The 274067-nt window shown below is 47.0% G+C and overlaps 10 protein-coding genes and 2 long non-coding RNA genes across 43 annotated transcripts; 7 read left to right on the forward strand and 5 right to left on the reverse strand.

The window, feature by feature from the left end:
• Positions 1 to 6741: 6741 nt before the first annotated feature.
• GPR107 (G protein-coupled receptor 107) lies at positions 6742 to 46169 on the reverse strand. 2 transcript variants are annotated; one of them, XM_065695595.1, is made up of 18 exons: positions 45774 to 46169; positions 40597 to 40722; positions 39951 to 40001; positions 39626 to 39714; positions 38787 to 38953; positions 37769 to 37803; positions 37509 to 37565; positions 36581 to 36691; positions 34948 to 35081; positions 33906 to 33981; positions 32896 to 32969; positions 32225 to 32342; positions 31123 to 31253; positions 29175 to 29218; positions 20618 to 20667; positions 19775 to 19858; positions 18818 to 18942; positions 6742 to 12394 (listed from the first exon to the last, which is right to left on the reverse strand). In XM_065695595.1, exons 1-18 carry the CDS (start codon positions 45882 to 45884, stop codon positions 12298 to 12300), a joined length of 1680 nt encoding a protein of 559 aa, XP_065551667.1. In that variant the 5' UTR covers positions 45885 to 46169; the 3' UTR covers positions 6742 to 12297. The 2 variants fall into 2 exon arrangements, with proteins under 2 accessions (XP_065551667.1, XP_065551668.1); XM_065695596.1 differs by having other exon boundaries at positions 45769 to 45847.
• Positions 45936 to 50616, forward strand: LOC136022394 (uncharacterized). 4 transcript variants are annotated; one of them, XR_010616151.1, is made up of 5 exons: positions 45936 to 46110; positions 46783 to 46843; positions 46962 to 47153; positions 49730 to 49793; positions 50387 to 50616. It is a non-coding gene; the product is annotated as an uncharacterized LOC136022394 (long non-coding RNA). The 4 variants fall into 4 exon arrangements; XR_010616152.1 differs by lacking the exon at positions 50387 to 50616 and having other exon boundaries at positions 45936 to 46217; positions 49730 to 50374; XR_010616150.1 differs by lacking the exon at positions 50387 to 50616 and having other exon boundaries at positions 49661 to 50374.
• Positions 50617 to 51233: 617 nt separating this feature from the next.
• Positions 51234 to 147751, forward strand: FNBP1 (formin binding protein 1). Of its 17 annotated transcripts, none has more exons than XM_065695579.1 (18): positions 51234 to 51533; positions 82201 to 82316; positions 86409 to 86465; positions 88963 to 89110; positions 100477 to 100539; positions 101248 to 101352; positions 114137 to 114265; positions 115178 to 115324; positions 120140 to 120337; positions 121274 to 121300; positions 121720 to 121872; positions 130609 to 130623; positions 134507 to 134616; positions 137290 to 137422; positions 138478 to 138596; positions 139113 to 139252; positions 139651 to 139809; positions 142280 to 143712. In XM_065695579.1, the coding sequence occupies exons 1-18, from the start codon at positions 51510 to 51512 to the stop codon at positions 142312 to 142314; spliced, it is 1878 nt and encodes a 625-aa protein (XP_065551651.1). In that variant the 5' UTR covers positions 51234 to 51509; the 3' UTR covers positions 142315 to 143712. The 17 variants fall into 17 exon arrangements, with proteins under 17 accessions (XP_065551651.1, XP_065551658.1, XP_065551649.1 ...); XM_065695586.1 differs by having other exon boundaries at positions 121777 to 121872; XM_065695577.1 differs by lacking the exon at positions 121274 to 121300 and having other exon boundaries at positions 121690 to 121872.
• Positions 147752 to 149814: 2063 nt separating this feature from the next.
• Positions 149815 to 169233, reverse strand: USP20 (ubiquitin specific peptidase 20). 6 transcript variants are annotated; one of them, XR_010616206.1, is made up of 26 exons: positions 168732 to 168901; positions 167707 to 167745; positions 165193 to 165308; positions 165020 to 165073; positions 164275 to 164337; positions 164028 to 164159; positions 163367 to 163463; positions 163110 to 163179; positions 162428 to 162541; positions 161411 to 161489; positions 159699 to 160140; positions 158645 to 158782; positions 157287 to 157399; positions 156678 to 156850; positions 156326 to 156420; positions 155861 to 155894; positions 155418 to 155463; positions 154986 to 155166; positions 154406 to 154532; positions 154120 to 154289; positions 153420 to 153501; positions 152965 to 153073; positions 152478 to 152580; positions 152153 to 152224; positions 151238 to 151509; positions 149815 to 151028 (listed from the first exon to the last, which is right to left on the reverse strand). XR_010616206.1 is itself a non-coding variant. In XM_065696053.1 (25 exons), exons 3-25 carry the CDS (start codon positions 165271 to 165273, stop codon positions 151349 to 151351), a joined length of 2736 nt encoding a protein of 911 aa, XP_065552125.1. In that variant the 5' UTR covers positions 165274 to 165308; positions 167707 to 167745; positions 169116 to 169233; the 3' UTR covers positions 149815 to 151348. The 6 variants fall into 6 exon arrangements, 5 of the variants coding, with proteins under 5 accessions (XP_065552125.1, XP_065552127.1, XP_065552122.1 ...); XM_065696053.1 differs by lacking the exon at positions 168732 to 168901 and adding an exon at positions 169116 to 169233 and having other exon boundaries at positions 149815 to 151509; XM_065696055.1 differs by having other exon boundaries at positions 149815 to 151509; positions 164046 to 164159; positions 168732 to 168902.
• C15H9orf78 (chromosome 15 C9orf78 homolog) lies at positions 168970 to 174952 on the forward strand. The gene is made up of 9 exons (XM_065696056.1): positions 168970 to 169408; positions 170525 to 170584; positions 171239 to 171290; positions 171504 to 171574; positions 171778 to 171855; positions 172309 to 172506; positions 172941 to 173077; positions 173823 to 173921; positions 174239 to 174952. The coding sequence occupies exons 1-9, from the start codon at positions 169326 to 169328 to the stop codon at positions 174328 to 174330; spliced, it is 870 nt and encodes a 289-aa protein (XP_065552128.1). The 5' UTR covers positions 168970 to 169325; the 3' UTR covers positions 174331 to 174952.
• A 319-nt stretch (positions 174953 to 175271) lies between these two features.
• On the forward strand, positions 175272 to 180565 carry LOC136022244 (torsin-1A-like). Its single transcript, XM_065695262.1, has 5 exons — positions 175272 to 175536; positions 175796 to 176061; positions 178062 to 178237; positions 178329 to 178456; positions 179389 to 180565. The coding sequence occupies exons 1-5, from the start codon at positions 175326 to 175328 to the stop codon at positions 179637 to 179639; spliced, it is 1032 nt and encodes a 343-aa protein (XP_065551334.1). The 5' UTR covers positions 175272 to 175325; the 3' UTR covers positions 179640 to 180565.
• Positions 180566 to 183041: 2476 nt separating this feature from the next.
• Positions 183042 to 187994, reverse strand: LOC136022245 (torsin-1B-like). The gene is made up of 5 exons (XM_065695263.1): positions 187773 to 187994; positions 187324 to 187589; positions 185929 to 186104; positions 185403 to 185530; positions 183042 to 185037 (listed from the first exon to the last, which is right to left on the reverse strand). The coding sequence occupies exons 1-5, from the start codon at positions 187951 to 187953 to the stop codon at positions 184760 to 184762; spliced, it is 1029 nt and encodes a 342-aa protein (XP_065551335.1). The 5' UTR covers positions 187954 to 187994; the 3' UTR covers positions 183042 to 184759.
• Positions 187995 to 202863: 14869 nt separating this feature from the next.
• Positions 202864 to 214128, forward strand: PTGES (prostaglandin E synthase). Of its 3 annotated transcripts, none has more exons than XM_065695437.1 (4): positions 202864 to 202956; positions 208445 to 208623; positions 209957 to 210039; positions 212519 to 214128. In XM_065695437.1, the coding sequence occupies exons 2-4, from the start codon at positions 208516 to 208518 to the stop codon at positions 212766 to 212768; spliced, it is 441 nt and encodes a 146-aa protein (XP_065551509.1). In that variant the 5' UTR covers positions 202864 to 202956; positions 208445 to 208515; the 3' UTR covers positions 212769 to 214128. The 3 variants fall into 3 exon arrangements, with proteins under 3 accessions (XP_065551509.1, XP_065551507.1, XP_065551508.1); XM_065695435.1 differs by lacking the exon at positions 202864 to 202956 and adding an exon at positions 207992 to 208063; XM_065695436.1 differs by lacking the exon at positions 202864 to 202956 and adding an exon at positions 208142 to 208196.
• Positions 214129 to 219064: 4936 nt separating this feature from the next.
• On the reverse strand, positions 219065 to 243335 carry PRRX2 (paired related homeobox 2). The gene is made up of 4 exons (XM_065695434.1): positions 243078 to 243335; positions 222260 to 222444; positions 221970 to 222148; positions 219065 to 221577 (listed from the first exon to the last, which is right to left on the reverse strand). The coding sequence occupies exons 1-4, from the start codon at positions 243319 to 243321 to the stop codon at positions 221442 to 221444; spliced, it is 744 nt and encodes a 247-aa protein (XP_065551506.1). The 5' UTR covers positions 243322 to 243335; the 3' UTR covers positions 219065 to 221441.
• LOC136022312 (uncharacterized) lies at positions 238405 to 241419 on the forward strand. The gene is made up of 3 exons (XR_010616122.1): positions 238405 to 238576; positions 240102 to 240163; positions 240290 to 241419. It is a non-coding gene; the product is annotated as an uncharacterized LOC136022312 (long non-coding RNA).
• Positions 243336 to 249782: 6447 nt separating the features above from the next.
• Positions 249783 to 254648, forward strand: ASB6 (ankyrin repeat and SOCS box containing 6). 3 transcript variants are annotated; one of them, XM_065695290.1, is made up of 7 exons: positions 249783 to 249847; positions 250417 to 250640; positions 251047 to 251228; positions 251549 to 251655; positions 251969 to 252077; positions 252548 to 252634; positions 252813 to 254648. In XM_065695290.1, the coding sequence occupies exons 2-7, from the start codon at positions 250528 to 250530 to the stop codon at positions 253487 to 253489; spliced, it is 1275 nt and encodes a 424-aa protein (XP_065551362.1). In that variant the 5' UTR covers positions 249783 to 249847; positions 250417 to 250527; the 3' UTR covers positions 253490 to 254648. The 3 variants fall into 3 exon arrangements, with proteins under 3 accessions (XP_065551362.1, XP_065551363.1, XP_065551361.1); XM_065695291.1 differs by lacking the exon at positions 249783 to 249847 and adding an exon at positions 249869 to 249913; XM_065695289.1 differs by lacking the exon at positions 249783 to 249847 and adding an exon at positions 249889 to 249975.
• Positions 254649 to 255390: 742 nt separating this feature from the next.
• Positions 255391 to 258471, reverse strand: NTMT1 (N-terminal Xaa-Pro-Lys N-methyltransferase 1). Of its 3 annotated transcripts, none has more exons than XM_065695292.1 (5): positions 258386 to 258471; positions 257534 to 257596; positions 256766 to 256961; positions 256280 to 256532; positions 255391 to 255879 (listed from the first exon to the last, which is right to left on the reverse strand). In XM_065695292.1, the coding sequence occupies exons 3-5, from the start codon at positions 256925 to 256927 to the stop codon at positions 255623 to 255625; spliced, it is 672 nt and encodes a 223-aa protein (XP_065551364.1). In that variant the 5' UTR covers positions 256928 to 256961; positions 257534 to 257596; positions 258386 to 258471; the 3' UTR covers positions 255391 to 255622. The 3 variants fall into 3 exon arrangements, with proteins under 3 accessions (XP_065551364.1, XP_065551365.1, XP_065551366.1); XM_065695293.1 differs by having other exon boundaries at positions 256766 to 256967; XM_065695294.1 differs by lacking the exon at positions 256766 to 256961 and having other exon boundaries at positions 258386 to 258469.
• Positions 258472 to 274067: the final 15596 nt, after the last annotated feature.

Here is a 274067-nt window from a genome sequence, read left to right on the forward strand (position 1 = left end):
AGATGCCCCTGTGTCTCCTTTCCAAGGCAGCCTGGGCTGTGCTCTCATCTCCCCATCACCAGTGCCTGCAGCAGGGGCTCCTGGGCTGGCTTCTTTATGAAGCAACCGCGTGTGCATCCGCTGCCTGTTCCCCATATTGCAATGTGCTGCCATGGAAATGATGGCTCCCTGGGAAATGTTGGCTGTCGGTGCTGCGGTCGGGGCAGGGTCGTGTTCATAGGGAAGCCAGTACCTCTGCCACCACGCCAGCGCCAGAGGTTGGGATGGGATCTTGAGGATGCTCCACGCTCTGACTGTAAAAGCTGGGAGCTGCATGGGCTGCTCTGTGTCCGCAGGGGGCTTTTCCTTCCTCGGGTTTTTACTTCAAAGTGTTTAATAACCCCACTGAGCTCCTTTCCCCAGGACACAGCGAGTCTGCCAGGCTCAGCCACGCAGCCTTTTGTTCCACGTGGGCTCTCTGCATGCGCTGAAGCAGCATCCTCAGACACCACCACGGGGGTTTTCCCCAACGCATCCCCATTGATGGATCAGGATTCCAGTCACCCCCATGGGAATAGCACGGCATCCAAGCAGCAAGGTTCGGTCCCCACGCTCTAGCGTACTCCCTCTCTGTGCTTCACTGCAAAAGGTCTTTGCTTTCTCCCTTCCTCTCCCTCGCTGATGTGCTCAGACCTGACACATCAGTGGTACAACAGCCCAAGCACAGCACTGTCTAGAGCCCCACTGCAGCATAGCTGGAGCCATGAGGCAGGGCTGGAAACCAGGGATGGGGTAGTGTCCTGTATCCTACACTTGCACGCCTGGATGTTCACTGATGCAGGAGCTGCCCCAGGAAGGGGAGGAGAAATACCACATCCCAGCCCATCCCCTGCCTCTCTCCTCCCCTTCCCAGGGCTGGATGAGGCTCCATGCAAGGGCCACTCACACTTCAGGTTTCCCCCACCCCTTTTTCCTAGTGCATCACTAAACCCACCCATCCCTCCCTCTGTTACTGCCATCTCTGGGGCCAGTGTTACCCCACACTTGTGGACATCCCCCTTCTGCACCCACCCACCCAAAAGCAGATAGAGAAGGTGCATGGAAACAAGGAATCTGCTACTGGAGACAGCGGTGGTGGAGGCAGACAGCCTTTGCCTGGCAGGGAGCTCGGGGAGCAGAGCACACACAGCCCACACTTGGTGTTTGTTCCATGAAAAAGCCAAGATTTGCCAAGAGCTTTCTTGTGCCAAAGCAGGGAGTTGGTCAGCAGGGGAGTGGTGAAGCCTCAAAGCTTAGGATGGGGAAGGAACACACACACACGAGATTAATTATATCAGCTACAGAAATAGTTGCTATTTTAAGGTTAATGCTTAAGTGAACTGACTCAGTTCGAAGAAGAGCCAAAGGAATTGTTGGCACTGGTGCTGGCTGCTCCACCAGAGAAGCCGTGGTCACCGCTGGCACAGCCAGCCACCAAAGAGCTGCTTTTCAAAGGGGTTTGGAAAAAGAAATGCCATTAGAATGAGTTCAACATCCTGGTGCCACAGCCACAAATGGGGAATGCAGGAATGCATCAACCAGTGCCAGGGACATCCTCGCCTGGACCTCGGCTCCCGAGGCATCACCCTAATCTCAGATTACAACACAAATATGTGCATGGTTTCGATGTGAGCAGCTTTAAATAGGACTCCACAGCTTCGAGCGCCTCATCCGGGGTGTTCCTGAAGCTCTTTTAAGCTTGACAAGACATGAGCAGTGCGGCTCTTGCTGTGGCCCACAGTGAACCCAGGGGCAAAGCAAGCACCAAGCGCTGGCAGTCACTGCTGTAACCATGTTGATAGCTGAGCTATATGCCACTAAATCAGAAAGCCCTCAGAAATCAAGATTTATAACCCAAAACACCCCGAGACTTGAACGCCAGCAGCCCCACTGGCTCTCACTGTTATAAATTCATCTCAGCACAGCATCTTTGTGTCGATACACAGCATGGACAAAAGGCAACAGGAACAAAACACATCAGGTTTTTGGGTACCAGGGATGGTGCCCTGCAGGCTCTTGCCCCAGAAAACCACTGCAGGTATTGAAACAATGGCCAAATGCAATGCAAGGTTTGGAAATGAGCACAACCACACCAAGGCTGCACATAGAGCTGTTGTGTTTCAAGGCCGACATGCAGCTGACGCGCTGAGCATTACAATTTGCTACGCTATTAATTTCTCTGTTCATTTCTAGCATATTGTTGTTTCCAAGACTGCATTCTCTTCCCTGCCTCTGGGGCTGCAATTGGCATGCTAATGTGGGAACCTGGAAAGGGTGGCTGTGGGGAACTCGGCAGCAGCTCTCCCGGTTGCCTGCTGTGTGCAGGCAGCAGTTGGCTGAGACAAAGCCAAGCAGGAGGAGGTGTTGCTACCCTTATGTGGCACATCACAAATCACAGCTGGCTACTGGGAAACCACCTTCTTTTTACTGCTCCTGCCCCCCTCATCCCACAGTGCAGGAACTGCAGAGCTTAGCCCAGGCACCTTGAGCCTTGAGCCAGGGCTCAGCACTGGAAGCAAGAAGCGTGTTTGCTCAGGACAGAAAATAAGAGGCTCCTCATAACAAGCACCAAGCAAGCGCTGCGCAGTTCTGTCTGCCTCAGATAAGATCGCAGTCGCAGAGGGAGCAGCAGCGTTTTGCAGCAGAGACACCCCACAGCCTCCATCAGCACTGTCAGGGCTGAAAGGGGGGTTGGGATGCTGCTCCCCACACTGTGAGCGATGCGATGGGCAAGGTCATTTGAGCATCATTCACCCCTTTCGCTGCTTGGTTTCAGCAGAGGTTTTCACTCAGAAAAAAACTCTTTGAGAGAAATGTTCCTAAAACAGAAGCAGAACAAAGAGGGTTTTAAATATATCTATATACACACATAAGAACTTCCAAACGAAAGGGAAGGTATTTGGCCACCAGCTGCCTGTCCTGCCCAAAGCTTCACTCTGAAGGTATCTCAGCCTCTTTGTGCTGAGCCACCAGCACTTGCAGCAGGCACAGGGGAGCAGTGGTGGTGGTGGGTCCCCTGTTGCCAGCCAGGCAGAAGTCAGCCTCTTTCAAAGGTCACTCATGAGTCATGGTAGATTGGCAGCCTCTTGGTGCGTGGAGCCTGCACGTAGCACTCACCATGGACATGGAACAGCCCAAGAAGCAGGGTCACTGCAGGTCTGGTTTTAAGACATGAGCCTGTTGAGAAAGCTTCATAAAGAAACCACAGTGGCAGCAGTGATGTCTGTTCACCCTGCAACCCCAGACTGGTTTGGGTTGGAAGGAACCTTAAAGCTCATCCAGCTCCAACCCCTGCCACGGGCAGGGACCCCTTCCACTGGAGCAGCTTGCTCCAAGCCCCTGTGTCCAACCTGGCCTTGAGCACTGCCAGGGATGGGGCAGCCACAGCTTCTCTGGGCACCCTGTGCCAGCGCCTCAGCACCCTCACAAGGAAGAGCTTCTGCCTCAGATCTAAATCTACCCTCTTTAAAAATAGACCCCAACACCCTCACCCCCCAAAAAAACCCCAAAGCAGCCAAAAAAAGCCCAACTCGGATCAAATCCAGACACACAAAATCAACCTGTACCTATTTTGAGATTCCTCTGCCGTAAGAGGTTGAAGCATTGCCTCCCACAAGGCTGCTCTGATTCACGGCCACGCACGGGCATGGTGTGCTCAGTGAATCCCAGCAGATCTTCCTGCTCAGCTTTTGCAGCAACAGTTAAACCTGTGACTTACTGGGAATAGAGACGAGGACACACACGTACCAGCTTCATTTTAATGTTGTACTTTGATGGTCCTCCTATGGAGCAGCTGAGCTCACTCGAGGCATCTACAAGGTTTAATAGGAACACAAAAATGAGCCCCCAAACCAGAAATCATGCACGCAATGCACTTCATACTGGGATAAGCAAATGAAAAAGGCTGAGTAGGGCCTTTGGTGGAGCTCGCAGCTGATACGAGGTTGTTCCCTATGGTGTATTTAGCAGTGATCTGTCCAGTCGAGTGTTGATTACCTAAAACAACACAGAACTGTCGCCATTTCCTCCAGGGAGATAGGTTTGGCTGTGAACAATCTCTTTGGCAAAAGGTCTTCTCCCAGCATCTTTTCCTCTGCTTTCACTACATCTCACCTCTCCACAGCTCAGGCCTTGAGCCACATCAGTGAATTCCCCTTCCATTTCTGCCATCCCCCCCCAATACAGTCATTTTCAAGCATGCTACTTCTCCTTGGCTCTCTTTATTCATCACTTAGGCAGGCTTACAGCTTTAATTCTAGCAATCTGCTGTCGTTGCCCAGTTCTCTTGTCTCAGTCACTGCAGATGTTCTTTGTAGCCCCTCCAATTTGGCCACCACCTCCTGGTATGAGGCCCAGCCCCAAATGAGCAAGTTTGGCTTCTTCAGGAGATGCAGATCAATACCTTTACATCCATGCCAGGGGTGGGATTCCTTGAACACTGCCAGAGATGGCGCAGCCACAGCTTCTCTGGGCAACCTCATTCTATTGTGCCACCCTAACAGGAATGACTCAGGACTTTAGCCAGGACAGAAGATCAGCACCCACAACAGTGTCCTCAGGGACAAAAAACCCTCTTAGCAATATACCTGCCCTTGCTGCAGGCAAGAGGCATGTTGTTAACTGCTCCTCTCATCAAGGATGCTAAAAGTCCCTTGCCAGGCTCATCTCAATCATCCCAAGAGGGAACAGTAAGAAAAGGTTATAAGCCACCCCCTTCATTTTGATCCTCATCTTTGCCATCTACCACAACTGTAACAGCCTCCCCTTGCATCCCTATTTTTTCAGCATCTCATCTATTACATCTCAGCCACCCCACTAAAAATACTCCAGAGGGGAAAAGAGTCACAACAAAGCAGTGTCACCCCAAATTACATTATTTTCCATGGATGAGAGGGGAGACAAGAAAGAGATGACATGCATTTGTTACTAAAGACACATGAAAGTCCTTGTCTCCTAACCAAGGACCCTAATATCAGGATCAGCTGTGCCAATACAAGCTGTGTTATTACCTCTGCTGTACAAAGCAATTTGTTTTTATTGCCCATTCACTATACAGGGCACTATAACACGCTCCTGCTCATTAGAGTCTGTCAGTCAGAAGGCAAAGGAAGGTAAAAATCAAGATTTAAAGAGAAGGCAGCTCTTTGCAGTCCTGAAGATGCTCTTGCTAGAGCAGGAGCATTGACAGCAGGCAGCCTGCACTGCAACAAGGAGCAGCAAACCATTGAGACAGCTCAGAATTTCAAGCACTAGAAGAAAATCCTTAAAGCAAGGAGAACAATTGACCTCCGCTGCACAGGAAAACACCTATAAACTCGCGTCCAAATACAGCGCAGTGTACCAATCTCTGTTTGCAACAGACCTTATGTATTAGGAGCTCTGCTGCAATCAAGGGCTTTGTCTTCTTGTCTTTCCTTGGAGAAGATGGGTAGAAACCAAGAATAACCTATGCTCCATCTCAAGTGAGTCCTCCCACAATTTAGACCCGCTTTTTGCTCCCCACCACTCACATTTCACCTTTTATTATAGCAGAGCTATTTTCTGGCCTAGCACAGCTAATTCCACTGGAGCACCGTGCACAGGGATGAGTTTGGCTGCTGTCACTTTAAGACAGGATGTTTTAAGGCCAAATATACAACAGACAGAAAGTGCAGAGGATGTTCAGTTCGGAGAAACCCAACATCCAAGAACAACCTGTATGGAACTGATCTAGGCTACCCCAGCACAACAACCAGCCATCCATTCCCTCCATCACATGCAGTCTGTTTTGTTCTACAGCACAGTATTTCCAAGTCCCAAACCCATGTACTTTATATAGTTTAGTTCCTGGTAAAACACCACCCACCCAAAGGCTTGAAGCAATGCAGAACCGGCTGCTTGGGATTTACAGGATAGAGAACACAGGTTATTTTTGGCATTACCCCTCGGTGGCAGAATGAGAACCATAGGCTAAACTGTAAAAAACATCTTGAAGACGTACATTTGGTGACGAAGGACATATGCTTTTGAGGGGCGGGGGATTGTCACAAAGAACACTTCACAGAAATCCTTTGTCCTCATCCTTGCCAACCCAACTAGTATGCAGAACTGAAATGCATGGTTAAATCCTGATGTCTCAGGACAAGAACATCTACAGAAGTCTCACAGCATCCCTCAGTCCAGCTGAAAGCAAACAAGTCAAGGACTTGCCTCAGAGATAACGTGGTCTGGTCCCCAAGGGGTACTACTTATAATTCAGGTGTCTACCCTTAATTTGTATCCACTCACCAAGATTCAAAGCACCAGTTCTTTGCCACCCTTGCACTGCTAAGCTGACATCAAGCCCTGTGGAATGAGGAGAGGATATTGGCAAGAAGCCCTGGAGATGCCCACCTTTCTCTTGCCCAAGACTGCAAAGCCATGAGAGACAAACCCTTCCATTCAACACTCAGCCCACAAACTAGTGCATAAGCTCAGCTTACCAAAACCAGAAGAGGAGCTAGGCTTATCCAACCACAGCTGTAGTACCTGGAGGCACCTCTGTGAATCCCATTGTGGGTCACTGGCAGGAAAGCTTTCCCCCTAGGAAAGTTTCTTCCTCACAAGACTCTTGTGATTTGGCCCTGCATCCATGATGCAGATGTTCATGGCTGCAAGTGGAAGATAGGCATGTGGAAATGCAGAAACACAACAGGTCAGCCTGGTCACTAGCAGCTCAGAAGCAGAAAATGAGATGCATTAAACTTCTTTCTGGTCAATCTTTATTTTACACGTTTGCATCACAGCAGGGAAACCAAGTTACACAGACCATCCTGATATGTATCTAGCTGGACTTCTCTTCAAATTGTGTTTCTTGTTTAATAAAGCTTAAAAAAATACTGAAAAAAATCCATTTGTACATCTGAACATGAACCGAGGAATAGGATATTTACAGGTCACCAAGACCCCTGGAACTGGACCTTGCTGTACACAGGAAAGTCTTTTGAAGTTCTTTTGGAGGCCATTTACTAAGTGAATTCAAAGCTACATTGTACAGGGTGCCCTAAAGCTGCTCTAAAGACACAAAAGGATCTAGAATTAATTATTAATAGTTACTAAAGGGAAAGGGAAGCTATTTAGACCCATACTCTGTTTTGACAGACCAGGTACCAGCCCAACGCTCCAGCATCCTAGCTGCAAGACAAAGTGCTTCTGATAATGTGGAGGTCAGGCTCTGCTTATTACACAGAGAGCAGAAAACCGAGTGAAATCCCACAGGGAAATGTTTATTAAGAGTTGTCCTTTCTACAGGACTGCTGCAGTCAAAACATAAATGGGTTCTTGAGCCAGTCAATCTACAAGGAGTGACTCTTTTCTCAGCCACTTTCTTCCAGCACCATCACTTTACACATAAGTATCTCAGTATATTTCTTAGGTTCTGTTCCAACCACTTGCAAGTACATATCATGGGTGGTTCTTACAGGATCATTGCTATATCCGAGTGAGAAACTACAAGGAAGGAAAACACACGGCTTCCCAACATTGCTAAGTAAAAGCGATTCATAAGCCCAAACCAGCATCAGATCCAGCAGCTACAAGAAAAGCCAGATTCTTCCAATTTAGAACAATGTTTTTGAGCAAATCAACCCCAGGGAACACAAAGAAACATTTGGTCAAGTGCCTCTGGGCTTCACCACCTCAGCATTCTGGAAGCATTCATGGTACTGAAGCTACAAGATCACAGGTTTTAGTGTAAGTGCTGTTACATTTCAAATATCACTGTGCCTCCCATCTACTGCAGACCACAGCTCCATGCTCCTTTTACCAAGGTGAGAAAATGGAAAAACATTTTATGATTGGAGGTGATAACACAGAATCAATAAAACACATCTGCTTTAAAGGAACAGAAGTCTGTTTGCTACCATGACAAGTCAGATGGAAGGAGACAAACAAGGTAGGCTGAAGGAGAAGGCTTCCTTCCCGTCAATACCTTGCTACTACCTGATTATTTTAATAGCTAAGCAACTTCAGTTCTCAGAGCAAAACACACAAGCACCCAATATTTGCTTCAAATGCAACCAAGCAGTTTTCAACTAGACAACCATAAAACTCCCTTTCTTGTCAACTGGATTATCACTGGCTGCATTTCTTTTCTGTAAGAGCAGCTTACTGCAAGGAAGAAAACAAACAAAAAAGACAACACAATCTTCAATTGGACTTTCAAATGTGCACACTGAAGTGATTAGGATATGCACTTTCATGGCCAGAAGGAATGTTGCAGTGCTGAAGGATACACAGTGGATGCACACTGATGCTACAGAGTCCACTTAGCTTAGCACAATACACCTTCCACATTGCTAGCTCCAAGACAAAATACTGCAATGCAGCAAATTGTTACAACATGCTCCCAGGGTATGCCAGCATGGAAAACCCAGGAACAGGGCACTCAGCTGGAGAGAAGCACTGAACAATGCACGGCACAGATCATGACACACTGAGTTAGATGACAACATGAAAGAGCATCTTAATAGGACAGCGTGTGGCTTCTTCAGCTCGAACCGCTCTGTTTTGAGCGAGCGGCAGCAATGTTCCAGATGACCCCATTATGTCTTGCTTTCTGTTAGCACATCTCTTGATGAACCATCAAGGAAAACATTTTCAAGCCTGAAGAATGCAAGAGTCTGGCAGTTGCACTGCAAGGAGGTTTCCTCTGGAAGACAGCTTCTAAACAGTTACAGTGGGAGGGAGGAGTGCATCAGTGGTATTTGCATGTCATCATCAAGAGGGATTTACTGGGGCATAATCTGCATTACAACTGAAGATTGAAGCAATCTCATTTTCATCTGCAGAGGGTGCACAGGACTCCACTGCAGCAACATATGTGAATGCATTTAAATCCATTTATTCTGAATTGCATCACACCTGCTTTTCCAGGACTCCTGTCAATCTACCACTGTGTACCTGCAGGTGATCGATTTAGTTGCTCACTTCAGTAAAAGGCAGGAACAGGAATGTAAGGATCCATCCCAAAACAATTTGTAAGCCACAAGCAGCTCTTCCATTTCCCCTGCCTGTGAAAGACAGGTCTTCCTACCAGATAGGCAGCCATCAGCATTGAAAAGGCAAGCACTGTGATTATCCTGCCCCGTGAGCTCTAAGCTGCTGTATTACACACCACTAAATAGAGCCATGCACTGGCTAGTTCTGCAGATGTGGGTTCACCTTGAGAGGATGAGGGAGGGAGTAACCCTCCTTTGATGCTTTGCAGTGCAAACCACACTGTGCTGCAAGAGAAACACAACTGCAGCCATCCTCTTCACCCTCCATTGTCCAATCCACCACACAACCCTGCAAGGCAAGTTTTTTGACCTGCTCCAAGGAATTTCATTAGAGAAAATGGAAATTCACTTTGGAAGTGGCTGCAGTAAGGATCTTCTATCACTCTTTCTTGTCTTTTTCTACAGAAATGCTTAGGTCTCACTAGTTACTGGTTAGCATCCTGCGTTAAGTGCCAGCTGAGGCTGGCTGTACAGCTGATTGCTGAAGCTCACGTCTGAACTTAAGAGAAGCTCTTCTAAAAAGCACTTTCAGAGTATGGTCATGGCTTTTCATGCCAAGACAAAATTAAACCACTCATTTTTGGTCTTTGACTTAGTGAGCCAGGGACTTGGCAGATAAACCTACACCATATGCAACTTGAGAAAAAAAGTGCGTATAAAAACCAGAAACCTGAGAGTAAGGTAAAAGCATTTGCCAAATCAGCAGCTCCACTGATGCTGAGGTATGGAACAGGCAGCTGTCTGGAACCAGCTCAGCACATGCTGGGATCCTGGTGCAGCCCCTCATGGTTTGGGGTGAAATGCCACACACCCATCTGAATTTCACACCTCATTTGCAAAAGGTATTAACAGGTTCTAAGGGAGCATCATGTCCAGATTAACATTGTTATCGCACTTCTGTTCCTGACAGCAAATCCTTATCCTTTACATACTTCAGTGCCAACAGACTTCAGGTCTCCAGTGGACAATGCTGAACAAAGTTTACAGCCTGTTTGAGCAGCCTTTTGGATGAAGACAGTGACATTTCCAATGGGATAGAAGAACAGTGCAGAGTGTGAGGATGAGTTTTTTAGGTATGGTATTTAAGCCATATGATGAGCTGGGACTGCCTTTGTTTCTTTATAGTCCATTTTCTCCCACCTCAGCTACTTCATATGCAGTTTCCTTCATATAGAAGGTTTAAAATGCTCATAGGTCATCTAACAGTCTTTCTAGTGGTGTAGGCTCTCTGATTCTGATAACTAAAACTGTATCGTTGCCAGACAATGGCAGCAACAGTCAAACTTTATCACTGCTGTGATTCCTATGCAGTTACAGCTGAGGAGTAAAAAAACAACCTAGAAGATGACTCTGTAACCCAGAAGAGGGCTATTCTTATGCTTTACCTGAAGAGAAACCAGTTACAGGTACCAAAGCAGGCAGATTCATTTCTACCATTTCCACAGTGTCTAGAATCAACACCTGGGAAAAGAAGTGTTAACCAGAGCAAGCTGCTCTTCAAACAACAAGTCTTGGTACAGATTGCTCATTTAAGAGTGCTACAATCCCTGTTCAAGACTGGGGAAGAAGTGGTTTACAGTTCCAAAGAAAATCCTCCTTCTAAACTTAAAGAATAGCAAATGTAATGGCTAATACTCTAATCAGTTGTGCCCCAGAGATGTCGTCCCTTCAGCCAAAAAAGCAATTCCTAAAGGAGCTTGTAAAAGATGCTGGCACATCCAAAGCTCTGTGATGGTACCTCTCCCTGCCACCCTGATAGAAGCACTTCGCTTGACAGCGCCATATGTCAAAGTCTCTACATGAATATTAAGGCTTCAGTGGGTCAGTGATTTATACTTGATATATTTTTCTTAAAGCTTATCCTCATCACATCCGTGAACCACTTCCATCCTCCCCCACATTTCACAATCATTTACTATGCCTTAATACTCAAGCTATGGGCACCAGCTTGCCTTATTAACGATACCAGAGTACTACAGATAAAGCGCACATGGCTTTTGTTGTATGTCTGTAAAACCTCCACTGCAAGTTTGCAGCAAATAGTCAAGACTTTTGTATTCCCCCGCACTGAGGTTCTGGTCATAATCTGCTCCTTTCCTGACAAAAACCATTTAGGACTGTGAGCTGCAGTTGTCTGGCTTTGGTGGCAGTACCATTTTGACTAGTTCAGCTCATCTCAAACAGCAGCAGCATCAATCCTGCACAGGCAGAGAGGTACAAGCAGCCACCCAGAGAGGCCAAGTAACTCAGGATAATGGTGAGCCAGAGATTTAGGCTGCGGCAGATTTGCTGGACAGATTTCCACTGGGGATATTCCGGTACTGGTCCTGCTGTACCAGAAAGGAGTGTCTTTTGGAATACCTTGAAAATATTTTAGAAAGCAGATCAAAGGGCTCTGGGTCACAGCTTGAAATGAAACGTTAAAGATGGCACAGCAGACCCCAAAAAAGCAAGCATCAGTCTTACACCTCTTGTGTACTTCTTGTCAGGCGGGTGTGAATCAAGAGCAACTCCATGAACAGTGGAGAATTTATGTTAATGCTTATTGCACTATGGGCTAGCATTTTTAATGGAGAACAGTCACTTGTTTCCTATGTAGCAATACATTTTAAAACCTGACACATTCAAGTGGGTACCTGCATGGATAAAACAAGAAAATACTTAACTTTCCCACTGGTAATGAGCAATGGCAGAAGTCATCTGATCCAATACCCTGTTTAGTCTCTCATATAACTGCAGTTGTTCCTATTACTTGTTTTGCAATGCTTTGTCCAAGCCAAAGGGAGAGTTTATAAAAAGAAAAATAAAATACTTACATCTCTTATCTTCTTTTCCCACCTTCTGACAAGCTTTGCAATTCCCAGCATACATGTTACATAGCAACTGTGTAGATATATATGCGCATTATATAAAATATATACTTTTACATACACACTAAAGGTCTCTCTTCACATCAGTGTTATGCATTCTGAAGAACATGACTGCAAACAATTCGGAATACTCAACCAATCCAGAAAGGGGGAAAAAGAACAAGCTACCCCAAAATCCCTAGGAAAGCTTCACACTCCTTTGCAGGTACCAAGAGACCCCATTTTCTTATGATCAGAAGAATAGTTATACTTCTGCACTGCTTTGCTCCCCCCTAGACACACCCCGCTCTGCAGTTTCAGTGTTGGGAAGTGCCAGTTGCTCCCTTTCCACTGCGAGGAATATTAATAAATTAAAAAAGTTTCTCTGAAAGTGCTGCCTCAGTCCAGTCCGATCATGCTGTGCTTTCCCATTTGCCCTGTGGCTCTGCTGAACCATTCACCACTTTCTTGACCTTCTTCATGCCCTCCATTACTCCAGAAGTCGTCACCCTGGAAGAGAAAGGAGAAACGTGAGAGAACGGAACTTGAACTGTCACATCCATTGCACCAATAGCCCACACTTCCTGTGAATATCAACTAACGTTTCTCATGCGTCTCTTTACCAAGATCTAGCAGTCTTGGTGCTTGGCCTCTCCTATCGCTACCACTTTCAGGCCAAGTATCATCCTGGACATAATACTGATGGACACTGCGAGCAAGACCAGTGTCCCCGAGAGCCTCAAGGTTCTTCCCATCTACCATTAAACTAAACCACCAGATATTTGCTTGTACTTGAAAGATGATAGCAAAGGTGGTTAAACACTTAAACCAGGTGTTTACTTACTAAAGTTTGAGCAGCTTGCTTAAAAAAATACTTTGCTCTACAGCAGAACACCCTTAATTCTGCACATTAAAGACTTCTTTCTGCATTTGCAATGCTTTTAATAGGTACAACATATTATACAACTGCACACACAGTTGGACAGTGCCCCATATGAACCTTATTAGCTTAATGCACACCAACTCCTGGTAACAGCAATAAAACAGAAGAAAACTTTCTACCATCCAAGCCTGGATTTGCCACAGCAATCTGACCATTGAACTACAAAGCCCCATAATACACTTCAAACATTAAACAGACTGAAGTGTTTATCCAGGCAGAACAGCACCACTCTTCTCTCCGAACTACCTTGGCTATCCACAAGCTCTTCAGCCCAGCAGCTTTCTCTGTTGCTATACAAAACCAGGCTATTGACATGCACAAGACATTTGCTTTATTCTTTTGCACAGTACGATTCTCATTCCATGCAGGTACTATTTTGCCTACAAAATGTGCTACAATGGTTATTTGGGATGCTGGAAGTAAAGAGTGACAAAAGCTCAGTGCATTCACAAGGGATGCCTGGAAGCATACATCAAACTGTCCTTTTCAAAGACGTTGCTGTCAGTCTTTGTGTGCTTTCACCTGCTGTTTATCACATAAGAATACTTTATTTGATCAGACTAGCTAACAACATTTTCACAGTATAACCCAAGAGAACTCATCTTCAGATACACTCAGATCATGTCCATAGTTCTATGTTAGATAACAGCTTCTGTTCATGTACTGTAAGAGTAATTTACTCAAACTGGTGTGCTCACTGACTCTCTAGTGGTGGCAGTACGGGGATCATCAGTGGTTCAGACACTTCAGAGTAGGCCAAGATGAAATTAAGGTATAGGGAAAGATTTACGTTGGCTATTAGGAAGAAAGTGAGGGTGGTGAGGCACTGGTGCAGAGAAGCTGTGGCTGCCCCATCCCCGGCAGTGTTCAAGGCCAGGTTGGACGAGGCTTGAAGCAACTTGGTCTAGTGGAAGGTGTCCCTGCCTATGGCAGGTGGTTGGAACTGGATGAGCTTTGAGATCCCTTCAACACAAACCATTCTTCAACTCTATGAAAGGGTCAGAAGAGCACAGATCAAACAGGAACTTTATTCCCTATTGAAATGAAAAACAAAAAGAAGGGAGAAAAGCAAGCAGGTTGCCTAAAGGAGAAAGATGGGACTAGTAAATACTTGCCTGGAAAAGATCACATCCAGCTTATCAGAACAGGGGACATGAAGATCTCCCAAGTTCTTGTCATTGACAAAGGTTTTTGCCCACAGTCACATAGAAAAAAATTTGGGGAAATGTGAGCTAGACAAACCCAAAGTAGCTGCATAACTAATTGGAATTGCACTGAGATGTACTTAATGGTTTCCTATCAAAAACGAAAGGACACGGAGTGTGGTTCCAGAAAGGTCTGTCCTAGGTTCACTTTTATTTGATATTTTCAGTAATTGCCTGGGTAATGGAATAGAGAACTTGCTTATTAAATCTGCAGAAGACACTAAGAGCTACATATTTGAGAGGAGGACTAGAATGCAGACAGATTCCGGCAAATTGAAGTAATGGTCTGAAAAATATGGGACAACGCAGTAAGACAGCGACAATGTTTAGTCTTCAGAAACAATCAACTTTGTAATTACAGAGTAAGGAGCTAAATATCTATTCTTCAGAAAGGAGCTGAAGATTACAATGGACTACAAACCAAAAATGAGCAGCTAACATAGCAATGCAACAGCAGACATACTGGGATATAAAAATAGGTGTTCTACACATACATGACACTAAAGTAGTCTTATCACTTGAGTCACAGATAGTAAGATCCCACCTGGCACACAGCCTGGATTTTAGCACTGCACTCTAATACAATTACAAACCCATTGCACACCAAGATGATAACAGAAGTGATGAGAGGATACAGCTAAGAGGAAATGATCCACTTTCCACACTCAAGGAGGGACAGGACAAACAGCTACACACTGAAACTGCTGCCAGGTCAAGTCATGTCATTTGTACCAGAACCCATTTACTGTCTCCCTCCAGCAACGACAGCAAAGAACTGGGAGAGATTTTGGGGTGGATTCCTCAATAAGGAAACTTAAAGACCATTTAAACTGCTCTGCTCTTGTCTCATGACAAGAGTATGGCATAGCTTTCGAATCCTCATTGTCTCAGATTGTGTACAATGGGCAAGTCCTCTCCCTCTCAAAGTCAGTTCAGCCAACATGTTTTAATGCTTAGTAAAATAAGGGTATCAGCACTAAGACCAAGCATACTGCAGTTCTCATTCTAGCCCTCTGAGCAGCCTAAAGGCTTCAATTCTAACCCACAATGCCGCAAGTAAGTGCTCCTCACCTACAGTTTGCTGAATTGCAGTTCTAGCCCCCAAACTAGCAGTAGTTAAAGTGCAACAAATCCTCCTCACTAAACCATCTCCCTCTGGAGAGAATTTTTGCGGCTGTCAGAGGGATACCCATCACAAATGAGGCACAACAGGAGCTCCCTGAACACTGCACAGTGGTATGTGCTGTGGGAATATCAGTGTTCTTTATTCTTCCCATTTGTGTTGCATCCAAGGTATCAAGCAATGGCTAAGCATTCAGGAGCATCTTCAGCCCTGCACTGTGGTGGATCTCAGCTGTCTTCTCACCTGTTTTTTGTGTTTGTTTAGTTTTATAGCTCAACAAGAACCCCTGCAATGCTGGCAGCAGCCAGCCTTCACAAGCTATTGTGAACTGGAGTGAAAACTGATCAGCCATAGAGCAAAAAAGCAGACTTCTGCATGGGAAAGATGTGTTAGGTGAAGAAAATCACTTCTGATGAAGGGTATCATGAATCAGTCTGCCATGACAAACAAGCACAGAGAAAGTAGAGAAAAGCAACCAAGCAGGACTTCACAGCACAGAATAGGTTGCCTCATGATTCAGTGAGAAACTCCAGATCCCAAAGCATAAGCAAAGGTAGGTCAGTGTTACCACAACAGTTCACTATGTCGAGACTGTTTTGGGTGGTAAGGAAAAACAAAGTTAGTATCTACGCACTCAGTAAGATGGATTTACCAAATGGAGAACAAAACCATTAATGGCTTTTCCTGCAATTCATCCTCCAGTGGAAATACCTTAGCCCCTCATGCATGTATGAACATCACTCTCAAACAAGACATTAGAAGAGCACTTTGGTACCTAACATTTAAACCAAATTTACTGAGCTGATGAAATAACTTACTGCATGAATAAAGAAGCCCAAACCAAACCCCGCTTCCTTTCCCATTCCTCACCCCCGCATCATCTACTGTACCATTTATATTTGTGTTCATGCCCCAGAAATGGCATTAGGACTGGAAGCCTGACAACTCTTTCTGCCAAGTGTGGCTGCACCTTTTCAAACACTGCTTTAATCTAAAGAACTGTCAGTGACATGCCTACATACTGACAGAACAGGCTCAAGAGGCTGCCCAGCAGAAAATACACAGAAGCCACTTTGTTGATGATGAATTGCTATTGACCGTACTTGAAAAAGAACAGACTGGTCCTTAGCTCAGGTTTAGTTTTACTCTTCTCTCCATCAGGAGAACTGGTATAACTGAAGAGCCTGGTTGAGCCTGGTATAACTGAAGAAAGTCATAACACCATTTGGGGATGCTTTCTCCCAAGACAGAAGCAGGCTAGTGCAAATGACTTACAAGTTATCTTTGCTGCTCCTGATTTATACTTTATTTTTGAGAGCTACAAGAACTTACAGAGCAAAGGCTTGTGCCTTATGTTGCTCCTGTCACAGCCACCTAGTCTTTGTGTTTGTCTTGAAACTCTGCAGATCTCCACACTGTCCTTAACAACATTTACATTTACTGCCAGACTGAGCTTTGTCTAGTTTGCACTGCATGAAAACAGACATAAGCTAGACAGTTACATTTAAAATGTCCTAATTTTTTTGCTGGAAAACAAGCAAGCCTGGAAAACACAGCTCTCCCCTTGTTTTAAAGAGCCTGATTTTAACATAAGTCCTCTTGCAGAGGAAAATAACCGTAAAACCTGGCAATAAGACACAGCAGGACATTATGAAGTATGGAGGCTTTTAACTTCTGCCATAGCCTCTGAACACAAGTAGATATTTATCACATGAAAGACAAAACACACCCATGCACTGGTTAGTCAGGATGCTGTCAGGCACTTAGTCACTTGCTCAAATAAACCTTGGTATTTTTCCCCTACAGAAACAACATTTAATATTTATAAAAGCAAAAATAGGACCAGCAAGACCAAATCAACAAGAAACTTGGTACACTTTCCTTGCAGTGCTTCACCTGTCACAATGTGTATACACCATGCTTGTCAAACCCGTGCAAACTTAACCTCCTTGCTGCAGCTGGGGAAGGGAGAACAAGACACACATTGCACCCTGCCACAGGCCCAAAAGAGTAAAACTTCTGGTGAATCAGATGAGAAGAATTCAAGCGAAGCTAAGGGGAACAAGCCAAAAGGCACAACAATGGAGACTCCCAAGGCAAAGGGCAAAATGCCTTACTAGGAAAAGGCTCACAGGAAATTCTGATCCTTGAGTTTCTAATCTCTATTTCACTATAGGGAGATGTAAATCAGTTGATTAGCTCTTTAAAACTTTCTCCAGCTTATTTCTGGTAGGTTCTCCTAAATTTATAGCAGCTTCTTCAATTTACTGAAATCACTAAATTTGAAAGGTGCCATATTATTTGTCCTAATAAAACTCAAGTAAAAAATCACTAAGCATGTAATGCAAGGTTGAAATGCATTCTAATAGGCAAAAAGGAATAAAGCTCATTTCTGTATAATCCCAAATCGTGCCACATCTTCAAGTTCAAACATCTGCATCACAAAGGCGCTGTCTATTTACCAGCGTCCAAACTAAAACCAGTCTCTTACATAAAAACCATTTTAAACACCTTTAAGTGATTGTGATTCTAAAGTCAGTATGCACTAGCTGAATCTCACTTGCAGCAATGACAGATTTTATGGACCCAAAGCAAACTTTGCTATGTGTTTGGAAAGAGGATCTTTGTTACTAGAGGTATTTCTGAGAAACTGAACTCCTTGCATGACATTTCAGGCTGTATTCTATGATTCAAATCACCTTGTAGCCATTTCCCAGTAAGATCCATTCCTTTCTGAGCTATGATGGCAAACACTTTCTGCCTTTCCCCCCCCCGCAATAAGAATTTGAATGTTGATTTGTTTCACCCAAGTAAAGGAGATTTGCCAAAGGGGAAAAAACTCTAAGGAACAGGCTTCTGAGCCTGTACATGAATTGCAATTATGCATGAAATGTGTGACTACTAAAGAGATTAGGTTAGCTTTGCTCCTATTAAGGCAACAGAGTCTGTCACATTTATAGCTGTATTCAACACTTCTTGCATGCTGAATTTCTTAGGGCAGTTTCTATTATAGATTCAGAAATGCCATTCATTTTTTAAGTCCTCAGAAAACCACTGCAAAGAAAATGACAGGGACTTCAGCAGAGCCCTACTTTATGATTTCTCCAGACTGAGGTCCTACTGCATTTGTGGTACCTGATGGTTTAACAGCAAAGAATAGAACAGGGAAGAGTATTGGTAAAAATCCATCTCCTCAGCTCAGTGTAACTTAAGTTTCTGCAAAGGCTGAACAACAAGGCAGAAGTGACCTTACATTAGGCTCATTTATATACCGTAGACAGTTTTTGCTGTTGGTTTAGTGGTTTGTTTTCTAAACCATGAAGCATTCACGACAATCTGCAAGGCTTGTTGGTGTTCAGCAACATATATTAAACACAGAAGCTTTTTTACTTGATATTTTCATGAGCACCTTCTTGCCTCATGAAAAGCATTACCAGCTTATTCCACATTACTGTAATCTCCAGCTCAGAGGCTCCTATGGATGTCACAAATCTCTATTAGTTTAACACAGAGCAAACAGACACCTTGTCTTTAAACACGTGGGTAGATCCTAATCTTTCTCAAAGGAGGATTTAGAGAGATTAAAGTAAACTGTTTTTAAACATTATTTTTCTCAAATCAAGTGAAGAGGTAAAAAAATAAGGAGGGGGGAGGGTTCTTACACAGCTTCCATCTCCAAGTCATCCTCATCGTCTTGAGACAGCTGTAGATAAGGGTTGTCTGATGCTGGACGGAACTTGTACCCGGTGAGGACAAAGAACACAAGGGTGGCCATTTCATCCAGCAGCTGCAAGCAGAAACACAAGATTGAAGCTCAGTCCTGTAATCCTTCATGGTCAAGAAACATTTCTCCTCATTCATGAGGTTCAAGGTTTAATGGGCCAAGAAGCCTGTGCCACAGCAGAAATAACAAAGCAATTCCTGTCCTGTTATCATTAATCCCAGGGTAAAGTCTGTCAAGCCCTTTGTTCTTTCAGCTTCCCCTGTCACTTTAAATACAGTTACAGTTCTAGCCATCACTCCAGTGCTTTTAAATAACTACAGCAAGACTTGGCTTTTAAATAAGGGGGGGGGGGAACGGGATGGGACTATCATCCCTATGTTGTTTTGGTATTTTCAAGAGTTAATGTATTCCAAAGACTCTCTGCACAGTTACTCAGATTATATGTTAAGAAACCAAGTATTTAAAAGTCACAAGGCAAATAAGCCTGCACATGGAAGAGCAAAAGCGCATTTTACTGGCTCCCTGGGGCCTCAATTACACAAGGTAAACCTGAGGAGTATTTTTTCACCCTTTGTATGTTCTTGATTAATTTCTTTCAGGCATTTTATGTTGAAAGACTAAACATCAATAACACAATTACTTTCAGACATCTCAGGTATAATCAGGCAGACTGGCTGGACAAACATAAAACTAAACATATATTCCAGTCACCTTAGGCACATTAGCGATAAAAATCAGGAGGAGACAGGGCGCAGGACTGTGCTTTGAGATGTTGTACTATAACATCAGGAACAATGGTGCAGTTATTTATAGCCAAATGTTTTTTGATGCAGTTATATTTAAATAATAAGAAACAACAAAGAAATGGATGTGTTTTCCTTTTTTTGGCAAATACCTGGTACAGCCATTTCCACTGGAATGGAACAGCAATCTTTATGAGAATTGCAATGATCCGTGTGAAGTAAATGTAACACACAATCTGGGAAGGAAAAGGAGAAAGCATGAGAACAATAGCACCATCCTTATAGAACCTCTTTTTTCCAGAGAAAGAGCTCAAGCAATTCCCAAGCAACTCATTAACTCAGACTAGCCTTATTATGCTCCTCGATAAACATGGAAGATGTAGGCTGAGGGCTCTACTGCTGGTTGAACATCCAAATGACTCAAGCTGTTGCTAACATATTTAAGTTACAGCAGGAAATGCTTTAAGTATTACGATTTTGTAGAACTTGAAGAATCATGATTGTAATTTATTACTTTTCCGACTTACAAGAGTCTGAAACGAGGCCGCTGGAAATCATTAAGAAGCTCAGGCTCTCTTGGGAGGTATGCTCATGGCTCCCACAGACTTAATCAGAAACTGCACACATGCATCTCAAGGCACCATTTGGTCCCAGGTTTAATTTTTAGCAAGTTTACAGTACGTTATTCAAGCCCATCAATTCAACTGGCAGCTCAAGCTGTCTCCAGAGGAAATCAGTAAGCATTACAAATAGCTGGAACCAATTTAAAGATAGCAGGAGGCAACCACTATGAAAAGACAGGAAGTTGCTTCGAGGATTATAACCCAGCTGACCAAGATGCCAAAGCAGAGCACTGCCACAGAACTAGGAACATCTCCACCATATCCACCAGCTATTGCAGCTTCCAACAAGTAATCCGTTAAAAGGCTTGAATGGCTTCCAAGTACTGTATTTAAATGTACATCTGTATGCAGGTGTACAGATGTTTTACTTACCATAACATAGTAATGTCGGAAAAGCTTCAGCTTTGCTAGGTTAATGGCGGCTATCAAGAGAACACAAAAGTCCATCAGAAAACTGTTAAAATGAGACTTTGTTTTGATGCTTGTCTGCAAATAGGCAAGTAGTCAAAATGAGGACTCAAGTAATGCCAGGTTAGAGGGTTTGTCCCACAGCCCACTGGGCGCACCGAGGGGTGCCAGTCCTACTTGTCTATGTGCTGGACATCTCCTAGGCTGGGTTGCATTCTCTCTTAAAAAGGCAATTCACTGAGATCATCTTTACAATAAATTTCATATGCATGCACTCTGCAATGCAGAACCTTCCTCTATCCATATATAGCTAACTACATACTGTCACCTCACTCCTGCCAGAAGGGCCATGCCACATTGCTGCCATGGTTTAACCCCAGACAGCAACTAAGTACCAGATAACTACTCTTTCACCAAAATCTCCCCAGTTTCTATACTGATGATGATCTATGGTATGTAATATCCCTTTAACTAGTTCAGGTCAGCTGTCCTGGCTGTGCTCCCTTCCTGGCTTCTTGCGTACCTCCTCACTGGCACAGAGCATGAGAGGCTGAAAAGCCCTTGATCAGGGTAAGCACTATTCAGCAACAACTAAAACATAGGTGCATTATAAATATTATCCTCGGACTAAAACCAAAACACGGTACTGTACCAGCTACTAGGAAGTATCTCAGCCAAAACCAGGATAACTGCCTCCTAAAAAATTCAGATCTTTTCTAGATTACTTCCTGTCCTGCTCTGCCTTCAGCTGATCTGAGTGACACTGAGGTAACCATGGCGCTGGAAACCACTACACCTTGTTGAACAGCAGCAGCAGTATTTTAGCAAGTAGTATCCTCCATCGTTTGTAGCTCAGTCACAACTTACAAGTGAAATGTGAAGTCATACTAAATAGTTCTCCCAGCAAATGCATGTGTTTCAGCTCACAAACCGTGTAAGCTGGGGCCTCAGGCAAACCTGTGTTCACTGGACAGATTACATCAGCTCTTGAGGAACACAGAGATATTTATGGGAATGAGCAGAGGTCAACAGCAGATGGAAGAGCTGTCAACTCTGGTTTGACAGTCAGGTTTTATAGGTGCATCACAAACAGACTCCTGGTGCTTTTGTGACAAGAGAGGCAAAGAGTCCAAGATATGTTGACAGCATACAGGAATGCAATTTAGAGTCAATGAATACAAGTTGCCAGTTAGAAAGTACTGCTACATGCTTAGTGGTTGGTATGCACTTCAAGCCCTCCATTTTTTTTTTATCAGATGTGGAAATGCAACACACTGTGCTTAAGTTTGCCTGCACTCCCTCACGGAAATCACCCGCTGCAAAAAGCAGATTTTTCCAAGGATTTACATATAAGGTCTTCCAGGTTCACAACAGTGAAAACTACAGTATTATGCATGAGAAAGAGGAGGATGAATAGCTACCAGAGAAATGCTTTACTTCCTGTGGCAAAAAAACCCCGAAGCTTTTCCTATGGAAAGGTAATGTCAAATGCATCACTCAAACTCTTAAAGGCTCCCACTACATAAGCTGCAGTGAAGACAGACAACATTTTAACTTTGTATAATCCAGAGATCAAGAGTCCGTTTCCAACTTACCTTTAGTGTTCCAGGAAAACCACTGAAAGCTCTGAATACCTTGAGACAGATACAAACCCTGTTCCAGTGGATGTACTATAACAATAGCACCTGACTAACACAAGCCATAAACTAGCTGACAGGTAGATAAAACTAAGCTACTAAAAGTAGTTTTGATGTAGTGCTGGCTAGTGGCTTCTATGTATTTCCAAACAGCATGTTTAACCTCTGCAAGATGACAGGGAATGTCAGTAAGAGAAAGCAGGGCCAGAGCTCAAGAGGAAAAAAATCAAAGCTAATTTGAGAAGGATTGTTTCCATGCAGCTAAAACTCCTCCTGTACAATGCCCATCTGAACACCAATCCAACTGGGTTGACTTTGGGCAAGACTGTGCTCATGGGGTCAATCTTATGGCACAGTACGTCACACTAGCTCCCAGTTTTGGGAGCATCATCCCTTTTGAACTGCAATATGAAACATTGAACATAGAATAGCATCTACTTTGCAATATACAGTCCTGGACTCCAGAAAGCACTGCCGAGCTCTAGACTTGCATCTGTAGAGTACCAGCAGTGAAGCACAGAGAACTCCACTGGGCAACAGATGGCAAGACCTAGAACAGCTAGAACAACCTAACTAAATCCTTCTTAGCTACTGAGACATTGGCTTAGCTACTTCTCCTTCATTTTTGCCCCTTGTAAAAGCTACTTTCCAGTGTTTAAACAACAAAAACTTAGGGACTTTATGGGTCTAGTGCTCTACCAGATAACCTGATGATAAAAGCCTTTCATGGAGAAAAATTAGAGCATCTAAATATGCAGGACAAGCTCATTAAATTGTGAAGCAGGGAAGCAATACTGTCCTATTTAAAGGAGAGCTACATTAAGTGCAACCACAAAGATCCTGTGATTTACCACGTACCAGTTTATACACAGAAGGATCTATTTTGAACTCAACGCATCCATCTTCAAGAACTGCCACCAACTAGCGCAATGACAGGCCATGAGAATTACCAGGCTTTGCAGTTAAAGGAACACCAACTCAACAGCTGTGATTCAAACTGCCAGGCCATCAGTGCTTTACAGTCAACAACTGCGTGAGCTGGGGAGTCATTTCTGTTGGATTCATGCAGTGCATAGGAGGAAGGGATCATGAAGCCAACGATCTGGCTGCCAAGTGAAGTGTCACAATGCCACCTCTCCCAGCTGACAGAGCACAGCTCAATATCTCACCTACTCATCATGGTAATCAATACCAAACAGTCACAAATTGGTACATCCAAACATCTAGAATAGCTGAGCATGAGTAACAAGGGTGAGGGATGGAAAAAAAGAATCACCACTAGGTAGAAAGACTGAAGAGCCACCTTTGGAAGCGAGCTTCCTCCTTTATCACAACGAGGTGCTCTCCTCTAGCTGCCTCAGCTTCAAGAATACTTCTCTCCACTATCAGATACTGAAGCCAGTATTAATGCATGCCTACACCATTCTGCCAGTTTTTTTAAACAGCTCAAAGTTACAGCACAAACTGTTCTGGAGAAAAATCTAAAATCATCACTGCTTGGCATCGCCTGTGAATTGCTTCTTCACAGGCTGAACGTGCTCCAAGCAGGAACACTTGAGTCCTGCTATGCTGGATGCCTTCAGACTTTGATTCACCTCAGCCTGGCAGTGCAGACACTGACAGCAACATTTCCAAGGACAGAGGCTAGGCCAGCAGCTGTCACTTACAACTCAAATCACTTGCAGCTCCAACCTGTAAAGCTGTGATAACACAGCAGCAATCACAGCACACAGTAAAGGTTGGGTAAATTTATGTTTCAAGTATGATAACCATTCTCCAAGGAACAGTACTTAACTGCAGAGAAGTAAAAACACAAAAAAGCAGAGACTTCCTACCAAAAGTTTTACAAATTAAGTCAGCCCTGTGTTCCATCCCTTTCACAGAGTAATTAAAAAGATAAAAGCCGTCCTCCAAGAAAGGTTTACGACAACATCTATACCTTGCTTCCCTCACTTTCCCCCTTTATCACCATTTACTTTAACATCTTGTGTCTGCAATAGTCTGATCCACAGTGATCAAACCAGTATACCACAGTACTTTAATAATCAGTCCCTTTTTCAGGTTGCCCCATGCTAATTTCAAATGCTGAGACAGCCTGTAAGATAGGAGAAAAACAGTCACACCATCCACTACAGCTTTACACACCAGACAATAACTTTCTGATTAATCAATCTGACCTTTTTAGAATGTGTGTAATAACAGTAACAGGACTGCGCTGAGGGCACAGAGAGCTCAAGTCCAGACACTACAGTACGCAAGGGCAAACCATAATGCATCTGAAGTGAACATGCTGAAGTACAGCTAAATATTTCCACAATGCTTTGCATGCTATACTAACTCTGGTGCATTTGAGATGCAGTCTGTGCTGTTACCAAATAGTGAATGGATTTTTTTTACTATTCTCCCCAAGAATGAAGGCACACACATAGATCTAGACCTCAAAAAGCAACTCCAGAAGTAACTCAGAGAAGTATGGCTCTATAATCTCTATAACAATCTACTTAAAAGCACTCTTATACTAAAAGAAGAGGTCAAGCAACCAGATGCAGTAAGTCTCAGTGTCATGCATGAGAAGGTGGCACAGACTTGTTAATCTTCAATATTCTGAAGTACATTACCCACTTGGCACAGAAGTTCCCCACCAGGATCAGAAGGGAGTCCAAAGTACAGGATAAGCAATGTATCTCCAACACATAACTGCTACGTCAACCCTGGGTAGCTATCTAGGGTGCCTGGAAAATGGTACACTGGAACACAGTAGGCTTATTTCACTTCTCAGCTTGCATTTCTCAACATTTCCCAGCTCTCCAGTACTATCCATTGAGGTCTTGACACTTAAATCCCTAAAGCTTTATCTCAAGGTTTGAGATGCCCATGTATTGACTAGAGCACATTTACCCCTCCTCCTCACTAGAACTGCGGAGGTGTTTTATCACGGGTCTCCACGAAGCCATTGCTTCCAGCGTCTGCTGAGTTCAGCTGAGCAGAGGGTGTTCTGCACCAGGGAGGACCAGGCTCTTTGTTCACAGCATTTTCATGGTACAGAAGCAGGAAGACACTGAAAACGGCAAATGGTTTTTCCTGACATGGGGGCAACCGTGAAAGCATTAATCATCGTTTGCCCACTGCACAGCACACAGGGAATGCTGCCTGGGAGCTACACACTGCAATGTATTCCCCCTAATTCTGCTGCCAACTATGACACGCTGCAGTGCTTCAGGAAAATAGCTTAAGAGTTCGTGATCAGACTGCACTGGGTTTCACATCTCATCACACACACAGAGGTACAAGCAGAATAAAACCTGCAGCGGCATTTCCAGCCCTCCAATCCTCCCTCATACAGATGACGTGATACACAGGAGTGGGTTATAAGAGTAGAGAAGGCCAGTGACCAAAAACTTTGAGTTTCAAACTAAAATAAGCAAGTTTACTACAACATAGTCTCTCTCCTCCTTTTCTCATGATGCCTGTAAACAAGGTAGTGGCAGTTGAGCAGCTTTCCAGCCCAAACAGTTCAGTTTGCAAGGCTGATACCCTTAGATCTGCAAGACATTTGTAAAGCAGACCTAAAAATGGGCAGAGAGCATGTACTTCCAACTGACAGAAGATACAGTGACAGACCAAAGAGCTGCAGCGAGGCACTTGCTTAAGTCTGAAGGTGGTGATTTTTAAAGGGGGAAGAAAAAGACTTCTAAAACCGGGATGCTTACGCCCACTGCTGTGCAAGATAAGAAGCCTGTGTAGGTCAGATACTTTGCTTTAAAGATCACCTTCAAGGCAAAAAAGCAACAACCAGACAGCTCGAACTCAGCTGTATCACTGTGCCATGCCTAGCCTTCATCAGCAATTCATAGCATCTGTGCATAATGTCTCTCTGGATGATTCTGGGTTTAGACCTATTCCTTCAGCTTTCCCACTTAAAAAAGAAAAATCAAGTTTAAATGGCCATTACTTAGTGGCTACAAATCACTGCTATGTATAACAAGCCTTTTTAGTAATTGTACATTGCTAATACAAAGGTCTATGGCAAGCACAACTCTTAAGACTAAAAGACAGGTAGTCCTGACAGCCTTCTGCTTCATTCCTAGTCTAGTCACGCACACTGCAGTCATGCCTGCACTTGACCCAAGGGAATGCTATCTAATAAACAGGTTGTGAAGTAGCTGGAAGAGGACAAGACAGACAGTCAGGAAACACCACCAGGATACTGAGCCATGAAGTCCTTGGAGTTGTTAGTTCTAATAGACACAAAGAAGCAAACCCAATTTTCCTCAGGTTTTTCTCACCAGCGAGGTCACCAGAAGACTCAGTGCCAGGAAAAACAGCTCTTGGATTTATAGTATATAATTCCCCAAGACACCCTATAAGTTAATGAAGTCTGTGTGAGAGAACAGGGAAAACTGTCTCTGAGGTAATACTAGACAATAAATCCTTACAAGCAATAGGCAGTCCAACTAAAACTGTCTGCACAAGATTGTCAGCTCTAACCATAGCATAGGCAGTGCAGCAGTTAAACTGCATGAGAGAGGCCCCAGTAGTTTTTACCACTTCAGGAGAAAACCATCTTCATCTGTGGAAAAACCCAAATGCTGGTGATTTCAGAGTTAGCACTGGTCCTGTTTTTCTCATGAGAAGCTAAGACATGGAGCAGCACCTCTGCAGAAAAGGGTCTCCAAAGGAAGCCTACAGAGTTAACATGTGATTCTAATCAAGACTATTCATTGATAAGCCCAACATGACTGATTTTATCTTATTACAATGCAACCAAATCACTTTTTGTTTTCTCAAACAGGCACACTAGCAGCATGACAACGTTAGATAACATTCTGCTTCTGGTATCACGTTGCCATTCACTTGCTCCCCGTGGGCTCCTATCAACAGCTTCTAAATACTCCAACCACGCTGTATTTCAGAAGCAGGTCCCAGCACTGTGGCTGTCCTGTCAACAATCTGCTGCAGCCTATGCAATGTCTTCCCTGAACATTTTTATCTTAGCTATTCTTTTTAGTACAGCATAACACAGCTGTTAAGTCCCTCTCAACAGACAATTATTGATCTTGTAGGATCAATCATCTCTAACTTGATGTTACAGATGGTAACATCAGAAGGTAAAGCATGGTAACAGCAGTAGGTGATCCAGAAGCAACATTCACAAGTGCCATTAGCTGTGGGGAATAACACAAAACCAAGACCAAGAACAATCCTTAAGGGCTGTTGTGCCTGGCACTGACTAGCTGTAAGGACACAACCAGTTCTTCTCAAACTTCCATTTTCTTTTACCTCCATTATACACTACAATGCATCCTCTAGAACTGCTTGGTTTTACTTATACCCGGATTCCACCCACTACAACGAACTGCGGACAGGTCTGGTCTACGCTGAACATCCCTGCTGTTGTCCACTTTGCTTTGCTCTGCCAGTATGTTCCGAAGTTAAGCAAACTCCATAGCACCATCTTGTGATAAGAACCACTAAGTGCAAGGCTGGCATTGACAATGGGGTGATCACTTGAGGCCCCTGAAATCTAGAGGGTTTGTGTCTCAGTTATAAGCAGTAGTTGCTGAGTGCTTAGCACTGGAAGAGTCACAGACCCACCCTGCCGCCCAACAGTTCTGCCTTGGTTACAGGAACACTGACCTCCCTTTACAAGCACAGACAGTAGCTTCTGCGAAGAACCAGGCCTTACATATGTGAAGTCCTCAGTTCAGAAGAAAGACTGCTTCAAGGAGTGTCTAAATTCAAGTAGACCTTTTAACAGTAAGAGCATAAGCACTCCGGAACATACGTTCAATGGACAAAGCAAAACAAAGTCATTGGTGAATGTCACTGCACCCATGTGAGCACACTGATAAGAAAGTTGCCAATAATACTCATGTTACATCATCAATACTAACCTCTGCTACCTTGGTTTCTGTTACATATTCATATTTCCCCCCTTCAGATTTTGTGGGGGTTTTGTGTGTGTATAGTGGTTGGGTTTTGTTTTTTATTTTTTAAAAGCACGGAATCTCAAAAAAAGCCAAATGCTGCTCACCTTAAGTATTGTTTCAATTTAACAGATAGCAAGAAAAGATCTTATCTTATCTGTGTGGTCTGCATAAAGCAGAGTTCAGAATCCAGCCTTATACTTCATCTACTAGACCACAGAAGCAAGGTGCTGAATTACAAGTATGTCAGTGGAAGCCAAGGAAATCACTGGAAGAAGCATCCAGATCTAGGAGTCTATCTCCAGAAAGACAAGAGTATTGGAATGGCTGCCTGATTACAAAGAAGCCAGTGCTATGCTCCATGGATGGCATCTGCAATAAAGTGAGCAGATAAGGCAGGAAAAGCACACTCTACAGAAGCCACATTTGCTTTCTATCCATCATCGCACTTCCAGTGCTTCAATAAACACAACCTCACACAAGCAGTCCTTTAAGCTGCTGTACAAACACGGACAAGTCAAGAACTGTGTTACGCTGAATGCCAGTTTCTGTTTTGTCTCCTAATCAGGTTTGTTTCCCTCTGTAGAAACTGAAATAAGGCGCCCTACTTTGACTAATAGTCAGCAATTCTAGAATACATTTCTAGTTCTGCTTCTGAACACTCAAGCCTGAGGAAAGAAGGCAAGTCCATCAAGATGTCATGTCCAGCTCAAGCATCGAGAGCTGTGCAAGTACCAGAAAATTACTTCCACATACAAGTTCTGATGGTCAAACCAACACATGAGAAGGGTCATTTTCCAAAAGTTATTCCTAGGAGCCCACTGAGGAAAAGCAGCAGTGTGACACTGACACAGTGTAGATTCGTAGTTTTAGTTTATGTATTTTAAATCATCATGTGTTTGAAGTTGTGGCATTATTTTATGGCATGCAACAGAAAAGACACTACAGATTACTTGCCTTTTCCATCTGTTGCTGAGGCCTCCTGTAAATGTCTTATTGACCTGAAAAATAAAAGTAAAAAGAGAGGAGATTAGCTATGAGTTTTACTCTCCCTTTTCACTGTAGCCCTCTAGAGCACTGAGAAGTCTTGTTAGCTCTTTATGACTGGGGTATGCTTGTAATTAGCTGTGCTTAGCATGCTTGGCACTGCATTTATTTCATCCCCATTTAGTGTGAGGCGTCCCTGCCCATGGCATGGGGTTGAACTAGATGATCTTAATTCATAGATTCTATGATCTCCCCAGCTCAGGCATCTGTATTTCCTTGTGATTAAGAAAACTGATTGTGAAAACCTATTTCAGCCTACAGAAAGCTTTGTGGGAGGGAGAGAGCAGAGCGAGAAACTAGGGCATTTTCCAACATAATGCTTTCCACTTGTACAATTCAGCTGAGCTACTACTCAGAGTCCTGCCCAGCATTGCTCTTTTAAGCTCTTTTCATTTGGATAGTTGATTACAGCTTGTATGTCTACGTAGGCAACTTATGTAACAGAATCTACCCTACAGGAATGTAAATTCAAGGGCCAAGCCTTAGTCGCCTTGTTCACGAGTCAGCCCACCAGCTGCAGCAACATTATCCAGATGAAAAAGGGACAGGATTTTGGGTCCTGAGCTTCTCTGCCAGTTTATGTTGGTATCATGACAGTGCAGGAACAGTGGCTGCACACTGTATACAGATACACCACAGCTCACCCAAATGCAGTTGCTTCCCATAAAAGAGCTGTACCTGAAGAACAAGTTCTGTACCTGCATATCATTAGGTATGATGTACGAATTCTAGCGTTAGGTCGTAAGAGCTGTGACTGTATAAGCCACCTTTCTCATGGGAAAAATCAAGAGTCTGTCTACAAGTAGTGTTCCTGCAGATTTATTTACCATGCCCAAATGCTCTTAACCAAAAATGCTCCTAAGAGCTGCAGCATTTTGGACGGAGTAGGGGAAGGGATAATTAGGTAGTGTATATTTCTTGGAAGACATTTTCCAGCCTTGGCAGAAGGCTGCCAACACTGTGATTTAGCCCTTACACAGAGGACAACTGGGGATGAGGACAACTGAAACCCACCCTTATAAGCCAAGCTGAAGCTTACTTCTGCCTATTGAGCAACACGTATTTTGTCTTTATACAGGCACACAAACACATGCATTATGAAACAGTTCACAATCACTCAAAGAGTTACACTCCAGAGCGATGACATGTTTGCTAGACATTTATATTCACTCTGCATCTCAGAAAAATACTGGAGAAAAATAGCATTATGTGTTTACTAACCAAGGAGCCAGAAGCTTTTTCATATCCAGCTGTTTATCCAATTAAGACTAAAATGAATTTAGAAGATAAATATTCTGGCTAATTGGCAAGAAGCAACAATAGTGTTTATCTGAATTATCTGTGCTTTGGTCGAGTTTTGTATAACCAACATTATTCCTTGCCAAATAGAGTGGAAGGAAGGGCAGGGAGATGTTCCCCGTGGGATTATTTCTTCTAAACAGTCAAGTAAAAAAATGCAGCCACTCTGCTTGAAGGCAGCACTGATCTTAGACAGCACTATTGGTTTTGAATCTAGCAGCCTAGTTTGCAGCCTCAGTCAGTAAAGCAAAATCCTGTTTGTCATTGTAAGAGTCAGCACTTCTGCAAAATTCCAAGTTTCAAAAGCACTGTGCTGGCCACACTCAAATCACCACCCACCTTACCTTATCTTCACTTTAACATCCCCAGAACAAGCATGTTCCACAGACAAGGTTGAAGTGTTAAGACAGATACAGTTTAAAGCTTGACTCTAAAGGACTGGCTTTTTTTGTTTTGGAAGCACATTTAGCTCTACTTAGCAGTCCATATCCATTAATTCTGAAACAGCTCAAGCCATAAGGACTTAAAAACCAGGGAACACATACAGTGAGTGACTCACCATACCACTGGAAACAGGATGGCTCCACAACACAGCAAGTCTACCAGGAAGAGAATTTCTTTCCACAGCCCATATTCAGTTGTCCCCTCTTCCGTTGACTCTATGATAATGTATGCCACATTTGCTAGTACCTACAGGACAAAAACATGTTTAATGGTTTTAGCAGCTTTCCAAGGAGATACCAGATATAGGCTGCCAATTCAGCAAAAGCTGTCACACAGTTGCAGAAAGAGCCTATTCAGTAACATCAGTAAGTCTACTGCGGCTCTGTGTCAAGAAAGTCACACATTCAGCAGCATCTTCATGGGATTTACAGAAATGAAACTGATTGGAACTTATTTCTACTGACTTCAGAAAGTAATCCTTCTTGTTATATGCTATGCTGAATCTACTGTATCAGAGATAAAAAGAGCAAAACCTATTAAAATTAACAGGACACATATCACTAAAAGTTTAAACTCATTATACTCAATTAAACCAATAATTAAAACTGGACACTGACCATGTTTGAGCTTCACAGCTGAGCTCTAAGAGCCTCAAAATAGTAAATCTATTTCTTGTTTTGCAGCTGGGTAAGGGACCCCATCTGGAAAGGCAGAAAAGCTGTTCTACCTACAACAAGAAATAGAAGTGCTGCCCCCGCTATGTACTTCAGTTCCTGGAGCAGGAGACAAGCATTGATCACTTTAAGCATGCTGGAAAGGTTTCCCTAGACCCAGCAAGCCTACAAGTCCCTGTTTTCCCCCTACCTTCTTTATTTCTTAAGCCCATTCAGCAAACATGTCAAAGTGACAACTTTCATTTATTATCTCTGCTTAGTAGTTTAGTACTGTTCTGCAGCCCAAGTTCTGCACCAGCATGAATAAACCTACTCCATAGCTAGTTGCTCATTTGCTGACACTATTTGATCACCATTATCTTATACTCAAAGGGAGAAAAGTGTAACTTAGGGCCCAGGAAATCCCAGCTCAACTTTATTGTAACCAATAAGCTTACAAATGCAGTAACTATGTGGTACTTGGGAAAGGATTCACAGCCTTATATAGCTTACAGGAGCAGCTCTCCCACAAGGTAGGAAGTACTGACACAGCTCAGTTCTCACCTGAAGTGGGATGACAATCATGAAGATTTTTTTGTCTTTATCTGACAGGATGTGTTTAATGAAAGCCCAGCCTGTGCCTATCAGAGCAATAGTGATGAACAGAAGAGCACCCTTCAGTCTGAAAGAGAAACAGATACTGCAGTAAGACTTGATCCCACTTCCTCTTCTGCCCAGGTTCTCTTCTACAGTCAGTAAAGCCACAAGCCCAAATAAATGCCTTGCATAATTTTGGCAAGTGCTTGTCCTACAACAGTGAAGCAGATGTATTTGCTTACAACTGTGTATCACAGCAGCATTACGCTCCATTCACAACTGTCAATATACACCATCTTTTCCTGGGGGAGTCATCCATTCACCACCCTGAACAAGAGAACACACTTGCAGCTGTACCCTCTTACCATTCACACTAAGAGCAAATTAGGTACTTGAATACTGCTATGAACAAAGAAAAGCATTTCTTATCCTTTTACTCCTCCACCAACATAAGTGCCAATTCTCTGCAGCTGCCCTTTGTAAGCAGAGCTTTCCCCTTCACACAAGGCTGACTGTTGTCTTGTCATTCAGACCATAGTACCAAAAAATCAGCAATTTTCCAGTTTGCTCAGGAGGTGGCAGCCCCATGGGGAATTCAATTCCATTGTTTGAATCCACCACAATCTGCTAATACTCACAGGTGAGTGATGTAATAAACAACAGCCCAGCCTTCAATAGGAAATCCCTGAGAAGAAATGTAGTGATAGTCGATCTGGAAGCAGAAAATACAGTGTCTTACTTTACAGGCTGCTCATCAGTACCCCATCCATGTCTATAAAATAGGTCTGCTTGACAGCCACCTCAAGTTTTATTTGCCAAACAGTGTGTGCAAACTCAGCTCTTCCTCCTAACTTGTTCTAGTTTTGTTTAGCAATAATGAGGTAATTTTCCAAGTGTTAGTGGATATATCTTATACAATCTATTTCCTTCCCACACACCTCCCACACTTAGCTATAAACAACTGCATTTTTAACCTATTTATTCATTCATTGTTCAACTTCAGTTGCACTGGGTGACTAGAGGCTTTCTAGCTTCATTTTCATGGGAAATCAGATTCAGTTCATTAGACTCCAAAAATGTTTGGAGCGGTTATCATGGCTGGCACAGTCACTGAAGGATGAAAGGCTTGCCATTACCTTTGTTTATGAGACCTTTCCAGTGGAAAGGCAAAGTGAACACAATCCAATAGAGACTTTTACATATTGAAAGTGTTAAGGCTTACAGCATTATGTCTGTTACAGTACCCCATAAATATTTCATCTAAAGTAGTGCCCTTGAATTCTACAAACATTCATTCTACTTATTAACATTTATAGCAAGCCATGTAGCTAAAACACCACAGCTCAAGCTTTCAGGCCAGCCTCAGATGGCCAAAACATTAGAATTCCTGGAACTCATGGAACCCTCATGCATGCTTGCTGCTTCATCACTTAAGGCCACGATCTCAATTGTATTTAAAGACAGAATCTGTCGATGAAAACTGAATTAACCAAACAGCTGCAGCTGAGTTCCAATGCTTCGATATGAAAGACACTTCTCTCCCTCCCATTCTTCCCCCACCACAAAGCAGATTTCCCTGACAGCATGCCCTGGATTCCATGTTTCTATTTCCTTGCTGAGTAACTGAAGGCAGAGACATTATACATACTGCATGAAAGACTAAGGACAGAGATTTCGTGAAAGGGAGGGCTGCCATCAGCCAGTGAATCTTAAAGACATCATTTCTGGGGAGAAAAAAAAAAGAAGGAAGAGCAGCAATTAGAAGCCAGCAGTAATAATTCCAGTTCCCAAGAGTATTTCTTTAAAACCTATAAATATCAAAGAGTAATTCCCAGGCTGAGCTGACTATTAGTGTAAAAGGATTCCCCCTGATGCTGCAGTCCAAGTTTTGCAACATTCTGAACAACATTTCAACTACATGTTCTGCAGCTCTATTTTTAATACTTGGGTTATTTAAAAATAGCAATTCATAGGAACATCTTGCCTATATAGACCATAACTGTTTGAAAACTTGCTAAACATAATTCAAACGCATATCACTTCCCCCCAAGACTCTACACCACCAGCTGAACTCCAGACTCACCAAATCATCATCACGAACTGACCTTCAAACTACCAAATAATCTGATCACCAAGTGAACCCCAGGCTGCCAAGTAATCCTGCCACCCAGTGAACTTCAGACTATGTCAGAAGAAAAACCAAAATGGAATCACAGGTGCTCCTGGCTTCTGTTGCTATGTTTTAACTATGAAGCAGCATGGTTTTCAATTAGGAACTCCTACCACTTTCAACTAGAACCAAAATGTTTATGGCCCTCTACTGCCATGAGCTGCCATTACCCATACAAAGAACCCCCTGATCAAGTTTTTCTTGTTATTTGTTTTCAAATAGTGTTTTCCTTTTGTCACCAGCTACAGGAAGTTTCCTGTTTATTTGCTGCTACAATATATGAATTTCTTCACACAATACTTGATAACTTCATAACAATGGTCTGCAACCATGATACTGATGCAAGCAGTCGTTTTCAATATGAGCCGTATGTGTTACGCAGACAATATTGAGCCAAATTTGCAGGTTTAAGTGATGAAATCTGACTGTGAATAAGGCATTATATGAGGAATAAACGCCCCCTAAAAAAATCAAAGAAGGTAGGCCTATACATTCACTCACATTGAAGCAGTCTACTTACCTGCGCTTACGAAGTATGTGGATCCATACAGTCCCAGACAGGAAAAAGAAGAGAGCCATGGAAATGTAAAGCTTCGGCAGTGGGATCTCACCTGCTGAGAGGTAGCTTTCAGGATTCTTTTCCGTAATTTCTATCTGAATATTAAAAGTGTGTTATATGTACAGTTGAAGACACATTTTGTTAAAGCACGGAGTTAACAATTACAGTTCACCATCAAATTCACTCATTTCAAATCAGCTTTTCTAAAGCAGTGACTGTTATAAGACTCTTAAAGCAACTCTCTATCCTGAAGAATCTCAAAATATTTTGTAAAATCACACCCACAATGATAATTTCCAGAAAAGGACAGAGGCTCCTTCCAGTGCTTTTGTTATACAACATCATTCAGAAAGGCAAAGTAATTTTCCCAAAGAATACTTGTTCTCTATACCAAATGTCAGTGTTTGCCCATCTTTGACTCAAACAGTAACTAAAAAATCTTGCATAAATAACCAGGATGTTTTGCACAGTCCTGATTTTAGGTGTGGAGAGTCATACACAGCTGAAAACCCCACCCTTAAGTTTACTACAGTGGATTTCTTCACCTCGCAAGAGAAAGGAAGCACCCTTCTACAAGCCTATTACCTTGTGAGAAAACAGAAGCTTTATTTAACATCCTATTTATGCCCTAAAACAGCTTGGTTGTATGTGCTAGGACTTCACTAAAATTATGCATCAGGGCTAGTTTGCAGTACTGAAACTGTCCTGCACCAATAAATACAACCAAGCAGGTTAGTTATCCAGGTTTTCTTTCCTTTCCAATTTCTTCAGCAGGTCAAAGCAGCAAACAGCAATTAAAAAGAACTGGTCTTCAGAACATAAAACTTCAGAAGCAGATTTAATGTAGCCTAGTCTGAGCTAGGTGAGGGCTGCTAAGTGTTATCACCAACATGTTTCTTTGTTTTCTCCTTGCAGCAGTATCAGCACACCCATGTAAAAAGGAGTTCAGAGGCTGATTTGGCTGAGAGTTACCTTGGTCAATTAGGGGATTCATTACATAATGGCTCACTACATACCAGTGTCAGAACAGGAAAGAGAAAAAAGGGAAAGCCTGAGCTGTGATAATGCACTCTGGTTCAAAAGAACATAGGACCGAACCCCCGAATGCTTAAAAGGGATCAGACGTTTGTCTTTAAGATGCACTTCTAGCACTGCAAAACACATCTGTAATTAGGCCAGAAAAGTCAGAAACACTGAATTCACAAATACCAACAATTTAGGCTGCAGCTACAGCCTTAACATCTGCAATTGTGTCAAGAAAATAAGTGCATTTTTTGAGCATAGCAAAACACAAACAGCTGGTTTAGCTTCCATCTCATTACAGCATCCAGTCACAACTGTGTAGACAGAACACAGCCCACACGCACTCTTCAGACTTCCAGACATTTCTGCTAAACCAGTATTTCAATGCTTCTTATTGTAGTTGCTTCCTTCAGAAATGCAACTACAGAGATTAAATGCACAACCCTGAATCACTCCCCACCCCATATATGCACTCATGTGTTGTATACTCATGGATATACAAGCCAGAATTGAAAGCTACATGTTTCAGTCTAAGTGAACGAGTTAACTATCCTTTAGAAACTATACTCACATCAAGACTAAATAGCTGCTGATCATTGGCTGGCCCTTCCTTGCCAACACACTTATGGAAATAGAGGCTGTAGAGACCTTCTTGGTTATCAGAGCTGATGTTAAAAAAGAACTGGAAATGAGGAAAAGGAAAGTTAGCATTCTTTTCATTCATAACAGGGCTGCCCTGGTAAGAAGCCATCTCTGCTGAAGCATGAAAAATGTCTGTCACTGAGGGTCACTTGTTCCTTTCAGCAAGTGTACTGGTTTGAGGATACCAGCATATTGACAGAATTCCAGATGCAAAATCATTGCACCTATCTATGATTATACACTCTGGTAATCCAAGATCTTTATCAAAGACCTTTAGGTAGCAGTATTTAACTTAGTTCACTGAAAAGAAAAGATACCAAGAAGTATCATATCAAATCATATATCATATGATGAAGCACAAAGTTTTGATCATGTTTGCCCTGGAGCAGCTATTCTGTTCTTCCCTCAATTGTACAAATTGTGATAGCTATGCCAATGAGATTTGTGTCACATTACAGATTTAAAATGAGTTTGTTTTACAGTAACCATCATCAGTGAACCAGTCTGCTGAAACAAAGTGTTAATCTGGTTTCATACAGATTATCTTCCCCTGAAGTGAGTCATCAGTCAGGCCACAGCTAGTTGTTGTTAGCAATCTGTATGCAATAGTTGTACCACAGTAAACTTCAATATGCCAAGGCTCACGGACTGAGACATTTAGAACTGCATCATCCCAAAGGCAGTTCAAAACAGCTTCCACATCTTACGAAGAAAGAGATTTCCAGCATTTATTCTTAACAAGCGTCCACTGAAAAACTTCCTGAGCTAACAGAGGCACCTCTGACAGACTTCTACTTTTCACACAGTAATACAGTGAAAGAGCACACATTAAGACCAGACACTGACAGACACCCTACCTGAAATGAAAAAGTTCCTCTGTCATTGTGAACAGGATGTTCTTGTTCTATTATGCTCTGGGAAAAGGAGAAAAGACTTTCAGATTTACGCAGCTGTCTACCACATTTGGCTTCATCATCCAGACAATCAAAACTGCATTCTGTGTATTTACAGTGGAGGGAGGCTAAGAAAAATATAATACTCTCCACATTCTGGCTATGCTTATGCTGGAATAATCCCTAAGGTTCTTTCTGAAAGAGAACAGCAGATAGTTTCTTACCTGGGAGGATGATGTACTTCGTTTGGACTTGCTATCTAGAGATAAAAGTATTAATAGTACATTTAGAGTGTTTGCATTTAGACATCCATTTACACATTGCAAATACCTTACTCAAATCTTTCTAACAGCTGCCTGCGTGTCAGTTTCCTAGATAATCATTAACAGAGATTCTTTTCCAGTCTCTCCTTAAACTCTCCCAGGAGTTCCCCCAACTAGTATTCGTACTGAATGCATCTTCAAATGCTACAATCAGCTTCTCTACTATTAAACCTTCTACAAGAGCCTACCCAAGAAATATTTCCAACCCCTCCAATTACAGTGATCCAGGAACAGATGCAGGCTACAGCTATGACTTTTAATGTTATGACTGAGTACTGCTAATCTCATTGACTAATCTTAATCTAGACATTAATAAATGGCCTGACAAACACACTGAAGTTACAATTAGCCCTGGGGAAGGAAAAAGTTCTCAGCTCTCTACTGAGTAAAGCCCCAGTAAAAAAAGCAATCAAAGAAAATCCAAAAGCACAGGTGACCTTTGCCAAGTCAATCTCTGTTCCGAACTTGAGAAACTTATACTGACAGGAAACTTCAAAAGAGCAGCATGTCAAGTTCAGTTTCACTCCACTCCTGTGAGAAGCTTTTCAAACATAAGGTCATCCCATTCTACTGGGAAGCTAAAGTTCAAGACTTCAGTTTTGCTTTTGCCTCCTGTACCTCAGCGCACTGTCAACATGCATGCTACACTTTTTAATGCAAGAGAAAGCAAAACTAGAGCCATCAGATCAATCATCTTCAGTGCCACCAAGCTTTAGCTCTTGACGTGTTAGAACTGTGCAAATGTTTTAACAATATTAAAAAGCTTGTGAATACAATGGGCCAAGACAGACTCAGGCTACTTCAGATCAGGCTGCTCAGCAGTCCCAACCCCAAAAATGTGACCACAACACACTGCTGGATCCACATCAACCAGGAACTCTCAGTGACAGCACACATAGGTCAGGTTTAGCAGGCCTACCTTTGCTGTCTGTATTTGGGTTGGTCTTTGAAGGACTTTTATCAGAATCACTGCTCTGTTCAGAAGTTTTCAGCAGCTTGGTGCTTAACACAGTAGCATTTTCCTCAGACATGAATGAAATTTTAGGTAGCAAAGAAGCAGCTTCTGCAGAGAACTGTACTTTCACACTAAACAAATAAGTAAAACAAAGAGGTTTTATTCAAAATGAAAATAAATCAACATTCATAAAGAGGCTGTCATAGCCTACATATACCAAATAAAGGAAAATCAACTTGTTTGGTTTTTTTACCACAGAGAACAGACAAGCACCAGATCATGACTTACAGCAGCCGGGCATTGAACTGATCACTGTGGGAAAAGTCACACTCTATCTTTACATCAAATACAAGAGCAGCTGAACAAAAATAAGCTTATCCAGTTTTGGTAACCAGAGTCTCACTAGACATTATGTTTCCACACAGTTACAGCTGTTCTTGCAAAAGAAAGCAACACAGCCTCAAAGGTATTTCCATAAAATTCAAGATTAATTCAAGACAAGCAACAAAATGGTATATCCAGTGCAAGAGCTGAAAAAGTGACCCAAGACTTCAAGTTTATGCCTTAAGCACAATTTAGGTATGAACCTTCTGCCTATGTCCCCTATCCTCCAAGAGTTCTTGGACCATTTTATACTGCAGATTTTTTTCTTTCACTTTCACCTCCCCTTAACTCTCATGTAACCCACTAAAAAATAACTACATGCACAGCAGCTTTCCAAGCCTTTAAGGAAATTTCACAAGTGTTGCACTGGCTTGAACTGAATAAATAATTTTAAAGCGTAGAGTACACTATTTACTCACACTTCAGTTTTGAAGTCCAGAAGTAAGAGTACAACAGAGACATCTTGATCTGGTTTCTTGTTCAAGATACAATAATCCACTTCTTCATCCTGGTAATAGAAGGAAAACACCTTTGAAGTGCACTCCCGTTCATAAGAAATGGGACATGTTTCCCCTCACTCCATGTAGGGAAAACTATTCTTGGCCCAGCAAGTTGTAAAACTGAATTATCTTTAACAAGATGCCCATGCCTAAAGCCTCTCCCTTTTATTTCTTCTAGCCATTCCTGGAGTAAGATTAGCTATGGGATGTCCCCATCTTAGAAAAGCAAATTCACATTTCTTACCAGGTAAGTGGAGAACCCATCATTCCTGGTTCGATCCAAACTGAACCCCACCTACGAGACAAGTGAGAAGAATCTGTCAAATTAAAACCAGCTCACATTCCTGTAGTATTAGAAGCCAAATCACCACAGAGTCAAAGATTCTGCTCTCTAAATAAATTAACCTACATTTAAGGCAGAATCCAGGTATTTTTCTCATTATCTAATTAGGCAGAAATAAAAATATTCAGCTATAATAAACTTGCTGCTTTATCTATATCCACTAAGAATAAAATATTAGCGTACAACTAATATTCTGAACTCACCTAAAGTACCTTCTGCTCCTGAGACTTTTAACTTATAACAGTGTTTTTCCAGGTGTTTCTGATTGAACAGAACATTTATTGTTTTCAGAAAGAAAGAGGCTGAACTGTGCCAAAGAGTAAGAACACAGGTCTATCTTCTACCTTAGCATTTCAGTGTCTCTATTAAAATACAATGTGCTATATAACATATAATGCAAGAGTCATCTAAAGATGAGACAGTTACTGTCAGCAGTAACACTGACACTACTGTCACCAGTTAGGATCTGACACCTCAAACAATGCATCCAGTGCAAGGGCAATTTCACAGGAAGCTTAAGACAGTCATTGAACTCAGAGTAACTTACTGATAAACTGTCCTTGTCATCAGAGCTCACAGGTGGCTTCAATGAAAGGTTGCTGACATTGACTTTCATGAAGCCATTCTTGAAGAAACCAAAGGTATTCAGGTGCACTTTCTGCCTCACATCATCCTGTAAGAAAGGAAAGTAAGTTTACAATTCACATAGTCATCTGCAGCAGCAAGGAGGAAGCAGGACAAGAGAGACTGACACTTACTTAAGTGCAGAACATCTATCTGATCATACCAAGAGTAAATTTCTTTAGAATACCTTTGAATATAACTGATTATTTCACTGGAGTCAACCAACTCTTCCAATAATCTGAACAGCAAGAACTTTAAACATATCTTTGCTAATTACTGGCTACACTGCTGAGAAATATACAAGAAAAAAAGGTCTGGAAGAGATTAAAAGTCAGGCATCACTGATTAAACAAAATACTGGTAGGAAAAAGACAGACTATAGACAAATTAAGATGACTATCAACTGCTGTTTGAATGCTAACTACTGCCATTGCAACAGACTGCACAGGAATTAGTGATTATGGTAACTGAGAGCTGGGTTTTGCTCACGTGATAAACAAGTACCAGTGTACTGTTATCCAAAAAGATCTTCTACATTAGGCAGGGTCAGTGTTTGGACAAACACCTAACACACTAGAAAGCTCTGTGTGTAGTACAGATTAGAAAACTTCTAATGTAGCCCCATTCCTCTAAATGATTTTTAGCAAGGTCTTGCATCTTGCAAGTAGGACAAACACTGAAAACTAGACACATGCGTTTACTTCCTCTCAGTCTGGCAAAGAAATGTAGAAATTGATCCCTTTCCATGCCTTGTCAGCTGATGAAGGTTCAAGTCCAATGAGCACTTTTTTTAAAGAAAGAGGTCATGAAGGACCTCACATAAGCAGTAAACATTACACACAGTTGCCACATCAGATGACAAAAGGTCACACCCCTGTTGCTTTGCATCCATAAATCAATAAATAGGTAAGCATTTGGTCCTCAAACCTATTGGATCAATAATTAGAAGAAAAGCAGAAATAGAACCAAAAGTATTAAGAAGTTTAACATGTGATTTAATGCTGTTTTACAGATTGTCACTAGCAACAAGAAAACTGTTTCTTCTAGGAAAATATAAACAGATTGCAGAACTCCCTAAGGAGAGAAGGCAGCTGCTAAAGGCAAACAAATGTTCTGGACAAGGTACTGCAAGACTGAACTAAGAACTGTAGAAGTGTAGTAAGTTCTCTGTTCCTTCACCTCAGTATCTATTTTGACATCTCTGCTTAAAACACTCCTGACACACAAATATCACTCACTGTAACAGCAGGACACTAATCCTGCCACAGCTAACCTGTAAGCTAGCTGCAATAAGATCACCCTAATAGAATCAAGTTAACCTGGCAAATAACCAGATGGTTCCCTTAATGCTTAGGAGAGGGAAAAAAAAAGTTGATGACACATGGCTCATAGCAGATGCTTTATTTAATAGAGTATTATAGAGTATTATAGCTGTGCTGTCTTCAGGTTCTAGGTCACTTAATGTGCTTGAAAAAAGAGCCCATCTGGTTCCTTTAACACCACTTTCAATATAATTTCTCCGTCTGAACAGAAGATTAATACAGCTCTTCACATAGCATATCACATGTATTTAAACATATCTGGACAGAGAAGCATTTCTCTGGGTGAGTAGAGAGGAATATGAGCTGGGAATACAGTGTCATCCAGGCACAAAGTGCTTTGCACCTCGTGAATACGACCAGAGGCAGCTGCTTTGTTCAAAGTATGTGCAAAAGCTGCTCAGCTCAATTTCAGTTTATTTACACTGCCAGTTTACTAATATTCTCCAACCAACAAAATATAATTAATATACAACACACAGACATTCCTCCCTGGTTTTAGTTCAGCTTTGAGAGCTTAGAGTTGACAGATTTAGTTCACAAATCCTGGAGCTTTACATGATCCCACACATAGTCACCACTTGCCACCAAGCAACACCATGCTCTCCAGGAGCACCTACTGCTCCACATACCAACAGCCTAAAGATACTGGTTTACTAATGGCTGTCTCAGTTCTTACCAGAGGTTTACCAGGTTGGAAGAATCCGGCTTTCATTTATCACAGAATCACAGAATCCCAAGGGTTGGAAGGGACCTAAAAAGATCATCTAGTCCAACCCCCCTGCAAGAGCAGGGTAACTTACAGTACATCATGATCACTCAACTGCTGACTTCAGAACATTCAGTTGTAAATTTACAAAGCTGTGAACACTTAAGCATCTGAGCTGTTAACATACATGTTATATTAATTTATGAAGGATATATTTAAAGGTTAAGCCTGCCCCTTTGAGAAGGGATGAGCAGGGACTCATCACTAACAGGTTACAGTCAAACCAATAAAGTAAGTTCTCAGCTTAGTTGCATAAAAGTCTTCTCCACTTTTTCCACTCCTTTAGGGTAAGTATCAATCCCACAACATTTGACTGAGATTACAGGAAAACGGTAACCAAGATCCTGCTTATTCTGGTAGCCCAGGACAGGCAGAAAAATACCCTTTAATGTTTTATTCAGAGCCTAATTGGGATCACACTATCAGTACAGTGAAAGTTTCATCAGAGAATGCCTGCCCTTACATGGAAGGAACTGAATTACTTGTGTGAGACTAACAGCAAGGCTTGTATTTGTGTAAGAAACACAGAAAAAAGTACTGAGAAAGGTATTTTTAAACTTTGCCATTTGAAGCCTGTGACCTTCCAACATTAAAAGGCCACCAGTATTTACAACAAACTGCTGAAAAAGATCATCTTCCAAATAATAAAATTATTATTAAAACTGCAATCTTGACAGTATCATAAAACAGGAGAGATCTCACTTTCCTTTGGAAGTCAGTTATTTGACAAGATAACTCACCAGACTAACAGCACAGCTGCCACACAGCACTGTCAGTTGAATGATTCCTCTTGAAACCCTATATTGGGCTATTCCCTAGCATTCAACTTAACTGAGTGCCTCACAAAGAGCTTGTTTAGATCAACTTCCTCATTCTCCAAAACAGTTTGCCATTGCATTATGCAAAATGTAAGGCTTCAATATTATGCATTTGACTATTAAGACAACAAAAACCTTATTTTTGGTGAAGAGAAATGTTCCAACTCCCAGCTACCTCTGAAAGCCGCTGAAAATTGTTTCCAACAGTCTCCTATAACTTCAGTTTTTGCAGTGTTTGCTTTTTAAACATATTTAATGAAGCTGATAACTGCTACTAAGAGAGTCTCCTTTGGCAACGTTAGTCTAACAGCAAGATTCAAACAAATAGCTTTTATTACTCGAGAGAAATAAATCCTTTTGGATGCTTTCATAAAGATGAAAGTTATTTTCAGAACAGGGAACTGCTCAGATCGCAGCTTGCTTTTCTGACGACAAAAAAAGCTTCACCTTAGCACACTAATTACAAAGATGCAAGAATGAGGCTATTCTAACTGAAGCAGTAACAGCTTGTTTGAGGAAACCTAATAACAAACACTTGCACAAAGCTGTGGCCTTTGGCTTGGCACAGTGTCAAGGCACATTTACAAGCAAGGAGCCAATGGCAAGAACACTAGAAGGGAGGTTTCATTGTGAAAGGGTGCAGTTGCTGGAGTCTGATGTTTACAGAAATGCCATAAAGCACTGCATGGAGCAGAAAGGGAGAGCCAGTGCTCTAACAATAAAGCTCACATTTACACTTCTGCTTTCTACAGTGCTCCGTAGGTCAATGATGCAACTCACACAAAACACCCACAGAACTAAAACCGTACTCCAATCATAAAAATCAGCAAACACAGTTTAGTAATTAATAGAGGCAATTAAGAGACACCCTAATCAGGACTTGAAGCTGTGATGTTTGCTGCTAAGAACATTTGCTTGAGACCAGTTTGAAAGTTTTCTATGTAAAGGAAAAGTATCATACCAGGAGAAATTTTTCCAGCACTCAACAGTTGGTCACAAAATCCTCAATAGTGTAACCAGCACAAACCTCCTAACCTATTGCTTCAGGGAGCAGTTCACTTTTCCTGAAGCACAACAATATTAACGTGGCTGCACATTAGACAGCTATTAATCTGGAAAATTCCCTATAAATAAGTTATGAGCATGCCCCATGCACTCACTGTATCCCAAAGCTGAAGGGGAGGTCATGCAAGCATTCGGCACTCTCCCTACGCTGCTGCAAGAACACAGTAACGCTGCTCCTAGTCACACACACTTTATTAACGTCTTCCAAGATTTCCATGGGCAAAACATTGTGTGATGTTGACAATAAGAACAAAATTAACAACCTCATTCTGAAGATTTACAGAGCACTTCGCACGCTATACTTACGTCCTTAAAAAGCACCACCCCAAATGCACAGATCCTGTCACACCCCAACCGCACAACTTTTCATTTAAAGCACAACAAACAGCAGCACTCGAGCTGCAGATCTTCACCACAACCTGCGCCACTTCCCACCACAACCCTGAATAAGTAGTTTTTCTCGGGTACTGTCACAGAATGACACAACACTCTTTCAAAGTACAACCATAAGTCTATCAGACCAAAACAGGGAGTTGTCAGCATCAGTATTTTCTTCTACCTCTACTGATCGTCTCATTAGTGCAAAGAAGCTACATCTGGAACAACAACATCCCCCCCAGCCTTTTACAGTCGAGAGACCAGTGAGCAAAGCAGAAAGACTACTGCAGCACACAGATTAAAAGCAAAAGCAACCCCAAATCCTCTTCAGCTCATGTTCAGCCCTCTCTTATCACACACAGCTTTCTGCCTCACTTCCAACAGGGTGAGAAGCGTTTCCACCTTCAACCCGCTACAGTTCTGATGTCTCTTCGCACATTTTCCGTATGACTAAGAAAAAGGAGGCCCCAAAAAGCAAGATGAGAGCTAAAGGGATGCGGGGAGAAGGGATAATAACAGGGAAAGCAGAACACAGAGGGGCGCAGCAGGCCGGAGTGCAGGGGAAAGCCCAGAGAGCAGCGAAGATGAGCAAGGGAAGGCAGCGGGACGAAGCTGTAGGGGGGTGACGGAGAGCCCCGGCCCGCGGGAGGCGGAAAGAGCCAGGCCCTACCGCTCCCCTCAGGCGCCCCGGCGGGTAGGCCAGCGCAGCCGGGGGCCGAGGCAGCGGGGCCGGGTGCGGCGCAGACCTTACTTTGAGGGTGAGATGATGGACGCGGGCACCGGCTGAGCCCGCCCAGAGCAGCAACAGCCCCAGCACGGCCACCACCCGCCACAGCGCGGCCCCAGCTCCGCGGGCCGCCATGTTTAGTCCAGCATCAGCATCCTCTTCCCGCACCACTTCCGGGGTCACGGAGCGCGGCACGTGACCGGGGCGGAGCTGCCCCTCACCGCGGGCACCGGGGACCGGCGTCTTCACCGGGGGTCGTGCCCCGCTACCGGCGCTCTGAGGCTCCCCAGCGCTTTCCTCTCCTCCCGAGGGCCCATCTGGGCTCTGCCGCACGTTCCCCGCCCGGAGGCCGCCTCCCAGGGTGCGAGGCCTGTGGTGGGCTCCCTCCTCGCTGCTCCCACAAGGGGTCACCGGCCAAAAAGAAGCCCCCTCGAGCAGCCTTGGTGGCGGTGCTCAGCAAGGTTTAGGGTAAGGAGACAGCGCTGCGCTGTCCCCAGGCGAAAGCTGGAGTTCTTCCCCCCTCAGTCGTGCAGCACAGCTCACGGAGGGGTTAGGGTTCTTGATTCCGGCTCAGAAGTGCGTCGCTTAAGAGGTTACAGCTGCTTGCTGGGACCTGTGGTGATAGCAGGTGTCCCAAGCATCAGATAGTCCAAACAACTGAAAACCTTTCTGTTTAAAGCTGGGTTTTAAATATTAATTGCAAACATCATCAAAAAATACGTAAGAAAGCAAAGGGATTTCTGCTTCCTTACAGAAGGAGCTTTGCTGCTATTTATTTGGAACAGATAGCTCAAATCCTACTTAAAAACGAAATGACAAGCAGATTGGGCCTGTCTTCTGTGACTTGTGCAACACAAGAAGCACCGTGAACATGAATAGCAGCAAGTTAAAACGTTTTTTGAAGCTAACAGATTGCTAAACTGCCCTGACAGACTATGCAATGGGAAACTGTCAATACAACCAGTGCAATTCTACAGTGGGGCAGCTGTGCTGCCAGCTCTTGGAACTCAAACATTCTGATTTTCCCTTTCAGTGTATGGAGTAACAGCTGTGCAAGTTGCTTCACCTAGAGCCAAATAACTGGATTGAACCAGGTGAGTAAGGTGCAAGTGATGGTGAAAATACAGATTAAAATCAGTAGTCTTGACTAATTAGCAAGATTATGTAGAATATCCCGTCTTTTTTTTTTTTTCCCCTTTTTAATACTCTTAGGTAATAAAATAAGCACAGAAATGCCACCATCAGTTAAAGAAACCTTGACTCGTACCAGAAAATACCTGGAAGCATGAAAAATATGAAATCTTACCAGTTTTCTAGTAGGACTCTGAGCAGTAACTGCTGCATGCCGCTAGATGTCCTGTCAGCATCAAGCCTTGTAGTGCACGTAGCTGCATCACCCAGACGGTAAGAAGCCTGCATAACTAATCATCAGATAATTTATTCAGAAAAGGTGACGTTAGTCCAGATATTTTATTTAAATTAATATTTTTTTATGTTCTAATTATTATAATTCCTGTGCACGGACCGGCTTGGAAACCTGGAGACTTTGGGCTCCCAACAAACAGCTGCAGCACAGGTTTCCTTTCACACCTTGTTCCACTAAGTACCCCACTTTTACTTGATAACATGAGGCTTTCCCCTGTAACTATGGGGATTGGTTCAGCTGAAAAGCCTCCAGCAGTCTGAAGATGCTTCTTGAGAGCAATCAGGGATTTTTATGCCACAAGGTCTGAAAATTTCTGTTTTTCAATGTAACTCTACCAACTATTGGGATATCATAGCAAGTTCACCACTTACCTAGACTAAATGATTTCAAAACCAGGAATTATAACATGCTTGCATTCTTTGGCTGTGCATTTTGTATGTTAAAAGAATGTCTGTACTTAAACTTACACCTCTATCAATATGTAAACTGTCTGCTTTCTGTAATGAATATGCTATAACACCAACACTCATCATTACATTGATATATTTCATTGTAGCTTCCAGACAAGATTCACCCAGTTCTACATGTGCTGTTCCTAGCACATACAGTTATTCTCAGCTGCAGCTAGACATATTTTTTTCTCTTTACTCCTTTGTTGTACCCAAACATCTAATTAGAACCCTTCACAGATTTATTTTCTTTTTTTCCTCCAAGTGTATCATGGGCAACCATTGAGATTGGAGGGAAGACACTGGCAGTGTCAGAAAAACTCTGGCGTAGGTATAATCTACAGGTTTGCCTCAGTACAGGGCAAAGCAGATCAAGCATCAGTTTGTTATTCCATGAGCTGTGGTATAACCATGCCATGGAGTAGAAAGGGCTGGATGTTCCCTGAGGGGGACGGAGTTGGGAGATGAGCATACTAATACAGACAACAGGGTAGGAGTCTCACCATTCAGGGTCCAATACCACCAAGCAAGGTGAGGGGAGCAGGCCCAGCAATAGTAGCTGAGAGCAGCTAAGAGTCCAGATCATCAGGCAGGCTTAGAGCAACAACACAGAACCAAGGCTAGGATAAAAAGTCAATCTGCAGTTCAGGTGATGGCAACAACATCTGACATATAGGGTAGCCATAGTTAGACAGGCCTATAGAGCTGAAACAAGATCAAATATGAGCTAAGCTCCATACCAGAAGAACCTATAACTAAGGCACAGCCTACCTGGGGCTGAACCAGAGACTAGTACCCCCACAGCATCACTCAAGCAGAGACTGAGCTTTCAGACCAAAGCTTAAATGGGTTTCTTGGTCCATGGGCAGATAGTGTGGGTGAAGGCCACAACTGAGACTGGCCAGGGCTATTAGGAGGTCTTAATCAGGCCTTAATTAGCCCTCTCTGGGCCCTGATAAGGCATTTAAAGAGAACCAAGGCCTCCTGCTGTGTACTTGAATGATCTGTGTAGTATTTTAACAGTGGAAAGGAAACAGCTGTGATGGCCATGGCTATAGGGAAAGGTGTGTCCTCTTCCTTTCCTGGGGCTGTTTCTGTCCCAGTGTAGGAGAGGTTATAAGCAGTATCTGTGTTCCTTGTCTTGGACATGGATGATCTGGGTAGAATTATAAAGTTAAAAAGGAAGCAGCTGTGAGGGTGATAACTCCAGGGGGGAAGGTAGGTCCTCTTCCTGTTCTATCTAGAAGTTAGAAATGCTTGTATGTTCTCTGGAAGTTTTGAGTTCTCCTGCTTTGCATGAGTAAACCCAGAGAAAAGGGTTTAGACAGAATTGTAATTTAGGGATTAAATTTATCTTTTCCAAGTATGTTCTGATTCATTTAGCAGCTAATCTGGCTGTTTTCAGGTGGGGTTGGGGTTTCCTAAACAAAGTCCTGGCCTTCTAAAAAGGGAATTGCTTCTACGTAGGCTTAGGCTCTACCTCTGGGAGTGTTCTGAATCATAACAACAGGAGAGATAAACAGAGTATTTGCAGGAATAAGCCCATATCTGGATAACAGATCTACGTGGTCTTGGCCTCGGTGTGGCTGAGAGAAAACTCCCAGCAGCTTCTCTGTTGGTCAGGTTTGGACTGTGCAGATTAAGTAAAGAAGTGCCAGATAATGTAATTTTTAAGTGTTGTTTTGAATTATTTGTTTCAGGCTGGGACCTCCCAAGCTTTCCAGCATCTACTTCAGCATAAAAGGAATTTTAATGTTCCCATTGCTGTTAATGACATTAGTAATTAGGGACCAACCAAGTGCAGGCCACACTGTTTTGGGCACTGTACAACTGAAAGCAATAATGTGTCAGTTCTTATCTAGGAGAGTTTCAAGCTAAATAATAGCCAAAATAGGAAAAAGTCCCATTCTGGAAATATCTGAAATTAATTTTATTTAGTGTTTGTCTTGAACCTCTGTTCCCACGAATTTTATATTCTTTTGATACGTTCCGAATCACTTAGCAGCTAATCTGGCAGTTTCCTTAACTTTTCCTAGGTTTTGGCATGACTGATAGTAACGAGCCATCACAACACAGAACCTGCATTTCTGGCCTTTATCTTTCAGGAACTGGTGAAGCAGTTCTGTCTTCTGGTGTGGACAGGTTTCCCTGCCCGTGCTGGTGTAACAGGTTTGCCTTGTTCCCCTCCCAGCTCTTTGTGCAAAAGGAAATTCCACAGCGAATTTACCTCGGATGATACTAGCACTGCTTTCTGTTTGGTCTCTACGTTCTTTTTACTCAAGTAGTTATGGATTAAGCTCTAAAGTCATGACGTAACTGTGTTGTCTGGCTTTGCAACGTGTTCTGGGTGGACGGGGCTCTGAGGATAGGGGGCTTTAGGTGCCCCTTCTCCAAAAGCCACGCACTATTCCTTGGAACATTGTGGTTGTGCTTTAGGCAGTGTGGCAGGCTCAGACATTTAAATGTGTTGTTAGCAGCAGGAAGGAGCACTCTGAAATGAGTTGAACGGCGTTGTCCCTTAGTTGTTATGAAGTCTGCTCTTAAAAGTAATAACTTCTAATGATGAACAAAAGCGTTGCCTGTTCCCCGTCTCTCTTCAAAGGCGGCCATGTGAAGAGCAGCATTCTACTCGGGTTCAAATCGGTTGAGTCAGGTTAAAAATACATGCAGTTCTGTTATTAACATAACACTTGTCTTCATTGTTGTTTATAAATGTTGGAATTACTTAATAAGTTATTTTATTCTTGTCCTTTCTTATGTAGGGTAATAGCCAAGCCTCAGTGAAAGAAGTGCATTAATCTAGAGGGGTTAATGGTCCTTATAGCAGCTCCTCAAATGTTATCTTTTGCCATCAGAAGGATCCCCACCCTGTATAAGCAGTTTTTGCTCAGATGAATAAACATCCTTAACTTTCCTTTCCCTGAAGTATTTAATGAACAGATGCAGCAACATAAAATACCCATCTAAAGCTATTTTTACATCTCTCGTAGCTGAAAAGACAGAAATTTAAGATCAGCTGAAGTAACAGCTCCAATTCTGTTATAGAGAAGGATGAGCATAAACCAAATCTTGTTTCTCTGGCAAGGGAATGAGCCATTTTCTGCAAGACCCGCATAATTCCTACAATAACCCGTATTTATGCAAGAGCAGGTAACACGGCTATTTTTCTGCTTGCTCACCGTGTTGGTGACAGATGGTGGAGTTAACATTCCTGGATTTGGGGTATTTTGGGGTGTGTATATTTGGGGAGCTGAGTTCAACTCAGCCCTTGCAATCAGTTTGAAGGGTGGCTCTCCCCTCCCAAATGGTCATAACAGGAACATCCGCTTTAATAAAGCCCCACCTGGCTCAAGGAGGAATTGGGAACCCACACCTGAGGGCGGCCCGGGCGGAGCCCTCCGCCAGAGCTGCCCTGAGGGCAGGGAGCACCCACCTCCGGCCGCCGGCCCCCTTCGGAGCGCAGAGCTGCCTGCCCGTGCGGGGACAGCGGGGGCAACCGGGGCAAGGCCCGAGCGAGCACCGGGACAGCGCTGACCGCCCGGAGGCCGCGCCTGCGCCGTGCCGGCCTCGGGCCCCCACCCCGCGCCTCAGGCCGCGCCTGCGCAGTGCGCCAGAGCTGTCAATCGCCTTCCCCCCCGCCCCGCTCCGCCGCCGCCTCACAGCGCGGCGCCGCTCGGGCCATTTTGCGGCGCGATGAGGCGGGAGCGGCGGTGAGCAGCGGCCGTGAGCAGCGCCCGGCCCGCTCCGCTCTTCATCCCGCTGGGGCTCGGCCCTCCAGCCCCCGGGGGGGGGCACAGGGAAGGGAAGCCTCAACCAGGGCACGAACAGACCCCGAGAGTCCCCCGCCCGCCCCTCAGCGCCGGCCCTCGGCGGCGCGGCGGAGCCATGAGCTGGGGCACGGAGCTGTGGGTGAGTGAACGAGACGGGAGCGGGACGGCCGTTGCGGCGGTTACCGCGGAGCGCCGCGCGCGCCCCGTGTCATAACGGTTCGTGCGGAGGAGCCGGTGCGGGGCCGGGGGCCGGGCGGGGCTGCGGGCTCCGCTGTGAGGGGCACCCCGGGGGAAGGAGGGGTCCGGCCGGGGCCGCTTTCCTCAGGGGGTCTCCCCCTTCCAAAAGCTTTGCGTGCAGCCTCTGTGGGGAAATCCCAGCGGAGCCTGAGGGCTTGGGTTTGTTTTCTGGAGTGAAATGTGTATTAGGAGAGCTCCACGGCGCAAAAAGCGATCGCGGCTCGAAAGCGGAGGGAGGCTTTCAGAGCAAAGCCTGGGGTGGGTTTTGTATGTAGCTGGAGGAGAGGCTCTGAGGTGGATTTATATCCAAGGGGGTCCGATTTCAGGAGAGGGAGGTGCAGGGAGGAAAAGCCAGATGATAACGTTTCCTCTGGCTGTTGTGAAGGGGTTTCTCCCCGCGCTTGGAGGACGGAGGTTTCTGTTAGAAGAGTTTTCTGTTGCGTGTGAATAAGTACGTTTTAATGGTGGGGAGGGATTCGGTGTATAAAGCCCTTAGGTTGGTTCTGAAGTGAACCTGGGAAGTCTTAAATGCGTTTGGTTTACGGTGAAACGTTGCTGTGAAATGCCAAGCTGTTAAAAGTGGATAATGGCATTTGGAATGGTCCTTTGCTAATCTGAGAGAATTAAGGGTAGGCAAATGAAAGAAGTCTTGGAAGCAGAAGAGATACACATATTCAGTCACAAAGAGGACGTGATGCAGCCATGTTTGGTAGCATGATGGTGGAGCAAAACCTGTTAGTGAGGGGTTGCATAGTGGTCAGGAGCCTCTGCAAGCGGTTGTTAATTTAATGGTGGGACATTAAAAATCTTTGGGCAAAATTTGCACGGAAAGGAGGTGAAGAGGAAAGCGTAATAGGCTTTTGAGTGGAGAAGTCAAGAATGAGTAGCAAGAGGGTCATCTGGATTGCAAAGCACTGCAGGATTTTGCTTCTGTGCTCATCCGTCTGTGGTTCATCACCAGTGCGAGTTAAGATGTCAATGTATCTGAGCTTTTAAACTGCCTCTGTGTAGAAATGGTTATTTTAGATGTGCTAATTGTTGCCCTTTCTGGCTGCGTTGCTGGCAGGCAGTTCAAGCATCCCCTTTTGCTGTGACATTGTAGTCATGTTACAGCTAGATCTGGTTCAAACTAGAGAGTAAATCAGGGAGCGAATGCTTACTGAGAGAGGTTATTGCGGTATGTTTGGATACTCCAGGGTAAGAAAGGTGATACATACTGATGAAATACTGTAGTGATGCTATATTGAATCATCAGTATATAAACAGCTCTGCTGCATGGGCATCTTCCTTGGAAAATCTGCAGTTTTCCTTCTTTTGTTGGCATTTAGGGTGCTTTGGAGGGGAGATAAAATAGTTTGGGTGGAATTAAAGCGTGAGTCAGTATAACAAGTTTGACATAGGAAAATAAACTGAATTCTCCAGATGGACCTGGTTATGTTTCATTCTTAAAAGCGAGCAAGTGATACTAAGGTGTTTCTGCACAAAACAGCAGTAGTAGAGTAGTGTTTATAAGTAGTTCTGTTTCTTAAAATATTTGCAGGTGTGTGTGCAATCTTACATTCGTCTTCGGTAACAATGCAAACTGTTTTTGTGACATTTTCTTCCCCCTGAACGTTTTGTGGGTGAAATTGTGTTCACCAGTATTATTTTTGATGTCTTCAGTGTAGGACTTTAAGAAGTGTCCAGTGCACTGGGTACTTAGGCCAGAACAGTGATTTTTTTATCCTCATATTCTCCAGTTCACTGGGGAAGGAAAGCACAGAAGTATCCTATATTTAATATGTGCCATTTCCTCTTGTTGATCATGGGATGCTTTTTAAGCAAAATTACATTTCCATTTACTTTAAGCTTATTAGTTGTTTCAGGTAGTCATGGGATGGGTGTTTAGGAACACGTGGTGTCATCAGCTGCCTATGTGATGTGACTGGTATATAATTTAATGGAACCATTAGATGGGTGAAAGTTGCAGCAGTAACAAGTGTGTTTCCAACAGTAGTTAAGAAATTTGATTAGGCTTGACTTGCACCCCGTGTCTCTGATGTGCTGATCTACCAGACTGGATGAGTATTCATGATTCACCCCTTTAAACTTAGCAAAGGAGAAGTAAAATTGAGCTTGCTCTTTACAGCATGTAGAATGTTAATGTGCATGGATTTATGTAGAATTTCTGTTCATCTTGGAAAAAAAAAAAAAAAAGCTGGTTGCAGAAAGCCTCATACTTCAGAAGCAGTAAAATCCCTTTGGCAACATGCAAGTTACTCCCAAGACAGACTTTTAGCCTTGTGCTGTGAAATTCCGTGGATTCTGTGCCTCTGGCTTGCAAATCCTATTGCAGAGTTCCTACTGATATTTCGCTCAAATCTAGACCTGAGTTTCATCTTGAGCTTGGCACTGTGACTGTAAATGGACCCATAACCAGCAGAATTATTAGAGGTACTAATGCTGCATTTATATCCTGTACTAAATGCTCAGGACAATGAGATCATCTGGGGCATCCAAGCAATCTAGTGTTACAGAGCAAAACCTTAAGGTCTTTTGTAACTGTCGATGGGTTTCCTTTGTGTAAGCACACTGTACAGGGTGGCAGTGGCTGAGCTGTGCAGTTTGTCATGCTCCCCAACCCCTGCAGAAGTCTTGCTGTCCCTTACACTTGTGAAACATTCAGGAGCTGGAGGAAGAATCGGTGGGCGAGAGACTAAGTACAGTCATGTTGTTTTTCACCCCAGTTCACGAGTATCGTTAAGGGCCAGCAGGTAGGAGAGTATTGTAGATAGTTATTTTATGTCTGATTCCTGGAATTGGTATTGTTTTCTAAATACTTGGCTAATGTATGTGGTAAGTGAAGGTTGTGTACCACTGTACAGACCTGACTTGTGCCTTGAGTTAAATATGTCTTGGGGACAACAGGCTGTAAAAGCATGCTCAGATCTCTTTCACTCTTTTCCTCTGTCGGGTAATGGGGAAGGACATAGAGCATGGCACACAGAGCTATTCTGAAGGGTGCTTTAGCTAGGAAATGTGCTACACTTCCCACCAGTGTCCTCTTGTGTGGTAAGAAGCCCTCAAATCAAGTGGTAGGAATTACATGGCAAACTGAGCTAAAACTAACCGCAGTCCTTTTCTTTTGAGTGGAAAAAGTCTGTGGCTGCATGGTTGGTACATTGAAGGGAATGATCTTTCTTGACGATGAGTTTTGGTACAGTGTGTAGTTTGGGGGAGCTATGTGTAAATTTGTGGTTAAGTGGTCCAGGAAAAACTGGCTCTTCGGAACACTGCCATACAGCAAGTGCAAGTGGTAAAGTGATTAAATGTGGGAAGACTCATCTTTCTGTGATGAATGTTTCAGAGGTGCAGATGCTGTGGGTTTGGTGTTGGGGTTCTTTCCACATTTGGTGAGGCTTAAAATAAAGGTGGAGGAGGAGGATGATTAAATCAAATATTCTTTGACCTTTGTGAAGAGCTGGGTGGCTGCTGAAGCTGTCACTGTCCTTTCAAACTGTAAGGTGAATATTCTGGATTTGCAAAGGGCTTATTTTGATGCCCTTGTGCAAGGGACTCTGTTGGCCAAGTCCTCACGTAGGTGATGCTTTGGGGACCGCACCTTTTGTTTGTAGTGTTGCAGTATATGTTAGTATAAAAACCACAATTTGCAGATACAGGTGTTTTTTTGCCATAGAATCACAGAATCACAGAATCCCAAGGGTTGGAAGGGACCTAAAAAGATCATCTAGTCCAACCCCCCTGCAAGAGCAGGGTAACCTACAGTACATCACACAGGAACTTGTCCAGGCGGGCCTTGAATATCTCCAGTGTAGGAGACTCCACAACCCCCCTGGGCAGCCATATAAAGTTCATTCCACTTACAAGTGTGAATTGCCATTAAACTTTGTATTGTTTAGAAAATTATATTCAGTGGTAGTAATTTCTTAATTCACAGTATTAAACTAAGTGGAATTCCTGTATATCATGTTTTATTAACTACATCCTCATTGTTAGAAGATGAAGCATAGGTACAACTCTGAGAACTGGAAGGCCCCACTTGCTGTCTGGCTGATGAATCGTTTCCTCTTTCAGTACTTGTCTCTATTTCATCAGCAGAATTTGTGTTTAAACAGCTCTAACCTTGCATTTCTTAAATCTGTCTGAATGCAGTATTGCTCTTCACTGGTATTTGTAATGTATGGGTGTTGTATGTAGCAATGACTCACATTTGGAAACTGTCTGGAGTACATAGGTGATCTTGACCTTCGTGGCATTACTTAGTATTACTTGGACACAGTGATCAAATGTGATCTTAAAGGAATGTTCTGTTCTTGTTGGCTTGTTCCTTATGAGAGGATCTGCAGTGCTGGATCCAGGTTTGATGTATTGATTCTTTTTTCAAGCCAACATTTAGTTTTATTGTATGCACCAGCATAGTTGATTGCATACAGTAGAAATCTGTGTGTCATCCCACACATCCCATTCTCACACCTCCTACTTTTTGAGAGGAAAAGGAGCTCGTTTCTGGTGGGACCAGGACACAGATTGAGGTGTTGTCTTGCATGCTTAAATCACAAGTTCACTCTGATTATGAGTTGAGAGTTTCCATTATATAAGGCAATGGGCCTGACCTTTAAATGTGGGTTGGATGAATTGTTTGTATCTTAGAAAATCTTGCTCTGTAGTGAGGGCAAATGCTCTTCTGAAAAGTGTATGTTCTTGTTAATTAGGTGTAAATTGTTGCAATCATTCAGACAACTCATAGAGATGACCCCCCCCCCGACCTCCTTCCCTTTGTATTTAGTGGTATCTTGGTTTCTATTTAGTAACATGTTAAAACTGTATTTCCAAGAGGGTGGAATTTCACCCACAAAAATATACTCCTTGAGTAAGGCACCCTAAAAACAAACACAGAGAGAGGCAGAAAATGAGGAAAAAAAGCTGAGGTCAGGAATAAAAGCATCATATTTACAATATTGGCTTGGCTATTCTAAGGCTGTTAGCACAGGTTGCATACAGACTGCTGGATGCTGGAGATGGTCATTTCAAAGCAAAATACACTTTTCATTAGCGAAGCATTCTGCATAGTTATTTTGGTAGTTTTGAGGTACCAAAGTTGTTTGACATTTCACAGTGGATCACTCACTGTTTTAAGTGGTCAGCTTGTATATGCAGATCACCGAGTGAGAAATGGTTTCTAGAAGCTGAATCATTGCGCAGTATCTTAATTCTGGAGCACACACCTCTGTGTTTGCCCAGAACAGGATGGCATTTCAGGCTGCTGAAGCTGTAAGTATCTGTGCTTTAAAATTAGTGCTGTCACAATCCTTTTCATTAGCTTAAAAGTAGATGATCTTTAAACTTTAAGGTGATGTATTGGGGGGGGGTCCCCTGCTGCTCACAGGAGCTGGTTGGTAGGAGAATGGGGTTATGTGTGAGGTCCCTGTGTACACCCCTTGGTACTTCCAGGCACTAGGAGTAGAAAGACTCCTTTCTGCCTCCTGAAGGAGTTGCTGGGTCTTTTGTGTATGAATGCCCGAGTAATTTCATTTACAGTTCTGGTTTGCTTTAAGAAAGAGGTTTTCTTCAATATTGTCACCTACCTATTCTTGTGTTTCTCACCTATTCATAAAGAATTGGGGGATTTATGGTCTTTCAGTGTGAGTCAAGACTTCAGAATTATTTTTCTTCTCATTTCAGTCCCAGACTCTTCCCATTTGTGTTGTGGCTGCTCCAGATCCCCTGCTTTCTTGAACCATATGGGAAGGCAGTCAAACATGAGACGATGTTTTTCTGGACTCTCTGCAGCTCATTAGTGTTACTCATGTTGTGAAACAGTCTTTGAAAGTAGAATTTCAAAAGCCATGCTCCACATGAAGAGCAGGAGCCACTGCTGCAGTGTAACTTAATAACATGCTTTACATTATTGCCTTTGTTGACTGCTGGACAAGTAACCTGCTAATGAATTCTTGGAGATTCACTTTCATCCTGTTTGAAATAATGCCTCTGAGATGGGTTATACATTGAGTCCAGTCCAGCCATCAAAATCCACTGCTTGGTTGAGTTTCCTTGGTGTTCGTATAAATATGCTAAAATAACTTCCCCCTTCAGTATAATTGTATGCATTTCATATGAAGTTTCTCTTCCTCCTACCCCTAGAAACTCTGCTTTTCACTTTCTTTTTGTTAAAACAAGAAGCTGATTAAATTGCTGGGAGGAAAACCAGCAATTGTCTCTTGGCATATTGCAGTCCTTCTTTTCAATATTTTTTGGCATATTTTTGTCCTTCTTTTCAATCAGTGGCTTTGGCTCTAAAATGCAGAATAGGCAAAAAAGTAATCGTATGGATAAACAGGATCCAGTGGTTTTTGTCTTCTTGAGCAGGCGGGGTAGGGATGATCTAGGGATCCCTTTGGAACTTTCACATGATGGCTTTGTATCTGTGTTGTCTGGGTAACCTTATTAATCTGGTCAATTTCCTTTGTCTCAGTTTATTAAGGATGCTTTGTTGGTATTATTAAATAAAATGTTTCTTCTTGCATCCAAGGATGGCAAAGCTGTAGATGGGGTTTCTAGATTACTTCCAGCATTGGAGCAGCAGAGTTAAAGCGCAAAAATGAAATGTTGCTTGCCCATCATTCATTGCTGGTTGTTGAAGCAGACGTGCATGCTATAAAGCATGTAAAGAAGCAGCTCTGTTGCAATGTTGTCCCTAATTTATCTGGGGAAGAGTCAACCTAATTGGGAAAACAACCAAAAGGACAACAGGAATTCCCTGGACACTCTCCGAAACCCAGGAAAGCAATAAAACTTGAAATGGAGTCTCTTGGAATTATTGCCTGGTTTAGAAGGATGGTCCTCAAGCTACATCCAGATAGTCCTTAATGTTGAGGAAGTGCCATAGCGGATCAGTGGAAGAACTTCTGCCCATGATCTTAAATCAGTCTTCCCTCTGCTGGTTTAAAGCCATTCTCCCTTGTCCTGTCACTACAGACCTTTGTCCAAAACCCCTCTGCAGGTTTCTTGTAGTCCCTTTAGGCACTGGGAGCTGCTTTAAGGTCTCCCCCTAAGGAGCCTTCTCTTCTCCAGGCTGAACAACCCAGATCAGTCAGGATTATTCAGTTGTTACCAGGGCCAGTTTCTTGCATATACTAAGCACGTTTGGTTTTGGAAAGCAGTAGTGCTCCTATTCATTGGAGCAAGGCTTTGAAATTTGGCAGACAATAGCTGGTGAGCAGGGATATGCTTTCTGCTGCTCTTGAGAAAATATGCCCAAATTAGGCAAACACTTAAGTCTTTGGAAAAATACCACTTTTGAATTACTTGGTGCAAGATGTTAGTGCCAAAGTCTTCAGGAGTTCCAGCATGTGCTGGGTATGTTTTGGCCTTGAAGGGGTTTTGTGGGACAATGTGATGGAGTCACCCACAGAATAATTGAACATGCCTCAGTCTGGTCCTTGCAAGGGTACAGCCATACTTTCCATGCCATGGCTGCTCCAGGCCAGGGAGGGGTCTGCCTGTCCTGCTCTCAGACTCTTATTGGCACTCAGTGGAGTGAAAGAAGGTCCTACATGAGTGGGAAGAATAGCGCGCGTCAGTGAGCTGGGAGAAAGTGAACTTGCAGCTAGGAGAGGGGATGGAAAGCATGGCTGCGCTGAGACATGCTGGTGGCACAATGGTTTTCTTGTAACACTCGCCCTCGGATGAGGAATGAGAGAAGAGATGCTGTGATCTGAGAGAAAACTGGGTGATTCAACAGATCAAATGTTGCAGGGAAGAAGGAGTAGAGATCGTGCTAGGATCTAGTTGCAGAAACCTGGAGCTGCTCATCTAGGAACTGTTCCTGTGATTGGAGTGCTGAGAATGATGGGAATGGGGTCATTTGGAGGGAGGTGGTTCTGATAGTGAATGCAGGGAGGATCAGAGAACTGGGACTAACTGGGCAAAGGAAACAGCAAAAATGAGCTCAAGAGTAGGAAGGGAATTTAAACAAATAAAAAAGCAAAGAATCAGTATCAAGAAAAGATAAAGAGCATGTGGGGAGGAAAGCAAGGCTGGACTCTGGATGGGACAAGTGGAATTGTGGTTGCTATCAGACAAGATGTGCAATGAGATTAGCACGTTAGGAATAGCAAGTAAAGAGTCTGGGATCCAAAGCAAGTGTAGCAAAGGATGAAGATCAGATACGAAGTAGAACAGAAGAGTAGTGAAGGAACCTAGCAGTCCTCTTTTGCACGCTTGTCTTTGTAGCACTGCTGGTTTTATGTAGCTTTTTCCATGTAATATTTAAGTAGAGTTGACTTACTGGTTTGAATGTATGTATGTTGATTTCTGTGGTTGGGTTTTGCATCTTCACTTGCTGTGGAAGAATATTTAACCACATCCCTAAGTGAGAGCTCTGTCCAGAAGCGTGTGTGCTGCTGGTTTTCATTCACTCATTCTCTGCAGAAATGGTTTTCGTTCATCATTCTCTGCAGAAAGCTTTGAGGAATTATTTAGCAATTAGATTTAAAACACATTTAGATAATATTTCTCACTCTGCATTATGCTTTCTCTTGTTGAGAGATAAATGCTTTAACATGTTTATCATGTATTTACAAAAGGAAAGACATGATTGGCATGCAGCAGGGAGTGAATGGAAGTGTGTTTTCTCAGACAAAAGTTAAATGGGGAAGGGAAATATTTCTTGCCCTCTTGAGGGCTGTTCATCTGTCAAATGTGGGTCTTACAGGAGTGGCATTCATTAAGAATGTGTAACTAAGGTTTTGCTGGAGTAAAGGAAAAACTGGGAGTGGATGAACCGGGAGAGTCGTGATAGAGCACTGCAGAACTATTTTTCACCTATCCTGCTTCTTTCTTTCAAGTGTATCAGTCTGAGATGCTTTTGTTTGTGCGTTGTCACTGGAAAAGCCTAAAAATAAAGGGAGAGAGGAAAGGATTGTATGTGCTGGTCAGGAGCCATTATTTCTCTACAGCTCTTTGGGGTTGTGAAACATCTGTGTTTGCAGAGGATACATTTTGGCATGCTTGTAACTTAACATGTAAAAGCTGAAAAACCATGTAGCACAGCTTTAGCTCAGTTTTCAGTGTGCGAAAGACCTCTTAAGTGAACGTTTCAGCAGTGTGTATGTATATTGGTTAGCAGCTCCTTCGCTGCTTTGCTCCAAAACATGGTCATGGGCTGATCAGAAGGGTTGCATCCTCCCAAAGGATGGCAGCACACCTGCGGTGATCAAGGCATTCAACACTTAAATGTTCCCTGCTTTACCTGAAAACCAAAGTTGTAAGCTGAGCAAACCAGCCTGTCCTTAAGGTAATGAGAATGCGTATCACATGACAAGTGTGACTCCGTTCCTATTTCAATCAGTGCCCTGGGGATTTACAGCCTTATTTTTGGCATGGGGGGGATAGCTTGGTTCCAACTCTATTTAAAGACAAAATAATGCTTCTCTGGCTGCATGGCTGCATGCAGTCTTCTGAGATGCAGTGGAGTTGCCCAGGAAACAACGGTCTTGGAAGGGTAGAATCATCCATCTATCCATGACAGAGCACAGCTGAACTATGAGCACCTTTACGCCTCTTCTCCTGGTTAATTGTGAGCTGGTTTTGCTTTATGCATTGTGGCTTTTGCTCTGCTTCTTGTCTGTGTCATCCTCATATTTGTATTAAAGTGTTGAAAGCTCCCTTTCCAGAGGTTCAGTGTGACTGACATGAAAGTCTCTTGAAATAGGAAAGCTATAATTGTTGGAGGAAGACAGTTTTTGCAAGAAATGTGCTGTTGTGAAACACATGCACCTAATTTAGGTACCTTTGGAGATTCGATCTACATAGTTGTTGATGCTCTTTGAAAATACTTTGTCTTAAAGAGAAAGCGTGCCTATCATAGTGCCAACGTTTAATGGTTGTGGGAGCGTGCTGATTTGTTCCAGCTACGAAAAGCCTTTGCTGAGCTGAACAATACAAATATATTTCACTTGGTTATTAGCAGTTGAGTTGAAGTACTTGGTGGTTAGGAAAAGCATGACGAAGTAGTGCACTCCAGTCACACAATGGTCAGAAGACATTCTCTTTTGGATGATATGTATGGTTTTCATGCATGTGGTTATAGAAATTTGTATTGACTTGAATGTTGAATCTTGTTGGCTTGGGAGAGTTATGTTCTGTGGTTTGCTTGTGGGTTAATCTCTGGGAATAAGAAAAGAAATCTGGGTTATTGACAGTAGTAAAAAGCTAGAATCTGTGCCTGAAGAACTGAGTAAAAAAATGTCAAAACAGTGGAAATTCAGTTTCTGTTTCATAATTATAATGCAAGAGTTAAGTGCTGCTTTCTTTATTCATTATACCTCAACACATGCAGTGTATGGAAGCTGCTGGTCAGTGGAGCAATATTGATTTCCCTCTGGGGGTGAGGCATTCATCCAACCTTCTCAGCAGGGGGGGAGATTGATTCCTTAATCAGAATAGCAACAATCCATCCTGAACCTTCCTCAAAGTATTAGGGCTAAATTAAACAGTCTGGGACTGATGTTTAAGCCCTAATGCACGTCAAGAGGCTTTCTTGGATAGAATTTTGAAAATAATCGGGAGATGAACCCAAAATGGAAAGGAAAAAGCTACAGGCACAAATCATCCCCCCAAAAAGGGGACTGTAATACATTTGCTTTGTGTGGTGCAGTGCTTAATGCTCAGAATCTTCTAAGGGGGAAAATGCATGAACTGTATGGCTCTATTCATGGCATTGCATTCATAACTCTTTTTTTCTCTCCTTTGTGTGTGTGTTCCAGAGCTGTTCCAAAAATAGATCTGGTTACAAATATTAAATTAGTAAAGTAAAGCATTTTAAAGCCAGGAAATACACCATTTTCTTAACAACAGACACTGCTGAGGCAATGTGGGTTCCTGTGCATCTTGTATTAAGACTGTGCTTATTTGTGTGTATTTACAGTCTGCAATTACACATGAATTTCTTGGGGATAAAAATGTCATATTGCATTTAGCTTTTCTGGAAATGCTTTCATCAACTTATATAAGGAGTGAAACAACATGACAGAGCTTTAGTCTGTATAATAGGTATTCATAAGCAAGAATTAACTATAATGTGTCACTAGCCTTGTTGGATATGCTTACTGATCATTATGAATGTCATTCATATACAAGAGTACTCAAAATCCCCAATAAAAAACCCAAAGCAGTGGGGTAGACCACATGATGCTTCTCCAGTCTTGCTTCTAGTTCTTAGCGATGTTGTCTTGATCCATCTCACTTTGCACACCAAGTCAGGCAACCAGTAATAATCTTTTTACAGAATGTTGGAGTCCTTTACAAATACATTCAAAAGGCCTCTGAGGACTTTAGAGAAGCTGAAATGCTTTAGGATGACTCTTTGTTGTTAATGTTGGTCAAGGCATCCTGAAGGTCCCTTGTGGAAACTGGCAGATGTTCTCATCCTAAAGACTTCTGACTTCAGACATGCTCTGCCAAAGCATTTTACCATAACGTAATCTTGGTTCTACTGGTTCATGGCTCACTAGTTTGTTAGCAGCCAAAACTCTTTATGCGGGGAGATGGATCTAAACTTTGTGAAAAATAAGCTCTTTACTTTCTCATCGTGGCTATAGTAGTTTTGTGCTACAGTAGTAGGTTGGAGTCAACCTTTGGACCACAGTTGTAGCTTCCGAATACTATTTTAAGTGGAAGGTATTGTCATTACTGTAGAGCACCAAATGACCTTTCTCCTCGCTGTGGGAGGGCATGCTCTTGTCCAGTTGTGAGGAATTTCCTTTCTTTCCTTTGCCCTATGTGTACATAGGCAAGCATACATCTGTTTTCCTCTTTCCCCCTTATCTGTATCAGTCTGGTTCAGAGGCCAAACTTGCTTTCCCTGCTTGGCAGATAAATCATCTAGTAGATTCAAGTCAATATCCTCTTTCATATTTTTTAGATGATTCAACTGCTCATCAAGCAAATGGTCTATCCCTCTGTTATAAAATAGCTGGGGAGTCATGGGACGTTCAGGGAACTGTGCCCAGAAGCTCCAGTTGCTTTATGAAGATCAGTAGCTCAGATGCATCCAAGTCAAAGGCTGGGCAGGAGGTTCCTGTTTGTTCTTCAAGCAAAGGCATTTCTTCTGTGTTTGAGTGCTCTTTATTCCAACAGACAAAGCTGCAGCAATGTAATGGATGAAAGCAACATTAAGCAAAGCATAGATAAAAGAAAGAGTGAAAGGGGAAGAGGAGGCTGACACATCATTATATTTAATAGCAGCAGTTGATACAGATTGCTAAGGTACAGGTACACTGTCAGAAGGAGCAGCTGTATATCAAGCTGACAGCCTCTAGGTCCACCTTAAGCTTTGGGATCATTGGTCGTGTTGTGCCAGCGGTTGCTGGATCAGTCACCTTTCAGCTGTGGGCTCTTCCTCACAACATTTATGGAGATCCAAGCTCCTGTTTCAGTCCCGCAGGGCAGTTTAAGTCTGTGACTGCTCTGGTTTGAGTGTGATTATCTTGCTGCATGTCTACAATAGTAACGTTCATTTTGGGTATGATAGATGCTCTTATTTCTTGAAATTGCTTTCTGGGTAAGCATTTCAGACCATGAGCCTTCTGACGATTTATTTTTGTCTGTTTTTGTCTGTTTCTCTAGGGCAGTTCAGTTACCTAAGGATTGTATTTAAGTTCAGATTTAGAAGATGGTATTTATCTTATATTTTGCACTGACATTAAAAAGAAAATAGAACAAAGAGTATTTTTTGATCTTCCTGGCCCAAGATCAAATGTTGATTACTGCTGTAGAAATGAGCCAATACATGTTTCCTTAACATCCATGTTTCAAAATAGTTGAAGTTTGTAAACCATGTGATTTTCTTAAGTCTAGACAGAAAAGTACAATGCAATAGGAATTACAAAGGTGAGAAGAAAGCAAAGATATGAAAAGTTAGATAATATTGGGGATTTTGCCTGTAGTGAAATTCATTATTTTTGCTTAAGTTACAGCTTTTTAATTTGAGAGAGAAGATAAACTCTAGATTTATTTTTACCTCACCACCACTATCACTTCTAACATGGAGCCCTTGTCATAAGCTTCATCTTGCGAAGCACTTGCATTGGTGTAAAATACTGCTTAAACTAGTGATTAGTGCATCTGTTAGTTTAGCAATTGCTTATATTTTGTAGCATTGTTCAACTAAATAACAGTTTCTAAGACTAAACATTATTCTTCAACCCTTTGGGTAATTTCAGTTCAGTGCAGATAAGAACTGAAGCCATGGGCTTTTTGTTTCTGCATCCATCCATTCTGTCTGTCTGCATTGTAGGTCTTTGGGTCTTTTTGTTTTAGGTTAATAAGAAATTTAGATCATTGTGCTTAATTTAGTAATGCTGACTCTGCTCTCTGAACATCTGTCACTCTGCTTGTAGTGATGGCTGTGCAAAGGCAGGGCAATGTTCAGAACCTTCGCTCTCATTTCAGGCATGTGGTTTGCTAAAGTGTTTGTGTCTCCAATATCCTGACTAAGAAATTCTTCTCCAGTGCATGCAGATGCCCTATACTTTAGTCTTGAGCTCGGGTGAAGTACATATGAATTAAGCAAGATTTGGAAGGGTGGAGTGGATGTCACTTGAGGACGTGTAAATCGTATGCAGGTCTCAAACCTGTCCTATCTCGTGACTCTGGGGGAAAAGGGTAATTTCTCTTGCACCTACGTTTGTTATGGAAGTTCTTATGTGTTTTAAAATTCTAAACTACTGTATAGCTACTGTACTCTGAGACAAAAATTAAACAGAGGATATCTATTTTATTGTATCTTCTTACATTGAAAATCAATGTAGTATGCTGATAGATACCCAGATTAGATTCTCTGTGCTAGAACTGCAGTGCTCGCTGGATGCTATAAAGCCCGTATGTCTTACAGCCACATTTCAAAGGATTATATTCCCAATATACTAATTAAATCGCTTCAAACAAACAGTCATGCAGAAAAATGAAATACAACATCAATATTTAATGGCATCTGCTTAAAACCCTCCTGGTCTGAACTTTTGAAGTTGTGTGGGGGTGATATTCACACATCCCTGATAGAAGATGGAATGTGAGTGTGTTTTCTTTTCATTTGAGGAGTTAATTACTTGGTCCTTAAAGATGTAGTTTTGAGATGCCCTACATTGCCCTGTTCAAAAATAATGGCTTGTAGGAAATAGCTTCATGTCTCTTTGCAGGCTGTCACGCTGTGAATACGTGTGTGGATGTTACCAGAGAGAGTTTCTGTTCCCCAGATGGGATGAGCTGGTCTCCCACCTTTCAGTATGCAGGCTTCCAGTTGAAACAAGAGTGCAGAATTAATACTGAAAGTGAGCTGTAATTCTGCTCTTGCTTCAGGGAAAAGTGAGCCCAAGTGACCGACATCTTATTCTGCACATCACGTTGTTTCCTGTTCTGTCGAGCAGCGCAGCTACAAGCTGACCTAAATTTATGGTTCTCTTGTGAGATACCAGTTTACTCTTGAGCTGTTTGCAGTATTTTACCCATGAACTGGCCATATTCATTTTATTGCTATGTTATCAGCTGCTTGTTTTGAATAGCAGGCTTATGGAGAAGTGAATTCGTAACAGATTTGCCTATAATTTTTGGGCACTGTTTATTCCAAATAGACCTGTGGAGTTCTTTCTGGAAACGAAGCAAACATTTGTTATATTTCCTCCCACAATAGTAATACAAAAGAGCAGAACTGTGCTTGTCATTCTCTTTTGATACTTCATGGTTCGTTATTGCTGTGATAGGAAAGCACAAGCACCACATTATAATGTAAGCATTTCCTCTGTTTGTTTATTTTTTGTTGTTCTCGTACCACAAGCCTTCTATTTGATCTTCCAGGAATGTGAGAAGAGTGGAAATCGGGATCACACATCTGTGTAGTTTTATTCACAAATATTCACCACATGTGCTCTGTGTGCAGCACTCTTTGCTATGACATACTCTTAGTAAAGAAATTCATCAAGAAATATTCCTTTAAAACAGGCTGTGCTATAACACCGACTCCAAACTTAACCAGCAGCTCTCCATTAATGCTACTATGATGATTTTAATAACATTGAACTGTAGTTTGTGTTAGTCCTTTGACTAGTAACATCATGATTTATGTGGTGGTCTTGGGTTTGTTTGTCTTCAAGCCAGAATGCCTTTTTTTCACTGGCCCAGTAATCAGTCCAAAGTACAGCAAGCGGCTTTATGCCTGAAAAGCTCCAGCACCCTTTCAGAAAGTATCTTTGGTGCCTCAGATTTTTTCAGCCTGTAACACATTCAGAACACAGGACAAGCAGCTTAAGATCTGAATGAGATTGTTCACCAAATGAGTCGGTGCAGCATATTAATTTGCTAGCACTTGTAAATGCCTGCAGTGTTCCAAGAGCCTGCAATGGCACTAAAATACCAGGAGCTTTGTTGGTTCTAAACTCCTTAAAAGAGAGTTTGAAATTCTTGTCTGCTTGCTGTAGCCTTACCAGCTTTGTAAAGAATTTGGAGATCTGTATTTGAAACATGTTATGCGTCCTGGGCTTAGCACAGTTGGTAAGAATCTGTTCCTGGCAGTATTAATTGTCTTGGAGTTTCATTGTGCTCTAGGTTTTACTGTAGATCTCATTATTTTATGAGGCTTCTCTTAGTGCTTTTATCTAGATGCCAAAGGGTACGTTTATTGCGTGCTTTGATACGCATTTAATCTCAATAGACACTCTAGGATTTATGTTGAAAAATAGTTGCCTTTACAGGTAGGTAAACTAACGTAATGTGGATTTAATGAGACTGGATTCAGTCAGCCCAAGTTCTGTCATGGGTATTTTCCGTTCCGCCTTAAGTTTGTAAGTTGGTATTTAAATGTCAGATAGGGTCTAAACCATTATTCTTTTGCCATCTGTGTAGTAAACCAATGCCCTCTTCCCCCCAAAATGCTGTATTGTCTCTGTTAGTTCTTGGAAAAGAGGGGTATAAATGGATTTTAAAACTTTAAAAAGTTCTAAACTGTAGAAGCCTATTTTGAAGGTGTAAAAATGTGCTTTTACTATGAGATTAAATCCAGACTTTTTAGTGAGAGCTGCCTAGATGGGTACAATGTGCTGCAGCAGAGCTTCCATCTGAGGCGTATGAACAGGTACTGATTCACTGTTTGGAACTGGGAATTGAATATAAGTCTGTCACAGCTGCGTGTTTAGGAATGGAACTAAAGACAAAACAAACCAACCAAATCAAACCCTGTACTGTCCCTTGTTTCACTGGTACTGGACTTAAGCAAATATCTAGCACTGGAAGATGAGATGGATGAAAGCAAGTGGCCAGAGTGGTGTGTCATACGTGTGGCTCTTGATCTTAGCTCAGATATACAGTTTGAAAGTAGGTAGTGCTTTTCTTCACAACTATAGAAAAAGTAGACTAATAGGGTTCACTGATACAATTCCCATTAGGGTTGTAAAGCTGCATGCTTCTTCAAGCATTATGAAGGCCTGAAATCTGTGTTGTGGAACCATCACCACTGCTACAGCATGAGTTATAAAATACTCTTGTGGGTCTCTTGAAACCCAAGCTCATGAGATTGTAGTCACAAGAAAACTGAATTATCGTTTTTGCTCAGCTAGACTTTCCTGTCCAGCTGATGAGCAGAGTATCCTTGCTGAGGGAAGCAGTCCTTAAGGGATCAAAGGGTGTTTTTCTTCTTGCCCAGGATGGTGAAACATTATGAAGCATTATTTATTCCAAGTTGGATTGGTCAAAAGAGAGTGTAATTGTGTTTTATTTCCATAAAATCTTCTGAGTGTTGTACTTTGTGAGGCTGGAGGCTGTGTAAGGAGCCAGGCTGGAAGCTTTGCACAGTCAGTGGATGTCCTACTTTCTAGAAACTGTAATTTTGGGTTATATTGGTTAGCGCAGTATGGTTAACACACTGGACTTGAGCACTGTCTGTTGGGGCTTGGAGTGTGGCCTTACTATAGCATCTTTGTGGGAGTCAGCAAGCCACTACGTCTTAGTTGCTGTGTTGTGCTTGTCTCTGATTTCTCTGTGAGCCAGTCCCTATTTTGGATCTGTTGGGTGTGCAGACAGCACTCAGCACAACAGGGCTGCTATTAGAGCTGGGGGATCTCTGCTGCTGCTACAACTTGCTTCAAATGCTCTCTGGTGAGGTGGTTGGGCACTTAAAACTTATGGATGGTGGAAATAATTGTGTTATAAAGCTCTAGTTGTGTATGTTTCATGAATGTCATGTTTATAGGGTAGGAAATGCAGATTTCTTCCCATTTTACAAAGCTAGGTGACACATGCTCTCTCTAAACAAACATTCAAACAAGAATAGTGAGGTGGAGTTATATCTACCTCTTTAGATGCTTGTAATTGTCTCACCCGACGGAGAATCTGGGGTACCCTTGAGGGAGCAGCTCGGGTGACTCCACCGCAGTCCACAGAGCCTTGTGCTGAGCTGTGTGTGTGCTGCTCTATTGACTGCAAACCTGAAATGTGTGTGGGAGAACTTTCTCTTGTATTCCAGTATGTAATTTAATTGATGTTTGTTTGGTAATTTGCCTCAGATTAAATTATTCGTTGTGGCTACTGAAGAAATGCTTTGTGTGCTTTTGGTGGGTCAGCATTTTGCACAGTATTTCCCCTTCTTTATTCCACCTACTTTGACGCATTCATTTGTTTTTGCTGCAATCTTATTATTGAGAACTGAGAGAGGATTCTGTTGGGAGGAGGGGGGAGACCCACTGGAGTTTCAGAGAGGCTTTATACGGTGATTATTTGGTGAAGGGAAATGCGATTACTTTTGATTTAACGTGAGTTCATACTATAACTAATGGGAGTTGTTAACTGAGGATGAACTTCATAGAAATGGAATAGAACTGGGCATGTGTGAATGAATATGAGTATATGCTCTCTCCCTTCAAGGGAATCTTTGTTTATGGATAGCAATGTATGCTTTGCTGCACAGGTAGATGTTTCTGATCCCTGGCTAGATGTCAGTGATACAGTTGCCACATTCATTTTAGTTGGACTATATTTTAGCTGGTTAATTCTGGACTAATTTTATGTCCATACAGGTGTTTTCTTTTGCAGAGAAGAGGCATGGCAGCCTCAAAGTTGGAGTATTTTACACAAGTGGGATCAGCCTGAAACTGTTGTCAAAATCAGTGGCCTGTCTCTATGAAGTGTGTGCAGGGTTAGCCCTTTTTCTGAAGCATTTATCATGAAAGGCCAAGATGAGAAAAGTAATAGGTGATAGGAAAATCTTTGGGCTGTTGGCTGGATGTCTTGGTTGCCATTGTCATAGTTCTAAGGGAGAGTTGGGTCTTGCAGTAATCAAAAGCTGTGTGACAAATGCCGGTAGGTGAATGTAAGGAATATTCTGAACAGCTTTGCTTCAGCTCTTTGCTTGTTTTCTGATTCTGGCTTAGTTGCAGAATTAATCTGGGTTTATTTTGCCAATGTGCTTGACTTCAGAGTGGAGTGTATGAGTGAATGCTGCTGAATTCTGAAATGACTTCGAACAGAGTTTGTTAACAAATTTTGAACTGATCAATTTTGTGTCAAAAATTCAAGTTGAATTTATGCCTAGCTTTGCAGACATTTAAAGTGCTATGTACTCAGAATGACACTGTTCCATCTATTGCATTAGACTTTCTGAATTGTGTACATCTCTCTGAGAAGTCGTCTGCTTTGGAAACTTCACTATTTCTTGGACCAGATCAGAAGCAGCTGATAAAATTTCTGGGTTAAAATTGGAATGCAGGGGCAGATAGAAATACTTAAGGCATAGCTGTAATCTTATCTGGTCCTGAATGTGAAGTGGCCCTTGAAAAATCTAGGATTGTATTTGTAACGTCACGGTATTTAAGGTAGTAAATGCTCTTTGAACCCCATCTGCAAAGGAGTCCTTTAGTCTTTCTCAGCTGTTAGTTCCATTTAATTTGGAAAAAGAGGAGGGAACATCCAGTTCAGATTTCCACTTTACATTTGAACTTGAGGGAAGGGCTTTGGTCACGCTTGGGAGGGGGCTTTTTTTTGACCTTGGGTATTGCTGTTGCTCCAGTGATTCCAGGAGGCAACCTCCAGCCAAGTGCCTTTTTGCAGTGCTTTTCTGTTTCAAGTGTCTGCATAAACTTCCCGCAGGGGCACGGTGCCTGCAGTGGATTTGGTGGTTGCGTTTCAGTGCTTCACAGTCGGAGGAGTCAAAAATGAATCAGAGGAGTAAAGGCTGTTCTGTTTAATAAATACGTCTTTGCATCAGTATCACTGTAGCCATTTGCACACATGCTCAATTCTACATCTGACAGGTGGTTTATTTAATGGAGATTAGAAGATCAGAAGTTCTGCTGTTAAGAATACCAGGCATACCTGGGGAGACCTTTACTTTGGTTTTATAAGTGTAGCCTGTGTGGGTTACATTTAAATAGAGGGAGATTAAGGGCTCTTGTTTTGCAAATTTCAACAATGTTACTGATTTTTTTGAAGTGCTTATATAAAAATAATTGAATTAAATCCCTCCAAACCAAACAAAAAAAAAAAACCCTCACGCAAATATTACTCCTCCAGGGAATGTAACAGAATGGGATTGAAATTAAGGAGTTCCTAAACTTCAGCTGTGTGCTTAGAGCTGTGCTGTATATGAAAGAGTTTGATGTTAATGACAGAACAAGTGCACTTTGGTAGCATCCCAGCCTGGTTTGTGTTGGAAGGGACCTTAAAGCTTATTCAGCTCCAATCCCTGCCACAGGCAGGGACACCTTCCACGAGAGCAGGTTGCTCCAAGCCCCTGTGTCCAACCTGGCCTTGAATGCTGCCAGGGATGGGGCAGCCACAGCTTCTCTGGGCACCCTGTACCAGAGCCTCAGCACCCTCACAGGGAAGTGCTTCTGCCTAAGAGCCTGTCTCAGTCTCCCCTCTGGCAGGTTAAAGCCATTCCCTTTTTCCTGTCCATACAGGCCCTTTTCCAAAGCCTCTGTCCAGGTTTCCTGTAGCCCCTTTAGGCACTGGAGCTGCTCTAAGGGCTGCCCTTAAGGAGCCTTCTCTTCTTCAGGCTGAACAAGCCCAACTTTGGGAAAGCCTAGAACAGCCCGGATATCCAACATGATGAATCCAGTATGACACTGGTTTACAAAGAAGTTGGGCAAAAAGCTAGTTTCCCCAAAATATATTCCCACAGCCTCCTACGGTTTTAAGTATTGTTCTTGTGGATAAGATTCCACTGCTGTGATTCAGTATTGCTGTGGATAAGAGGGCAGAATTGCTGTTTTTGTGTGTGTGTCATCTAAATGGATCAGAGGCTTGTTTGTTTTTCTATTGTAGTTATCCATGCAATAACCAGGAACACTCTATGGTTCCTTTTTAATTATTAGTACACAGCAGCCCAAAGGGGAAACCGTGTGGGCAAGAGATCTTGTTGATCTTTGTTTTAACAGCTGGTATTATTAAGGGAGAGCTTTGCTGAATGGGAAAAGAGGATGAAAATCAGTCAACAGTTAATCCAGAGATGCAGCCAGGCACCGAAAGATTTGCTGGGAATTAGTTCTAAAATTGCATTTGTTCAAATAATTTCAGAGTACAAGAATGGGGTGTGTATTGAATCAGGGAAGTGGGATGGTGCTGGGGAACAGTGAGAAGTTGCAACACTGTCAACTGAAAAACCTTACTGGAACAACAACATATATTTAGCATTGTTACCATGCTGCAAGTCCTATGGGAGGCAGCTCGGGTCTGGGGCTGGGCTGCAGCTCATTATTTATCCTATCCCAGCAGCAGGGTGATAATGCACCAGAATCTGCTCATTTTCAAAGCTCTTATTTATAACACACAGAACAGCGAATCCCTGTGGGTTGGTGCAGCTTTCAGTCTGCAGCTCTGGATATTGTCAGCAAAACCAAATCCTTGTCCCATTCCTGCTCCCCCAGGATGAGCAGAAGGAAGAGGTTAGCATAGCTTTGTTTTGCTGCTTTGTTTTTTTAAATGAGTTTTGTGGTTATCATTAGTGCTAATGGTAGAAATGCATCATCTCTGGGCCCCAGTAGATTTTAGCAGTTAGGAGTCTTAGCTTAACGAATGAGTCTGGATTTTAAGGTCTTGATTGTGCTGCTTATCCCCATACTCGGTAGGAATAAGTTCAATCAGTTGACTAGTTGGACTAGTATTGCCAGAAGGAGAAGCAGCATGTGCATGTTTGTCTTCAGCTTAAAGAACTGAACATGTACAGAAAAAGGCTGAAATGCATTCAGCCCTTCAATAAGTTTTTGGCATTTCTGACCTTACATCTGGCATTAGTTGAAGTTTCTCTCTTATTATCTTGCTTTTTAAGAGCTTTCTTATATCCTGGGTTATAATTTGCACATTATAGTGTATTTTGAAACAAAATTGTGTCCCATTCTGGGGTTTCTTGTGTGTATTTTATAGGCAGAATTGTGTGCTTGAAAAGAAGTGTTCATTTCTGAATGGTCTGCTTATGACAGATGGTTCTCATTGTGGTGAAGTCATGCAGTGCCTCAAACCTCAACATGTATAATCTTATTTGAAGGAAATGAATTGCTGCTGCAGCGTGGCCATCTATTAGTGTGCTTGGACATTAGTATCCTTGGACATTGCAAACGGTTTTTTGAGCCTTACCTTTTCCTTATCTGAAGAAAACTTAACACTCATTTCAAAAGCGTGAAGTTTTGACACCTTTCAGATGCACATTTCCTTTTTCTAGTGAAATAGCACAAGTTTCTTAGAAGTATCTCCCACTGATAACAGCAGATGGTGCCTCTGTATGAACTTTTCAGGTAATTGAATAAAAAAGAGCACCTTTATTATGCTCTGTACTAGATGGACTCTGTTCTTCCACACGTGTCATCCAGAGCATGTAAACTATATAATTTCACATCAAAATCTCCCTTGTTCCAAGAAAACCATGCCCTTAGCCATTTTGCCTGCAAAAAGAGAGTCTTACTTCCCTACCTATCCAGTATCTTTTGATTCAGCTGCTGATTCTTTTAATCCCCTATTGTTCATCAGCTCCATCCTGCTCCAGCCAGAGTTGGTCATATCCTCCTGTTTTCCACTCCCCAGAATTAATCATTCCTTTCTGTTGTCTTACCTCTTCTGGCATCTTTTTAAGCTGCTGCAGTACCAGCAACCGCATCCTCTCTGGTGTAGCACATCCTCTCTCTCACCTTCCTTCCTGGCTGCTGTGTTAGCACTGTTACTTACCCTGTTGCTATAGAGGGACCACAAGTTCTGCTTTACCACATCCTTTGCAGGATACACAGGCTAAGGGGGAGGAGAAGGCTTGGTTTGACACCAGTATCCAGAGGGCCCCGGTGAGGAAGACTATTAGCTGTAGTGGTGAGAGCAGCTCTTGGAGCCAAGAGCAGGTTTCCTACAGGAGCACCTGCTGCTCCTGGAGCACCACCACTGGCCAGCAGTGACTCAGAGGCTTCTGGCTGTTTCAGGAAGGAGTAGTTTCAGTTCATGGTTTGAGCTGTCAGCAGAGAGAACTAGACACTGAGACATGGTGTGTGTGTGTGAGTGTATTGGGAGTTGATGACACTGGGTGTACTCACACAGGGAAGCGTCCTCCCAGGAACCACGTGTCCGGTTTTGCAAGGCTTCCATAATAAGTGTTAGAAATGGGTCATGGAGTTGGGTGCTCAGGCTGTGCTCCTGCTGCATAGTGTTGCCCACTTGATGCTCTGTGCTGCTGTTGAGGGAGCTGATGCCCCTCCCTTTGCCTTCCAAGCTCACAAGCTGGCTTTGCATTGGTGTTTGTTGTGCTCCCTGTAACCTACCACTGTGTTTTGGAGTCTGGTGTTATGCATCATCATCCCTACAATGAGGTTGTAAGATACACTAGATTTGAACACAAACTCAGCATGGTCGTTCGTGGGGGATGTACCTACACAGCTTTACTGTAGGTGGGTCTTTTTGTTGGATGTTGCAGTTTAATTTATTCCCTGTAAACCTTGGCGCTCTGGTTGTGCTTCTTGTCTCAGTGGGGTTGTGATGTTCATTTTCCTCTCCTAGTGCTGATCTTTGTGCCATACGCTCAGCTGGCCTCTTCCAGGAGTGCTTCTTGTTTGAGTTCAGTCAGGTTTCCATCAAGGCTGGGTCAGCGCATGGCTGAAACCTGTCCGTGAGACAGCACTTCTGCTTCAGTAGCAGGAGGGGTCACCCTTGAGTTTATGGAAGGTGATTTTCTGGGTGGGGATGAATGTGGTTGGTCTCCAGAGCAATTAAGAGGGTTACTCCCTGTTGCTACCCTTTCCTTGCTATTATACTGGGGCATCTTGATTTTAAATCCAGAGTAAAATTGGCATAAACACTGGAACTTAGTTTTGCTTTTCACCTTCAGCAAAATGCTGAAGAGTAAGCATTTCAAGGCTGATATATAGACCAGAAACTGCTTAATTCCTAATATTTATTAGAACAAGTAGGACAATTAGAGCTGAGTTTGTCTAGCAACATAAAAGATATTCAACAGAAAACCATAGTTTGTTTCCAGTTTTGATTTCTGGGATTTCCCTTCACTTCAAGTTTGAAACGTGCCCACTTGCCTAAAGATGCAGCACAGAAAACTTTCTTTTTGCTTCTGTTTTCTCCTAACTAAATCAAGTTCTGAGGTGAATCAGAAGAGACAGTTAAAAACCTTTTGGGCTTTATGGAAAAACGAGTCTAAGAGATAGCAATGAACAGAGAATGGAGGTGGGAAAGTAAATGGATGTGTTTTTTTCATGGGGTATTTTCTACTCAGCTCAAGCAGAAATATCCCTGTTTAGGGTGAAAGATCAGGAAGAATTTTGATACTTAAAGCTTAAAATGAAATGAACCCAGGACACACATATAGATGGATGGGAGATCTGCATGAAAAATGTTATGTGATCATAGTTTTGTAAATGAGAACCGGATACACCAGGGTAATGAAGGGTAGATTCAGAAAACAACCTGTGAAGCCACAGCATCATTTGAATGCAGACCGAAAGGAGATGGTCTCCCTGTCCCATCGGTTTGTCTTCTGTGGTGCTATTAGTCCTCTGTGTCTGTGCTGCATGAAGCAAAAGGTTAGTGTCCTGTATTCTATTTCATACATAATATACTTTGCATGGTTAAACATGGATGTTGTAGTTGTCATTAACTGAGAATTTCAGTGACCATGGCCGACCAGTTTTGTGTGGGAAATCGCCTCTCATCAGTCATGGCTGGGTCAGCAGAGGCTGAAGTGCTTTCCTTTTTCTGCTCATCTCTGTTTTCTGGAAGGCTCTTGCAGTGGTAGGCTGTATTTCATACATTTTATTTCATTATTAATTTGCCTGGAGACTTACCATTTGCATACAGTATTATTATATGTCTCTGAGGATGGATGATCTGAATTCTGTTGTGCTCTGCTAGCACTGGGGTGCCATATGGGACTTCACTGAGGCTGTGAAGGGCTCATCGTCTTGTTAATTATTCTTATAATTAGAAGTTGTTAAACCATAGAATCCAAAATTAGAATTTGAACACTGTGATGTATTCTTGATCTTCACTTTAATTCTTTTGCTTATGGAAATGGGTGAGAGTGTTAAAAAAAACTCCCAATAAGTGAGATGTGGGAGGAGAAGGTATGAACCAGAGGTAAAAATTAGCATTAAGTTCCCCTGCTCCTACTTAAGTTTTCAGGACAGTGGATAAACAAGTAATTTTGGGAGGAAATGGAATCAAACTCCCGGGAGAATAAGGCAGTAGGATGTATCCAAATGTTCTCCACCTTTAAGTCATTGGACTTTTATTATGCTGCTGGATTAGAGTGATAGCAGGAGTATGCTAAATATAAAGGCTTTGTTTTTCTTGTTATTAGCATCTGAATTTTTAGCATGGTCTTTCTTCATGACTTGTCTCTGTATTAGCATTCTTCATTTCACACTCCTGCACATGTACCTGTGAAAACAGCAGGAAGAGTGACAGTGTGATGGTGACAGTTCAGCCTGGTTACTGTAGGGTAAACACTGCCATGTAAGTCTAATCTGAGCAGGTTTGACATGCTGATTAAAACTGCAGATTGAATTAGTGAAGTCTCCCAGCATCTAACGTTTTGTTCACACTAGAAACCAAGTAGAAATTCCAGGACTTTTGGCCCAGCTGTGTGGTGGAGCTGGAATCCACATCATCTGTCTGTCTGAAAAGCAGTTACTGAACACGGTACGACAGTGACCCCGAGCAAGTGATGTCTGGCTGCAGAAACTGAGACTATAATTCAAGAGAAGAGTGAGGACACCCCCTTTATTTCAGTAATGTTAACACTGAAGCCCCTTGGTGGCAAATAAAGGTCCCATCCCCACTGAGGTCATTTAGATGTGAACCAGCCTTGTGTGGAACTATTTCACAATAGATGGGAACACCCTTGAAAGAGGAAGGAATCTCTCACTGAGCTGATCTTCAAAGGCCACACGAATAACACTTTCTTTATTGCTCAATAATTGGTTGTACTCCATGTTATGTGACTTAGAAATGGGAAGAAAGCTTTAGTGGCTCAGTTTCTTCTTCCCAAAATACTTTGAATAGCTGGGAAATGTGACTTCAGTGGAACAGTTAAGAAGTGAGGGGATTTGATAGCTTAAAGTAGCCGTTCAAATGAAGGAAAGCAAATGGGCAGCACTATTTCCATTTTAAGCATTGTCAGTTTAATAAAGCATGCAGCCCGGTTTCAGAAAGAATCCATGAATGTGAGGTTATTTGGGCAGCAGAAATGAAGCTGGAAACATACTTTGCCTTGGAGATAAAACTGCCAAAGCATTCTGGGTACCTGGATGTCCAATTCCCATTCAAGTTCTAAAGTTCTTTTGAGCCTCAGTTTTTGGGTGTACAGCCAAGAATGTGTTAAGCTTTGAACAAATGTGAAGACACTGTTGCACATGACTTGTGGCAGAGGCTCTGCTTTCCCACCCATGTGAGGTCAGGTAGGTTCAAACTCCTCCATCACTTGCGGATGGCTTCAAGTGTTTGTACTGGCACGTGCTGCTCTCGTTGGGAAGCCAGTGGAATCTGATGAAGAAGAGTAAGTTACATCTGTATGAGCAGTTTAATTATGTGCACATCTTGATTGACAATTGAAAGTCTGTGCTGCTTAATCTGTTAATATTATAGGGATGTGAAAATGGGAGAGCATGAGATCTGGCAGGTTGGAGTGCCAAAGGATATAGGCAGTAATGTGAAGCTGTGGCAGTAGCCTGTGCGATACATGGCTCATGGTCAGTGCTGTGTTTTGCTCAAGAGTGTTCTTACTTAGTAAGCCAGTGTGTTGAGTCAGAGGTGAGTAGTAACTGCTTCTAGAGCATGTTTTGGTGGTTGTTTTTCAGAGAAAACAGGTGCAATGTGACCTTTTGTTCCCACCCCTCACTGTGATCTGGTGGGAGCATTCTCACTGAACACTCTGTCATGCTTCCTGTCTTGTTTTCTTGCTTTTCTTGAAGAATGCTAAAGCCTTGTGGAATTCATTGTTTCCTAATGTTATCCTTAACTGCCAGGGTGAGGAGGCTGCAAGAATGAACACAGGAGAGTATGTATATTGGAACTGAAAAGTGAAATAGCAGCTCATGGAGGTTCTCAAGCCATCTCCCAGCCCATGACTAAACTGACATGACTCTGGTGGCACACTTTACCTGCTAAACCTGTATCTGTCACTGGCAGGGATGGCATGCTTTGAGCTGAAACCATGTGCAACTCTCATTAGACTACTCCTGGTTGTAGAGCCAAGTTCCTTCAAAGCCGAGACAGCTCACAAGCTGCACTCTTGCTTCTCTTTGGAAGTTAGGTGCTTCCCAGCCACCAGCTTTTCCTGGCTTCAGAGGGACACTGATTGCTTCATTGATCTCTGTTTTAAAATCCTCACTGAGTTTTACTGTTTGAGAATGAGAAGTTTCTCATTAAGTTAACCAAAGTGGTAGTGAATTTCCTGATGACATTGCTCCCTTATGAGGTCTATTTAATTACAGTGGAGAGCTTTTTTTTAAGCTATCAAATGATTTTTTAGTGAAAGCAGAAATGAAGCTTAGTACTGATGTTTGGGAGTCTTTTGTGGGAGGTTGTCAGTTATGGAGAAAGGTGAAAATATGAAGGATACTAAAATTAGACCAAATTTGCCACAGAATAGTTAAGGCTTTTTAACTCTTAAGATTCCATGGGATAATGCAGTTTTGTAATGAGCTTTGGAAATACTAAATCAATTTAAAGAAAAAAGCTTCTCAGTAGGAATTGTTTGAAGGCATGATATTAACTACTCTCAAATCTCCTTTTTAGAAGCTCTGGTTTTGCATTGATTGCATGCATCCCTGGACTTTGGGATTCAATGAATTAAAGGCTGTGTTACGATCAAAGCATTCTGTGTACTGTCATCCCTATGATTCATTAGCTTTGACACTGAGCCCTTGCCTACCTTCAGCTTGCTGAGCAGCTCCATGAGACAAGGAAGAGAGTATCTGTGTTGGGTCCCTCTGGCTGCAGTGCCTTTCCTTTGGAAACACATGCTCGGCAAGTGATGGTGTTGCCAATTTTGCTGACTTTTTTTCACCCTAAGGAGCAGAAAAGAGAACAAATACTTGAGTACATGATCCCAGTGTAACCACACTGTTGTGGGGCATTGGCTGTTTCGTGAAATGGCCAAAAGCTGTTTCATGGTTGGAAAAGGATCTCTTTTCTGTTTAGCAAAGTTTGCAGAAAGCTGAATTTCACCTTGCCTTGCTGCTTGATAGTGGAAGTCAGTGCTTGTCATTTATATGGTTAAGGTTCTTCTGATTAAAGCTTGAGGCAGGACAAGTGTCTCTGCTCACTTCATAAATAGAAAGTCAGCATCTTCACGCTTTTGGTCTGCCTGACAGCTGCACCATTGTGCATTTGCCTTTGCACTGCCCATCATGGAGTTTTCTTTTGCCAAACTTGACATAGGGAGGCCACTGAAACACTCCAGCAGATCCATCTATGGGATAACAGACCAAACCAAGGCAGCTACCTGGAGCCATTTTCAGGTTTTTATTCATACTCTGATCTAAATGATGCTCTGAGAACTGAGTCAAAGTTATGGGGATGGTGTGTGTGTGGGGAGGTTTGAACAAGCCATTGCTAAGATTGCCTTTCTAGGGTGAGCCCCATCTTTCTGTGCAGTCAGCAGTCTGAGTTATCTTGAAGGGTAGGATCTCCTTGGAAGACATTCTTTCCTATGGGAAACCATGACCTTTCCTCTTTAGATGGTGTTACAGCAGGACTTCAAGTTAGTTTCTTGCTATGAGCATGGTTTATCTGATGAAAGTGGTTTAATTTGCTTACAGGGATTAGGGAGTGGATTTCCCTCCCTGAGATTTCCCTTCTCAAAAGTGGGAGTGTGTGTGAACGCATGCAAACTTGTGAGTAATGGCCTGCCTTGTGTGAGGGACTGATTTTGTATGCCTGTGCTTATGTTAAATAATGTAAATGATTGGAAGAGCATGGTGTGGGATAGCTGCAATACCTCCTTATCAGCAACCTTCATGAGGCCATGTTTGCACTGCTTTTTTGACGCCAGCATAATCTGAGAGAGGTAGCAGTGGTATGTTTGAAGGAGAGCAGAAGGTGCCTCTCTGCTGGCACAGACAGCACACGGTGTTCTCTCCTGATCGGAGCCCTCCAGGAAAGGACAAGTCCATAATGTTCCTCTTGTCATCTTTGTATTCTGCCCAGCTGTGAAATTGTGTGAAATAAGGATTTACCTATAGGTAAATATGTACTGGCTTAGTTCACATCTTCCCTTTCTGCAGAATACATGCATCCTCCTTTTGAGCTAATGATGGTATATGGGTTTAAGGGTGATTTCTATTCTTGGAAATCAGACTTTTGGGTAGTTAGAATATTTTCTTTTTTTGATCCAGTTACCCTTTTTTACTTTTTCTTAGTTCCTGGAGAAGTTCTTTACTATTTTTGGTAACTTTATACTATTGCCCTTCTGCTGTTCTGCCCCAAGTGCCTCTTTAATTGACTAAAACTGACATCATTTAAATTGAAGCCTGGTCTGGTTTGGGTGAATTGGTTTAAAGAGTACCTTATGCTAAACCAGAGTAAATACTCAGATCCACAAACCCTGTGTCCTATTCCATGCATATTACCTGCTGGTTTAACTTGCTTCTTGCCAGGGTTTTGCAAATTTCTTTCTCTAACACAGTTTCTGTTTCTCCCCTTAACAAAGCAGTTTTCATAGCAAGTAACAGCTTCTGTCCACACAAGTGCTCAGTACTGGAAGAATCTCTCCTGATGCTGATGTAACTTACCCTCAGAGCCAGATATGCTACAGAGCACAAAGTGGTATTTGCTTAGCAGCAATATATTAATAAATTAGGCTTTGTAGCAGTTTTCTGTTACTTTTCCGCTCTGTTCCTCTAAGGAAGTGGGTTTGCGTGGCTTAGATAACATCCGATGATAGCTCTGCAGACTGCAAGTCACAAGACCAAACCTTGGGCAGACAGAAAGAAGCATCACTTCTGTCAAGAGCTTATGGCAGCGCAGCAAGGCATCTGACCCAAATCTATTGGAGAATGTTGTAAACCCAACCTTTGTACTGCAGATGTACAAGCTCATTCTGTGTTTTTCCTATGAACTATAATGCAAAAGGCTACCAGATAAGTCAGGCTGATATTAAAGACCTTGTTTATGCTATGTTTCTGTCAGGATGAGTATTGAGTGTATCACAGTTGAAAAACTATTTCTCAAGTGTTGTAAAAACTCCAACTTCTGAAATGACGTGTGTTGGATGGTTATGGAATCTGAGTGCCATTGAAGTAACCAAATCTTAAGGAAGAAAGTAATTTTAGGTTAAATCTGCAGATTGGAATAAGCTGGCTGGGGTAATTAATTTGGATTTAGAGTTGCTTAATTTCTCTTGGCATTCGCAAATCCCAAACTGACTTGTGGAATGTTCTTGGTTGAAAAAGGTTTTATTGAAAACATGTGTGACCGTTTCTGAGGGCAACAATATTTGAAGAACAAAGCAGCATCTGTATAATAATGGCGGGAGACAAGAAAACTCGCTGTAAACATCGCTAATGTCATTTTTGTGGCATCATTTGTTAGCATGTCTTCTGTTTTAGGACAAAACAGTCTATAAAAAGTCTGTAAAAGGATTGTTAGCTGTTCTGGATATTTTAAATATATAACATGCACAGAGCTGGAGTCTAAATCTGTATTTTTTTTTTCAGGCAAAAATCAGAATTATTAGCTACTAGAAGAAGCCAAATTCATGGTACTTCTGTCAGCTCTTCAGAGTAAAGCAAAATACTAGCAGGAGTATTTATCCTTATCACTTGTTGATGTATGTCTTTGTATTAGAAGATTGTGTTCGGTCAAATTGCCAGGACTTCCGAAATGAAACTGATTCAGAAATGAGGAATGAAGAATGTTACTGAGTGGGTTTCATGTTAAAAGACAGGTTTCTGTTGATTAAAAACCTATGTTGCTACAGAAATGTCTGTCTGTGGTAATGGAAAATATTAATAACACTTTTTTTGGTGATCTGTGCTTCAGAAATTATTTTTAGTTATCTCTGTGTGCAACGAGACTAAACTGTTTTGTTTGATTCATTGCAGGACCAGTTTGACAACTTAGAAAAACACACGCAATGGGGTATTGATGTGCTGGAAAAGTTCATCAAGTTTGTGAAAGAAAGAACAGAGATTGAACTCAGCTATGCAAAGCAGCTTAGGTAAGTTGAGATGTAAAGTTCAGGACTTGGAATCGCATCTTTTCAGAGCCTGTAATCATTAAGTTTGCTGTTTCAGTGGGGTCAGTTTGGTTTATAATAATGGCTTTTAGCTATTGGCCTTAATTTAGAGAATGGAAAGCTAAAGTTAATTTAAGATACTATTTTATTATCTCAGCTAAAGATCAAATGCTTTGCAACAAGAAGTTACTTAAGTGACTGAGTAGCATACTAGGATTTACTCACAACTTCTGCATGATTAATGGCTCAGGCATTGAGGATAGCATTGTAATGTTTTCCATGAAATTAGGACTGCTGTGTATAAATGCTGCAGGCTTTGAGTATTCAAAAGTATAATGATCATTTGTTGGAAGGCAACATTTAGGGTTTCTTTTCATAAGATGGGCTTTTTTAATGCATGTTGGAGAAACTGCAGGTCAGAAAGTCAGTCTGAGCCCTTGGAAACTTACCCATGTAGTCAGCCAGGTCGCAGCCTGACGTTTGAATTTTGACACTTCTGTAATCTTGCCACTGTTCTTGCAATGTGTTTCCTGAGCAGAGATCCTGTGAATTTATCTCAAGGAGCCAAATTACTGGAAATTCCTGCTGCATGCTTTCTAGGTGTCTGGTTTGGCCATCAGGTTGTAGGTAGATGAGATTGTATGTGAACCAGATCCATAAAACACATTCCCTGAGGTCAGATCCAGGGTAAATAGGGAAGAGGTACTAAGAACTCTCACACAAGGAAAGCTCTTACCCTGCTTTTCCCAGTAGGGTAAAAGAAATGAGAGGTAATCTGAGAGGTTAGAAGGGAGTACAACGCACAGGCAGCCGTGCTGCTGCCGGAGAGGCTGTGATTGCAATATTGTCGGCAGCCACTAGTGTCCACGGTGATAAACTGGCTGTAGAGGAGCTAACTGGGGAGGGGAGCACAAGACATCCTTCCTAACCCCTCCAGTAAATCCATACTTTTTTTTTCCTGTAATGCCTTTTTAATTATGGCAATACATATTAGAGATCCTTCCATCTTGTCTGTATTTACAGAGATTGACAGCTGAGGTTCTAGCTGATCTTAAGGTACTTTCCAACCCCCTAACTATTCTATGATTCTATAGCCTTGGGTGACATGGTCTAGTGGGAGGTGTCCCTGCCCATGGCAGGGGGGTTGGAACTGGATGATCTGAAGGTCCTTTCCAACCCTAACTATTCTATGATTCTATATATATCTAAACCACAGTGTCTATAAGAAAAACAAGTCGCCCAGGGTTTCTGATGCTTGTGTAAGAATGGATATGAGATGCACAGTAGTCTGTTATTAACAAGCAGCTCATAGTTGATAACCCCCTGCCTTTATGGTTATATACTTTCTCAGGGGAATGCCACAAGGATTCCCCAGGGTTTCTGCTATACACAGGCAGGAAATAGAAGATGACTTGCGCAGGAACAAATTGCTCACATCCTATGGAGATGAGATTGAATTACAGAGGCAAAATGAGCTGGAAGAAAGAGAATATGACTGGACTGGGAAGCCCCAGCAGAGTATCTGTGGGAGGAGGCCTGTTCAGGAAGAATCACACGCTATACTCACTGAATTTCTCAGGGTTAACAAATCTCAGGTGTAAAGAGCATAGCTATGAAAATAAACACTCAAAACAATGTTTTTACCTAATAAGTGTAACTAGGCCTGTCTAGAAACTCTGAACTCCTGAATTTTATTTCTTATTCAGTCCTAGACTTCCAAACCGAACTTGATTTGTTTCTCCTCTCTGTATTTTTAATTCCCCACACATAGCTGCATTTGTCACCACCCAAGGTATGATTTGATGTCAAATACTTCATCCCTGGAGAGCTCTTAAGCCCAGTGCTGTTTGGAGTCAACTAAGAAGCTAGAGGTATAAAAGAACAAAAATGTAGACCTGTCAAATGTTGAGATAAAACAGTACTGGATATTAAAAACAAAAATATCATGCATCTGCTTTTGATAAGTGTCCTCAAGCCTGGTATAAACTTTTCTTGTATGGCATCCGTTTGGTGTCAAAGGGCTGCAGCATATCACAGCATGTCATAACATGCAGACATACTATTATTAAAAAGGATAAGACTAAATCCACAGGAATATCTTGTGTTATTTACAATGTAAGTAAAGCTGCTGAACTTTATTTTCTTCTGTGAAACTCGTGTTTGGTGTCTGGGCTCCCTAAGTAGCTGTTCTTCCTGTCTGCATCTCTATCTGATCATCTGCTGAAGTTTAGTTGGCTTCCAATTAAAAATGTTTTGTTCCTTCCCTTTATAATTCCACAGATATATATGTAATATTTACTTTTGAAAGTCTTGAGTTAGATCTGTGTTATTACAGGATGCATCAAATTTATTTGATTAGAGTGGAAGAAACTCCCAGGTATCCCATCTCTTACACATTGTGCCTGTGCTATCATGTCTTGCTCGTACCATTTGCAATCAGCCCTGGTTGTGATGGATAGATAGCCTTGGGGAAGATGCATTGGGAAAAACATGTCAAAAATATCAGGATAATCTGAGAATCAGGAACCTCTGATGGATGAGAAATGAGAGACAAAGAGCAAGATGGCAAAGAAATAATAATATAATTGCTTATATATAAGGGAATAAAGGGGGGAAGTAAAGAACTCAAATATATGGACTCTATTTCTTATGCTTTATAAAGTACTTAGAAAATAATAAAATGTGTCACCCAGATACCAATTCTTATTGCTTTCAGGATATTTTTTTCTGTGAAATTATACTGATTTGTTTTGCCCCATTTCTATGCCTTTAAAGAGTCACAAGATGACAGTAGTTGTGTCTGTCAGAATTAATTGTGCAGCGTGGCAGTGCAGGGAGATGAGCCTTTTGAGTGTGTGTGAAAATGCAGTATTAGTGTAGTCTCCTGTGCAAATTTTTTTGGTGTTTTTTTCCTTTCCTCTGGAAGCAAGTGTATCGAGGGAGGCATTCCCATGGCATATGAAGGCTGCTGTAAGACTTAATGTAATCATGCAGAACAGTTTGCAGAGTTCTTCCCATGCTGGTATTGTTTTGTTGAAGCCTCTGCGTAAAACTAGAGACAAGTCTGTTGTTTCAGAGGATGCTCTTTTCAGAGAAGGCAGGGAGTGGAAAGGAGATGCTCATTTGGATCCCTTCCAGTAGGGATATTTAAATGTTGAGAAAGGCATGTTTGTGCAAATCTGCCAGTGTTCTGGCTACTGCTGTTTGGGCAGATGCTCCTTAATTCCTTAAGGAGCACAAAAGGACTAAGAAATGAGACGTGAGGCCCTGCAGTTCTCCCAGTTAGGGAGTGGGTTTGCACCTCTGATAAAGCAGTTTCTTTTTAACCTAATGCATTCTGGGAGTCCTCCAAACAGTTTGGTATAGACAGGGCAATGAAACTTGGTTGTCCTCTGAATGATTCCATCAATACCACTTGTATGTTGCTATTAATTGCTGAAGCAGCCTATAAATATAATGAGAGATGCAATCATCTGTGCTAATTGTGATAATCAAATTGCATGTTTCTCCCAGTATCAGTTGATAATCATAAAATGATCCCTCTTTCGTCATCTCGGCTTCCCACGGGTTTATGAATGTTGTTCCTTTCCTTGGAAGCATTCTGCTTAAAATGGGCAGATTTAGCTGGCCCTGTCATCTGCTGCTGCAAATCACATTTATGGGCTGGCTGGCCTTTGAATATGGAGTAGCACCTTCTGCTGGGTGGAGTTTGTAAAGCATGTCTGTGTAGCTAAGGACCAGTGTTTTCTCTGGAAAGGGTCTCTCCTTTAGATCAGGTGAAGGAGGCTTGTGCATCAGCAGTACCAGAACTCAGGTGTATCATTTTCATGACCTTAATATAGGAACTTGGGTTCAGAATCTGCTACGTTTTTGCAGTTAGAGACTGAAACACTGTGTGGCCTGTTAAGTGCTACAGCAACACAAAGCCTAATTACAATCATTGTTCTGAAAAGGTGTCTAGTCACTGCCAATAAAAACTGCAGCCCTGCAGCATGTGTGTGAATGCAAAGGTTACCCAGTTAATTTAAAGAAGGTATAAAATGCAATTTTTTATGTATGTATTTTTCATTTTAGGAATCTTTCGAAGAAATATCAACCCAAAAAGAACTCCAAAGAGGAGGAGGAATACAGGTATGGTCATGATCCACTGCTGGGTGAGAATGTGTTGATGGAGGAAGGGGAAAAGTTTGGGTTACCAACCAGGATTTGGCTTGTAAAGGAAAGGCTTTAAAGTCAAGTATAAGAGCATAGAAATCATAGATGCAGGCTTATATGGTAGATACTAAGGAGTGGATTTTTAGTTTGGACTTGTTCTGTTAACTACTCAGTTCCCTCTATAATGCTATGGCTTCTGGATGCCTGGTTTAGTTTCTTTTTGCTTTATTTTTTCTATTTACCTTAATAACTTTGTAAGCCTGTATGACTCTGGCTCTCTGAAGTGCATGACCAAACTCTTTACTTTCAGCAGGAACAGCAGCAGTTGTTAATTTTAGCATGAAACTCAAGAAGTCTGTATAAGTATTACATTACTCAAATGGCTGACAATGCAGATTAGTAATTCACTAAAGGGGTAATGTTATAACACCATGGAGAAACCAGTGATTCTTGAGGAGTAAGACGAAGGAGGTGGTTTATACTTGTACTATCCTGGGATGGATCAATGCAGGACTTGCAGCTGAAGGGTGCTGCATGGCCTCAGCTGTCTGCTGTTAATTCATGTGTTCAGAGACTCTCTCCCTGGTACCAGGGGACTAATGTGCTCACAGATAGTGACTGTGGCCCCAAAGCACAGCTCCTTCACTGGGCAACACTGCAGGCATGGATATAGGGGATGATAGACCCCATGTTGCCAAGAACATTCCCACCTTTGAGGAGGATAAGGATACTCGTCAGAGAGCACTTTCCAGAGAATGAGCTTTCCAACAGTCTATGTCTGGTTATAAACCAGAGCAAGAACTTTTTTCCTGAGAGCTCTCTGAAGTTCCTTAGTGTCAGTGTTTTGTAATGCATCGGCTCTGAACAAAGGCGTTCCAAGTCCAAGCCTGCAGCCTTGTGTTGCAGGAGGCAGCTCTGCCCATGGAGAGCCCAGCAGCAGACTCAAACCCTTGACCTTGACATTTGAAACACTGCAAATGACTTTGGATATGGGTCCAACTGTATGATTATATTAATTGAGATTTTGGGGTCAGCCCCCCAAGCTGCTGTATACAGCTCCTCTAGTAGCTCATATTAACAGAGATAACAGCCCTTTCATTATCCTTTAATTTTTAGTAACATTGTTTGGGAATGGGTTATTTATGCCATTGTTTCCTGAGATACTGATGTTTACACAAGGAAGGTTATGTTCCCAGCACATCAGCTGTTCTGGTCTGTACCTGGGGTTAGAAATAAATCTGCCCTTGCGTAGCTCTACCATAAATGGGCATTTTGAGTTTGCTACAACAATTTTTGAGACATCTTTCATTGCTGAAGAAGGATACTGGAGTTAAATGATTCATATGATGTGGCACAGAAGATCCTTTGCCCTTTTAAGTATCGTGTTTACCTCCGTATAGCTTCCTCATGTCTCTAAACAATGTCTGGGGTTTGTCACGCGACCTTTGGGTGCCTTGGACACTGCTTTGAGACAGCCCATATAGAAATTATCAGTGCTCAAGCCTATCACCACACTGTAGTTCTGTGGCTTTGATCTTTCTTTTGCAATGGCGATTTCTTTCAAAGCACCACAGCTTGACTGTGAAAGTGTCCTGGTTGTTGGTTTTTTTTATTCCTACTTGTACCACTCCCATCTTTGAATCTCTCCCTCTTTGCTTTGCTTTTCACCTTCAGGCGATGCTATCAGTGCAGACCACTACCATTTAATATTAATAGGGTTGTTTTTATTATGTACAAGTGCAGTGCTTCAGAGCTGCTGTTCTCCAGCTGACCAGCACAGCCAGCTGAGGTATTTAAATGCGGCTCTGTTGGTGTTGTGCTGAATATGCTGGTGACATAATCTGCTGTTTTGAAATTGTGTGCACAGATGTTCGTTTCTTCCTCTTAACACATGGAATGTTGTATGGGAGATTATTTTATATGAAAAATAAACCTTGTGATGGAAGGTACTAAAAACATGGGTTGACATTGAGCACCTGGTGAATAAACTTGGGATTTGAAAGCTTTATAAACTATAGCTGATTTAAATCCAATTTGCAGTATCAAAAGCCTTATTTTCTGCTCTGTGCTAGCCAGAAAAGTTGGATGCTCAGCCAGGATTTTGCCAGGTAGGGTACAGTGATGACTGTGCACTGAACTGTAAGACTTGAAAGAGTATGAGTAGAGATGCTTGCTGAATAAGAATGAGAATAGTGAAGTTCCAGAACTGTGCTGATGAAAAGCCTTGCACTTTAAAACTGTGGTATTGTAAGAGCTAATGTCAAACTGTCTAAATCAAGATAGATTTATCAGACAGCTGTCAGTGTGTGCCATAGGCTTGTGTTTGAGAACTTCCTTCAAGTGAATCTGTGCTAATTCATACTCGGTCTCACGTAGCAATACTCACTGCTAAAAAAGGATTCAGCCTCCCTTTGCAGTGTGTCTTTCTGAAAAGAAAGGGGCTAAAAGCAAAATGTATTTTTGTCCTCCGCAGGTACACATCAGCTAGAGCCTTCCTGGCCACTTTAAATGAAATGAATGACTATGCTGGACAGCATGAGGTCATCTCAGAGAACATGACCTCCCTTATCACTGGAGAGCTAACGCGCTATGTGCAGGAGCTGAAGCAAGAGAGGAAATCGGTAACGGATCAGTTTTTATTATTCATAATTCACTGCTATTTAAGACAGATAATTAGTGGTAGGAGAGTTCAATGTTAAGCAAAATGCATTCGTAGTTCATTAAGCATGAGCTTTGCTAATGAACCGAGCATTAAAAAAGTGGGTTACGTGCCCTGGCCATGTCACTGAACCATTTGTATCAAACGTTATAAAATCAGACAGCAATGCCTTTAGGAGAATCCCTGCTAAATAAGGTCAGAGGCCCATCTGTGCTTAAGGCTCTGTTAGCCAAAAGCTTGCTTAGGAAAGAGTCCGGCAGCTCTGTGTAAAGCCTGAAATAAACAGAGAAACTACGACTGAAACAGATTGAATGAATTATTAGGATCTTGAGTCACATTTTCCTGCTTGTCAGCCAGATCTAATTTAACAGAGCTTCCTAAACAGTGATTCTAATGAGAAATATGGGGTCTGTTGTGTTCTGTGATGGTGGGGAATCTGGTTTTCAACCTGTTATCCTTCAGGAAGAGTAGATTTAGGATCTTTGCGATAGTACTCTTATTTTAGTTCACAGTTTAGGAACCTGTGTGCCTGCTACAGTAAATGTTCAAAGCTGATTAATTTGCATGTCACCAGCTCTAAAAGACATACAGTTGAGATATGATTTTCTTTCCTTGCCTTGAACTTTTTTATCCCTGGGATGAGTGGGCATAGAATAGTGATTCTAAGCATTAATGTTACGGATGTTTGTAATGCAGGTATAAAATGACAAGGAAAAGTGCAATGAGGTAATGGAGCATCAGGGCACTGTGTTTGATTTCCAAACAGTTGGCCCTTATGGGAAGTGCAGAAGTACTTGTGCTCAGGCCAGCAAAACTTAAGCTTTTATAACTAGTTAAGCTTGTTGAAGTGCTGTGCAGGACCAGAGTCCTGGAAGTTACTATCTTTTCCTGAGTATGATATTAGGATGGTAAGTCTGTCATCAACAGGGCAACAGAATATATAGACACACCTTTAATTTGTAGAATGGTGTGTAATCTTTCTGGGACATAATTTGGCAGCAGCATGAAAGGATGTTTTACGTATAGCTGTGATGAGAATGTTTTCTGAGTCACATCTATGACCTTTTACTCAGCATGGACTCTGTACAATAAGCAAAACAAAAAGAAACATTCTAGTCTGGCATTTTTCTGTCACTTGTAATATTTTTACCTAATTTTTCAATTACATGGGTGTATAAGGTGATTGAATTACCTGTTAGCAAGTCCTCTTTTATTGTACTTCAAATGTCAATCTCGTAAAGAACATGAGTAGTAATGATTGCTTTTTGGTTTTGTTTGTACACTGTTGTAGTAAGTATGGCTCATAAGTAATGGGTGAATGACAGGAAAATTGCTTTAATATAGGTCGAGTGATAACAGCATGGGAACAGCAAAAACAAACCGACACTGTATTACCTGCTGTTGCTGATAATTCTCCACCTTTAATAGAAAACAGTTGTCACTCATGGTTGGTTGTTTTGCTCTTGTAACATGAATAGAAGCTTTATAAATCACAAACCCTTGTCTGATTCCTGTAGATTTCTCATTTATGAGCAAATGGTGTTGAAAAGGAAACTGCTTCCTCCTTCAGGCATTTTTTCATCCCCAGCCTCTCACTTCATGCTGTAGAACACAAATGCGTCAGTCATGCTGGGATCTGCAGGAGGGGAAGGTGGTGGCTGTGTAAATACCACACAGGGCTGATGTTTTGGCAAAACCTTTTATGATAGGAGTTGATGAATGGTTTGGTATTTCCAGCAATTTTGCTAGCAGAGTTCTTGTGCTCGCTGCTTGATCTGTCATCAGCTGTTGTTGTGTTACAAGTTCACAAAATCATTTAGGTTGGAAAAGACCTTTAAGATTGAGTACAGCCATTAACCTGACACTACCAAGTTCACCAAATTGCTGTAAGCTGTAAGAAAAGATGATCAGTTCTGGGGCTGTGGTCACACACAGGAATTGGGAGAGCCACATTCTTGTCCACAGTCTTGTATGATTTGAATGAAGTCATTCAGGTGTACAGATACCTGTAAAATGGTACAAACTTACAGTGATTTCAGTATAACTAACATAGGTAATCACCCTTGCTCTTTCTGTTGTAATTTCCCACCTGGAAGACGGAGATGATACACAGAGGTGTCATAAGTATAAATGTGTGAAAGATGAACTCAAGTACAGCAGAAAGTGGTCAGGTAAATATATTGGAATTAAAAGCTGTTTCCAAAGGAAACCTCTTTGATATGCAACAGGAATTATGTATTTAGTAGTCATGAGGGACAAGGGTGGTGATTTAAACATGTGGGTGCTGATGCATGCCTGCATTAGTCTGTTTTCATGCTCATTTAGCTCTGATTAAAGTGGAATTACACTAGTAGATTATTGGGGTTGCACAATAATAAATCACATTTCTTCGTTTTCCCTTGACAAGTACAAGCCTGTAGTGTGTAAACAGCACAGAACCTGGTAGTTCATGAAGCCTTGCAGTGGTTTTATGCTAGATAAAATAACTTGACATGCAGTTTTTAGGTATGAAGTTAGGTGTACACCCTGCCTGCTCTTCACTCACAGCCTATGTGTGAGAACTCCTCATGCTGTTTCAGTTCTTTAGAGCTGTTTAATGAAGTGAAACTCTTCCTAGTACCGCTTCTCTCTTCAGCTTCTTGTATGCTCTTGATCTTAGTGTGTCCCTGCTCTCATGTGATTCTCTTCTTCAGCCAGGATCTCACTAGCTGCTTCAAAGCTAAAATTTCAGTTCTATGCTACATGTGAAGGTCATGCCCCATCCACCTTTCTTCTGAGGTTATTGAGGCCAAATGCATGTGACTGAATTCCCCGTCAGTACACAAAAGACCTCCATCACCAAGCCACTCAAATGAGCTGGGGATTGTCTCTTGGAGCGGTTCAGGGAAAGAACTTTCTTCTGTGGTCATTCCTCATGCCACCCAACTTCACCAAAACCTTCCTTTGGGGTGGCTGTGGAAGGTGTCGGGTTTGAGCTGGCAGCCCTTCAGCATTACAAAATTGGGTCTTAATCTTGCTTGTCTGTGGCAAAGGAAAAGGAGATGATCCCAGGCATGTCAAGAGGGGTGTTTGTGCTTTACTTCATGAGCATTAACGAGTAATACATTTGCAGTTTGGAAATGTACTGACAAGTTGTTCTTCTGCCACCCGTTGCAGCTGTTGATGGTTGTGGTGATAGCTCCTAAGCAGACCAGTTCTTTTCTATAGCAGAGAAAGATACCAGCATTTTGATTGCTCATCTGGGGGAATCTGCTGCTCCACATTGCTGCAGCTGCTGAGTTACTCAGCATGCTTTGTTCTATTAAAAAAGCAATATTAAAATAACCTAGACACTGGCGGGGGGGGGGGGGGAGACACACGGGGCTTAAAACCCTTTCTTTGGGAGGTACTTACCTGAGGAAACACGGAGCCAGTGCTGCGCAAGCATTCAGAATTCCCTTTTTGGTCTTAAAGTCTCACAGGAGATAACTTGGTTTAGGTATCCTCTCAGTGCTGTAGTTTATCTGAATAGGAATTCTAGGATTAATTCCTGGGGCAATTCTGATTTAGATCTGTGGTCACAAACTAAGTCTGACTCATGGTCTCCTCTGGCAGCAGCTGCTCTGTGTAGCTGTTGCTCATGTCAGCTTTGCTAAAAATGTCTTTGGGAGTCATGAACTATCCCTCTTATTACCAGTGCTGCTTTCACCTCTACCTACACCTCCCGTTGGGGATAGGCTGGCTCCATACAATCGAGCGTGAAAGTCAAGTACAAGCCAAGAGCTTTGCTGCAGACTGGACTGGTGCAGCACTGGGATTCTGTGGTTGGGAGAAAATTTACCTGATGTCAATACATTCCATTTTGTGTTGGGATAGAAGGGGAACAGGGAATGAATGCATCCTTATGGGTCTGGTTCTTTATGGTGGAGTGTGTGCACCCTCCCTGTGTGTATTCATGCAGGGGAGTATGTGTCAGAGAAGTTTCTGTTTCTTGTAGGCTCTCAGGTGTTGATGAAAAGTAAATAATTGGAGGAATTCTGCCCCACTCATTCATTCTGAATAGCGCCCTGTTCTGCAAACAGCCCTGTGGCTTCCAGCAGGATTTCTCACAGCGTAATGCTCCGTGCAGGCGTGGGACAGGATGGCAGAATACGACCCCGTCAAGCGCACAATGGGTTCTTCCCTGTTGCGTTTTGTGCCTCAAGGTCTTGGAGTGTGTGGAGCACAGCTGTGCTGTGTGCTGCAGAGGTACAAAGAGATACAGCTGCCGTCTAGAAATGACGAACTAAAGGCAGAGCGGGAAGTAGGAAAAGAGAGACAAGGAAGGAAGTGATTTACCAAGCTTCAAGTTGAAACTGAGTTTTCCCCAGCTTTTGTTCTGTGAATAACCCACTTCTAGTTTACTGCTTCCTGAATGGAGTGGTGAGGCACTGGAATTGGTCGCCCAGGGGGGTTGTGAGTGCTCCATCCCTGGCAGTGTTCAAGGCCAGGTTGGATGAAGGCTTGGGTGGGATGGTTTAGTGTGAGGTGTCCCTGCCTGTGGTAGGGGGGTTGGAACAGATGATCTTGAGGTCCTTTCCAAGCCTAACTGTTCTATGATTCTATACAAGTTAAACAAATAGTTATGTTGCCAGGTAGAAACTTTGCTATTCATTAAGAGCTATTTATGAACAGAAAGGAAGCTCCAGGGGGCATTTATGGAGCATTTATCTATTCGATAAATACATGGCACAAGGATTGAACTCTGTTTGTTCTTAAAAGGTATTTCAGCTGTATTTCATGAAGTCAGATTGTACTCATAGAGTGTTAAGCAGCAGCTGTAAGAAATGAAGGAATGCAGAAAACTGGTTAGGAAAGATCATAATAAGTTCTGTATATTCTTACCGATTGTTTGATGGTTTTCCCCAAACTGTGGTACAGATTTAATGAAACTGTGTTAAATATTTGTACATATCATCTACTGTGCAGTGAAGGACTGTGCTGAGATGGAAAAAGCAAGTGCTTATTGCAAAAGCTTCCTAAAAAATCATGTGGGAAACTAATACCAACATCCCATCCAGCTGAAAAGGTATAATATGAACTTTGGGGTTAGCAGGGTTAAAGTTGAGACCCCTGGGCTTAGGATCCTGCTGTTCCTGGTTTTAAATGGGTACACTGAACTATGAAATAAAGAGTTCAAATAAATAAATTGGCTTCTGTTTACTCCATGCAGGATTCTGATTGGGAACCAGGATATGGTTGCAAACAAATGTAGTTACATTTTATGCGCATTAACCTGAATATTGCACTGCAGAGCAACAGCCTGTGGGAGGGACGAGATGAAAGATGTATTTTATGGACAGTAACATTTCCTGCTCAGTGCATGACTGTGAAGTGCCTGAGGGTGAGAGGGGTTGAGCATGGCCGCATGTATTTTCCCCTTTGTGCTCTATCCAGCCAGCCACAGATGTTGACCTAAAATGAATGAGCAACAAGAAAGCTATGCTTGTAGAGCATACCTTAAGCGTGTGTGAATGCTGTTCATGCAGGGCGAGAGGTAAATGGTACATGTGAGCATGTTCAGCTGTCATTTTAGTTAATAACATTCAGTATTTTATACATCTGGTGCCAGTCTTAATACGTATGTGTGGGTATATATTTACATGAAGGCTATATGGAAACGGCTAAAAGGCTGCAGCAACCTAAACAAATATTTCCTTGCCTGTTAGCTTGTACACTTCCTAGTTTTCTTATAGCTGCAAGAGTTATACAGGAATCATAGACCATTTATACAGGGGGAAGAGACAGTCTGTTGAGATGGTTGTGGATCAGTGGAAGAGAAGCTTTGTGACAAGACTGGGAAGTAGAAGAGACGGAAGCTTGAGTAGCATGAATTGTCAAGTTACTACAAATACTACTGTCACAGTGTGTTCCTGGTTTGTGCTAATCACTATTGCTCTGTTGTCACATCTTCTAGGAGGCATGAGCAGCTAGTTCTGGCTGTTTTGTGTGACTGATCTGGTCTGTGTCTGAAGCCTGAGAAACTTCAGTCTTAGTGGTCTGTACCTGGAATTTGTTTGGAATGCTCCATTTCAGGAGACATTTCAAGTCAAATGAGCACCAACCGTGAACAACATTCATATAATCTGCTTCAGATTTGACCTAATCAATGGGTAGCTGTGAACACTAAAGTTCCTATGGAAGGTTGCAAAGGAGAGCAGGGTTATCCCGCAATATGATGTGGCATTGATGAACATGTGTGAAGACAGTCGTGTGTTTCATGTCAACATTTGCAGGACTCTTATGCTACTCTTACTACAAACGAGAGTGATAAGACCTCACTAATACATTGCTGTTCTTGGAAGCAAACATTTCTTCTGAGGAGACTGTTTCCTGTCTTTGCAGCCGCGAAAAGAACAACATTTGACGGCTTTTTGCAAATGGAGCTGAGAAAATTGAGGAGGAAAAGCAGTAATGTTCTCTGATTTCCGTCTCTGGTTTGCTTTATCGCTGGCCATTATTTTAGGAGTCACTTGTAACAAAAATGGAGATAAAGTTTGAATTGGAGGAGGAGGTAGTAGTGTCTGGGAGTGTATTTATATTGACTGTCAATGTGAGCTGAGAGTGACAGTTACAGAAGTCAAATAGTAACTGGTTTGTCACTGTATTATATGATCTAGTTTGGAAACAGAAATGAGAATGAAGCAGCCTTGTCATAGATCTGTTTTCTGAATGTTCTTAAATAGGATGTTGTCAAATGCAACATATGCTATGCATAAAAACTGTATTTTTCTGACTAGTTATAATATAAACAGACTGTAGATGTATCTTAAGTTTAACCATGTAATCAATTGCTCTTTACTTCCTAAGAAAAACCAAGCCTGTCTTGTTTCAGCCTTTCTCAAACCATTTCACATGGTCTGTTTTTGATTCAGCATTGGAGCAGCCCGGTTGTCATGCTGGTAGCCTACATCTTGGTTTAACTACATCTTGGTTTTCCGTTGCTCCTCTAAAAGGTTAGAAAGATCAGAGACATCTTCTAACAAGCTTTTGTTTTCTGCTTCCAGAGCTGTGTGGCTGTGTACGTTTTGCAGAACTATCCTCTTGCTGCTTACTGTAATGGTGTTGGCAGTGACAGGCGCTGGATTGTAGGTACCTCACTCGCTGCTCACAGTGTTTTGATCAACACGGGTGAAATCAGAGCCTAACAAAAGTCAATGAGAGTTTTGTCTTTGATTGCGCAGCAGCCAGGATTTCTTCCCAGCTGTTGCAAGCACAGCATGGTAGTGAGGGATTTCCTGGTCTTCCTAAAACTTTTCTTCTTTTCCTGTGGCTGAGTATTCCTTGAGCTGGGAGGTTTTTAGAAGATAATGCCCAGAGGCTTCATAAAGCAACTTATTACTGTGCTGAAAATCCCTCAACTCCTAATTTTCATAAGATTACTTAAAAGCTAGATTATTGGGTCTTATCATGTGAGCATAGAATGGATGGAGATACCCAGTTAAAACATGGCCAGTTATGGATTGTTCAGAGCACCCTGTGGTATGTGAACTGCACCGTGCTGTAACACTGGGATAAAAGGACAGTCATGGTCACGTAGCCAGGTTGATTTGAGTTAGGGTGATGCTGCTGTGGTTTTAGTAGGTCTAATGCTTGGATAAAATGTTTTTCAGGTAAATCTGAAAGTTGGTATGGTGATTGCTAGCCGAAGACTCCAAAGTATAGACTAAAAGGTGACTTGGGGAGGTCAAGTAATGAACGTGCATAAACCCAAACCTTTCACTTTACTGTGTTTTTAACATGTGTTTTGAATGGTGTGGATGTGACTGAAAAGTGCTGAGGAAATCACAGCATGCGAGCAACCAACACCAGTGCTGCGGATGTCTTCCTGGCACACTTGAAGTGTGATTCACTGATTCAGTATCTTGCTCATAATCTGAGGTTTTGAAATAGCCTGATCAGGGTGTATTAGGATAGGTGTTTGCTTTAGGGGGGGGTTGGGAAACAATATTCTGTATTGTATCAACTATTCCAAATTCATCACTGTGTGCTGCTGAAATGTATGTGACTAAGAATGGTAGTTTTCCATATGATTTGCTAAATCATTTGTCATCTTTCCATTTGCTGAGTTATGAGGTGTTGAAAAAACAATTTAATTTAATTTTAAAATAGAACTTGCGTCTTGGTACTTTATGAAGGAGGACCTCATCTTAGTTATTTTTTCCTTTTGTGAAGGGGGAAGGAAGAAAAGGCTGAAAGACATTTGCTGTTTAAGAAGATTGTAAAGGAAATGAGTTTGTGGAAGTTGAAGATGGTTATAGAGTCTGAGGAAACTGGAGGCTTCCTGTATGACTTTGAGCAGATCACTTAACTGTGCCATCTCTGTTTACTTACCCATAAGATGGGGTACTGAAGAAATACAGCAAGTTGGAACATCCCACTTAGTTGCTTTATATAAAAATAGATTTTTGGAAAACAGAAATCCTGCTTTGAGGGCAAAAGGTTTACAAAAGCATAAGTGCTCTCAGTACATACTACATATGTTATCATGTGTAGCTTTATCTCATAACAGGGATAGATAAGGGCTAACACAATGAGAATGGGGGGTAATACATTTAGAAATTCGTTGAACTAAAAAAAGACAATATTGCATTGAAACCTCCAAATTGCGATGTGCCTGCATATATCAGACTGTCACTTGGCATCAGTTCCTCGCTTTCACTATTTAATTATCTTTGGTAATGTCCATTTCACATCCCAGTGCTCCATTTCTGTAAAAGATCTTTTCTTTTACAAAAAGAGAGGGGAAAAATAGCAGGGGAAATATGGCAAAATCTGATGAAGATGCAGCTGCACTGCTCATGCTTTCTGCTTCTCTCATATGTACTTCCAGCAGCTTATAGGGTTTATTTTACAGGGAAGACAAATTTGGAAATAAGAGATCAAAATTAAAATGAAATTAAACTACAGAGTGGTTTAAAAATACGAGTTTGGGATAGTCCTGTTATCTGATACGCTTTTGATTCCAGGTTCATCCTTCATCCCATATTCAACTGTGCTCTGTTAAATTAACCTGACATGTTGTTTTCCTATGGTTTACGGGTTGCTGACAGTATTGGGTTCCATGCAGGCCAGCTGTTCCCAAATGAAGTCCCTTCCTACACTCCGGCAAAATCAGAGCTGGTGAAGAGGGGAGCACACAAGCAAAGGCAGGGGGAGGCAGGAAATGCGCCGTGAAGACAGCCAAGTCATTTTACTTGCAGCTTCACTGCTAAAAGACTTTCATGAATTCCATGCTCATTAGCAAAATGATGAAAAATGTAGTGTTAAATTACAGTTGGTTCATGGGACTGGCTTTTGTTGCTCCTTGGGACTGGTTTCCTAAACTCTAAGCAAGCCTGAAATGAGGAGTGTTTCAAAGCCCCCCGGCAAGGAAGACGCAGAGTCTGTCGCATGCAGAGTTGAAAGGAAATAGGGAGCTACAAAGTAGCTGAAATAGATTTGGAGCCTTTCCCCACCGCCCCAGCAGTTTTACAGTTAGGTCTGTTTAAATTTAGTGCTCTCATGTGGTGACTGAGTTCTTGGAGAAGCCAAAAAGTGGCTGAACTGCACAAGTACCATCTGGGTGTATGGCAAAAGGCGTCTGCGCCCAGTCGCAGCAGTGCCAGGCTGTGGGGTGCTGCACGCTCTCCCTCCTCAGTAGGCAGGAGCAGAGCCAGAGCTGAGCATGGCATGTGCCTGGAATTAAAAACATCACTGCCATTGTGCCTCTCTTCTCTGCTTTGTGCAGAAATAGATGCTATCCAGAAAGTTGAAGCTATAGATTGCCCATATCTTCAGCTGTATGTGAGCATCCATCCCTAACAGCCAGTGTTTGGGACTATACGCAGTAGTATTCAGAGGACACTGGGGATGGTTGTCTGTCACAGGCAAGTTGAAGGTGTTGTGATTTTTAAGGCAATACAAGTCTGTTGGATGTGGCGTGACAGAGAACTGCAGGTTTGGGGCTCTTTGCTGATGTGCCTTGTTGAGCCAGGAAGGCAGCTAGGAAATGTCACTGGGGCGTTTGCTCCAGAAACCTGCCTCTGATGGGAAAATACCAGGGGAATTTTTCCTCTGATAGGAAAAATCTGTCGTGGAAGATGCAGGAAACTGAGTACCTGCCAATAAAGAAGTGCTTGCAAGTACATTTCTCTGATTTTGGCAGTTTGTGGCAGGCTACTATTAAGTTGGAGCTGATCTACCCTATCAGACTGGTGATAATCGTTTTGCTTAAGGTACATCTAATGTCTGACTACATGTGAGTTTGATAATGCGTGAATGCTAGCATATTCTAGTGGGATTATCTGGCAATATCGGATCTTATTTTTCAAGTTTACTGCATGAAGCCATACCTGTATTTGAATATAGCATCCTGATTGCCAGTAAATAATAGGGCTTTCTGCTGTCGGCATCTCTTTTCTTATTTGTAGTTTGCCATAGTATTTGTTTTACAAGGTGGTTTGTCAGGGGAGTAACCTATTCTAGAGGTCAGTTGGGGGCTACATTAACATTCCTATTTAGAGCTGGGTCAGTGACTTATGTGGCGATCTTGAATGAATCGCTTCTCCTGAGGAAAAGTGAGGCATATGGAAGATAGAGGGGTTAATATCTACTGCATACTAGATTCTCTGATGAAGAGCATGGTGTAAGGGCTAAAAACTGTTATTTAAACCAACAGCAATTAAGAGTCTTGCTCCAAAAAGCACGTCAGGAGAAGTTCCTTGTCATTTATTCTGGAACTGACATATATAGTGCACACACATGCACCCCCACTGTGTGGGGATAGGAGGGTTTGGGGGGGACGGACGACCAGGAGAATTGAGCACCTCTCAAGAGAAATGAATAGCTGACCTTGCATGTGCAGCCAGTGATGAGGAAGAAGAAGGTTTTATGTTGAGTCTGAATGAAAATCAGGAGAAACATCAGTTGTTAGAATGTGCCAATCAAGGGCATCTTGGTAAATGCCGTGTAAAGAAAGATTTTAATTTGGCACTCGCTTTCAGAAACCAAAGAAACAGTCTTCAGACGAAAGTGCTTCAGATTTTGTGGTATGGGAAACCAGTAATTACGAGATACAGTGAACAATGCAAGGTAGAATTGCTAAAGGGATTAATTAGCCTTAGTCTAACTAACCATTATAATGGATGCAAATATACATCTGCAGCCTGCTGAGACATCAGATACTCATCATACACCTGCTCAATTCACCAGTGTTGCAGAACACAGCTGCCAGAAGCATTGCTGCTTTTTTCTGCAACTCCTTGAGCATAATTGACTGTTTGTTCTTTTGTCATTCAAAATGTTTGCTTCTTCTCTTTTTCTGAACAGCATTTCCACGATGGCAGAAAGGCACAACAGCATATTGAAACTTGCTGGAAACAACTTGAAGCAGTAAGTGGAAACTTCCTTAGATAGCGCATTTAAGTCATTTTTATACTATTTTCATAGAGATGGTTCCAGATGTTATATTTGGAATGGCAAGGGTGTATGGATAAGAACTGTAGAAATGGGATATTTTAAAACTCCACTGTCTTAAATACACTGGTAGACACATTTGGCTTTCTGTGGGATTTATGTCTATCATGAGTAGCATTTCATTTGATACGGCTTGAAAAGTGTGCTAAGCATTGCTGGAAATGTGGAGTCCCTGAGGGTGCTGTTCAGCTGTAAGCTGAATAGCTTCATACTGCGTGAGGAAATGGAACGAGACCATCTTTTGAGCGAGATGCTGTTTCTCAAAAGTAAATACATTTGAATTGTCATTCATATGATGAATAAAAAGCGAGACTCTAAGTGGAGGGAAGGGTAAAGAGGGGACATCAGAAACCAAAAGTCTGACTTGTAAATGTATGGATCTTATTAACTCCTCTGTGCATTATAAAAATGAGGGAGTTAAGTGTAGGGAGGAAGTGATCTTGCCTACAAAAGCAGAAGAAATGCCAACAGGGAAAAACATGAAATACTAATGATGTTGGTAGAATTAAGCAGCCTGAAGAACAGGCTAAACTGACATACAGTTTAGGAGCAGGTATTGATTTCAGGTAGATTTGGATATTGTGTTTCTTTCCCATAATGAAAGCTTTTATTTTTCCTTTCCAGAGTAAAAGGCGGTTTGAGCGTGATTGCAAAGAAGCTGATCGAGCACAGCAGTATTTTGAGAAAATGGATGCTGACATCAATGTTACAAAAGCAGATGTTGAAAAGGTAAGCCAAAGGGTGGAGAGGCTGTTTGTAAATAGATTTGATGGGTTTAGCTCCTCACTCCTGCTGGTAGGATAAACCCTCTGGGGCTTAATGCTTCATGTATAGTCTGTAGGGTAATTAAAAATAGGGAGATCTTTGCAGAGACCTTGATTTGCATAAAAATTCTAAATGGATACAGTCAGTTTTCTTCAATAGGTGATACCGAGTTTAGCTGTCATGGCTCTAAATGAGTTTATGCAGAATAAATTTTATCTAATCCCAGATTGTGACACAGTTGCGTCTGGGGGCTCTCTGAGGGGTGGATGCAGTTACCACACATTGTTGGTTGCTCTTCTCCAGGTAGAAGTGAACTTCTGCCTTTTGAGCAACACTTTGAAGATGTCACTGGTTGCAATGAAGTGTGACAAGGACTGTTGTTCCTGGTGCTAGGTTCACAGCAGGACACATTTTGATGTTATGCAGGATCCTGGAATCCATGCTTGTCACAGATGGCATGTAGCTTTTATTTTTATTTCTCAGTTGCTGCCTGGTTGCAGAGTCATTTGTGGCTTTTATACATTAAACTGGTGCTTAATTTTCAACATGTACTGCTGTTTCAGCATATCTGTCTTGAAATATTTTCTTTCTTTAGTTTAATTCAGGATTGGATGTGCAGAAGGATGCTTGAAGTTCAAATGTTGAAGTCCAGTAATGTACTTTGTAACTGAAAGAAGCAATGACAAGGGAGAAAGTGTGCTTAAATTGCTTCTCTTTGGCGTTACACATCTGATCAGAAGATGCAGTAAGGTAGATCAGAAGCACCACATTACAGTATGTAAGGGCAGTTTTGTATTGAGTCATATAGGTAGAAAATAGCCAGAACATTTGAAAAGCTTTGTTTCTTAAGAAAAGCCAAGGAGAAAAAGCTGAAGCTTAAAATATAGCATACATTTTGTTGCAGGGATAGGAAAGGAAACTGAATTATAGGTAAGGAATCTGTTCCAGTGCAGTATAGCCCTTGTAAAATGCAGCTTTTGCTCTTCAAGAATTGTTTTTCATTCTATTCTCAGTTAATTCCATCCTGGGAAGCTATCAAATACAAAGTTTTCTATACATCTATGAGATCTTAAGATGCTTCTAGTACACTGAGCATCCAGGAGTTAGCAGATAGCATCAAGGATGCTGTTAAAAATGAGGACAGTAAATGAATAAGCAGCTCAGAAAACATCCCCAAAGTGCTATTGCACATCAAAGGAAAAAAATACCTCTGTGGTCTTGTAATTTGCTTAGCTATTAGTTGTAAATTCACCATGCAGATTTGATCCTTTGTTGTCTTCTGGATTTGCCGGCACACTTCACAGATGAATGCAGGCTTGTTACAGATACAACACCGCATGTGGGTTTTTTCTGACAGAGGAGGATCATCTCTGCTTTATCTGTATAAAGTGGTTTTAGAATACAGGGTTTTTTTATAGATAAAATTAGGACTTGCCCTAGATTCTTTTTCAAAGCTGAGGCCATGTCAAAGGGACGCAGAGGCATGAAACAGAGGCCTGAGTTTCCTTAGCTCTACATCCTTTTGTAAACCTTACCTTTCCGGTAAGAGTGAAAGGCTGTGTATTAGCAATCTGATAGCATTAAGTAAATTCTGGGAATCAATCCCTACCCTCGTGTGGGGGGAGGGGGGCTTCCCTTCTAAATTTCTCTAGCTTTTTATTATATGCATTTGTTAGTTGTTGTGAAATGAGGCTTAGTGGTATCTGTTGCTGTTTTGTGCGTTGGCTAATCTCAGGAGAAGGCATTCGTCGACTTTCCCATCAGCGGGGTAGATGGAGAAGGAAAAGGTTATCAAAACGAGTGGAATGTGAAATAATATTACTGAACAGAGAGAACAGTGTTTTCCAAGTGCATGTGTTAGGCCGGGTTCATCCATGTCAGGCTGTGAATAATGCGCTTTCTTTGCTTCCCTCTGCCCGTGTGACTGGGACCGCTCTGACATAACTCCCCAGTGCAGAATAGGACATTGTTGGACCCAGTGCTGCTGCCAGGGCAGCACTCACCAGCTCGCTCCAGGGACATGCAGAAGCTGCTCAGCTTCCAATGAAGCAATCTGATGACTTTCACCTCCTCCTCCTCCTTTTGCAGAGATTCTGATTTCTCTTGCCCCTTATGGGTTGGCTGCTGCACTTCTACTCTCAAAAGCTCCCAAAACTCTGTCTGGCGAGGAAAGCAGACAGTTTGGCTGTGTTCAGAGCCAGTGCTATTCACTCTGGCGGAACAAGGCGCTCTGCAAGCAGTGGAATCAGTTGCCCTCATTTCTTCAGCTCGAGATTGACACCTTGGCTACTTTAGCTTGTACCTGCAAACATGAGCAGACACTAGAGCTACTTTTTTGCATCTTGCATTATAGAGTAATGGAATTAAAATTCTGCAGTGATCACAATGACACATGCAGTCGAAAGAATATATAGGAGCAATTCCCTAATGCACCTAAAGTTAGGCTGTATGAGGCTCTGAAGTGCTGAAGTCTCTCAGTATTTCAGTCCTTGTAGCCTTTGACAAAGGCAGCAGCAAATGCTGTGATGAGCTGTGAACTACCAGCACTTACTGTAGTCTTGCCTAAGGGGCAACTCTTGGTATTACAGTTTGTTTCTCTGCCACTAGTCTGCTTACTCCTAGCAAACTATTACTTTCCTTCTTATTTCTCCAGGACTGTTTTGTGCAGGGCCTTCAGCTGTGTGCTTAGAGGCAGAGCTGGATATGGAATATGAGTCCAGACTGCTCCTGTAGGACCATCTCAGTATTCATGCCTTCTGTGCTGCTTCTGTGACTGGGATGGGCTCAATCAGCTTTGCAACCAGCCAGTCTGGTCGTTGATCTCTGTGAGAGCAGTGTGTTGAGTTTTGTTTCCTCCAGTCTCCTTTTTTGGTGGCAGGAGCTTGGAGCAAAGGCTGTGTTCAGTCTCTGCAATGGTTGCGGTCTTTATGCAAGAGTCACAAGAGAGTGAATTTGGGCCCCTGAGCTCCTTTCCTGGGTTTGCTTGAACCTCTTAAATCACTGGCAGCTGATGTTTGCAGAGAGATGTTGAACTGCAACAGAAGGTGCTGGTTTTGTAGTTCAATTTAGCAAAGTCTGGGTAGGAACTTACTGGGTCGCAGAAAGCTGTGCTGTGAAAATAGCCTTATAAACTAAGTAAACGCTTAGTAAATAGCAAGTTGCTGATGCCAGTACCGGGAAGCCTCATAGATATCACCGTAAGCTTCAGCGTCACTTGGATCGTGGTGGGATGTGAGCTTTAAAGCTGTTCTCATTCAAAAACCACAGTGGAGCTGCTTCATTTTTTTGACCATTTGGGGAAGCAGTCTGTGGCTCCAGCACAGAGCTGGTGTACATATAAGGAAGTGCACTATTGTTCGTTCCTTCTCTTTAGAGCTGCAATCACTAAAGAGCTGACATCTTTATGGGATAATGTGGTACCCGGTGGTGCCTTTGCAGACTTGTAATAAGGAGGAAAAAAACCTCCCGGCACTCAGCTGGGTTTTCTGAAGGTTTGTTTTCAAAGTAGACCTTGACAGAACCTGTTTTTAAAGGGGAAGTGGCTGAGGCCAACCATGGGAGGGGGTGAATGCTTTGCCTCTTGATTTGCACAGCAGTTGAAGGGGAGAACAGCGGTTTGAGGTACCTGGTATCAGACACGGTCTTTTGCTTTGCTGAAGAGTAGCGCAGCTGCATTGGTGGTGTCCTAGGGACTAATTTTGCCAGAAAATAGCTTCAGCTTTGAGCAGTAAAAACTGAGCTGTGCTTGAGTTCCCAGAACTGCTGTCCTGAAGTCAGGACTCGTCACCTTGTTCTGGTTTTTGTCCCTTTCGTGTTAGGAAGGTTCCACTTGAATGGTATTGAGATAAATGTAAGAGTGGTATGGATTTAGAAAGTAGTAGTAATAGATTTAGAAAGACATAAAGTACAAATTTAACCTTAACTCTTGTAAGTGAAGAAGCTTCAGACATTGCTAAAAACACACTAAAAACCACTATTTTGTGTTGCTGTGGGGTTTTGATTCATCTTTAGGAAGTCTTCAACCTGCTCCCAGAAAGGATGAGCCTGTAGTAAGAGATTTTTCTGGATCCTGTGACATTGAGACATCTTTTCTGGGGCAGTGGGGTGTTCCTTCTGAATTTGCTTTCTTACATGCTTACAGCAGCTTGAGCTTGTTGCAGGTCGGCTGCTAGTTTGAAATCAAAATTACTCCAAAATTAGCCAAACTTACATCCAAAATTATTATTACAGAATTGTCATTCCATTCCTTCCTCTCTTCTCTGCCCAATCCGATGTAATATCTAAAAGCAATGAAAAAGTTGATGGTTCTATTCCTGTGCTGAAATACATCCGAGTTTTAGATGTGCTGGCCTTTTTTTGGTTTGTTTTGGTTTTGAAGTGGAAAAATTGAGGGAAATGGAAATAATCTCAAGCTCATTGCAATCTCTAGCAGCTTCCCCCAGTGCCCTGCAGCTTTCAGATCAGGTTATGCCTGCTCTACCCAAGACTTTTGGAGTCCTAAAATAGTTTAAGATTTGCATAAAGGCATAAAACCTTGTAATACAATACCACCATGACATTAATTCTCTAGTCTCTAAACATAACTGCAGAGAGATGCTGGTGTTTCACACTTGAAGTTTTATTTTCTCCTCTTTTCTTACGCCCATATTCCCTGGGTGCCCTCCATCAATTTCAATGCAATGTAAAGAGTCTATATCTTCTATGTAGAAGACACATCCACTTAGATTGCCCTGGGTAGTCATGAGTTGAATCACTGGCAAAGTCTTACTGATCACATGTAGAAATACTACTACTTGGAAACTGGAATAAGCTGATCTTCCTGCCTGTGCAAAGGCTGTCAAGTGGTAAACTGCTTTTCCAGCCTGCAGGCTGCTGCGCTGCAGGACACAAATCTCCTCATTGAGAATTTACAAATCCTTACAGTGAAGGTTGCATTCAGCTGTTTTAACTTGGGCTCTGCAGAAATCTCTGATCTGTGTTTCAGCCCTGTCGTGCAATAGGTCATTTGCAGCATACTTTGTTGGAACAGCAGTCAGGTCACAACGGAGCCGGATGCAGCGTGCATCACCGGAACCCCGCAGACAAACCACAGAGGAGCATCTCCAGCTTAGCATTCTGTTGTTGCAATGTGCGTCACTGAGGTTTAGTCAGTGAAGACTGACTATCAGCAATAAACTCTGGAGCATAACCTGAGATGGTGGGTGCTTGTCTTCTTCAGACCAGAACTACTTAATGGGCCTAGTTTCTCAGGAGGTCTAGAACCATCTGCCCAGTGACAGTGGGATTTGTTATAGCTTCTCTTCTCCCCATCTCGAGGCACCTTCTGGAATAATGAACTTCTCAGCATGTGGAAAACGTAGTGCCATGTAGAGGTAGTGTTAGAAGGTGGACAAGCTCCACGGTGTTTGTGCCATTAGGATGGCAAATACTGCAGTGTATAGATCTAGAGGCTTTGCTTTTCCTGTATTATAAAGTGCAGCAGCAGTGCTTGGTGAAACACACAGGCAAGCTGCATAAGGCTCAGTTCTGACATAGTGCAAGAAGGCCTGGCCTGTGCAATTCTTACTTGGGAGTTAGCTATTGCATAAGATTTTCCCATTCTTTGTGTGCTGGTGAGTTTTACATACTTTGATTAGGCAGCTGCTTTTGCTTCACAGATGGAACTGGATCAACCTTTCTGTGTCTTTGCTTGTGATGTGGGTCAAATCTCCCATCAATTCAAGTGCAGTCTTGGTAATGTGATGTAAGGCCATTAGATTCACACTAATGTTATTCCTCTGGGTTATGCAGACCCCAAGCTCCTTCCTGAACTGCTTCCTTCCTAATGGATGATGCAGTGTGTGAACACGGGAAGTCCCTCAGAACAGTAATTTGTGTTTCTGGAAGAGTGAGCCTTGTTTATAACCTGCTGTCTGTGACATTCTGCATATAGCAGCTGTTTCCCTTTTGGAATCCTGACTAATGGAAGTGTGTTGATTTCTAGGCAATAAGGAGTTAATGGCTGCAGTAGGAGTGGCTGGAAAACTTAATAAATATCCATATGTATCCTCTGCATACACTGTGTTTGGTGCTAAGAGATCAAGGAACAGAGTTAAAGTCAGTGTAAGATAAAGAGATCCATCTGAGTTTATATTTCGTCTTAGCAGTACCCCCCTGCAGTAATGCTCTCCCTAGCAAGCTGAGTGAGTTTTGTAACAATACAGCTCTGTTGGAAGGTAAATTGCTAAAGGAGCAAACAAGTTAGGGAGGAAAAGGGGATGTGGAGGGGAGGCTTAAGAGCAATTTTGAATTAAGGATCAACTGCAGCTTGAATCCAGGTAGACAATACCCACCACTTGCCCCACATCAGCCGAGCAAGTGACTTTGTAGATGATCAGGTTTGTCATGCACAATTTGCCCCTGCTGAGTCTGTGCTGGCTTTTCCCAATCGTGCTTGATTTGACTTGTTACAGCCGCAGGAGGATTAGTTTTGTAACTTTCCTAGGGACAACCTTAGAGTAAGACTGATGTGCCTGTAATTTCCTGGATCTTCCTTTAAGCCCTTCTTGTAGATGGGGGTGACCTTCACCTTTTTCCAGTCTTCTGGGATGTCCGCCATCTCCATTCTCCATAATCTTTGTGAAGCTATGGCCTCGCAATGACATCAGGCAGCTCTCTTTATTGCCCTTAGGTGGATATGGTCAGGACCCATCAATTTGTAGAGGTCCAGCTTCTAATAATAGTTCACGTACCAGCTCTTCATTCACTAATGGCGAGTCTGTGTTTGCATCAACCTGTATTTCTGTTCCCAAGGCCTGGGGCTCAGCAGTGCGCATAGGGACAGAGGCGAAGAAAGTGCTGAGAACCTCTGCCTTTCCAGCATTGATGGTGACCAGTTCCCCTCTCCTGTTTAACAGTGGCCAATATTTTCCTTTTGTTTCTGCTTGGTAACTGTAACTGAAGATGTAACTGAAGACCTCTTTCTTTAGTTTTTGACATCTATGGTCAATTTCAATTGAAGCTGAGCTTTTGTTTTTCTGACTGCATCTCTGCATGCACTGGCAATGCCCTTGTAGTTCTTGATGGGCATTTGTCTATGCTTCCATCTCTGATACGCTTCTCTTCTGGTTTTGAGCAAACTCAGAAGCTTGCTGTCAAGGGAGTCTCTGCTCCACAGCGTGTTGTACCCATGAAGTCAGGCTTTAAGGCTAACAAATTCATACGGGTAACTTCAACCCTGACGATCCACTCTGCACTGGCTGTGTTTGTAAATTCTTTCTTAGAGAGAGATGGCTAGAGCTGTGCCCAGTATTCAAAGTATGAGCTAAGCCGTCTATTACACATACAGTCTTGAAATAATTTCCATTGTTTATTCAAGAAAAAATTTCCATTATTTATATTTAACGCTTACATTTATACACCACAGAATTGAATTGCCTCTGTAGTACAACTAAACAGATCTCCAGAAATCATTTAAACCACTGCTGTGACCTCCCTCAAGCTCACATAACCTCTGATCTCCCCCTAAACACCACCTTCTTTTGTAATAAACAAGGCTTTTCTTGGGCATCCTCATGGAATTGCATTGCTCCGAGCTGGATGTTAGCGGGAATTTACAGTTTGGTCACCCAGAGTTTGGATGTTTAGTATTCATGACCTGAGAATAGCAGGGCAAGGACAGAGACCTTTTGATTCAAGGCACAGTTACTTCACATGGGCCTCGGAGCTGGATGCTGAAAGTTGCTTCTTGGGCACGTGTCAGGGTGCACATGCCACTGTTCTCAATTCTTATGTAAAGGTCCTTCTCTTACGCAACATTTAGACTGCTCTGAGCACTTTGCAGACCAAATTGAGGTGATTACTTGGATGTGATAAAAAAGACATACACTTGTTTTATATGTGGAAAATGCAGCACTGAAATCTGTACAAGGGAGTCTGCGGCAGAACTGAGGTCCAAAGCCAAGGAACTTAAGTCCTGAGCTCATTCACTTAATTAAATTTCAAGTAAGCTCTATCTGTCAGACTCCATTAATCAGCATTTAAGAACCATCATGTTGCAGGACTGGTCCTATGAGTATAGAGCTGACACAATTAGGGGAGTCCTTGAGCCTTATGCAACGTGCTTGCTGTGTTACTGTCCCAGCTCCATTAAACTTGGTTGTTTTTCTTGTTAGAGCTTTGTTGGTATTCTTTTGCTTTGATATATCTCTTGTTAGTGTGCACTTCTGTAGTCTGGCAGAATTATGTGCAATGCAACTGCACTAGATAACAGTTCCTGTGATGTGTGATGATTTTTCATCCGCTGCCAGCAGTTTGCTCATTGTATATTATATTCAGCCAGAGGATTTCAGGGATCCATAGATTCTCAGATTATTTTCTAATGTTAAAGGGATTTTTTTCCTTGGAGGTTTTTTTCCTTTGTCTGTTTCGCACCCCTCATTCTATCTTCTTGCTTTCAGGAAAGCAAATTTCCAACCCTTTTTCTGCTTGCCAGTTCAGAGAAACCAAACTGGTTATTGTAAAATAGTAAACAGAGGAGCTCAATTTGGAGGCTATGTAAATGTGAGCCTGAAACCCTGGCTGCGTTATGAAGTCCATGGCAGAATTCCCACTGTTGTTAATGATTCTGCAAACACTGCCAGCGTTGCTGCTGGTGGTGCTGGTGCCTGCTCGTAACAGAGCGTGGCGATGTCAGGTTTGCATGGAGGGAAGACCAGAGCCTGCAGCTGAAAACTGCGTGAGCAATTGAAAGCATTCCTGAAACTGGTGAAGTGTTTCTGAGTCTGCCTTTATCATTAAGCTATTTTGAAGGGATTGGGTAGCCGAGATGGGGGCAGGGATAACTTTTTTGTGTTTGCACTTTAAGCTGATCTTGGATTTACCAAAGACAGTTCAATGTTGGCAGGCAGTGGCCTGGCAGTGATGCATCTCACATGGTGTCTGGGTTTAACAAAAAAGGAGGGGTGGGGAAAGAATGGGAGAAAAGAGAGAAGAAAGAAAACTACACCAAAGTTTTGACTGGAAACTGCCATTCTGGACACGGGCAACTGCTGAGAAGTTGAACTGTTCCACTTAGTGTGGATCAGCTGAATAGCAGCCAAAGCTTTTTTTCTGCCCTTTTCAGTTATTCATATCACTCCCACCATAACAGCCTCGAGGAGCTGCATTTTTTGTCTGTGTAAACCCAGAAGACAGTGTGTCTATTGACCCTCTTGCTGTTTCTGGAATGTGTCTTAGAAAATTGTTCTCAGCAAAATATCCTTCATTCTTTTCAGTATTGGAGACTGAAATGGCAGAAAAATGTACTTAAAAATTTCTCCTACTCTGAATCACCGGTTGTCTTTGATATCAAACTGGATTTAGGGGGAAAATGTGTATGCACCTACACAAAGGTATTTCTTAAATGCTCGTAAGAGGCAGCACGTAATGCAGAGCAGCTTGCTGACATTTACACACTTTCAGGGCCCACAGTACCCATCTTAAAGATGGCCAAAGGACTGATTTCAGATCAGTATATAAAGTTTTACTAGTCCTGCATGTTTGCAAGGACTGTGGAGAATGAGATGACCTTGTTCTTCCTTCCATTCAAGAAAGGAGAGGATCTTTTGTTTCATTCCATGTACCTAGCCTGGACATTTCTTACCATGGAGTATTCCAACAGACTGTAGAACATCTGGATCATTGTTTCATGTGTGGCGCTGGAAATGGGAGTTATGCTCAGGCATCCCTGCCCAGTTAAAGGAGAGTATATGTTGACTGAAAGCTGCCTCTTGCATCTAAAGTCATGGTCTGGTTTAGAGACCAATTATTCCAAAGCCTTTCCACCTGAAAAAAAAGACCTGTTCAAAGCAAATAATGTAACATTAATTCTAAAAAAATCCCAAAATTACCTTCTCTGAAGCTCTTTGCACGCACAAGTGAGCGGGAAAGGTGGCAAAAACTGCTTCTCTGGAAAGCTCAACTATAAATTACTCCTGAAATAGCTCCTGTGACTCTGTGCAGCTCCAGGCCACTGTGTCCATTACTCTGAATGTGAAGCTTCACGTCACCAACCCATTTTTATCATCCTGTCCTTCAGCAGAGTGCAGGAACCAAGCTATGAAATACAGTTCTGTTACTGTTATCAGCATCACTTTACTTTTAAGTGACATACTCAAATGAAGTCATAATAAAAAAAATTAGCCCTTTTAAGAATATTTTTAGTTCAAGATCCAAATACCTCATTGGAAAAATATTTGAACTGTGTTTGAAGCTTGCCAAATGCATTAAGTGACCTGGAGAAACAAAGCATCACTGGGGCACTCATAGAAAAATTCTTGGGTTTGGAACATTCCCAATTTTACTTACTCATCTTATTTAGGACCAGTTCAGATTGTTTTGGAAACCAGGCATCTACTCCTGTATACATTTAGCTCTGAGTTCCTTTGCTCATGTCCAGCCAAAGAGCTTGCTCGTGAGTAGGAACTCTGATGGCTTCATGTTTGCTGGATCTGCCTGGAAATGTGGAATAATGGATTTCTTGTTTTCCTGCTTCAACAATGGAGTCAAGGGACAAATTCCTGAGTTGCACTACCCCAGCTGTATGAGTGGGACTGGGGCTGGTGGAGAAGCTGGCTGAGACAATGGATTGCTCTTAGGTAGATGAAGAGAATGGGCCTCACAAATGGATATTGATCCATAGCAGCTGGGGCTTGAGGGAGGGATTGGGAGCTGAGTGTACATTACTCTTCAGCTGTCCACCTTGCCATGGCTTTGTTTTGCTGTTTGTGGTACAAAGGCTGTCTTGATTTCTGCTCATTTAATGTAGCTCTCTATGAGTGTATGGATGATAAAGTTTAATAAGCTGTATAGCACTTGGGCAGGAAAAGGATTGATATGGCTTGTTGGAATTTCACTGCAGCACATAAATATATCCTGAAGTGATATATACATCCTTTACAGGAGTTAGGGGACAGTTTAAACTCCTGGGGAGCAAGCGAAGTCTTTTACTGAATTTATTTGGTTGTAGTCAGTCTTTTCCATTTGGTGCTACTGTTTCATCTCCTGTTACACACTTGGTGCCCAGCATTTTCTCACTGCAGTTGAATTATTACCATAGAAAGAATATGAAGGGGATCTAGGAAATTCCTACCATTGACTGTACTTGCAAAAGAAATAGCTGAATTGAGGTGAAATAAATTATTAGGTGAGTTGTGTGAGGTGGACAGATGGGAGTGAAGCCTGTTTCTTTTCAAATTGAGATTTGAAAACTTCTGGCAGAATTTGTTGCCTTCCAGTTATGATTACTAAAATGTTCCATGATTTGGTATTTCATGGATTTATTGTCAGGAAACTATTGTCTGCTTGGAACAGTTCAAAGACTAACCCCATTCTGAACTGTTTTTAATGGGAGCCCTCTTAAAATATGCTAAAATTATTTGGTTTCTCTGAAACACCCCAAATTAATTTAAATTAAATAAAGTAACCCTTTTCTTAAAGTGGTTATTCCGAAATTGAGGAAGTGCTTGGAACCCAACACTTTCTGGACATTCACAGTTCAAGGCTAGGCTGGCAATGGAGGGTGGGTGCCTGAAAAATGAGTGTGAACTCAGCATAGTTTAGATTTACAAAGCCAAGTCCTGGGCTCACATCAATGAGAGAGCTCTCATTGGAGCAAGCATTTGATCCCCAGACATGGGGCACATGGAGAGGGAGCAGGGTGAGAGCACAGCTCCAGCTGGGTGAACGGGAAGTGGGAAAGAGGGGAGCTTCAGCCAGAGGATGAAGATGTAGGAAGGGAGGAGAAGGAAGAGTTGTTGTATGAAGGCCAACAGCAAGGAAGGAAAAGGCAACTAAAATCAACAAATGGGATAGGCAGTGAGGGAATAAAGCTGAGCAGTAAAGCAGATAACAGAGGCCTTGGGAAGCAGAACTGAAAGGGGAGGAATCTGAAAATATAAAAGGGTCACTCAGGGACAGATTGTTCCAGGGAAAGAAGTGAGGTTAATAGCCCAGTGCTCTGCTATGCTGGGTAGCAAATCATCCGTGTGGGTAAAAATAGGGAGGGAGTTGTGCCTCAGCTGCTCCTCAGGCTCCCCTTTCCTTGTGCGCTCCATGCCAGCGCTATTCAAGGAAGTGTAAATCAGGGACTTTGTGGAGAGCACAGTGGGAGCCTGAGTTCAGATGTTTTGTCATGATTATGTGAAATGACACAAAACCATGTTGATTTCTTATCACTGACCTTCCTCCAGAGTACTGCTAGGCAACAGGTAAGTAGTTTATTAACAAGAAGCAGATGCCATCCGGCAGAGCATATGGTGAAACAAGACTTGTGTGCCTGTTAAGTGGGCTGGTAAAGGGGCAAACTTGTTTGTGTGTTACATGCAGTATGGACAGAGGTTGTTTGTGGAAACAGTGTGTTGTAAGCCAAGAAAAGAACAGCAGCAGTGTGCACACTGCTGCTGTTCGTGCTGGACATAGAATCAGAGTGGTTTGGGTTGGAAGGGATCTTAAAGCTCATCCAGTTCCAGTCCCGTGCCACAGGCAGGGATACATTCCACTGGACCAGCTTGCTTAAAGCCCCATCCAGCCTGGTCTTGAACACTGCCAGGGATGAGACATAGATCAACTGCTTAAAAAATCATGAGTAAACCAAAAGCTGAACTGTTCAGAGACCCATATGCTAATGTTCCTGTGCTGTCTACTGATAAGGAGAGTAAGATGAGGAGTAACACAATGCAGTCTCTTTCCACGTAGTATAAATTCTGTATTTCTTTTGGCATTTCTTTAGGCAAGACAGCAGGCCCAGCTGCGACATCAAATGGCAGAAGACAGCAAAGCAGAGTATTCTTCCACTCTACAGAAGTTCAACAGTGAGCAGCATGACCATTACTACACACACATACCACACATCTTCCAGGTAGGGGTCACTGGCACTGCTCATGAAGTAGCTCATAATCTTTTGGTAAGAACAGAGGGGCATATTGCATATTGCTTCAATTGTATGACCCTGTCCTTTACTTTTTGGTGATTTTGGTCACTGTTAGCAAGTTTGCATGCAATTTGCCAACCCAAGAAATTGAGAGTTTGGTAGAATAAATTGTCCCCTTTTTTTAGACTAGATATCAACTAATCAGTAATAAATGAGGAAGGTGACATTGAATTGGCATAACAGTTTGCAATCATTTTTGGAATCCTCACAATCTTGCTCTGTTAAAACTCGTGTCCGTGCAGCTGGGGAATGAGAGCATTATTTGCGTTGTTGGGGCAGGAGTCAGCTGGGCATCATTACATCTGTAAAGCTTCACAGCCCTTTATAACCTGTGTTCAAATCAGACTTCACAGATGTTTAAATACAAACCACAATAATTCTGCAGTAGTGAATGTCAAAGGGTTTAATGTCGATTATGTCTTAGTGGACCCAAAGAAAGACTGTAGAGAGAGAACAAAGCTGTCACATTTACACTGACTGACAGTCTGAGTTTGTGCTTGTCTGAACCAAGGAAGATTAATGTAGTACAGCAGAAGTTCTAAATGACTGTTCCATTGTAATGGTTCGTGAGCAGCAGAAGTGGAAAATACAACCTCTTTAAGGGAGAAAATGTCACATGCTTGTCATCTGATATCAAATGATTGATATTTGCATAGCAAATACATGTTTTCTTATAACTGGAACTCCTTTTGCTTCATGGTATTTGCAACCAAGTGTCTTGAGATACGAGCTGCTCTAGTTTGTTCTTAAGTATGTTTAAACCATAAACTTTAAAGGATGCTGGGTAAGAAAGTTGGTTGAAACTGTGATATTTGATCAGAATGAAATGTGATGTTTTAGAAAATACAAGAGATGGAGGAAAGAAGAATTGTGAGGATAGGTGAATCCATGAAAACTTTTGCGGAGGTCGATCGCCAAGTGATCCCTATCATTGGGAAGTGTCTGGATGAAATAACAAAGGCTGCAGAATCAATTGATCACAAGAATGTAAGTGTTTAGATTCTTGATTTTCATCTTTACTATTGATCACACAATATGGAGACTTAAATCCTGGGTCCAGGCTGCTGCACAGAAGCTTTATAGTCATAGAACTAAAACAAAGCACGGCTTCTTGTCCCAAGCTGCTTTGTCTGAGGCAGGATGTGCTCAGATTATTTCCCAGATCTGCTTAACACCCAGAAATGCTTCTACAGCCACACTTTTTGGTTTTCAACCCTTTTTTTTTTTTTCCTTTCAGCAGTATTTTGTCCTTTTACTAGGATAATTCCTTTTTGAAATGCTGTAATTGGAAAACAGGCTTCTGTGTAGAATAAGGAAGATGGTGGACATAATACCAGATAACTGGTCATCAGTTCTTATTCAGAGGATTCTATCTCTAGTAGTCAGAAAACTGAACGTTGCAGAACTGTCTTCATTCCAGTTAGGTTTATAATAGTGGAGGTATTTAAAGTATTGTCTACATAAATTATTGCAAGCAACGCTCAAAATGTCTGCTTTACTGTAAGATCTCTTTGCAGAGCTGAGGTATGCTAGCAATCTGTAAATGAGCTCTCATATATCTTGATTTGTGGACATCACTGTGGGAGTAAAAAGAAGCCTTCCTGATAAAAAGGCCGATAAAGAGTTCAGTTGAGCTTCCTGATGTACAGTAACCACAAGGGCAAATGTGTTTTCTATTTTGTTTTCAGGGTGATGTGCTCCCTTTGTAAATGAAGTCTCTGCTTGCTCTTTCAACCCTTCTCATGGATCACATTAGTGCTTCAAATACAAGCAGCATGTGTCTTGCTGGCTGTTCACATTTCCCATATGTCTCTTTCACTGGAATCTTTTCTGAGCTATTCAGTGCTCAGAGCCTGGAGACTGCCATTAATTGGCAGCATAGGCCTGAGGCTGAAGTTCTGAAATTAATCCACTGCTTTCTGCTCAGCGATTGCTCTCACAGAGAGCAGCTCAGGAAAGTAAAGAATCTGAAAATTACCTTTTCAGGGTGGGAGAAGGGGATTTGGGGCACAGATTCCCATGTTAGAACAACATACACTTCTGGAGGTACAGCTTTTGGTGCTGAAATCATATTGGGGAGATTCATACCTAAACCTATACTCTGCTTGAATCTTCAAGTGAGTTCTTAGGAAACCACAAGGCTTAAGCTGGGTGTTTGAATCACTGTGAATTTTGTGTTCCAATTAGTCTCTCTTGTGCACAGACAAGTCAGATTGATGTCTCTTGTGCACCAGTGTGACAGTAGGATATGGTGCCCTTGAGCATTGATCTCCTGTAAACACCCTGGTAACAAAAATGTATTTAACCAAATTTGTTATATCTGAACAATTACAAAGGGTTCAGAAGGCTTTGGCTGGAAAACAGTTCTGTCTCTAAAGGGTTGTGGTTTTTTAAATATCATCAAGGATTATTTTTTTCATCTCCAGAACAGGAGGTCCTTCTGCTTTATAAAGGTGGTCATAGGTGCACACAGCAATTTAAAAGCTGCATTTTCTATATTTACATCTAACATGCTGCTTTTGCCACTAATGCAGAGCGTTCGAGCAGACCTTTCCCATCTGACCCCTTAGTGTTTGAAGAGGCACGTTTGGACTCTCTTAGGCTCCCATCAGGAAAGTTTCTCCTTTTCCTGGAAAGATTCAAATTGGAGGTTGTCTCCTTTACTCACTCATCTTTTCAAACTTGAGAAGCTTTGCCTAGGAAAATCAACTCGATCTGTGCTTTAGTCAGCCTTGAAAATGAGGTCAGATTCCAGGAAAGTTGAATTCAAGGACAGCTGGTGGTAATACAGCCAGTACAATGGTGAGCAACACCAAGAGCCTGCTGAGCAGGAAAAGCTTTGTGTGAAACTCTGGCCCACACAGACATGTGTTTCCCAGCTGGGAGGAGATCTCCAGGATCTGATAATCATAAACAAAAGTACAGTATCACCAAACTGGCAATGTATGAGGTCTGACACTGTGGCACTGACAGAAGGCAGTGATGCATTTGGAGTTCTTATTTAGCTGTTGGTATCCTTTGGTTTTATTTTCCCTTTTCCTACCCAGCTCTCACATACAGAGCTACTGAAGAAGGGGAGAGATTCAATGAAAGCTCTGCTCTTTGTGCAGTCACTTCAGTTCAGACACCAGGGCATTAAATGAACAACCACAACTAATACAGGTGTATTGGTAAGAAAGGAAAAGTAAGAAATCGGAGAAAACACCAATTCCAGTAACCTACCTCGTGTACCAAATGTCAACTCTGGATGAAAGGATGTAAGAAACTGCAAGTTCTGCAGCGTTTTTTACTGTCAGTAGAGTGTTACCCGCTGATGGTAAAGCATTAACTGCTTAAAAAGGAAAAAGAAAATAAGAGCAGCAGAACATTGCATTTCACATAGGTGTTGTGAAGCTTTTTGATAATGGGCTTTTAGCTTTGGGTAGGTTTATTATAAACACCTGTCTATGAAGGTGTGGGGTTCCAGTGCTACCTGTGAACCGCTGTGATTTCTAGCATGAGAATTGTGTTGTACAGTATTAAGGAAGGATGTATTTCTATAGGGGCTTTGAAACTGTGGAAGCACAGGCTGCTAATAGGCTTCCTTTCCATGGCCAGCTCTGTGTTCCCTTCATCTGTAGATGCTGCTGGATTCTGGAAGATCACTTTCCTTCCAGGGCACCTATTCCATTGGATAGCGTAAGAACCAGAATGATCTATGAGACAGATTTAATACTTTCTATGTTTTCTGCAGCTTAAATATTACAAAGCCTCATGTCTGCTTGCCAAACAGGCCATCTTTCAGGCTTAGTAACTGAATTTGCAACTGTGTTAATAGGATTGCCTTATGCTCTCACCGAAGTGTATAGAATTCCCGCTAACAGTAATAAGACGGTCTGGATTTAGCTGGGAATCCTGGTTAGCCCTGTGTTTTTAATGCCATTATAAATATGCCTCTTTTTCCTGTCCTGTTTCTGACAGCTCTGACAACCCAGAGGTCATGTTGCAAGGGTAAGCTGTAGTGACTGCTAGGTGAACCTGTGCAGAAGGCTCTAGGAGCAGATAAAATTAATTTGTTATGGACTTCCTTTGTTATGGAACTCCTGTTATGGCGTTCCTGTTATGACATTATCTCTGTGATATATGGAGCGTGCTGGTTATTTTTAACTCCATTGTAGTGGAAGGATGTTTTGGCTAAATGGAAGGAACGCTAAAATTTAAGAGGAAAAAATGAAAAGCTGCACAGGATAAAGTACCAATAAGGTGTTTAATATAACCTTGTGTATGATTATAGTTTCTTTTCTTCCTTCTTCAGCTTGCTTTCATGGCTATTATTAAAATCTCTCCAAATGTTTAGATGTCAGGAAGTTTTAATGTCAAACTAGGATGAAATAATGGAAAGTGTTGTTCTGTCTCCCTAAAAGCTGTGTATGAGTTTCACAGTGTGCTTGACAGGTTGAGGATCTTAAACTTTCCTTTCCTTCGTAATCCCATGAAGACTTTGGCAAAGCTTTTGGTGTATCTGTGTTTTGCTCAACGGAGCTTGGCCTCTGGGTTTGTTTATATCCCACTAGATTTCTCATGAATAGCGTTTCACCTACGGCCATAAGCAGAATCTGTGAGATGCCCTCAAAGAAACAAGCTCATCTTTTCTATCTGAACAGGATGGTGATGCTCCTGCAGAGATTTGTGTGCTATGGCACAGCTTCTCTAATGATCTTAGAAGTAAACTGTTAGAGCTGTATAACATAAAAAGCCCTCTTTCCAAGAAGTCAAGTAGAAGAGAAGTATATTAAAGTATCTTTGAGTCCATTAGACTTAAATGCGTTTGGCAAGCTTAAGATCTGAATTTGAGTTTGTGTAATTGTAGACCTGAAAAATGCTGTGTATTGTTCTTGCCTTAATTTACTTTTTCTTTTTTCCCTGTCAAAAAAGGGAGCAAACCCATCATACACAGTATACACCAAGTATGTGTCTGGCTTGCATCTAGCACTCCTAGTAGGTGCCAAAGGCAACATGGCTTTAGTGACAGTGCCTGAAGTTGCAAGGTGTTGGGCTGCTTGAATGACCTTGGACTGCTCGGCTGTTAGGTAAAGTTTGGGAGAGAAACTCCTGCCATTAACTGCAGCTGAGTTCACAAGCACCAGCTTGTCACTGTGGCAGTGTGATCACTCAGGAGCTGCTTTATATAGGAGTATTGATTGGAATTTTCCACTGGTTTGCTTACAGCTGCGTGCCCAGCAGTTCTATACCTTAAATCTTTGTTGTGAGTCACTTAAGCTTTATTGGTTCAGTTTCTGAAGTGTGACTGCATTTCTAGTCAATAGTGTTAATAATAAGCTCTTAGTAATTTTCACCAGTAGACATGAAAAAACCCTTTAAAGATGTTTGTATCAGAATTCCATGGATAGTTGTTTATTTAGAGATCTGTTACGAAATTGAGCTTACAGCTATTTATGTTCTGACTGGCATAGGTTGGAAACTGTCTGGGGTAGTGCTTGTGTTCTTCACTGCATTTCTTACTTTATTATCTGGGAGCGTTATATTTTACACATTAGGGTGCCTTGTTTTGGTAGGTTGCTGTGCTCTGCCTAGGTTAGCTTTTTTTAAAGCACATCTTGGTAGTCAAAATAGGTCCAGGAAAAGTGGAGCAGAAGATGGAGAGTCTTGTATTGATCCTGGGCTCCAGGAGTAAGAATGATCACTGTGAGGACCAGTTCCCGCACAAACTTTCTTGTCCTTGTACTGTTTCTCTATGCCACTAGTGTGATGACAGCAGTCACCTGAGATGTTCACGCTTGTTCTGGATCTGTCCCATTCCAGGATTCCCAGCTGGTAATAGAAGCCTTTAAATCAGGGTTTGAGCCCCCAGGAGACGTTGACTTTGAGGATTTCACGCAGCCAATGAAGCGGACTGTCTCGGAATCCAGCCTTTCCAACTCCAGAGCGGATGGGAAGTCTGAGCCAAAGTTTGGTGGCAAATCCAAGGGCAAGTTGTGGCCATTCATCAAGAAAAATAAGGTACTGAATTGCAAACCTGAGCTTGATACTAGTATGTGTATAGTCAATAACTTCTGTCTTGTGTAGTAACCCTGGCAATTATGGTTTTTAAAGAGAATTTTAGACTCAGAAAGTAAATAACTGATGTCTTAATATGGTGTTTGCTGTAGCCTCTGGTTTCTTTATATCTTTAATTTTTTTCTTCTTGCAGAATTTCTTTAATTATGTTGCAGTTTTTATATTAATTTAACTTTAGTTGTCACGTCTCTGCCATGGTACATTTCTGTTCCCAACTCAGAGAAGGACTTCTATACCACTTACCTAGTGCCATGTGTGCCAACTAACCTTGTTTTGGGAAGCTTTAATGTGGCATTACTGTTTTGACACTTCTAAAACTCTCCTTGGCTTTTCATTTGCGTTATCTTTTCAGTCTGTGCACTGGGTTCAGTTGGGTGGCTGGGAACAAGGAATTGCTACGATTCATTCTTAAGCACAACTAATGGAGCATAACTAAACTGAGCAATTGACTTTTTAAAAGACCATATTAACTTATGTATCCATTAAACCTTTTTCATTTCACTGTCATATTTTACACCATAATGCATGGCAGCATTTATCTGGGGTTACCAGAACGTGTCAGGGTGAATGGACTGAATCAATTTTCAAGTAACACTGATGGAAGCCCAGAGTAGCTTCGTTGTTTGGATCTCACCCTTGCTCTGAGCCTTACCAAACCACTTCTAATTACAGTCAAAAAGTCAACCTGTTTGAATGGGTCATTCCTGTTGTGCTATTATGAGAACTCTGCTTTCTGGTGCTTACATCAGTGTAGCCAGAACCAAAACCCAGGACTAACTCCTGAGCAAATTCATAGAATCTTTTGTGAAAGTGAAGTGTGATGCACATTGCTGAGGTATGATTTGGAAGCAGGAAGGAATGTGGTTTGTTGTTTTCCAGATAATAGAAACGCTACTGGGCACTAAGGTACCTTCCTTATCTGATCCATTTAAATTCAGGTATTTGAAAGCTCTATCCATATGCATTATTCCGAGCTGTCCACAGAGCAGAACAGGGCAATTTATGGGGATAGCACTGCATGGAAGAGTCTGCATGAGCTTCCTGTCAAAATACTTCTGCATTACTCTTCTGTTGCATCACTTACTAAAACTTTCATTTATCGCATTCTTCATTTAACACAACTTTAAATACTGCTTTCCCCCCTCCCCTCTTTTGAACCATGGCCTTTAAAATTTAATTATTTAATTGTTTTTTTCTCTGGATTCCAAATATTGGTTTTGATGCTTATTTTCGTTTTGTGTTTTATCCTTTTATTTTGGTTTTTATTCTATCACTTCTCCATCTCTTATACGTAGCTTATGTCCCTTTTAACATCCCCCCATCAGCCCCCTCCTCCTCCCCCTGCCTCTGCCTCACCCTCTGCTGTTCCCAACGGCCCCCAGTCTCCCAAGCAGCAAAAGGAACCCCTCTCCCATCGCTTCAACGAGTTCATGACCTCCAAACCCAAAATCCACTGCTTCAGGAGCCTAAAGCGCGGGGTAAGTTCTCCTCTGGATACCTCTCTCTCTCTTTTTCTTTCTCCTTTCTTTCTTTCTTGCGCTTTTATTGCACGTTCTGTTATGTAAAAACTTGTTTTGTTTTGTGAATGAATCCATTGTGTTTTATCATAACATGCAGACAAATCCAAGAAATCCCAACCTATAAAGCCATCTTTAGTCAAAACCCCCACAATGAAACCACAAAAAGTACAGTTGCTGATGGAAATGACCCATTCGGGTTTTTGGAGTAGGAGGGATTGTCCAGAGTATGGAAGGAAGAGCTAAACATTAAGTGATATTCATGTAGAAGTCACTACCTGGGTATGCCTGGCAGAGTAGGTGTGGAGGAGCAGCATTCTGAGGTTTACTCTCATCCTGATGCTGCATGTTGTCTGCCTTAATGTGAGAAGGTTTCCTCTTTGCAGGGTGGATTCAGAAGGATAAGAGTAAATGAGGAAATAATTCTTCCCACTGCAGTTGGTGCAGATTGGGGCATTTCCCTGAAATGATCTGATACCTCTTGCTGCAGTAGTAGGAAGATGACTCCCCTGTATTTTATGGCCATGTATGCTCCAGTGAGCACCTTCTGATACAGACACTTGGCGTCAGCAAGTGCTGCAATGTTAGCTTGCTTAGTCCAAGTTTTATGATAAGATGTGAAAGATGAACTGCTTCTAGGCGATAATAAATTGTTCATATAGTACATATGTGTTGTAACCCAGGTCTACATGTGGGTGGAGATTGGGGGGGGGGACCAAATTTAATGTTCCCTGAAGCTACCTCCATTGCAGTTGGCTCTAAATCTTTGGGGCTGACTCTTCTCAAGGACCTTAAGCACATCCTGTAGCGTGAAGTTTCAACAAGAAAAGAAGGTTGGAGTTGATTCCTGTAGAGATCCAAAGAAATCCTCCTTCTCAGCAAGCGTGTCGTGTCTGCCTTTGGGCCTCCTTGAGCAGACAGTGAGTTAAACAGTTTTTAAAGCGCCCACAGAAAAGCTGAATTCCTGCCATGCTCTTTAAACTCTTTTTCTAATTGGTTTTAAATGCTTTTTTTTTCCCACAGTTTTTATTCTTGACACTTTGAATGCCAATGAAATATCTTTGCTAAAGTACAAAGTTGAAAACCTTATAATAGCCAGTAATAGCTGCAAACAGTGGAGGGAAGACATTAACTGAGAGTTTGATAACTTTGTAATGAATCTCAGCAAAGCTAGGGAAAAAAAGTCAAGTTCCATGGTCCCTCCCTGTGCACATTAGCATGCGGAACTGTAGGCCAGAAGGTACTTGGTATGGGTATTTTCCATTAAGTCCACAGACTTTTCGTTACGTTCTGAACCAGCTTTCACTTCCAGTGCTACAATGCACCCAGTTTGTTATGTTCTGTGTGCAAAACCTTTATCGGTCTAGGCAAGCTCCAAACCACAGCTGAGATGTTCTGAGGGAATCAGGGTTTGGGTTTTTCTCCTGCCAGATGCTGGTTTAGGAATGGTACAATGCAAAGAAGCTGAAAGCCGCTGTGGCTGACCTTGGGGATTCACCTGGGTCTAGATCAACATCTTGTGACACATCACCACTGGTCTAAGTTCAATGTCCCTGTCTCCTTTGCTGCTGATAGTGTAGGAAGCGTGGCCTCCGTTTTCCTGGGTCAGCTGCTCTGTTCCTGTTGCTGACAGCGGCTGTGGCTATGTTGGTAAACCCATGTTGAAGTGTTTGTGTTGAATTCAGGGTTCTCTTTGGTCATTTTCGTAAGCAGTAAGTAAAAATGACAGGTTCCTGAGATAAAATATTCCATTTTTCAAACAAAAAGATGACTTTTATCTTCCCAGAACCTTGCACATTGTGCACATGCACCGTTAAAAAAGTGCTGGCATAGCAGGGCTTTGACTCCTGGGTTAAGGTCCTTAGAATTATTTCCTCCTATAAAAAATTACAGGAAGGAGACACAAGTGTTCAGTGTTTTAGAAGGTTTTTCAGAGCAGACACTAACAGCAAGGAAGTGACTACTTTAAAAAGCCCAAGTTCTGCTCCAGGGACTGCACTGACATTTAGGACTGGAGTTGCATAAAAGTAGAGCTGATTTCAGTGGGGAACTGCAGTGGTTAGTTACAAAGAATTGAGAAGGCTGCTGTAAACAACATTGTATCATCTGGTTACAGACAGTACATGGAAAAAAGATGTTTTCTATCGAGTGGTTTTCCGTTGTTTCTGAGGGAATTGCCATTTAATGGGACTTTCAGAACCTAAAACCATCACATTTCACTGGGGAAGCGGGAAGTTTCTAAGTTGTCCAAGGGCAGGTTCTGTAAGCGTACCTCCTTCCCTCAGTTGCAGTTTGGCTCAGAGCATCTTCTCTCAGTGGCTTTTATGGGGGGAGACAAGTTTTTCAGTTCTGCTTCCGCAGCAGCAGACCTGGAGGATGTGCCAGGTAGTGGCTCTCTTGGAGAGAAGGGCAGTGCTAAGGTGAAGGCTTGTGTTGTGATCTGGTGCTCCAGTAGTGCCGTCATAGAGCAGAATATTGAAGAGAGTGCTGGCTGTTTCAACTTTGATTGGAAAACACTAGTTTGCAGTTCCATGGACACTTCACAAGTGTGTATTTCAAATGCACAAATTCTGATTCAGTGAATATTTGGCCATATAAGCAATTATAACTATTTGCTTTTAATATTTCCTGAAGAAAGGCCATTGTTTAATTTATTAATGATCTCAGAAGTCCGGGTGAGTCTTAAATTCTGCATACCTATATTGGTCTGAAAGGTGAAAAAATGACAATTTCCTATAGTCTTCTGGAATCTGTTAACTCTCTGCTGAGAAGTTAATTGAAAGTGTGCAGGGAAAAGCTATTGCTAAATCTTCATGTAAACCTTTCACTATGTTCTCTAGTTCACTTCCTTCCCCTGCTAGTTACCAGGATGTTTGTATGTAAATACTTTTCCTGCCTGACTCATCCTATGGAGTTGGAGCACAGTGTTCAGATGGTCTCTTTTTTCCAAAGGGGTGAATTAAGTCCACTTGGTTCATCTAGAAATACAGAGTAGGAGAGGCTGCAGAGCCCTGGCAGCTTGCTCGGTCTGATTTGAAAACGTGTCAAGTTCCCATTTCAGAGGTCCTTGGTGATTTGTGTCATACAAATGGTCAGACTAAAAGATCATGAATGTGCCATATGACTGTTAAAAATGAAGTAATTCTAACCAGTTAAAAATATAAATCAAGAATCACTTCCAAATCCTGTGAATTTATGAGATGAAAAAGGAGTGGTTGGCATTTGTTTCAGCTGAGGTGGTTGATACATCCTGCTTGATATTCAGCACAGCTAGACAATACTGTTAGTTCTGCTTTTACCAAATTAAGCTTTATGAGATTCCCTTTTATCTGTTCTTTACCATCCCCCGTCAAATCCAAAAGCATCTGAATTCTGCTCAGGAGCACGAGCAGTGATGTTATAAATACTGGATTGTGATGTTACCAAAGAAATGAGGAGGACGTAGAGGAGAAACTGTCCTCCACAGGGAAGAACATTTGCTCTGTACAGAAGTACATCAGTGAAGCGGCTCTTGGAAAGATCATGCAGGGAGCCAGCAGGACAGCACAGTGTAATGGAGCTTTGGACCCTGAATAATCTCATTTGCTCAGAATACTTTCTGCACTGGTGGTTTGGTTCAGAGGCAAAATTCCCCTCCAGCCAGACACCTTGCAGGAAAGGTGACCACAAGGCATTCAAAGTAGGATTCAACCAATTTGTGCAGCAGGTCCTCCCTGGCTTTGTTGATAACTGAGCTCTTCACTCCTACAAAAGCAGAAAGCCAGAGAGGAAAAACTGGACCATGCTCCTTTTTTACTCTGGCTTAAGGAATACGTGAATGAACTATTTAATGTGAACAAGTGCAGTAGATACTAAGAGCTTACCTGGATAAATACCAGTAACAGAACTGCATGATGTAATTGATCCTTGAAACATAATGAGTGAATTGATTCCCATGGCATCTTTGAGATCAGAACGTGTCTGAAGAGACAGTCTGTTTTAGTAATCTCTTTATATAAAATATCAGGTTAGCATCTAACGTTGCATTTGGAAAGAGAAATTATGAAGCCAAAGTGGAAAAATCACTGGTGACTGTTGAAATGAATTATATAATTAGTAATGATCTGTCCTGTGCCTGCTCTGGTTTTAATTTGGCTTCCAAGCCAAAACTCCAGTGAATCTTGTTTTCATGGAAGGAAGCAGATGCTTGAGCAATTTACATCAGATGCAAGGTTAGTGTAGAGGCGCCAATACCAGTATCAGTGGTCACTGCCAATATGAAATCCTAGTCTGTTAAAAATAAATAATAAATAACAATTTTAACATATTTAGGTGCTGACTCTTGTCAGTGTCTCTGGTTTTCTAATCACATTTTTTGTATTCTCCTTAAAGCTTTTTTCTTCTAACCCCAACAGCAGAAACATCCATTATAGAGAATACCTTGAAACTGTTACAGCGCTTATCATGCATCAGAAATAAAAGGGGAACAAAAAAGTCTCTTTCACACAGTTTCTGTGAGTGCTGTTTGTAATAGCTCTTTAAAAAGGCCGAATAAAATAGTGTAACACTTCTGTCTCTTCAGGGAAGTTAAAGTCAAGAAATGAGGAACCACTTACATAAGTTATAATTTCATTTGTGCTTGCTCTGCTTTTTCTAATTCCTTTTACAGGACAAAAAGAACCCCTCTGTATTCTGCTAGTTGATATTAAATTTTGTGTTCATTTGGCTTATTGCTATAGCAGCAGTAACATCAGCACCTTTATTTAAAGAGCAATACTTCTGATCTAACAAAATCCAGGGGTAGAACTTACACCTTTGAATTATTCTATGTGATGTGATGTGTCCTTTTCTCCCTTAGCTCGGAGACTGGGTTGTGACTGAGCAGAGCGGATGGGTCTGGGAGCTGAGATGCAGATATTACTGTCATTATCCAAATCCCAGCTTCCAGATGGTTCCATAAGGGACATGGAGGAACTTTTGTGGTTTCCTTTTTAGTGGAAGTTGTTGACTTCATTAAAACACGATTTTATTTCCATTGCACCAGTTAATCTTTTCCCTTGCCATCCGGTCTGTGCCGCGCTGTGCAGTCTTCTCCCTCCATACTCAGCTGTTGGTCTGCCTGAGTGATCATGACTGGTCTGTGAGCTTGCAGAAGCAGCAAACAAACCACTCCCTGCCCACCCACCCCCCCCCCCCCACCCCATCCTGCTCTCTTCCTGCCCTTGGGAATACTTGTTAGTCTAACCTTAGTCTATGTATCTGTGCCAAAACCAAGAGTTTTTGGTGGGTGGTGTCATTAAAGAGAGACGTTTTCTGACTTGTGTGTTTAAGCCAGGGTCTAAAATCACTGTATCTCCTGAGTTTTGTGAGAATGCTAAACTCTTAAAGCTTCCACTTTGCACTTAAAGGTTTGTTAAAGGCCAAAGCTGTCTTTTGCTGTAGAAGCAGTAAACACAAGTGCTGTGCTCATCTCCAGTGTAACGGATGTGTGTTTTCTCTTGCTGACTCACCAGCAGACACAGTCTTTGTATATTCACAAAGAGCTCATGAAGAGGACTTTAGGGACACCCACGTGTGCCATTGAGGCTAGGGAATATGTTGTAAGTCCACGGATGGTGTGATCAGCCCATACAGTTGCTACACAGTCGCTAACCCCACTTACAACGCCCTTCGAGTGTGCTGTGGAAATGCGCTTGGTAAAAGATAAAAGGAGAATTTGGCAAGAGGCAAGTGGCAGCTTTACTGTGTTACGTGCAGGAAAGATACGTCTGCTATTCCTAGAAATGCTGAAATTGGCAAAATTCAAGTAGCTGGACCTGTGCAATTCAGAGTAAGTAGTACAAACAGGTTCCAGGCATTTATTCCAAGTTATTTCATGAATGCAGTTGAGCACCACGAACCAGCCCCTGATTGACAGCAGTGCAGCGACGCTGCCTTGGTCATGGAGCTTTTGGGACTTTCCTTGAACTCTCTAATGATGATAGTTCATGGAATCAGGATGTGTGACCTCTAAATCTGATACTTGAATAAAGCAGAACATGGGGAGATTTTTACAGGACCACTAAGAAAATTACCTCTTGGTTGTGTGGAAGTCCAGTGGCTGATTTCAGCCCATGTTCTGTAAGTGAGGTTAGTGTCCGTGACTGTCCAATAACACATGGACTTGCTGGCTTTCATGCTCTCTCATGTGTTATTGAAGCTTGTGGCTCTTAGGCTCATTTTTTCCCTTCAAGACTAAGCTAGACTTGTTTTAAATTGACAGCTTGAAATGGATTTGTTCCTTTTGAAGAAATGTGACTTATTTGATCATCTAGGGGAAAAATACCCCTGTTCTCCCAGGAGCTGTGAGGAAGTTTCTGGCTGTGAAAACCCAACAGAATGGGCCAAAGTAGTTCTGTAGTGTTTAACGCAGATTTAGTTTCAGTCTGCGTCTGTTTGTTTCTAGAAACTGAATCACTGTCATGTAAAATTATAAATACATTTCAGAAGTGGAAAACTGTGAATATGACTTATTTCAGCATTTCATTGTTTCCAGTCTACGATCTGCTTTGTTATTTGTACTGGTTATAACAATCCCTGATGTTACTATTTGGAAATGCTATTAATAAGTTCTCTATTTTTGTCATACTTAACAGCGTAAGAATTCGGCATAGAGTGTCTATAATCCCTTTCAAATTTGCTGAATTTACAGCAAAAGAATAGTCTTGATGCAGATGATTCTTCGCAGTAATGTAGTGCCTTTAGAGTGAGTAGTGTTTAGCAACTAGCGCATGTAGCATACATTTGTGCGTTTTATAGAGTGCTTCATAGGTAAATATTTATTCTGCACCATGAGTCTTGTCTGTCTATATGTACAAGGATCTCAATTTGTGCTGCTCATGTCTATGCTAAAGTTCACAGGAGTGCTAAAGCAATTACGCAAACTAAAAAGCTGCCGATGCTGAATTTCTTCAGCTGCCTATTTTAGATCATTCTTTCTCCTTCTGTATGTATGATTATTCTATCAAATGATTTGGGTTTGTTTGGTTCTTATAATGGCCTCTTAGCTGCGAGAGTGAATTTCTTCAGTGCCCTGGTATTATTATCATGTGTTTACTTCCTGATGGACTGAACTTCAGAGGGAAGTTTAACCGCTGTGTTGCCACTGAGCACACCGGCTCAAATGCAGTGTTTCAAGGCCATCTCTTTTCCTTGAATGGTTGACATTGTTGCTGTACAAATTCCAGTAACTGATGGAAATTGTTATGTTAAAAATGCGTATTTCTCAAATCGCGCTGTCAAATCCACTGTAGGTGTGGAGCCACCTTTACTGATTTTCAATCCAATCCTAATGAGCTGTGCTTCTGCTAAAAATGGACCATTCGAGAGCTCCATACCCAGGAGCTGTTGGTAGCTCTTGAGTGGGAAGAGATTCTGAAGCCTGACAGGACAGATCATTGCCCAGAGTGAGAGGCAATTTCCAACTTCTACATTTCTGCTGTCTTTTAACACCAATCAAGTGCATTTTATGCACTTACAAGTTCCTTGCCTTCGACCATTTCACAGCCATCCCCAAAGAGCTGGTAGGGCAGACACAGTGCAGATTGCTGGAGGAGGAGGCTGGCTGTAGTTTTGATTCTGACTTGCTATCTTGAACAGCAGCTTACCTTGTGCTCCACGGCGTGGAACAGAAGAGCACACTGTTGGTGTCCCTATCTTAGAACACCTTTGAGTTGCAGCTGTCAAAACATCTTGCAACACTGGAAGAGGCTTTGGTAACCTCAGTGGTCAGCTGCATGTGTTCACCCACATCAGCAGATTTGTGAGGCCTCCACCACTGCTGAGGGCTGTATGTGCAAGTGATGTATGGCAGAAGCAGTCATGCTGCTGCAGAGGCTCTGTGAGCTTACACTTCTATGTAGCCTTACATTCCCAGAGTAACTAGAAGATAATGCGTTGCAGTGCACCAGAAAATGTGGTACCTCTTGAAGAATTGGATCATGTATATCATTTAAGGAGCCTGAAGAATGTTTTACCATGTTGTCACAGAATCAATCTGGTGTAAAGAGAAAAGGTTTGGGTTTTTTTCCTTCCTCCTTGGTCGTGACCTTGTCTGACTATATGGCCAAAGTACGTTTGAGTATTTGCTTTTAACTGTTGCAAAACACGACAGCTTGGACAGCACTGGGATCAACAGGGATGTTTCAGAGATGTTGTCCTTTGCAAATAGACCTGAGAGCTAGGAAATCACTGGAGATCCCATTGTGATTCTGCTGCTGGAAGCTGTGATGTACCTTACCTCTTCCTCTTTTAGGTGTTATCTCCCTTCTCTTAAGCCCTTGTATAAAGTGGCTGATGCTTGTGACTGCATTTCAGCACAGTTTTGATCTAAAGTGAGTTGTATAGATTTGCAAGGTCCACTTTCCCACTGTAATGACATAAATCTGTGTTGTAGCTGAGGCAATCAATCCAGGCCAGTTTTTCACCTACTAAAGCACATGTGTAGAGGTACAATGCTTTTCCATTTCTCTTTCTGGAGGAAACGGCAGCTGACTGATAACACTTGTGAACTTTTGCACAGATCTGTTAGTGTTACCCATTTTGCCTTCCAACAGCAAGGGGATTATGTGTCATTTTATTGTAACATCCATCTGAAAAAGTTCCTCTTCTACTGATGCATTGTTGTTTTTTCTCTTTCTCCCCCCCCTACCCTGTTATCTCTCCAATTTTTACATGAAGCTTTCTCTCAAGCTGGTAAGCACATTTATGGCATGCCTGTCCTGTGTTTTAATCACCATTTTCTGTGTATGTTCTAATGTGCACTGTGCCACAATGTGACATGACACTGAAATTAACTGTGAAATTTGTTTCTTCTTTGTGTTTGCCTTTTTTTGGTTTGGATATTTATCAGATAAATTTGAATACGCAGGTCTGGAGTCTAATAGAGGTGATCAGAATTCAGTCTTTCTAATAAGCTGCTAAAAATTAACTCTAATATATAGTTTAGTTTTCACTTTTATAATCTAGGGCTATGAAAATGTAGAAAAAACAGGATCAAGTGATTCTGTTACTGTATAAGCACACATTAAAACATTTAAAGGAAAATAACACACAAAGGTCTCTGTGCTTGCTGGAGCTTTTCCAGAGAGAAGCGCATGTCTTTGTGTAACAGAGCTGCAAACTTTGCTTTCCATGTCCAGGTATTACTGGAAATCTACATTATTACCACCTACATTTTACAGCCCTATGTAGTCCTTCAGAATAACTAATAATGATATTAATTAAAGTTCTGTAAACCTTAACCAACAAGGTTAACTCAGACTGATTTGAATTCACAAATGGAGGTACATATATGTATATATGTATGAATCCTAAATTCTGTCTTGGATGCAGCTGGGAAAGTTTCTTTGAACTACGGTAAGATAACATGTTACTGAGTTGGAAAGGGAAGGGGTGGGCATATTTGGGAAAGCAAATTATGTGCTGAACTTCATACAAAAGGTGCTGTATTGCTTGAGTTACTCCACACTGACAGGATCCTGCCAGCTTGTCTACATTCCTTTGCCCTCTGAGAAGGCAGCCACAAGGAGAATGTGACTGGTTTGCTGACTCCCTTCATGCAAGCATGCAGGAGCCACCAGTTGCAGTTTTGGAGAGCTTTATGGCATCTGCAGTAGTGCCTTAATTGCATTAGTTTGAAAGTTTGCTTATTCCTCACCACTTAGTGCCGTTAGGTGCCCACTTCCCTCTACTTACATGTTCTTGAATGCATCATTGTGGACCTGATTTGTTCATAGCAGCTTATTCTGAGGAAACATGTAGGCCATGTATGTAGCTCTGGAGGTTCTGGTCCTGCTGCTGCTCTGTTAACACAATGACTTGCTTGAGCTTGAATAGCAATGTTGCTTCTCACTGAAGATGTGTGGTAGGTCTGAGGAATGATGGAAGCGTCCAGCTCACTGCCAAGCCTTGTTCTTTTGGCTGTTGCAAGCCACTGTCCTAGTAGTACAATGTATTTATACCAGGGGTTTCCATTTGTTGTTTTCTGGTCACAGTGCTGGTGTGTTGGGTATCTGAGCTAAGCTTTTATATAGGAATAAATAATCCCCAAATAAATGGGTGACCTGGCTTTCCCCAAGAACTGTACAAATGAGAGGCATGCAGATAGGGATGACACCAGTGTGTGCTTCAGACAGACGAAATCTGCTTCTATTGTGATCTCTTCTTGGATCCTAGCTGTGAAAGAGCCAAACCTGGGGCTAATAAACCTTGTGTTCTCTCCATGTATAGCTTCAGCCTGGAAACTGGTCCTAACACAGCCTGTCTTTTCACAGCCCTTCATCTTGGAACAATTGCATTCTAAATCCCAGGATTAGGCAAGGAAATCTACTGAGACTGGCTCTGCTGGTCTTGTGATAGCACATCAAAAATAGCACAGATTTCCCTCCACCTCACTGTTGAAGCATTTCTAGAAACGTAGGCAATGTTCACTACTTGAGAGGCAGCCCAGGTGTAGTTTTGCTTGAAAGCATGAAATGTTCCCAGCATGTGCAATATTTACTCCTTGACTCTTCCTTTTGGGGGAGAACTGCAGCTTCTGTTATTGAGCATGGAATAGTCTGAGTGAGATCACCTCCTACTCTGGGGCATGCATTTCTATGCAACACTAATGCTTTGGTCTGAAGCATTGTGAGCAAAGATACTGAATTTAATCCAGTGCAGGGCTTTTGAATGAAGTTCAAGAATCAAATAAGATGCTTTTCCAGATCTGTTTGGGTACATGTCTTGCATTCTCATAATGTGTAACTGGGGATATTTTCAAGCATATGTCTCTTCTGCTTAGAATTGAGACTGTTACAGTCTTTCTTCTACTCGCTTTTTCATATGCAAAGGTAACTCCAGATGCTTTGTCTTAAAAACAGATGCATGGCTTCAGTCTGTAAAAGATGCCGAGTCATTCTCGTGTCTAATGTGACATGCAAGATGTTATCATTAAAGAATGAATGAAAATAGATCTCTGGTACCAGGCACAACAAGTAATGTAAGCACTGCTAGGACTTCATGTGGCTAAAGTTTCAGAATCAGTGTAACTTCCACAGTTTTTTTCCTTCATCTTAAATTTGCTTTCTCATTGTCTTATAAATGGAATTTTAAGTGTAGTATTATACAGATGGTCAAGGCCTAATTTTAACCGAAAGGCCACCTTTAACTGAAAATCAATAAGCAGCAATTTCATTAGGCCTATTCTGCTAGCTATAAATGGCTAGACCAGAGGAGGAGATGACCTGTCTGTAGTTGTCTGTGTCGTGATTTAAACCTTCTGGCACCCACACACCTGCTTTCTAGACAGCTTGTTCTGCAATTGCAGAAGAAAGAGAACGGTGTCTGGGAGCACATTCAGTGCAGAGCTGAAAGGGTCTAATGGGCAGCTTCAGTGGCACTGTGTCCACTACATCATGCTCCCCTGAGAGAGAGATCTGGTACTTTAAGACTAATGTCGCAACTCTGCTCACCATCTTTCAGCAAGCTGATGGGCCACTGAGTTTAGTTACTCAGCTTTTATGGTTTTGCCCTCCTTTCTGCCATAGGCCATTTTTCCCCTTTAGAAACGGGACATGGAATAAGCAGAAATCAAAGCAAGAAAAACCTGTACAAGTCTGTGTATAAGAACCTCATTCCCTCATGGTGCAAGTAGTTGGTATTGATGTGTGTTCACTATAGCGCACCATCCCCCTTGTTCAGCATAGCGAACGATCCCCCTTGCCTTCTTACAAGATAAAAATAAGTGGTACTTTGAGGAAATAGTATGGATGTATTTTATGTGTCATCTCTCTGCTGTATCAAATTGAGGCAATCAAGAAGAGGCATAGCATTTTGAAGGCAGGAAAAGGGTTTTCAAGCAGAACCACACCAAGGTAACTGCTGTGGTCTTAAGATCTTTTTTTCTTCGGTTATGACTTTAAATAGATTGATTCTATGGCTTTCATATAACTCCTCATTTCTATACTAGTACCAGTGAGAGAGGAGAAATCGAGAGACTTTGACATGGAAGGTGGCTCCTGGAAAGTAAGCAGCATGTTTTTAAATTGCAGAATCCCAGAGGAAGTGCTTCTGTTATCTTGGTGTGTTCAGGAGAGCCCTGGCAGAAATGAACTGTATTGAACCAACACTCAGACTGTGTAGAGCAGGCCAGCAATTAGGGTGTACATGAGAGATGTGACTGTGACACAGCAATAAAAGCTGGCAACTGCCTTTATGGGAGTCCTGTCTGTGGCAGAGGAGAGGAAAGCAGAAAAGATCAGCTTTCTGTGAGAATGGAACTCTTCAACAAAACTTGATAATAACTATGGATAAAGAGTTTCTCAGCTTTGCTGGTGAATTCTGGCATTCTTTGTTGGTGATCTCCCTTTAGCTATTTGGTATGGAGGTGGGATATGGTACTGGGATTATTTCTAGGGCATTCAGATACTATGCAGGGATGGATGACTCAGTACAAGTGATAACAATGCTTCAGACCATTGTGGTTTTGCACAGATTTTTGTGAGCTGCTTTCAAAATGCAATCCTGAAGGATTCTTTCAGGCTTTGATTTTCTCTTTTTTCCTTCTATTTCCCCCACCCCATTCCACTTTGTGCAGGGAGCAGGGCCAGAAGACTTCAGCAATCTCCCACCTGAACAAAGAAGAAAGAAGCTTCAGCAAAAAGTCGATGAGCTAAACAGAGACATTCAGAAGGAGATGGATCAAAGGTACGTCAAACGCCTCTGATGAGAAATGAAATAAGTAGTCTTATAGAACAGAAACAACTAAAAGGCAAGAAAGTGCAAATAAGACCAAGGTTCTCTGTTTGTTTCATGTGCTGTTCCAAGGGAAGAGCCACCAGAGTTTACCTATGGCTAAAACCACCCGAGAGCTGCAGGGCTCTCCACAACTCAAGATGCTGAAATCTGTTAGTTAATTTTGGCTGATGTAGGTCAGAGCTGGGGCAAAAGCTGGCTTTCTGTGTATTCCGTTCTCCCACCCCAGTGTAACACACATCCTGCCCTTGGAATCGTGAGAAGATCCTCTTATAAGGATGGGAATGATATAAGTGTAGCAATTGGAGACAGTTTTTCCTTCTTTCTGGAGCTGCTTCCCTCGGCTTTCACAGGAGAGCAGCGATTTAATCCTGATCCAGACAAAGATTGCTGTTGGATACACTTTGTTTCTTGATGTGAGCTATTAGTGTATGATGGGCATGGGGAGATCCCAGTGAGGGGGGCTATTACGAGCATGTTCACATTGTCAGAAGTGCTGTTTGATTCATGTGTATCTTGAGATTCTCCGATCTGAAGCTTAGATTTCCTGGAAGCAGGAAGATAATGACTCCTGTGCTTTTGTGGGTGCTTTTTCTACAAGGCTGCATTTATCATTCCGGTTGAGAATAAGGCTATTTTAGTCACGCATTTTTGTCTTGATTCTGGCAGCCTGCATTTGTTTCTTTGTGTTTGTTCACATTCTGCAGTTGCATTAAAGATTCAGCGTGTTATGTTTGCAAAGAGACAGAACTTTCCTTCCTTGCATGATTTCAGTTCTTAGTCTCTCTCGTATTAGTCTGTCCCTTAATACTCTTCTGCATTTGTACAGATGTACTTACATTTTCTGATAGCTTTCTTTGAAGAACCTGTTTATTTTGCATATTAAGCCAGGCTTTCTTCTTTATGCATTATATCATAAAAAAGAAGGGAAAACTGCATGTGGTTATGTGTCTTCTTACTCCCTTGTCTTTTTCCCTCTGGGGTATCTTATATTGGTCTCTGTACAGATTTTCCTTTCTGCTCTGTGTTGATTCTGAGGTAACTCGACATAAAAACTGGATATGAAATCAGAGCAGAAGGAAGTTATTTAAAATAAAGGTAGTAGATGATTGAGGAAGCAGCACCAGCAGTTAAATAAGAGTTAAAATAGTAATAATCATGACTCATATACTTGCAATATTGTCCCTTAGGACTCCAGCCACAGAGCAGTCCCACTTCATTGCCACCCACACTTTTCCCCATTTTCTATACACACAAAGCAAAGGCAGGCGCAGGATTGCAATTGTCAGGAGTTTGGTGGGAAACTCGAAAACAGAGAGAGTTAACTTGAGTCATGGGACTTCCATTAACCTTTCTCCCCCCATCTAATGCCTACAGGGAAGCTGAATAGCTGGGTCAGTAATTGTAAGTCCACCCTTCTCTAAGCTCCAAAATGTTCATCATTGCTCAGATAACTTTTTTCCTGTAAGCTCAGCCTCAGCTTGATTCAGGTCAAAGGCAACATGCTGCTGTCAGCAAGAGCTCTGCAGGCTTCCTAAAGGAGCTCATGAAGGCATCTACTACATTAATCCTGGCCTTATGGTACCACATCCATCATAGCAAGCCTGAAAATTACCATCTCTGAAACCCCAGGCATTTGGCATGTGGGTTGATACGAGACACAGCCCCCAGAAAGAGTCTAGTGTAAACGCTGTATAACTTAACAGGATGCAGGGTCATATTATGTGGCTTAAGGTCCATCTGTCACAGCACAGTGACAAATACAAACCATCTGGATTTAGCTTCATTTTAACAGTGTGAAATAAATATCTCACAAAAGATACTTTGCAAAAGACAGACTACAACAGGCAGGGTGAGAATTTCTGCTCTGCACTCCATTCTTATTATTAATATGTCCACGTCCAGCTCTTTGTCCCAGTTTCTCAACTGGATTTCAGCCCATGATGAAGAATAATGATGCAACTGTTTGTCTGTGCCCCAAAAACTGGGGTGATAATCATCCAAAAAGTTGAAGCTGTCACTGGTTGCAATGGTTATGTGCGAGGAGGTTTATTTTGTATTATTTTTCTTCCCCAGGGTTAGCAAATGGCTATTGTAGTGCTGAATAAAAGAGCATGTCAGGTTAAAAATCAACTCCAGAGCCCTCTTTTTGCCTTGCAAAAGGCCACTGTCCAAGCATTCAATCATTTTTCTATTAGGATTCTTCAAGTGGGGCACTTGAAGCTTGAGCCATTTGGTCTAAATATGCTCTGTTCTTGTACCAACACAGCACATCTCCTGTGTAGCCCAACGCTCTTCAGCTGCCTACAGAGCAAGGAGCTCCTTTTAATGTAGGAGCTTGCAGAGTTTGGCTTGTGTGCAGCATCTATGTCAGGTTACTCTGTAGGTAAAGGTGTCACTCACTTTTTTCATCTCTGACAGTGAATTCTCCCTGGCAGTGATTTTACTGCTATTTCTTTAAAGGCTGGTTCTATACGGGGCAAAAGCCCCTGTCTGGATATTCTCAGTTATATTTGTAACAGATTAGGCTTGAACCACAGAGTAAAGAAGAGGCAGTTTATTACCATTTCATTTGTGCCCAGCTGCACTAACACTTCCATGTTTTATTTTCCTTCTGTCTCTCAGAGATGCCTTAACGAAAATGAAAGATGTGTATATCAAGAACCCACAGATGGGAGATGCAGCGAGTGTGGACCACAGACTAGCAGAACTTGGACAGAACATCGAGAAGTTACGATTGGAAGTTCAGAAGTTTGAGGTATGGGAAGAGACATCTCAGTGAAAAGCAGCTCAGCTTAGGCTGAGTTCTAAGCAGATGCTTCAGTGCTTTTCCAGATGTGTTGATGTGTTTTCTTACTATGCATGGGTAAGTGCTGCTTAAGCACTTGGATTCATTGAGATCTTTGAGCCTGTTTGCGTAACATGAATGTACACCATCTCTTGTGACTGTCAGCCAGCAGTCCTGCTGTTTAATTTGCCAGAGAAACCAAATCGTGTTAAGTGGAGGTTAAGAGTAAATGTAGTGCTCTCTGGACTGCCCAGAGGGGTTCACATGCTTAATTAATTAAATAATGGGAAGCATCATGTTACAGATGTCTGTGGACCATCAGAGGAACATAAGCGCAAAGCACCATTTGTAGTCCAAGAGCATGACAGAAGAACATGAAATATGTTCTAAGGAATAGTCTGCTATTAACAGGAAGCTTCTTAGAGATACAAAATCTCAAGAGCATAAGGAGTAGTTGGAATATGTGAGGCCCTTATAATTACACAAGAAGGATTATAGGCCTGAGAAAAGACACTATGTACATAAATAGATACAATCCATGAATATTAGATGCTTCTTATGGTTGTTGCCTTTACTATCCATTGCTTTCTTACCCATTTGAATATCTGGCTCTTTCACTCTCCCCAGCTTCAACCCTGTTGCCCTCAGCAGTCAGTGAGATTGCTGTGTTTCTGGTGCTATTGAGACCGCTATAAGCTGTCACACATCTTAATTGTAACTACAGCAGCAGACTGTGACTCCCAACAGCTGTTGTTAACTGCTTCTCTTGGGTGTTTTCAGCACACAGTGTCAAAAAAGAATGAAGTTTTCAGTAAGTTTGGCGAGACCAATACATTCAGTGTGCACTTAATGTACAGGATCTATTCCCCCACAGCTGTAACCCAAAGGAAAGCTCAAACATGCTCACAGACTGGTTTTAGTTCTGTAGTCTGAATGTCAAATATGACACAGCAAAGTGAAAGCAACATATATCCCTTTGCAAGTTGAAGCAATGATGGGTACATGGGACCACTCTCCCCTCGCAGGCCTGGCTGGCGGAGGTGGAGGGCAGGCTGTCCATGCGCAGTGAGGCCCGGCGCCAGAGCGGACTCTATGAAGCCCAGAACCCCTCAGCAGTGAACAGCTGTGCACAGGACCGGGAGAGGTACAGTATCTGTACAGAGCTCTTCAGGCTCACAACTGCACCCGCTTCCCTGAGCTTATTCTTCAGGAAAACTGGAGCTCTGCAGCGTTCCGAAACTTAGATGATGGAATGTGATGATCTTTGAGGTCCCTTCTAACCCAGACTGTGCTGTGATGCTGTGATTAGTCTGTAACCAGACTAAATGCAGGCACTCCATGAAGAAGTGCTCTGCATACTGATTTTAGCATGTGCGGCATTCCAGCTTTAAGAGCTACTTTCTGACTGTGATGAAACGTGCAATAGCCCCTCCGCTCTCTGCTGTGAAGGCGAGTGAGATGCATTATTTTACAGCTTTTGAGGAGAAAAGTGAGTGGTGTCACCCATCGCTTTGAGAGCTGCTACAGCCAGTTCTGAGCATGCTTTGGACTTGCCAAGCTGCTCCAGCTGCTCACCTTGCCTTAAGTGTCTGGTAACTGAGTCATTCTCTTTCCTCCTGAGATTGGTCGCTATAGTTGCTGTGTATTTTCCTCTCTTGAGCAGCCCAGATGGCAGTTACACAGAAGAGCAAAGTCAGGAGACCGAGATGAAAGTACCTGCAACGGATTTTGATGATGAATTTGACGATGAAGAACCACTACCCACCATAGGAACATGTAAAGCGCTCTATACATTTGAAGGTATCACTCAAACTTTACTCTCACTTCACTTAGTGTTTCGTTTCATTCATATGCCAAGGACAAGTTGAAAACATTCATTTAACTTCTGCAGTGCTTAAATAGACAAAGAAAGGGCAAGTGAGGCTCTGGTATGGCTCTGTTTTGTAGAGAGGTACTAAAACAGTGATTTGTCTTCTGTTGCACAGGGACTCTGCAGAAAAAGAACCAAAACTCTGATGTCAGAGCCACATTCATTTGATTCTTTGCATACACACCAGAAGCATGTGCTCTTGTTCTTGCTGCTTGTGATGCAGCAGGGGTTGCATCCACACATGGTCCATGAATGCCCTGAGCACCCACCACATCTGTGGTTCCCATTGTGCAGGAGACCCTGAACTCCGTGTTAACTGTTTTTTCAGGTCAGAATGAAGGAACAATTTCTGTAGCAGAAGGAGAAATGCTCTACGTAATAGAAGAAGACAAAGGTGATGGATGGACACGAATCCGAAGGAACGAAGATGAGGAGGGCTATGTCCCTACGTCATACGTTGAAGTCTATTTGGACAAAAATGCCAAAGGTGCTATGACTTATATTTAATACTATTATTATTACTACTTCATTTGCTTTCACAGAGATACCCAGCCCTGAAACTGCTCTGTGTTGCAGATAGAGCCTTTTAAAAGTCTGTACGATGCCACAAAGTGCATTATTTTGTATGTGGACTAATATGGCTTGCTGTACTGCAAAATGTGTTTTTCATTGCTCAGAAGGGTAGCGTGGCAGACTGTCAATGGAGGGAACCGCAGCCTGTACTAGACAGTGCTTGGTCAGTTGCCACTGCCATTGCATGGTCAGCTTAGTGCAGGAAACAAAGCCATTTGGGATAACACAGGCTCTCCTCAGGTATCCAGGTGGCATCTCAGACATGTTACACGTTCACAGGTCAGCTGTTTGCACCAAAAGGATTCAGTGGAGTGTTATACAGGAAGTATTTTGACTGCTGTTTTGTGTCACAGTGTGGTAGCTTTTCAGAGTGTAATGTGCTCTGTGGACCTTTTGGATTGAAACCTGGTCGTCATTTAGTTTGTGTTTGGAAGGAGAAGCAGAGATTTTGCCAGAACCTGCCTACACAGCACTCTGGTCCTTGATAAATAAGTAAAACATGAAGACAGGTCCTCTAATCTTTCCTACCTTCATACATTTCAGAAGATGGATTTGCTGTTTCAGATAAGCGTAACTTAATCTTTTGCCCACACAAGAGCAGTGGAGACAATTCAGTGTTTTGGCTCCTCAGTCTTCTGTTTCTTTATTGCCATTACTCCTCAGAGATAGGTGTATTGTGTAAGCAAGCAGTTCTACCGGATTATATCCTACGGATCTATAGCTGGTGATGTAATACGCCAAGAAATCAAAGAATTCAGTCCTGCTTCAAATCAGGATGTGCTTGAAGTTCACTGTTAAATACTCTGCAGCTTTTTTAAGTCACTTAATCCTTCAGATAATGGTTGTTTTTCCTAGAGCTCAGAGCTCTTGGTGTGAAAGAAGCTGCCTCATCCAATTCAAAAGAAAACTGAACCATTCCCATTGGGATTTACGGACAGTAGGAACTGAGGAGTAGGACTGCCTCTGTAAACAAACACTATAGTTTGATCCGTTCCCTGTCTCGGACTCGGTATTAAGCAGTGCAGTGCCTTGTCTGCTGCAGATGAAAGCCTGGGCTCTTGCTTTATTTTGCCATAATACCGTAGTCTTGTATTTGTTTTGGCAAATACAGGGTCAGTTGAGATGCAGAAGAGTGCAAAAAGCTCAGCCCCTCTGTTGGTTTTATCAACCTTTGAAAGAGGAACGTGGATCATACAATCTCCTGATCTCATATTTGAGCAAGGCAGAAAGCGCAGAATGGGAGATCCCATCTCTTATTCTGGTGTTCTCTCCTGTGGAGATTGACTGCTTTGTGTGTGGCGATACCTGAAATCAACACTGCTATTATGCTGATGGAAATGTTGTTTTCGACAGCGCTATTATGTTGTTGTTCAGCAGTGCAGGCTGCATGAAACAGCCAAGCTAGCGTGGCATCTGAATCTGTTTCACATGAGGAGCATGGCTCCGTTGCCCTCCGATGCGCAGCGTGGTTCCCATCAGTGGAACCCATCAGCAAGTCACCCGTTTGCGAGCAGAGCAGCAGGTTGGGTGGGAAGCGAAGCAGAGCATCTCTCTCTCTCATTTACCCTTCTGGAGAGGCTGCTGCAGGAGTGTTTCTGGCAATAGCAGCCAGAACATCGTGTTAGTGCTTTAGTGGTATAATGCAAGTTACAGGATGGTGCTGAATGATGGCAAAACCGCAGTGTGTGCTGGGAGTGAAGGATGGTTCAGTTGCAGCCACTTCAGGAACAAACCCAAATGTATCTGTGAATCTCTCACATAAAGGAACAATGTTATTTACCTTTGCAGAAAGGGTCCCAGTGGCAGGATAAAGATCTGGGGGAAGTGCTGCTGTGTTCAAAAGACAAACTTGGTTGCAAGCTGCAGATCTCTATTAGTTGAAGGGTCTTTATTCAGTCCCTGCAGCAGAAAGAATGACATTGTGAGAGTGACACCGTAAATACTAAAACATTTACAAAGTTTAGCAGTTCTTTCCTCTTCTTGGAAAGAAGCTTGAGCAGCTGATGCCTCTCCAGGTTGGTTGGATGCAGGGTGGGAGCACTCACACCAGCTCCGAGTACATCAGTGACTCTTTCAGCAGCAGAATCAGCTCTGGCTCAGGTGTATGAGGTTGTGCCGGTGCCATGAGCCAGAGGCAGCTCTGCCCAAGAACCTGCTAAATCCTTTGTGAAAAGCCTGTTCTCCGGGCTCTGCCTGCCCTTGGATGAGCAGACAGGTAAGTGCTGCAGTCACCTCCTGATCACAGCCATCACAGCAGCCAAGCGCTAGGGCTGTTCCTAAGGTTTACACTGACACCTCCACGCACAGGGTGTTAGCAAACCCCATCACAAACCCAACAGTAACATCTGTAATATGTCTTGTTCTGCCTTTCTTTTTTCTTCCAGATGTGTACAAATCACTTGAGAAAATCTCTGAGTAGGTTTCATAGGCCCGTTCACCTCTTATCCCACTGGTTTGCTGCTACTGGTGTTTTAAGAGCTCTGTGTCAGAAGGTTTTCTTTACAAGAGATGAATGCACATGTCGTATCTCCTCCAATGAAAAGACTCTGTTAGGTACCGTCCACTCAGCTGATGCATGTATAAGTTCACCTCTTGAAATCCAGCTGTGCATCACAGCTCATGAAAGCACTGGCCTGATTGTGCATCCATTTAGTTGTAAACTGCATTATTGTTGTCCTTCCTGTTCGAAATGAGCCACCCAGTTCATTCTGTGATGCCTGCAGGAAGCTTATGCTAAAAACCGTGCAGACTAGGGATCGGATCTATTGGATGTTTTGGGGCTTACACCAACCTCTCACTGCTAGGGGATGAGGAAGAGAACTCCCCCCCCTGCACACATAGTGTAGCTCCTTGCAGGGCTTTTCGGGCCCTCCCTGTCAGGTACCTGGTGCTGGCAACTGAACACAGGAACTAGTTGCACCTTTCTGCTCGAGACTGACCATACTGTGTTACTGAAGATGGTACCTATGATCTTCTTGGGAACAAAACCCTCTGTCACCGAGGGATGTTGTGAAATAGCAGGATACACAAAAGGCCTTGTATGGAACAACCAGTTTTATGTAAACTCTCCATTGCTCCCAGCAAATGCCATGTTCCCTTCTGCCAGAAAGCCTGGTTCTTTGGGTGACATGCAAGTAATAGAGGCTGTTCTGTGAAGTTCAGCTTCCCAGTTAACAGGATTTGGGGGCATTTCGGCTCCTTTGCCACTTGAGTCTGTTCCCTCTCGCCTCCAATTCCATAGATAAATCCTTGTAGAGGGCTCTGGGATTCTCAGTGTTGCAGCTCTGCTGTTTGTTTGCTGTAACCATTAAGCAGAGCCTTGACTTGTATAAATCAATAGGTAAAAGTTAACCCTGCTGATGCACTTTTTATCTAGGATATTTCTGATTATTTAATGCTTGCCAAATTATTTAGGAAACAGGAATGAGAAACTGGACTGTGGCTTTTTTAAATCCTCTTGTTAAATACTCGCCCTTAGTTCCCCCAGTATATATAAAACAAATGTATATAACATAACTTAAACTAAAGTCACTTGAAGTGTTTTTATCCTTTTATATATGTATAATATAAATGGGTTTATAGGCTGTTTCTCTGTTTAACCTCGCTGCTCTTTGGTAACTGCTCGGTCCCTCTCACCTTGATAAGTGTCTTGGTTACTCAGCTGCCTGCAGCTGGTTGGATTTGTGTCGTTAAGGTCTGTTCACTGTGGCCAGTGTTGCGGTGGGTTTGTTTCTGTTCTTAAAGAGTCATCCTCTGTCAGGCATCCTCCATAGCTCCATGTGCTGTGCTGTCTGCTAATAAACGTTGTATTTTCTCATTCCTGTGAGGTTCTGGTTAATGGCAATGATTTAACTTTACGAAGGGAAAGCAACTGGCCCAGAGCTGCTTTTCACCTGCTTCCCACACAAATGCAGTTCCTTTCCAGCGGAAATACTCTGCTGTGGCTCTGTGGACACTTTTCCTTGCTGACATTTGGAGGTTTTTTGGTACGGAAGTGGGTGCAGAGCGGAGCAGGAGGTTTCCCGGCTCTCGAACGTGATGGAAGTATGCACTCAGCCCCTGTTCCCTTGGATACAGGAGTGTCTCTGGCCAAATAACGCTCTGGGTTGTAGCTTCACTTGGCCACAGGAAAAACTCGCCCTTGGCCACAAGTGTGGGTACAAGAGTGTGACAAAGGATGGGTTTGGAGGCTCAGACTGCCTTCACTTACCTGTTTGGTATGGACTTTATGGACCGAGAGGTCTGTGCAGCCTGCTGTGGAGAGGACAGTGTGGGTTCAACACAAAACACTTGTAGCTCCCTGTTGCTCAGTGTCACTTATGGTCTCTGGAGCTCTCACTTGAACAGCCACAGTATTCCCTTGCAGGTTTGTTTTCCCAGTTAAACTAAAACATCCTGGTAGGGTCCCGCTCCTGAGCGTTTCTCCCATAGGAGGGCAGTGTCCCAGTGATGCTCATCCCTTGGCTGGGGGTGGATGATGACCCTTTGAGCGCTGCTTGTTCAGGAGCCTTCCTTAACCCCTTGTAACCTGGTAGATGCTTGATGCTGTATTTCCTTTAACCTCCTGCAGGCAGTGCTGCTCTTAAGGGATCCCGTTTTCCCCAACCTCTTTCTAATCCGGTCTCTTTTCTTTTTGTCTTTCTTATGTTTTAGATTCCTAAAGGTGTTTGTGCTGGTGCAAGAACCTCGGGGCGAGCTTGTCACAGAAGGAGAAACAAAATGGTCTGTTTACCCTGCAGGCAGTTAAAACACACCCATGGAAAGCCAGACCCCAGTCTTGTCTGGAGTTCCCACTTGGCAAATTCAGACCTAAATTCCATCCCAGCATCATTCAGGCGCTTGCTCTTTTTCCATGGCATGCTACTTGTGGCTCAGACTTAACTTCCCAGCCTTCCCCACTCTCCTGCCAGCTTGGCACAGCCCCTCCAGCAGACATAACCAACACTTCCACCACCCCAGTCAGAGCCCTGCTGGTGCAGAGGGTAACCAGAGAGTCCCAGGCATGTGCTGGTCTCTGTCTCCTGTCCCCCCGCGTCCCTCAGTCCATCTGAATGTACGCACTGGTCCATCAGTACATTTCACACAGTGCCTTCAGTGCTAATCCCACAGGTAGTCCCATCGGAAGGGGGGTGCCCAGGCCCCCCCCGGGAGCAGTGGTACAGCAGCTGGACTGGGCTCTGCGTTTGCAGCTCTTACATTTGATCCACACCCATTACTCAACGTTGCGCTCTCCCCAGCGGTCACTAATACTTGTCAGCCTGTATTTTTGTGTTTTTAAACCTAGGCTGATGCTCATGCCAAGTATTAAATCCCTATGACCTTGCTGTTTCCTGAAAGCCTTCGAGCTCACGTATGTACGCTTGTTTTCCTGCTTGTTCTCTCTGCCCCTTCCTCTTTATTCCCCCTTTTCTCTCCCTCCTCCTCCTCACACACACACACACACACAGACACACACAAACAGACACTGGCATTTTGGTTTGGAGCCCCATTTTGCTCGTCACAAAGACCTCCGTTTTGCTCTCGTTTCAGTCTGCATGCTCGCCCTGTTGCCTTGCCTGCGCCCACCTTCCCCAGGGCCACGTTATTTTGTGGCTCCTTATTTAATCTCTCTGCAGTTTCCTTTCGGTTTGGTTTGGTTTTCAGCGGCTCAGACCTGCCTCCTCCTCCTCTTGCATGTCCCTCCTGTGCGTTCCCATCAGTTCCTGGTTGAATAACAGGGTTGTTTTATACAAAAATAAAAGAGGAAAACAAGAAACCCCCCCCATTCTATTTCCTTCTCCCACCTTGTCATGGACTGGACCTCAACCCCAAAGCCAGACAAGAACGTGACCCTCCTGTTCTCACATGGCTTGATGTGAAGCAGTAGCATGATAAGTGATGCTGCACTTTATCATGTCACGCTATGGAGAGAGAGCTGTAACATCTCCAAATCCCACGTGATCTGGACCTCAGCTGCCTAAGAAAGGGTCAATTGCCCCTAAACTTGACACTTGAACTGCTGGTTTCCCCTGAGTCTTTACCATTGCTGGGATTTTGCAGTCACCTTGTGCGTGTTTGAGCCCTGTAAGGTTCAGTTGCTGCCCAATAGCTCCTGAGGGCCTAATTTCCTCCTAAATCAGTGCAGCATTTGGGGGAATCTCCTTGCTTTTAACGAACTTCTGCATGTTCTGCAAAGTCCCCAGAATTGGAGGAAATTGATGTGGAAGCCACTTAGAGGCAGTGACCCCAAAATAAAACCTCTCAGGTTCAGGGTGCATGATGCTCTGTGCAGGCTCAGCACCGCGGCCTCTTTGTGTTGGGGTGCTCTGAGCCATCCCCGCTCCGGCTGGAGTCACTTTGGAGCTGGGTTATGTGTTGTGTTCAGAGCTCTGTCCCTTCCTCTCCATTCAAGATTCCAGGTTTTGTTTGTAATAGCACAGAAGCCCCTCAGTCCTGCAGTTCGTGCTGTAGGTGGTGTGATGGTGCTTCCTATCTGCAAGCATCAAGAAGGTTTGGAATCTTAACTCATGTGGCTCCACTGAGGCCATTCAGCCGCAGTGGCAGCAGCGCTGGGAGGGTCATCATCAGTTAAATCACCGTCCTTACCGCTGCCGCTACTGCGGTCGCTGTTTAGATCCAGGAGCCTCCAGTAGCAGAATAGGATCCATGTGGTTGGCACCAGTGGCTTTGTACCCAGATGTGTGCAAAGGCTTTGCTGGATCCATCTCCCAGGGGATCTGAGCAGCTCAGCAGTTACCAGACGTGCAAAAACACCCCCCCAGTACTTTTGTTCTCGTGTCCAATGCACTGTGGAATCAGCAGCCGGAAGAATCCCTCTCACCTCTTGTCGTGCCATCTGTGTAGAACTTAGGGAGAAGTTTGCTTTTATCTATATAACCTAGGTGGACAGTATATTATTGTCAGCCTCGTTGTGGGACATTGGAACAGTTGCAATGCCTGTGTTGCTGCATCGTGCTCTAGGAGGAGCATTGGCTTTGCCTTGACTGGGTTTTTCCTTCAAAGGTTTCAGTCAAAGACCATGGACAGAGTTTTTATAAACTTGGCAACTGATTCCCAAAGCCCGGATCTGAAACCTGACTGCAGGAACTAAGCAGCCACCGTGTGTTACAACCTCCATGTGGTATAACCTCCGCGTGTTGTAGCCTCCATGTGGTATAACCTCCGCGTGTTGTAGCCTCCATGTGGTATAACCTCCGTGTGTTGTAGCCTCCGTGTGCTGTAGCCTCCCGTGCTGCAGCCTCCACGTGTTTGTCCCACTGCCTTGATCCCGGGTAACGAATTTTTGTGGGATTTACCTTTTGGAACCTCCAAAGGATGAAAAGATGGGAGTGGTTTATAAAAACTCTGCTTGAATCAACTTCATCCTGCCCGGAAGCAGGGCCTGCACATCCTGCGGCATCTCCTCCTCCCCAGCAAAAGTCTCTAACGCCCTTTCTTAACACCCTGTAAATAGAGAAGCAGCAGATTTCCTGATGCTCAAAGGCTGTGTTCAGTGCTTGGTATGTTCCAGCCGTTCCTTTACTTCGCTGCAGTTGTTCTTTGGGTTTTGTTTTCCTGCCTGAAGTGTCAAAAAGACCTAAAAAAAAACCAAAAAAAAGCCAAAATTCTATTTTAACCTGACGGCGTCGAGCACTTTTTTATTTGTGTGTGTGTGTGTGTGTGTGTGTGGTTGAGCACTGATGGTGGCATCTCCGTGTCGTGATTCCATTGCCAATGTCCAAGGTTCTGGTGTTGCCCATTCATTTCTGGAGACAGAATTCAGCCAAATAAAGTGCTTCCATTTGAAAGCGAATACTGACCTTGTACCAAATGAAAGGAAAGGCGTCCACGTATTTAAATAAACATGTAATTCCAGACATTCCGTTTCACTGGATCCTTTTGATCCTGCAGAGAGCAACAATGGGTCTGCTTGCTTTGCCGGGGTTTGCTGCTGTGTTAGTGCCACTGGCAGAGTGCTCTGCCTCCTGGCTGAGAAGGGCAATTCAGCTGGGATGCGTTGCTTCAGCCAGGTCGTAGTGGTACAGCCTGAAGTTCCTCCTTGTTATTCTCCTGGATAATGGGATGGATTTAGGGTTTGCTTCTGGCTGTTAAGAATAAGCAGAAATGGCCTGTTCAGTGCAGTGCTTGTAGGCCAGATGCTGCAGTGACAGCACGTTCATGGTGCTTGGGGGCTTGGTTTAGCCTTTATTTCATAGTATCCCACACTGGCATTTTTGGGTACTTGGAGTCTTAATTTGGTACCATTCAGTGCCTGTCCCATGGAGCTGGTTCCCGTCAGGCCGCTCTGAGGCACGGTTCCGTCCCACTTTTACCTACCCAGCTGGGGAGAATGAAGCCGTTGGGTTTTACTTCTTGATAATGGTTACCTTAGGAGAAGGGCAAACGCTGCTCTGGCTGGAGGGGCTGCTGTGTGGGAAGGACGATGGCTCTTGCTTTCCGGAGCTGGAAACCCGGGGGAAGTATTTCCTCCCTCAGAGTCCTAGCACCTCCTGCCTGCAGTGGATGCTTTGGCTTCACTGGAAGGCTGGGCACATGTTTGGATATGGACTGGTTATAAACCAGTTGTAAGCCTGGCAAATGGTGTTTGTACTTGTTTAGGGTGAATGTGCCCAGGTATGGAATGGTCACGTTCCCCTTCACCAAATAATGTGTAAATCCCTGTGTCTGGGACGGGATATTTACAGTGTTCAATGGAGGTTGGTGAGCAGTGTGTGCCTGTAGCAGAGGCTCTGGGTGCCTTCTGTCCAGCTGCTCCATCTCCTGTTGGTCCAGTTCCTTGCAAACAGCCTCATGCAGGAGCCGTGAGCACTGAGAGTTGTTCAGGTTGCACCTGGTTGATAGTTCCACTTGAATCAGCTGAATGGAGGTTTTTTTCCCCTAAGGTCATGCTGCTATTTTGCGGTTTCAACAGAATTTCAGTTGCTCTTTGCCACCCTGCCAATGCAGGACAGATGAGAGCTGCTTATGAAACGGGCCGTAGGGATAATGAAAAGGAAGGGGTGTCCCTCTGGCTCCAGCTTCATTTACACAGTATTGGGGTGGTGAACTTTAAACAGCAACAGCACAACCAAATGAGCGGCCTGATCAAATAAGGTTTGCACCAGCGGGGCTCAGGCTGGTGATGGGTCCCTAAGCTGGCTGTGTCCAGGCACGCATCACCGCCTGCTGTGGGAGGTGGAAACGCAGGGCTCAGAGCAGAGGGTACCAAAGCACAGCGCTGGTTCTGCCAGCGCAGGGCTGGAGCTGGCTGTGCAGACACTGAGCCTCGGGGGAGGCGGCGCTGAGCATCAACTGGACCTTGAGGGGCTGTTCCGCAGTTGTTCGGTGATGGGTTTGTTTGTGAGACGCGGGTCTGGACTTTGGCTTCCAGTGGCTGAAGAACAGGCTGCGCTTCTTGTTAACCCACTCCAGGTCTGCACCTGCATTCGGCTCAGGCAGAGGATGGGTCTGGTCCTGCAGACCTGCCGCATTCTGCAGCTCCATTAACGCCCAGCGGCAGGACGCGGTGCTTCCTGCGGCCCCAGCAGGAAGCTGCTCTCTCACAGGGGTTACAGAGACAGGGACCGTACTGGTGAGGGCACTCGCCCAGGGCAGTGCAATGCAGCTACAGCAGCTTCCCCTGCCGGTCACGTTCATAGCGAGGATGCTCATGGGGAGCAGGAGGTGCCAGACACCACGGGCGTTCCGAGACAAACGCGGCTGAAACTGGGTGAGAGAACGAGAGGAGGAAATGCCGTGAGCAGAGACTGAAAGGAGCAGCGCCCTCCTCTGAAGGAGCGCGGTGGCTGTGGCTGAGCAGGGCCTCCTGCCAGCAGGAACGCTGGATCCTTTCTTACGGTTCACTTCATCAGCACCTTGAGCTCCCTGGAAGCCGCCAGACCCGCTCCCCACACAAGGCAGGCACCAGTGAGCACCATGCTGAATGCACATGTATTTATTGTAACACATTTCAGCACAAAGTCTAACACGAGCACAGGAGGGTTGGGACTATCTGTACAGCATCCTCCGGACGACACAGACCTGCAGCCCCACGGGTTCTGTGGCAGCTCCAGAGGCGGCTGCAGTCACACAAAGACAGCTTAAAACAGAGATCTCACCAGTGGCTCAGTCTCTGACCTCCCCTCGGGCCTGGCTGGGTAGATACCAGCATCCACTGGACAGGATCACAGATGAACGCGCTGAACCATTCACAGACTCGTTTAAAGAAGTTGTTTGCAGAAAACATTTGGTCTAAAAAATAGCAATCTGAAGGCCACATTTTTCTTTGCACATAATCCTGTCCTACCCCAGCCCTGCTCCCCAGCTCCGAGCCCAAGAGCAGCCTCTCCCTCCCTGCTCCCTCCCTTGCTTTGCCACGTGAGGAGCCTGGGACCACTGGTGCTGTGGAATCATTCTGATTCCAGCACCATGAAAACACAGTTTGGTTCCTCAGCCCCATTAACTCGCACTCAGCCAGTGGCAAAGCTCAGACCATCGCCTCTCTGGCTTATGAGATGAACGAAGAGTGTTTAAGAGCCCTGCTGAGAAAGAGTTTTGCCTTTTGCTTAGAGTGGGGTGTGAGCTGGGAGTCCTATGGGTGGCATCAGAGCTGTCCCAATGAATCCTGCCTGTTCCTGAAGCTGCCACCCATGAGCTAAGCCCCTGGGAGGCTGCACCCCGTAGCTACAACGGTGCCAGGAGCTTTAGCAGGAGTACAGAGGAAAGCCATGGGAAGGAGGACTCGTGTCTGCCCAATTCGCTCTCTGAAACCATGCTGAGCACATGAAATCAAGGAGAAACACACCCCAGAAACTGCCGGGCCGTGAAGGTGTGGCTGTAGGGGCGAGGGGAGCAGGAAGGGGCCTCTTTCAGTGTTTCTTAGTTGATTGCAACTGAATTTGCAAGAATTAAATAAGGAGCAAAACTCGGAAGCTGTGACAACCGTGTGTGCACCCCCAGCACAGAGCTACTGCGGGTCCTTGTGGCTGGCTCAGCTTCCACTACCAGCTTTCTCTAGCTGCAACCCTGCCCGCTGGGAACGTAAGTAATGCTTCATTATCTTTGTACATGTGAATCAAACAGAAAAGTGCCAAAAGCAAGACCTGCGAAGGAGCAGAGACTCGGTTCACTGGGGCAAGGTGGGAGTGCTGGTTCCTGGTCAGCAAACAGAAGGGAGAGGGCTCGGGTCAGAACACATCCTTGTGACACTCGGCTGCTGTCTTGCCCCACAGCTTCACCCAGAGATGAATCAGAAGCTGCTTTTCTCCCCATTGTGCCCAGCACCCCCCTACAGACAAAGCCAAGTGAGAGGCCGGTGGAGGGAACCTGCCTCCCCCAGAAGTGGTGGTGGGAGCTGCACTCGCCTTCCAGTACCAGCCAACGGGAGAGGTTTGACTCCTCGGGATTCCTCAGCCTTCCATCCCACACGGACGTCTCTGTGCCATCCATACCTTCCCTGCCCCAGCCCGCACAAATCACACAGCCCGCGTCTCCGCTTCGATCTTCTGCTCCCCATGGAGGTTCTCCAGTTCCTGGACCTGGGCCACGTTCTGTCTGATGGCAATCTCTGGGCCCCCTCCGTACAGCGTGCTTAAATAAATCCATGTCTCCTCAGAAATCTGCCCATAGTCAGCACCTGCAAGGGACAAGAGCAGTGATCAGCCGTGCAGGTGCACCACAACATGAGGATGAGGATGTCCTCTTCAGGCACCTGCCCTGCACAGGGGGATTTGGTGGGGTTATGCTGCTGGGTGAGACTGAAAACTCTGCTCCAAGCTGTCCTGGGAGGGACAAATGCGAGCAAAGCAGAAAGCAGGGGAAGCAGAGGACTTTGCATAAAGGTTACTGAGGAGGAGAAAAGCAGAAAGAGCTGCTTTGAGAGGTGAGATGCAAATGCAATCTATGTGCTTGGCAGAAGAGCCCAGTGGGGACAGCACAAGCAATGTTATTTCACAAGCTGGACCACAGCAGATGTTGCAACACAAGATCAAAGCTACAGTGCGGAGGGGAATGGTGGAAGCGGCCTGGGGAACAGCATCAGGAGGAGATGGGGACTGCAGACTTCACTAGAACAAGTCTCATCAGCGAGCTGGTCATGCGGGAGCTCCCAGTGGAGAACTGAGGTGGCTCACTCAGGACAGTCAGCACTGGGTTGTGCAGAGAACTGCCATCCTCTGCAACACCATCTTGCTCTGTGATCACTCCACTATGGACACCCGGATCCAGAAGAACATTCTCCACCTTTAGGAATACTACAAGAAAGCAAACACCAGCCTTACCCTGCTTAACTTGCACATGGCCACCCGCTTTTGTGAGTGCAATCTTGCTGTTGTCAATGGGTCCGGGAGGCTCTGCAAGAGGACAACCACCATGTCAAAACCTCTCTGCTTTCCACGATGCCACCAGACTGAACATCCCTGAACTCGATCTCTTGTTATTTCTGCCCCCTTGGGGACCTGCAGGCAGCCCAAGCGGCTGGTGTCTGAACTCGGTTCAGCTTCAAGTCACACCAGTCAGTGCAGTGCTCACTGAGGACCTGGCAAACAGACCCATTTCTCTTCTACCTCTCACCCCACCAGACTCCAGAGGTCTCTGGCTTCTTACCATTATCCTTCCCCTTGACAAAGGCTTCCCACTCACGGAACCACTGCATGCTGATACAGTAGATGACACTTGGGGACTCCTCTGCCTGGAAAGCCTTGTTCAGCTGGGAGAGCAGAGAACAGAGACATGCAGGAAGGATTTAGTCATTCCTGAGATCTGGGGGAGCCCTTTCCCTTAATGGTAAGGCAGCCTGCTGTTCTTCAGAAGAACCTCATGTAATCCCGCCACCTTCCCCATAACCTGCTTCTGCTCACTACAGCAGGCAGGAGACTAGGATGGTTTCAAACTTGGTGTCTGCATACAGCATTATAGTGTCCCAGCTGCCCTCCGTATGCTGCTAGCACTGGGGAACCCCATGGTCCATTTCCTCACCAAGCTGTAGATGACGTTCTGGAGAACATGGGCAGGAGTTTTCCACTGTTTGTGACAGGTCTGCACTTCCCACCTCTACCCTTTGGCACTGCTTTCAGATGCTTCCCCTACCAACCTTGATGAAGGTGTCAATTTCAATTTTCCTGCGTTTGGCAAGAGCTTCAATCTCCACTTGGCAAATGGAGCACACGTACAGGTGGTTCACAGCAGGGCCACCCCCAAACCTGAGCACAGGAAGAGAGGGAGAGGAATGGAGAACTGCAGGAGAATGGAAACGCTTCCTAGCCCTGCATCCTACAGAGATGGATGTTTACTCCAGACACTGCTGAAGGAGGGAGTAATGCCTTCACTCAGTACATTGAGGGTCACAATGTTGCTCTGGGACAGTGCACTGATACAGCACATTTTGTTTAGATTTGGAGGCTCTACCAAATATGAGTGCTTGCCAGTCCAGACCGAGTACTGCACACCTTTGAGGTGCCTTGGGAAGCCTTTATGGCTTGGTCACTGCTAAGGTGTGAAACAAACCCAAAAACTCATTGGGAAAAAGAATGAAATGGCCAAGCCCACCTGTTGTAGAGATATTCCCACACGTTTTGGGGTAGGATCACTACCAGGTCATCGATGTAATGGTATTTATTAGGAGGAATCCCTGTGGAGGAAAGGCAAGAGGAAGAGTTAACCAGGGAACTCGTTATTGCTGGGTAAAGACACAAATAGAAGAAGGTTGATCTTCCTTGCTAAAAACTCTGATTCCAGAACCTGCTTCCTTTGCTAATGGAAGACTGGAGTTCGTTAACTGTGGAGGTTTCTCAATTCATGGCCTCAGTATCTAATCAATTGCTTCATTTCCAATGGGAGGTTTATAAAATACAAGGGCTCCCCAGGGCAGACGAAGCAGCAGAACAGTAAAACAGTATCAGCTCTCTTCAGCAGCACATGCTCCATTCTCCAAACAAACACTGGAGGCCAGTCTCCCTGATAGCGTAACACAGATAAATGCTGCCTTATCTGCTTTCTACAGGTTTGTTTTTAAAAACAAAAGGGGAACTGAAAACTGCTGTTTCCCAGCACTACACATCCCTCGGGATCAGCAAGACAATGGGGTAATTGTCTCCCTGAGCAGGCTGGAGTTTCTGCCAAAAGAAGTGGATCCTACTGCAGTGTACACTGTAGCAGGATGACAGCTGGAGCTTTTTTCTTGCATTTCCTAATGCACCAGGGAGTACAGTGGAGAGCTGCTATTCCCAGGTCCAGCAGCATTCCTTACCTCCATGAGAGCACAAGAAGGTGTGGTTGGTGATAGGACCAGGCTCAGCAAAGGTGTTGAATTTATTGAGCCACTCTCGGGAGATGTAGAACTGGAGTAAGCTGTGCTCCTTCATGCTGGCAAGGGACACGACTTTCTGACGCTCCCGCACAGCCTCTTCACTGCTTTTCCTTAAATAAGGAGAGGAAAAGAAAATGAAGCAATTCCTGAAAACTTAATGTTTGCAAAATACATTTCTGGGTATCCTGTAGCCAGCAAGGACTGCTGCATGCAGGGCGGAGCCCACCTGTAGAACAAGACGTAGGCTTCTGCATTCTGTACCACGGTCTCATGGACTTCAGTGACATACTGGTCATCAAACTCATACCACTGGCCGTTGATCACGTTCTGGCAGTAAGCTATGTAATGCCCACCTGGAACAGAGGAAGCACAGCACTGCTGGGATTCAGAGTGCACACAACAGTCAGGCCTGGGCTAATGTCAGCTAACACAAACAGAATTAGCTGTTGGCAGAGAATGGACAGAGGGACAAAGAAGGCCTAATTCCTGTTCAGCCAAGCTTTGAGGAGCAGCAGAGCCTGGCACCGTCACCCTGCCTTGCATGGAAGGGCCTCTCAGTGAGGCTGAACATCAGGAAAGGGTTTGAGCCAACCCAGTGGTGAGGATGGAATAGCTGCAGGGGATCTGTCAGAAGCTGCTCAGTTCACTTTTCAAAGGGCAGAAGATGAGCAAGCCTGGGAATGAAGGGAGCAGGCCTTACACTGTCCTGCATTCCTGAAGTGGTGTTGGCTCACCCTGGAACACACTTCTGCTTTGCTCACACTGATCTCATTCCTATTCACATCTGTCTTCACAGAAGGACTTACTGCCTGCCGTGCCATGGTGACAGATGACTGACAGGAGATCATAGGTGGTGATCTGGGAAACACACTCCTTGGCCAGGAAGGGTCGCAGATCCAGTCCTTCCAAGGGGAAGGAGACATGACTGTTGATCTTGAAGGAATACATCACCTCGTGCCGGAATCGCTTCAAGTGGATGCAAAGAATCTAAAAGACCAAAGAGAGAGAACACCAAAGTGTGCGTTTGCCGTGGGTATTTTGCTAAAACAGCACATCTCTGTCCAATCGAGCCTTGCAGAAGTTCTTCACCTGGTGGTCATGAATCCTGCTGCCCCATCAGCCTGGTCTACACACAGGACTTTGCCCCCAAAGCAAACTACCATTTCTGTTCCACCTGTTGCCTCACCCCCTCAGTGGCTGCTAAAAGAAAACTAGGAAACAAGGTGCTTTTTACTCACCTCTGGTAGCCTGAGGACTTTGCAGTACTTTACTCCATTCCGCAGCCTGAGGGAGGAAATGAGCTGTGAGAAATCTCTCAAGCAAAGGGATGCCAAAAGGTAAAGCTGAGTCTTGCTCACTTTCAAATCCAAGCCAAATCCTGAATTCCAGCAGCAGCCAACTCAGGCTCTATGCAGCATCCTTCCGAAATGAGGCACGGCATAACAGTTTCATATCCTTCTTTCTTTCTTTCCTCCCCCCCCCACCCCCGACCAAAGCCAGCACTTTTCCAGTCTGTGAGCAGTGACCTCTCAAGAGCAGAACTCTAGCATAAGGTAAGGCAGGTTTTACAAGCTGCTCAGCAGGAGAAAAGTCCAGGCAGAGAGCACAGCCAAATATTTGACAGTAGTAGAGAGAAAGAAAGTTCCAGAAATACACCATAATACAGATAATGCAAACTTACTTTTTACACCGTTCACAACTGTACATGTTGTCCCCTATAGACAAAGAGGAGAAAGCCATTATGCAGTTAGTTACTCACAGCATACAATGCTGATATGCCTACATTTCCACCCAGGGCAGAGAAACCAAGTTAAGCAACCTCTTGGGAAGCCAAGAGAAGAGATCAAGATGAGAAGAGATGAAAACAAACACTCCTCTCAGTAAGTGTAGGCAAGAAAAGAATGCAGTCAACTAGCAGAAACATACAATTGCCCATGAGCACAAGTGAACACAGTGAATTGTTTGAGTCCTCTGGATTTCCCATCCCTGAAAAGCCTCACTTCTGCTCAGAGATGCTGAACTGCCAACTTTTGGTACCAGCAATCTCCAAGTGAAATACTGAGTCAGGATTTCCAGGGGATTTACTCTGCCTCCAAAATGCCTGTGAAATACTTGGTTTGTGCCGACTTCACTGAAGAAAACTCACCCTTCAACTCATCCGCTGCAAAAAAGGCAGCAAGGCAATCCTCCAGCGTCACAACGGGACCCCAAAACCACCTAGGGATACAGGACACCACAAGCCTGCAGAAGAGAGAGGATCAAGAGAAAGAGTTATATATAAAATAGCTGGACAAGAGATCTGAAGGTGTGTGACAGAACTAGAGGAACAGTAGAAAATGGTTTATATGAAAAGGCTAAAAAACCTGTAAGGTATCACATGTTGTCCTCCAAAAACTGGTTACAATTGACATGCTGCTGTAAAAGACACTTTATTTACAGCTGCCCACCAGCACTTTAGAGCAAACCCCAGAAAAAAGAAGTCCTGCACAGGAACACACCTCCGGATATACTCCATGATGAAGGCAATCCAGCCTTGGGAGGCATAGTTGTCCCCACATGTCCCTGTCTTAGCTGGCACATTTTGGTAGATGGCAGAGTGTAGCTTGGCCAAGTCCTCCTTCCCTGGGATTGGGAGTGACAGGTCCTGGAATGTCTCCACTGTCGTAGAAACCTGGAAATACCCCAAAGGAAGAAGTCTGTGTGTGTAATGGAGCTGAGACCTGATCTTCATCACCTTTTCTCACTGCTTGGATTTTGTTTAAGCTAGAAATCTGAGCTGGTACTAAGAGCAACTCACTCTGGCCACTTATTCACTGCTGTTAGCAGGATGGCTTCTGTCATGGTTTTTGTAGCACTGGAATTAGTTTTCTAGCACAAATGTGATACTGCTAGGCCTACTCAAGTAAGACCTCAAGCAAGTAGACCTCTACAGAGAAATACAACCTCTTGGCATGGCAGGTTTCTCACACCTTCCCTGCCATCCACCTATCATCACTGTAGCAGGCCTACTGCATCCCTGAGTGTGTGGGAATAGGAGCACTACTTCCTAAGAAGAGATCCACGAGCAAGAAGACTGCTCTTTGACTGACAGCCACCAGGAGACTCACTCTGTCGCAGGTGAGGCACTGCACCAGGCTGAGAATGGAGCCATCAAAGATGTCCGAAATCACGCTGCGGTAGCGAAGTTCTTTCTTCTTTTTCCCAGAAGCCTGCATCTGGGCTGAAAGACAGACAAAGAAGCCCCATCATGAGCAACTCCTTCCCAGTCCCTTGTCTCAGCGGAGCCACGCAGCACAAGAACACAAGACTAGTGCTGTCCTGAGCGTTCAGACACCACTTGCATGCCAGTGAAACAGCAAAGCCTGTTGTAAGCTGACATGAAGAATGTGAAGAACACTGCTGCTTCGTGTGGTACAAGGAAGGAGGAGGTAGCCAACTGAGCCAGCACAAATGTGCCAGTTCTCAGCAGGCAGAAATTATCTTACTGGAAATCCTGTTGTCATCCTTTTACAAGTTTAGAAGCCTGGCCCTGCTTTTCTGAGGTCTTGAAACATTTTGCTGTGAACTTTACACCTTACATCCTCTCCCCACTCACCTGCCTGTATAATTTGCCCTGTGACATTTATCATGTGTTCCCCTCGTGTCTCACACTAGAGAAGACTCTCCGCAGCAGGCACTGGCCAAACACAGAGTTTTGTTTAATAACAAACCCTCTTCCCCATGCACACGTGCATGAAGACAGAGTGCTTTTCATCTGACCAGAACATCTGTGGCTGCGCTGACCTCAGCCAAGGGGCTGGGACACAGTTGAAGAAAGAATGCCATTACTGAACAGCTGTGGGGACAGTGGTATAAGCACATGCCATTGTGCTTAGACTATGCAATGCTGAGGGATTTCAATTTGCAATTTGCCTGGGATGAAGAGACCAATTTGATAACAGCAGAAGCCAGGCTCCACTCTGAAGTCTAACAATGCTCCCAGCACTGGATTGACATCTGCAGCCTTAATTCTGTTTTTGTGAGCCCAAGATGTCCAGGAGGCAGGATGCTTGCTCTCAATAACATCATCTTACAGTTCTTTGGCCCACATGCTATGACACAAAGTCTGGCAGACAAATGTTTACATGTCTCGACACACCCCTAAAGGGACAGAGTTTGTGCCTGGACTTCATAGCCGTTTGATTCATAATAAACACAGCATGCAGATGCAGACATGGAAATCATTTCAGCCTCCTATACAAGAGGATACTAGAACATCTGTTGTACCTAGAGCTTGACTTTACCTGAAGGTTTACTGTAGTGTCTGCCTAGTACTATTTTAGAAAGCACTGATGTTCAGGGCAATCAGCACTTCTTACAACAGGTAATCAATAATCATGATGGACTGCTTTTCTCTTCTGTAAATGAACCCCTCCTCCTCTGCATGCTCCCCCCTTTGCCTGCTAGCATACACTCTTTGCACTACCTTTCTTGAGGATGTAGGAAGGTCCAAGCCTGGCAGGACTGGAGCGAGGAGGACTGCTAGAGAGCTTGGAGTGCATTTCATGATGGACTGGACTGCAGGGACGTGACGAGCAGCGCACGTAGGCATCATTGTCAGGTTCTGTTGGGGAAAATGGGGAGGGAGAAGAGCACTGGTGAAAACCCCAGTTATGAATGGCAACCCTATTGCAATCAGTGTCTGCCCAGCTCTGTGTTCCAGCACAGAATCTTTCCCAGTACACACAGTTCAGTGTCTATTAACTGTCCTGCTTTCACAGGTTGGCAGATTCAGCTCCCTCAGTGAACAGATACAAGTGCACACAGAACTGTACTGAATACTTAATAATTGCATAAAAAAAAACCCAACCCACCATTTTTTCACGCTTATGACTAATTAGGTTTTACAGCTTGCTCCTGCATCCATAATCCACATAAACAGCATTGCGGTCTTTAGTGCCAGCTGGCAGAGTAAGACTCATAAAGAAGTGCTGAAAGATCGACTATGTTCAGTTTGAGGTGACTCCACACCTACGTCTTTTAACTGCTGCTCTTTTCTTTTACGCAAGACACAGAAATGCACAAGCTGTGCCTCTCCCTTTCCTTTTCACAAAGCCCTCAGCCCACCATTAACAGATAACCTTCTTCCGTCCCTTTTCCACGGCTAACGTTTCCCCAGTCCAGCCTATCAGATAAAGTAATGTACACACACAAACCCTTTTCCTTAAATTAGGAAAGGTTTGGCAGAGACAATTATCACAGTTATCACTGTCTTCAAGATGTTGTCTTTACTCAGCACTTTAGCCTAGCCAAGCACTTCTCTGGTTCACATACTACATTTTCTTACAGAAGCAATTTTGCACAAAGGCAGAACTACTTCCAGGGACACTGAGGAAAATCTTGGATGCAAAATCTCTTGAAACCCATAGAAGGAACAGTCAGTCGCATTACGTGTTGTCTGCCACTGCACTGCAACACTATCCCTGTACAGGGTGATAACATGTCTTCTCACAACTAACATGACTGGAAGAGGTGTATACCTGGTGTTCTACATGGGCTGGCAGGACGGGGAGCTGGCAGCATATCAGGAGAGGCTCTGCCATCAACTGGCATCATAGTAGTATCAACATCTGCATCCTCATCCACCTGCTCCGAGTTGCTGCGCCGATGGCCACAGGAGAACTTCCTGTCTTTCATTCTCTCTTTCTCCGAGATCCCTCTGCCTGCTTCGTCCTGGATCAACAACTCTGTCTCCGCCAGGGAGCTGCTGCCCATGCTCCCTGTGGTCCGACTCTGACCATCTCCTTCACCTCTGTCACTGCTTGAGTCACAGGAGAGGAACTCATCCTCTGAAGGACTTCGGTCACCTTCTCGCTTGTCGTCCTGGTCACTGGTATCCAAATCCCTTGTCTCAGCAACAATTGGTTCTTTCAGCTCTTCATGAAGCTGATCCATCAGGCACCGCAGGAACTCCTGAGTGTCCTGAAAATCAGGAGTAATTCCATGTTAGCATCCATCCAGAAATGGAAGGGGCAAAAGAGGAGATGGCTCCATTCACAGCCTCTTTAAATGCTGCTTATTGCCACCTCTGCAATACAAAGACACCCTGCTAAAGCAGAGGTAGTACCGTGGTGATGTACCAAGAAGCCTGTCTGCTACATAAATGTTTTTAATTCCTAAATGATAAAAGTCCCAAGTTTTATCTGAACATCTTCACCTGAAAGACACTGAAAAGCTAGAGAGCAGCCACAGCATGCAAACCATGAGCTTATTTCTTAGTGTTTATCACTGGTAAGAGGCAAGAGGCAAGGAGAAACCTATGAAGACATCAGGCCGCAGAGAACAGACTCCTACCCACAAAACAGATTTCATGATCACTGACTTCAGCTCATGGCAACCCATCTCAATAGATTAAAATCTTTAATAAATAGGGAATAGAATCAGAAACCAAAGACTGTACAGTCTAGATACAAGCTCCTACATTCATAATACATAGTAAAAGAATTGACACGTTGGCTTCAAAGGACCTGGTGGAAAGCAACTTGATATTCTGACACCTCCAGAAAGTTAATTATAGTGTTTCTGTTATTTTATGGAAGTTTGGCTTTCAGCCTGCTCTTCCTTTCAACTTTCTCTCTTTGCAGCTGAGTTTTCCAATCCAACGTACTTCACATCAAAGATAACTATAGTTCTTTCATTAATCATCATTTTTATTCTCTGTTTTGATGTTCTGCCAGTGCCACAGCTTAGATCTACTGTCACTTCTCTTGTAAATTTTCTAATCATAGTTTGATGTTTACATTTTATTCTGAAGAATAATCACAAGAGAAATGCTGATAAAAACTTACAAGAAAAAAGGATACTATATTTAAATAAGATTTGGTTTGCTCTAAGTCCCAGAAAAGATAGAACATTCACATCTTTAATTTTTTAGAACAGATTCATCAAGGTTTCTCAGCTCTGAATAAATAATACCTAACTCTCATATGGGATGTATCTAGAGATCTTAAAGCCCTCTATAAAGAAGATGATCATCATAATTCCAGAGGTGAGAAAGCTGACACAGGAAAATGCACTGATTTGGTATCAGCAAGCCAGAAGCAGAGCCTGGAGGAGAACCCAGATCTCCTAAATACTGACACAGAACAGACATGAGCCAAGCTCAAGCTCTTCCTCTTGAACACAAACATCGCTGCTGCAGGAAGAAAAATCCCACCACCTTTGGAATAATGGCATGGTTTTGAGGACCCACCTGCTGCGCATAGCCTCGGAACATGGGATTGACGAGTTTAATCCCATGGGATAGACTGCTTGGAACAACATAACTTGGACTGTTTAGATATGGAAAAGAGAAAGAAAAAAGAAGTTAGTTTGATTATCAGGCCTGGAGCCAGTTTATCTAATAAGCCATAGAACAGGGTGTGGTAACTAGTTAAAGGGGACCTGCAAAACCTGGGCATGTATTTCTCTTTGAGCTGGATGACATACAAACGAAGAGAGAGTAAACATCCATAGTCATTCCAGTCTGTCCTTCCAGAGAGACGCTTCTCTAGAGCATATTTAACTTAAAGCTCTCTCCTTTGTATCATCTCAAGTAATTCTTTCCAGAGCAGGGTTTTGCAATTACTTACTTGGGTTTGATTTGCAGTAGTGCATCTGTCTCAACATCTGGGTGGGTTGACCGCCCAGTAAATGAGGTAAATCAAAACCAATATGAAAATGACATTGTATTGCTTCGAAGTCTACAGCCTTCTCTTCCGGAAAGACACAGTTCGTTTTTGCTCTGTATCTTACTTATCCCTTCTTAACAACTAACATGAAACAAGCATGCAATGCCATTAAATTTCTTCCTTTTGTTTCAGTTGATAGCACAGAGCAAACATCTTCAGGTTTAAACAGAGCTGCATTATTTTACAATGCCCTTTGAACTCATCTAGAATTTGAACCAATAGAGAACATTTCCCCAAGCACCGACTTATATCTTCCACTCTTCACTAGAAATTCCTGTATAACTTTTTCTGTCCAAATCATCAATCCCTCTACTAATCAAGAGCAGTGCAACTAGGTGCTGGTCAGTCCATGCAAAATGGACTTTCTTTTGCTTAGAAATAAGAAGAGTATTCCCTTACTTTACCATTTTTATTTCATTGCCAAGAGGAAACTAACATAGCTGTGAATCATAGAATTATAGAATAGCTAGGGTTAGAAAGGACCTTAAGATCATCTACCCCCCTGCCTGTTCAGATTAAGTTAGGGAGTGACCACTCACCGTTTCTTATGCCAGACCTCAGACACCAGCTTTTGGTAACTTTTGCACAGTGCTGGTTTCTTATCTGTGCGGACCAGTCCACCACATTCCAGAAAGAACTGTGTGAGAGGTGGGCTACAAGAAAGAAACAGACTTCAGTGCACAGAAATTTCTCCTCTGCTTCTATATAAGGTTTATCAAAACGTAAATGCATGCATTTTGAAAGCATGCTTAAGATACTGTTTTTAAATCAAGGGAAGAAGTGATTCTAGATGCAGACTTGACTTCTAACTTGAAACAAATGAAAAAGGCTGATCTGAATCTGTTCCCAGTACAGGGAAGACATCCTGGAATTAGTTCTCAGCAGTATGGCTAGAGAATATTTGAGGATATGGGTGATTAGAATGACACCACTGGGCAGAATAGAAATGTGACATGCCTTCCCATCTCTGTCGTGATGAAAATGATGGATTTTTACTTCAAGCACTCATCTAAACATGAGGCTTGTATGTAGCCACAGGTTGGCTATTCACTCACTTTCCTACTCTAAACCTTCTGCTGCCCTAAACAAACACTAAATCTTTCTGCATGTAGCCTGGCTGATTTCTCTTTGCAAGACTCATGAAGGTCTCAGATCAGAGATGCCACTTTTAATATTTAGTGAAGTCTAGTAAAGAACCTACTGAAAGGCCCTAACGCCTACCAGTTAGAGAGAGCCTGAAGTGCTGCATTCATGTAGCAGGAGTTCCCAAGATTTTTCATTCCAGTAAGGCCTAAAGCACAAACAAGAGAGGCATGAAACACTTTCCAGACAAGCTGCTTTCTACATTCCTCCCCAAAGGAGAGGGAATTCAGCCCTTTCTAGGCAATCTTCACAGTCTGCTCTTAGGAACTTCCCAGTGCAGGTCCTACAGATTGCAGTTACCCTCACAGCCCTTTTATCAACTTTGATTCAGTTACCTCTTGGTTTCAAATCATCATCCTCCGATTCAGATTCACCTTCATCAGCCACTGCAATTGGAACAGCTTTCAGAGGATGAGCAGACAATGGTGATTCCTAGATTAAAGATAGAGAAATAAGCATCATGAGAGGACTGCCTGGAGAGATGACTTGTGAGAGATACTATCCTCCAGATAAATCAAGCCAGCCTTTAAATATAATGCACTCTGGAGAGAGAAGAACCAGTTGCACTGTCTGCCCTTCTCGCTAATGCAAGAAGAGGGTGGAAATTGTACCATTACTGCTTCCAATACAGATTATAACAGAAGCATCAGGAATATGCAGCAATGACACAAGTACATGTGTTTTTGGTCTAACAGCTAAAACTTCCATGGACCCTGCATTGAAAATGAAGATGTGACAGAAGACAGAAACAGGATGCCTCAAAGAAAAGACTCGGAAAGGTTAAAAAAAATGTGAAAACAGGTATCAAGTCATCTGAAAGTCTGCTTGCTGGGAGATGCTACTACTGCTCCTCTGGCTACAAATAGCCACTTTCAGCAAAAGAGTTCCTATCACAACAAAAGCCTGGACAACAGCAGAAAACACTTGGTTCATTTTGCAACAGGTAAATGAAAACCCTGCCAAGAGTTCAACCCTGCCACGCTGGGACAGACCCACCGGGTCAGTGAACTTTACTGGTGGTGACTGAGTGTGCGTTGCCAGCCGTTGGTCCAGGAACACCTCCTTCTCACAAGCATAACACCAGACACGGAACGTGGTCAGATTCACTGTCAGGTTGTGCTTTTTGGCCTACAAATTAAAAGGTGAAATAATGAATCTGGCTCAAGTTGAAGCACTGAACTACCAGATTAGGTAATGGGAAAAATCCAACTCTGTGTTAAGATGGACAAGAGAGAAAACTCACCTGTGCATGAAGCGTGCTGTGGTCAGCAAAGGATTCCCCACAACCAACGTAAGGACAACCGATCTAGGGAGAGAAAAGAGCAGAAGTACAATGGACACATCAACTTAGACCCCTCACAAAAAACTCTCCAACTCCAGTCTCACCAGCAGCTGCAGCTTCAGAATTGATCTTACCAATTTTCTAACCTGCTTTTTACTCAGGGCCTGGAATAGGACTAAAAACTGGAAGTGTTTGATTTAAGAAAGAAAACCTGGAACAAGGTTTGCACCCACATAAAGGCTTCATTCCAAGGCAACTGCTCCAATGGGCAGCTCATCTGAGCAGTCTCAAACTGTCTGTACATTCTAGTGTAAAAATAAACCGCCCCTGCCCACCCGCATGTCCCTTGTCATTCCTTTCCACCTCACTGCCCTGAGCAACATCTGATGTCTCACGTTTGCAGCCTCCCTTCACAGCTGCCAGCAGAGGCAGGACCCAGCCAACGGGCAATGCTGGGCATTTTATTCGTTCCTACTGAGACTACCAGAGGACAATGACCTCTGGGGAGTGAACTGTTACCTCTTGGCATATTTTGACAGTGTTAGTCTTTAATCTAGTAAGTATTTTCCTTGGAAGCCAACAAAAAACAGTGGACAGTTTTACTGCAAACCCCCTCTTTGCTTCCCGCTCTTTTTGTTTTCCACTGTAAAAGATATTGAAGACAAGTCCCACCATATCATGCACACAAACAGCAAGCCATTTTTACCTGAAGACAAGCCCAGAGATTTGGTCCCACGGCTCCACAAGACTGGCAAGTTCCCTGCATATTCATGATAAAAGAAGGTTTGTTTGCTTGTTCGGTTTTCAAGTAACCTAGTCATTGCAAACCCATGCACAATAGCTAAAAGGGAAAGGACTGACAACCAGAACACCCTGTACCTTGGATTTGAGCAATAGATCATCCCTGGTCACCTCTCCTATGGAATCCAGGTGAGGACAGATGTCTCTTGTATCCCCCATTTTCACCAATGCTTGCTTGCACGGGGGGTGTTTTCCTAAGACAAGAAAGGATAGTTCTTTTCAGATACAGATTAGATTCGCTCTCACAGATTGTAAGAAGATAAATTAGCATGATTTGTGTATTAGATATTATGATATCCGTCTTTGAAGTTCAGAGATCAAAACAAATCCAAATCTGGAACCAGTCATATTAGCGAGCACAGTTCTGACCCATGCTTAGTGGCTGCACTGCGGTATCATAGATAACGGAAGAGAAGGAAACACATGAATAAAGCTCATAATCTGTAAAAGGAGGAATATTCAGAGGTGCAGGGAGCTGCTCAGTACCTAGGCATAGCTTCAGCAGCACAGCTGTCAGGTATATGGATGGATTTGCTGTAGCCTCAAAATGAAAGCAGCAGTACAGCAACCTACTGACCACCCTCTTAACCTTAAACTCCCAGACTGTCTGGATCACAAAGCATCTCTGAATGATGCAGAGTCCTACAGCAATAAATAAAAGCTCCCACTAACTCATACATGCTTTACATATATAAATGTATATATGGGCTATACCATGAATACTCCATGAACATGGCTAGACTGATAAGCTACACTACCCCCCCAGAAACTGGGTGTGCTGAGCCAGCTCAGCAGGTGGGGTGGGAAAACCAACGCAGAGATCTGAACAGACAGGCAGCGGGAAAAGAGATAAATCTAATGAGCTTGTTTGCATGAAATTTAGATTAAAAGGGAAAGAGTGCAGCAGCCCAAGACACATATTTAGCCTACAATGTCTAAGGGCTTCATGCTACCCACACTGTGCTGATCTGAATCTAGCATTTAGTTATTACACTACTTTATCAAGCATTAAAAATATGATGACTGTTGTAAATGAAGCTGAGCAAGAGGGAATTAGATTTAAATGATCTGTAACACAGACAACCCGTCTGCAGTCCCTAAGAAGTTTACTATTTGATAGGTAGGTTTTGAACAATGAGCCATATAACTCTCAAAGACTGTACAAAATGTACCAACTCAGAGGATTTCATAGGTGCATGTTTATGAGCATGATAAACACTTTCGTGGTGGTTCATAGGTAGGTAAGACTTTAAACATACCTTGGTAACAAAAAATATAATCAAAAGAGTTTGTGTTTCTTAAGCGTAGTTTAAGTAACCTCACTCATGGATATTAAAAAAAGAAACAAGTGATACTAGTAACACAGACTAGGCTCCAAAAAGAAGACAAGTGATACTAATAACACAGATCAGTCTCCAAAATATTATTACTGGCTGGAAATGAAGCAGATATGAAAAGCCCACGTCATTACAAAAAAATAAGTGAAAAAAATCTGATGAATTTGACATTAATGACTCCCGCAGCAAGGCTGCTACACTGCTGTTTTCCCATTTTGAGGACATTTTAAAGAATTCCCAGGGAATTACTGGCAGTGGGGGGAAAGAAAAAAAAAGAAAGGAGAAATGAATAAGCCATATCAGTAACACTTATCTTGGGAGCTGAAAAGCTTGCCTAGCACCTTGCCTTGGCAGAAGACAAACCTCAAGATAAGTTTATGCCAATGTTTTCTCAGCACTCTGGAATGGAATAAACTGAATTGGAAGAGCAAAGCAAAACTGGAGGGGGGAAGAAATAGTATCTGCATGCTAGAAAACACATTACTGGTTGTAACCAGGATCTCAATAACCTGTGAAAAGATATTTAAACAAACAACAAGCAATTTCATGCAGCTTCACAGAGAAGTACCACGTTACACATGCTGATTTAAAAGACAAGTGACAGAAGCACGGTATCTTTGACTAACACATAAAACTGGGACACTTTCAGGTTCTGAGACCCTTCAAACTCAAACCCTCTTCCCAAATGCATCAGCTGGTCCAGTTAACAAAAGGAAAAAAGGTATCAATGCCATGTTTGCTAATTCACCTTCCTTGACTTCTTATCCTTTTCCAAGAGGAGGTTTCCCAGAAAACCTAATGTACAAATTATTGGCTTAAAGTTAATTCCAGACCTCTTAATCACCATCTTAAGCTAACTGAGAAGTGGGTCTGGAGCTCACGGTGTTAAGTACAGTCTTGTGGTTGTGGATGGTTTTAGCTCATTCCATGGGACACCCCCTTCCGCTTGAAATTAAACCCTTTAAACTTCCCAGCATTAGGATGCTGATCTTCCCACCCAGGGCTTCCCTTTTTAAACAAACCAAGGAAAACCTCCTTTCTGCTTCCCAGACCTGACTGGATGCATCAGAAAAGGTTTGCGTCATAACTGTTCAGAAGTATTCAACTCCTACCTTCCCACAACTGTGCTCTAAGAGCTTTAGGTGGCACATACAGCTCTAATGCTACTCAGGAAACTGGGAATTTCATAAAAGCACTGTCAAAAGTTTATCTGTGCTTGTCAAAATGTACTGTGTATGATGGGAAAAGAAGTTACCTTAAAACAAGTCTTTCAGCCTGTCTTTCTCAAGCACCACTGTGGAAGAAACAGTACATGAACATGTCAGAACAGTTCCACAGGAATTGCAACCTACTTTCAGTTGCTTAAACTGCTGCCAAACCCAGTGTCTACATTAACACATTTCTTGGTTTGTTTTGTTGGTTTTTTTTTTTTTCTTAAATCAACTGGGTTTGTACCAAAGCTAGAGCCAGCTGTCAAGAATCTAAGATACATGCAGCTTGATGCTCTGAGGAATAACTTAGTATGAAGGAAAGAAATCTCAACACTGTTCATCCAACAACTGACAGGTCTGCTCACTCATCCTGCATAACCTACCAAGATAAAAGAGTATCTGCAGTAGTTCTTAATGACATTTTATACTTGAAATACTGAAGAAAGAAATATTTACTCAGCTAAGCTACTAACAAGGAAGAACCAGGAACTTCTGACTCTTTGCTGAACGTTTGAACTGCATCATGTATTGGAAATCCAAGTGGTTTATGTAGAACAGGCAAAGGGGGCCAGGTTTTAACACATATTTATTACTAGAGACCACAACATGACAGCACACCTAGAGATTTAGCTTTTAAGAAAAAAACACCTTTGGGAACCTCTCCTTCGCTCTGCTACGTCACTCCTCAGCACAACAGCCCCTAAAATACAAGTCTTCTTCTAACAGACACTACAGCTGTTAAGCGTGTGTGAAGTTCAACATAAAGATGCCTGCACGCTAGATCTAGGTAGGACGAGTCACCGGCCGAGCCACCAGCCGCTCCGCAGGGTCCTGCTCAGAGGGTCGCGGGGGCGCCGATGCCGCTGTCGCCCCGGGGCAGTCACCAGGCCCCGGGGGCTGCAGGACCGCCCCGTTGTCCGGGCACCGCAGGACCTCAGGGAGGGCGGCCTAGAGTCCCCTCGGCCGCTGCTGCTGCATCATCCCCGGCGCGGCGCGGCGGCCCTCCCCACAACACCACGTCCGAGGCGTGACAGGCTCCGAGGCCCAACCGCCCCCTGGCCCCTCTCACCTGCGGGATGCCCGGGGCGCCGCTGCCTCCGCCCCGCCGCGGGGCTGCGCTTCAGGCCGGATCACCGGGTAGGCCGCGCCCTGCGGCCCGATGCGGGGAAGGGCCGCGGCGCCCCGAGCAGTGCGGGGAGGCGGTGGCGGAGCGACGGGGGCCGAGCAGGCCGGGGGCGGAGCGGGGGCCGGGCCGCGGCGGGGCGGAGCGGAGCGGAGCGGGGCTGGGCGGGGAGGAGGCGGTGGCGGCGTTGCGCCGGCAGGTCGCAGGGGGCCGTCCCAGGGGCTCCACAAGTGGGGGGCCCGAAAGCGCGCTTCCCCTCTGGCATCCCTGACAGACACCGGCGTGGCGGGGCTGCTCTGCCGGGATAAACAAAAGAACTTCGGGACTTACACGGGAGCTCATCACGAAAGATAACGGGAGGGCACGTGGGGAGCTCGGCACGGAGCAGCGGAGCGTTCCCGAGACCGGCGGATCGTGCCGGCCGCGGTGCTGGCGGATGGGCGGTGCTGCCCGGCTTCGTCGCGGAGCTTTAGCGTCATCGCGGCGCGACGTTGTTGTTGTGGGGTGCGAGCGGCAGTGCGGTGGCCGTGCCGCGGAGCCATGCCGGCCAAGAAGTCCTTCCGCCAGCGGAGGGGGGACTCCGAGGAGGAGGAGGAGGACGAGCAGGTGGCCGAGGAGGTCAGGTGGGTCAGCGGAGAGCCCGGCTGGGCACAGCGGTGCTGGGGGCCGGCGGTGGTCCGGCCGTGTCTCGCCGTCGCACGGTCACGGAGCGCTGTCGTGTTACAGCTTCACCGCATCGCGTCACACCGTTACCTCGTCACGTCGCTGTGTCACTGCCTCCCAGGGCCCCGCTCCGGTGGGGGGTTCGCCCCCGGGAGTCTGACGCTGCCGGGAACAGGAGGGGGACCGGAGGTCTGCACCCGGGGGCCTCGGTCCGTCTCCCCCTTTCCCACGGGCCGGGACTCGGAAGCGTTTGCGAGGGACCAGCCCCGGACCCCCCCAGAGCAGTGCTCAGTCACTGGTGATGGACAGACCCTCTGCTCCCGCTTCGCACCTGCCTGCTCGCTGGCATCGCACTCCACTGCTAACGTTCACTTCTCGTCACTCCAGCGTTTTGAAATTCGGCACTCGCAGATGATGCGTCTGGTTCTCAGTGCTTTGAGTTCCAAGCAAAATCTTTCTCGTGTCTGAAAAATATTTTATGGTACACAGTTAATGGCAGGTACTGAAAGATGTGTCTTTCAATCAGTCTGGGTATCTGCTGAAGTCAAGAGTGCATATCATTCTATAGAGAGACGTGATACTTGGATTTACCATCAACTTTCTTCTAAGTCATCTGTGCACTGATATATCTATAACTCTCAGCTGTGTTATGTTCACTTAAGAGCTGCTGCTATTTCTGCTGTAAATGGAGAGCTAGTGTTGATCATTGAAGGAGGAAAGGTGCCCCACATTTTATGTTAGTGACCCTCTGTTTTACTGCAAGGAGAATGTTGGCTGGGGACTCAACTGAAACTGAGTATCCTCAACTCATTCTTCTATATTGGCATCTTATTAAAGCCTGTCAACATTTGGATGCTTCTTTCCTCAACGGAGAAGACATCTTGAAGGGACATAACCAGCAGGTGCCATGTTCCAAGCCCTGTCCAACCTGGCCTTGAACACTGCCAGGGATGGGACATGCAGAAGTCTAAAGCAAAATCTGTCTAGAAGAGTCTGTATTAACTGCAAAAAGTCAAATTAAATTCATTAGTTAAGACCAAAGCATCAAGTGCTAAATCAAATGTTTTTTTCTTCAGGTTAAAGCTTGAGGAAGCCAAAGAAGTTCAGAACCTCAGAAAGCGACCTAATGGGGTGAGGTAAGGGATGTGGCACCAAGGATGTGGTGTTTTGTCCCCGAGTGAAATGTAACAGTGAATATGTCTGTTGTCACGTGCCTCCTGGCAGTAGAAACCATTACATGTCCGATAGTGCCAATCCTGTGTTCTTGATAGAGAAGTTTCCACATTAAAGCCTGAGGTTGGAAAAGGGGAGGAGTTTGGTGCAAGTGCACAGGGTCAGTTTACGGTGAGCAAAGTCTGTTCAGTATCCTGGCCGAAAAAGATTAGGATTGGGATTTACTATTAAATGTATTTTCACCAGATTACTTCAGTACTGCACACATGGTTTAAAATTAAACACACTCACACCTCCTCCACCCTAATTCCCCTCTCCCCTCTCATCTAGTGCTGTTGATGAGCTGATGAGCTCATTGCAGTGTGCGCCAGAAGTGAACTTGTTCCTTGTTTTGGTGACTCACTGGAAGGCACTAAAAGCTGCCTTAACTTCTCATCTTTCCAAAACAGTAATAGCTCCTCTATCCATGTGGAGGGATTGGGAACATTGACAGTTTAGCGTTGATATAGTGTGTGAGACCATCTGCTAGATCTAGAGAAGGATAAAGAAATGCAGCATTGTTGGTAATATGTTCCATTCCACTGAATTCTCTTTACTTTCTGTATTTGCCTGACTAGCGCTGTAGCTCTGCTTGTGGGAGAGAAGCTGCAGGAAGAAGCAACACTTGTGGTGAGTGCTAGGCGCTTTCATCACCTTGGTGTGGAGATGTAATGATGTGAAAACATCAGTGTGGTCCAGCTGATCCCTGAGCAGTTCTGGCCTGGGTAGGACTGGTGGCACAGCTCAATACTTAAATGTTTTCTGTCGTTTAATCCAGATTTCAAAGACTAGCGTTAAACTAGAGGGAAGCTTCAGGGTTTCTTATTATTTCTTGTTTTACAGGATGATCCATTTAAGATAAAATCGGGGGGAATGGTGGACATGAAGAAGCTGAAAGAAAGAGGCAAGGACAGGTGGGTGCATGTGAGCTCTGAAGACCTCTCCCTGGACTACTATAAAAAGACAGCTGGTAACGAAGTAACCAGATGTTGTTTTGCTTAGATGAGTTTAACATAATGCACTTTGGCCAATTACTGTCGCCCTAACTTGTCGAATTAGTTAAAAAAGCCCAAAACAACAACCCCCAAAACTCTTAAGCATTGTGGTTTCCATTTAGGATTAACGAAGAGGAAGATCTAAACTTGGGAACTTCCTTCTCAGCTGAAACCAACAGGAGGGATGAAGATGCTGACATGTAAGTTGTGCTCTGATGTGTCTGTGATGTTGAATCTAGGGTTGGGTGTCCCTTCACTATTTCATTTTTTGTCTTGGATTCTGAGCAGTCCCAGAACATCTTCCCAGTTCTCACTGAAACTTCCACTTGCCCTTTTCACCTCCTGGCTACCAGACTTGAGAAGGATTTTCTATGGACCAAGATGGGAACTGCCAACCAGCTAGTTTAACACTTAATACTGATGGGAACCTTCTCTTCTGGCTGTGAAAGAGCTTGAAGGATCTGATAGTTTATTGAATAGAGCAGCAAATATCTTGCTTCTTGTAGCTGATGTTAGCTGTGTTGTTTTGGGAGAGATTATTCTTTCCTCTCTCCTAGCTATCAGGACAGAGATGCAGATGTACTTGGCAGTGCTGCAACAGACTACAGAAAACAGGATTAAATATTGTGTGTCCCTTGTGTGCTGCTGTTTAGGATGAAATACATTGAGACTGAGTTGAAGAAGAGAAAAGGAATTGTAGAGAATGAGGAGCAGAAGGTGAAGCTTAAGAATGCTGAGGATTCTCTCTATGAGCTGCCAGAGAACATCCGTGTCTCCTCTGCCAAGAAGACTGAGGAAATGCTGTCCAACCAGATGCTGAGCGGCATTCCTGAAGTGGACCTGGGAATTGAGTATGTAGTTCCCAGATCTGCTGGTTGTGGCCTGAATTGCCAGGATGACTAACTGTTGAGTGACAGAGCAGCAGTGGGGCTGGGTTACACAGCCCTGATGTGGCTCTCTGGTGGGATTGAGTCTTGTTCTGGATTAGGGCAGTATCTGCCACAGCATGTTCTACATAGTGACAGGCTCTAATGCAGCTCTGTAATTTGTGGCAACAGGCTCTTAATTTTTGTGACCTGAATCTAGCAGTTTTAGGGAGGATCCATTTATGCCCTGTACTGAAAGAGAAACAAAGTGTCTGTTTCTATAGCACTGCCTCCTGGCAAAAAAGCATATGAAATGCCATAGCAGTGCTATTATTATCCCCTGGCTCCACCCACTTGGCAGTTCTATGCCTACTGCCCTTTCTAAATAGGATTTTTCTTTTTCTTTGTTTTTCTTTTAGTGCAAAAATAAAAAACATCATCTCAACTGAAGAGGCCAAGGCCAAGCTGCTGGCAGAGCAGCAGAACAAAAAGAAAGACAGCGAAACTTCCTTTGTTCCCACCAACATGGCTGTTAACTATGTTCAGCACAACAGATGTAAGTCTCCTGTAGCTCCCCTGACCCAGGTGTGACCCTCTCCTCTGCAAAGAAAAGCAATCAGTTGGGACAGAGTCTGATGTAGGAGAAATTAATTGATGTATCAGCACAAGAGCTATCTGATTCCTTTTTCTGGGATGCTCATATAGACCCCATCTGGCTTGGTCTTTTTCTTCCGTCCGCTGGCCAGGAGAGGGACGTATTACTCATGGCTGGACTTTCTGCTCTTGAACTCCCATCTGACACCGCCTCATAAATTTCAAGACTCTTTAAGTTGTGTGCTGGAAATGCCTGCCTCGTGTGAGGTTATAAATGATGGTTTGTAATTGAGAGAATCCATTTTGTAGGCTGCCAAAGCAGACAGGTGGTCAGGCAAACGTAGACCTTACTAGACAGGAGATGAGAATTTATTTCCGGGAGAGACTCTCATGCTGCAGCCATCTGGAGGAAAGGCAGCCTTCTGCTGCATATAACCGTGCTTACAGGGGTGATTTAGAGTCAGATTTGTATGTTCTGAAGGAAATTAAGTGTCTTTGGGCTGCTTCTGATGAATTAGTGGTACTGAAAACTGCTGTATCCCATTTTGCATGTATTGATTATCCATAGAAACTAATTACAAGAGCGTTTGTTCTGAGGTTCTGTTGCTTCTGCTTAAGATCAGTTGTAACAGATGCCATAGAAATATGTCTGTTTGAATAACACTGCTCCAGATAATACTCCTTATCTGATGTTTTTGTTCTTTCAGTTTATCATGAGGAGCTAAATGCACCAGTGCGAAGGAACAAAGAAGAGCCAAAGCCCCGTCCACTGAGAGTGGGGGATACAGAGAGGCCAGAACCTGAACGTAAGTTCCTAATCTCAGACTCTTCAGTGGTCTTGCATAGAGAAGTGATACAACTCTTCTTATCTCCTCTTCTTAGAAAAGGAGAGGTAGTTGGCAAACAAGAGTGATCTATTGCACTTGATGTACCCCTACATCACAGCTGGCTGACAAGGGTTTGATGAAAGGGGAATAGCAAGGAGTACAAGGTTAGGGAGCATTGACAGCTGAAGCAATAACATTTCATATAGCAGGGGGCTGTATAAGTAAATTGGTGGGGTTAAGGAAATGTCTCATGTGAAAGGCCAGGGAAATGAGATTGCCTTCTCCTTCTTTTGAAGGGTCTCCTCCGAATCGCAAACGTCCCCTCAATGAAAAAGCAACCGATGATTATCACTATGAGAAATTCAAGAAGATGAATAGGCGATACTGATGACCGTGGATTGAAGTCTTTGCAGTTGATCTGATCTTCCACTAATAAATGATTCTGTGTCCATGACCTGGAATGGATGTGGGTAGTGTCACTACCTTCACGTGCTGGTGTTGCCTACAAAGCTTTTCTTGTGCTCTTGTAGTGAATCGCTTCACAGGTGATTGTGAGCTGTTTGGTCGGTAAAATCTTGTACATAACTTATTTCCAGTTATAAAACTTCTTTTATAAGGACATGGGCTTTCATGGTTGGCATTTTTTAGTGATTTTACAGACTCCTTTTCCCTCTTAAAATCCTTTAAAAGCAGCAGTGCTGTTTGCCTTGTAAATATAAAGGAAAGGTTTAAAGCCAGTTTGCTTGAATTTAACTTCATAAGAGACTTGTGCTGTTTTATATCTTTCTGTTCCCTGTAGACTTACTTCTGTAGCAGTTCACTGAGTTTCATTTTAGCTGTTGAAGAAAATGGGGTCAGGTTGTAGTTTGAATTGGAGGAAAATCTCATTTTCAGCTGTTAGGATCAATGTGACATCCGGCGCAGAGGCCCCACAACCAGTGTGATGTGTGGAACGTGAAGGCAGGGTTTGTGACTTGAAAATAATAAAAGTGGTTTTAAGTGATCATAAATGGTGGTTTTTTCCTTCTGGGGGACACGCTGATGGTTTCTGGGCGTTGGGGATAAGAGTATCCCATCGCTCAGGAGTGGAGACTCCATAAGGGGAAAGTCTCTAGGTCAGGGAAATGCCTGGGTTTACCCCTTAGCCTGTGCCCCCATGGTGGTCAGGGATGCCGCTGATGCTCTGTCCGACCCTGAGCGCTGTGTTTAACCAAGTTTACCACACGAGGCCGCCATTTAGCTAACTACGGTTAGCGCGGCCAATATGGCCGCCGCCCTCAGCGTCGGCCCCGCCTCTGCCCGCACCCAACATGGCGGCGGCGGCGGAAGCGGCGTTGCGGAGCGGAAGCGGCTGCGGAGCCCGGCGTTGGGGCCGGGCCGGTCATGAAGCTATGGCGGGGCTCGCTGAGGGCGGCCCTGGCTCTGGTGCTGCTGTCGCTCCTTACGCCTGCGAGCGCCGTGGAGCCCATCAGCCTGGGGCTGGCGATCGCGGGCGCTGCCGCCTCGGCCCTTACCGGCTTCATCTCCTACCCGCGGCTCTACTGCTACTTCAGGGAGTGCTGCCTCCAGAAGCACGACCAGCGCGCCGCCGCCGGTGCGGGGCCGGGCCGGGATGGGGGGTGCTGGGGGGCGAGAGGGGCCATTGCGGGGTACGAGGAAGGCACTGAGGGGTGCAGAGCCCCCGGGAGCCAGGCAGCGCCCGTGTGTCCTCCCCGTGCGGCTCCAGCTCGGCCGGCCCTTTGCCCGGGGCTGGCAGGCTTCACCGCCGGGTGGGTGCGGGACCCTCCTCGGAGGCAGAAGCTGAGGGGAGCCCGCTGCCTCCTCGCTGCTGACGGTGTGTGCTCCCCATGCAGCTCTGCAGGAGAATCTGGACAAGAAGCTGTTCGGGCAGCACCTGGTCAGCAAGGTGATTGTGAAGGCCGTGAAGGGCTTCTTGAGCAACAGCAATGCCAAAAAACCTCTTGCCCTTTCCTTGCACGGGTGGACTGGAACAGGGAAGAACTTTGTCAGTAAGATAGTCGCCGAAAGCATTTATAAAAGAGGTCTGCAGAGTAAATACGTCCATCAGTTCGTGGCAACTTTACACTTTCCTCATGCTCACAGCATCAATCTCTACAAGGTAAGAGGGTGCTGTGGAACCCATGGGGCATAGCTCTGCTGCAGTGGCTGCTGTATTGAATTATAAATGCTGTGGCGTGAGCAGCACTAGAAACGTAGATGCTGTTTTATGCAGTAAGTTGTGGCTTGTGCTCGTCTTGGAATCTTCTGTACAGAACTGAGTAAATCCTACCATCCATCAGGACTGATTTTCCTGTGAACGCGAAGGGTTTTTGTATGTTTTGAGCCTCTCTTAATTTTCACGCTATACTTTGGTTAGAGATGTGACTGACATCAGATGAGTGTGGTTCAGCAGGTCTCCATGGTTAGGTGATATGGTGACTCCAGGTGTGTCAGGTGGAGCTTGCTCTCTGAGGCATGGTTGTGCTTTCCAGCTTTGCTGCATGCTGAGCAGTTTCATTTAGTTTTTCTGTGCATCCATTTCCCAGGTGTAAAACAAAACCGGCAAAGTATTCTGTTGTCAGAAACGTACAGAATGTATTTCGAATGGTTCTGTCAGTTTGTAAGTGTCAGGGCAGCTGTGTAGGCAGGTGGATGTCATAGAATGGTTTGGGTTGGAAAGGACCTTAAGATCATCCAGTTCAACCCCGCTGCCATGGGCAGGGACACCTCACACTGAACCATGGCACCCAAGGCTCTGTCCAGCCTGGCCTTGAACACTGCCAGGGATGGAGCACTCAACCTCCCTTGGCAACCCATTCCAGTGCCTCACCACCCTCACAGTAAAGAACTTCTTCCTTATATCCAACTTAAACTTCCCCTGTTTAAGTTTGAACCTGTTACCCCTTGTCCTCTTACTGCAGTCCCTAATGAAGAGTCCATCCCTAGCATCCTTATAGGCCCCCTTCAAATACTGGAACGCTGCTATCATGTGCAATGGTGGTGGCTGAGATGCATGTTTTCGGCGGGGGGGGGGGGGGGGGGGGGGGGCGTGTTCTAACTTTGTTAACAGCAGAGTTTGAATGAGTACCACTGTCTTTTGTAGTATTGAATGTTCCTATTTGGTTTGTGTATGTTAAAAATGAGAACAGGATTGTCTACAAACCTGGTTTCTAAATGGAGGAAATACCCATTTCCTCTTTTTTTACAGCTTCTTGCAACTGAGCGGTTTTAAAACAAAATGGATCCTTTTCTGCTTTTCGTTCAAGGTGAATACACTTGGGAATCTTGCTGCCCAAGGCAGTAGGGAGAATTACTGGTTCTTATCCACAGTACACCCAATGGCACCTTCCTGTGCTGCCTCTGCCGTTCAGAGACTGAGTAAACAGTGAATATAAAAAAAATGATGAATCGTTGTAAATGGTCAGAGCAGTTCTCCTTCATCTGCCAGCAGATCAACCCTTTGGGTTTGGTTTTGGTGGGTGGGTGGGGGTGGGGGGTGTTGTTTATTTGTTTCTCCAGTTACTTCATTGTTGACCTTAAATGTAACACTTAAGTGAGAGAATCTCCAAATACAAGAAAGCATTAGCAGTATTGTGTTTTAAGAAGGGCTCATAACTGTCTTCATTTAAACTTCTGAATGATTAAAACACAGGGCTGAGAATTTCTACTTCTGCCAGGGACTGCAGCTGCAGTTTCTCACTGGTGCTGTTCAGGTAGCAAATTCAACATTGCTCATAGCTTTGACACCTAAGGATGTTTAGATCAAAGTGCTGACAAAAGTAATCACCTTACTTGTCAGGGCTTTGCTTTATGTTGCTGTTCCTCGGTGGTGCCCATCCTGTGTCCTACTGTGCAGTTTAATTTTTGCTATGTTTTATGTCACAATGAGATTTCTTGCTTGTCCCATCCCATCTCTTGGTGTCTTAAAGTTTTTCAGAACCAGCATAGATTTTGTTCAAAGTTTTATTTATAGTTTTTAACCATGTTTTAGTCAAGAAGCCAAAGCTGTTAAAATGACACAATTGAAATCACTCAGGACAAAGGTCAATATTCAGAAGTGCTATTTTCTATCTTTTCAACACAAACTCTTTCAGCATCTTTCATTTTCGTGCCTCACAGGACCAGTTGCAGTCGTGGATTCGGGGAAATGTGAGCATCTGTCCTAGATCACTCTTCATATTTGATGAAATGGATAAAATGCATGCAGGACTCATTGACTCCATCAAGCCATTCCTGGACTACTATGAGCTTTTGGATGGGGTGTCTTATCGGCAAGCCATCTTCATATTCCTCAGGTATGAAGTAGCTTCTCAGGTTTGCTGTACTGTACACTTGATGCCTTTTAAAGCTACCTCCAGCTACAGTCTTTGTTTTCTCTTCACTTAGCAATGCAGGAGCTGAAAAAATAACAGAGGTGGCACTAGATTTCTGGAGAAACGGGAGGACAAGGGAAGATATACAGCTCTCAGATATCCAGAATGCGCTGTCTGTGTCCGTCTTCAATAACAAAAATAGTGAGTAAAACAGGGATTGCTTTGAAAGTGATAGAAACAAAAGGGATGGGCTTCATTTAGCTGTATTTTTACAGCTATGGTTTCTACTTGATGTGGCCTCCAGTTTTTGGCTAGCAGGGAGCCATAATGCAGTTTTGGGGCCTACAGTCAGCTCTTGAGATGACATGAAGCTCTGTGTACACCTTGGCTACCGGAATGTTTGCTGTCTGTTTGATTTTTATATGTTGAGGGAAGTCTATGCTGTGTATTTTGGGGGCTAAAGGGAAAGCAAAGAGAAATCCTGACAGTAAAGCTAGGGCTGATAAATCTGTAACCTATAAAATACTTTATTACGGGGAAGCCACTTCCTTGACCACCAACCCACTTAGCTTGTCTTGCTTAGTCTGTTAAAAGCCTTCTGGCAGCTATTTAGGAGTAGCAAGCTGACATGTCAGCCCTGCTGTGGGCAGTCCAGTGCTTCCTAAGTTTCCTTGCACAGGACTTCTGGTAAAAAGGGGGTTTTAACATAATTATGCTCTAAAATTAGCTTTGGAAGCTAACTTTTTTAAAAAGTTAAATGCACGCTCAAAAAAGGGATCAAGAAAGCTTGTCTGGGAGAGCTGATAAGAGATAGAAAATAAGTTCTTCTCTAGGTGAGAGAGGATAACATATGAGGCTAGCACTGGGGAGCAGGGCTTAAAGGCATTCCATTAGAATTAATTCATTCAGTTCCAATGGACCACATTTATATGTATCACCAAAACTTTATGCAGAGCTTACCATGAGAATGAGCTTGTATTTGGACTTACTTGTACATTATAGGGCCCTAAAACCACAGGTGAATTGTTTCTGGTATGTAGCAGAGGGTTGTGATACACCTTTTGTTCCCATGCAACTCATGGTAATGTGTAATTAGAGGAGTAGTAACAACTCCTTTCTCTTTCCCTTTGTAGGTGGATTTTGGCACAGCACCTTGATTGATAGAAATCTCATTGACTACTTTGTTCCCTTCCTGCCTCTGGAATACAAACATGTGAAAATGTGTATCAGGGTTGAGATTAAATCCCGTGGCTATGCTGTGGATGAAGACATTCTAAGCAGAATAGCGGACGAGATGACCTACTTCCCCAGAGAGGAGAGAATTTACTCAGATAAAGGCTGTAAAACTGTGGATGCAAAGCTGGATTATTACTATGACTTCTAACACTTTATTGCTACAACCTGTGAAGAAGCAAATTTAACTTAATTACAATGTGGAGAACCTGGGACATTTCATTTTTAAGCACTTTTTTAACGAAAGGAACATTACTTCTTTCCTCGTGTGTAAATAAGTGGCAGTGCCTCTGCATTGGTATTCTGTCACTGGTCACGGCTCCCAGGTACATCAGCCTTGTGTTGTCAAGGTAAGAACAAACTGTGTTGTAAATGCGGGAGTCTGTGTCTGACAGCGCTCAAGATGCCTCTTGGATCATGTGTCAGTCGTCAGAGCCATTTGCAGACTGTTGGCACCTATAGAAGGATGAGACTATGGCCTAATTTTAATTGGATTCTGGGTTGATGTGGATGATCTCTAGACAATATTGAGAATTTTAATCAAAGTTCCTATGTCTGTGTGTCAAACCGACCATATGAACCTGTTTCATGTGAATAGTGTTCTGAGGGTGGATTTAATATTACAAGGAAGTAAGTTAAAATCCTGGACTGCCACATCAGTGTAGTTGGTTCCTGGTTTTGGTTACTTTTTGATCTATAATGTTGTTCACAGCATGCTTGCCCAAGGGTGAGCTCAGGTTTGCTTTCTGACTGGTGAGTCAGCTGCATGAAAAGGGTGTATCTTAACAGGAAACATGTACAGGTGAAATTTTACATGAAGGAAATGGAAAAGAGGTTTCTTCACCTACATGTAGAATTTGGGGGACAGCTAGCACGGTTTTGCCTTTTTCATCTTCCTTGCAATACTGTGTGCCTTTGAGGCAGGGATGAAGACAGATCCAAAACCAAAATTGAAATGTGTCAACTGAACTTAACTGCAGGGAGTGTCAGACTTGTTTCTGAGTGTGAGCACTGCAGAGACTTTTTTGTTTTCATGCCAGTTTCTATTCAAAATAAACTTCTCTCATCATACGTGTATTTCTTAGCTACCTTCTGGTGTCCTTTGCATTGAGCAGTTTGTGTTGATTTTGCACAAACTTACTTGTTGAGGAAGAGCATGCTATGTTTCGGGCTGATGTGTTCAGCTGTTCGTGAATATAGGTATGTCCTTTCTTGAGTTCAAAGGGAATAGATATGAGGAGGAGATGTGACTCTTTGCTACCTGGTTAAACAGGAAATTTTTGAGTGGAAACTGCACTTCTAGACCATTGGTACTAATTACATTTGCAGGTGTTTTGTAGATGCAGACTTTTTAGGTGTATGTGTGCTCAGCAGTATCATAAGGATGAACTTGTAGACATGAATTCAAGCCCTGTTTCTTGTCTCCTGCTCCCACTGTGGTACCCCTGGCTGAACACCCTGCAGGCTCTCACTGAAGCCACCCACGTTTTTAGTGGCAGCAGCTTGAAGTTTTCTCTGCAAGGGGAAAAAAGGGGCCAGAAAGACTCCGACTGTCCAATTCTGCTCTGAAATTGTGTAATATGCAAATTACCAGTCCTGGTATTTGTCAGCAAATGAGTGCTTTGAACTTAGGTATTTATCTATTTCTTTGACGTCCTGATTATAGCAAATAATAGAAAAAAGCAGATGTGGAAATTACAAACTTTTATTACTGTCTGGTACCTTCCCATCAAAAACAGTGGTTCAACCAAGCAGTATTGTGGCTCTTTCAGCATTAAATATTCTTAGTTCTGCTTTGTGTGCCATTGCAGCATCAATACCAGCGTCTGACATTCATTGATAGCAATTATTTTTGTTATATCATAGTTCTAGATGGTTTAGGGTAGATTGAAGCTCACTCTAGAGCATGTAGGAATTATGTTGGAATAGTGGAGACTGTCTTTGATCTCTCTTCCATTCTTGAAGACAGCAGACCTGGTTAGGAGCATCTCCATTTCAGTAAATGAAATTTGTGTGCGTGAAATCACTCCCAGATATGATCCTGTCGTTATTCCTCCCCTTTAGATAGTATGGTTTCAAAGCTGAGGTCCTTATTCTGTCTTTCTTGCTGTGACTGGGTAATTTTGGGCATTATTAATAGGTGTCATGGTTTAATCCCAGCTGGTAACTAAGTACCACACTGCTGCTCACTGACTACCACCCCTGGTGGGATGGGGAAAAGAATTGGAACAAGGTAAACCCCACAGGTTGAAATAAGAACAGTTTCATAACTGAAGTAAGTGATGCACAGTACAATTGCTCAGCGATTGATGCCTAGCTAGTCCCTGAGCAGTGAGTGATCAGTGGTTCCAAGCCAACTCCCTCCACTTTTATATGCTGGACGTGACATATCCCTTTGGCTAGTTCAGGCCAGCTGTCCTGGCTCTGCTCCCTCCTGGGTTCTTGTGCACCTTCTCACTGGCAGAGCATGAGAGACTCCTTGATATGGAGCAAGCACTACTTAGCAACAACTAAAACATCAGTGTGTTATCAGCATTGTTCTCAGACTAAATCCAAACCACAGCACTACACCAGTTACTAAGAAAAAAATAACTCTATCCCAGATGAAACCAGGAGAACAGGCCACATGAAACTGGATCAGACAAGAGGAAAATGTCAAGTAGGGGAAAGGTCTGATCCCTAGGGAAACAGTGCATTGGCCAGGCAAGAGCAACTGAGGAAGCCACTGAGATAAATTCTGTTCTTACCAAAGAACAGTCCAAGTAACTGCTGCTTTAATTCAACCTTCTTCTGCAGGGAACATTCCTGTGCTCATAAAATGAGAGGTTGTGGTTAAGATACAGCAGTGTAGTGAGTGCTGTCTTGACAGGGGCAGCCTGGCCCTAGATACTCATCTGCTGGTGCCCTGGGCCAAGCTGTCGTGTGTACAGAGTGGAGCAGTCACAGTGCAAAGTCCTGATGAACCAGGCAGCTTATGCTTCCCATGTACACTCCTTGTGCATCGTTACAGCACAACACATGGTTCGCAACAGCATGAACAACAGACTGTTCAGTGAGGTGTGAGTTGTTGCCAGCTGCTGTACCTCACTTGAATTAGGCCGTTATTTACACACTGACTCTTTCAGTGCTAGAGAGGCGGCAGATGCTCTGGCCCATGCTTATCCTGTAGTTCCCATCATATCTTTGCCAGCTAGAGAGGTGAAGTGCCAGCTTGAATGCCATCTTCCCAGATGCAGCACAGAGGGGAGGAATGGTTAAATAAGCTACCTGAGTCATATTTGTCCTGCAGTGCCTGGCAGGTAGGAGTTACCTGTCAGTAACTATGAAGCAGAGACTTCAAGGCTTTTTCATAGGTTTGTTTCTTCTGAGCTGTATTTAACTGCTGAATTTCTTACTGTGCTGTCAGATGAGTCAATGTTTTCATATCAATAGGCTATCTGCTCATCTATTGTTATAAACAAATTTTTAAGGAAGCTTAATAGGAAGCTGCAGTGCAGCTGGTTGAAAAACTGCATTAACTAGTACTTTAGCTGAAAACTATTAAACCAAGAGAGAAAAGTGACTTAAGATTTATTCAAACTATATAGTAGCAATACTTAATGTTTTTAAATTGCACAAACATTTTGTATTTGGAGTAACAGAAACTGGATGCAGCATGTGAGTCAGTTAACAGGCAAAACATGATCCATGAAAACCAAGAGTCCAACGTCCCAAGGTTAATGGCTACCTAGCTTTGGCTCTGGAGATTGCATCAGTGTGAGCAGTTTGCCAACATCTGACAAACTCCACCTGGGGTTGTAAAAGGCAATTGACACTTTAAATGTAATGCTTAGCGTAAATGCTAAGCTCTCTATTGTAATTTCAATTAACATAATAGCATTGAGAACTGTTAAGTTCTGCATCATATCTTAAAGTGAGTTTTAAGTACAAGTGAGGGAACACATGCTGCAGCACAAAAATAGCCCAATCCATCATATCAGTTGTTTAGAAAACAACACTACAATCAACAAGTGATAGGCACTTCTGTCTTGTATTACAATACTTGATCCACAAGTGATGATGAAAGAGTTAAAGCTTGCAACAGTTCTAAACTTCAGCCTTACCAGTGGGTGTAGGTTAACTCAGTCTTTCCAAGCTTCCTAACTCCACACCCTTCCACTCAGTCATTCTTTAACGTTAAAAACTTATATAAAACTTAGTTACCTACTGAAGTATGGGATTGTAGATTGCTCCCATTTCCCATACTCTCTTCTCTGTGGCTTTCCAGGAAGAGCCTTCTATTGCTGTTGCTTGCACTTCAGCATAAAAGTACACATTTTAAAGTAAGTTCTGCCATGAAAGTGTCTTCCAAGCAGGGTGAGAGCAGCATTAGCCACTCCTGGACTACTAGGTGCAGCTAGGAGTGACTACTAAAGATCTTGCAGACTTCAGCCCCAGAAGCCCACATGCAGATTCACCTGACAAGCTGTAGCAGTCAGATCCTCATGAATTTTTCTGATTATGAACAGTAGGCTGGCCTAGGGCATTGTAGCAGTGGGATCCCTCAGATGGGTACCTCTGCTCAGGAAGACCACACAAATTCATATGGTTCCCTTAGTTAAAGAATATAAAGTTTCTTTTACAATTTCTTTTTGTCTAAGCAGCAATCCACCTGAAATGCATCAAGGTGTTCACCCTTTCAGACACTCTCATAGTCCTAAACACACCATACACTCCTTCATTTCACTAGCCCGTGACTGAGACAATGTACAAGGAAGGGAATATGACTGCCTGTGAGAATTTCTCTGTTCTCCTTTGCCCTTATCTAGTTTTAGTGGAAAGAGGAATTAAATCCTTAATAATCCTAGCACTTGGAAGAATAAAGCAGGAGAGACTGTACCCAGTGCTATGTATGTAACACACTCGGAAATTTTCTCTAGATCAAAAGGAAACTAAAGGTGGTAACATCTGGATACCAGTCAGTTCAGAGATGAACAGTGGGATATTCAGTGCCAGGTTGAACAGGGCTTTGAGCAACCTGGTCTAGTGGAAGGTGTCTGCTTGTGGCAGGGTGTTGGAACTGGATGAGCTTTAAGGTCCCTACCAACCCAAACCCTTCTGTGATTCTACGTTAAGTTTAAAAAAAGAACAAACCACAAAATACAACCGAAGTTAAAAAGCCCACACAGCGCACTCTGGTATTTCACCAAACCCCTGCAACAGTAAAAAAGCTTAAGTGCAAATCATAGATTTCCAAAAGCTCTGGAAATGCTTTGGAGTGCTGACAGGTACTCAGCCCTTGGCTTTTGTATCTCTCATCACAATGTCTTCATGAATATCCAGCTTGGCCTGTACAGTCTTGCAGCCTTTATCAGAGTAGATTTTCTGCTCTTTTGGGAAGAATGTCATCTCATCAGCCACTGCTTGAACGATGTTCTCATCAACAGCATAGCCACGGGCTATCATTTCAGCCCTGATGCACATCTTCACATGCTTGTGCTCCAGGGGCAGGAAGGGGACAAAGTAGTCAATGAGGTTCCTGTCAATGAGGCTGCTGTGCCACAGTCCACCTGGGGAGAAAAAGAAGCATAGGAGGGAGTTTCTCTAAACTTGAGCCTGCATAAGAGAGGATCCACAGGGCAAACTGAATTCAGTTTGTCTCAGCCACTGCCTAAGGAAGAAAAGATGCCCATTAGCAGGGGGGATGAGACTGACTATACCTTGCAAGTGCCACTGCTGCCCTTCAGCATGCATGCAGAGCAACTTCTGTGCCACTTCACTGGAGTGAAGGGCCAAAAGGGTGCAAGACTAGAGCACTGTAGGAAGATGGGCCCAGAGGAAGTAGGGCAGGGTCAAGGTAGGCTGCAGATCACAAGAGATGAGCCCTGTGTTACAAGTAAAACAAATTTCCCATTTTCTGGGGACAATGACTTACTGTTCTTGTTATTGAAGACTCCTACAGATAACATGGGCTCCAGGTCTTTCAGCTGAATCTCTTCCCTGCGCTTTCCACTTGTCCAGAAGTCAAGAGCTGCTTTATTAATTAAGTCACCACCTGCATTGCTGTTCACAAAAGGAAAACATGGTGAGTACAGACATCGCTGAAACATTTCTTTTTCAGGTGGTTACCCACATTGTTCATCTTCCTGATGTCAAACAAATCACTGAAAGAGTGCACCTATCCAAGAGAACCTCTCCAAAATGTGAATTCTCATATGATCTGTGCTCTGGGCCCAGCTCATGAGCTCTGCATGTGCAGTGGTCTGCTGCATGGCATCAGACCTGCTTCACTGTAGTCACAGGCCATGCTCATAGTGCTCCCCTATGTCTTCACAGAGAGGGTCTTCACCCCAGAGTGGTTCTTTTGCTGTTCTTTGAATGAGGTCCCATGGGAGCATCTTTATCACCATAAACACAGATTTAGCTCAGGATCTCAAAATGACTGTATAGGTGCTACAGACCTGAGGAAGATGAAGATAGCCTTCCTGTAGGACACCCCATCAACCTGCTCGTAATAGTCTAAGAATGGCTTGATGGCATCGATGAGACCTGGATGCATTTTGTCCATCTCATCAAAAATGAAGACAGAGTGTGGACAGGCACTGACATTGCCCCGAATCCAGTTCTGCAGTTGTTCCTGGAAGAAGAGATTGAAAAACACTGAAAAATGAGGCCTCTTCCAGATGTACTGTGAGTTGCTTGTATGTGACAGGCACTAGGGACATGCTTTCAAATGTCAGCAACCCATGCTCACCGGTTATACTTTTTCCTGAAGAGAGGACCATAAACTCTGTGACTGATCCCTTTGACATCCAACACTGCTTTTAAATGAGTTCTTTTCCTGCTCATAGAGGAAAGACTTTCTAATTCTTTCTGCTTAATGTATGGAAAGATACAAAACCCAGGATTAGATGGGAAGTCTTGTGACGAGAAAGCTTCTTTTTGTTTGTTTTAAATCACTGCTTTGTCTTTCATACAGAAACCCTACTCAGCAGTACATCACTTCTAGGTACCTTCAAGCATTAAAACATGAAGATTGGAGTTCTCCAATATCAAGGAATGAAGTGGCTTAAAAAATGTCTCTGCAGGCTACAGTTTCCCATTGCACAATGTGTGGTGGGTTGACCCAGCAGCAGCCAAGCACCCCAGCAGGATGGGGAAGAGAGGACAAAGAACAGAAGTGAGAAAATAATGGGTCAAGGTAAATACAGTTTGATAGGTGATGGAAGGAAGAAAAAGACTAGCAAAGGGAATCACACCCCTGACACATGCAGACCAGTGCCCAGCCAGTGTTAGAGCCAACATCCCTCACTTCTTCCTTCTTCTATTCCAGTTCTGATTGCTGAGCGTGACAGCATATGGTATGGAATGACCCTTTGGCTGACTGGGATAAGTTGTCATGGCAGCGTCCCCTTCCCAATCTCTTGCACACCCCAGCTTGCTCACTTTGAGTGGAGGAACAAAGCAAGCTTTGAGGCTGTGCAAGCACCATTCCATAACAGCCAAAACACGGCTCTGTTATCAACACTGTTTGAGCCACAAACACAAAACACGGCTCTGTGGGGGCTGCTGTGGACAAAGTTACCTTGATCCCAGCCAGGCAGGATTCTTTCCTAACAGGAAGCACAGCAGAAATCAGCAGATGGCATTAGCAACAGGGCAGCACTAGGAAACTGCTCTCACTTTAGATTCCCTGGTATTTTGTTGCCTTTCACTTCCTGCAGGGATTTCCCCGTCCACTGCTCCTAAGCATCAGCTTTGGAAATACCCAGCTCCAGCTGCCAGGTGTCTGGGGGTCATAACGCAGCACAACCTTTAGAGACAAGCTAACAGGATCACCTTGTGTCCCTCCTCACCTTATAGGTCTTGACTTGGTCGTGGTGAGGGAAGTGCAGGGTGGCCAGGAAGAGATGGACGAACTTGCTGCGCAGGCCGGCAGGGTGGACGTGCTCCGCCAGGATCTGGCTGAGGAAGTTCTTGCCGGTGCCGGCCCAGCCATGGAGTGACAGCATCAGCGGCTTCTTGGGGCTGGGGTTGTTGCTGAAGCCCATCACTGCCTTCAGCACCACCTCCTTGGCCAAGTGCTGCCCGAAGAGCTTCGTGTCCAGCTGCAGCTTCAGCGCTGAGGGGAGAGCGAGAGCTCAGCATCGCCTGGCCACCGACGGGAGCCGGCCACTGGCCGCACACCGGGCGAGCTCAGCAGGGCCATTGCGGGGCACGGGGCTCAGCCCGGCACGGCCACTGCCAGGGCTACGAAGCCCAGCGTGGTGTCGTCCCGTCCCCCCCCGCCCCGGCCCCGCCGTACCGGTAGCGTTGAGGCGCCGGCCGGCGCTGGGGCAGCACTCCACGTAGTTGCAGTAGAACCGGGGGTGGGACAGGTACCCGGTGAGCGCCGAGGCGACGCCGATGGCCAGCCCCACGCTGAGCGGCTCCAGCGCCGCCAGCGCCGGCAGCAGCAGCGCCAGCAGCCCCAGCACCCGCAGCATGGCGGCTCCGCGCCCTGCCGCAGCGCCGCCCGCTGTGGGTGGGGGGGGAATCCCCGCCCTGCCCGTAGCCGCCGCCGCCATCTTTGTGATGGGCACGGGCGGCGCTTGCTGCCCTGACTGTGAGGGACGGGACGGGAGTGACCCTGACAGCAGGCTCCGGGGGGACCTTGACAGTCTGACACCTCACGGGAGGATGGAGAGGGGACGTGGTGGTCTCTTCTCCCGAGTAGCCTGATTTCATTCTATGGCAAGGGGGCCGCCTGGCTGATGGGGGAGAGGCTGTGGACATCGCCTATTTGGACTTTATTAATAAAGCTTTGGACGAAACTGGCTGCTCATGGCCTGGGTAGGTGTGTGGGTAAACTGGCTGGGTGGCAGAGCCCAAAGAGTGGTGGCGAACGGTGTCACATCTAGTTGGTCACCAGTGGGGTCCCTCCGGGCTGGGTACTGGGGCCAGTGTTGTTTGGTGTCTTCACTGGTGATGTGGATGAGAGGATCGAGTGCACCCTCAGTAAGTCTGCAGGTGACACCAGAGTTGGTGGCAGTGTTGGTCTGCTGTAGGACAGGAAGCTCTACGGAGGGATCTGGACAGGCTGGATGGATGGGCTGAGGCCAGTTCTATGAAGTTCAACAAGGCAAAGTGCCGGGTCCTGCACCTGGGTCACAACGACCCCATGGAACGCTCCAGGTTTGGGAAAGAGTACCTGGAAAACTGCTCGAGGGAAAAGCACCTGGGAGTGTTGGTCAACAGCAGCTGAACATGAGCCAGTTTGTGCCCAGGCAGCCAAGAAGCCAGCAGCATCCTGGCCCGGCTCAGCACCAGTGCGGCAGCAGGACCAGGACAGTGGTTGTGCCCCTGCGCTGGGCACTGGTGAGGCTGCACCTTGAATCCTGTGTTCAGCTCTGGGTCCCTCACTGCAGGAGAGACATTGAGGTGCTGCAGCAGGGCTATCCCGGTTGGTTCTGTGTGACAGCATCAGCAGCCTCAGGCAGTGATGCGGAGGAGTCTCATGCCCTCCTCACCGCCTGCACCTCCTCAGGGTGAGCTGGGCTCCCTTGCTCCCCTCAGACTGAGCCAAGCCATGTCCCTGTGACCCCACTTAAAGCCACACAGGCCCCATCCTGTGTGTGTGTGTGTCCCTTCCCTCCACCCTGCCTGTGTCCTGTGAGGCACTGGAGCAAATGGCACTCCTGATCCTGTGCCACAAGCATGAGCCTCCTCCTCCTCTGTCCCCATTGGTATCTGGAGTTTCGTGCCCTGTTTGAGTACCTATTTGCACTCAGAGCTCTCAGAATTACCTGGGTAGAGAGGTGCTGGCCAGAGACTTCTTGCTCCAGCTACTGAAGGAAAAAGGGGTTAGAAAATACCATATTATTACTCCCTTTGTGTTTGATTGCAGCTCAATGGCCATCAGGGAAAACAACTGTTTGCTGCCCTCTGGCCGTGACAAGATTGTGAATTGGCAGAGAATCCAAGCGAGGAACAGACCCATGAATCAGACCCTTGGTGGGATTTATGGAAACCAAGCAGTTTGTATGAGATAGGCAGGAGTCCCAGTGGTCTTGTGGCTGCTGCTCTCTGTAAGGTGCTGGGATGAGACCTACTGTGTCTGCAGAGACTTGTTCACTGCATGTGCTACCTTCTGGTTTACTGGAGGGTTTTATGTGCCATCTAGCATACCTCACATGTATAGAAAAGTGTGCTTCTATTGCTGCATTGAGTTCTCTGTAAGAAGTACCACAATTGCTGTTTCAGTGGCTAAATTACTAGAAAGCAGCCTGTTTGTAAGCAGCTGGATTCAGAGCAGGTAGGAGGTGTCATACTGAAGTACCTGGAGGCACACAGGTACCAACAGCTGAGGATTTGTTTTGAGCTCTGTGTCCCAGCTCTGAAATGAAGCAGTATTTGTAATCCTATGACAAAGGGAAGAGAGATTCCAAGTGCCCGGATCAGGAGTTTATGGTTAAAGGTTTTGTAAGCTCTTTTTCAGACCATGCAGCAGCTCCCTGCAGGCAGGGTGAAACAGCCCTTTCTTCCCCAGTCACTGAGGACTGCCAGCCTGCTTGTCTCAGGAAGTGAAGCAGCATGGTTTGAATCTAGACTTACCGCTAATTGCTACTCATTTAACATGTATTACAGGCAACCACCACCCAGGCTGTGGGATATCACTGTGTGTCCATCTCAAGAAGCTGTGGGATTATTTCGTTAGCTCTTAGCCTTGAACTCACCTCCAGAATTTTGCCTGTGTCGTGGTTTAACCCCAGCCAGTAACTAAGCAGCACACACCACTCAGTGTCCCTCCTGCAGCAGGGTGTGGGAGAGAATCAAAACTCATGGGCTGAGATAAAGACAGTTGAATAGGACAGAAAAGGAAGAAAATAACAACAATAATGGTAATAATTAAAGAATTAGAATATACAAAAGAAGTGATGCACAATGCAGTTGCTCACCACTCACCAGCTGATGCCCAGGAAGTTCCTGAGCAGCTGCCCTCAACCAGCTTTTCACCCAGTTTATATAATGAGCATGACCAGCAGGATCATTTTGCCTGGTATAAGAGGGCCAGATAATTCTGTAAAGCAAAGACAGGCACAGAAAGATAGTGAGGATGATGGAGAAACCACAAAACACTGCTTGAGATGCCTTTGATCCAAGCTGGGAATCGTTCAAGCCCATGTACCATTGGCCGAGCAGGCTTATGCTGCATTTAGGGACATGATTTATTAGTGTACTTGGCAGCGTTAATGACTGCACTCCATGACCTTAAAGGGTTTTTTTCCTACCTAACAGATTCTATGATGTTCTGTGGTTTGGAATATCCCTTTGGCTTGTTCAGGTCAGCTGTCCTTGCTGTGTTCCCTCCCAACTTTTTGTGCCCCTCCAGCCTTCCTGCTTGCAGGGTAGCATGAGAAGCTTAGAAGTCCTTGACTTCGTATAAACACTACTTAGCAACAGCTAAAACATCAGTGTGTTATCAACATTGTTCTCATCCTAAATCCAAAACCAGCACTGTACCAGCTACCAGGAAGAAAATTAACTCTAGCCCAGCCAAAAGCAGGACAGCCTGCTTCTGGCCATAGAGACTGACACCAGCAAGGAAAATGCTCCAGTACTGCCATGAGAAGCGGGGTACATGACCACCTGTGGGATAAGCAGAATTAGGTTAATACAATCTTTGCCTTCTAGAACCACTGTGGACAGTAACTCTGATCTTCCCATAACCACTCCAAAGGAGGCTGGCATTAAAAGGGAAGCCCTCACCACCCAGGGAAAGACCATCACTTGGCTCAAGGTGCCCTTGCCTTAACGTGAGAAGTTCAGTGTGTCCTTCAAATTGCAGCACTGCAGGAGACTGCACTTTAGCCAGGAGTGAAGAGACAGGAGCTGCCAAGTAACAGGAGCACTCCCCATGAAGACTGAAGTGCTGAGAGGGTCCAAAGCTGGCGTCAAAGTGGGCACAAGAAGAAAGAACACAGCAGCATTCAGGAGCTGCATGGTGGGAAGTAAAAACCAGCCTGGCTCGGCAGGAAAGGAAAGCAAAACAGAAACTGCAGAATAACTTCCCAGAGCGTGGGGCCTGGGGCTGCTGAAGAGGATGGAAGCCAAGTCTCCTGTAAGCTGGAGGTGTTAATGAGTTAACAGACTTATCACACTGCTCCTTGAGAGCTGACAGGATTGTGGACAGGGTATTGCTGCATGGGTAGAGTGAGAGTTTCATAAGAATAATCCCAGCTCTGAGTGGAGCAGGATTGGAACCTTATCTTAATCAAGCTACTAATTGGTCTGGCGATTAACCAAGAATATAGGGATGCTTGTCTTGGGCTTAGTTTAAAGTAGGTTGTGCACTGAGCATCACAGAGCCCAAAGATTTCTGTAGCACTGCCTGGAACTCTGCAGCTCACAGGACTGAGCATGTCAGAAAGGCGCTTTATTAAACCCAAGTTCTCAGAGCAGATAGTTTGTCCTGACAACCTGGTGATAACACCACCACCAAAAAGGAGTGTTTGCAAAGGGGGAAAGACAGACCCTGAAACAGCTTGCATTTTCTCAGCACTTTTTTTCAATTAAAAAAATGGGAAAAGCACTTTGAAGTATTGGATGAACACTGAGCAGCTTTGTTTAGCATTCAAAATACATGCTCAAGATTTGACATCTCTCGTGAAACAAGTGCCCTGTGCCACTGATCACCCAGCACTCGGAAGCCTCATTGTTCCCTGTTTTGAGAGTCCTCACTGTCAGCTGCCACTGAGTCTTGAGGCAGGCACAGCTCAGACTCTTGGCTCTTTATTCCAAGGTAGTTTTCCCGCATGGCTCAGAGGTGTCTCAAAGCCCCAGAGCTGGCTGCCAAGGAGCTAACCCCAGAGGAGCACAAAGCCTGCTGGGCTTTCCAATTGCAACCTCTCCGTTGATTCCATAGAATCATAGAATAGCTAGGGTTGGAAAGGACCTCAAGATCATCCAGTTCCACCCGCCCTGCCATGGGCAGGGATACCTCACACTAAAGCATCCCACCCAAGGCTTCATCCAACCTGGCCTTGAACACCGCCAGGGATGGAGCACTCACAACCTCCCTGGGCAACCCATTCCAGTGCCTCACCACCCTAACAGGAAAGAATTTCCTCCTTATATCCAATCTAAACTTCCCCTGTTTAAGTTTTAACCCGTTACCCCTTGTCCTGTCACTACAGTCCCTGACATAGAGGCCACAGGAAGGAAATGGCAGCGGCATAGGAAGGTTTCTGTGTTCCCTGGACTCTGTCAGAGCCCTCTGGGGAAAACTCAAATGAGAGTTTTACAAAGGGGGTTTAATACCACTGAAGAAATGCTGGGAATTTACCAGTCAGCTATTTCCTTGCGGCACCGCTCCTCTGCATTTGTCTGTGCTGAGCGCTAGATGGGGTGTCAGACAAAGGTTTTAGTCCAGGATTTATAGGGTAGAACAACTTGGACAGAAAACCGAGTCGTGCCTGAGAAAAACAAAAGAGAGGAGTACACTGATCCCCTGTGTTGTGGCACATCACTTCTTGGGACACCACGCAACCCGGCCCGCACGGCTGCTGAGGGTTCATGGAGAGCAAGAGCCTCGGAGGCAATTTCAGCAGGGGACTGAGGGCAGCCAAAGTCATCCTACAAAGAAGACGAAGAGCTTGAACAAAGAATTGAGGCTCTTTAGCTGGGATCTGCGGATCCTCTTGTCTGTACATCTGGATTGAAGGTGCAAGCAGGTTGCATTGCTCACCTCAGCCTTCAGCAGGTATTTCACTGTTCCTCTGTAGAAACAGAGAATGGTCCGTTGAACACGGCAATGGACTGTCACCCCTGAGTATATCTGGAATAAAGTGTAAGTGCCAAGTTGTGCCTTGCAAAGGAGGAATCAGTTTCACAGTTTATGGTCCACACTTTCAAACCTGGATAGCCTAGAGCCTCTTCTGACTGATGTGTGAAGGACACGATGAGATGTCCCTAGTAAATTTTTCATTGTGGTCTTGTGTCCTTTCACAAGGTCCCACCAGCCCGGAAGGGAGTGCATCTCCCCAAACACAGATAGGAAATACAAAGTAATATGCTAGAAACAACACAGAGAAGAAGAAATACTTTATCAATGCAAAAAGAAGGGGTAGCATGGGACACATCTATACATCTTCCCCTTTCCATGTGGGAGGGAGGTGGCATATATTTCCTATACAACAATAGGATGTATGCTGCATAACAGGTACCAGATGGGTGTTTAAATAACCTTCAGCTGCAACATGTCATGCTGTTATCTCATTATCCCTTACAAGTTAAATGGGTTCAAGCTGGGCTCAGACATGGATGAGATGTCTAATAGCAGTGGTGAAGCTGACATTGATGGGAATTTCCTTGAACAGCTGTCTGAAAGCTCCAAGTGGAACACAGACCTTGCAATACACAGTCCACAGTGCAACATCTTGTTGCCTGTTGTGCTGATGAGCACTTTGTTCTTCCATCTCAACACCCTCCTGTGTGCTGGGCATGGGATTGGCATCCTGTCGTGTATTCACACTGCCCTCCTGACCAGCTTAAGGGGTAATGGTGGTCAGCCAGCAGTGGGTCATCTTGAATCAGCTGCCACAACCTGAAGGTACTGGAAGTTTGTAGTAGAGAAGAACTCTAAAAGAGCGTTCAATGTGCATTGTTGGTTTGGGGTATCTGTGCTTTATGGTGTTGATCAGTGGTGGAAGGGGTGTGATGGGAAGGTGAGGGTGTAGGAGATGTGAGGACATGGGAGGGCTTACAGAAAGAGGGAAAATAGGGATTTGGGGAGCAGTGGTATGAGCTGAAGGATCTGGGGTGTTTGCAGTGAGTAATTTGGACTGCTGAAGCTATCGCGATAGGGGAAGTAGTGGAGATGGGGTGGGTGTGCTGCAAAGGGAGAGATAAGAGACGCAGAGGAGTAATTCAGGTCATGCATGAGGATAGAAGGAGGTCCCAGATGAGAGCTTTGCTGGCCTTGCTCTGCTTTTGGTGTGTTGAAATCTTCTGTCACCCACCCGCAGTTTGATTTGTACACTTTTGGGTTCAAGTCAGCATTCTGAAGACTCTGGGTTTGCAACTCCGTGACAGAAAGCCTGGCGAATTCGGGATATGGCTGGTTAGTGTGGCTTTCTGATCACGAGGCAGCATACCTCACACTTTGCTGGTGAGCCAAGACACATCGCGTCTCCAGCCACAGGACAGGGTGCTAGGAATGGGTGTTGCAGCCCTGCCATGAGTTCATGGAGTGCAAGAGGTTTCTAGGTATGAATTTTAGGGTCAATGAATCAATGCTTTTCCCAGAAAAAGCCTGTACTTTTGTTAGAGAATGTATAAGAACAATATTTATATATTGCTATATAAATAACAATATTTCGAAGTGCTTTATGAAAGAGGCTTGGGAACATGACTGCTGCTTTACATGGGCTGCAGGGCTGCCAAAAGGTTCTCACTGAAGGTTTCTAATTGGAGAGTAAGTGGGAGACTCATTTTTCCTTACATTCAGTTTAATTTCTACCTAAACACGTATCTTTTCTCCCTGCTTCTGACTCTCTTGGACACTCTTTAATGCCCACAGTTTTTTCTGAGTGAACTTTGGTTTATTTTTACCCCTTTTTTTCCCTTTCCCCTGTACGTGTGGTTTGCGTTTGTTTTCTTTCCCTGCTTAAATTTCAGCATCATCTTCCAAGTGCTCCTTATCCTAAACATAGAGATGAGGCAGTGACAGGAAAGAGCTGCCACTCTGACGTACATTGGGATCTTTCAAGGGTGGGATTGTGGTGGGCTTTATCCAAATACAGAGCCTGGCTAAGCTCTCAGGACTACACTAATGCTGCGGAAAGGCTCTGACTCACTAGAATGTGTTCATTGACCTTTCTGTAATGTGACAGTAGCAATAACACAAGACACCAAATTCTACATTCATGTTGAGCAAACATTGTCTAATCCTAGCAACACCCAGGGAGCCAAGAGACTGTCATCCTTCTCTTGCAGGTAGGAAAGCTGAGGTTTGCAGAGGATGAAAGTTCTTCTTAACATGGTAGTTCAGAGCAAAAGGTTCAGCAATTCTGTTCCGTCTTTGAAATCTTTACTCAAGAGCTTGAGCCATGATTTGCCTTGGGCAGACATGAAAGTCCTTGTCTAAATTACAAAATCTGAGTCCTTTGGGTCAGTGTGTGCTGCTTTACTGTGTGAAGAGGGACAGTCCAACAAGGAAAGGTATGGACGAGCCTGGGATTTGGGTGAAGTGGAACATCACATAGCTGTCAACATAAATCTGCCCATGAGAAATAATCGCTTTGGTCACACCTGAGCCCTTGTAAAATCCTGATGTACCAGCAGGGTTTTTTGTTCTGGTTGCTGTCTCTAGAAAAGACAATTGAGAGGTTCCTCCCTATGATAACAGGCAAGGGTTTCCCATCCGGATGCCCAACCTTAAAACCCTTTTGCCTGAGCCTGTTTTGCAGCAGAAGACCAGAGTCTCTGTGTGCTGTACAAGCAGAATGAATAAGCAGCCCTAAGGACCTTGCAGTGTTTGGAAGCAGTGGTGGTCCAGAGCAGAGCTTTACCTGGTCCTGCATCTTCCCAGAGCAATGTACGGCCGCTGAGAATCAAGCAAGGTTGATCAATGCTGCCAATGCCCTTTGGCTGTGGTGAATGCTGACAGCCTGCAGAGGGACAGAAATACGGGTTTTAATCTGATATGAAGTGGTTTTTGGCAGGTGGAGCTACACAGGTCATGTTATACAGTAGGGATAGGAGTGAAAGGTAGGGGAGTGGAGGTGTTTAAAGCCATGCTTGATGTCCAGCATTGGTGTGGGTGAGGGAAGCTGCTGTCTCACATTTCTTGCCTCCTGTGGGAACTTCCTTGAGAGGTGATGTTTTATAGAGCAGTGCAAGGTGACACGCTGACAGGGCACTTCCCTGCTCCTTGTAGCGTGAGACCTGGTGCTGGAACCCCTTTGATGTTTCAGTCATACCAGCTCTGTCAAGCAATGATGGATGGAGATCTTTCTTCAGAACAAGCACAAGGAATTATTGAAGCGCCCAGCAGCCAAACTGGCTCTGCTCCTTCACACAGATTGCTGTGTGCTCCAGAGGGGGAAGGGATGGAGGGAGGCAGCCCTTTGGCTTTGGACAAAATAAGAGGTTCCCGTTCTTATGAACAGGAGATGCCAAGGCTGCCATAGTGACAGGCTTTGAGGAGAACAGTGTTTTAATCTGTAGCTGGGTGATGTTAAGAGGTGACCATTTCAAAACTGGACCTTCTTAGTATGGACATACTCCAAGATCATGTAGCTTTTGGTGCCAGGAGTGAAGAAGTTAAGGAATAGCTTGGAGAAAATTGCTGTTAAAGAGTTTACCAATACCAGTGCTGGGAGGACGCTGTGGTTCAGGTGGGTGCTTGATGTGCTGGCTTGGGTGTCTGCTGTTGCACAGGAAGAGGATGCAGCAGCTCAAGGTCTATTGGTATGACCCAAAGCCAAATGCAAATAAGCAGCCACCACCTATGGACCATGCAAATTCACCTGGGCTGGCAGCAGAGAGGCACTGCAGGAGGACAGCAGAGCAGGGTGCAGGACCTCTGTTTTACCAGCCCCTCCTTTTCACCCCTGGCTGCTGCAGAGCTGGCTCTGCTCCTGACTAATTGCCTTTGGGTTCTGATTTCAAGGCCTGTGTTGTGCAAGATCGAGATGCATAATGCATGAAGTGGTAGTGATGGAGCTAGTGGATGGGCTATCGGGTTGCACTTGCATGCTGGCAGCCAGACTCTGTTTTGACTTGTAAACTAAACACTCCTGGTGCACACATCCTCTGTGGTTTAGTGATTAGATCTGGGGACAGTATTTGGACTCCAAGGGTCAAGCCAAGGTGCTGTCACCCAGCTCTGAGCAACACTGGCTAAGTCACATCATCCTAATCCCCCACGTGTCTCTCCATGACACAAACAAGAGAGGAAGGAGATCCCATAAAAGGATTATTGTTACTATCATCATCTTAATTTAAATTGTTTCATTATGGAACTTATTGTCCCAGGAAGTAATCCATTTCTAACAGTTTGCACAGTGGACTTGATGCGTGTAATTATCAGGCGTTACCATCCTGTGTGACAACAGATTTGCAAGAAAGAGAATCCTCATGCTGTAGGCTCCTCACTGGTAAGATGGGGATGCTGTGTGAGCTGGATTTCACCCACCTAAATCCTGCCTTTGGGTTTGGTTTTTTTCCCTTTCTTTTTAAAATTGAGCCCGGAATCTGAATCTGGAGACTGTTCCTGTTTGGCTTTGACTGGGCTCCAGTCTGGGTCTGGGACCTGCTTCCTGGTTTTGTTCTCCAGGCTGGCTTGCAAGCAGCTGGAGTGGAGTAGCTCTCACGTGAGCCTGTCTGCTGTGTGTAGCAATAGCTCTCTTTGAGAGAACAAGAAATAATAGGGAAACTTTATCCCATATTCTGTCTTAAAACTTGAATCTGGTGCAACTAATAATTTAGGGATAAAAACTGTGTGAAAGGGATGAAACTTAAACTTGATGAAATAAGAAAACACTGTGCTTACAATGGCGGGAGAGAATTATAGGGCATGAGTAATGCTGTGCCCTTGCTCCAGACATAGGCTCTGATGTGGCCAGTGGTTTGTACATCATCCAAAGTACATAAGGTGGTGGTGTTACTAAGCAGACATCAGCATCCAGCACTTTGGGACCCCTAGGTGAAAGAGGATATAAAAGTGCTCAGTAGGTTTTGGGTTGGACTAGAATCAGAGGCTGTGTGTGGCTTGGGGTTTATAAAACTAAACACCCTCCTCCTTCCCCCAACTCCTAGGGAAGAGCCATAAATACAGGTCACTAAAATTAGTCTTGCAAAGCAGCTATTCAGCCTGGTGCTTCTTATTCCTGCTCCTCTGTGTCGAACTCAGGCTTGAGTAAAGACCTCTGCCTGGTTTTAATCAGCTTTAGCAGTTGGTGTTGAAGATCAAGGATGTTCACCAGGAGAGAGCAATGATTTGCTGCTGTAATAACTTCTCCGTTTGTTCAGACAGACCAGATCCGGCTCCCTGGGGAGGGCTGTGGAGGCTATCAGCTGGGCTTGGTACTTGTTGGAGAGCCTCAGAGGGGATCTGTAACCAGAGAACAGGTACCAGCAGCCAGGAAACCTCGGCAGCACCAGTGAGGTCTCCTGAGCAGGGAGAAATGAGGTGGTTTATCTGGATACCACAGTGAGGAGGCTCCCTGGAAACTGCGCCAGATCTGTCTGTTTCTGTGGATGGACATCAGGCTGTCATCATGGGACAGCCAAGGCATCCCTCCTCCTTGGTGACTTGCTGTCAGGAGCTTTCCAGTCCATCTCTGACCTGTGTGCTGCTTCTTCTGCCTCTGGTGCTGAGAACAACTGCCAAGAAATCACCCAGGGTAGCATCTCTTACACCAGGACCCCAATGCAGAATGAAACCCCGAGACGAAAAGCTATTGTGCAGCTATTTCTGCTAAACAGTAGTGGACTTAAGCAGCCAGCTGGATAAAACTGGCTTTGTAGGTCCTGAGGTGCTCCTGTTGCAGCAGCCTTTTGGAGGGGACAGTCTCAGGCCCATTTTCCAGGGGGGATCATGTTCTCTACAGCCTGTGTTTGTCCTTTACACTCAGGGTAGAGCTCTGCCCTTCCCATGCTCCTTCCTCTACTGTGGGTATAACTCTAACTCCACACTAGCTTGATGCAAAGTGAATTCACTGAACTGCTCTGTTCAGCTGATAAAGATGTCATATTGGGTTTTTTCTAGCTTCTTTCTGCGTTGGTTGGTTTGTGTTACTGAAAGAGACAAAATCAAATCTAGGAGCAACTCTGAATATTACCTATGTGTACTTAGAGTTTGGGGAGGATCTTTCTTATACCTTAGAAGCATGAACTTGAGTGACTGCAAACAGGCATTTACTGACATCCACTTACTCAAGTGACTTGTGTGCTGCAGTGGAGGGGAAAACCATCACACCGTATAGGAGCTCCTTTTGGTTGTTCTCTAGATTAGACATGGAAGAGCTCTTGGGCAGGTCAGTTTCACAGAAAAGCTTCAGCCATCAGCTCTGTGCTCATCCCTTCGTGGTGAGCATGACCAAGCACGTGGAGTGGCCTTCCCACTCCCCTTGCTCTGGCTTGTTCGGCCACTGTGCACTGGAGGAGGCATGTCTGTGTCTTCCTGCAGAGAGACAAGTGTCACAGAATCACAGAATCACAGAATCCCAAGGGTTGGAAGGGACCTAAAAAGATCATCTAGTCCAACCCCCCTGCAAGAGCAGGGTAACCTACAGTACATCACACAGGAACTTGTCCAGGCGGGCCTTGAATATCTCCAGTGTAGGAGACTCCACAACCCCCCTGGGCAGCCTGTTCCAGTGCTCTGTCACTCTTACAGTAAAGAAGTTCTTCCTGATGTTAACGTGGAACTTCCTATGTTCCAGTTTACACCCATTGCCCCTTGTCCTATCACTGGATATCACTGAAAAAAGCCTAGCTCCATCATCCTGACACCTACCCTTCACATATTTGTAAACATTGAGGAGGTCACCCCTCAGTCTCCTCTTTTGCAAGCTAAAGAGACCCAGCTCCCTCAGCCTCTCCTCATAAGGGAGATGTTCCACTCCCTTAATCATCTTTGTGGCTCTGCGCTGGACTCCTTCAAGCAATTCCCTGTCCTTCTTGAACAGAGGGGCCCAGAACTGGACGCAATATTCCAGATGCGGCCTCACCAAGGCTGAGTAGAGGGGGAGGAGAACCTCTCTTGACCTACTAACCACTCCCTTTCTAATGCACCCTAAGATGCCATTTGCCTTCTTGGCCACAAGAGCACATTGCTGGCTCATGGTCATCCTCCTATCCACCAGGACCCCCAGGTCCCTTTCCCCTTCACTACTTTCCAGCAGGTCAACCCCCAACCTGTACTGGTACATGGGGTTGTTCTTCCCCAGATGCAAGACTCGCACTGAAAACAGATCAGTGAACAGTTGTCACTAGGTCTCAGTGTTCAGAAACGTCTCCCTCTGTTTAAGCAGGAGCAGCTGACAGATATTTAATTCTTTCACTTCTGCAGTGTCCAGCTGAAGTGCCCTATGAGAACCCCTTAATTTATGCCTTGCATCTTATTCTGAACAACCTGGAAAGCATCATTCCCATATAGATTCATCAATGTTAAATAAGGACAGAAGGTCGGGAAAGGATCTGAAAGCATTCGGTTCTTTTTTCTCAGGAGGTATTTTATCTAAGAGGAAGAAAAATATGCTTTGCTAAAATAAAAGACTGCATGCAAGGATTCAGTTTCTATTGTTAAAATGTGTTTTTGAGAGCTGGAAGCCCTGTGGCCAACAGTGAGCTGGAATGAGTTGAAAACAGGAGAATAAACGTGCTCTACAAAGAACAATGTGAAGTCCATGCTAATAGCACAGACAGAGAGGAGACTGTGCGAGAGGATACAGAAAGGCCCCGAAGGAACAGAGATGAGCAAGCCAGATCTATCCTGGATGGCTGTGGAGTGCATGTCCCAGGGCTGTCTTCTGTAAGAACATAGCTGGAATTCCTTGAGCTTGGGAGTAGCCCCTCCAGAGGACTAAATAACTCAGTGTGGAGTCATCCTGGACCCCGCAGTGAGGACTTGTGGCATTTAAAAGAAAAATGAGCAATTAGGAGGCCGAAGGACATTTGGAGTGCAAAGGGTGAAAGGAGTCGGCAGTCATGTGCTGGTCATCTGCTCGCTTCAGTGTTGGAGGGAAATAAGAAAGTATGACTGGGATAATCAAAAGCATGGAGGAATCTCCTTTGAAGAGAGATGAAAGTAAAGGAGACTGTGGTAAAGCTGAGTAAGAGGTGATTTTACAGGCTTGTATTGAAGGAGGAATATGCTAGTCAAAGCTGAGCAAGAACTGTTCTTCCTACCCCTCTGCATGTCTCACTGTGACATGAACAAGAGGAGAAGGAGATCCCATAAAAAGGTTATTGTTATTATTATTACTATTATCATCATAATCTTAATTTAAATCGTGTTTCATTACAGAGTTGTTGCCCCAGGAAGTAATTTAATTTTAACAGTTTGGACAGTGACTTGACGCATGTAATAATCAAGCATTACCGTCATGTATGACAACAAATTAGCAAGAAAGAGAATTAAACCTTGTGATTCAGAGCTTAAATTAATCTCCATCCTCTGAAGACTGGCTGAACCAGGGTGTGTGAGACCAGAGAACCTCGGCTGATTTCTAGCTACCACAGAGGCATGTGCTACCTTGAAACCACAGTGTGCCCAACAGCCCGAATCCCTGCTCCTGTGCAAGAGCAGCAGCTTGCTTCTACCAGCAAACACACACAAACATCCCCCAGTGTGGTTCAGTGCAGCACAGCTCCCTACCCCTTTTTGTTCCCTAACTCTCCTTGTGGGACACCTCTAGCCCTGCTAATGTATCCAAAGCATCCCATAGCCTCCTGTCCCTATGCCCTTTCCACCTGGATCCAGCTTCTCTCCTGCTAAAGGGGGACCGCTTCTTGTTCAGCTTTGGCTGAGTTGATGGCACTGTTAACAGAAACGTGGTGTGCTGGAGAGATGCATTCTGCTGCTTTATAAATATTTGTAATGAGCACATATCTCCTCGGGGGGGTTGCATAAACACGGGGTGGAGCAGGTTTCTGGGCACACATCATGGACATGAGGATATACCCTAAAATCAGGAGAGCAATCAAAGGTTCCTAGAGCCCTGCTAATGGATCATTCAGGCAGGGAAGAAATCTAAGGGTAATTAGCCCAAGAGTACCATGGAGATGTTCCTCCACTTCCTTGCATCATTCAAGCCAAATTCTGGTCTTGATAAAGTCAGGGGATCACTCTCTGGGAGGTTGTATGGTCCTATATTCCTTCCCGTTTGCTCACTGTGGGTTTGGGAACCATGCACTGGTTTAAGTCTCAAGTGCAGTAGGTGTTGCATTGCACAGGGTATGTAATCCCTGCTCTGACGTCCAGGCAAGAGCCTGTGAGCTTCATTCTCTTCTCCTTATACCCAGTTCCGCTGCCCCAGGATGTGACTGCAGCCTGGCTTAGTCTCTGTGAGTGCTCCCATCGCTGTTAGCAAGAGGATAACTGAGACAACAGCGCAGCACAGTAAAAAAAACTTCCAGGCAATGGGAGCGGTAAAACAATGCAGTTAAATTACTCCTTGTTTTCCAGACTGATTATGGGGAGGGTGTTTTAGCATTGGGAGGGGTGTGTTTATAGATAAATGTCAGAGCTGAGACCTGGACCACCTTCTTCCTGGCTCCCGAGATGCAGAAGCAAGCCCGACAGAAGTGGCGTGCGTCAGCCCTTGCAGGGAAAAGAAAGGGAAAGTTTTAACATGCAGCTGGAGCATAGCTATGGGCTGACAAGTGACTCAGAAAACCTGAAACTGCCGAGAAGCTCTGACTGCTGCCTGAGTCAGAGGCTCTGCTCTGCCGCCCCAGGAAGCCCAGGCACCCTCCTGCTGAGGACCTTGCTTGGAGAAGTGAGAGCATTTGGGAGATAAACAGGGTGATAAAGAGATTTAGAAATCATGACCTATGAGGAAGGGTGGGAGGAAATGCTGCTGTTTAACCTAAGGATGATGGAGGGGATGCAGAGAACCTGGGGGGGGGGAGGGTGGGGTGTAAAAATAAGCTCTTTGATTTGGAAAGCTTTGGGGTGTGTGAAGCTCTATGGCAAGGCCATGAAGAAAGGTTCTCCTTTAGAGCTGGTCTCACCAGGACGGTGTAGCCACTCTCCTCCGGGGTCAGGGACAGGTAACGAACACTGACCTTTCCATTCCTTCTTGTCCTGTGTTTCTGTACCTCTGTGACAACTTGAAGCCTTTCAGTTAAAAACAGGACTTAAAAGACTTTAGAATAGGTGAGCTCTGAAGCCTGCTGGTCTTCATAGGTTTCAGAGCAGGGTTAGCAGCCCAGGAGCTAAAAAAGTCTCTGTTCTTAAACTGGACACCCCATTGCAAGCAGAGCCCTGTGGATCTGCATAGCAAAAGATCACAGCCCTTGGTCAGGCACTGAGAAAGAGATGGGTCATCTTGGTTTTTGTTTCCTGCTTTTCTCCTTGAAGCTGCTCATCTGCTGTTGAACGCCAGGTCTCCATAAGGCTGAAATTTGGGACCGCATCTGCTTTGTCTCCAAGCCTTGTTAGTGAGCCAGTGCTCTTCATGCTGTAAAACATGCCCTGATTCCCATTTCTCCATAACACAGCAGCACCATGCAGCATCCTTTACCTTTGTTTTTGCTCAAGACTATTCCACCAGGGAATCCGTATTTACTTTGTAGTTTTCCAAATGCGTGAAGCCTAGGAAATGTTTTCCAATTCTGAATATTTTGGCAGCAAGATTTGTTTCTCTTCTCTCCCAGTCTGGAGGGGAAACTCCCTCTTTTTGGGCAATAACATAAGTGGGTTTTGCCTGTTGTTTACAGGGATCTCGTTCTTGGGAGGAGAAAGACATCACGAGTTGCTGTGTTGTGGCTGGGAGAGACGCTGGCTTCCCCCACTCTCCAAACCCTGACCGCTGTCTCCCACCTTTGCCCCATGGCACCACTGACAGGTGCAGCTTTGCCCTAAACCCACCCTTTAAGCCAGCTGGATCCGAAGGAGAAAGCAGCGGAGAGCAGAAATAACTTCCCTCAGCCCCTCTCCCAGCATGGTTGCACCTCTGAAGGCACAGAGCAGCGTAGCCAAAGAATTCTTTCCTCTAAGAGAAAGCCCAGGCATGAATCCATGTGAGGCTCAGAATAAGAGAAAATAGTCTGCCTCCCACATGCTCTGATGGCCTCTCTTGCAGTGTCTCCTTGCTGTCACGGCAGCAGGGGACATGGTGACTTCCCTGCAGCCAGGGTGGGTATGATATCTTGGGGCAGGATTGTGGCAGGGCAGAGTCCTGGGAGCAGGCAGGAAGGGTGGATGGAGCTGGAGGGAGGAGGCAGGAGGATGTGCCACCGCCTCTCACTTGGCCCTGGTCCTGATCCCTGTCAGGGGCTGGCTGAGGAACAGCAGCTTCCTCTGCTCCTCTTCTGTGCCTGAGACCCAGAACCACTGCACCCCTGCCCCTTCCCCGGGGCCTCTCCTGCTGGATTCCTCCTGCTGCAGGCATCTGGCCTTCTGAAGGACTATTTTGGAGAGCCTGATCCTACATTCCTCCTGCCCGAGGCCTCTCAGAGAGCTTCAGCCAGTACAGTCACTTTAAAATGCGAACCAGACAAAATCTGCCCGAGTTTGCCAAAGGCTGAAGCATCCCATTTGTTTCAGGAGATGGGGAGCTGCAGGTGAAGCAACGGGATTTCATTCATCTGGGGTAGAAAGTGCGTCACAGTGATGTGACTTTTGTTGCAGGCTAAGGAGTGAACGCAGGTGGAGCACCTTTCTCTTTAATAAATAGCTAACCTGCTCATGCCTTTACTTGAAAACGTGGCTGTGCTTGACGAGCCAACGCAGCACAACCTCCCGTGGGCAGTTTGATTTCCCAGGGCAAGTGATCACTGGGGCAGGGCATGTCTGCAGGCTTTGAGGCTCCGTGCTGGAAACAGCAGGAAGAAATGGCTGGGAAGGAGGGCACCAGCGCCCAGGGCAGCATCCGAACAAGCCAGGAATACGGCTCAGCACTGCTTGGAGCCACGGGCAGGCAAAATCCCAACTGGGTTCTGTACCTTCTTCACCAGCACGTGGGAGCACGCTGGAGAAGTGCCACCCGCCTGCCTGGCTCCTCCAGGCTGGAGTGGTCCCCTCCGGCTCTTTGCCCAGCCTGTGCCGCGGGATGTAATTGCTCGTGGGAAAATGTTGGGAATTCTGAGCTGTAATTGCCCAAAGCATGTGCTGCCCTTTGAGATTAGGTTGGAGCCCAGGCCATGCCACCCTAGCATACGTGCCTGTGCTCCACTGGCAAACATCTATTACACAACCAACCCTCTTGTATAGCTGCCCCCAGGAAATTCCCCAGCATAGCAGTAGCATGTAGCTATAATACTGCAGTGCAGTTCAGCTGGTCAAATAAATGGCAGCCCATGTGGGAACTGAGAGTGATTTTTATTCCATAATCTCTCCAAAGCACGGTTGTTATTAGAGGTTTCTATTTTAAAGTTCTTTTCTCAAGCATCTCCCATGGATTTTTCATTCCTTCTGCCTGCTGCAGTTCACTTCCTTTTCCAGCAAATCCCTCCATCCTCTCCCCCCAGCTCCTGGGGTCAGCCTAACCTGGTGACTAAATCTTTCAAATCTGATCCTGACTCTTGATCATTTCTCCCCAAAATGCAGTGCTTTTCCTTGCAGCGTTGGGTTTGGGTGAGTCTTGTCCTGGGTAGAGACCTGTGCCAAAAGCCTTAGGAGATGGCTTGTAGTTTAAAGGCGTATTGCCCTTAGGACCTGGTCTCCTTCAAGCAACAGCTCTGTCCCAGCAGGATGTGATCCATGGAGGAGCATCAAACAATTAATATTAACAGGCTGCTTCCACCCAAATTAATGGGATGGTTGAACTTGCTCCTGGCAGCTGCATTGCCTTAGGGCAGGAAAGCCAGGAAGTGACTGCGGATGTGTCCTACCTAGCGTGAGACCCCTAAGCTTGAGAAAGCAAGTGGGAGTTGGGATCCTAGGAGCATTATACCTGCCTTTACAAGCAGCTTCCACCCCCCATCCCCATTCATGTAGATTCTTTGCTGACAGACACTGGCCTCCCCCATTGGAGTTCAGCTCTGTGTAACGATGGAAGGGTTTGAAATGCATAACCACATGGGTTTTATACCCCACAGAGCCTTCCCAGCACATGCAACACCCATACCTGATGTACCCCATGGGCTCATGCCTAAACAAACTGTGCCTCTTGATCACTCTTTGCCATTTAAATCTGCGCTGGTTGCTGGTGCAAAGTGTCCAGGGCTTCCTGCCAGTGTTTGAATAATGCTGAGGAGAAAGTCTGTCTGGCCAGCAGGATTAGTCCTGGCTTGTCTGCAGGTGGTACTGAGTTTGTGTGTATTCCTGCTGCTCAGCGGGGCATGCTGCCTGGCTCCGGAGGGGAAGAAGGTGCACGAAGGAGAAAGGTCTCGCTGGTGAAGTGCCCATGGGCTGGATCCTCAGCTGGTAACAACTGGAACAGCTCCATGGAGGGGGTGATGAAGGGTCTGGCTGCCTGCCCTGGCTCCAGGCTCCCAGGAGAGCTGGGGAAGGGGCTGCTGGAGAAAGCCTCAAACCTGCTGCAGGGCTGGTCAGGCCCTTGAATCACTCCCTGGGTCTTCTCTGCTATGGGTTTGCTCCCTGTCAGCAATGGAGAGGGGAGATGGGAGAGGGAGCAGTGTTTGGGATGTGGCTTTGCCATCGACTGCTTATTCTTAGCATTATTCCTAGCTTATTCTTAGCATTATGTTTATAAAACCCTGCTGAGCTCCAGGGAGATGTGTGTGGGTTTGGTGGCAGCACATGGCTGGGGTCCAGGGTGAACACTCAAGCTCTTACCATGGTGTTTGAATCCATATAGCTGCTGTGTGTCCTGGTGTCCCCATTCCACCCCTGGGGAAGCAGCTCAGTGGAGACATTCACAGCTGAGCTATGCCAGGACTTGTTCTGCAGGGTGGTGGTGACCAGCTGTAAGTACCTCTCACTTGAAACCCAGTGTTTGGGGTTTTCAGAGGCTCTCTGCACACTCAGTGTCATGGGGCTGAGGCGGTGCATTACAATAAGCTTTGGGTTTGCAGCATCAGGGCAGAACAGCCGTGGCAAAAGAGATTCAGAGGCAAATGGAAAGGAGGCAGAGGCAGGGGCCAGCCTGTGGCATCCCTCAGCCACTGGTCAGGGTTGGTGGGATAACACTGAACAGACGGGGAGGTGACTGGTTTCATCCTCAGCTGCTCCCCGAGCAGGAGCAGGTATCCTTCCGGATCTGTCCAAATAACCCCACCTGTGCTCACATCAACTTTCCTCCTGGATCAGCCGGGCCAAGGGCTGCTGTGCCCAGAGCATGGGGCTGCCTTAAGTTCACACCAGCGCCTCAGGACAAAGGCTCCTGTAGCTGTTCTCCCTGGGAGTGGGTGCCACCAACACCCCATTGCTGAGGACAAACCTGTTCTTGTGCAACAGGGTCTGTAATGACAGGACCGGGGCTTGTCCTGGGCTGAGCGCGATGCTCCTCTTGGGTTATTCTGATCCTTCTTGGAAAGGTCAGGATTAGTTTTGCTCAGTGGCAGTTAAGACGTCAAAAAGGGCTGGGGAGGAAGGAGTTAAAGCTTTGCATTGGAAGAGCAGGGGGCTTGCAGATGCTTACATCCCACTCTTTCCTCAGCAGTGTTTGGGGCTGGAGAGGCTGCTGTTTGCAGGTTTGGGGCATTGAGGACCCGCATGATTGTGCTTCCAGCTGGTCACTCCCAGCCGGGGGATGCAGGAGCAGCCCAGGCCCCACAGTGATGGGCACTGGTGGGGCAAGGGATGGCGCTGTCCTCTGTGCCCCATACCTCTTGCAGGTGGCTGTGCAGGGGAGGGCTGGCTGCCAAGGGAGCGCTCAGCTTGCACTGGGCGGGACTGGGGAGTACTGGGAGCGCTGCCATTGATGGGTGGGCTGTAGGATCAGGGACAGAGGGAGCGCAGGGCTGGATGTGGCTGAGGTAGGTGCCTACCTTCTTCATGACTCCTCCTTCTTCCCAGGTCTGATCAGCTCGTGTCGAGGGTGAGCAGAGCCTGGCTGGGTGACGGATGCTCTGTGCAGCTCCGTCCCACTGCTCACAAACAGGAGGGGAGGTGGAACAGGGGGATCGTGGTGGGCTGGTTTAGGGAGCCAAGAGCTCAAGCTTTGGCCCACGCAGTCGAGGGGGCTGTATCCCAGCTTGGGGCATCACATCCCTGTGGATCTGGTTGCGGCAGGGTGTGAGGAGCAGACGCAGCTGTGCCACATCAGCCGGGAGGGGTGTGCAGGGGTTGTGGGCTTCAGCTGAAGGAGCGGTGGTGACTTGTGTTAAATGCGGCTGTTCCTGCCCTCTCTCCCGCAGAGCCCTCCCACAGCCCAGGCGAGATCCCCACCAGCTGTGAGTGCTGCAGGCGACCGAGCGGCATTTCCAGAATGATGGAAAACAAAGTGTTCATGTCATTTACCTTCTACAGCACAATCCTGATCTTAAAAATGTACGTCGTTGCCATCATCACAGGACAAGTGAGACTCAGAAAGAAGGTAAGATCCAGTTTCCTTTTCCTTCTTCTCTCTTTCTGCCTTTTCCCTTGGATTTCTGTAGCTTTTCTTTCTTCTTCTATTCCTGTAAAGGCCGACACAGTTTTCCTGAAGCAAGCTGAGTTTTCTTTGACTTAAATTGAAAGCAAACCATGTTTCATAGCCGCAGCAGATAAATATCTTGCTTCTCTTTGGCTCTTCATTGTTTGCTTCTACCATCTGGAGCTTGATGTTTATAATTTCTGAATCCCAATCTAAATACTAATTTCAGCTATAAAGTGCCATGCAGGTGAGCTGCTTCTGCAGAGGCTGTTTACAGTTCATTTGCCGTGTCTGGAAGAAAAGGAGAGGGGAGCAAGAGGTTGAAGAAGAAATCCTGCAATGTAGCAGAAAGCTTTTGAGCTTTCAGAGGCTGCGTGAATGCTCCAGGAGAGCAGAAATTCGTGGGGAATAAAAACAATAGCTGAAGGAAATGGTTCTTGGACACGGGGGAAAATACAGGGAGGACTGGGAGCTCTAGCTGCAGTCAGGTTACGGCGTTAACTCGGCTTTTTATTACCTGCACCCAAATTGAACTCGTCTGTAAAATCTGTTTTAAAGTATTTGAGGAGTTCCTGACCGCATCAGTAGAGCAGGAAGGAGAGGATTCTGTTGTTAGATAAAATACAAAGAGATATCCCTGTGCAATAGCATCACTGTAACTGATGGTTTAGGTTCTCCCCTTGTGTTTCTAACTGATCCTCCAGCCCTGGGACAGTCTGGGTTTGTAACATGATTGAAGAAAGCACCAGGGTCCTTCCCAGGCTGCAAAGTGGAGCTGTCTTTTGTAACTAGGTCCTTGAAGAACAGCTTCTGAGCATAGGTGGGGAGCTCGTATAAGTCATTTTTGTTTGTAACTTGATTAGCGTAGTATCCACTTTCCCTGGGGCCTGTTTCAGTCACGGTATCGCTGCCAAAGAGTCAGCCAGGGAATATTCTTTCTTGGTAGGGTGAACTAATCTGTCAGTCCTGGTTATGCTTTGGGTGCTGCAGTCAGTGTCTGCACGCTGTGCCAGCAGTTGGCAAAGCCTCTGGGTTTAATGGGGAGAAGGTGACAGGGATGAGGCCGGAGCTTCCTTGAAGCCCCCAATTTGGGACCTGCTTGGTGGGCAGAGTTGGGTTTTCCAGAGGATAAGGAAAACACCTCGGGAGGTTCAGAGTTTAACCCCCAGGGCTGTGCACACGGAAGTGCAGTTGCTCTTATATTTGTGAAGGGTGGTAAAAAGCTGCTGCAGGAAGAAATCCCCACAGGTCTTAAAGATGTTAAAATATATATAATGCGGACTCTCTCTTGCAGGCATTTGCTAACCCAGAGGATGCGCTGCGCAATGGGGGGCTGCAGTACTACCGTGAGGACCCCGACGTGGAGCGGTGCCGCAGGTGAGTACTTGGCAGTGCTGGCATTCCCTGTGCCGCAGGGATGTCCCTGGCAGCTGCTGGCAGCGCAGCAGTGGGAAGCTAGCAGGCTCATTAATTAGGTAATTACCTCGACGGGTTGGATGCCTGGAGCTCAGCTCTGGGACCCTGCACATTAGAGCAGTTTAATCTTTAATGGGAGCCTTGCATGCACTGGGAGCAAGGACACATGGAAGGACTCAGGTTTGGGTTCAATAGGCGATTCTGACAGAAGCTCATTCCTAGATGCTCGAAGTCCTGCAAGCTCAAGGTCTCTTCCAGTACCCATGCCCAAAAGCTCCTTCTGTCTTGCTCCAACAGGACCTCAAATCCCCCCAGATCCCTGCACAGCTTGGACAGGGAACTGTGACTGGTCCCAAGGCTGCATGTGGCTGCCCTTTTGGGGGGATTTAGGGAGAGTATGGAATGATTGTAGCAAGTTCTCCTCCTGAATTGGGCAAGCTCTGAATCTTCCCCCTCCTTTGTGAGGCTTACATTTCCTCAGAGGTAAAACATGGGGTCATAAAGCCCCAGGCTTGGTTTGCCATCCCCCTTACCCAGAAGGAGGTACCCCAAGTGTTGGGCTGGATCTCAGCTGATCTGCAAGAAAGGGGCTGGAGCTGTGTCCTGCCATCACTTAGCCCTTGGCTGCCAGCTCTGCCCCAGGTCGGAGACTGCACCACTCACCTCTCACTACCTGCAAGCTTTGCTTTCAAAAACATCCAGTGCCCCCTAATCCCCAGGCTTCCAGAGGAAGGAGGATGGCAAACAAGCTGCTTCCTTGCTAGGAAAAAGAAAATAATGGTAGCAATAATAATAATAATGGTCCTCTTTTGATTAGTCAGAAAAAGACAAACTTCCATAAAAATAAATAACCAGAGCTGCAGTGAAGGCCTGGAGCAGTCTGGGATCTGACTGCACAGTTAAAGTGCTCCGCCGCAGGGAATGCAGATTAAACCCAAGGTGTTTCCCCTGATCAAGGGTGATGCTGGATTTTCTCCTCAGGCATTACTGGTGTGGGAGCAGAGCCATGGCTGGGCTGCTAGGCAGGGGCAGAGCAGGGGAGAGTAAGTGGCAGCCAGGAGGGAGGTTTCCCCCTTGCCTCGCAGAGAGGCCCCTGGCTGCATCTCAGCTCTTTCCTCTCCTTTCTCCTCCCTGTTCTTCCGTTTGTTCTTCCATCCCTGCTGAACTTCGGAGTCCCTGGGGCTGGTTTGGCTGGGGCAGTGGATGTCCATCAGCCACCCTCTCCTAGCATGGCTGACACCAAAGGAAACTGTGCTCATCACTACAGTCCTGGCTGGGCTGAGGGAGCAGTTTATGGTGGTACCCACAGAGGTGATGCTGGCTTGGGAAGGCAGGCGGGACCCTGGGCTGGGAGGTGAAGGGGGTTGTGAGCAGGAGAGCCTGTCCTTGTGTCTGGCAAGGGGCTGGCTCTGCCCAGGGACTGTCTGGCCAAGAGGAGCAGAGGGCTTCCTGCTCCTCCCCTCTCCTCTTGGCAGGGGTTCTCTGTGTCGAGGTTCTGATCAGTTCATGTGCACTGAGTCCTCCTGGCATGGCTGCTACAACAGCAGGACTCACTTTAGTGTCTCTTCTAGGCCAATTCATCCATACTGGTGAACACAGGGACAACTGCTCTGTAGGTCTGACACCAGAGGCAGGAGAAGAGGCTTAAAACACAGCTCTCTCTTCTTTTCCAAAGCCATTTTTCAGCCAGGTCTATCTCAGGCTTTGTCTGCCCTAATGAGCTGTGACAGAGTGCCCTAAAACTTCTGGGCCACATCTCAGCTTGTGCAGCACCTTGGCATCATGGCCTTTGTTTCAGGGAAGAAATTGCTTACAATTTTATCTTGGCCTTGCCTCTCAGACCTTCAGAGATATCCGAGAAAAGGCAACTGAGCCTCGTGACTAGGTCACTCTTCAGCCCAGATCCATCCCCATCAACAAAAGCATGGCCTGTAAGACCCCCCCGTGGGGCCCTGTGCCGCAGAAAGCGGGTCTTGCATTGCAAGGGAACAAAAGAGGGAAAGGCAGAGGTGGTGGGAGGATTTAGGACAGGCTGCTGCTTTGAGGACTGGTTTTTAAGGATGGTACTTGGTGGACAAGCGACACAACCTACATGAATGATCAGATCCTGATGTTGTGACACCCAGGCAGGTGCTTGTTCAGATGGAGCACAGGGTTTGGACCCACAAGTACCAATATGCTATCACGTGGCCACTGTGGTCCCTCCAACGTGGCTACGGTCCAGTTAAGGAGATGCTGCTGGTACAGTGCAGGGAGTGCTCATGGTGCTCTTCCTCAGTCCCTTTTGGATGGACTTAGGGAGAGGGGTGAAGCCATGAACCCTCCCATCCTGTGAGCTCCTCCTCTGGAGAAGCCACAGTAGGGGAACCACCTTTTATCATGTAAAGGGGAGATAGCAGGAAAGCCTAGTGGGAAGGAATAACCCTATCTCCCCTTTCAGGGCCCACCGAAATGACATGGAGAACATCTTTCCCTTCCTCTTCCTTGGAGCCATCTACTCCCTGCTGGATCCCACTCCCGCAGTGGCCAGGATCCACTTCTTCATCTTCTGTGTGGGACGAATCATCCACACCATCGCCTACCTCCTGAAGCTGAAGGCCCCCACACGCTCCGTGGCCTATGGGGTAGCACAGCTGCCCTGCTTCTCCATGGCTCTGCAGATCCTCCTTGCCACCACCCCATACTGGTAACACCCAGCGGGACCAACCATCCAGACCCCTTTGTTCTGTACTCTGCTGGTTTCCCCAGCTGGACTGGGTAGTGCATGTGTGAGTGGGCATGTGTCTGTGTGTGTGGGCACGTGGTATGTCCCCATGCTGTTGAAATTGAGCAGGGAAGTCACCAGAGAGAAGGGGCACCTCTCCCTGTGGAGCACGAAGAGGAGGTGGAGGCACCTTTCTCTTACTCCTGCCAAGGGTGGGAGGGGAAAGCACCTGCACTACCCCTCGAGGAAGGGGTTCATTGACAGAAAGAAGGTTTTCTGGCCCAACTGCATTCAGAACTGAGAAGGGGCAGATGTGCCCTTTTCCCCTTGGTTACAAATACCCCATAAATCAGGAAGTGAAAATCATGAGGGTCTCATGAAACCTCCTGGTCAGTAGAGAGAGGTTATAAACCAGCCGCCTTTCTCCTGCCCATCCATGCAGGTTTGTGGGAGTGGGGATCCTGTAGGACAGGGGTAGGTGCCTGCCAGGCAGTGTGACATGGAAGCTGAAACCTCAGGGGTGACGTGAAGCCACCGAAGCATTCTGTGCTCCCAGCCCTGCCTCGCCTCGCACCACAGGACTCAGCTCCCCGCCAGGGAGCCTTGCTGCAGGCAGGACCTGCCTGTCCCAGCCAGGACACCCCACAGCCGGTGTTCAGCAGCTCCCAGCCACCAGCAGCAGTGGCTTTTCCACCTCGGTCTCACCATGGCAAGATGCAGGAGGATGTGCCTGGAGCAGCCGGCAGGAATCACCCCACAGAGAGCCAGAAACAAAGCTCTGGGACTTCAGGAAATACTGAGATGCTCACACCGAACAGGGGGTTTGCAGTTTGCAGACAGCTTTCTCCCAACAGCAGTATCTGCGTCCACAACCCGCTGATGCCTGAAAACGCTCTCAGGGCAGCAGAGGGAACTTCTCTCCCTCTGTTTGTAGCCTTTCTCTGGCCGCAGAATGGCCACTGCTATTTCGGGAATGTGCCGTGACCGCTTTGGGGGTGTTTTCTTTCAGCTGTTTCCTGCTGTCCACTGCTGCCAAGCCGTGCACAGCTTGCGTTAGCTGGTGTTTGCAGGGAGCAGCTCTGGAAATGAACAGACTGGCTTTGAACCACCCAGTGGGACGAGTACCTCTGCTCTGTGGTGTTACCTGAAAGCTGTCATGTTGGAGAGGAGAGGCTGGGACCATGGTATTGCAGGGTGAGAAACCTTCGTGAGCTCCTCTGCTGCTGGTCCAGGCAAAGGCAGCACACCTTGCCCTATGGAGGACAAGGCAGGAGGAAGTCTCTGCTGTTCAGTGCCTCCTGCCTCTGAGGGCAATGCAGAGGTTTACTGAGATCACAGGGGGAAACCAGAAAATTGCCCTTCCAGCTGTCCTAAGCACTAAAGCTGTTCACTTAACTCCTTGGAGATGCTCTTACTGAGTGCCTGCATGCACAAAGCACGGGGTGAAACACCAGCTCAGCCTGATGCTCTGAGCTGTTGCCCAGCTTGGGCAGCACCTCCTGCACCAGGAACTCTTGATCCCCATGGGGGACACAGAGCCTGCCACATGTAGAAGGTGGACGGGACTGCAGGTTCAGCACTTTGCTCTTGGCCACGTCTCATTTACACTGCCTCAGCAGATGCTGGGTAACATGTCCCCCTCTTAACAAGCCTTTTTTGCCTCACATGGTGCACAAGGTCTCAACCCCCTCTTGCACTTGCATCCTGGTGGCAGGAAGCAAATATTCCCAATAAAAACAAATCATTGTGCTCTGATACATCCTTCCTTCGGGAGCAGTAGATGCAGCTGGGTAGCAGCTGGGTCCAGCCCAGCAGGATGGCTCCACAGCTGCAAAGCACTTTGCTAAATCCCATTGCAGAGCCTGCAGTACCCTGGGACTTCTAAAGAGGCATCCCTTTCCTCTGGACTCACCTGCCCCCCAGAGAAAGCTCTTTCCCAGGTGTGCATTATTTGTGCTGATCCTTTAAATTCAGCAGAGCTGGAGGGATGGGAAGCAGCTCTGTTTGGTTTTCATTCCTAGAGTAAGCAAGTTGCTACAAAGCTTGATGTTTACCCAAATCTCCTCCATCCCAGCTTCCCCCAAAGCATTTAATGATATGAGATGCTTTGTCCCAGCAAGCTTTCTTTGCATCCCACCTGCACTCAGCTGGGTGCTTCTTGCCTTTGGAGCCAAGCTGGTGCTTAAATCCTGGAGGGCTGGAGAAGGTCAGGTAAGATGTGGTTGCTCTCATTCCTGTGTTTAAGACTTGCAAAGGAGGGGTCTGTGTTTTTTTCAAGCTCAGCAGCCCCACTTTTTGCCGGTCGGTTGCTGGCAAGCCAATGCCTTGTTTTCCTGTTTTTTCCCTATTTTCTGAGACTGTTGGTGTTCAGGAGGTGCTGCCCCATTGGTGTCTGCATTAGGTGGTTGAGAGGGGTGAAATGGCTCCACTTGGTAGGTTTTTCTTTCCCTCATGCTTTTTACTTTCAAATAAGAAAGGCAGTGGTTTATAAGATGGACTCTCTCCAATACATGTTGCTGTGGTTAGAGATGGAGCTGGGACTGAGTTTTTGGCATGAAAAGGAAGAAATGGGGCTGCAGAACCTCCCCCAGCCCCCAAAGCTGCCAGCTCCTTCAGCCTCTTCTAAACCGCCTGCTTGGTGCCTGGGGCTGATGCTGAGGTTCCATGCAGAGCTCTGCTTTCTTCTTTTTTTATATACAAAAAATAAACCTTGCAGTGCGAGGGAAGCTTGGGAACGTGAACTCTCCTGCTTCCAACAAAACAAACATGGAAAGCCCACAAGGCAAACTTCAGAGAGGCCCAGCCATGAGCTTGAAGTGCTTATGAGGTCTGGGGGAGGCAGGATGGAGCCCGGCTCTTGGCTGCCTGCTCACCCCAGGCCCCATGGGGGCTCGCCCAGGACAGGGGTGGTTCGAGCCACCGGCTCTCCCTTGAGCACAGGGGATGGTGTTTGCTGCATGCAGGGCAAGTGATGAGCTAAAGCACCTCCTGCCTTTTCCCAAAGAATACCCAAGAGCCCAGAGCTTCCACATTCCTGCTCCAGCATGGGATACATGTGCCCAGGGTCTCCTCCCTCTCCGGGAGAGTGGGGATGGTGGTTGCAACTACCAGTCTCTTCTGGCATGCGTGTTGTATGTGCCAGCAACTTGGGTTTCAAACCTGAATTGGCACCACTGTGAAACTCACCTGGGACTGCAGAACAACAGAGTTTGGTATTTGACTATGATTCACGCTGTCAGGATGTGTCATCCTTCTGCTCCGCTGTGCCCAAGGTGTCTGGAGGTGGGGGAAAAGCAAGTGGAGACCCAGCACAAGCTGCTTCCTTTTCCATACTCTTCCAGCCAATTCGGCACCAGGATCCCTCCTACCCCTGAGCTTTGGGCTTACCTGTTCCTTACCTGTCAGAACTGTTTCCCAGGTCCTGATCATCCAGGCCTTCCCTTGGTGGGGCCTGGCACCAAGATCCCTCCTTGGGCAGCTCTCCTGTGACACAGGTCATAGCACACCTTTGCCTTCTGTGCCCTCCCAATATCTCCCATTTCCTCTAGCAGAGGTGGGGATCTTCTGCCTCATGCTATAGGGTTTCGCCACCCAAATTCCTTTATTCCTCTTGATGAACAGTGGATTCCCCTGACTTACAGGGAGAGTGGGAAGAGCCAGCTCTGCAGGTATGGACATCCCAGAGGTCAGTACCCTGGAAAAGGTAACCACAAAGGAGCAGGGAAATGAGAGGGTGAAGCTGGCGCAAGGAAAACTCTATCCCGGTTACCCGGCTCTGGGTGCGAGCTGTGAGGTGTCCCCCGTTTGCGATGTGGGTGTCGGCCCCAGCAGGGAAGAAGGAACCGGACGGAGGGAGTGTCCCTGGCCCCGTGTGGAGAGGGCACAGCAGCGCGATGGGGGGGTTCGCTCCGCACCCCGGCCCCGCCGGGCTACCGCGGGCCGCGCTCTCTGCGCGGGGCTGCAGCACCCTCGTGTGGCTGCGAGAACCGGCGGCGGGGGCACCCCTGGACCCCGAGCCACCGAGCCCCAGCCTGCGTGCGGGCAGGACCCGCGGTCTTGAGGTGTTTGGGACTGAGGGAGGGATGGATGGATGGATGGATGGATGGATGTTGGGTACCAGCCCCTGGGGAGTGGGTTGAGGAGGGGGTTCATGTCTGCTCCTGCACCCATCAGCTGCAGGCGAAATTCTCTGCCCCACTCCTGGCCATGCTGCGTGTCCACATGCAGTGATTCTTCCTTGCATGCAATAACTCTTCCTTGGCTTTGTAACACCCACCACAAAGGAAACCTTTGCTTCCTCCCCCTTCCCAAATTATCACAGAGCATCACACCCCCTGTGGGTGGCTACCATCCAGCTTCCCAAAAGCTTCTTTGCTGTGTGAGGTTGCTTCCTTTTGGGATTTGGAAAGAAGCATCAAAATATCAGCTGCAAGGAGAAGCTGCTCTCCTCCCTAACGGAGGACAGAGTTTGGGGTGACTGACACATCCCTCAGCGCAGGAAGGGCTCAGCTGATGAGAAATGACATGCTGCTGTCACCTACGTGTTTCTGCAGCTCGGAGGTGGTGTCAGCAGGGTCTCTGGACCTTCCCGTTGCCACCAGAGGGAGAAGGGCTCCGCACAAGGATATCGGGAGAGGAGGATGCTGTAACCGCCGCACATCTGTGTAATTCATTCTGGATGGGGACAACCAGGCTGGCATCCCTGCGAGCTGGAAAATGTGAGCTCTGTTTTGTCTCGCTGCCGTGGCAGCTGGCGCTGATGACAACACAAAGTTGTTCTCATTTAAGTATTGCAGGGACAAGCTTCAACTTTTCAGCAGTTGGGAAGCTGTGCATGAGTGTCGGGCACAGGGTAAGAGACAGGGAAACAGGGTGCAGGGAGGTCCTCCCATCAGCTGAGCTTTCCTTTCCTTTGGGAAAGGAAAACCGGGAAGGAAATGCAGCCTGCAAATAGTGTTCTTGCAACTTTGAAGCTGTGGTGTGTGCAGGGAGATCAGCTCTCCTGCAGGAATGGGTTCTGGTGATGGATGTGTCCACGACAGGCTGCTTCCTAGGAGGAAAAATCCTCCAATGCTGGAAGAGGAGGAGAGGTAGCAGAGTGCCTTTGAGCTCCTCTTGACTGGCAACATTCCACCCAGCGCATCCCTACCTGTGGAGTGCAGACCCTGCCACGTGAGCTGCTTGCTTGTCTGTCTCCTGGGAGCTGGTGGACCATGGGTTGGAATCTTCTGCTTGAGTGGGACCTGAACTGAATCTGGGATAGTTCAGGCAGGAAATAAGTGACATATTTCCAGCAGTTAACAGTAGTGCAGTAATGAGTCATTGGAAGAATCTGCCCTGGGATCTGCAAGCTCTTTGCTTCCAAGGGTCTTTTGAATCAGGGCTGGATGCCCTCCAAGGGATGCTCTGCATTGGCCACATGCTGAGGACATGAGGATGCTGCTTGGGTGATGTTCTCTGCCTGGGGCTAGGCAGGAGGTTGGACAAGTGACCTTAATGATCTATAAGTCACTTAATGAATAAGTAAGTGGCTGCTTCCCACTGCTTTTGGGTGCTCTGTGCCGACTCTGCACTGGAGGGCCTTTGTACTCTGCAATCCTAAAAGCTGATGGTTTATTCCTACGCTTTTGTTTCTTACCTTTTAGCTAGTTGTCTGTGCAGAATCTGACCCTTCTCCCTGCTGCCTCTTAGCTTGATTTCTGTAAACCTGAGGGGGAAAAAAGCCCTAGGGACCCCCATGCTTCTCTGGTCCCTGTGTGGAGCTCCCCTGCAGAGGGAATTTGTGAGCAGCCTGGGTCAGGTCCTGTAGGGTCTGCTACTTCCAGTGGGATTTTGAAGAGGAGAAGCAAATCAAGTCCTCTTCCTTGATAGCCCATCCTCACTACTCATTATCCTGGAATGAAGTAACTTGGATCTGGCAAGGCCCTGCAATTAGCTGTCATTCAGGGAGCTTTGTTAGGCTGTTTTCTGTGCCCCTTGAGTTTCCCCATCTCCAGGCATCAGTTCAAGGGTCCCCAAGCCCGAGGGAAACCTGGCAGATCTGTATGGTCCCTCTACCTTGTCCCAGCCCCATGGTTCTCAACATATTTCCCACCTTGATCCTGCCCTTCTCCCAGGCCGTGTGGACCACTTGCTGTTTAGGAGCCTGGTATGAAATCCAGGTCTTGGGGAGATGCTGGGAGATGCCACCATCGGTTCCCCTGCTTGTTCAGGGCAGGTGGGGAAACCACAGCATCCAGTGAGGAAAGAGCCACGTTCCCATCGAGTGCACAGACCCATCTCTACTCAGTAAAATATTTATTCCTCCATTATTTCACAAGAGTTGTTTTTACAAAAACCTTACAAAAATTTCCAAAACAGAGACATGCAGGAGAGGGAAAAAAAAAAAAAAAAGGAAATCCACCATGGATCTTGTTCCAAGGAGCTGAAATGTACAAATAGGAAAGGGCAAGAGGGAGGCTGGATTACAATAATCCCTCTGTCCTGCTACCCCTCCGTGGGTGCAGTTTGTATCTTGTCTTCGTGAGTCTTTAGTATTGACTGACAAGCTGTGATAAGCTGCCAAGAGCACGGCGAAAGAGGGGCTATCAGCTTAGGAGTGAGTGTTTTCAAATATATATATACATATAGATATTTAGTGAAGAAATATTTATTCCCTGCTTTTTTTAGGTTTACAGAAACAGCATCTGCAAACTATTAGATGGGTTTATTTTCATTAATGCTCTCAAAGAGGCAGTGACATTTATATCCCTGTGGTTTCATCTTGTACAACAGAAAAAAGAGCCCTGTGCTTTCCATGGGAATAGGAACCCCCCAGCCCGGACCCCTCTTCCTGCCCCAAGCGGAGTTTCTCATAGTGAATATCTTGATCTGCAGTGGATCTGTCTTGCCCCCTTCATGGCTTTTGTCAGGTCTGTGCGGTGTCTTGCTGTGGTCTAGGAAGCTGTGTGCTCCCCTTCTGGCATGGCAAATGGGGGGCACCAGCACTGGAAATAGGGGTGGGGAGCACAGGGTGACTTTGCTCTATGGATGACAGAGGAGGGGGCTGTATTGATCAGAGAAAGCTGGGGCTGCGGGCAGGATGGAGGGGCAGGTTCACCCCCAGCCAGGAGATGTGCTCCTCTCCTGGTTCTCCCATCAGGTTTCCAGCTCTGGGTTCTGAGTGAGTCCTCTGCCTGGGGTGTAGCTGCTGGGTACCATGTGTGGCTGCTGTGAAAGCCCCAGTGGGACAGGGAAGAGATGCTTCTGGGGGCAGCAGGGACTCACATGGGCCCACGTGTAGCTGGGATGCTTTCAGCCTTGGTGTCGCACACCAGAGGATGTTTACCCGGAGGAAGCACCTTAGCAATTGCTGTGTTTATCCTCAGATCTACTGCTACAGTCCCCAGCAGGACTAAGACCTTCTGGGCAGGGAGAGCTGGTGCCTTCTCCATCCAGGCTACCCATCTGAGCTGGTGGTGCTCCTGTGCATGGCTGGTGGCTCTTTGCAGCGGGTGAGGAAAGAGTACTCTGGTTTCTAGAGGGCTTTGTCCACACAGTAAAACTTCCATCTCTCTCGTTCATTCCCCATTGCTGTGGTATTGACAGGAGAAGGTGAAGGGTGCATCTCTCTGCAGCTCAGTCCTGCGGGTGAAGGACTGGGGTGAGGTTGCCCACCCTGTGTCCATCCCCCCGCACATCCCACCTTGCAACCTCATGATGCTGCGCAGCAGGGTGGGATGCGGAAGAAACCATTTCCTTTGTGGAAAACCAAAGGAGCTCACCCCCATGGAGTCGCCAGCCCCAGACCCCTGCACACATGTGCGAGGCTGTGCCTCCGGAAGGCGAAGCCTGCTTTGCCGTTGGCACGGAGCGCCGGGAGCCGCCTACTCAGCTGAAACCCAACAGCTTTTTCCAATTTTCTCTTTTCCCTGGGATGGTTCAATGACCTGGGGCTCTGCAGCATTGCTGGCAAACCCACTGAGGGCAGCGCTGCCTGCGTGGGGACCGCGGTGCTCCCCACAGCGCCCAGTGAGTCCTTCGCACCCCTCCTTGAAGAGGCAAAGCCTGATGCCATCGATACAGGCAGCTCCAAAATGCAGGCAGCACAATGTAAAGGGCTGGCTGCAGCAGGGACAAGCTGTTGGCTTCCCAAAGTCTCTCCTAAGCACAAAGAGGCAAATGCCCCGGTCAGCTTCGGCATGCGTGGTTGAGCATCACGAGTCGCAGCCTGGCGGAAAGGGGGGTTCATGATCCTCCCACCACTGCACACTGTCCCTGCGGGAGGACAAGACCCAATAACTCTTTGGCTCTCTGGGTGAGATACCCAAATTGGTCAAATCCAATAGTCCAAGATCCTTCCATGTTTGGAAGCAAATTCTTGTTCCCTTGGCAAGTCTGTTTGTCCTTGAAGAGCGCGTGGGGGGTATGTGTGTGTATATATAGCCTTTATTATAAGGGTGTGCGGAAAAGCAAGTTTCTAACCAAGTTTGCTCCATATGTGGCTATAATTATGTGCCACTTCGGCCTAGGACTGACTCTACCTTCAAAAGGGAAGAGAAGAGGAGAGAAGAGGTGCTGAGACATTGGACGAGTGGCATGTGGGTTGGGTTTGTCCTGGACCGGCACAGGAGCTCCACGCTGTATCCTGGATGAGGCCACGGGGTGGGCTTTGCCCTGGTCAGTTCACGGTCGGCACCTGGTTCTGATGGAGGCTGAACTCTTTGGCTTTGAGGCGCAGGCTGGCGATGCTGTTGGCCATGTTCACCCCTTGGGTGGGTGTCGCGGTCCCGCTGGAGCTGTAGGAGGGCACAGTGCTGCGGAGAGGGAGCAGCGGAGGAATGAGGCATGGCTACGAGGAGTCCCCATGCCCCGCTGGTCCTGCCAGCTTCCCAGGGCAGAGTGGCTGTTCCCTCTTAGATGGGAAGGGTCACCATGAGGCCAAGTTGAATCCCTTGTGAGGACCAGGGCCCTTACTCCAGCCTCAAAATGCATGGAGGCAGGGAAGCCTGCTCACACTGGGCAGGGGATGCTCAAATGAGGCTGAAACGGGTTCCCAAAGCAAAACCAGATGAGCTCCTTTTAGCCCCGTAAAACTCCTACATCCTCAGTGGCAGCACAGCACTGTGCCCCCATGGTGATGGGGTGGCCCCTAGGCAGCCTGTCCCATGGCCATCTCCTCCCCAGACCCTTCAGTGCCTGCACCTACCTGTATGGAGAGGAGCTGGTCCAGGACAGATACTCTGGGGTCAGTGCAGTGGGCCGCGGCGCCATGGGCTGCTCGATGGCTGCTTCTTGGCTGTAGGATTTGAGGAGCGATGCTGATCTGTTGGCCAGCATCGCCCTCTCGTTACGGCGGAACTTGGCCCTTCGGTTCTGAAACCAGACCTGCATGGAGGGGGAAAGTGGTCAGAGGAGACACTGTCAAAGCAGGGATGTCCCAGGCATTGGTCCTAGTGATCATGGTCGTGTGTGGAATGAAATGAGATCTGTGCTCACCTGGACTCTCGCCTCACTGAGGTTGACCCTTCTAGCCAGCTCCTCCCGCACAAAGGCATCGGGGTAGTGCGTCCTCTCGAAGACCCTCTCCAGAGCCTGCAGCTGGCTGCTGTTGAAGGTGGTGCGGTTCCTCCTCTGCTTCTTCTTCCTCTTGGCTGCCCCGCGGCTCGGGCTCAGGCTCTCTCCTGTGGGGAAAGCACAAGAGAGGACACATGAGATCCAGACCCATGCGACATTCCATGTGGAGACTTGGGGGTCTGCGCTGCCCTGCTCTGTACCAGCTGTGCTCCCTGCAGGGAGCAACCTACCAAGCCTGGGGTCTCCATGAGAGTCTAATCCTGTTTCAGGACCTGCTGGAGCTTGGGGTTAAACCCAACGTTTGCAAAGACCTGGGGTGGTTTTATACCTGGCTAAAATCACCCGGACCTGATTTTGAACTCCAGTTTCAGTGGATTCTGGGGTACCACTTGACCCAAGCCACTGGGACTGCGTCTCACATCTCCTCTCATAATGAGAACATCCACAGGGTGTCTTAAGCTTGGCTCTTGTAAGGGTTTAGGGCAAGCTTTCATGGACAGGGATTGAAATTCACCACCAGAACATCTCTGAGATGTGGGTCTTGGCTCCCACCTCCAGCACAGCCCTGGCTGTTCCTTGTCCCCAAGGTGACACAGGACTGCAGCCAAGCATCTGTTCACCCAGCCCTGGTCTTCAGAGCTAAGCAGGAACACCACTGCGCCTCGCAGAGCTCAGCCTCCGCAGTGTTTATTTCTGGCTTTGCTGGCTCATGGAAACATGAAGCTAAGGAGGTAGTTTGGTTTCTCAGTATTGATCTTGGGCTTTCAGCCAGGCTGCGATTAATCTCCTCTTTGTCACTGATATCATCAGGTTTAGGCAAGTTTATGAAGTCTCTTTCTGAGATAGCCAGTCAGCTGCCTGCAAAGGCTGCGCAGGGAACGCATCTCGCTGCTGCTCTTCCTCATAGAGGTACTACTTAATTATTCTTTCTGCTAATAAAGCATCTGGATCCAATATGTACCTACTGCTGGGAAAGTATTTGGGAATTATTTGAAATGTTAATAATTTTATGACATTCTGATTCATAGCAGGGTTATATTCGGGTTTTCTGCTCTGTATCATTGCAGAGGCTGTGATGGCAGGAATTACTGCTCCCTGAGTATGCTCAAGAAATAAATACTTGCTAATAAGCCATCTTGGTACTTATTAAGTAGATGAGCAACATTTTTATATTATTCTCAAGGAAGTAATATCCCTTCCAGTAGATTTTGTTAACTCTCCTGCTTTATTGTGTGCAGTTCTGGTGTCCTCAACATAAAAAGGACATGGAACTGTTGGAACAAGTCCAGAGAAGGGCCATGAGGATGATCAGGGGCTGGAGCACCTCCCGTATGAAGATAGGCTGAGGAAGTTGGGGCTGTTCAGCCTGGAGAAGAGAAGGCTCGAGGAGACCTCATAGCAGCCTTCCAGTATCTGAAGGGGGCCTATAGGGATGCTGGGGAGGGACTCTTCGTCATGGACTGTAGTGACAGGACAAGGGGTAACGGGTTAAAACCTAAACAGGGGAAGTTTAGATTGGATCTAAGGAGGAAATTCTTTCCTGTTAGGGTGGTGAGGCACTGGAATGGGTTGCCCAGGGAGGTTGTGAGTGCTCCATCCCTGGCGGTGTTCAAGTCCAGGTTGGATGAAGCCTTGGGTGGGATGGTTTAGTGTGAGGTGTCCCTGCCCATGGCAGGGGGGTTCGAACTGGATGATCTTAAGGTCCTTTCCAACCCTGACTATTCTATGATTCTATGATTGTAAGATATCACCAAGATGATGAGCAGGAGGAAACTGAATTCCAAGATCTCTAAGGCCAGAAAACCCTCTTGGACCTCAATTCTGAATAATTCAAGCCATGAAACCTTCATCAACAAATTCTCCATTTAGTTCCTAAGGTCCCTTCATGCCTGAATATACCCCTTGCAAGGGCTGTCCTATCCTGACATGAGCCATGAGGATCAGAGGAACCGCAACATCTGCTAGCAGGTTGTCTTCTGAAAACGGTGCTGCTGGCTGATGCCACCACCAACATCCTGGTGTCAAATGGAAGCCGCACCAGGGGATGCGACAGAGGAGGAAGAGTTAAATTTATTTCCATTGCTGGCAGTGGCCTCCTGGAAAGAGCAGATGGCTTCTCTGGCACTTTGCTACAGTGAGAACCAGTGCCAGGGCCTGGGAGAGCAGAGTGCCTCCATCACTGACCTGTTAAGGGATGAAGCATTGGGCTGGAAGGAGATGCAGGGATGCGGAGGTGGGACCTGGGTACCACCAGCAGCTCTATTCCCCATCTGTCTGGAAGGAGAGGAAAAGGAGCTCTGTCCACCTCCCAGGGCTTTGTGGCAGCCATCAGCATTTCTGTGGGTCTTTTGTTATGTTCTAGGAGTATCTGGACTTTGGTTGACCATCCCTTGGGCTGGAAACAGCCCATGCTCTTGTACCTGGGACATGTCCTTCTTGGGCTGGGCAAAGGCGTGATGCATGGTGCTGTGCCCAAAATACCTGTGGATCTGAGACCCTTTCCCTGACAGGAAACCGCAGGATGCCCTTTGCTGCTGCTTGTGTTTAAAGGCTCACAAATGAAATTCTCCAGATTCCCTCCAGCCCTTGTTCCTGCAGCTTCAAATGTTCTGCCAGTCTCTGCTTTCCAGTTGCCCCTTTTAGTTAAACTCCTTTTTTGGTCCTGTTTTCCTTCAGCAAGCTAACGAGCCGCTGGATTAAAATACATGAAGTTCAGTCATGGTTGTCCCTGAGTTTTCCAGGAGCCTAGGACCAAAATGGGAAGTGTCAAGCTGGGAAGGAGCTACAGGATGTAATGGGGTGAGAGATGTTTCCTGGTGTGTTTATGGCCACCCTGTAGGACTTCTGGGGCAATTATAGGCAGGGGCTTGGTTCAAAAAGTGCCGTCACCAACAGCATTGCCCCCCCCCCCCATTGAACTGGCAGTGATTTCAACAGAACCCTAATAAATGTATAAATAACATTTATAAGTCCCTTTGGTTCCATCCCCAATTTAAAATCTGGCTGTAGGACTCTTCCATAAGTGATGGCTGCTCCCACCTACTCGAATTTGGCTGCCAGCAAGGAGGAAGAGGAAAGGTTTCTTAATTCTCAAACAAACCCCATAGGATCTGGCCCCATTTCTGGCTGGTTTCCATCTCTCCAAACCTATGGAGTCAAGAGCTAAATGGCCGCAGGAGCTGGGCAGTGCTGAGCGATTCCCATATGGAGCTGGTAGGCTGCTGGGATGGAGATTTAAGACCAAAGTTGGGCCAGGCTGTGTTGGGTGCTGGCAGTTCTGGGGTGGTTGGAGAGCTGCAAACCCTGAGCTGTGCCTGGCTTGGGGTGCTTTGCTCAGCCCCTGTTACTGGTTTTAATGAAGGGACCTTCTTCCGCACCACAAAACCCTGTGAGATGCCCTAGGGAGCTTCTAGGAGGATGCTGGTGGCCAAAACCCCTTCCCCACCAACTCACACCTCCCCTAAAGCACGATGAACCTGGTTTTAGCTCAGAGCTCCCCAATCTCCCCCGCAGAAACCTTTGTTTTCCAGCTCAATTCTCTGCTATGTTCATTTTCTTCCGTATTTTCCACCTCATTCCCATACTGCAGGGAGGCAGCTCCATGCCTGAGATGCCTGTCTGGGTCCTCTGCTCTGCTCGGGGATGAGCCTTGGTGATGGATCAACATCTTTTCCCCATTAGCTCAGGCATCGCAAGCTTGTGGGACCAGATAAATGCCGCCCTAATTGCTGGTGGCGTGTGTCTGACAGGTTTATAGAGTACAAAGTCAGGCTGGATCGCTTCTATTGGAGATGCTTTAATAACCCCAAATCAGCCTTCTAAAAATGAGCACTGCTAAGCTGTGGAATCAGAGAAGGAACAGGGAAGGGGATGGGTTGGATCCCCTCAGACCCCCTACCACCCATCCATGGGAATTGGATTCAACTGGATTTACTGACACCTTGATGGAGGAATCAGAAACCGGTTCCCACCCCGATAGGCTTCCAGGTATAAGAGTTTGTAATTGCACAAAGTCAAAACCAGCTTCCCAATGTGTGTCTTTCACCCCAAAACAGCACTTGGGGAGGTTACAGAGAAAGCCAAGCCTTCGCCTTTGTCAGTTATAATCTGGGGGCTCATTTTGGGCATGGCTGGAGGCATCAGTTTCATTGTCCAACCCCAGGGTCAGAGGGGACTCCTGAGCCACCCCGCAGCCACCTTTGCCTTCAGTGTATTTATCTTCCACTGATTACAATTTCCGCTAAAAGGGAAAAAAAAATGCAGAAGGGGGAAAACAGGGGGATAACGTTACCGAATAACCAGCGACGACGTGGGGGAGGAAGGGCTTTGTGCAGAGCAGATGAGCCCCGTGTGCTTCGCTAAAAAAGCCTTAATTTGCCCCACTGCATTAGAAAAGATGTGAGTCCTGTGTGGATGACCTTTGGGGTGCTCAGTGCAGCCTGGGTAACCTACAACCTTCTCTCTGCAATACTCAACCTCAGTGCTGCCTGCCTGAGGGCTGTGTCAGTCCTATGGATTCCATGGGGTGCTGGAAGTCATCCCAAAACCTTCTCCATGTGGGAGAAGGCTCTGGCAAGCTTGGGCCGTGACGGTGAGCTGCCCTGCCGTAGGAACTGGGTCCTGCCCCATTTGTGAAAGCAGTGCTGGGTCAGTGCCGTGCTGGTTCAGCCGAGCACTGACCAGTCTCACTCTTGCCTTTTCCCTGTCCGCTTCCATTAGTTTTCCATAGGTGACTCTCCTGGTTCCAGCTGCCGGGGCCGGGGTGCTGGGCTTGTCAAGGGGAGCCCCGCGCAGCAGCCGCCGAGTGCTGTAAAGAGGTAATTTTCACTAGATTTCCACCGAGGCTTCGGCTTTGACTTACGACCTCCATTAGCGAGCGATAAACGGCCTCGGTGCAGCTGTGAGCCAGACCCAACCAGTGCTTAAACCCCAGCCACGGCATTCCCAGGGGTGCTCCAGCAGAGCAGCTCATCCCTTGGGATGGTTTTTGGTGGTAGGCTCCATCACCAACCTATCGCTCCCCTCTGGACAGGTAGTTTGTGGGGTTCCTTTGCAAAATGCTCATCCCAGGGCATTGTGTTCACTCAGCACCATCACTGTGACCCAGGATGGTCACCTTGTCCCATTATAAGCCTATCTCTCCCCTGAATGATGCTGCAAATGCACCACCACATCCTGGAATCCAGCACCGCTACTTAGCTTTGGGGTACAAATACCCCCTTTTTCAGGGACCATGCCAGCAAGTTCAACCGTCTCCTGCAGAAAAACCCAGCCTCCATCTCCTCCAACGTGTTTCATTTTCCATTGCGCCGCAGACCCCGGAGCCCCAACCCGTTTTCTGCCATTAAATTATTTCACACGTTCCATGCGCTTGCGAGCAGTTTGCCAAAGACCTTTTTAAGCTTTAAATTTTTCACACACACACACACACCCCCTCGGCCAAATGGTCAAATCTGTGCCATTTACTTCCCTTCTCCGCTTGGAATGGCATTTTTTTCCCCACTCCCCCCGGTTTTTTTGCTTCTTGGGTATAATTTAAGGGTTGAAATAGCCTGGAGGGAATTAGCTGTAAATTCTTCCTAAGACAAATAAATTCAGCCCTCTAAGTTCCTACGTTTTTCAAACTGTTGAGAGACGTTTTGGGTTTGTTTTACTTGAAATAATGATCGTGGCGTATCTGACCCTCAGGCTGCGGCCGGCTCTAACCAAATAAATAGCTTTTATTAATTAAGGTTTATCCTTAACAAATAAAACCCCAATTTGATCTCGGGCGGCTGAATTAGCAAAAACAAACAACGGGTTCTCCGGGCACTTGATGTGGATTTAACAAATTAACGCTGGGCCTTCATCAGGGAAGCCGCAGGGTGGTGGAGGCCTTTTACAGCCAAGAAATCCTTTGGAAAAACAATGTCTTTCATTTCTCCCATGGTCTCTCTCGGTAAACATGTGGACTCCCTTCATCCCTTCACATACTCGGGGGAAGCGAGGAGAGCTCCGGCGATGACGTCCGCCAGAGCTTCATGTGCAATTGTTTAACTTGTTCCTCTAAATCATGCAACAGGGAGGAAGCGTTTCCCTTTGGATTGTTGCGAGCAGAGCCGGGGCAAAGCGCTCAGGTCTGGGAATTGCCCCTCTGTGGTGTCTGCCCGCTCCGACTCCTTTTATCCCATAACCTTCAGCAGAGACACCCAAAGCAGAGGGGTGAGATGGGGGTGCATGGGGAGCCAAGCGCAGCTGAAACCCCTTCCCAGCAGCACTGCCCTGTCTTGGGATGTGGTTGGGGGACAGCCTGAGAGCCCTGGGGGGGTCTGCCTGACCTCACTGGGGCTCTGCAGCGAGGAGGGATGGCAGGAGGGATGCTCTGCAGGCCAAACGGGAGCGGGGGGCTCACGGGTGCAGGCAGCACAGGGCTTGATGCAGAAGTGGCAGTGGGAACTGCCTGCAGTACTGCAAGTCCTTAATCCCCTCAGATCATTTGGGGAAGCCTGGGGGGGCTGAGAAGCAGCTGGGAAGCAGCGCTCCATGTGTGCTGGGACACCCAACCGCGGTGCCGTTCCTGCACCCAGCCTGGGTGCATGGGACCAACACAGCGTTGCAGCTCAGGGCCAAAGCTATATTGGTATAGCTCTGTTTTCCGGGTGATTTCAGCCCCCTACCCAGGGGAGAAGCCGTTTGGGGCCACCAGACCTTGCACACAGGGTGTCAGTGCTGGCTTTGCTCAGCATGATGCTGTAAGGTCCAAACCCATCTGGGAACAACCTGTGGGCACAGGAGACGGGGTATCCCTGAGGAATGTGGGTGCCAGCACCTCTATGGGCTGCCCCACTATGGGAGCAGGGTCTGACCTCCCCTTCCCAACCCACTGCTGCTTCCAGCTCCTGTTCCAGCCCAACCCCAGCCTCGTAAAGACCCCGGGAATGCCGGGGGCTCTGGGGGGAAATTGAAGCCGGGGGGGGTCCAAATGTGCTGAGTCCGAAGGAAACTTTCTCAGCTCAAGTGGCGTGCATGAAAAATGCACGAGAGGGGCAAGCCTGAGCTACCGGGGAAACAGCAGAGCGCGATGTTTCCGAGGATGTTTCACCTCATTAATTGTGAGAAAACCGAAACGCTGACACGTTTTTACAGGCTGCCAGTTCTGCTGGGGGAAAAGTGTCTCTGTTAAAAAGGAGCAGCAAAAGCCTGCACCAAGAAAGAGGCCAAAGCTGTCCCGGGAGGGCTTTAGCCTGCACTCACTGACAGGCAGCAGCAGCCTGGTTTATGGTTATAGAGCTGCGGCCGCACCAGTCAGAAGCCACCCAGCACTGCAGCTCGCCATACGGACACCTGATTTCCATAAGGATACTGCCCGAGGGTGCTGTGAGCCTCGGGATGCTCCGTGCACAGCCCGCATCCCTGAACCCAGGAGGCTTTTCCCTTTGCATCTCCAGAGGCTGCAATTGCTGCACGTCAGCGGTGCCAGGGATGGTGTGTGATGTCTGAGCACCCCTCACAGCGCATCCAACTGAAAGCCTGGAAGGTGCTGGAGAGCTGGCTGAGCCAGCAGCATCCCTGCATCCCAGCAGAGATGTATCCGAGCTGTGTATGCAACCCAATGGTGGCACTGAAACATTTTTTCACCTCATCCCTATCTTTAGTGCAGCAAATGTGTGGGAACATGATGTTTCACTGGGTTTTGGCACCAGAAGGAAACCAGGGAGGAGGGGCCCTATGTCATGGGATGCTGCTTCTCTCAGAATGGTCCCAGCCCAGCGGCAGCCACCAAATTCACTGGTGAGAGCTGTGAGTGGATTCAGAGCCGGCTCTCCAGCAAGGGCAGCAATGATTTATAAGCTGCAAAACCCAAGCGTACCAAAGGAACAAGATCAGGATGTCACAGTGAGGAGAGGAGGAAGAGAGGGGATGAAGGAAGAAGGGAATGAAGAGAAGGGAACAAGATGCTGGAGGAGCCAGGCAAGGACTGTGCTGGCTGAGTCATGTGCTGTGATTTAGAGAGGATGCTCTATAGGGTGAAAGCTGGCGAACCCAATGGGGCTGCAGGCATCTGCTATAGGTAAAGCCCCAGGGCTTTGACAGCACTCCCCAAACACTTCATTGCCCTTCCAACCAGGCCAGAGGCTCCTGCCCTGCCTGGAGGCTCGTGCTCAGCCCAGCACAGTGCTCGCCCAGCTGAGGCCAGGCCCTGGGAACAGTGTTTTGGCACGTCCAGCCCCTGCGTCAGCGGAAGCGTTCAATGAATTAATTGCAGCCACATTCCCTGAAGGAGGAGGCAGGGTTGGTGGGATGCTGTCAGGCCTCGGGAAGGGGCTGGGGAACATCTCTGGCCATGATGCTCCAGTGGGAGAGGGATGAGCAGCACAAGAATTTCCCCTCTGCTCTCTCAGGGGGCTGGGGGAGATGGTGCCATCACCCACCTTTTATCTGGGTGGGAGCTGCCTGTCAGTGGGTAGACCTTTGGAGAATGGGACATGGACAGACCCTGCTGCTGGGCTCACCAGCTCCGGGATGCACCCCAGCATCCTGTCCCCAGCCCTGACCCTGCGGAGGGACCCAGACCTGTGCCTGGCATCATCGGCATCGCCTGAAACAACAGCTCCACAAACAGCCTTTAACGCTGTGCAATGGTGCTGGCACCCGGTGTGGGGCTCAGTGGAGCCTCTTGCTGTGCTTTGCCAGCTTCCAGGCTCCTGTGCACCCCGGGAGCCAGGGCTGGAGCCATTGTGCAGGGCCGCAGGGCTCAGACTGCCTGGCTGCACCCGCTGACGGGTGGCACCGGCCCAGGGCATCCAGCCCAGGACCTGGGGTGCTGAGCACATCCCTTGGGCTCGATGATCTGTGAGTGAAAAATTCCCTCCCAGGCCGTGCCCGTGCATTGGGTGACCCCAGCCTGGAGAAGGGGCTTTCAGGAGCTGCCAAGAGCATCCCATGCACTGCAAGGAGGCTGCGACCGCAGCCTGACACAATGGGCTGTCCCGGCTCCAGCACCACCGCCGCCGCCTCCATTGTGTCAGGTCTCTGCGGGGATGGAGACGCAGAGGAGCCGAGTGGGGCACAAGCTGGGATGCTGGTCGCCACTGGGTACCCTGATTTCCCCCCGAAGGGATGGCAGGGCGAGGAGAAAAGCCTTCCAGGAATGGTCTGTTGTCTGCATGAGTCTGCTGGGGATGGTGGCACGGCTGAGCACCCCGGCTGGCTTTGTGTGGTTGAGATCTGGGCAAAGTCTGGCATCTTCCCTTGAACAGGCAGCTCAAGGGGGTTCACTTCCCTCTGGGGTCCCCCTTTTGCCTAAATGGGGCTGGGGTCACACAGAGCCTCCAAAAACTCATCCGCAATGGTACCAGTTTGGGATGTCCCCTGCAAATGTCAAAGAGGGACAGGATAGGCATGGGTATGGAGGATAGACATAGATGTGGAGGATAGACGTATAGATGTGGAGGCCAGACACACAGAATATGGAAGATAAGCATATGGAATAGTGAGGAAAGACATGGATGTGGAGAATAGACATAAGGATGTGGCGCGTGTTGTGCCGCAGCTCCTGGCTTAGCCCAGGGATGCTCAGAGAGGCTCAGACCAAAGGGATGCTCGTGGCGGTGGGGATGGGATGTCAGGAGCTGCTTAGCCAGGCGAGCTGCAGCCCTCACAGCGCAGCCGAGCCTGGGGCAGAGGCACCGCAGTGGGTTTGAACGGAGCAGCGGGGGAGCAGGAATGTCAATTCTGCTCTCCCTGGAATCCGCCAGCCCCGCGGTGGAGGCCCGGGGACCAACAAAAGGCGCTGGCTCTGCCCCAGCCGCCTGCGGCCGGGAGCCTCCACAGCAAGGAGGCATTCACAGGGGGTTTGCTTTCATCTTCCAGCCAGGAGACCTGGCTGGGGTGGAAAGAAACCAGTGCTTGGGCTGTCCTGTGCCTCGCACCGCTGCAGCACCCCGGGTGCCCCTGGGGATGAAGCTCCCGTTGTACCCAGCCTCCCAGCTCTGCCAGAGCCGGTTATGCCGTGCGTTAAAATAGCCGAGTGTGGAGAGTGGCAGCGCTGGTGATGGTTAACAGATGTGCGAAGGGGTTTCTGCAGCGCAGGGAAACGGCCAGCCTGGGATCCACTGCTGAAATGCTGGATTTTGGGTCAGCTCTGGGTACGACAGCAAGAGGGGACAGGCAGAGGGGACAGTCCTGGCTCCACACAGCAGGTAGGGTGCTGGAATGGATGGTGCCAGGATGGATGATGCCAGGACACAGACCCCACTGTCCTTCATCAGGGCTGAGCATGGCAAATGCTTCTCTCCCCATCCTGCAAACCTCGTAGGCACTGCTTGATGCATCCAGGATGCAGCCACAGAGGTGCCAACATTGCTCGCACGCGGCTGCCTGACATTACAGCTTACCCAGATCCCAGCCGGCACAGGGTATGTGTAATTAATTAACACTAATGAGACTTGTGCAAGCGCCGGCCCTGAGAGCAGCACCCGCCTGTGATTGCAAAGCCCCACAAAAACCTCAGCTTTAAAGCAATGCAGATTTCACCATAGGACGGGAAGGGGATGGGATGGTTTGTGCCTCAGACCATCACCATGTTGGGAACGTGCTGGGACTTTTGCATGGTGTTTAACCAAGAAAACTCATCAGGCAGAGCTGCAGAGCAGGAATCCGAGGCTTCCAGCCAGGGACCCCGGCACTGTGATCCCAGCCTTCCTCTGTCCCACAGCAAACCAGCCCCATTGGCATCGGGCACTGAAACCAAACACCAGCCCACCAGGTTAAAGCACAGGCCCCAGCACATCAGGGTCGTTGCCCAGCGGGATGGGCAGGGATCAAGGAGAGCAGTGGGAATCCCCATGGCGTCCCCTCCTGCTACCAACCCAACTCCCCTCTCTTTTTTTGAGGCCAGTTGGGTGATTTCCACACCCAGGCCAGGATGCACCCATTTTATCAGCGAGTACCAGCACCTGCTGAGAGACCGGCCCATGGCCACTGCCCACATCCCTGGACCGGAGACACTGCCACGTTCGACCAGGACATGGGATGGACACAAGCCCCCATCCAGGACCCCATCCCACCACGGTTCCAAGTAGGACCCTCATGGGCGCCTGCATGCACAGACGTCCCGGAAAGCCTCGCCAGCGCACAGCATCGCTGTCCTCCGGTCTGGTTCTCATTTGAGGTCGGTGGCCTCTCGCCAAATTTATTGTAAAACATTCATTTTAATAATTGGCTCGTATCTTCCCCCCCCCCCCCCCCCCCTTTGCTGTTAAACCCAGCCTGGTTAACTGTTTCCAGGTTAAAGCAGAGAGTGAGTGGCAAGGATGGGGGGGATGGCAGGGATGATGGGGACATTAGGGATAGGGTGTCAGGCAGGTTGCTGGGGACAGACGCCAGCCATGGGGAGGACATCAGGGGACACCTTGGTGATGCCAGGGTGGGCGCAGCTGCTTGGGTCCCACTCTGCAAAGCCCAATAGAGCTGAGACCCCCATCCTCTTCACCCCAAGCCTTCATCCCCTCCAGGTCCCCAGAGAGCCCAAGCACCATATTGCCACACTGACCCCAGCACTCAACTAACCAAGGCCCCAAAACCCAATCAAGAGCAAAGCTGGGGACATGCTGGTGGTTGGGGTGCCAGGGTGTGGGTCAGGGACCCCCAGGCACTTCCATACAAATCCCATTAAAACTGAACCCCAATGGGTAACGGGTTGTGCTGAGCATCCAAAGGGCTTCATGAAGTGGACGGTGCCTGGTAGTTTAGTTCCGACATTTGTTTTAGGTTTTATAAGCCTCTAATAGCAATAGAACTGTTTCAGTGTCTTTTAATTTAAATGAAAACAGGGATTTTTTTCGTTTAGAAACTCCCCTGAGGTATTTACAACCCCAAATTACAGCCATGTGGCCGAGAAAGTGAAACCGGTGAGGAAGGAGCATGGCCACCGCCCCGAGCCCAGCACAGCCCCGAGCAGCACCGCACCAGTGGCAGTCCCCACATCACCAGTGCCCCCTTAACAGCACTGCATGGATGGACTCTTCTTCACGCCTTTGCTGGGGACATTGGGTCCCAGTTCATGCAGCAACCACCACCCGGAGCTGCCATCCATGGCATCCTTCTGTCCTTCCTCCTTATTTGTCCTTTCCCTTCCCTCTCCTGGACCCATGTCGGGAGAAGCAGGAGCAGCCCCACAGCACCAGTGGGTTTGGAGATAGGAGCCCGTTGTCCTGCCCTGCACCCTCCTTGACTTTGCTGCTGCTGGACCAGGGTCTTTGATATGTGCAGGATCCCCTGTATCACCCCTGCAGCATCACTGCTACTGCTACCCCCAACACCCCCCAGCAGCAATGCAACAGCCCCCAGACCCCGCAATGCCCTGTATGGCTCAGGGTGCAACACAGCCTGAGGTATAACACAATTCCCCCGCATGACTCCAGGTACAATGCCACACTGTCCTTCCGCAATGCTCTCTACAGCTTGGGGTGCATATACATACACTATACACATATATACATACATCATACACAATACACACATTATACACCCCCTATACACACATTGCATTGCCCTCTACAACTTGGGGTCCAATGCAGTCCCCATCCGAGCAGCATGCTACATGACCTGTGGTACAATGCAGTCCCCTTGCACGACTCGGGGTACAATACAACCTCCGTGCACCCCCTGCATAGCCCCGTGCGGCTTGGGGTGCATCCCAACCTCCCCACCAATGCCCCGCACACCTCGCCGTGCAGCCCACCAATGTCCTGCCGCACCAACCCCTCGGCTCAGCCCTGTACCGGGGTTGCTCCCCAGCTCCCATCGCTATGAGGAGGGCCGGGGCTGTGCCCCCTCCCCATTGCCCCGCTCCCGCCAGCGCTGCCATGTGCTCCCCGCTGCTCCCCCGGCTCCCCTGCCATGTGCACTCCAGTTTCCTTGCGTGTGAAGCCTGCAGCCTCTCGGATTCAGTGGCTGGAAAGGATGGCGCCTCTCCACATCTGGTTCAATGCGCGAGCCTGGCGCCTGGCTTAGCCACAGTCTCCATTCAGAGACACACAGACTTTAATAGACTCATACAATTCTTCCTGATCTATCACTGCAGCCGCAGCTGAAAAGCTGCTTTATTATATGCGCTCCAAAGGGGGATGAGGAGGGAAGGGGAGGGGGCCGGCGGCTGGCGCTGCTGCTCTCTGAAGGCTCCCTGCCTGCCCCACATCCCCCTGGGACCTGAGTTGCCCCCCGGGACCTGAGCTGCCCCCCAGCCCTGCCCTGGCTCCCAGGCACTGTTCTCCCTCCAGCCCCGGGCTGAAGGAGCAGCTCTCATTACACCTCCTGTTCCGTTAACACCCCCCCCAAGCTGCCCTTTGCACCCTGGATGGGGCGGTCGCAGCAGAGCTGCAGGGGATGGGGGTGACAAAGTGGACTCCATCTGTCCCCCTTATATCCCCAGAGAGGTGTCACTCCCCACCAAGCTGGGACCATTTCCCCCCACCCCATCCAACATCAGTATCCCGTTTACCCCACAACTCCCTGCTAGGGGCTGCACAGCCAGAGCTGCCAGCACGGGATGCCCATGGACAAGGGGCTGGAACCAGATACCCCCATGGCCCCAGAGATGTTCCCAGCAGATCCCAGCGCTGCGGATGGTTTTCCCAAGGGAAGCACAGCGTCCAGTGACAGATGCTGAGTATGGATGGAGCCGTTTCATTACGCCATGGGAAGGCTGGAAAACACTCCCCACAGGCACGTGTCCCTTGGGCGAACACGAACGCTGGGAATGCCTCAAGGGTGAGGGTGGGATTTTTCATTTAATTCCCAAAAATCCGGGGGCATCCAGTGAAAAAGAGCCCAGTTCCACATGAGAAAAACACCTCAAAACCCCAAATCAGTCCAACCCAGAGAGGGTTTGCTTTCCCCATCCTCCCTGACCCAGCTGAGCATCACTGGTCCTGTGCAGGCACCAGGACCAGGCAGGGGAAAACTGCCTCTGCCCATCAGGCTTTCACCCTCTTCCCATTGCCTTTTTCAGCCAGGAATAAAGAACAGAACTGCATTAATCCTGGTCTAAATCCTTGCCTAGTCCCAGCCACAACCCGCTGCCCAACATCTTAAAGGATGCTCTGAGCCTGCTCCATGGCTCAGGGATCCCATCCTGGGAGGGTACCTCTTTCCAGCGGCAGCGAGGGGACAAGGTGCCAGCCTGGGGATCCCGAGCCTCTGCCATCCCCAAAGCACCCAGGTCCCATCCTACTTCAAACCTCATCCCTTGCTGCTCAGGGGTTTTACAGCTCTAGGGGGATAATTCCCTGGGGCCGGAGGAAATCAGCCCTGGGAGAAGAGGTGATCCCGCTCCCTGGGAGAGAGGAGGGTTTCTAATGAGACAGCCTCAAAGCCCCAAATCATTTCATCAGCCTCCCAGCTACAGACACACGCCCAGGCTCTCTTAAAATGCTGATTCGTTGAAATTGGCCCCATCTTGGCTGCACGGAGTTGAAATTTCATATTTTTCCTGTGAATCAGCCCCGTTCCCTGAAATAACAGCCCAAAAGGAAAGGGGAAATAGTCTTGCACTGAGCTGTTCCTGGTCGAGCTAGACATAACAGCCCAGGGGGGACAGCAAGGTGTCCCCATGCCCCGGCACCCCATTGGGTTGGGCAATGGCTGTGCCATGGGGTATTTGAGGTGCTGCTGGGGCTTAGAACACATCAGTGGGTGCTGCTGTGGCTCACAAGGGAATGGGGCAAAGCTCTGTGACCCCACTGCAGGTGGGACCCCTGCGCTGTCCCCTTTAGACCACGTTGAGCAGCGGCTCTTGCGACTCTGCTCCATGTTCCTGCACCTTTCCCTGCTGGAAACAGGGGTGGGAATGAGCGTTCCCCGCAGCAACGCCTGCCAAAACCCAGCTCACTGGGTGTGCTGAGGGGAGGAAAATCCCAGCAACGGGAAGTGCGGGGAAAAGTGGTTTTCCTGCCCTCCTGCCCCAGCCAAGGCTGCTGCGGCTCTCAGGGCTCCCCCCACCAGACGGGACCCATCTCCCCAGGCCCTGGTTTGGGGGTTTCATTCTCTTCACCCCCTGGCAGCAGCTCCCAGCACAGATCAAGCACGTGTGGGGACCCCGCAGAGCCCTGCGCACGCTGCACAGGACGTGCTGGTATGTGTTTCCCTGCGCCCCTGGGGAGGGCTCTGCGCTAACAGCGCTGCTTCCCGGGGCTGCACAAGCTCCAGCTCCAACCCAAAGCCCCCCAGGCTGCCGTGGGGGGAGCCTGGAGCCCAGGTGGGGGTGTTCACCCCATATGGGGACAAATCTCCCCCAAATTGGAGCCCAGATGCCACCAGTGAGTAAGAGCCCGGCTGCATCCCAGGGGCAGAACATCCTCCTAGTGCATGGGGAGCAGGGGGATGCTGCACGGGTGTCACTGCAGGAGAAATGGGATGGTGAGCGGGTGTCACCCTTTGGGGCTGGAGGGCACAGGGAAGCACAGAGCAGTGGTACCAGGGTGTGCCCCATGGAGAAGCCTCAGGAGACCTGAGCTTCCCTGCCTGTGCCTGGCAGGGATTTGTGCTGCTCCATCTGGTTTTGGCAGGGCTGTGACCTGACTCAGCCTCTTGTCCTGCCTGTGCTATGGGAAAAGCATCACCCCCAAACGTCCTCCCTATCACGGTTTTTGGATGGGTGAGACCTGCGGAATCAGTTTCCTCTCATCCATGGGACATGTGACCAGAGTCCTGCGACAGTGACACAGGGCAAGAGCCATAGGAGGGGGTGTCCCCAGTAAGGAAGGGCTGCAGGGATCACGCTGCAGGTTGGGGATGTTCCTTGCTCCCTGCAGGAGCCCAGAGAGGTGTGTGTGGGGGGGTATCTTTCCCCATATCCCCGTTTTCTCCTGGCTGGGATACACCGGGCTCCCTGCGAGCGGCTGGAAACCGTCTGGGCGAGCCGGGACACGTCAGGCTCCTCATCCATCCCTCGCCTGTCGCCAGCCTCGCACTAAGCGCAAACAAATGTGAGGGTGGGAGGCGGGCCGGGGCGGGGCGCTCCCGCCCGGCTTAATTGGCGTTTACTCAATCCCTGCTGATGGATGCTGCGCTGGGGACCTGCCAGGGTCAGGCACTGGGCAAGTGCTGGTCTTGGGCACGAAGTCCAGCGGTGCTGTTCTCTCTCCTGGAGACCATCCTGCTCCAGCAGCCCCGTGGGCATCATCCCCCTATGGGGATAAACCCCTTGTCTTGGGGTCTGCAGCCCGCAGAGCCCTCCAGGCAGGGAGATGTCCCCAGGTAGGTGCTGCAGATGGTGAAGGTGATGTCTGGTCACTGGGTGTCATGGTTGTGCAAGGTGGCTCTCATCCCAGTGCCACCCATGCTGGCTGTGCTGGCCTTACAAGGACTGACACGGTTTGCTTCCCCCTTGCTGCAGATGCCACCTCCCAGCTCTGCCACACAGGGACTGTCCCCAACAAGGGCCCTGCCAGCCTGGGAGGATGACAGGGACAAGGACTCCTGTTTTGGGTATGTGGCAAGGAGCTACGGGTGCTGTAAACCCTGCACCCCAGCCTTGCTGTGCACCAGCGGGTCGTGTCCAGCTCTGCATCCCAACCTCATCCCCCAGCGAGGGCAAGCAGGCCATGGTGCCCCCCTGAGCAGCAGGGACCCCTCCTGTCCCCTTCTTTGGGGGACAAAGTGTGAGAGCCTCTCCTTGGACAGCTGCAGCCGTGTCCATCAGACACTTCTCAAAGACTCTTCCCTACCATGGGAGGTGATTTGGGGTCCCAACATCCCTGTCCCTCCCTGAGCTATCATCCAGAAACCATGGAAAGCCTCCCAGCAAAAGGACTTGGAGGGGCTCCAGCACTTTTGGGGCTGTGGAAAGCAGATGGGTGAGAGGGGTCTGATGGCTCTGGAGTTACAGGGCAGGGGGGGCCTCAGCCTTGCTGGCTCCAAGGGTCTGTATTACCCTGAGGCAAGCACACGGGTTGGCCACGGATTAATCACATCGGATTTAATTGCAGCCAAGCCATGTACGTGCACGGATGTCCCAGGGAAGGCAGATCCCTATGGGCATGTCCCGGCCCTGTTTCAGCAGTTGTGGTGTTACAGGGCTGCCTCCTGCCCATGCAGCCGAAGGGGCCAAGGCATCCCTAAGCTGTGTCCTTGTCTGACAGGGATGAGTGGCATTTAGGAAGCCAGAGAGGCACAGATGAATTGTGTCCTGTGAGCCAGGGCCAGCACAGCCCCTGGGCCACCATGAGGGCATTGACTGGGATGCCTCTGCCCTGGGGAAGGTGCCTGAGCCCTGGGAGCAGCTCAGGACCGTTCGGGGCAATCAGACGCTGCTTGACGCCAAAAGCAAGTCTCTTCCTCTTTTCCACTCTGTTACCAGGTCCCTGCCCCTCCCGTCTCCCTTTCCAACTGCCCTCTTTTATGTAATTAAAACCAATTTGCTGTAACACCATCTTAATCCCCTCTGCCCGCTGGGTGCAGCTCTCCTATCACTTCATCACTGCTCTGCTCAGCCTCAGCACAGGTCGGAGCGTCCCGGCTGCCCTGGGGGTGAGGAAAGAACCCCAAGAGCCCTTTCAATTTGAAGAGTTCCGCAAATGGGATGCCCGGGGGCCACCACATGTGCCCATCCCACTGCCTGCTCCCACCGAATGGGCAATGCCTGCTCCCACCGAATGGGCAATGCCTGCTCCCACCGAATGGGCAATGCCTGCCTGCCCCATGCCGGAGGATCCCTTTGCAGGGTCTGCAGCCCTTCCTCTGAGCCCAGCTGCGACAAAAGTGGCTCTTTCTGACTTTACAGCCCCGAAGCTGTTGCCGGAGCCAGCGCCCGGCTCCCTCTCCCATCCCCAGGCGGCACCAAAAGTAAGTTCATTGTTTGAAAAGCCATCAGTCAAGGCCTGCTGGCTAAAATTACCCTCCTGCTTTATCATCTTGAGAACATTAAGGGCTGTTGTTAACAGATGTTTCGCGTTACACATTATTTGTTAGTCTAATGAAAGGAGGTGAACAAGCTTTCAAGACCTCAGAAGTTGTGCCGAAGGTTTTCGATGGGAGGCTGCTGCACCGCTCCAGGGCAGGATGAAGATGAGCATGGGGACGAGCCTTTGCCACCCTGTTGGCGTTTCCACACTCTTGTCTCGCTTGTGTGATTTCTGTCTCTTAATTTCTGGGTCTCACGAGAGCAACGTGTTGCACGGGTATTTGTATCCTCACATCAGGATGTGCCGGGTGCCCTCAGGGCCAGGCTGGGGATGGGGCCAAGGCAGGGGCTGAGCAGCTCCCTTGGATGGAGAAGGAGATGGGGATGGCTCTGGTCCTCAGTGCCAGTGGGAAGGGATGTGCCAGCCTTGCGAGGAGAGATGGGGAGATGGAGATAGAAAGCGGAGCTCTGGGGTAGGGATGGTGAGTGAGTGCAGGAGAGGGTTGAATCCCCCCTCTGCAAAGAATAACCCCCAGCCCCAAGCTTCTCTGGCTCTGCCAGCCTTGGGAACAGAAGCCTCCTGCTGCAGCTGCCTGGGGAAGGAGAGAGGGGTTTGTGGAGGTCGCAGTCTGCTGGGCACAGCTTAAAGCATCCCTGTGCCAGCTCTGCCCCTAGGTCACAGCGAGCCCTGCCTGATGCAGGGGGTGCCGGCAGCTTCGGGGCTGTTCTTCCTAAAATCCACCGGTGCGATGACCCTGATAACAGCAGAGCCACATCCTGCAGAGACACACACGGGTACCAGGGTCCGTTTGCATTGGTAATAAACCCCCAGCAACCGACCTGCGGGGCTCCAGACTTGCATCTGCCAGAAAAAGCCCGCAATGGTGAAGAGGAAGATGAGAGAAAACGCTGTGAGGCTGTTTTACTTTAGGATGCCAATAAAAGATAACATTACCAGTAAAAGTTCCTCTGCTGTCATCACGCTGATGCCGAAAGCATCGCAGATGTGTAGCAAAAGGCTGATGCTCACAGACAGGGCATTTGCCTGGTATTTGGAGTCTTCCCATTTCAATTTAGGAAACTGCACCCCAAGTAAGCCTGTGGCAGTGGGTACCGGGTCTCACAAGTCAATGTCTGCATGCACGTGGGTTTTCTTGTTTCCTTGTTCTCTTCTTGCCTGCTGCTCTCAGCCCTCGGGTATTTCTCTTTCCAGGTGGGATCAGAGGGAGAAATGCTTCCACTCCTGGACAGGTTGTTGGAGCATCCCAGATGCTGACGGTGTCTTCATCCCTGCAATCTCGCCGAAACAGGTGCCAATGGGAAATATTCCCCATGGTCCAGCAGTGCTGGGATCAACTGGACAAACCCCATAGGGCCTCTGCCAGAGGTGGGATGGGCTTTTAAGGTGAAAAAAGGGCTTGGGGGGATCAGGCATCCCCCTTGCCTCTCCTCCCTGGTATTTATCATCCCTGGTACCCACTGAGCCTCTTTGGGGTGCGGCAGGAGCTCAGCAGGGTGGTAGTTTCTCTGCTGTTTTGCAAATCACCCTTGAGAGCTGAGCTGGTTGCGTCGGGCTGGGCTGCGTTTCCAAAAGCTGCACTGATCCCACACAACAGACTGTCCCCCGTATGGTCCCATCGGCGGGTGAAAACCTCCCCGCAGTCCCAAAGGCAGTATGAGAAGTACAAACAGGAGTCATGAGAAGAGAAGGGAGGATGGAAAATAACGCCTCAGCTACCAGCTACCATCCCGAACGCAACACCCAGCCTCACTCAGCCCTCAGCATCCCAAGCAGAGGCAGGTTGGGGCTCAGGGGGTTTCTCGGTGGAGGGAAGTGGTTGTGCAGAGGTTGTACAGTGGGTGCAAGAAAGACGCTTTAGATCTGTGTGCACGGGAGGGGACAGAGGGAGCACCCTGTGTATGTGGGGTTCCAACTGGGAACCCCTCACCGCAGGTCTGGGCAGCACTGATTCCCGGGTGGACTGTGCAGCCTGGCCGGGCTGTGCTTCAAGGGGCTGCAGAAAACAAGCTTTGGGGTACCAAAACCCAGCCGGGAGGCAGGTTTGCGGGATGTCACCCAAGGGTGCCCTCGGGGCGGCCACCTCCACCCCACTCTCTGCCTCCCCTCGCCTTCTCCATTCCTTGCTTCGCCGCACGGACGAGGCAAATTCTCCTCGCCGCAGCCCCGGGCACCGGAGCGGGGAGGGATGCGCCGGGCCCGGCGGAGCGGGGCGCAGGGATGCGGGCAGGCGGGTTGTCCCGTTAAAAACGTGCCTCTTGCCAGGACCGAGCGCCACGAAGCCGGGTCCCGGGTCGATCCCCGTCCGCTTCCCCAGCCCCAGTTCTGTCCCCGTCGGCCCGCTGCTGCCGGGGCTCCCGGATGGGAGCCGCGCTGCGGCAGTAGCCGGGAGCGGACTCTCTGTGTCCCGGATCCCGCGGCCCGACCGGGCCGGCTTCGCTCCCCAGGCCTGGAAACCGAGGCGAGGGACCCCGGGGAAAGGGGGGACCCCGCAGGCCTCGCAGCCCCGGGATGCACCGGCCGCCCGGGACCGGCCCGTACCCGGCATCTCCGGCGGTAGCGGAGAGGCGGCCGGTGCAGGACCCACTCCGCTGCGCGGGGTCCCCGTCCCCCGGCGCGGGGTCCCTCTGCCCCAGCCGTCGCGGTGTCGGCACCCCCACAGCTCGCCCCGACGCAGGTCACCCCTCTTCCCCACCCGCTCCTCCGGTGCCCCCAGCCCCGCCGCGGGGGGAAACCGACCCCTTTTATCCGCGGGGCAGGGGGGCGACGGCGGGGACACCCCATCACTAAAGCTGCCCCAACCCGGGGGGGGCCCATCCCGGGGCGCCAGCACTCACCGTCCTGGGGCGCTGCCTCGCTGCCGCTGCTGCCTCCCGACGGCTCCGGCATGGCCTTGCCGCCACCGGCGGGCGGGGGACCGGCCGGAGGGGTCCCGTTCATACCGGCCGCTACCTCCTCCAGGTCGAGGAGGTGGCTCACGCTGAAGTTTTTCCGGCTTTGAGCGTTTTCGGGCGGCTCCGGGCCGCGCACGGCGCTGGGGGCGAACGGCTTGTCCATGGCAAAGGCTGGCGCCGAGTCCATGGCTCCCACCCCCAGCCCGCAGCCCACCCCGAGGTGCCGGGCAGCTCCCGGCCCCCTTCCCCTCCCCACCCCCCCAAAAAAAGAAAAAAAGGAAGAAAAAAATTATAATAATTTTTTTTTCTTTAAAAAATGGGGAAAAAAATAAATCGCGGCTGCCCTGGGAGTCCGGCTCCCTCCCCAGCCCCTGTTCCGCCTTGTGCTGACGTCTGGGGAAAAAACCACGCTCCCAGCCCAAACTTTCTTCCCCTGCTCTTTGCTCTGGAGCTGTTCAAACAAACGCCCCTGCTCCGAGCAGAGCGGGGCGGCCCCTCGCCCCCCCCCCCCCCCGGCACGGCGACCTGCCCCCCTGCCAGGGGCCGAGCACCGCCGGCAGCCAAGCCGCGGAAAGGGGAGGGGGGGCACACAGGGAGGGAGACCCGCTTCCCCCCCCTTTACCCCATCCACATCATTCCCCCCCCCCCCCAGGTTCTGCTTTAAGTGCTTCTATCAACAAGTGTAAGTGGCTGCGCTCCGTGTGCAGGGATGGGGGGAGAGGAGCTGGGGAAACCCATTCCCAAATGGGGCTGGAGGGAGAGGTGACCCGTAGGTTAGCGGGGGGACACGGCCCCCCTCCACCTCCAAACCCCCCTTTAACCGGTCCCCATCAACCCCGGAGCAAGGTCACCTCTCCTGGGAAAAGCCTGGCTCTCTCGCCTTAATGAGATAATTACGTCCTGCACCACAGTTAAAAACTCATAGGCTGCTTCCCTTGGGGTTAGAAAGAAACCTCCCTAATGAAAACCAGCCACAGGGAGAGGAAAAAGGAGGTTTTCCTCTTTAAAAATGATATTACATACATAGAGAGAGATACATGCACAGGGGTGGGAGGGAGGGGGGCTTGTTACTGGTGTCCAGCGAGGGCTGGGAGGGGGCTATGAGCAGAAATGAGAGGTGAACGGTTCTGATTCCCCCCTCCCTGGTTCCAGCCGCGCTCCGCTGCCCGGCGCTGCAGGCACATCTGGACGGGGCTGCGCGCACGCAGGGTTCAAGCCCACATCTCGCAGCGAGATGGGCCGCTCGCTGCAGCCCAGCTCTGAGCTCATAAACATCATCCCCGCTCCAGCGCGGCCGAGGGAGGCAAACCCCTGCCTGAGTTATTTTAACATTTGTCGAAAGCTTTTCTTGCGCTCTCTTCCCCTTCAAGTCGGAGGCGTGCGGGTTCTGAAGCCAGCCAGTGCTGCCAAATCTGATCTGCCTGACGGGGAAGCAGCTTCCCAGAGCTCTCCAGCTTGGAAGGGGTGTAGCTGAAGGCAGAATTTGGCTCTCTCCGACTCCGCGGGGGGCTCCTCGAGAGTGCAAACAAGCCAGCCCAACCTCCCTTCCCCTCGCCTGCTTTTTTGGGGTCCGTTTATTGGCCCTATTGGCCCAATTTATTGGCCCTGGTGGCACTTTAGGAGTCGGCTCTGCTGTCTGGTCCTGCCGCCTCGGCTGTGTAAATCACAGGCTGGTTGTCACACCATGTTCTGCTCCTGCTTCCCTTGGGCTGCTCCGCATGGATGGGTGTTTTATTTCTCCCCAGCACCCAGCTGGATGGGTCCCCGGTGGTGTGTGGTGCCAGGGTGATGCTGTGCACTGTTATGCACTCAATGGGTTTATTAGAATATAGATGACATATATCATATATTATATTGCATAGGTTGGATATATGGCCATCAGCACTCCTGGTTCTCCCTGCTCTTGGGTGGGAGATGCCTTTATCATCCTCAGGACCCCCAGACCCTGGGGGACCCAGCACAGCCTCATGCCACCCTTCCTTCACCAGGTACCCACTTGATCCTACTTTTTGTCGCCATGGCTGCAGGTACAGACCCTTCCCAGGATGGGGATGGTGCCATGTCCAGGAACACCTTCTCATGGACCAACCTCGGGGATGGAGTCTTCCCCTTGGAGGACAGCGACCCACTGGTGATGCCCCCTGGCCACTCAGCGCTAACAGGGGCCTGGAGCAGAGAGAGGCCCCCATTCCTTCCCCAGCATTTCCCCTTCACCCCAAGGCTGGGAACATTTTGCTGTGATTATTTTGGGGGGGGGTGTGTGCAAGGGGCGGCTGGTCTTGGCCTATGAAGGAGTGAGGGCAGGAGGGTGGATGGAGCAGCCCCAGCCCCATTTATAACCCTCTTCCTCCTCCTTGTTCAGGGCCAGACCTTATTCTTGAACTGTCTGGCTTTTCCAGGGGAGACGGCTTTCCCTCGGTTCATGGCATTAAATAATTAAACGGAGGGAATAATCGTCGGTGAAACCCCCTTGGGTTCGCACTTCCTCGGGCCCTGTGATTGCTGATATTTTTTTGGGTGAAATACGACCTTTTTTATGATCAAAGGAGATCCGAGTTCCAAAGGAAAGTTAAAAAAAAAAAGGAAAAAAAGAGGGGCAAGCATTTTCCTTTTTTCCCGATCCTAGCGGTCTGGTAAAGTTTCTTTAGACATGCAAAGATTTACACACCTTTCTGCAGGGTGCCTTAAATTACCCTCCGACTCTTTACACATTTCCATGAGCAGAGCAAGAACAGTAAGTCATTGAGAAATTAACTGGCCTTTCAGTAATATCCCCTGTCGGCCTTTCAGAAGGGGAATGTCTAATGACTTTTTTGAAGTAGAGGTCAGGCTTTGCTTTTTTTAAATAAAACAATCTGTATTAATGCAATTTCCTTTTTAGCTGCGGGATTTGCCCTTTTTCCCAACCCCCCTCCCCCTTCTTCTTTCAGCATCATTCCTTTTTAACTCCCCCAGCCACACAAGGCATCCGAAGCGAGACCCGGTTGTTTGAAACCCCCCACTCCTGGTGTTTCCCCACCCTCTTGTGCAAGCTCTTCTTGGGGTGTTCTTTGGGGTAAAACCCATATCTTTAAGGTGATTAAAACTGGATCCTGGAGCTGGGAAGGGCAAAGCAGGGGTGGTTTGGAGGTGAAGCCAAACAGGGATGCTTTGCCTGATGCCATGTGCCTGGGTTTTGCTGAGTCTGGCTTTGGAGCTGATGGGCTGATGGACCAGAGTTGTCAAAGCTGTGCCAGGCTCCTCAGGGATTCATGTGGCCAGAGCCTTCCAGGTTTGCAGCCCTTGGGATGAATGTGTTTCTGTTTGCCAGTCCTTCATCTTCCTCTCTTTTAAGGAAGAAAAGGGATCTATTTTGGGAATGTCACTCTGTGCCCTCCTAGGGATTTCCTGACATTTCTCTCAGGCTGTGAATACATCTCGTGCTTCCACAGCGCTCACCATGGATCCGGATGCTCTCTGCCAGCCCCAGACCTCCTCCTCACCCCCAAAATGCGGCGGTAGCTGGGGTGTGATGGGGCAGCATCCTTGGAGCACTGCTTGGGCTGGTGCTGCTCCCTTCAGTACCCATGTGCTCGTTCTTCATATTCCCAAAATGTTGCCCCTTGGTTATTATATTGCAGAGAAACTGGGCTGTCTGGCTCATATCCCCCAGGGGTGGAAGGGGGTTTCTTACTATGGAGATGCTCCTTTGCTCCACCATCATGATGTTTGGAGTAAGGAGATACTATGGAGTATGAGAGATAGTGGGGGCTTGGTGGTACCAGGCCAGGACCCGGTGACTGGCTCTTGGAGTGAATGGCTGGGGATCAGTCCCTGCCTGGCTCTGGGAAGCAGGGCTGCCCGCCCCATATGTTCCAATGGGAGCTGTGCCCAGCGCCATGCCCTGGCAGGGCTGGGGACCAGAGATCCCCATCCTGCCCCATCCCCAAGGGCATTGGGCCCCAAGCCGGGCCTGCGGTTCCCAGCAGGAATGGTATTTCTCTATCTGCTGAGCAATTCCTCTTTCTCCCTTCATTGCTGCCAGACCCCAAAGGCACAGCATGCCCTGGGCTAGCTCCTCTCCTCCACTCCCCTCCAGCTCTCACAGCTCCCCCCGTTCCCTCCTAGCTCCTCGTCTCTGCGGTCGGTGGCATTATAAAACACACAGCCAGGCCCTTGGTGAAGGGTTTTTCTCCCAGCTTTCTTATTCCCTTTGCTTCTGCCTCTTTCTTTTGCTCTTTCTTTCTCTCCCTCTTTCTTTCCCTGCCAGGAATCCCAGTCCCAGATGAACCAATGCTCTGTGGCTCTGCTATTTCCCTTTTATTCCGCCCCCCCCACCCCCCCCGCCTTCAACAGCGAGATGGGAAAAGAGTGAACTAAGAAAAAAAAAAAAGAAAGAAAGAAAGAAAGAAAAAAATCAAAGCTGCACATATTGGATCCAGATGTGCGTGCAGCCCTTTCCAGCAATTTAATTAAATTCCCCCAGACAGCCAGGAGGATTTCTTAATGATCAAATTTCCCTGGCTTTCCTCCTAAAATGCCCCTCTTTCTTCGGCTGGCTCTTGCTCTGTCTCCCTGATGGATAGCCAACTCGCATTCTTCCTAGTCCGCCCCGCCAAGGCGATGGGGAGGAAGAGGGCAGATCCTGACACTGTTGTAGCTGGGTACTCGAACGCCCCAAACGACCACACCAGCGGCATCCCTATTCGCAAAATGGATTTGTTTCACCCAAGAAACGTGGGGATGGGGAAGTCACCTCCCTGGAGGCTGTGGTTCATGGCATGGGCATGGCAGGGGTGCTCCAGGGAAGGGTTCTGGTGTGCTGATGGCCAGGGAAAGGTGTCAGCACTTGGGTCTCTGGGCTTGGCACCTCCCCAAGCTGCTTTTGAGCAGGGTTTGGCCCTCACTGCAACCCCAAAGCCCTTTCTAGGCAGGAGGGGGTTATAGGGGTGGGAGTAAAGCCTCCATGTGGCTTAGAGGAAATGATTGGGCTGGCAGAACCCTTTGGGGCAGCCTGGGGTCCAACACTGCGGGGGCAGAGGTGGCAATGGGGTGACCCGCACTTACCAGCCCTCCTTTCCCAGCTACTGGTGGGGAGTGCAGGGGGATTTGCCCCCAGAGCAGGGTCTGGTGGAGGGCTTGACCGTGGCATGGTCCCCACGGGTGCCATGCAGCCAGGAACAGTGACAGCACCTGGTGCTGCTACCATGACTGCAGAGGGTCTGGGGGTTTACTGGAGCGTGGAGTGCTTGGGCTTTACTGCCACCATGGAGAGTCCAGGTTTGGGTTTACCCATCCACCGGTGGCACTGAGGTGGCACTGGGACCGGATCGAGGGTCTCAGCTGCCATGGGGCTCCCCTGGCTGGGCTGGTTTGAAGCCAACTCATAGGGCATAAAGCATCCTCCATGTGGAGGGAGAAATTCTCACTCCCCATTACTCTTCCTGCTGCTTTTCCCCTCCAAGCCCAGCCAGGGTGCTCGGATGGGGTCATTCCCACCCTCACTCAGGACAGCACGGGGATGATGCCCCCACACACTATCCACGGGGGGAGCCGTTGGGGGAGTCCACACCGGCTGCCGGTGCCACCACACAGCACCAAGTCCCTGTGTCACCGGGAACCAACCAGCACCCGCTCTGCAAAGGGGCTGGACCCCCAGGGGGCTGCAGACAGGGGGGGGTCCCCCACTTTGTGTGGGGAAGGGAAGGGTGAGAAACAGAGGGGGGGAACTGTGACACCATGTCAGAAAAATGCCCAACCGGGGCGGCCTCCTGGCCCCCTGTGCCCCCGGGCCACGGCTGCCTCCTGGAATCTGGAAGAGCTCCATCAGAATAACATAAATACGTAAATAGGAAACCCAAGGCAGCTTCAGTCAGCGCCGGCTCTGCCGAGCTCCCCGCGCCTGCAGTTCCACCAGGGTAACAGTACAAAACCATGATGATAATGCTGATAAATCCCGGGGTAACGCTTCCTGCCGGAGCTGTTCCAGCAGGGCAGGGGCTGGCTGTGCTGCGGGCAGCCGCACCACAGCCCCCCAAGCCCTGGGGGTAGCACCCACTCGATGCCACCTCCCCAGGCCCCCAGCCCGCCCCGGGTGGGGGCGAGTAGCCGCGGTGGGGGTGCTCCAGGGAGTGTGCATGAGGCTGCACGACCACGTCGTGCACCCACCCATAGCCAGGGGCTGCAGAGCTGGAGCCATCATAGGGGCTGGAAAGGCAGCAATGAGAGTGTGTGTGCGTGCACACCCTGCCTGGGCACTCGTTCATGCACTCGTGTGCGTGTCCCCGCGTTCGCAGGTGTGCGGCAGCAGCTGCGCACATCTGGGGTGCTCGGAGGGGCTGTGCCGGTGTATTCGGTGTCTCGGTGGCGCGTCTGTGCACGGGGGGGGGTGTTGTGTACTTGTGTGTGCGTGCGGGTGCGCGGGGTACACGCTGAGCGCGCAAACGGCCCCGTGCGCACCTGAACCCCGCGGTGCGCGCACGGGGCGGGCGGGAGGACCGGGATGGTGCACGAGGGATGGTGCACGGGTGCGCGCACGGCGGGGGGGGGGGGGGCTGGACCGGGCGTGCACGGGGCGGGGGTACCGGGGGCACCACCACCGGGGGGTACCCGCGCGGCGCCGCTCGCACTCCCTGCCGCTCCCGGCCCTGTACTGCCCCCTGCCGGCCGCGCCGCTAGCCCCGCCCCTCCAGGCACTACCGGCGACTTCCGCTTCCGGTGGCTGCTCGGGGCAGGTGAGCAGCGGCGGCGGCGGCAGAGACTGAGCTCCGGGAGGCCCGGGTGGTTCCGGGTCCCCTCTCGTGAGGCCCCGCGGGCACTGCCGGGGCTCTTCGGGGCGTTATCGGCCGCTGGGGCCGTCCCGGTGGGGACCGGGGTTGGGTGCTGGGGGGTTCTGGGCCTTCGCGCTCGCTCCCGCGGGTGCGGTGAGGTCTGGGGGCTCCTCGGGTCGCACCCGGGTTTGGGTGGTGGGGTCCCGGCCTCGGGCTGCTCCAGCTTTAACCCATCGCAAAGGGCGGGCGGGGGGTGCTGGTTGCGGCGCTCGGGGGCTCCTCGCTGCTCTGGTCACCCTTCCCCCGGCGCCTGGGGCAGGGCCGGTGTCTGCAGACGCGGTTTGCCCCGAGCCTGGGCTGTGCCCGGTGTTCCTGCAGCCGGATAACTGCAGTCTGCAGCTCTGTGTGCAGGAGATAATTTGGCTGTGTGGGAGGAGGTGCCTGCGCTGGTGTGCGCTGCTCACAGGAGGAGGGAGGCCGGCCGGGCTGTTTTCTGATTGCAAAACTGCTGGAAATGCTGGTTTGTTTTAAAGGGAAGGAAGGGACCTTTGGAAACCAGGCAGCGCTGCCGGAGACGTGCGTGAGGGGAGACACCACTGCCATGCTGGAGGCCCCTGCGTGGTCTGTGCGTGTAGCAAAGGACGATGCCTTTCCTGCACGGCTTCCGCAGGATCATCTTCGAGTACCAGCCCCTGGTGGACGAGCTCTTGGGGCTGCTGGTGATACAGGATGCGGAAAGGCAGAGTGCTCTTGAGAGGTAACCGGATGGGGTCAAGCACCCCCTTGGTGTTTTGGGGGGTGACAGCTGGAGCTCAGTGATGTGGCTGAGGTCAGACATGGCTCCGGCTGGGAGCAAACCCCAGTCCCATTGCACAGACCCTCCTTTTGCTGCTGTTGTTTGGAATAGGGGGGGAGCAGAGCTAACCTGGGCGGTACACGTGCTCCCAAGAGCAGCCCTTTCTGCCTGACCCCTGGCAATAAAACCTAAACGGGTTTAGCTGTGACCCTGATGCTGTTGCACAATCCCACAGCCAACAGCTTAGAGGTGGTTGTGAGGCGAGAGGGGAAACCTCTGGGGGCCTCTTCTTCCCTGGTGCTGCTTTGACCCCTACACCCCCATGAGAAGTCCATGAGTGAGTAAGTGGCTCTTTCTGTGTCTCAAGCCCTGCCTGTCTGGGCAGCGACCGGAGCCAGCTCTCAGCTGTGAGACGAGTCTTGGAGAGGGAGACGCACTCCCCGTTCTATCAGGAAGGTGTGAGCTATGCCCTGCTGAAGGTCACCGAGCTGGGGCTCGTTCCAGCTGCAGAAATCCTCCTGGAGTTTGGAGCAGACCTCAGCTTTGAAGGTGAGAGGGGTGGGAAGCGGCAGTGGTGATAGCTGGGGCTGAAAGAGAGGGTGCTGCCAGCCCTGACCCCCGCTCCTTGCTGGGGTGGCATGGGTGGGCCTTGTGGCAGCCCTTGTGCAGACCCAGCCACGGGGATGGGGGGCTTTTGCCAGAGATGGAGCCATTGCAATGCAGGACCCAGGGTGCTGTGACAGCCCTGTTTTCATGGGCATCGCTGTGTTCTCGGAGCCCTTCTCAGTTGTACCCTTCCACTTCTGGCTCATGTCTGGGCTGTTCTGGGAATCCCTTTGTTCTCTCTGACTCTTGTGTTTTGTCCTCAGATCCAGTCACCTACTACACCTCCCTGCACATCGCTGTGCTCCGCAACCAGCCCGATATGGTGGAGCTCTTGGTGCACCATGGGGCTGACATCAACCGGAGAGACCGGGTACGGGCATGGCCACGCTGAGTCCCCTTGAGACTTAGGTGCAAGGGGCTGGCATTTGGGGACAGCCCTCCTTGCTCCCCACCTCCCCGGCCTCACTGCATGCCCCTTCCCCTTGGCAACCTCCTATGCCACAGAGCAGTGGGTGGGAGGAGACAAACCTGTGCCTATGGATACACCAGGGAAGGCTGCTTTGGTTTTGGGGGGTGGGTTCAGATATGCTCTTATGTTGGCCGTGATGGAGCCCCAGCAGGAGGCACTCACAAATGATCTTTAATACTTACAAGTGATTTGCTTTCCCTCTTGCTCTGTGCAGATCCATGAGAGCAGCCCCCTCGACCTGGCCAGCGAGGAGCCGGAGCGGTTGCCATGTCTCCAGCGGCTGCTTCAGCTGGGGGCCGATGTCAACACAGCTGACAAAAACGGTTTGTGTGCCCCATGCAGCCCGCCAGCCCCAGCAGGCAGCCCTCATGGGTGGGCTGGAGTGGGACAGGGGGTCTGGGCCCTTCCAGCTTTCTGCTGCGAGTGTGCTCTGTGTATAGGCTGCTTTGGAAGTTGGGTGCAGGCTGCAGAACCTCCCTGGTGCTCTGTGTTTCCTCCTTGCTGCTGCCTGTGTCAAGTGCAGAAGGGGGCTGAGACCAGCTCCATGCAGGCCATGGCAGATGGGAAGGGGTTGTGCCTCCATAGCCCTGTGGAGCCCATGTGGTATATATGCCCTCTGGGGCCACTACCAGTCCTGCAAGTGTGGCCTGTCCCCACAGCTGTGCACCATCATGGCATCGGTGGAAGCCTGCCAGCAGGAGAAGCGATGTCTCTCCCATGTTCAGCTGTCTGGTTGGTGGGGTGGATTGTTTTCCTTCTTGCCTTTTTCACCTGACTGACTGCTCCACTGCAGGAAAGACAGCGCTGTTGCATGCCCTGGCCAGCAGCGATGGTGTCCAGATCCACAACACTGAGAGCATCCGTCTCCTGCTGGAGGGAGGTGAGAACAACCTTTTTCTCTCTCCACCCACAACCTCTCCAGGGCTAGTTCTGGCTGATTCTTTGTCCTTTATGTTCCTGCTTGAGCAAGAGCCAAGCCCAGAAGTGCCAGAGTTAGTGCTGTCCTTGCCTCGTGGTCTGCAGCAACAGTTACATACATTCTCTGTCCCTTTCTCCAGGTGCGGATGTCAGGGCCACCACCAAAGACGGTGACACTGTCTTCACCTACGTTATCTTCCTGCTGGGAGAGATGGTGTGCAGCAGCAGCGAGGAGGCGCAGGTGATCAGCCGCTTCTGCTTCCGTGTCACACAGCTGCTGCTGGCCCACGGTGCCAACCCCAGTGAGTGCCCGGCCCCAGAGTCCCTCACCCACCTCTGCTTCAAAAGCTTCAAGAGCCACTTCCTGCTGCTTCGTTTCTTGCTGGAGTCGGGTGCTGCCTACAACTGCTCCCTCCATGGTCCCTCGTGCTGGTCCGGCTTTCACATCATCTTCGAGTGCCTCTGCTCGCACCTCAGCGTCTCCGAAGACGACAGCTTCTTTACAGACCTCATCCAGAAGGGCCAGACTCTGCTGGAGCTCATGATGGCCAGTTCACAAGCCATCCAGCTGCCCAGCAACTTTGAGGTCAACACCAGCACCTGTAGGTACCACGGGGAGAAGATCCGGACACTCTTCTGCTCTCTGAAGCAGCTGGAGCGCTCCCCGCAGGCACTGAAACATCTCTGCAGGGTGTTCATCCGGCAGCGCCTTAAACCGTGGCCAGTAGATGTTAAAATCAAGGCTCTACCTCTTCCAGACAGGCTGAAATGGTACCTCCTCATTGACCACACTGCTGCCGGGCAGGAGGACCTCTGAGCCTGACTTGCACTCTCCGTGTGCCACCAAACCTCTGCCCTGGGACAGTTTTCTCCGCAGCAGGAGGTGTTGCTGCCCATGGTTTGGGCATAATGCCACATGCACGTCTGTGGAGGCCCCGTTGCTCTGGAGCACATCATGGGGAGGTGGGCAGGGCTCTGTGGCTCCCTGGGCACTGGGGAGCTGGACCCTGGGGCAGGGGGCTGGTTTGTGTGGGTTTTAAAGAAAGGGCTGGTGGGGAGGAGCAGTGGGGTGGTTGGGGCAGTGTGGCTGCGCAGAGATAGCCTGGCCCCCGGCCTTCCAGCCCTGTCAGGTCCAGGGCGGCTGAAACTGAGATGCTTCGGGGTGCTGGGGGAAGAGGTGCTCCTGGTCTCCTCCCTCCGGTCATGGTGGTGGGAGCAGTCATGGTGGAGGCAGGTCTGGCTTCTTGGTGTGGTTCCACACCCTCTTGAGTTTCTGCACCTCATCCTCCCAGCACAGAGGACCATCCACCAAGGGCATCTTGGAGGTGCTGGGCTCCAAAGTACACAGACAGCTGGATGTTTCTCTGCTTTGTGGTGTGTTCCCTTGTGCAAGGATGAGGAATGAGTGGCTGACTGCTGAGTGCCTTGGCCTCCCTCCCTGTTCCTCAGCTCTTTCCCTCACTCACTGCTCCCAGGACGTTTGTCTCCAGTGCCTACTTCCTAGGAACAAGAACTTGCAGCAGGACTCGGGGTCTTCTTGCCAACCCGCTGCTGAAGCCTGCACACTCTGGAAGCCCCATGTCCCAGCCTTGCCATGTTTGTCTGCCTTCCCTTTCCAGGCATTGGCTTCCTTGTGCCATGCCAAAGACTGGCTCTGGAGCTGAGCCCCCGTTTGTTGATTTGGTTTTTGTCATGGAGGACAGATGAGATGCAGAAGGGGATGAAAAGAGGAAAAACCCTATTCTGAGCAGGTTCAGTTTGTAACAGGTGGATCTGGGATCCACCAGCAGTTTGGCTGTGGCAGGGCTGTCTCCTCCCATTGCTCTCCTGTGTTTTCCCTTCTCCCACCCCGTGGAACTGGAGCTCTGCATCTTGATGAATTGATGTTTAAAGAAAATAATGGTGTCATCAAGTACACCCCTGGTGTCTGGAATGGGAAATGAGCAATTAAATGAGGCCTTCTGTAATAGCAACAAGGGGGGTGTTTCTCCTGCAGGAGATGGGGCGGAAGAGGGAGATCGTGTGTGATGGACAGGTTGCAACTGGGGCCTCTGCTGGGATCACCCTCTTGTGCCAGTGTCGGCTGAGGTGTGCTGGGTTTGGTGGGCATAAGCTGATGGCCAGACTTGTGGAAATGATGGCCAAGGAGGAGACGGGTGACACTGGGAGGTGTTGGGGGAGAGCAGCTCCAGTGTTAGGGCTGAAAGTGCTGGGTATCACTGCGAGCCCGCAGCAGCAGCACAGAGCGGGATCCCTGTTCATGCCTGGAGCACACCAGTGCTCTCCCAGGGCTGCAGCTGGCTTACCCATTACTGGAGGAGAATGGGAGGAGCCAGGATTCCCTCCACCTCCCGTTCTGGGGAGACCTGTTCATGGGTTTAAAGGAGAGGCCCCTGCCAAGCCCCGGAACGTGGTGTTGCCTCCCCAGCCCACTGCAGGGCAATGGCAGAGATTCCTCCCACTTGCCGTTCCCAGCTTGCTGCTGTCAGTAGCAGCAAGTTCAACAGCAGCAAACTGCCAAACACCCAGGCAAGGAACACAGCCCAGAATGTCACAGAGGTGCTCTGTGCTCCGAGTCCTGTGCAGCTGCGGTGTCAGCAACGTGCTGGTGCCCAGGAGCATGCCTCTTGGCAGGGGATACCCTCTTGCTCCCCTCCAGAGCCCCTGAAGGTGGCATCAAGCCAAGGCGCTGTGTCCCACAAAGCCCACGTGCAGGAGTGCAACAGCAGGAAAGTGTATTTGGCAAACACCTCTTCACAAACAGCAGCAACGTGGAAGACAAAGCCCCGTCCTCGCCACCAGCCCCAGAGAGAGGGAGTCACGGCACCCTCGCAGCCATTCGCCGCCCTGCGGTGAAGGCACGGTCCTCACCCCTCCTGGCCCCGGCAGGAACCGCACTGTGCTGGCCCATGCTCCGAGCTGGCCCTGGAGAGACCTCCTCCTGCTGCCCTCATCTCATGGCGAAGGTGTAGACGTGGTAGATCTCATCAGGGAAGTTCTCCTGGCGCTCCTCGGCCAGGAGGTGCAGCCCAGCTCGGCGGATGATCTTCCTGACCACATCCAGGTCCCGGCAGACGCTGCTGTCCACATCGTCCATGATGACTCCCTCCTGAGCCATGTTGTCCTTGATGACCACGATGCCGTTGGGCCGCAGGCCGGCACGGCACCGCTTCAGGAAGTCAGAGAGGTGGCTGTCGGTGAGATGGCCTGGAGGGGCAGAGCGGCGGTTAGAGGGCACAGGGTGATGGGCAGGAGGAGAAGGGAGGAAGACCGGGAGGTTGTGGCTGGGATCCCTCCTTATCCAAGGAGCAAAATACGGAAGTCAACTGCAAGTGAAGGCTTTAGCTTGGGGGTGCCCACCTTCTGTCCCACTATTCAACTCCATCCAACCCACACCTCTGCCCTTTGAGGGCTTGGAGGAACAGACCCCTCAATACAGTGCCCTCAGGGTGCTCCTCCACGGGGTAGGGATGGAAGGGCAGGTCCCCAACCCAGCCTCCCCTACTTGTGATGCTCCTCCTTCATGCAGAGCTGCAGCTGCTCTCCCCAGTGCATGGGGCACCCTGGGGGAAGCTGGAGAGGGCACAAGTTGTGAAGAAACCCTCACCGATGACCCACTGGATCCAGATGACATCGTAGGTGTTTGGCTCGGGGCTGAAGTCCTGGAGGCCGCAGCAGAAGTAGTTGCGCACCCGCCTGCCCTCCTCTCCCAGGTAGCTCTTGGCCTTGGTGAGGAAGTCCTCCGTCACATCCACCATGTCCACTGTCTTGAAGAGGGGCAGCAGCAACCGCTTGGTGATCCGGCCGATCCCTGCCCCGCAGTCCAGAGCACGGGTTGTCCCTGTCCGGTTGGGACCATCCTGGAACAAGCATCACGAGGGGCTGAATCCCACCACAAGGTACACACAGAAACATGGGGCAACCATAAGGGATGGGGCTTAGGGTATGGGGACCCATTGCAAGCAAAGCTCTCCCAGCACACACGCAATGGAGGATCCCATGGAGCAACTGGGTGGGAAGAGCCGAGTTCTGTGCTGGGAGAAGGATGGGGCTTTGGGAACACGATGGGAACATGACAGATGGTGCCACCTACCCGCAGAAACCGCTGCAGGAACTTCCTGGAGCTGTTGATGTCGATGCTGGAGATGTGGCCGTAGCCCCCCAGCATGCCATCCACTGTGGCGGGCACAGCCTTCCAGTACTTCTTGGCCTTGGAGTAAAACTCCAGCTCATTCTCCACCACCTCACTGGTCATGGTGGCCAAGGGGCACGTGCCCGCGTGGGACTTGCTGCTCCTCCGAGACAGGGGAGAAACCTCCAGTCAGGCCCAACAGAGCCCCAGGCACAAGCAGGGAGGCGGCTGTCAGCTCCGAGTACCCCAGCTTGTACTGATCACCCCTTCCCCAGGGCTGTTGTAAACCCCCGAAACCTCCAGCTGGGACAAGAAGGAACAAAGATCCTGACACCAGCTGACACCCCCATCAGTCACCTCCAATTACACCTGGAGTTGCTCAAAGTTCTCCTAAGCACCTACCCGGGGACTGTAAATCTCAGCCGTGACCATAAGTTAGGTATTTGCGATGTAATAAAGTCAGCAATAATCAGCAATACAAGCGATAAATCCCCCCCCAGGCATCTCACGATTTGATAAACTGTGCTGGGGATTAGAACCTAGATTGAAGGTGGCCAAAGGGTAAATTCAAGGACTTGGAACACCCAGTTTCTAGTGTTCCTGGCTTGAATTTGCTGCCGAATACCCCATTAGACACAAAACCTTTCCTGTGCCAGCTTCAGCAGTTTTGGTGGCCCCGTTGTGGTCTCCGACAGCCTGCGGAGGGAGCAGGGGGACGCAGCATCTCACCTGATGGATCACAGCTTGGAAGCCAGTTTGGCTCAGTGGTGGCAGGAGCTGGCCCGTAGTGATCTGGGGGAAGAAAAGACTCCAATCACCCCTTTAGTCCCGCTGCACATAAGCAAGGCTGACCACAGCCCTAGGGTAAGAGGTAAGAGCTGCCCTGACCCCCCCCCCCCCCAGGCATCTTCCTGCGGCAGTTGTGGGGCAGGAGCTGCTGCTGCCCCATAGCTCAGAGGTGACAGGAGGCTGAGCTGGAAGGTCCTGGCTTCGCTGCTGTCTGACCTCATGGGCTGGGACCTGCATTCACCCCCCCCCACCCAGGCCACCCCTTCCTTGGCTCTGGGTTTGACTCCCCGAGGCCCGGAGCCCCCAGCAGGCGGCTCTGCCACCGGCACGGCCCCGGCTGCTGGCTCCCTCCTTCCCGCTGCGAGAGCCGCAGCGTGGCAGTGCCCCGGGGAGCGTGCAGGTACCGACAGGCACGGGCGGAGAGCGCATGGACCCCCCCGCCTTTGGGGGGTGTGGGGGGGAGCACCTCAGTTACTCGATCCCTGGGGCCATTTGCGGGCAGGGGGGGGTGGCGGTGGCAGCAAAGGGGGTGCCCGGGTGGGGGGTTCGGGTCCCACCCCGGGGCCGGAGCGGGTTTCACCGGCGCGCGGTGCGCCGTTCAAGGCCGTTTCCCCGGTACCCCCCGTCGGGCCCGGGGCCCACCCGCTGGGCTCCCCCGGGGGGCACCGCTCCCTGCGCCGCCAGCTCCCCCCTCCCCGGCCCCTCCCGGCCTCCCCCGTTGCTGCGGGCACGGCCGGGGGGGGGTCCCCCCCGCTCCCTGGGCCCGGGCGACCTCCGGCTCTCCCCGGTTACCTCCGGTGGCGGCCGTGCTGCTTCGTCCGGCCCCGCCTCCCGCCGTGACGGGCAGCTAAGGGAACCAATCAGAAGGCGGTGCTTGCCGTGACGTCAGGATTAGGTCACCGCGGGGGGCGGGCTTTCCTACCGGCTGCCCTCGTTGGGGCGGGGGGTCCGCGGTGGGACGGGGCGGCCCCGGGGGAGCCGCGGGGCAGAGACGGGGGGGACCGGACCCGGCGCTTGCCCACTTCGCACTTCCCCCCCCCCCCCCGCCCGGAGCAGCGGGGATGGGGGCAGGCGGGCGCGGGGGCACCGGGGGTGTGCGCGGGGGGCTCGGGGTTACCGGGACACGGCAGCCGCGGGGCCGGGGGGGTGTCGGGCTGCCCGGTCCCGCTGCCCCCGGCCTTGCCCCGTCCCGTTCGCACCCGCCGCGGCCACGCGGGGCCGCTGTTGTCCCGCCGTTGCGCTGCTGCTGTCGAGGGAACTTCGCTGCGGCTTGAGGGCAGGGACGGACGGGACCGGCCCCGAGCGTACCCCGGCACTGACGCCCCGCACCGGGCACCTGCCCCCGGCAGCCTACCCCGTACCCATCGCGGGGCACCGGTCCCACCGCCCCCAGGAGATGTCCCTGCCCCGTCCAGCCGGGCCAGCGTGAGGCCCGGCAGGCTCAGCACAGCTCTGGTCCTCCCTGTGCTGCACCTCTGCAGGCTGGGATGCAGCTGAGAGCATCTCCTCTGCGCCCCCCCTCCCCGCGGGCACCATCCCACCCCATCGCCTCCCTTCTGTACCCCAGATCATGGCTGACACCGCGACTCCCATGGACAGGGAGTCCCCGAGGCCTTCGGAAGGGGATTGCTGTGGGGACAATGACAGTGACGGAACTGGGTTGGCTGGGGAAAGGAGGCCGGTGTGCATTCTCTTGTTTTAATACAGGGCGAGTCCTTCCCTTCCCTTCCCCAGACCCCAACTTGCACAAAACCTGTAGGCACAAAATCTGCTTGAAATCACCCAAAGTGGTCAGAAGGCAGTGGCAATGGGACAATGCTGCATAGACACGAGGGGAGTGGGACACGTTCCCACCCAGCCAGCACCCACTTACACCCCAAAATGTCCTAATAGCCCCAGCAAGGACTTGCTGTTCCCAAACCAGAGCTGCTCACCCCAAAATCCATGGCACTACCAGGATGCAGCTGCTACGCCAGCGCCGCTTGCCATGCTTCCATGTTGTCTATGTGAAAAGCAAAGGGAGATCCCACCTTTGGGAAGCAGCTGTGACCCTGGGACAGCTTTTGATCCCTGCGAAAGGCCCTGAGCACGCTTGGGGTGCCAGTGACTCCAGACAGGGGCTGATGGCAGGGGCTGGGAGCATGCATTTAGTTGGCTGCAGAGCTGGGAATGCTGCACCCGGTTTGCTTTCCAGATTTTAAAGCAATGAAGCTGTCACCAGGGTAAGGACACTGAGCACAGGGCTGATCCCAGGGTGGGCTGGTGTTCGGGGGACATGAGCATCCCACACACAGGCACATGGACCACCAAACCCCATCAGTTTTCCCCTTCCTGAAGCCACCAGCAGCCATTGCATGGCGCTGGTTGTCACCTGCACTTTCAAGCGGGCTATGGGAGTCCACATCCCATCCATGCCACCTATTTCCCATGACAGCCTACTGTGTTTGTTCCCCTTCTTCCCCCAAAAAAGCCAGTTTTCACCTTCTCTTTATCACACTGCACTGAGGCTCCTTAAGACCTTTTCCATCAAGCCCCAGCCACCACCTCCATCCGTCCCCGTCACTGAAGCTCTTCATGGTGGCAGAGAGGGGACAGTGCTGAGGCTCTGCTCCAGCCCCTCCGATTACAACGGTGCCACCAGCATTGCTCTTGGTCCTTGCTTTCCCACCTAAAATTCATCTGCACCCGGCCCCTGCTCCCACAGCCAAAGAGCCAGGACAGAAACCTGGTGCTGGGCACCTTCTGCACACACAGAGCTCCGCAGCGATTGCCTTGAACGGGCCGATCTGCTTGCGAATGTTCCCTTTGATTTTCTGTTCTAAGTATTAAGGCAACAGAGTGTGGCTGGAAATTAAGAGGAAAAAGAACCCGGTTGAGCATCCCTCAGCTCCCCAGCGCCCCTGACCCCAGCAAAGAGCAGGGGCTGGGGACAAGGGTCCCCCCATTGAGGATGTGCTGCTGAGCCCCACTTTCTGCTCCAACCTCGGGACCAGTTCGTGCGCAGCCAAGGCTGCACAACCCGTGTCAGGAGCCGCGGCTCCAGCAGCCGCCCGCTCCCCTCCGAGGCTCAGCTGCCTCCCTGTGGCCGCTGCTTTGCCTCTGACCGGTTTCAATCTCCTCACCCAGTAACTCCTTGTGTGACGAGCCAGAAAGCACCCCCAGACCCCCTTCTCCAGCCCATTTGTTTCCCTGCACACTCTCCTGCTCCCACTCGCTGCCTTCCAGGGTAATCACCAGCACCGCAGTCCCTCTTCAGGAATATATCTATATACACATATATATGTATTTTTCTTTTCCCCAGGTGCTTAATCACCCTTATTACCCTTTTCCGATTAATTAAGTCTAATTAATTTTGCACTATCGTTTTCGAGGAGAGGTGACCAGGATGGCACATGTTGTTGCAGGTGATTTGTAAGGCAGGTCCTGCAGTGCCAGCACAGCCCTTCTCTCGCTGGCATTTAACCTGGGTCTGGGCACCTGCTGCCCTATTTGCTGCTGTTAATGGCAGTTAATAGAGCAGTGAAGTCCTCTGAGACCCTGGGAAGACCCCCGAGGTACTCTGCTGGCACTCACATGGGATGCTCCCATCTCCTTTGCTCTGCTGAGGACGCCAGGTTTGACCCTGGCCAAACCTGCCCCTGCGTCCACATCCACCCGGCTCCTTCAGCCGCCCCTGAGCCAAGCCTTGGGAAGTCAGAATGGGTTAAGTCAGGGTTTCTCCTTGCACTGCCGAGAGCCACCAAGATGCTCAGAGGGGTGGCAGAGACGCAGGTCCCTTCGCACCAGCCATGCTCCATCACCTCGCATCTCCCAGCACCGGTGCCAGCCCTTCGCTGAGTCTTGGGGCTTGGGTTCGGTATCTCCAGAGGTTCCTCCCACCCTAATGATTCTGTGATTCAACCTCTGCGTTTTGTGCTGGGGCCTGACATGGTTTGGGTGATCTTAGCCCTAAATACCCATGCCCTGAGGACAGAGGTCATCATCCCTTTGCTGTTTGTCCCAATGGCTGGTACTATCCATCCCACCTTGCTCCCTCAGCCACTGGCTCTCACTGGGAGGCTGAAGCATCACCACCAACAGTGCTGAACCCCCAGCAGCCCAAATACAGAACATGTCTTTATTATATATAGTGTAACATATGCGATATGCTACATAGCAGATAATAGATATAGTCTGGTAGTATATATATATATATATATATATATAAGTACAAAAAACCTCTATGCACTGTGTGTACCAATATTGTGAATGTAACTGTGATTTATGTGTATAAACACATATATAGTGTGTATACATATATATTGTGTAAATGGACCATTTATGCCTATATGTACATGCACACATAAAAACATGCATATACACATACACATATATACAGCATACCATATACACCACACATATTTACCCCTTTATTTACACACCAGATAGGGGCATATGCATGTAGAGATATGCGCATTGTTATATACACATATATATATATGTACACACACCACTATACACACATATATGAAACATTTTAATGTATGTATACATGTGTACATGGTATGGTGAGGGAAAGAGGGAGAAGGAGTACGTATATGTGTGTATATATACGTGTGTGTAGTGTATAGTGAGGCTGTGCTGGCTCTGTGGCTGATGCAGGACAGTGAGGAGGAAGAGGAAAGGGAAGGGGAAGAGGAAGACACAGAGGCAAGCACACAGCAGGCAGGAAGAGGGTGAATACAAACTGCTCCGAGTTCCAAAAGCTCCCCCCTTTTGATTAATTGTACTTTCTGTTTGATAAATGTGACTCGCGAGTATAAAATATGCAAAGCACTTTGCAAGTTCTCACTGTTTAAAGAACTCAACCAACGACATTAAAATGTGATGATCCCACCAGAGCTGCTGAACTGCAGCCTGGCAGCGCTGCTGGGAGCTGCGCCATGGCCACAGTGACCACAGTGGCTCCAGTGCATCACCCGGACCCCAGAACAGGGCGTTTCTGGCATTGCTGAGCCCATCTATGATCCCCTGCCTCGAGCAGTGAGTGTGCTGGGGAGGGTGCAGTGTGTGCACCAGGAGGATGCAGTGTGTACATTAGGAGGATGCAGTGTGCTGGGGAGGATGCAGTGTGTACATTAGGAGGATGCAGTGTGTGCATTAGGAGGATGCAGTGTGTGCACCAGGAGGATGCAGTGTGTACATTAGTAGGATGCAGTGTGCACCAGGAGAATGCAGTGTGTACATTAGGAAGATGCAGTGTGTGCATTAGGAGGATGCAGTGTGTGCATTAGGAGGATGCAGTGTGCACCAGGAGGATGCAGTGTGTACATTAGGAGGATGCAGTGTGTACATTAGGAAGATGCAGTGTGTGCACCAGGAGGATGCAGTGTGTAGGTTAGGAGGATGCAGTGTCTGCACCAGGAGGATGCAGTGTGCTGGGAAGGGTGCAGTGTGTACACTGAGAGGATGCAATGTGTGCACCAGGAGGATGCAGTGTGTACATTAGGAGGATGCAGTGTGTGCCAGGAGGATGCAGTGTTCATACTGAGCGGTTTCCCTGGCTCCCACTGCATGGCATGTGCCCTGTGGCACTGCTCACCCTCCTCAGCATCCTGCTCTGTCCAAGGCAAATGGCACTTGCTGGAGGATGCAAGCAGCGGCAGCAGTGTCAGGCAGGTACCAGCTCCCTCCTGCCTGCATCTGAGAGGAAAAAGGAGGAAAACCTGGCCTGGATCTGGCCTGACTGAGCCTCTGGAAAGACTTAAGAGCTCCACTTGTGAGGTTTAAGCATGGCCCCAGAGCTGCCACTGAAGCCCCTGGGCACCCTATTGGGTCCAACAGGACCCCAAGACACCCTCACCCTGGCTCATGCACAGGGGCTGCAGCCCCTAGGAAACCTGGATAAAAACTGGAGCCTGAACACTGACAGAGCTTCACGTTCATCACGTTGGTGCTGACGGGCCAAACATCTTCACACCTCACTGCCCACAGGGGCTTCGGGATGAATGAGCTGGTGTGGATGGGGAGCAGTGCTGGGGAGCCAGCCCTGAGCCCAAAGCCCCCAGCACATCCCATTGCAGCCCATTGCCGTGCTCAGTGGCAGCTCAGCTTATCCTTGCAGTCAGAGCAATGATGTAGCCCCTGTGAACCCACCCGGCTGTAAATCCTCACACAGACAAGTCCCCAACACTCGTGTCATCTCGGCAGCACCATTTACACTCGTATTAATTAATACTTGTTACACTGAGACTATGTACAAAGACTCCTGGGCTCAGCCATCGCCTTGCCTGCAGTGTGGCTGGGCTCTGGTGGGCTCAGACCCGGCTGCTCCCTTCTCCACGGCCACAAAGGAGGGGGAAAAAGCAGGAACTGAAGCAGGAATTCTGCTAAGGCAAAACTCACCCCCTTCTGTACAGCCTTGGTGGGACAAATGGATCCCCCGGCTATTGCTAAGGGTGTGCGGCAGCACCAGGCTCATCTTCACCCCGGGACGAGCAGTGGGCGATGGGGATGGCAGCAGAGTTTAACCTTTATTTTCCACTCCAGCTTCTGAATGTTTTTCCTTTGCTGGTTTTGGCTGTGTGGGTTCATTGCACTGCCCACTGGGAGCTGATTCCATTTCCCATGCGGGACACCCCAGGGGAACTCATGTCCATAAGGAAATGGTTAAGTGTGGTGGGCACTGGTGGGCTTTGGTGCCTGCACACTGGCAGGGGCTGCCCATCAGCATCCCTGCAGATGCACGTGTGGGTTAGTACTGCTGCTGGAGGGCTGCAGAGGAGAGAAGGGCCCAAAATAGGGGCCAAAAAGGCTTTGGGGAACCTCACAGCCAATGCTGCTCCCTACCATACTCCAGCCAAGCATTGTTAAACCCATCAGGCTCTGTATTTCCTCCCTTCCCCATTGCCGGAGCTCTTGGGCCCCCTTCAGACCTCAGCTAAGCAAAGAAAGCAAAGTCTCAGCGCAGGCTGCTTCCCGTATGGATTCATACATCACACACGGATCTATAGCACACAGACCTATAGAGCATACAGAGAGGGGCCACGGCCGGCACGGTGAGGCTGGATGGGGTTGTGCTGACTCTGGCTCCTCGGTGCTGTTGGGGAAGGCAGCCTGGGCTGCAAGACTTAATTACATTAAATTATAATAAATATATTAAACTGTATTAAAATATAGAAATAATAATAATAATAATAATAATAATAATAATAATAAAAGAAGAAAAGGAAGAAGATGATGAAGAAGAAGAAGAGGATGAAGAGGAAAAAGAAATAGCCAGGCTGCAGCTGGATGGGGCTGTGCTGAATGTGGCTCCCAGATGCTGTTGCTGGGGGAGGCAGCCTGGTCTGCAAGGTTTAATAACTTTTTAAATAACAATAATAATAATAATAATAATAATAAAAAGAAGAAGAAATAGAAGAAGAAGAAGAATGTTAGTTAACCTCTATTAATGAAACGCAAGCCCTGCAAACCCCTGTGAGTCCAGGAATGCCCTGGGTCACCAATCTGTGTGACTCAAAGCACCAACCCTTGCAAGACTTGGCCGTGCTCTTGCTTTGGGTGCTCTCCCCAGAGCCCCTCAGTTTTCATCTGCTGGAAAAGCCAAAGCTCCAGCAAAGGATCCCTCCTCTGCTGTGCCCGGGCATCCCGGTGGCACAGGGGCTCTCCCCACCCGGGTTGATGCTCGGCTCCCCTGTGCAGTGGGGTCGGGTACCGGAGCCGGCAGCACCAGCAGCGCTTGGCGATGCTCGCACACACTGGGGATGGATGTTAACAGTGCCGAGCTCCTGGGAGAAATGATCAAACTCTGCACAAGGCAGAGAGCAGAGGGAGGGGAGGGGGAGGAAGGGAAAAGAGCTCCACAGATTAATTCTGCTGATAAGAATCATGATCGGGCATCGCCAAACGAAGCCCAGGATGAGCTGAGCTCAGCTCCAGCCTGATCACAGCCTGGACACAGGGTCCGTGTCCAGGAGCTCTGCTTGTGCCCACAAAGCTCCCACATGAGGGTCCCTGCATGGGGAAAGTGCTGCAGCCTGTGGGGCAGGATGGGGCCCCTGGTGTCGGACGCGATGGGCTGTGAGCATCCTGGCTTGAACATGGTCTTTATCTTCATCTCTGGTGCCTTGGCTTTACCTGCCCAGCAGGGAAGTTGAGCGCTCGGAATTGTGAGATTCATTTCAATGCCAAAACTCAACAGAATTCAATGTTGAGGGTTTCTATTCATTTTTGGTTTTAATTTTATTTATAATTCCCAAGTTTGGGGCCTTTAAAGACCTATTTCCCCTCCTGTTCTCTCCAGCAAGGACGGCTCTGGAGGTCCCTCCTGGCCTGAAACGAAGGCAGAGACTCAGCAGTGACCACGGGATTTGAGGAGCTGCTGCTTTAAAAGGAAAACAAGGTAAGAGTTTGGGAATGCAGGATCTGACCCTCCTGCCAGCAGCTCCCTGCTGCTTTGCTCCTGTAGAGCTGGGAAACCCAGGAATTCCCGTGGGAAGGATGTGACTCTGGCATTCCCAGGATGGTGCTGGGGGCACACGGGGACTTTCCTTGGCTTGGACCCCCATGGGCCTATTGGACGGCACTGAGGAAGGCGCAAGGCTCTGTGCTGGGGGACACAGCAAAGCCTCGAGGGTCCATGCTGGGGCCGGGGGGCACCCATGGGTGGGACCCCCCTGCAGGCCCCGCTCTGCTGCACCCACATTCCCGTTGTGCTCCGGCCGTGCCCTCTCCCTGGCTGTGATTTCAGTCTGATCTCGGCTGTTTTCCTCCCTCCTCCATCCCTCCTCCCTCCTCTCCCTGCCAAGTCCGCAGGTTCCTGCTGTGACCTTGAGCTGGTTTCTGGAGCCGGTTGTGGGTTTCTTAAAGGAGCCATGGGGGGCTCCCACAGACCCCTTTCTGCACCCCCAAGCCACAGCACTGGGAACCCCAGGGATGGGGGGATCTGGGAGCGAGAGCCCCAGGGGCACAGAAACTGGGAGAGGGTGGAAGTGGCCAATTCTGCAGCCGTGGAGCCACGTCTTGACCACGGTCACCACCAACCACTGTGTTTTCCATGAGGACAAACAGGGATGCTCCTGGCCCCATGGGTGTGCTCACGCGCGTGTGCTCATTGGGAAGCTGTTGCTTGCACCCAACAGTAGGTGTTGCACATAAACCCCAAATCCCATGAGCATCCCCATGCCCCAGTGTGAAGGTGGAGCCTCAGCAGGGCTGAAACCCCCACAACGGCCCTCACCCCAACTCCTCAAGGCACCTCAAACCCTTCTCTGGGTTAATCCCTGTTTGGGGACCCCCAGAATCTGGGAATGGCATCACCTGAGGGGGAACCAGCTCTTAAACTGAGATTGAGAAGCCAAAAATCATCTTGAAGTGCCAACAGCTCTGGTGTGGACATGCACATGGAAGCAGACGTGTCCCAGTGCCTGTGCCATGGAGGCTTAAAGCCACTGCTTAGCTAAGCTGGACAGGCTGGGATGTGAGCCTTGTAATAGGCAAGTAATAGAACTTTGGAATGATGCAGGCAGCAGTTGGTGCTCCGCAGAGACGGCATCTTTAATCCATGGGGATGCTCCCAGGGAATCAGGGAGGGGGGTCTTAAACTAGGGAGAAGGAAGAAGGGGCTGCATTGCTGCTGTCTGCACATGGTGTGTGGTGCTTGGATGGGCTTGGAAGATGCTGCGGTGACAAACCCACTGCTGAGGCTTCCTCGGGCAGCACCTCATCCATAACCCACTGGAGATACTGGGGAGATCCAAAGGTGCCCCCAGACTCAATCCTGGGGATTGCTCCCTGCTGCTTTGTGGGTGCATGGACCACAGGACCCTCAGATCAGCCTGGGGACCCCAAGACCAATCACTGCCCTGTAAGTGGGCACCAGCAGCCCCTTCTGCCCTGGACTTGGAGCCCATGGTGGCTCCTAATGCTGTGGGAAGAATGCTCTCAGCCCCATCTATTATAGACACATATGGGGGAAACTGAGGCACAGTGGAGTTACAGAAGCACAAGGGATAGAGCATGGTGATGGGAGAAACTCAGGAGGCCTTGTGCCCTGGAGCAGACGGACCACTCAAGGGATGAAACCCTAGAGATATCCCTCTGCATCACTATAAAAATAAGGGCTATATTTGGACTACATCAAGGCACCAATGGGCCACCAAAAGCCCCAGCACAGTAGCCAGGGTACCCTTGGGAGCCCCTGATCCCATCAAGGAAAGGAGAAGCCACCCCTGCTGCTTTAATCTGAGCTGATGGGACTGATGCTCTGCAGGTGAGGAGCTCTCAGGGCTGTGGAGCCAGCACAGGAGGCTCAGCCGTCACCACCACGGGGAAAGCCCGAGCCCGGCGGGAGGACACAGCCCTGGGCTCAGCCAGCGCCTCACTGGGAGGAGGATGAGGGATGGAGCAGGAGGAGGAGGGAGCGAGGGAAGAAAAGGAGAAAAATGAGTTTTCCTGCTGGCCCGGCGGCGCGGGCATTGATCGGGTGCGGAGCGGGGCTCAGAGCCTCATTCCCCACCGCTGCCTCACAATTATTGGAAAAAGCCCTGTGCTGCTGCTGCACTGAAATTAGTTATTGATCTCTTGTCTGGGTGACAGGCACAGCGCTGGGGCTGCTCTCCCGCAGCAGCCTCCGCTCACCCCGTGGCTCAGCATCCCGGGGCTCAGCATCCCGCGGCTCAGCATCCTACGGCTCAGCATCTCAAGGTGATGAGGTCCTGGTGCTTGTGTCAGCTCCAAAGCTGCTCCCCAAGGAGGTTTCACCCACCCCGTTGCATGTAATGGAGACATCAGTGGGAGAAAATGGAGCTGCCCCATGCAGGATGGGACGGACAACCTCCCCCCCCCAGCTTTCACCCTTTGCCCCCCATCCATAACCTTTTCCCACCCCAGGGATTGGGGTCAGGGTGTCCTGAGGCCATTTCCACCTCCTGATATTGCGGCCATGGTGGAGAACAGCAGGAAATGAGGCAGCTTTTGTTGCCTGGAAAGGTTCTGCACATCCCTGGCTGCAGCCATTGAAGAGGCTGGACCAGCACTGGCCGCCTGGCCCTGCAGGGCAAGGGACATGAAGGGAGCTGTGAGGCTGGGCAAATGGTTTCTGCCCATCCCAGGGACACTTCCACAGCTTCCACAACAAAAAAGGGTATTTATTTTCCTGTCGTGGTGCAGGAACAGAGACATTTCAAACAACCCCATTATCCTCCAAACATCAGCAGAGATGCTGGGGTTTGGTTTCCAGTGGGTTCGTTTGGAGCCTCACCTTTGATTTGAGCCAACTGAGGTGTTCCCTTTGCACAGAGCAAGGGCTTCACTGGCAGTGATGGGGGTTTGAGGCTGGCACCGATCTCTTTGGTCACATTGGGGTTGCTGGAGCCTTTGTAGGGGGTTTTATCCACCAACTTTTTACCCCACAAAACAACGACCTGAAACGATCCCTCCATGGGGTGCAATTAAAGCGGCCAGGGGTGCAGCCAGCTCTCACCTCCTGCTTCCCCCTCAGCATCCCAGGACCCTAAAGATGGGTGTCCCTGGTGAGAATGGGAGTCCTGGCCCCTTCCCCAGGCCTGGACAAAAGCCTGGGAACAAAAGCCTGTGGGATGCAGGAGGCATCTCCCAGCCGGGGGGTATTTGTTTAGCCCAGGGGAGGTGGAGAGGGGAAAGGAAACTGCATTTCAAAGTGAAGCCTTTGTAGCCCCCCAGTGCCCTCGGCATGGCCCCATACCCCTGGGTCCACTCCGAGAGGGAAAAAGAGAAGATGGGAAGCTAAGAAAAGGCAAATCCAGCCAGGAGGAGGGAGCAGATCCCCGCGGGAGCGTTCCCCCGGCTCAGCCTGTCTCTGGGTGGGTTAAGCTGAGGATGCCCCAGCTCCAGGGAGCGACTGCTGGGCTGAGTGAGCTTGGGAGTGTTCCTCCCCATTCCTCTCCATCCTCACACTTACACTGCGTTGATGTTTTAAGGGGAGGGCGTTATCCTGGTGCTGGATCAAAACCTGCTCCTGGGCCCTTCCCGGAGCACCCGGAGCAGAGCTGCGGGCACACAGGTCCCTCAGAGGCACCAAAAGAGGTTGGCAGAAGCCGGCCAGGCAAAGCCCATCCCTCATGGACCTGTCCAGGCTTCCCACCACGGTGCCACCAGCACTGTGAGGGCTCTGACCCAGGCTGCTTCTGCAGGTCCCTTTGCCAAGTCCATCACCCAAAGCCGGGCACATCCCTGCATGGACAAACCCCGGATGCCTCCATCTCTGCCTATGACACCAGCCTGTGGGCCCCCAGGACCACATGAGGTCTCCCAGGGCTGTTTTGGTGTTTCACAACCCTAAAAGCACCCATTTCCTCCCCACCAGGCAGGGAGGTGCAGCGGAAACAGCCCCTGGCATCTTCTCATGAGAAGCAGCTTCCCAGTTTGTAACTGGGCACTCTCCCAGTGAGTTCCCCTCACCCCAGCACTGGCACAGGCAGGCACTGTGTGAACAAGCCAGCACAGCCCCAAAACCCCCTAAACAAAGCTGGGATGTGGCTCCCAACCGCTCCTGACAGAGCGGACCTGTGCACTCCATGGGCTCTGCTTAGGGGTGAAGGGGTAGGCACGGCGCTGACCCCATCCAGGGGCTCTCCTGCTTCCCACTTCCCTCCGGCACGCTGGTGGAAGCTGAGCCCACGCCGGCAGCGGCGGCTGGGCAGATGGAAAGACCAAATGATGGCTTTGCAGGGGGCCTGGGATTTGTTTGAGCCATCGCTGTCTCAGTGAGTGACTTCGAATAACGGATACACTTGAGAAAATCGCCATCTGCTCCCGGACAATCCGCAACCAGAGGAAAAGGTGAAATACATTCAGTGACTGCATTATCTGCCCGTCCCCGGCTCCAACAGCAGGGTCAGGCTTTGTGCAGCGTCCTGAAAGTGAGTTAGGAATGAGAGGATGGGTTGGGATGAGCAGGAAGCAAGGAAGAGGGGAAGCGTTGGATGCTGCTCCTGCGGCAGGGCTCTCCCCGCATCCCAGGTTTGGTGACTTTGGCAGGAAGACAGAATCTCACCAGATCTGTTATTTTTTCCCCATCTCTGAATTTCAAGTGCCTCCTGCTTCCAGCTGGGCTGGAAATACCACAAAAACAGATGCTACAATGCAGCACATTGAGTGCTTCGAACCTGGGGAGAAATCAGACATGAGAAACACAGGCAGGGTTTGCAGCGCCGGCCCCATCAGCTGGGCCAGGGATGAGCCTGAGGGTGGTTGGAAGAGTCCTCGCACCCATAGGCAGGCTCCAGAAATCAAACCCCTCATCCTCAGCCAAAACCCATCCCAGGAGTGGATGAAGTGCCCCCTGCATCTCTGCTCAGCCATGCCTGTGAGCACAGAACCCTCCCTCCTTGCTTAGATGGCTGATGTTTATCCATTCGCAATTAGAAGGGGGATAAATCCTGCCCCAAAGTCACAGCACCTTGCGGCAGTCCCTGGCTGGAGGGATCCCTGGTGCTCCCAAGAGGACTTTGCCAAGGAGAAAAAGCCTCAGCACTTGGTCCTGCAAGGGTGGGAGCAGCTGGGGAGGAACCGAGCTGGATGTGACCATTTTCAGTGGCCTTTCACTCCTGGCAAGCCCAAAGCAAGAGTGCAGAGGTGCTGGGCACCGGCGCTGCCCTGCACTCCTCCGGCACCAAAGGGAGCCTGTTGCATGGGTAAAAGCAACAACTGGGTTTCTTCAACCAGCTTTGCCTCACTGGGCTTTAGCTGTGCACCAGGGTGTGTTTGGCACCTGGGGAACACCACCCAAGCTGGCACCACTGCCAGCCATCGCCTCGGCCAATGCACCCACTGGGGATGCAGCCCTTTGGTCTCCTGAGTTCTGACTCAGCCCGGGGAGAAGCTGCCAGGCCCTGCACACCCAAGATACTGCACTGAGCTCTACTGTGCTGCAATGAGCTACTGTGGCCCCATGGACATGAGCCAGGGATAAACCCTTCCTGAGGTGCAGCGTCTCCCACCACTGATGTGGACGTGCTGGTGTGCCCAAAGCTGGGCACGAATGGAGGAGAAGCCCCCTCTGAGATATTTGCTGCCCATGTGGGAGATAAAAGCTCCCATTTGGATTCTACAGCAGGCAAAAGGTGGGCACGGTGCTGCCTCAAAGGGCTGCCACCATGCTCAAAGCAAGAGGAACATGATGGTGACCCAGTGGTGGGGGCATAGCCCCAACCACAGTGTCATAGGGAACCCCTGGAGAGGGGTCATTGCATGGGGGACCCTGTTCAGTGTCCTGGGGAGCACCATAGCCACACATGGGTCCTATGTGCCAGCATAGCATCCCTGAGCATCCCAGCTGGCGATGGGCATGATGCCCCAGTGCATGTTTTGGCATGGTTGCCATTGCTCTATACAACCAATCCCCTCCTCATGGTCCCCACCTGGCTTCACACCAAGCAGCGTGGGCACCTCCCGCTTGGCACGGCGAGGGGAGGGACACGATCCCGGTGCTCAGGAAGAGGATGAGGCTGTGGAAGCGGGCGGGATGAAGGGCAGAGCTCGTCCCTGCAGCGCTCGGGAGCGGGAAAGCGATGGAGAGGGAGCAGGAATCTGTTGCCCAGGATGTGTGCTTCGCTGTCAGCCGGCTCTGATTAACGGGCTGCCTTCCAGCTCCGCGCCGGCTGCGTTCCTGGCAGGAGCGGAGCCCCCCGGCTTCCTGCCGTAGGAGCGGCTCGCTGAAAGGTTACATTTGCACAATGTGCCGCTGGAAAAGCGGTGCCAGAGGTTGCAGGCGGGGGAGCCGGCGAGCGGCGGCTCCGCTCTGCCTCTGTAATGGAAAAAACCCTCGGGGGGACGCGCAGGGAAATATCAGCTTACACTCCCCCGGCACAGCCGAGCTGGGCCTGCATGGATGGCCACGGGTGTGGGGAACAAGAGAAAAGGCTGGGGTGATGGTGGTGCGCATCCCTAAACCCTTAGCACTGCTCTGGATCAGCCCCATCACCATGGGCTGCAGGGCACTGGACCCCTCCTGCCTGACACCAGGCTCTCCGGTCAGGTTTTGCACTTGCTGTAAGCAAGATCCCGCTTCTCTATGGCTTGGTGGGGAGAACTGAGGCTGTTGAGGGGAAATATCCCAGTCTGGCAAGGAAGAATTTCCTTCGATGGAGCTTCGCTCCGCACCGCTGTGATTTAGGGGGTTTGGCACAGCCACGACTGCATCCACACACATGCACACGTCTCATCCCCAGTTTTCCCAGCCTCGTTACCCCAGAAGTTTGGGTCTGGGAATATTATTTTGGTGCCTGGAAAGTCCAGCTCCTTGTGGGATTGCTGAGCCCGCCATAGCTGCTCCCTGCCTCACAGCATCCCCTAAAACCTCTGCTCACCTCCTCCACCATCCCTCTTGCACCAAAGCAGTCTCCTCCTGAGCAGCTCAGAACCCTTCAGGGTTCTCCCTCCCTGCACAAGAACCTTCCTTTCACCTTAGTGCATCTCACCCTGGTCACCTTCTTGCCCCCAGCCACGGAGGGGGGCTCAGGGCAGCAGGGGCAGCACCCACCCTCACCCCAGGGTGCTGGAGCCAGCTTGCTCTGCCTTGCAGGAGCCGACATTTTCCTTTTTGTCTCCCCTGTTTCCTTGGTTTCAAGGATTTTCTTCCTCACTAAAGGAAAAAGAACAAACTAGGGAGGATCCCCAATTCGGGGTGCTTGGAGGGGACCACAGCTGCCCCTGCAGGCTCTTGGGACCCAATGGTCTTGCCCTGGTTCCTTGTGTTGCCCCAGAGCTTTTAAATCTCACCCTCACCATCTGCAGCAGCCACTCAGACTCCAAACCCCACCAGATCCCCTTGGTCAGCATCACCCATCCCGGTCCCTGCAGTGCTGGGGTGTGAGTCCTCCCTCTTTGCTGTCCCCGGCTTCCCTCTGTGTCTGTTTTCATTAGGATTTGGAGATAAGCTTCCAAATAAAGGCAGTGTTTTTAACCACTCTGCCTTATCAGCCAGCATCCAACAGCATTCCTTATCTACCCAGCAGGGCTTGGAAGATGCTGGGAGGGAAAAGGAGACCCCAAATATCCAGACCTCTCTTTGTTTAAGATGCAAACCAGTCCTGCAGCCTGTGGCATGGCTCCGGAGGGTACTGGTGGCTTTAGGAAACTACTTCTACCATTAGGAGAATGGCTGCCCGGGGACAGCAGTGTTAATACGAGCACATGTGTGAATACAACCCCAGGACCAGCTCAGCACACCTGGATTTTATTCCTGGTTCTACTGCTGGCCCAGGGATGACCTTCAGCGAGTTGCTTCCCTTCCCTATGCCTGCATTTCCTCTTGCTCTCCCACTGTCAGCCCTTTCCAAGCCCAGCAATGCTCTGCCCACTGAGATACCCTCCAGCCCAAGGAGACTCCATCCAACTTCACATCACCCCTTCCAAAGGTGTGCAAACAAGCAGCAGCTCTGAGCACTGGCAGGTCCTACATCCTCTGAGTGCTCACCAGAGCCCCCCCGCCATCGAGCCCCATCCCCATCCC

Source organism: Lathamus discolor, chromosome 15, assembly GCF_037157495.1.
Source record: "Lathamus discolor isolate bLatDis1 chromosome 15, bLatDis1.hap1, whole genome shotgun sequence".
In the NCBI taxonomy this organism is placed as follows: Eukaryota; Metazoa; Chordata; class Aves; order Psittaciformes; family Psittacidae; genus Lathamus; species Lathamus discolor.

Excerpts from the sequence above, each read along its gene's own strand:
- USP20 (XM_065696054.1), bottom strand. The coding sequence starts at position 165,273 with ATGGGGGATACAAGAGACATCTGTCCTCACCTGGATTCCATAGGAGAG. Across the intron at positions 155,895-156,325 it reads TGCAGCGGATGAGTTGAAGG|GGGACAACATGTACAGTTGT; the intron begins GTGAGTTTTCTT and ends CTTTGTCTATAG. Across the intron at positions 153,074-153,419 it reads TGGGAATATCTCTACAACAG|GTTTGGGGGTGGCCCTGCTG; the intron begins GTGGGCTTGGCC and ends TCCTGTGCTCAG.
- PTGES (XM_065695437.1), top strand. The coding sequence starts at position 208,516 with ATGATGGAAAACAAAGTGTTCATGTCATTTACCTTCTACAGCACAATC. Across the intron at positions 208,624-209,956 it reads AAGTGAGACTCAGAAAGAAG|GCATTTGCTAACCCAGAGGA; the intron begins GTAAGATCCAGT and ends TCTCTCTTGCAG. Across the intron at positions 210,040-212,518 it reads GACGTGGAGCGGTGCCGCAG|GGCCCACCGAAATGACATGG; the intron begins GTGAGTACTTGG and ends CTCCCCTTTCAG.
- C15H9orf78 (XM_065696056.1), top strand. The coding sequence starts at position 169,326 with ATGCCGGCCAAGAAGTCCTTCCGCCAGCGGAGGGGGGACTCCGAGGAG. Across the intron at positions 170,585-171,238 it reads AAGCGACCTAATGGGGTGAG|CGCTGTAGCTCTGCTTGTGG; the intron begins GTAAGGGATGTG and ends TTGCCTGACTAG. Across the intron at positions 172,507-172,940 it reads GAAGTGGACCTGGGAATTGA|TGCAAAAATAAAAAACATCA; the intron begins GTATGTAGTTCC and ends TTTTTCTTTTAG.
- FNBP1 (XM_065695577.1), top strand. The coding sequence starts at position 51,510 with ATGAGCTGGGGCACGGAGCTGTGG. Across the intron at positions 82,317-86,408 it reads AGCTATGCAAAGCAGCTTAG|GAATCTTTCGAAGAAATATC; the intron begins GTAAGTTGAGAT and ends TTTTCATTTTAG. Across the intron at positions 139,253-139,650 it reads AGCGCTCTATACATTTGAAG|GTCAGAATGAAGGAACAATT; the intron begins GTATCACTCAAA and ends CTGTTTTTTCAG.
- LOC136022245 (XM_065695263.1), bottom strand. The coding sequence starts at position 187,953 with ATGCTGCGGGTGCTGGGGCTGCTGGCGCTGCTGCTGCCGGCGCTGGCG. Across the intron at positions 186,105-187,323 it reads ACCAAGTCAAGACCTATAAG|GAACAACTGCAGAACTGGAT; the intron begins GTGAGGAGGGAC and ends CTCTTCTTCCAG. Across the intron at positions 185,531-185,928 it reads GCTATCTTCATCTTCCTCAG|CAATGCAGGTGGTGACTTAA; the intron begins GTCTGTAGCACC and ends TTTTGTGAACAG.
- NTMT1 (XM_065695292.1), bottom strand. The coding sequence starts at position 256,927 with ATGACCAGTGAGGTGGTGGAGAATGAGCTGGAGTTTTACTCCAAGGCC. Across the intron at positions 256,533-256,765 it reads TCCTGCAGCGGTTTCTGCGG|GATGGTCCCAACCGGACAGG; the intron begins GTAGGTGGCACC and ends TGCTTGTTCCAG. Across the intron at positions 255,880-256,279 it reads CTGGATCCAGTGGGTCATCG|GCCATCTCACCGACAGCCAC; the intron begins GTGAGGGTTTCT and ends CTGCCCCTCCAG.
- PRRX2 (XM_065695434.1), bottom strand. The coding sequence starts at position 243,321 with ATGGACTCGGCGCCAGCCTTTGCCATGGACAAGCCGTTCGCCCCCAGC. Across the intron at positions 222,445-243,077 it reads CGAGGCAGCGCCCCAGGACG|GAGAGAGCCTGAGCCCGAGC; the intron begins GTGAGTGCTGGC and ends CTTTCCCCACAG. Across the intron at positions 221,578-221,969 it reads ACCAGCTCCTCTCCATACAG|CACTGTGCCCTCCTACAGCT; the intron begins GTAGGTGCAGGC and ends CCCTCTCCGCAG.
- LOC136022244 (XM_065695262.1), top strand. The coding sequence starts at position 175,326 with ATGAAGCTATGGCGGGGCTCGCTGAGGGCGGCCCTGGCTCTGGTGCTG. Across the intron at positions 178,238-178,328 it reads GCCATCTTCATATTCCTCAG|CAATGCAGGAGCTGAAAAAA; the intron begins GTATGAAGTAGC and ends CTCTTCACTTAG. Across the intron at positions 178,457-179,388 it reads CGTCTTCAATAACAAAAATA|GTGGATTTTGGCACAGCACC; the intron begins GTGAGTAAAACA and ends TTCCCTTTGTAG.
- GPR107 (XM_065695595.1), bottom strand. The coding sequence starts at position 45,884 with ATGGCGGCCCGCGGAGCTGGGGCCGCGCTGTGGCGGGTGGTGGCCGTG. Across the intron at positions 37,804-38,786 it reads CCCAAATACAGACAGCAAAG|ATAGCAAGTCCAAACGAAGT; the intron begins GTAGGCCTGCTA and ends TTTTATCTCTAG. Across the intron at positions 37,566-37,768 it reads GAAGTACATCATCCTCCCAG|AGCATAATAGAACAAGAACA; the intron begins GTAAGAAACTAT and ends TCCTTTTCCCAG.
- ASB6 (XM_065695290.1), top strand. The coding sequence starts at position 250,528 with ATGCCTTTCCTGCACGGCTTCCGCAGGATCATCTTCGAGTACCAGCCC. Across the intron at positions 251,229-251,548 it reads AGCAGACCTCAGCTTTGAAG|ATCCAGTCACCTACTACACC; the intron begins GTGAGAGGGGTG and ends TTTTGTCCTCAG. Across the intron at positions 251,656-251,968 it reads ACATCAACCGGAGAGACCGG|ATCCATGAGAGCAGCCCCCT; the intron begins GTACGGGCATGG and ends TGCTCTGTGCAG.